This window comes from Cervus elaphus, chromosome 25, assembly GCF_910594005.1.
Source record: "Cervus elaphus chromosome 25, mCerEla1.1, whole genome shotgun sequence".
NCBI lineage: Eukaryota > Metazoa > Chordata > Mammalia > Artiodactyla > Cervidae > Cervus > Cervus elaphus.
In genome coordinates this window covers 57,036,253-57,324,610 of record NC_057839.1, presented here as the reverse complement: position 1 = coordinate 57,324,610, position 288,358 = coordinate 57,036,253, and the positions used below count along the sequence as shown (strand labels likewise).

Below are 288,358 nucleotides of genomic sequence, written 5' to 3'. Positions count from 1 at the left end.
TCCTTTCCCTTCCTGGATTGTGCCAATTGTTTTGTAATGGAAGTGCTCCCTTCCATTACCCTCTTCCATCCTTTTAGCCATATTGCAGCAAAAATGATCTTTAGAATAAAAGCAAATGAGCCCTAAAACCCTCAGTGCCTCCCTATTGCCCTTCAAATATAGAACAGTCTCTGTAAAAGTTTGCAAAGCCCTCAACAATGCTTCCCTGGTGGCTCAGACAGTAAAGCACCTGCTTGCAATGTAGGAGACCTGGGTTCGATTCCTGGGTCGAGAAGATCCCTAGAGAAGGAAATGGCAACCCACTCCAGTACTCTTGCCTAGAAAATTCCATGGATTGAGGAGCCTAGTAGGCTACAGTCCATGGGATCACAAAGAGTCAGACACGACTGAGCAACTTCACTGGTTCAGTACTGGTTAACATTACCATTGAAGTAACAATTCTGTTTGGTTAGCTTTGTTTTACAACAATGGAACCTCATTTCAAAACTCTTCCCATTCATCTGTCAGTGAACATTTAGGATGCTTCCATGTCCTGGATAAAGACAATGTGATGCATGTACACAAAAAGGAAAAAAACTGGGTCATTTACAGAGATGTGGATGGAACCACAGTCTGTTATATGGAGTGAAGTAAGTCAGAAAGAGAAAAACAAATATCAGAAATTAAGGCATGTATGTGGAATCTAGAAAAATGGTACAGATGAACCTAGCAGCAGGGCAAGAATAGAGATGCAGATGTAGAGTAAGGACCAGTGGACACAGGGTGGAGTGGGGAAGGTGGGGTGGTGAAGGGATGAATTGGGAGATTAGGATTGATGTATATAAACTACCACGTATATAGCTAGTGGGAAGCTGCTATATAGCACAGGGAACTCAGCTCAGTGCTCCGTGGTGACCTAGATGGATGGGATGGGGGTAGGGGAGTGGGAGGGAGGGCTACTAGGGAGGGGAAATGTGTACCAGTTCAGTTCAGTCAGTCACTCAGTTGTGTCCGACTCTTTGCGACCCCATGAATCACAGCACGCCAGGCTTCCCTGTCCATCACAAACTCCCAGAGTTTACTCAAACTCATGCCCATCGAGTCGGTGATGCCATCCAGCCATCTCATCTTCTGTCGTCCGCTTCTCCTCCCGCCCCCAATCCCTCCCAGCATCAGGAGCTCACTTCCACTGTATAGTCATAAGGGATTTGATTTAGGTCATACCTGAATGGTCTAGTGGTTACCCCTACTCTCTTCAGTTTAAGTCTGAATTTGGCAATAAGGAGCTCATGATCTGAGCCAGTCAGCTCCCAGTCTTGTTTTTGCTGACTGTATAGAGCTTCTCCATCTTTGGCTGCAAGGAATATAATCAATATGATTTCGGTGTTGAGAATCTGGTGATGTCCATGTGTAGAGTCTTCTCTTGTGTTGTTGGAAGAGGGTGTTTACTATGACCAGTGTGTTCTCTTGGCCAAACTCTATTATCCTTTGCCCTGCTTCATTCTGTATTCCAAGGCCAAATTTGCCTGTTACTCCAGGTGTTTCCTGACTTCCTACTTTTTGCATTCCAGTCCCCTATAATGAAAAGGACATCTTTTTTGGGTGTTAGTTCTAAAAGGTCTTGTAGGTCTTCATAGAACCGCTCAACTTCAGCTTCTTCAGCATTACTGGTTGGGGCATAGGCTTGGATTACCATGATATTGAATGGTTTACCTTGGAAACGAACAGAGATCATTCTGTCATTTTTGAGATTGCATCCAAGTACTGCATTTTGGACTCTTTTCTTGACTATGATGGCTACTCCATTTCTTCAAAGGGATTCTTGCCCACAGTAGTAGATATAATGGTCATCTGAGTTAAATTCACCCATTCCAGTCCATTTTGGTTCACTGATTCCTAGAATGTTGACATTCACTCTTGCCATCTCCTGTTTGACCACTTCCAATTTGCCTTGATTCATGGACCTAACATACAAGGTTCCTATGCAATATTGCTCTTTATAGCATCAGACGTTGCTTCTATCACCAGTCCCATCCACAGCTGGGTATTGTTTTTGCTTTGGCTCCATCCCTTCATTCTTTCTGGAGTTATTTCTCCACTGATCTCTAGTAGCATATTGGGCACCTACCGACCTGGGGAGTTCCTCTTTCAGTATCCTATCATTTTGCCTTTTCATACTGTTCACGGGGTTCTCAAGGCAAGAATCCTGAAGTGGTTCGTGTATACATATAGCTAATTCACTTTGTTGTACAATGCTGTAAAGCAACTATACCGCAATTTGACTCAGAGAGTAAAGGATCTGCCTGCAAGGCAGGAGACCCGGGTTCAATTCCTGGGTTAGGCAGATGCCCTGGAGAAGGGAATGGCAACCCACTCCAGTATTCATTCTTGCCTGGAGAATTCCATGGAGAGAGGAACCTGGCAGGCTACAGTCCTTGGAGGTCACAGAATCAGACAAGATTGAGCGAGTAATGCACACAATTCTAAAAAAAAAAATTCTTCCCACCATACATCCTCTGCTCCAGTCAAACCAAGCTGCTTCCAATTTCCCAAATGTGCCATTCTTTCCATTGCAAAACTCATGGATGTATTTCCCTCTGATGAAGCATCTCTCTCCCAACTCCCCAGTTCACTCAACTCCTACTCACCCTTTAGACATCAGCTCAAATGGCTCTCTCTGCTTTATTGAGGAGCTCCCCATGACCCCAGGACTTGCTGCCAACTCCTTGTTCTCTGCTTACTTATTACCTTATACCTCCTGATACTTAGCAATGAATATTCATCATACTAATTGTAGCAATCAATTTAAATGCTTTCTTTCCTGCTCAGGGGGCCAGGGACAGGATGTGTCTTGCCAACCTGTCTGTCATGAGAACAAAAGCTCCTTGAATGTAGGAATTTCTCTAATTTCAACTGTATCTCTATCACCTAGCACAGTTCTGATAATAACAGACATGAAATAATTCTTGTCGAATAAATAAACTGAGAGTAGACACTCAATAATGAGAGTTACAAAAGAACCCATGGTTCTTTCTTCAGCAAGAAAGCGCTGAGTGTAAACTAGGAACGGAGTCATGCTGGTGCCTTGATCTTGGACTTCCCACCTTCTAGACTGTAAGCAATAAATTTCTGCTGTTTATAAGATTTTTTTTAAAAGAAAAATAATCCCTGATGGAAACTCAAGTTCACACAGAGTTTTTTTTTTAAAAAAAAACAACCTCAAAACCATCAAACTCATAGGAAACATTTAAAAATTAGAATGGTGATGATTTTCTTTTTTAATTTCAGAATGATCTACATCTGTTCTCTGCTCAAAGCACTCTATCTTAGTAAGCAAATGTTCTTAGAGATCAGGAAGTTATTCCACAATCAGACGAGACTGGTCATGTTCAGAATGGTACGGCCATAGAATATTCATGATCAGAAAATTAATTTTAGAAGGGTTAGTGGTCCTAGGGGACACTCCAACCAGCTAGGGACACCAGACACACTGTATTCCTTCTTTGTATATGTTTCTTTTTAAAACAGTTTTTATTGAAATATAGTTGAATTACAATGCTGTGTTAATTACTGTTGTATAGCAAAGAAACTCAATTATACATATATGCATTCTTTTTTATATTCTTTTCTACTATGGTTTATCAGAAAATGTCGAATATAATTCCCTGTGCTATTACGGTAGCACCTTGTTATTTATCTGTTCTATATATAATCATTTGCATCTGTTAACTTCAAATTCCCACTCCATCACTTCCCCCATCCCACCTCCCCTTTGGTAACCACCACCTGTGTCCCTGATTCTGTTTCTGTTTCATAGATAAGTTCATTGGTGTCATATTTTAGATTCCACATATAAGTGATATCATATGGGATTTGTTTTTCTCTTTCTGACTTACTTCACTTAGTATGATAATCTCTAGTTGCATCCATGTTGCTGAAAATGGCATTATTTCATTCTTTTTTATGGCTGAGTAGTATTTTGTTGTGTATATGTAGCACATCTTCTTGATCCATTTACCCGTCAATGGCCATTTAGGTTGTTTTCATGTCTTGGCTATTGTGAATAGTGCTATGAACATAGGGTGCATGTATCTTTTTGAATTAAATAGTTTTGTCTGGATATATGCCCAGAAGAGGAATTGCTGGATCATACAGTAACTATTTTTAGTTTTCTGAGAAACTTCCACACTGTTTTCCACAGTGTATACACCAACTTACATTCCCACCAGCACTACAGGAGGGTTATCTCTAACTGATGGAGGCCATGGCTATGGGGTGGCGAGAGATGGATCTGATCCAGATATATCCAAGGAAGTCAATACTGCTGTTCAGTACTGATCAATACTGTGCCTCAGTGCTCAATCCCTTGTGTATGGTCAAAGCACAAGCAACAATTTCTTCTGCAAATTCAGACTTAACATCCTTTCAAAATCATAGAAACTAAAAGTCAAATAAAATCATGGGTTTTGTCATTAAAGAATTTATCGATACATGACGAGAACTAAAAGCCCCAGAACTAGGAGTCTCATGATAAAACTTCTTTCTGTGCTTTCTTTATTATATTCTGAGAAGATCAGTGATGGTGTATAATTGGCCTAATTGAGAGTTAGAAGATCAATTTCGAAAGACAAAACACATAATTCTAACCTTTAAATTTAGCATACAGTGTAACAGATAATTTTTCTAGAAAATGTGAAGAAAGCCCCCTTTCCCCTACTTGTTTACAGTGTCAGGCCTTTTTCATCTCTCTGAATATCCAAGGCTGAAATATGACCTAATTTATAAAAAGAGCTGGCCTCACTTGCTAAAACAAAATGAATAGCATTTTTTAAACATTTTAATATAATCAGAGACCTAAAATTATAAGGAAAATGCTCTCTTGGAGAGATAAATTTGGTAATAAAAAGAGTTCTCTACAACACCAGGCTCCTTTAACACAAGTCTGACCTTTCTTCCTTCTGCTATGGCCCTGTCCACACAAACAAGGATCTGAGATTGGAGTCAGACAAAGGATATCCATCCGGAGCACTGAAGAATAAATTAGCCTAAATAAAAGATAGTGACTTCCACGGAGTACAAGGGAGAGTCTTGATCTTTTCCTTGATAAAATACTGATGTAGGCCAACCAGAAGTTTTGAAATTTCTGTCTTTGAGAGATTTTCTATAAATGCTAAAAAAATGTTTTCCACCTGAAGCCCTTCATTCTTTCATTCATTTCTTTGTTAGAAATGATCAATTACCCAATGGCTGACTCTCAAAATATGTACAAAGCATGTTTCTCATCCAAAAGGCAGGACCTGGGACAACGTAGTCTCTTTAAGTTTGTATTTCTCAAATGTTGTGACGTGTGCATGAATATGTACACAGAGACAACGGCTTAGAAAAGATGAGCTGGAGAAGCCTGTTTACACAGAGAGAGACTAAGCCCATTGGCTTTCAGGTATGGCTCTTTGTAATTGGGACATTTCTGAGAAATGAGGGTAGGTGATCCTGTGTAAGTTACTTCAGAGGGGAAAATGGATAGTGATCTCTCCAGTACCAAAGTTATCCAAAAACTGATGACCATCTGTCAGGTATTAGAAGAGAGTCCCAAATATTGTCTGAAGAGAAGACCTCTAAAGGATGCCTTCTATGAACAGTTGACCAAATTGTTGATGAGCAGTGTTAACTGTAGACACCCTGAGAGATAGAAAATGGGTTAGAGCCATTGATATGCATGCACACACATGTGTGTGCACACGCACATACCACACTCTCTCTCTCAGGAAAGAATTAAGCTTAATTCTCAGTACTGGTTTGATTTCTGTTTTTTAAAGTGTGAGACATTATGCCAAATTCATGCTTCAACACCCTAAAGAGGAGATGCAAGAAAACAACTGATCGCTTACGACGAAGGATGTTGGATTCATGATCTCCAAAGAAGATTTAGCTTTGGGACCAGAGACCAGGCTTGACCACTCAGGGCTCTTGTGTGGCATAAGTTTTATTACAGTGAAAAGAGACAGAGAAACTTCTGACATAGACGTCAGAAGGGAGACGGAGAATGCCCCCTTGCTAGTCTTAGCGGAGGGAGCTATATACTTTTTTAATTGGTTATTACAATAAATCAAAAGAATGTCTCAAGGTTGTCAAGATCTTACCAGACCCACCCCCACAATTTACATTTTAAGATAACAGGATTAGTCAGAAGGTTTTCAGGAAGGAGAAACTGTCCTCAAGCAGGATACATTGTTGTTATATAATCCTTATTACAGAGTTTAACCTGAGTTTTTTTGTTGTGTAATCATCAGTTCGGGCTTAAAGAATAAAAAAAAAAAACTTTTTATGGGATGTTTTAAATACTGAAATGTTTAAAATATATACTAAAAATATACATAACATACGTCTATGTCTTAAGACTAAGGAATGTAGAGGAAAAAAAGACATTTGTCCTTTCTTCCTCCTTGAGAATTCCAGACCCCCTCTCCTCCTTGGGGACCTGGGACTTCTTATCAACCTACCTAGAAATTGACTCTCTCACAACCAAGGGTGATATTCAACAACGTATATAGCATAGACACTAGCTAATCAGAATAGGTTGGAACAAAATCCCAGTAGCCCCATGCTATGCCAAGGGTTGACCCTTATTTACTGGGTCTGGGGACATAGCAGGACAGCTGAGGTTGGAGTCAGGAAAACTGCGGGCAGGACAACTTAAAGGGAGCCCTTGAAACAGTGGCTATTTATCCACTGGTTTAGAAATATTTTCCTATTTTAACAAGCACTTCAGAGAAGGCAATGACAACCCACTCCAGTACTCTTGCCTGGGAAATCACATGGACAGAGGAGCCTGGTAGGCTACAGTCCATGGGGTCTCAAAGAGTCGGACATGACTGAACGACTTCACTTTCACTTTTCACTTTCATGGACTGGAGAAGGAAATGCCAACCCACTCCAGTATTCTTGCCTGGAGAATCCCAGGGACGGGATCCTGGTGGGCTGCTATCTATGGGGTCTCACAGAGTCAGACAAGACTGACGTGACTTAGCAGTAGCAACCGACACAGTAGGTGCCTAAAGATCAATCTTGGAACAACCACCAGTGTGAATCTAGATACTGTCAACCCCATGACACCCACTCTCCTCCTTGACAGAGAGGTCGAAGGGAATGAAAAGAGAGGCAATCCATCTTAGTTTATCTAGGCTCTTCCTTCTCTTTGGTGTGACACAGGCATTAACAAATGGGGAAAACTTTGGCTGGATTTCACAACATACAAGGAAGATCTGGCTGGAGGGTCAAATACAGAGAGGATTTCAATGACTCCTTATCAGACAGGAGAGGCTAGGAAACAACACTCCACATGCATTTATTTTGAGATCAGTGCTGTTCACCCACTTATCAATTTTATTTCACTTTATACAATAATGCCTACAATAATTAGCACCTTTATGGCAGCTGGACAAAATAAAAAGATCTAATTAGATGTTAAGGAAGGTATAAATTAGGAGTTGTGGGGAAATGCCAACTTTTTGAAAGACCAGCACAATTTCAATCTCATTGTCCACTCAGAAAAAGGCAAGAAAGAAAGAAGTTTCACACAAAAGAGTCACTAGTTTAGGTAGGAACAAATGTACACAAGCATTTGTTGGCAATGATGTTGACAATCTATGTGTAATTAATATATTGATGCCTGCCATACCCATCCCTCCAGCTTCACCTACTCATTCATCTACTCAAAATATATTGAAACCTTCCCATTCAATCCTCTAAATAGACTTGTTGAAGTGTTCTAAAAGTTGAAAAGCACCATATCAACGCTTGCTTTAATCTTATAATAAGCAGTTGGTTCCCCTTGAAGCAGAAATCATATAAGACTAATTTTAATTACTCAAGCAACAATAAATCCATTCTTCTTTTAAAAAGGAAAAATACCAAACATTAAAGAAAGAGTTTAAAGGCTTCCCTAGTGACTCAGTGGTAAAAAAAAAAAAAAAAAAATCTCCCTGCCAGTGCAGGGGACATGGGTTCAATCCCTGGTCCAGGAAAATCCTACTTGCCATGGAGCAATTAAGCCTATACACCACAACTATTAAGCCTGTGCCCTAGAGTCCAAGAGCTGCAACTACTGAGCCGATATGCCACAACTACTGAAGCTCGCTTGCCTAGAGTCCATGCTCAAGAGACGCCACCACAATGAGAAGCCCGCACACTGCAACTAGAGAGTAGCCCCTGCTCACTGTGAATAGAGAAAAGTCCAAGAAGCCACAGAGATCCAGCACAGCCCAAAATAAACAAATGCATAAAATTGTTAAGAAAAAAAAGAAAAAGTTGAGTGGCCATATAATTTATTATCCCAACCAAGATACTCTTGAGATTGACTTTAATTGTTACACCAGGACATTAAGTATAAACTAAGACCCATCACACAAACTGGGAAATGGATAAGAACATTGGGACAAATAAGAACCTTAATGAAAACACCGTGAGAAGATCCTTTTGGGTCTTACCCAATAAAGGCTGAGTCTTCCACCTTCCCCAATGGTAACTACTCTATAATTTGAGACGAGTGACAACTTGAAAGTATTTAAAGTTTATAAAACGTTTGCTAGAAAGTCAGAGAAATTTTTGTAGAGCCAAGGAAGGTAAAGCAAGATAAAGAAAATGGAGGTGAAACTCCCTCCCAGAACACAGCATATCCTTATAAAACATGACTTACAGTTTTACCTGGGGGACCAGTTCCATGCCCACTCCTGTACTTCTCACTTTCAAACACTTCCTACCAGCACATTTTTAGCTCCATTTAACCATGCTTAACATTGGGACTTCCCTGGGACCCAATGAATAGTAAAAAATCTGCCTTGCAATGCAGGGGACACCAGTTTGATACCTTGTTGAAATGATGAGATGCTTATGTTCAGTCACGTCCGACTCTTTGCGACCCTGTAGTCTAGCCCACCAGTCTCTTCTGTCCATGGCATTTTCTAGGCAAGAAGGCTGGGGTGGGGTCCACTCCCTTCTCCAGGGAATCTTCCTGACCCAAGGGGCCAAACTCAGGTCTCTTGAGTTTCCTGCATTGGCAGGTGGATTCTTTACCACTAGCACAACCTGGGAAGCCACCTGGCCTAGGGGTAAAGAACCTGCCTTGCAGAGCAGGAGACATAGGTTTGATCCCTTGTTGAGGAACTAAGATCCCACATGCTGGAGCAATTCAGTCCATGTGCTGAAACTCCTGAGCCCACATGCTCTATAGCCTGAGCCACAACTAGAGAATCTGCGTACCATAGCTACCGAGCTCTCATGCCACAGATAGAGTCCATGCACTGCATCAAAGATCACACAGGAGGCAGGAAGATCCCACCTGCTGCAACTAAGACCCAGTGTAGCTAAATCAATAAATAAGAGACATAAATGTCTTTAAAAAAAAAAACAAAAAACAATGTTTAACTCACATCAGTTTGCCTTAAGTGGTATTTGCAAAAGAGATCCACCTTACTATGGGCAGGCTCTTAGAAACCTCTGATCAATTCTTTTTCTGCTTCACATAGCCTTGAAGGACTCTTCTTTTCACTTTCGAAAGTAAGTCATTCCCAGATATCTCCCCACCAATACTGTATTTCCATCTGCAACTGAGGCAGAGATGCACTTAAATTGGAGGGAAGACATTATTGCTAACTTGCAATGTTCTAAAGAGAGCAGATAATGTGCATTCAATACCCCAGAGGTGAAAGTTATTGAGGAAAACTGCTCATCACCTTTTATTCTTTGCTCCTGTTGGCAGGAGAGACCCATCTGACTGGTGAGGTCAGGAGACAGAGCTGAGCAGTGCCAGGCTCAGTCCCTTTAGGGAGACGTGGCCTTCAGACCAGACTTTCTGTTCAGCTAAAGGAAAGGAGCTCCCTGTTGTGTAGGCTGGGCCGGGGTCAACTGGAGGAAGCATTTTGAACTTAGCAGTAGTGTCTCCAAGCCTCTTAAGCCCACATTTAAATCCATGTTTCCCCACCAACTTAATCAGTAATAAAGCCAACTTTCTTTTTACTCTCCATCTGTCTGTATTCTCTGGCGTGTCTCTCTCTTGGCTCTAGAATCTGGAGAGAAAGATAAGTATCATTTATTGGTCATCCAAAGTACCACATGGAGCTCTGATTGATGAGGTTTCATAACAATACTTCTTCATCTTCGAGCACCACATTCAGTAGAGGTCGTGGGTGTGTTGACCCACATACGCCATCTTCCCTTGCACCTCTGTGACTAACAGCACACATTGCCATGTAGTTCCCCAGGGTCAGTTGTGGGGTGGAGGGTTACAGGATAGAATGTCCTTTCTGTTAGTAGCCATAGAGAGTAGAAGCTTGTCGTCCTAAAAGTATGAGCACCACCTGCTACTGCAGTAGATCTTCACTTTTTTAAAAGCATAGACTAGTCAATGATCAAGTAGATAAGAAATGTCTCCCTAGGAAAATGCACATATTCACAAAGTTTGGCATCCAATTTTACCATCTTCCTGAAGCCCCTGAAATAATGATTACAAATCCTGCAGCCTACTCAGATGGGAGAAGGCAATGGCACCCCACTCCAGTGTTCTTGCCTGGAGAATCCCAGGGATGGGGGAGCCTGGTGGGCTGCCATCGTTGGGGTCGCACAGAGTCGGACACAACTGACATGACTTAGCAGCAGCAGCAGCCTACTCAGATGAGCATGTGACCCACCTGCCTCTCTTCTAACTGGCTAGCAGAGAAGGACAGGATCCTAGATTCTCAGGGACAAAGCTCATCAGAGCTGACTTGTCATTTTAGGCTCTAGGAAGCAGACCTAGAATAAGTTTGGTTTAGGCTGTGACATGCAAATCCCTTTAAGCTCCTTTTGTCATTAATATTTCAAGTGCACGGGGCCTATTTCCCCTTGTGTAGAAACCCTGAAAGTCTTTCCATCTCGAAGTTGTATTTCCTCTGTACTAACTTCCTCTATAGGCTTCCCTGGTGGCTCAGCAGGAAAGAATCTGCCTGCCATTGCAGGAGACACAGGAGACACAAGTCTGATCCCTGGGTTGGGAAGATGCCCTGGAGAAGCAAATGGCAACCCTCTCCAGTATTCTTGGCTGGGAAATCCATGGACAGAGGAACCTGGCGGGCTATAGTCCATGGGGTTGCAAGAATCAGATACAACTTGATGACTAAACAATAACAACAACAACAACAACTTATTCTACAGGTGGAAAAGCCAGGGGCCCCAAAGAAGTTCCTTCATGTTTCTGGAATAATTAAACTATCCTCATGAGGACAGCTGATGCAAGTTGTTGTTTTGAAACAAAAGGCGACCAAATATGAATTGCTTGAAAAAATATATTGAACACAGTTCTAAAGCCCAGCAGAAGCTCAATAGATGATCCTTACCTGGCAATGGAAGAGATACACTAAAGAAAATAGAAGAAAAAAAAAAACACCCACTGTTGTTTTATATAACGCTCACTATATATTTTATGTAAACATATCATTACATGAAAATTTGTGGCAGCACTGAAACTCTAGGCAAGTAGCCAAAGTGAGTCTAAGCCACACAATCCAGACACCCGTGTCACGGAACTCCACACACCTGCCGGAACGGCACATCACCTTATCATGCCTTTCCCTAATTTAACCAGCACAGCTTAAGTTCTTTCTAATTTTTTGTTAGTTCGTTCTTCTTCCGTGACTGTAGAAATCAGTCTTTCCTTCCAGAGTTTCTCAACCTTGTCACTTGATGAAGTGAAAGTCACTCAGTCATGTCTGACTCTTTGCAACCCCTCTTGGAATTCTCCAGACCAGAACACTGGAGGGGGCAGCCTTTCCCTTCTCCAGGGGATCCTCTCAACCCGGGGATCAAACCCAGGTTTCCCGCATTGCAGGAGGATTCTTTACCAGATAAGCCACAAGGGGAGCCCAGTCACTTGATATTTGGAGCCAAAGCCATCTTTGTTAGGGCAGGGGGAGCGGCAACCTCATGCATTCTAGCATATTTAGCAGCATTTCTGGTCTCTATTCCCAAGACACTAGTAGCCCCTTCCCTCTCCCCAGCTGTGACAACCAAAATATCTCTAGCTATCACCTGATGTCCCCCAAGGGGCAAATCACCCTTGCCCCAAGCTGAGAACCACTGCTTTAAGGTAACCTGCTTGAAATCAAGAAAACAAGTCAAATTTAAATTTGGAAAAGAGCTGAAACTTGAAGGGCCCTCAGAGGACTCGTCTCTCATGAGAGGAGGCTGCTTATTTCCTTCCCAATGATTTTCTTAACCCGGGAGGACTCTCCATATGCAATTCACTGGAACTTCTTCCTTATGACCCTGGAGCCTCCTCTGCTGTGTTTCAGGACCATTTCCTCTTGTGGTCTACCGTGTCATCCTTGCTGGCTCTGAACTGTCCTATAATAGAAACACTCTGTGTTTGTGGGGAACACCAGATTTATTTCATTCAGACAAATAATCAATGCTGGGTTTTCTTAATGAAAGGAGATGGGGCGATTGGGAAGAGAGTGGGGAAGTGGCTTAGGGAAATGTGCCTGATGAGCAGAGTGTTTGATCCAGTGATTCTAGAAAGTACTTTGCAAAGTTGGGTATTTCTGAGATAGCCCTCCGGATGCCAATTGTTTATGCCTGAAATCAGAATCTAGCCAAATGGAATCTGGGAAAGAGGTTTCCAGTATACCTGCCCGTGCAGTATTTGCATTCAAATTCCCTCCATCTCACTAATTTATGGCAGAGCTCCATTCAAATCCAGGGCCAAGAGACAATAAGGCAGCTCATTAAAAGTCACCAGGGAGTATTTAGGAAACATGCAAAAGGAACATTTCCTTATTTCCTTTCCCTGGAGTCTTATTTCCACTCTAAGATTTTCTCCAGTTCTGCTAGTTTGAACAACTAAAAATGGGCTTGAAAAATAACTTACTGCAATAATTCATCTCTGAACTAGTTTTTCTTTTAAACTTTTATGCTTCCTAAAGGGCGTGTGATTCAGTCCCAATTCCAAATTCCAAATGAGCAAAACGAATTCATGGTTTTCATCTCCAATTAAATAATTCATGTCTCTAATTCTAAAGCATCCAATTCAAATAATAAATAGGCAGGAACTCATCTGGCACATTCATTAGAAATTCACCTTTCTTTCTCCCCGCCTCCGTATGATGTTGACTTCACAATTTTGGTAGTTGTTTAGAGCCTGTTGAGCAGCAAATCAATACCTCATTAAGTTATTTCTAATAGGTGAACTACAGCTGTTACAGCTCATGAGCATGAAATATGGTTTCATCAATAGAATCCCAGGTTCTGTCTACACAAAGACAAAACAATTGGGTAATTTAGTTAAGTCTGCTAAAAAAAAAAAAAAAAAAAAAAAAAGGTCAAATGGGTTGTTTGGTATTGGGTAGGCCAGACAAAAATTTGCCTGTTATTTTTGTCACATACACAGACCACATAACTGATGGAGACTGTCACGATTTTCATAGTTCATTCCCTTGAGTTTCTTTAAGACTATAAGCAGAAGAATGCCTATTCCATCCTTCAGTGTTGCCAAGAAAAGTCCCCTGCCAATTGCCCATGAGCCTGCTCCTTGCTTATCTGAAATGACCTAAGCATGAGAGTGACCAGTAATTATCCAATGAAAACCGAGCACTTTCTATGAAGAAAGTCCAAAGGTAGAGAAATTTTTTAAAGATTATAAGATATGGATCCTACTTTCAAATGGCTTATGGTCAGGGTAGGGAGCCAAGACTGGCATACATGGAAGAAAAACCAAAACCCGCCAATAACCCAAGGCAGACAGCATATAACTCATTGGTCAACAGTGAGGACTAGGAGCTAAGGTTGGAGAAATCCAAAAGAAAAGCAAGTAATCAGTAAAGGTCTTGCAACATTAAAAAAACAAGCAAACATAACTTGTTAGTTAATGAAGTCTTTGCCTAAATTACAAATTGATTAAATACACTATATCTAAAGTACTATTATTCCATAATAGGATATGTTGACGTTGTTAGCAAAGTAGTCTGCTGTACTATGCTTTGTCGCTCAGTCGTGTCTGACTGTTTGTGACTCCATGGACTGTAGCCCACCAGGCTCCTCTGTCCATGGGGATTCTCCAAGCAAGAACACTGGAGTGGGTTGCCATGCCCTCCTCCAAGGGATCTTCTCAACCCAGGGATTCAACCTGGGTCCCTGCATCACAGGTGGATTCTTTACCAGCTGAGCTATCAGAGAAGCCCAAGAATACTGGAGTGGATAGCCTATCCCTTCTCCAGGGGAACTTTCTGACCCAGGAATCGAACGGAGGTCTCCTAAATTGCAAGCAGATTCTTTACCAGCTAGTCTAAGTATTACAAATTAAGTGTATGCATCTAAAAATAGGTACTAATTGAGGGATAGAAAAGAACTCATAATTACAAAATCATCCAAGGACCAGAAGAGCAAGATCTGACTATTTCTGGCAGAGGAATAGCTCCAAACAGTGAATTCTAACTTTTAGAGCAAATAAAGTTGTTCTTTACCTTCAACAATAACAGGAGACAGTCAAAGGGCAAATTGAGGACTCTGGAAGCCTTTAACCTACAGAGCCTTCACATGGAGGGCACGGCAACCCACCCCAGTGTTCTTGCCTGGAGAATCCCCATGGACAGAGGAGCCTGGTGGGCTATAGTCCATGGGGTAACAAACAGTCAGACATGACTGAACGACTAAGCACAGTACAGCAGACTGATTTGCTAACAATGTCAACATATTCTTCTATTCTGGAAAAATAGTACTTTAGATATAGCATACCTAATCAATTTGTAATTTAGGCAAAGACTTCATTAGCTAACAAGTTATGTTTGCTTGTTTTTTAATGTTGCAAGACCTTAGCGGATGACTTGCTTTTCTTTTGAGTTTCTCCAAACTTAGCCCCTAGTCCTCACTGTTGACCAATGAGTTATATGCTGTCTGCCTTAGATTATTGGTAGGTTTTGGTTTTTCTTCCATGTATGCTAGTCTTCACACAGCCTTGCTAAAGGCTCATATAACAATTTTTATATATAAAGTGAAATACAACATGCAATCAAAACCGACATCAAGAAACAGAGCATTGCCAACAGCATGAAAAACCTTCCCAATCACTGCCCTGACTTCTAATTACAGAGGCTAGTTTTGCTGGTTTTTTAGTTTATACAAACGGAATTATATGACACGTCTTGGCTTTGTTTGTTCAAAATTGTGTTTATGAAATGTATCCATGTTGCTGTGTGTAACAGTAGTTATATTCACATTGTTCTCTAGTATCCTATTATATAAATATTAACAAGAATATACCACAATTTACTATCCATTCTACTTTTGAGTATTTGGGCTGTTTCTGATTTGGGGTTATTAAAAAGAGTGCTGTTATAAATATTCTTCCATGGCTGATTCATGTCAATGTATGGCAAAACCGCTACAATATTGTAAAGTAATTAGCCTCCAATTAAAATAAATATATTTTTTAAAAAACAATTAAAAAAATAAATATTCTTGGTAGATTAATGTCCATACCTCTGTTGGGTGGTACCAAGGAGTGGGACAGCTTGTTTAAGAGGCATGCGTAAGCTCAGTTTTGGTAAATATTGTTAAAGAGTTTTCCAGAGTGGTTGTACCAACTCACCCTTCCATTAGTAATGCAAGTAATCCAAAATATCTTTGGTTTGTCAGTCTTTCTCATTTTAGCCATTCTTGTGGTTATACAGTGGTGTCTTGTGGTCTTAATTCACATTTTTCTGAAGAACAATAATGTTTAACCACTATTTCACATAAATATAGGTGATTTGTATGTATTATTTGCAAAATGCCTATTGAAGTCTTCTACCTGTTTTTCATAGTTTTTCTTATTGATTTTTAAGAATTCTGTACATTTTGTTGTAAACCTGTCCCCATTATATGGCCTGCCCCAATGGTAAGTAGTTCCAGAGTTGTTTAACTCAGTAGTTTACCAATATCAGCTTCTGCATAGGGCTCATGACTTTTCCTCCATGGTTTCAAGACAGCTGCCACAATGCCAACCAATATGTCCTCCCATAACAATGTTTTTGCAAAAGCAAGAAGGAAGGAAGAAGGTTTTTTTCTTACATGTCTATTTCTTTTTATCTAGGAAGAAAACCCTTCCCAGAACATCCTTCATTCCTTCAACAGCAGACTTCTCAGGTTTTAGGAACCGGATTTGGGTGGACAGTTGGATGCCAACCCCAGAGACGTTACTTTGCCAACAAAGGTTCATCTAGTCAAAGCTATGGTTTTTCCAGTAGTCATGTATGGATGTGAGAGTTGGACAGTGAAGAAAGCTGAGCGCTGAAGAATTGATGCTTTTGAACTGTGGTGTTGGAGAAGACTCTTGAGAGTCCCTTGGACTGCAAGGAGATCCGACCAGTCCATCGTAAAGGAGATCAGCCCTGGGTGTTCATTGGAAGGACTGATGTTGAAGCTGAAACTCCAATGCTTTGGCCATCTCATGCGAAGAGTTGACTCATTGGAAAAGACTCTAATGCTGGGAAGGATTGGGGGCAGGAGGAGAAGGGGACGACAGAGGATGAGATGACTGGATGGCATCACCGACTCGATGGGCATGAGTTTGAGTAGACTCCGGGAGTTGGTGATGGACAGGGAGGCCTGGCGTTCTGCAATTTATGGGGTCGCAAAGAGTCGGACACGACTGAGCGACCGAACTGAACTGAACTGAAACCATTTACTGGCAAAGAGGGATGGGTTTGCTAAGATTGGCTAAGAACAATCTAATAAACCATCACTGCAAGTTCCCTGAACAAAACTGGTATTCTGTTAGCAAGGAAGAATAAAGAAGGGAATTTGGCCTTTGGCTAGGAACCAGCCACATCCACCACACTCCCCAAGTGAATGTCAACCGAATTAGAGGAAAAAGCAAGGTTTTAAAAAGTCACTTAAAACAATAAATTAAGTTTCAATTTAATTTTAATTAGAAAACATAATAGGGTGTTCAAGGTATTTATTTATAGCTAATAAAAATAACAAAGACTCCAGCCTAGAAATAAATCTATATCCCTAGTTATCTCTAACATACAAAGAATAGGTTTAAATTACTTTAGAAATATTAGTATAAACAGGCAAATGTAATCACAGAGATAGTGGCAGGTCTTGGTATGATTTCATCATTGTAATGGAAATAACTACCCAATTAACTGTAAATTATTAGATTAGAAATTATTTGGGAATAACAATTATGTCTGTATTAACACAACACTGTGCAATTATGGACACTTTGACATTAAACCAATGTGATTATATCCTCATTTGAGCCTCTTAACAACTCCATCATATAGACAAAGCAAATGCTTTCAACTCCATATTTATAGATAGTGAAATTAAGAAAGGTATTAGTAAGGCGAAATTAAGAAATTAATTAACAAATTAAGAGAATGCATTCTCTAACAGCACAGAGCTGATTCACATAGTCAACTGGAACTCAAGCCTCTTGCTTCCCATTTATCTGCTACATCAATGCATTTATCAATTCATCTATTGACATATGTAATAACATATGTAATAATATTGCTCATTTATGATGTGCAAACAATGATGTGTACATATGTTAATATTTTTAAACTAAAGATTTTCATATTTAACTGATGGCTACTTTCTTTGGGGGAGGAAAGAGAGAAAAAAATTTTACCTATTCATTTACTTCATTGCTTACTTGATCTAATAACCTGGAAAAGATATCATGAAGGTTGGCCCTCCAGTATAGTTTGGCCTTGGGTGTCCTGTGTAATTTCTAGGACCTGGAAGTAATAAACTTTTCTTTTGCAAAGTGCCCTGATAGTTCATTGTTAAGGGCATCTTGCAATCATAGTAGTCCAGCCACAACATTGGTTACCAATGTGCTGAAACCAGCACACAACAAACGGATTTGTCCATATTGAGAAACTGAAGGAAAAAAGACAAAAGGCCAAGGAAATAAGAGATTGAAGATCGAGGAAGAAGAAATGTGAGGGTATAAGTTCAAATATCTGGGTGGAAAATATAACCTTGTTAGGAGGAAGTATCCCTAATTCTGGGATTGAGTGACTAATCTAAGGATGGGCTGGAGAAAATGTATAGTGGGCAAGAGACTGCAAAGATAGTAAAGTGAATGTCAATGATTTTTGGAGGGCATAAATAACAAGATGATAATAATAAAAGTGAGAAAAAGTATTTGGTATGTAAGACATTTTGCTAAGCATTTTACATGAATCACCTTATTTGATCCCTTTAATAACCCTATGAAGTAGTATAGATACTATTATTATTATACTTGTTTTGCAGATGAAAAACCTGGAGTTTGGGCAAGATTATCTTTGCCCAAGATCACATGAGCTCTAGAGCTTTTAGCCTAACAATAAGCACAGCCCTGAAACTCTACTGCATTGAGAGCTCTAGTTTCAGTGGCTCCATCTCTTAGTGTCAAAGAGAATATGAGGACCAGGGCTTGGAGAACTCTCTCAGAGTGTTGGGGAGAGATGTACATACTCACCTGGGCAAGGAATGCCAAATGACAAGTACTTTAAGTATTTTTTTAATGTATTCCACTTGCTAGCAAGCATGGTATGAAATATTCTGGGTTTACCTAAGCCTTGAGTTGTATGTGATCTTAGTGTTCTATTGTCTAAGTTGATTATTCTTAAAAATACTGTGTAGTTAAACTAGAATTTAAAAGAGTCAATTTTTGCAATCTCTTTTGAAAATTAAAGTAGCTGTCTCAGCAACAAACCAGGAGACTCAGCATTTCAACTGAAATGTTCAATATCTTCCCATTAATTGTATTTTCTCAAATAACGAGTACAAATCAAATGAGTTGACCAAATCGGATAAAGTCTAGATTATTCTAAACCAGCCTATATTGAAGACACAGACGATACTTTTGGACCACCAGTGTTGAAGAACAAGATTTTATTTGTAGTTCAAAAAGAATGAATATGTTACAGTCTTTTATCCACTGGAGAATTGGATGAGGAAGTTAAGGAGAGAGAAATATCTTACCTGGTTAGAGCTGCATGACATCACAAGGAAGAGGACATGAGCTTAGGGTGGGTGAGGGGTTTGCGTACCTCCAACTGCAGATTAAAACACTCCCTCCTTCATCCAAGCTGGATGCTCAAAAACTGGTTCCACAAAGGAAGAGAAGAAAGCGTATGTGAATACTAGGAGGACTTAACATCCCTGCCAATACGTACAGAATCTACGTAAGTTATTGAATCATTGCTTATCTTTCTATTTTAAAAAATTATCACATGTTTTTTTATACTATAGTCATCATAACCTGCCAGACTCCTCCAAAATCCTGGAAGATTTTGCAATCACTGTAGCCCCCAGAGCTTTACATAACATCTACTTCATAGTAGATACTCAATCAACAAGCAGAGCTAAACTGAAAGTATCAGTTGTAGAGACTAAAGTGAAAAACATTCAGGGTGTGGTAAGTAATGTTATCAGTCTCCTTAGATCTAAAATATTTTTTATGATATATGTGTATATATATATATGTACATATAAATATATTCACCAGCTGAAACATAAGAAATACTTGTTTTCTTATTATTGGTAAAGATGCTGCTATTCCAGAAGTTTTAACCTTTTTTTGTGCCATGAATCCTTTTGACAGCCTGATGAAGTCTATATTCATAATTACAGTAAAAGCTCAATTTCAGTCAGTTTTGAAAAATCAGAAAGGTAATTTTTCCCATTCATGTCTGCAGCCTCCTTGACTGCTATGTGGCACATGAATACCAGGTTAAAAAAAGGTCCTGATGAAATCAATTTGAAATATGTATTATGTCTACAGGGGGTAATACTGTCTCTTTATGCCGGCTCCATTTTTTAAAACAATCTGCCAGATTTACTGTGTATATTCTGTATTGTGTATAGCCTTCTACTGTTTTGAACATTTTGAAAATAAATGACCTCTATAAGTAATTAATTTTAAATAATTTTAAAAGGCCTTTCCTTAAAACTGATGTCACTAGCCAAAATACCCCCGTGCGGATGAGATGAAAGCAAAGCTACTGAGCCCCGGCTTCCCTGTCTTTCTTGTCAGTGTTTCCTAACCAGCCACAATTTTTTAAAATTTATTTTATTTTTTTTTAAATTTATTTTATTGAAATATAGTTGATTTACAATGTTGTGTTATTTCTGCTTTACAGAATAGCAATTCAGTTACATTCTTTTTCATATTCTTTTCCATTTGCTTTATCCCAGGATATTGAATATAGCTCATTTACTATACAGTATGGAGAAGGAAAGGGCCACCCACTCCAGTGTTCTTGCCTGGGAAGCCCCCATGGACAGAGGAGCCTGGCGGGCTATAGTCCATGGGGTCTCAAAAAGTCTGACATGACTCAGCAACTAAAAAACAACAGTGGAGCAGGAGTTTTTGCTTCTTCATTCTATTTATATAATAGTTTGCAACTGCTAATCCCAAACTCCCAATCCTTCCCTCCCCCTACCTCCCTCACCCTTGGCGACCACAAGTTTGTGCTGTATGCCTGTGAGTCTGTTTCCGTTTCATAGTAAGTTCATTTGTGTCATAGTTTAGATTCCGCATAGAAGCATTCCACCGACTGGATGGACATGAGTTTGAGCAAGCTCCGGGAGTTGGTGATGGACAGGGAAGCCTGGCGTGCTGCAGTCCACGGGGTCGCAAAGAGTCCGACATGACTGAGCAACTGAACTGAATTGAGAAGTGATATTCTATGGTATTTGTCTTTCTCTTTCTGACTTACTTCACTTAGTATGACAATTTGTAGGTCCATCCACGTTGCTGCAAAGGCCATTATTTCTTGCCTTTTATCAGCCACTTTCTTTGACTTGGGGAGGACAGTGATGAACCAAAGTGGTCCTCTGTGTTTATAGCAGTGACCTGGACTTTCCCTCCTGAACACAGCTGCTCAAGCAACACACCTAAAACATGAACGTGAGTTGCAAGCATGGTGTTTTCATCATGCACCATCCATGCCTCAGGTTTCCTCTTCTCCCTCGTTAGTATATGCAGGTTTCTTTGGGGTACATTCTTTTTATCATTGAGGATATTAGGCTTTCACTACAAAATCTGAGGACAATTTGAAAATTTTCTACTGTCTTTGCCATGAAGTCCAAGATGAATAATTTATCTTTGGTAAATTGGAAGGAAGAGCTGAAAGATCATTGAAGATTATTTACATTGTCTATTAAAAAAAAAAAAGAAATCTCTTGAATTCTTCTTTCCCCAAGTATCTCCTTAAGAAAGTAATTCAAATAAAGAAATCAATTCTTTAGTGATTTCTTTTTGACAAAGGATACAAGCCTCACTGTTATATGTTATGTAGTTGGACATGGGTAAGCACTAAGCCATTTCCTTAGATTGTATTCTTGCATTAGTTATTTTAGAAATACAGGAGCTGAAGTAAGAAACGAACTGTACCTTTTTATTACTTTTCTTCCCTCGAAACTAAATCTTCTTCCAGTGATCCATGTCTATATCTTCCAAAAGTACGGCTTCAGTGTTCACTTTGAAAAATGGGCTCAGGCCACATTCTCCTCCACTGGACGCTTAATTTGTTCTGGGCTTTCTGAAAAGCAACATCATCCTTGGGATCTGCCAGCAGCCTGAATGGAGAAGCCCCTGTTGCGCGTCACCAGGTTTGCCAAGAGGAACAGGAAGCATCGTGGAAAACAGAGAGAATCCTGGGCTTTCAGATGGTGAGCGCGCCTGTCGAGTTCTCCACCTCGTGCCCGTCTCCAGATCCGAGTCAGCCCTGAGACACTCATTTCTTCCTTAGCTGGGAGTTCTGTTGGGAAAGAAAGGCTGGCCAGAAACATAACCAAAAGCCTCTACGGCAAAGAGTTTTTTAAACTGTTTGAAACAGCACGCTGGCTGGATCTGAGACCATATCAAGAGAGCCATCTATTAGAGTCACAGTGGCTTCTACAGGAAGATCACATTCTGTTTCATTCTATTTACAAGTTAGGGTTGAATGGCTTATGAACCAGGCCTTGAGAGCAGAATATTTCCTTTAACAGGCTTTATCATATTTTGATTCATCCACTGATTTCCCTTCCCTTCTCACTAATGTTTCCATTACTATCCAAGAGGAGTCAGGGCCGGGCTACAGCAGCTCCTAGATGGACCCCAGCACAGGTGGAGCGTGAGTTCTATGCACAAAAGGACTTAGCATGTGTCTGTTGTCACAGGACTAATTTATTCTGAGAAACTGCTTTAAATCATTATTACCCATGGCCCTGACACTTAATAGAATCTCCAGCAAACTTGAAGACCCCACTGCACAGCAAAATGGATTCAAATGTACATTTTTTTCATCCCCTATTCATTTAGATTTGAGATTTTTAAACATTCTTTTGTGACATGGATCCCTTTGACATTTTCATAAAATTTGTAAGCTCAGAGTAATAACTCTTTAAAATCATAAACCAGTAGTGTTGAAATATCATCATCAAAATATCTAAATATAAATTTGAGAACTCTGGGTGTCTGGTCCAAAATGTAAGGAGCTTAGAAGTTGCCTCTCAGTCTGTACTTTTAACAACAAGTAAAAAGCTGAATAACTGAAAAGTCAACAACTCTTCTTAGATCTGTCCGAGAAGTGAGGTCACAGGGCAAAGTGCTGGCCCCAATATTGGAGAGACAGATGGGCACGAAGGAGAATGGCAATTTGTTGAAACAGAAATCTATGAGCAGAAACCATTTCTGGGACCTGTGCTGAGGCAGGAAAACCTGAACTGTAGTTTAATTGATGGAGGCTCAGTTTAGACAAGCATAAGAGTGAAAAACTTGGGCTTTCCTGGTGGCTCAGTAGTAAAGAACCCGCACGCCAATGCAGGGGACATGGGCTCCATCCCTGGGTCAAGGAAGATTCCTTGGAAAAGGAAATAGCTAACCACCCCAGTATTCTTGCCTGGGAAATACCATAGACAGAGGAGCCTGGAGGGCTACAGTCTGTGGGGTCACAAGGAGTTGGACACACTTAGTGACTGAGCATGCATGCAAGAATTAAAAGCTACAGGAGGATTTGGTCTAGAGGCATGGTGGTGGGGAGTCGGAGACAGTCACTCTTGTGAGTTTTACCTCTAGGAATGAGGTCCTCATCATGAATGTTGCAGAAACATCCCCTTGTGCTTCTGGGAAAGCAATCCATTTAAAATACTCCAGAGTATTCTCTTCTTTTTAACAAGGCCTGCCCTCAGGAGAAACTTAGCTAACCAGAACTACCTGCAGAAAGGGAAATTCCCAACTTGAGCTAGCTCTAGCCTTCCACATAGAGGAAGAGAAATACCCAATTACAGCTACCTTTAGCCATCCATTTCCACCTGAAGGGGAGAAAAAAAAAACTGGAAGAACTGGTGAAGTTCACAGTTCAGAGTCACAGGCCCACCTAAAGACTCAAACCTAATCATAGGACCAGAGCCACATCTATTACCACACAACTGAAGCATTTGACAAAACCCAATACCCATTCATGATAAAAACTCTCGACAAACTCATACTAGAAGATAACTTCCTCAGTTTGATAAAGAACTTTTTTAAACGCCTACAGCTAACTGTATGATTAGTGGTGAGAACGCAAAGCTTTCTGCTCAGATTAGAACAAGACAATGGTGTCCTCTCTCACCACTGCTTTTCAACATCATACTGGAAGTACCAGCTATGCAATAAGAAAAGAAAAAGAAGAAAAATGGACACAGAAGGCTGGGAAGAAAGGAATAAAACTGTCTTTGCTTACAGATGACAAGATCATCTATGTTGAAAATCTGAAAGAAATTGACTCAAAAAGGTATTCTGGCACTAATAGGCAATAACAGCAAAGTTGCAGATATAAGATTAAAATACAAGTAAATTGCTTTTGTATATATCAGAAATGAATAAGTAGAGTTTGAAAATTTAAGTTACCATTTACATTAGCATCCTCCCCCTAAAATAAAATACTTAGTTATAAATCTAACATATATGTACAAGATCCATGTAAGGTAAACTATTAAACTCTAATGAAAAATCAAGAAAAGAACTAAATGCTATGGCCAATTCATGCTGATATATGGCAGAAACCAATACAATATGTGAAACAATTATCCTCCAATCAAAATTAAATAAATAAACAATTTTTTTTTAAAAAAAGGAAAAAGAACTACACAAAGGGAGAAATAGTCCATGTTCATGAATAGGATGACTCAATATGGTGATGATACCATTTCTTTCTAACTGCATTTATAGACTCATTCCAATTCCAATCAAAATCTTATCTAGCTATTATGTAAATATTAAAAAATTGATTCTAAAATTTATACAGAGAGGTAAAAGATGAACAGCCAATATTGAAGAAGAAAGTTAGAAAACTGACATTACCTAACTTCAAAACTCATTTATAAAGTTATAGTAGTCAAGAGGGTGTGATACTTGTTAAGGAAAAAACAAATAGATCAATGAAAAAAATTAGAGTCCAGAAAATGACTCACATAAGTATACTCAAATAGATAAGCCTAACTGATCTTTGACAAAGTAGCAAAGGCAATACAGTGAAGCAAAGATAGTCAAAACGTGGTATTGAAACAAGCAGACATTCACATGCAAAAAAATGAATCTAGACACAGACTTTACATTTTGGTACTTGGCTGGACAATAGAACCAGACAGATTTGACTGTTCCCAGCAGACATAAGAACTCAGGTACCAACCTTACCAAGAGGAGCCTATGTACCATCAGAAGCAGCAGAACATCCCACTGGCAGGGGGGTGTGCTATGGACTGAACTGTCTTCCTTTAAATGTGCATGTTGAAGACCTAACCCTCAGTGTGAACATATTTGGAGATCAAATCTTTGAAAGTTACTTAGGTTTAGATGAAGTCATGGCAGCCATACTCTCATGACGACGTTATCTATATATCTCTGTATGTGTGCCCAGCCATGTCCAACTCTTTGTGACCCCATGGACTGTAGCTCACCAGGCTCCTCTGTCCATTGGATTCTCCAGATAAGAATAATGGGGTGGGTTGCCATTTCCTTCTCCAAGGAATCTTCCCTGACCCAGGGATGGAACCCACATCTCCAGTGTCTCCTGCACTGGGAGGCAGATTCTTCACTAGCTTTATAAGAGGAAGAGAGAGAACATGCTGTCTTTCTGCCGTGAGAAGACAAATGATGCAAGCCAGAGAGTCCTCACCAAGAACCAAATCACCCCCACCCCCTGCACCTTGACCTTGACATTCCCAGCCTACAAAACTGAGATAAATCAATGTGTATTGTTTAAGCCTAAGGTATTTTCTTGTAACTGCCTGGGATAAAGTGCTTTGTGTAGCAGAGAGAGGATCAAAGCAAAAGAAGAGGACAGCACATCATATTAATAGATGATCAGATATTGGCAAGATTTGCTTCTGGGGACAATTAAGTATTTCTCAGAATACTAAGCAATACTTTGGGTCAACTCTACGGGAGCTCAAGTTCTCCATTGTAACAAGAGGGTCAAGAGCCAGTAAAACAGAAGTTAATAACATCTAAATAGTTAATTTTAACACTATTTCTTGCTTGGGGCAAGGCATTGGTCTAACACATTTACTTACTCATTTAATTCTCACAACGACCCCTTGAGGGATAGATTATCACCATTCCCATTTGATAGATGAGGAAGCCAAGGCACAAAATTCTTAAGAAGTTTCTGTGAGTGTACACTGCTCTAAGAGGTGGTGGTGTTCAGTCATTCAGTCATTTCCAACTCTTTGCAACCCAATTGACAGGAGCACACCAGGCTCCTCTGTCCTCCACTGTCTCCGAGTTTGCTCAAATGCATGTCCAAAGAAGTGGTACTGGGATTTGAATCTAGACTGTTTCTAGAGTTCTTTTACTCTTGATGCTCAACTGTGTTTCTGGGTCACTAAAAATTGCACAGGTAATGAGTCCTCTTAGCCAGCTAACACCCACCTCTATCTGAATCATAGGTAAACTTAAGTCACAATTCCTTGAAAACCCATCTGCCTATTTCCCTGAAGTATTCCAGAGAGGTGATTCTTATTTTCCTTACCAAGAGTCAAATTCATACACATCTACATTTGACATTTAAATCATCTGAAACATCTCACTTTTCCATAGAATTAAGTGAAGTGAAGCGAAAGCTACTCAGTCATGTCTGACTCTTGCGACCCCATGGACAGTAGCCTGCCAAGCTCTTCTGTCCATGGGATTCTCCAGGCAAGAATACTGGAGTGGGTTGCCATTTCCTTCTCCAGGGCATCGTCCCAACCCAGAAATTGAACCCAGGTCTCCTGCATTGCAGGCAGATTCTTTCCAACTGAGCTATGAGGGAAGACCATAGAGTAGCTTCTATAGAATAGCTTCTAGTAAAATAAAGACAAATAGCTCCATGTGCTAGAACTGTCTCTAAAAAAATTGATGTTCCATTTTCATATATTCATTCATTCATCCAACAAATATTGTTGGGCACCTACTATATGTCAGGAACTGTTCAGGTACAAGGTTTATAAAAGTTGAAACATTGAAGCTCTGCCCTCATGGACTCGCATTCTAGTTGAAGGGCAGGAGAAAAATACATAGTAAGGAAATAAACACATAATATTCCAGAGAAGATATGAAAAAAATAAAGAAAAGAGTATTTATTGTTAAGAGATAAAGGTAGGTACAAGGCAAGCTTGCGTTGCTTGACGTTTTCCAAAGTTACCTTAGAAAAGGTAGGTAATAAAACCCCATGAACTGGAAACAGCTCAGTCGGCAAAGAATCATCCTGCAGTGCTGGAGACCTGGGTTTGATCCCTGGGTCGGGAAGATCCCCCAGAGAAGGAAATGACAACCCACTCCAGTATTCTTGCCTGGAAAGTGCTATGGACAGAGGAGCCTAGCAGGTTACAGCCCATAAAGTCTCAAGAGTCGGATATGAGTTAGCGACCAAATCATCATAATTATATAAGTAACCTTAACCACATTACACGAATTCAGATACTCCTCAGATCAACGTATGACCTCCACAAAATCCTATACAGAAGGAATTCTAGTAGATCATGCTATGTCATGAAAGTGAAAGTGAAAGTCACTTGGTTGTGTCCGACTCTTTGCGACCTCATGGACTCTACAGTCCATGGAATTCTCCAGGCCAGAATACTGGTAGCCTTTCCCTTCTCCAGGGGAATCTTCCCAACCCAGGGATCGAACCCAGGTCTCCCTCATTCCAGGCAGATTCTTTACCAACTGAGTCACAAGGGAAGCCCAATTATGCCACTTCACAAGGAAATGTTATCCCCAAACAGAAACAATAAAAAAGCATAGATTACTAAAATAATTACTGCAAATATACGTATTAGCTCCAAGTTTTTATCACATACAAAATTTGTATTCATGAAGAGTCTAGCCATTTTTCCAAGTTTATGTTCATCTTGATATTAAAAAAATATTGTTCAAAAAGTCCAGTGACTAGTTACTCAAGGAGAGGGAGAAACCCTTAAAAATCCTAAAATAATGCAAAAGTTTGAACTGATGTTATCATCAGAACATCCTTTCAGAAGAAAACTCAATAGCAAAATACCTCCATAAATGTGTTTTTGTAGTCCTTTCTAATTCCCACGAACATAATGCTAGAGATTTCTGTGTGACTTCAGTCCCCACTGCAGGAGGCAGAATTTCTGGGAAGGGACCCCATGATTCCGTGTCCTAATTCCTATAACCTATGGTTATGACGAGATGTCACTCCAGTGATGTGTGATATTATAAAGCACAATTGATCTTAACAAGGTAGATTATCTGGATGGGCCTGATCTAATCCCATTAGCCCTTTGAAGTAGAGCAATTTCCCCTGCTGCTGACATAAAAGGGAGGCCAGAGAAGAAGACAAAGAAATCAGGGAGAGTTGAGGTTTGAGAAGCAGTCTACGTGCCATTGATGACTGAGTTGGAGGAGGCCACACAAAGGGGTTGAGAAGTCAGCAAGGAAATGGGGACCTCAGTGTTACACCTGTAAGGAACTTGATTCTACCAACACTGTTGAGTTCTGCCCCAAGGCCACAGGGCCGAGGCTTTGTACCAAGGCCACAGAAGCAGACTGCAGAACCAAGGTTGTCTCCAAAGCTGACTGAGCCCCTTTGTAACCATGACCAAAGACAGCCCTCCCTCACGCCCTGCCACCCCTGATCATCACCAGCAGGCTTTCTGACTAAAAATTAGGTGAAAATGCTTACCCCAGTAATCACCCTATATCGCCCTAACCAATCACCAGAAATTTTGTCTTGAGGCTATAAAAATTGGCTACTAACCCAGGAAAAGCAACGACTTTCTCTGGCCTGTTAAAAGGTCGGCTGATTGCATTTGCCGTGTCCTGGTTATCGCTGCTCTTTGCTCTTCCTAACCTCACTCCCTTCTGAAATGCTCTGTGTCTGGAAATTCTTTTCCAGCCCATGCTGGGACTGCCTCAACAAACACTTGAGTGAGCTTGGAGCCTTCTCCCAGAGCCTTCAGAGCCCCCAGATTTCTGTGAATTAACACATTGTGAATTAATAAATGAGTGTTGTTTTAAAGCCACTAATTTTGAGGTAGTTTGTTATGCCAGCATAAAAAATCGAATACTCCCACTTACCCTCTATCACAGCAAATGTCTCTAAACAATATTTTCTGTTTCTGTTTTTAGGACTGTTTTAATTGGGTTCACCCAACTAAACTGGCTGTCACAGTGTTTAAAGCACAGCGTCATCTCTTCTTACTCCATTGACCTCGTTTGTCTCTCCTATGGCAGTGTTGGTTTTCTGCCTTGAGCTGGCGCAGTATCCATTAATTAACATTTCTTCGGGGTCACTTTATGATCTGTATCACTTGGTGCGTTGTTAGCTGCATAGTTTGGAATGCTTGAAATTTCGTTAGGCTGATTTTGCCATCCTTTGACAATCGTTGCTTATACTTTAAGTTGTGCCATTTTAACAAAAGTGCGATATGTCAAATCAGACTATGAGTGGAGTTAGTTTTATTCTCTACATAATTAATTGTTTGAATTGTGAAATTAGCTTTTGTTTTGACATTTGGCAGCTTCAGCAAGGTGAAGGAAAGTGGTGGCCCCACAAATCATTATTGGATTCTGTAGTCATTACCATGTGTCTTGTGCATAGTAAGCTAGGTATATAGCTTCCTTGTTGGTTATGGTAAAGTATGAACATCAGGATCTCTTACAAAACTTCACTTGTGATTCATGAGCTGGACCCAGTAAAAACTGACTCTCCTTTCCAAACAACCCCTAAGTTTACGAAGCTCCACTGTGATTATTTCATTAAAGGATCTCCAACGGCAAGGAAGAAAGTCATGAGTTGACACCAGAATCAGTTCTCTACCTGGTAGAGAAGGATGCCAGGAACTAGCAAAGTAAAATCAGGAGGGAAAAAGACAAAGGTGTGCAAACAAAAGGAAGCATTGAATACCCAGTCTCCTCCCACCAAAACAATCTGAAAATAGTGAATGTAAACTGAGTCAGGAGGAGATGAAAAGAAAGTCTGTAAGAAGTCAAATAAAGGACCAAACTGAGGAGTCTGTAGTGACACTAGGAAGAAATAAGAAGCAGTTTTGGGCCTCCCCTGGTGGTCCAGATGTACAGAATATGCCTTCAATGCAGGAGATCTGGATTTGATCCCTGGGTCAGGAAGACCCTGGAACAATATTGTAGCAAGTTCAGTAAAGGCTTCTTTAAAAATGGTCCACATCAAAAAAAAAAAAAAAAATCTTTTAAAAAAGTTCTTAAAAAAAAAAAGAATCAGCCAGTGTCTTGTCAGTTTGAAACAACCAACTGATATAGCTGGATCATAAACACACCAACACCTAGCCTGTCTGTTACATAGGCTGTGCTTAGTCACTCAGTCGTGTCCGACTCTTTGCTACCCCATGGACTGCAGCCCACCAGGCTCCTCTGTCCATGGGGAATCCCAGGCAAGAATACTGGAGTGGTTGCCATGCCCTCCTCCAGGGGATCTTCCCCACCCAGGGATCAAACCCAGGTCTCCCACATTGCCAGTGGATTCTTTACCAGCTGAGCTACCAGGGAAGCCCAGATAAAGGTAGAAGGTAGACATAAAAATGAAGAGAAGCTGCTGACTTAAAGAAGTGCTGTTATATTTAGGGAAGTAAGCAGAGAGCCCTGTCTGATCTCTAGTCCGCATCAAATCCTAAACAAGGCTGACTGACCTGAGACTCTCAACAACTTTCCAGAATGGCAGAGCTGCTTCAGTTCCAGGATCCGATGCAACCTCTAATCCATTTAAAACAACAACAACAAAAAACACACATGGGTTTTTAGTCCACCATTATTATTCTGAGGATTCCCTGACATTTGGGGAGGGGTGAGCAAATGAGCACCACCAGGGACAAGGAGAGTGTCATCACAGCAGTTTCTGAGGTGCAGCTGTGAGGAAGTCAGGAGCTTGTGTCTGCGGGCCCAGGTATGTGACATGACATCTAGATAGGGAAGCTGCCACACCCTCCTACTCTTCCAGAGAATCCTTGTGTGAAATTTCCTGGCTTTAGGATATTACCTCAATTTATAAGAAGATAATGCCAGTGAGGGTGCACTAAACATGTCTCACCTAAGTACGGCACACTGTGACCTCTAGACTAGGGTTTGAAAGAAGTGAAGACGTTGCCTTCAAGAAGCTGCACTCGGGAGATGGGGAAAAGAAAAATGTCAGCATAGATGCAGTAGAATTTCAGCAAAGTTCTGCAGGAGCAAGAAGATGGATCATTTATCCCTGAGGGAATCAGGACAACAATCATCAAGGTACCATTTGAACTGCATCTTGGAAAATAAATAAGACTTTCTCTTTTTTTTTTTTTTTTTAGTTATTACATGACTTTCTCAAGTAGAGGAATGAGGGAAAGGTACTAAAAGTAAAGTTAAGGTAAATGACATCTCAGGTAAAAGACTGTATTAGTTTGCTCTGTTGGTTGGTTTAGTTGTGTCCAACTCTTGCGATCCCATAGACTGTAGCACACCAGGCTCCTCTGTCCATGGGATTTCCCAGGCAAGGATACTGGAGTGAGTTGCCATTTTCTTCTCCAGGGGATATCCCTAACCCAGGGATGGAACTCGGGTCCCCTCCTGCTGTGATAAAATACCACAGGCTTGGTGGCTTAAACAACAGAAATGTATTGGCTTACACTTCTGGAGACTGGAAGTCTGAGGTCAACATGCCCACAGTGTTGGTTTCTCCTGAGGCCTCTCTCCTTGGCATGCGGACGGCCGTCTTCCTCTGCATCCTCACATGGGCTTTACTTGCTTCCCGCATCCCAGGGATGTCTTCCTCTTTGTATAAGAACATCAGTCCTGCTGGACTAGAGCCCAACCCTAACAGCCTCATGTTCACTTTACTACCTCTATAAGATTCTTTCTCCAAACACAGTCACGTTCAAAGATACCGGGGGTGGTTGTCGTTCAGTTGCTAAGTCATGTCCAAGTCTTTGTGACCCCTTGGATGAGAGCATGCCAGACTTCCCTGTCCTTCACTATCTTCCAGAGTTTTCTCAAACTGGGGGTTAAGGATGCAAATATGAATTTTGAGGAGACTCAATTCAGTTCATAGGAAGAAATGGAAGTCTAAGGAATTACTAGATTCAGGGTGCCTGGAATCTATACACAAAGGGAAGAGACTCCTGGGACATAGACTAGGTATGAAGTTCTGACACCTGAGTATGAAGAGGGCCATGTCCTGCCAAGGCATTAATTAGGGCTTGTCCTGTAAACAAGAACATGATGTGATGTGACTTGAGGTCTAGGAAGATATCACAGGACATACATGCAGTGGACTGGAACAGGGAGGCTGGGCCAAGCAGGAAGGCTCGACAAATGAGGTGGGCAGGTGATAAACCAAGGCAGCGTGAGCATGGGCAAGAGGGGCAGAGGCCTGAGCACAAACAGTCAGGCTTAGTGAGTGGTTGGTAGTTGTATTTGGAGGTGGGAAAAGACAGAAGTCAAAGATATCTCATAAATTCCTAGCCTGGGACACTATGCCAGGTGCATCAAGAGAAAACCATCAGGAGGTGGATCTATTTAAATGTCTTTTTTTCCCATTTATTTAATTAAAAAAATGTTTGGTGGATTCAGGGCATAATGAGTTCAATTCTTATTGGTAGATATAAGATGCTTGAAGGGTAACCAGGGAGAAATGAAAAATACCTTCAGTTGGAGATATGTGTAGGGTAGAAGAAGTCAGGGTGGTAAATACAGATTTGGAATCATGAGCATATGGGTAACAGCTGAAATTATAGCAGAAAACGACATCAGCTGGTGAGCAGAAGGGAACAACATCGGAGTAAGATGGTGGTGGAATCAGTTAAGGAGCAGGTAAAGAAAAAGGAGTTGGCGAGAGACTGAAAAGGATGATCGGAGAGGGAGGTGAGACCTGGAGAGCAGTGTCCTGGATGGTGCGAGGGGAAACTTGAAGGAGTTGATCAGTAAGACCTAGTGACATGTAGTTCAGTTCAGTTCAGCTGCTCAGTCATGTCCAAATCTTTGCAACCCCAAGGACTGCAGCATGCCGGGCTTCCCTGTCCATCACCTACTCCCGGAGCCTACTCAAACTCATGCCCATTGAGTCGGTGATGCCATCCAGCCATCTCATCCTCTGTCATCCCCTTCTCCTTCTGCCTTCAATCTTTCCCAGCATCAGGGTCTTTTAAATGAGTCAGTTCTTTCCATCAGGTAGCCAAAGTATTGGAGCTTCAGCTTCATCATCAGTCCTTCCAATGAATATTCAGGGCTGATTTCCTTTAGGATGGACTGGTTTGATCTCCTTGCTGTCCAAGGGACTCTCAAGGGTCTTCTCCAACACCACAGTTCAAAAGCATCAATTCTTCAGCGCTCAGCTTTCTTTATAGTCCAACTGTCACATCCATACATGACTACTGGAAAAACCACAGTTTTGACTAGACGGACCTTTGTTGGCAAAGTGATGTCTCTGCTTTTTAATATGCTGTCTAGGCCAAAACAGATCATCGAATTGGAAAACGAGGTTGACTACAACTAACTCAGGTCATCCAGCTTGCTTTGACAACAATACCATGGGCTGAGTGGCTTAAATAGCAAACATTTATTTCTCATAGTTCTGGACTGAAAGCTGGAAGTCCAAAATCAGAATGCTGATACAGTCAGATTCTTGGTGAACACCTTCCTCCAGGTTAACACATGCTGTATCCTTACATAGTGACAGAGATAAGGAAACAGAGAGAGAATGAGAGAGAGAGAGGTCTCCCTCTGGTCTCTGGTTTCTTCTTATAAGGGTAATAACCCCATCATAGGTGCGTTCTCCTTGTGACCTCATCTAAACCTAATTACCTCCCAGAGACCAAACCTCTTGATACCATCCGATTGGAGGTTGGGACTTCAATATATGAATTTGGGGATATGCAAACATTTAGTCCATAGCAATAACCTTGGCAAAAACAGTTTTGGAAGAATGAGGTTAGCAGCTGCTCTGGAACAAGATGAAGAACAAATGGGAGTATAGAAAGTGGACTGAGTATGGAATACTTTTTCATGGAGCCCGATTTCAAAGGAAAGGAAAGACGCAGTGTCTGATAAGACTGCTGCTCAAGCAACTGTGCAACCCCAGCAAGACAAGCAAGATAAGGAAATTCTTAACAGAAGAAATCTTTACAAAATGCCCATCAGAGAGACATTGTCACCTGCACCTTACGAGTGAGGAAACTGAGACTCAGAAAGGTTAATACATTTCTCCAGGTCACCCAGCTGGGTAAGTGAATGAAGCCAGGATTTTAACCCAAGTCTTTCTGCATCTGAAGAGGCCCCACATCCCTTGTATGTTGTGCAAAGGTCAAGTAATAAGTATGAGTTATAAATGTGAGGGCTGCAGGAGACCTAGTTGGGCACAGATTACATCAATCCTGAATGGCACTTTCTGGACAGAGGGGGAACTCTGTCCTGAAATGTGCTGAGAAGCATCGGTGACTCAAGCTGAAAGCTCTTACTAAATTCTGCTACCAGGTGGCACCTGGCATAATGAGATACTAGTTGGCACCTTAAGAAAACTGAGTCTTACAGAAAGAATCATTGCACACCTGTGCAGCAGTCCACAGCCTAGGAAAATGAAGCAACAGCTTCTATTTCTGAAAGATTCCTACAAACTCCTCCTTGCCTAGCTCTGGTCTCCCATCACTCTTTGGATAGAAGAACCTCAGCATTTGTCAAGATGTGGTGTCATTATGGCGTTTAACCAAAGGTTGAACTCAGATATTTCAGTATCCAGTCTTTTGCTCAATGAGATGAAGGGTAAATACACAGGCAACTGGCTGAAGAGTTAATTGCTTGACTTTCATATTTCTCCTTCATTCTACAGAATATTTTACTATGCCTCTGCCCTCCATCCGTCTTTGTATTATTCTACACGAGTGAAACTCTCAAAAAGGCTAAAGTGTATTTATGAGGCTCTAAATGGAGGGGTCCCATTTATAACTGGAGCAAAGCTGTGTGGTCTGCATTTAGGCTTAATAGCCAAGTCTCTTTCTCAAAGACACTATCCAGAAAATCCAATTTCATTAAAGTTGCTTTGCATTTGGAATGCTGTATATAGACAGTTTATCTCTTGCTCCCAGAAGAGCTAACTAGCCTCAGGTCATTAGGTTAGAAGTCTGAATGCTTATATCATATAAAATACAAGAATGACCCAAAGTTTACAATACATAACAGTTTGTATGTATGCTCAGTCATGTCTGACTCTTTGTGATCCCTTGGACTGTAGCCCACCAGTCTCCTCCATCCATGGAATTCTCCAGGCAAGGATACTGGAGTGGGTTGCCATGCCCTCCTCCAGGGGATCTTCCCAACCCAGGAATAGAACCTGAGTCTCTTGCATCTCTTGCATTGGCAGGCAGACTCTTTACCACTGCATCACCTGGGAAGCCCAAATAACAGTTTAATGCAGCCATATTCATACATTTCATATTTGCTTGTCTGAGACTGGTGACAGGAAAAGTGACTATCTTCTCCAACTATGGAAAAAATTAAAGCACTCGATATAGGAAAGATTTATTTCACAAAATGAGAAAGACAGAAACCCATTTTTGAAATATACTTGAAGTGTGGTAAATCACTTCAGTCACATCCAACTCTTTGCGACCCCATGGACTGTAGCCTGCCAGGCTCCTCTGTCCATGGGATTTCCCAGGCAAGAATGCTGGAGTGGATTGCCGTTTCCTCCCCCGAGGGATCTTCCCGACCCAGGGATCAAACCCACATCTCTTATGTTTCCTGCATTGGCAGGCAGGTTCTTTACTACTAGTGCTAGCTGAGAAGACCTGAAGTGTAGTTTTCACAAAACTACAAAGTTTGTCCAAAGAATTAGAAGTGGAGAAAGATTTCAGAAGTAAAGATTCTCCAGCCCTTCTACAAATAGTCTGTGTGAGTGTGAACAAACCCCTTTATTTCTCTGGTTCAAGGGCCCTCTGTCTTCCTTGATTTTGTGGCTCCTAGGGGGATTCTTCCTGCTACTTCTAGACCAGATCTGCTGTGACTGGCTTTCCCATCCACAGGGGATGATGCAAAGACACACAAGCTCATGAGGGAGGAAAATATGACCACAGGGAGGCAGTAGCACACACTTTATTTGGGCTCCCCTTTGACAGAGGAGCCTGGCGGGTTACGGTCCACGGGGTCACAGAGGGTCGGACACGGCTGGGTAACCAACACTGCACTACTACCCTTGACAGGTTTTAAGGATTTCCCTGGTGGTCTAGCGGTTAAGACACGGTGCTTGCAATCCTAGGTGGTGGTTTAGTTGCTAAGTTGTATCCAACTCTTGAGACCCCATGGATTCTAGCTTGCCAGGCTCCTCTGTCCATGGGATTCTCCGGGTGAAAATGCTGGAGTGTGTGGTCATTTACTTCTCCAGGGGACCTTCCCGACCCAGGAATCGACTCAGGTCTTACCTGGCAGGCAGATTCTTTACCTACTGAGCTATGAGGGAACATCAATGCCAGGGGGCATGAGTTTGATCCCTTGTCGGGGAGCCTGGGGAAATCCCTCACAGAATGACACTATGCGGAGGCTACCACGGGGGGACCAGCGTCCAGAAGAGGAGGAGGGCAAGAGAACTCCCGGGAGAGGGGGGACCAGAGAGGGGCCTGACATGTCTGACATCACTCAGCAACCCAACAGGGCATCTCCAGGTCAGACAGTCCCCAAAGGGCCGCAGCACCAACTTGCGGTCCTAATAGCCCCAGAGCTTATCTTCTGTATCTCTAGAAGACATTGGGCAGTTTCACGGGCTAGGCAAACAAGACAGGCTCTAAATGGCCAAAAGAAAAAAAAAATAATAAAACTCTGATTCCTTGGGCTATATTTAAAAATTGGGGCTTCCCAGGTGGCTCAGTGGTAAAGAATCCACCTGCCAGTGCAGGAGACACAGGTTCGATCCCTAGTCTAGGAAGATTCCACATGCCATGGAGCAACTAAGCCCGTGCACCCCACTTATTGAGGCTGTGCTCTAGAGCCCAGGAGCCACAGCTCCTGAGTCCACACGACCTGGAGCCTGTGTCCTGCAACAAGAGAAGCCACTGCAATGAGAAGCCCGTGCACCAAAACTGGAGAGGAGCCCCCACTAACCACAACTAGAGAAAAGCCCACACAGCAACGAAGACCCAGCATAGCCAAAAATAAATAAATTAACGATATATTTATATATAATACAAACTATATATATATTATTATATATAATTTATTATATATATTACTTATTTATTTATATATAAAAGATCCTATAAGCCACACACACACACAAAAAGAAATAAAGAAATGCCCATGATGTTTCTCTTCAAGGTCTTTGCACACTTTCTGTCTGCTCCAAGCTTCCTCCCCGGCACAGCGGCTTTCTCATTTCTTACCTTATCCTGGTCTCTGTTCGGATGTTATGTACCTGGAGGGTCTTCCCTGACAGCACCCGTACGCCATGCCTTGCTCACCTACTGAACTACTCTCTTTGATTTTTCTTCATCTTTATTTGGGACCATGTCTGTTTTGGTTACCAGTGAACACCCAGTGCCTAGAACACTGGATCTGACACAAACAGGCACTGAATGACTATTTACTGAATGAATGAACAAATGAATGCAAGAAATGCCTTCCCGGGGAAAGAAAACTTCTACAGACATTTTAGGTTCACAGTAAGAAAGCTATCATTTAAAATATACCTTCTGCAAGTTTAACTAACACTTCTGCAAGTTTAAACCATTAAAATACAGTCATGTCTCAGAAGGAAATACAATAAAACTTTCTGTTGAAAAAAGAATTCCCACTGAGGTAAGAAAAAGCAAAAATAATGTCAGTCTAGAGGATATTTTACTTGAAAGGTAAGTGCTCAAAAACAGTCTCATAATGGGAGCGTTCCATCAAGCATATTGGGTGCTTGACAGTGTACTTCCACTAGTGTCTTTTATGTCACACTTGGCTTAAGCATGTCATGATACACACATATTCAACATAACAACTACACAAAAATGTATATAGAACTTGTCTCATTTTGAGAAAGAGGTAAGCCTTCTGGTTGATACTCTCATTGGTATTTATGGGAATTGTGGTGTTAAGTTATATAAGGTCTTCCTTGCCAAACGATCAATTTAATATTCTGTCCCAAAGAGCGTCAATCGTCTGAATAATTTCCTCCTTAGAGATTCAGGCAACGTGAGAGGGCATTTTCAGATATTCGTGGGTGAATTCCAATCCCATATTCACAAATCCATTGATTGGGTTGGGGAAATGAGTGAGGAGGGTGGGTTGAAGTAGGGATGGGCAGACACACAGGCCAGAGCAAACTAGCTGAATTACTACTTTCATCTGTTGTACAGATTTACCAATAAAACACTCTAGCTCAGTTTCCAAAGTGGCACCCCATTCTGCTGCTTCTTTTCCATTTTAAAGAAAGAAACTCTGCTAGCTGAGTGATATCATTATGTGTGTGTGTGTTAGTTGCTCAGTCGTATCTGACATTTTGTGACCCCATGGACTGTAGCCCACCAGGCTCCTCTGTCCATGGAATTCTCCATCCAGGCAAGATTACTGGAGTGGGTTGCCGTTCCCTTCTCCAGAGGATCTTCCCAACCCATGGATCAAACTCAGGTCTCCTGCACTGCAGGCAGATTCTTTACCGTCTGAGACACCAGGAAAGTTGGACATTTGTCCATTTCTAAATATACATTATCTGTAATTTACTCAGCCCCAAGATTTGGTTTCATTTTTCAATTCTGGAACCCTAGGCATCTTAGGCAGAAATCTGCAAATGCTCTTCTAGAATTCCTCAGGGTAACTTAAAAGGGAAATTTCATAGAAGTAGGAAAGAAAAAGTATTCACAACCATCTTAGACACTATGCCCCATCCAGCTACCCAAGTTAAATCATTTTTATTCTTTTACAAAATGTTCTAGTTTTTCAAAACCTTATAACTTATTTTCAAGATTTTAATCCATGTTCCTAATATACAGACCTGTGACAAACTCTTAACCTAACCCACATAGCAGAGGGGCTAGACACAATTTTAATCTGATAGAACTTGAGGTTGACCTTTTTTAGTCTCAAATACAGTCCACAGTCTCCCAAGATTAAGGGACTCAGAGCAAAAAGAAGATGAAATATGTGTCTAGCATTTCAGATAATCTTGCTTTCTGGACCCTAAAGGTAGTCACTAGTTTTCATTCATTAATTTTCTCAGTCATTCACTGTTTGTTCAACAAGCCTTTAGGAAACACCTACTAATGATACAGAAGTATAGTAGGTGTTGGAACAGTACAGATCATCATTTCATGATTTCCTGTCTTGTTTGCACTAATGTCCTTCTCACCCCGATAAGCACAACCTCTTGCCCTGTGGTTTTCAGAAACCCAGTGTTCTACATTCACCTAGCAGACCTGTCAGAGAGAGGTCATCTCCTAACTTCAAAAAGCAGACATTTCTTCAGGCTTATAATGCAAGTGGATCCATAATAGTCCCTGAAAGGGATGCTGTCTTTATCATCTAGGATATTTCAGGATGCCTATGGGAGATGCTCACTAAATTTATTGAAAGATCCTTGATGGACTAATTTCATTATACTACACTGGACCCAGGAAATGATGCTTCTCAAAAAGGTCAGATCAGATGCACTATGGCATTGGATGTTTTCTGTAACTTCTTCCACCGTGAATAATTTATCAAAAAGCATTCTCAAATTCTGAACAACACAAATACAGAATAAATTATTAACATGCGCTTCCCCAACCTAATCGTCTTCTCTTCCTCTTTGACTTCATCCCCCTCGCTGCTCTTATCATGACTCAGGAGAAAAGTCTCTATTCTGGGCTCTTCCGTCAAAGAGCTGAGTGCTCAAAAGGTTTGTGTCTCGCTTCCCTGTCTATGAAGGGAAAGGTTGAATTAAATGAGCTTATGGCCTGTCAGATCTTGAGAGTTCATCATTTTCATATCAAGATTTAGGAACAGGATGTTTCTTTTTTCCCCCAATGCAATCCAGCTGCCTTCTCTGAGTGAGAGTTTGAGAAATCTCCACCTAGGGTCAGGTGAAAATCAGTCCTTAGCACAGAAAAATAAGTTGTCACTGGTTACTCACATAATAATGTCTCCACATCGTTGGTAGCGTTTGCTCAGAACTGGAAGAAGACAAGGAGAAAGTCAAGTGGTTTGCCTGCTTATCAGTGAATTCTCAAAGAGGATTTCTCCTTGGCTCCCTTACTCTTTGACTGCATCTGGGGCCTTTCCTTTGATGCCAAAAAGAGTTTAATATGGTGGATACGCTTTACCTTTATTTGCTTTTGTCCACTTCCCATCTTCATCACTCCTCTCTCAATCTCACCTATCGCTTCTCCTTGTTCTTTTCAGCTACCAAGCCAGTTGCCATTCTCCCCATCTGAAATAGAGCTGAAAGACTGTGGAGAGGGTGGAAGAGGGGAAGAAATATGTGTGGGCACTGTCTGGTGGAAACAGAAATATAATTAAGAGCAGGCAGTGACTGTCATGTACTTATTTTCCCAGTTTCCACTTGTTCCTGGTCCAAAGATTTCATTGAGATGACGTGCACTGTGGGTCTGATGGGCATAAAACAAGAGTCAATGTTGATGGTGGGTGTCTAGCCTCTGCACTTCCTGTGATGAACGTGCAGGCCAGCACCACATGGGGCCTTCGGGGAGTCAGAAGTCTGGGACTCCACAGTGGAATCGTCATAGCAGATGGAGGAGGAGGAACAGGGAAAGGGAGACATGAGATGGAGAGAAATAGGGAAGAAAACAGGAAGACAGAGAGGAGGTACTTTCAGTTCTGATAACATCCATCTTAGTATGTCTGACCCAGGAAGAGTGGCTTGGCTGCTCGTGGCTTGGCCTGGGAAGAGATGACAGCAAATTTCAAAGATCTTTTTCTTCAGTTCCTTTAAAAAGATAACTTCATCCATAAAAATTATGCTGACAGTCTAATTTATCCTGCATGACCGAATGGCATATTATAAAATGGAAGATATATTATGCGTCATTAGAAAACACCACATCTAATATGTTTGAGTTCTCACAAATGGTTTCTTAAGGGGCCATGCAGATGAGACTGAACTTTGTTCATTCAGGTTTAACATTTATTGTGAACACATCAAACACAAGGCACTGGAGCAACAAAGGGAAAAGACAGGGTCCATACCCTTGAGACATCGATGGTTCTAGTGGGATAGGGTATTGGTTAGTCTTCTCAGTAACAGAAACCACTCTGGCTATTTTCAACAACACACACACACACTCAAAAGGAATTCTTAAAGAAGGTTAGTGAGTAGCTCAGAGAACCTCCAGACCAGCTGAACGTTTTCACTGGAACTAAGAGAGGGCACCACTGCCAAAGTTATGCTGAGAGGAGTCAGTTTGGGCCACTGGACACTGCTGTGCTCACTGTCACTGCCACCACCCGTGGACAGTGAGTGAATTCTGAACTCTCACTGTGAGTACTGTTAGTATTCCAAGATTCAAAGCCCCAGGTCCAACCTACTGAAGATCTGTCCCTGAGGCTTCACCAGATGTACACAGTGGCAGACTCTCCCTAAATAAAAAGGGGGAACAGATGCTGCCAGACAAAATATTTGTAAAGGATCAATAACTGCTGTGTGGATATAGAGGCATTCAATACAAAGCGGACAGTGCTGCAATGTCAAAGGAGAGGCCTTTGTCAAGGGGGTCAGGGAAGGTTCACAAGGGGAAGCTGAGTTGAAATGAACAGGCGAAAGTAACACAGGCAAAGGCAGAAGGATGTGGAACAAGACAGAAATCTACAAGCATTCAGCAATGCTAGAGCAGAGGTTTTCAGTCATGGCTTCCCTGGGTTGGGAAGATCCCCTGGAGAAGGGAACGGCATTCCACTCCGGTATTCTTGACTGGAGAATTCCATGAACAGAAGAGCCTGGCAGGCTACAGTCCACGGGGTTGCAAAGAGTCGGACACAATTGAGCAACTAACACTTTCACTTTCACACTTTTCTCATTAGACCCTGCTCAGGGACTGTTTCTGGGGAGCTGCTCAGGGGAACCCCCTAGACCAGTTACACCAACTTCTGGGGATGTGGCTCAGGCACCAAGTGATTCCTATGTGCAGCCACAGTTGAGATGCATATTGATGGTGGTGGTTTAGTCGCTCAGTCATTGCCAACTCTTGAGGCAACACAGACTGTAGCCTGCCAGGCTCTTCTGTCTGTGGGGCTCTCCAGGCAAGAATACTGAAGAGAGTTGTCATTTCCTTCTCCAGGGGATCTTCCTGACCCAGGGATCCAACCTGCCTCTCCGGCATTGCAGGCAGATTCTTGAACACTGAGCCACCAGGGAAGCCCTTGAGATGCATTGAGTTGAGACCAAAAGGGCTTTTTTTCCACCATTAGGGAGGGATTCCCTTACTTCTCACTTAATTCTTCTAACTCATCACCACCACCATCCTGCTCCAAGATATAATTTTGCTTTGGATTTTTCCCCATAGAAAAGTCCCTTGAAAGTATAACTCTAAAAGTGAGCAAAAAGAAGGGAAAAAAATTATTGATTTTAAATATTTTCTTTTTTGGAATTGCAATGGATTCTTAGGAACAAAGAGAGCGTATTAAGAGTATTTTTAATTAACATAGATGAAGCCTCAGTAAGTAAACTGTGAGCCGAATCAATAGGTAAAAAGAATTCTATATATAATAGTGGTTTAAAAATTGTATTGGCCAGTGTTACCAGTCTTCTAAAAGAGTGCTTTATCAAATCTTACATAGAAAGATAAACTGTCACAGAGCTTGTCACAGAGCTCTCTGAACCCAGGATTAGAAGGTTTAATTTCAAACTTTCCCCTAGAAAATGTATATCTCAATATTCTACTCACTGTGAAAATCTACTAAGAGTGCAAGTCATCTAGTCACACATCACTATAAAGAAAATGAATCAGTGTCCAAATCTTTGCATATTTAATAGCAATCAATACACAGGCTTTCAGCTGACATCACATCTCCTGGGTGATCAAATAACCACTCAGGTTTCCCAGGGACAGACTTTATTTTGGGGGACTCCAAAATCAGTGCAGATGGTGACTGCAGCCATGAAATTAAAAGACACTTACTCCTTGGAAGGAAAGTTATGACCAACCTAGACAGCATATTAAAAAGCAGAGACATTACTTTGCTAACAAAGGTCTGTCTAGTCAAGGCTATGGTTTTTCCAGTAGTCATGTATGGATGTGAGAGTTGGACTATAAGGAAAGCTGAGTGCAGAACAATTGATGCTTTTGAACTGTGGTGTTGGAGAAGACTCTTGAGAGTCCCTTGGACTGCAAGGAGATCCAAGCAGTCCATCCTAAAGGAAATCAGTCCTGAATATTCATTGGAAGGACTGATGTTGAAGCAGAAACTCCAATACTTTGGCCACCTGATGCAAAGAACTGACTCATTTGATAAGACCCTGATGCTGGGAAAGATTGAGTGCGGGAGGAGAAGGGGATGACAGAGGATGAGATGGTTGGATGGCATTACTGAGTCACAAGACAGGAGTTTGAGTAAACTCTGGGAGTTGGTGATGGACAGGGAGGCCTGGCATGCTGCAGTCCATGGGGTCACAAAGAGTTGGACATGACTGAGCGATTGAACTGAGCTGAACAGAGGGGGTTCCTGAGAAGCAGGACTTTCACTGCTAAAACTAAGGAAGTCCTGAACAGACCAGGATGGGCTGATCATCCATGTCATCAGCTTCTCCTGCCCAGCATTAGAAAAAAGAAAAAAGGAAAACTGGAATCTCACCACTTATCTGCTGGCTTTATCCTCAGCCTATGTTAGAGGCAGCTGACTTCTACAGTTGCTGACAGGCGGCACTGCTCAACACATTCGGGGTGCTTGTGAAGTGTGGCTGACGCTCTGACAGCAAGACCCATATGCTGGCGTTGGTGGTTGTTCAACATCAACTTCAAGACTTCAGTAGAAAGTCTCCGAGACGTTGTTCAAATGAATTCTCTGTGGGCTGTTGCTTGAGTATCACCTGCTCCAATCTCTGAAGACAAGGAAACTGAGAAGGGGGTGGCTTTGCTCACCCACTGGCTGGCATGGGGGCCACTTGCAAGCAGTCTTCCCGGCTGACTTCAGCATGACGGGCGCATACTTCCCAGGCTTTTAGGAAGGCACGGCCGCCCTCATTGCTCATCTTCCTTTGACACTACCTCCATCCAGAGCTTTCACTGTGTTGCTTGAAAATGGAGATGATTTACAGATACTTTCTGGAGGCACAAAATAGACGCCCATGCCCAGAAGTATGGTCAGAACGTAAGCCCTTCTGGAAAGACTCCAGAAACCAAGAGCAGTATATTCAGAGTCAGCATGCTCACAACTTACAGGTGGGAGGTCTGTGTGTTGTCCCCTCCATCCTGTATGTAGCAAAAAACCAAAAAGGAAAGAAGCTACTTTGTCAGCTGACACTGGAATGCTTCAGTGAGTTTTCACTTATTTCACGATGTGACCAAGACTCAAAAATGTTTATGGTTTGAAGGAATTATTAACATAGATCTTCCAGGGGTCCCACAGGAAATGAATAATATACTCAAGCTGGGGCAATAGAAGAGTCTAGCAATGGTTCTGTTTGCAAAGATGTAGGTAGAGTTCATGAAAACCAGCAAGGGCTGGTATATGTCATTCTAAGACCTAAATAGGCAAGTGGGGAAAGGCAGTGACAGGGTCTCTGAAAGGAAGTGATGAGGACCACCAGCTCAGCATGGTGGGCTTCAGTAGAGGGACACAGAAGCCTGTGGAGACTTGGCAGGGAGAGAAGTGAAGGAATAAATGTCTGAATCTCCCTCTCCCCTCTTCTTGCAATGCCCCCACACCCTTTGGCCAAAGCTCCTCAGAAGCCAGAGGACAAAAAACCCATGGACGCAGTCCACTCAGATTGCCTTCTGGGACTCAGAGCAAGGTGCAGATAACTTCAGAGTTACTCTCACCCCTATTCTGTATGTTATCACTATTTCTGGGCAGGCTGGAAATTTGCACTGCCCCACTCTTGACCTGGCTCAAAAGGTAAAGAATTTGCCTACAATCCAGGAGACCCAGGTTTGACCCCTGGATCGAGAAGATCCCCTGGAGAAGGGATGTGGTTTTCCCACCACTGCTTACTTTCATTACATAACTAACCTATTTATTTTATTTATTTTGAGCCTCCTCAAGAATTCCAGAAATATCTATTTCTGCTTCATTGACTATGCCAAAGCCTTTGACTGTGTGGATCACAACAAACTGTGGAAAATTCTTAAAGAGATGGGAATACCAGACCACCTGACCTGCCTCCTGAGAAATCTGTATGCAGGTCAAGAAGCAACAATTAGAACCAAACATGGAACAACGGGCTGGTTCCAAATTGAGAAAGGAGTAAGTCAAGGCTGTATATTGTCACCCTGCTTATTTAACTTATATGCAGAGTACATCATGAGAAATGCTGGGCTGGATGAAGCACAAGCTGGAATCAAGATTGCCAGGAGAAATATCAATAACCTCAGATATGCAGAGGACACCACCTTTATGGCAGAAAGCAAAGAGGAACTAAAGAGCCTCTTGATGAAAGTGAAAGAGGGAGTAAAAAAGCTGGCTTAAAATTCAATATTGAAAAAACTAAGATCATGGTATCCAGTCCCATCACTTCATGGCAAATAGATGGAGAAACAATGGAAACAGTGAGAGACTTTATTTTCTTTGGCTCCAAAATCAGTGCAGATGGTGACTGCAGCCATGAAATTCAAAGACGCGTGCTCCTTGGAAGAAAAGCTATGACCAACCTAGACAGCACATTAAAAAGCAGAGACATTACTTTGCCGACAAATGTCTGTCTAGTCAAAGCTATAGTTTTATCAGCAGTCATGTATGGATGTGAGAGTTGGACCACGGAGAAAGTTGAGTGCCAAAGAATTGATGCCTTTGAACCGCGGTGTTGGAGAAGACTCTTGAGAGTCCCTTAGACTGCAAGGAGATCAAACCAGTCAGTCCTAAAGGAGATCAGTCCTGAGTGTTCATTGGAAGGACTGATGCTGAAGTTCCAATCCTTTGGCTACATGATGTGAAGAACTGACTCATTGGAAAAGACCTGGATGCTGGGAAAGACTAAAGGCAGGAGGAGAAGGGGATGACAGAAGATGAGATGGTTGAATGGCATCACCGACTTGATGGACATGAGTTTGAGCAAGCTCCGGGAGCCGGTGATGGACAGGGACGCCTGGTGTCCTGCCATGGGGTTGCAAAGAGTTGGACACAACTGAGTGACAGAACTGAACCAGTATATTGTAAGCTCCATGAAAGTGAGAATTTTGACATATTTTTACTGCTGTTGTTGCAGTGTCTGGCTCAGAGTATATTTGTCCAGTTAATTGCTGTTTAGTCGCTAAGTGAAGTCTGACTCTTTTGCAACTCCATGGACTACAGCCCACCAGGCTCCTCTGTCCACGCGATGTCCCAGGCAAGAATACTGGAATGGGCTGCCATTTCCTTCTCTGGGGGATCTTCCTGACCCAGAGATTGAACCTGCGTCTCCTGCACTGGCAGGCAGATTCTTTACCACTGAGCCACCAGGTAAGCCCCCATCTAATAAACTGATTGTCCATTAATTAATATCCATGTCTAATAACTATGTTGAGCTTCCCTGATGGCTCAGTTGGTAAAGAATCTGCCTGCAGTGCAGGAGACGCCAGTTCAATTCCTGGGTCGGGAAGATACCTATGTCAGCTGCTGGTATATTTCTGCATGTATATAGTAAGTGCCTTGCAAATACATTTTAACATGATGTTAAAGCCTTAAAGCACATTTTTCTAGCCAAGTTCCACCATTGCCCTGCTTGGGGAGGAAACATTTAAGGAGATGTTAGAACCAAATGCTTTCTCTCTGACTTGTGACCAAGGCCCCAAGGTCAAGATCACAGCTGTAAGTGTCAAGGGCACCCACATTCCAAAACAGCGATGCAGTCAAGGAAAAAGACTACATCTTCTACAAACCAGACCCACAAGGGAAGGTCACAGAGAGATGCTGGGTTCTACTGTGAAGTCTGAGGCACCTCTTCTCAGCTCCAGAAATCAAACCTGACAACAGCAGCCAGTTCTGAGAGACACACATCAGCTTTCATCTCATTCCCTGTGTCTGACCTCAAATACACACAAGCGCCCCTGCATAGCCCTGAGCCTCAAAGATGTGCACTGACCCAGCCTTGCTCCCCAGACCTCTCCCCCAGGGCAACACCTGACATAAAGTGATGCTCATCTTCCATCATAGTTCATCCGCTAGGTGTGCAGCTGATTAGAAATACTTTCATTCACACGCACCCTTTACATTTATGCCCAACCTCCCAGGCTGGATCCCCCTACCTCTGAGGAAAATAAGAATCCTGATGAAGATGAGACTCATTTTACTGCAAAACCTGCCACCTCTGGGAACTAAGCAAGGTCAAAACCTGAACTGGAAGGCCTTCTGTCCCTTTATTAACATGTTTGGTTTGTGACAGGCCGCTTGAGCTGTGCTTCCTCCAATTTCTGCAGAAGAGCTCAGACTGAACCACGGTTGAGTCCACTGAAGCCTGCCCTTCCCTGGTGCAATCCTCCAGATGCCGTGTCTGGGCAGTTGCCTGGCCACCTCACCTTCTGTCATCCTGGCCCACTGCCCACGGGTGAAGAATATGCCCATGGTTTATAGCATCTGGGCTTCCCTGGTAGCTCAGTTGGTAAAAAAAATCCGCCTGCAAAGCAGGACACCCTGGTTCCATTCCTGGGTCGGGAAGATCCGCTGGAGAAGGGATAGGCTACCCACTCCAGTATCCTTGGGTTTCCCTTGTGGCTCAACAGCAGAGGTGCCCAGCAAGATGGAATATGCTGAATCAGTCACATTGCCTTTCCATACTCCATCCCTCTGGCTGGAAGCCCTTCCTGCTCACACCTGTTGGCAATCACCTTAGGAGCAGAGTCTGTGTAGCCCGTGACATAAGGGAGCACCAGCCACTGAGTAGGGTTAGTACAGTATTTCCTCCCGACAGCAACTCATATATTTAGGGAAAAAAAATTGGAGTACAATTGCTTTTCAATGTTGTGTTAGTTTCTGCTGTACAACAAAATGAATCAGCTCTAAGTGTACATAGCCTCTCCCCCTTGAGCCTCCCTCCCTCCCGCCCCTCGAGGTCATCACAGAGCCCCAAGCTGAGCTCCTTGTACTATACAGAAGCTTCCCACTAGGTACTTTGCGAGAGGAAGGTTTCTGAAAGCTCAGCTCCAGCTGTTAGCCCATCCCAGCTATTACATTATCCAAAACCACCTGGGAAGAGTGCCCCAACAGGGGAAGCAGTGGACCAGCTGCCTTGGCCATCTGCTTGTGAGCACTGGTTGCCCGTCTGCAGAAGAGAAATAATTCGGACACCGTGTCATCAACAGGACTGGGTGGTTACTTTAACTGCCGATTCACTTCCTGGTATGACTTCCCAAGTGGGAGAAAAACCTGTGTATAGAAATCACACTGCCCTCCATACTCAATTAGCCACGTTCCTTGGTTTCTGTCTTAGGACAGAATGCCATTTGATGGAGGGAGGGGATGCAGGAGGTAGAGTGGGGCAGTTGGGATAAAGAGAGGATATTTAAGTAAATAGATGACTTTGCAATCAAATCGGGGTCATGACGAACTTGTTGCTCTGCACCATTTAATAGAAAAGAGAAAAATGTGCATCTTCAGGATACTTGCGCCTTCAGTGGAGGACTCGGGGAGGTCACTGCAGTCCTATGAAGCTAATCAGGTAGCATTTAGAACGTTGAACAGAAACTTACTATCTCCCTCCTGCGAAAGGAAAGAATATCATAGCTTCAGTGTCATCTTTATAGAAACACTTGGTGCCAATTTGGAGGTGCAACAAATGTAGCCAAGTAATGGAAGCATCTCCAGGCATGTACTACCTTGGGGTGGGGGGGGGCAAACTACCATGAATCTGGTTTAGTTGATTTACAATCCCATCTGAGAGTCTATGGGAGTAGCCTTTCCAGGGCAGTGGGGGAATGTGTGTATGTGTGGTAGACAGGTCAGTGGGGAAGGATGCCTCGGCCTTGCTCTATTCTGAAGCCACAAGAGATAACCCACATCCTAGGTGATTCTCTGTAAATTTCTGTTATCACCACAGGACAGGCCAATAATTGGGAGATGAGGCTTTGAGGCAAGGAATAGCAGCTTTATTTGGAAAGCTAGGAGTCCAAGAGGATGGTGGACTAGTGACCTAGAAAACCATCTCATCAGAGTCTGGATGCCAGTTACTATTATAGAACAGAGAAGGGGAGGAGGTGAGGAAATAAAGAGGCCATTCGTCTTGCAAAGTATCTCCTGGCTTGGCCAGCATCAGAGACAGAATATGTTAATTTCTTCTTTTCTGCAGCCATTCAAGGTGGGCAGGGGCAGAATGTCTCCCTGTGAGCTGAAGAAAGGCACTTTAGTTTAACATTCAGGCAGAGGGGCAGATTCCCAGGGACAGGCCATTAGGTGTGCTTACAGCTACAGACAGCAACCTTCGAGTGATTATCGTAACAAAAGGAAGGAAAAGCAAAGGTTAAAGGAAAAGAAACAGACCCGACATGGAGTGCAATTCTGTTTGTCCATGCTACATTTCTGCTTTCATGGCATAAGGGAATTGTGAAAAAAGAGTGACAGGAATAACTCCCCACCAGCTATTTCTCAAATACTAGTTGGTTCATGGAATCGGTGTCTGTGTGCAGGGCAAGCTTTCTGTTTGGGGGCGCACACAGGCAGGAGAAGAACGGATTCACCACTTGCATCACCCAAACCACTGCACACTAGGGCGCCCTGATCCTGCAGCTCTCCTCTCCTTCCTTCTCCTCCTACTTTCTTTCAAGATACTCATTTATTTATTCATGATGTGTTGAAGCTTCAGTTTATGATGGTCAATAAAGTGACATCACTATTAAATGATGCAAGCTCTCTCTGCTGGGGACATTGCCAAGCCATGAAAGCGGTACTCTCTCTCATCTTGCTGGATTTCTTTTCTCCCTCCATACATGCATTCCTGGTCACCAGCTTCATTGTAATGGCACAGACCACCATCCATGGTTTGTTGAGTTGAGACCATGCAATTTACTTTCTTTCAGACAAGAATTCTGACTCCAGCATCTCCAAGATGTTGGACACCATTACACAGATTTCCATCCATTAAGTAGATCAGGAAATTACTTATTCCTTTCACTGGGATTCTCTACATGAATTGAAATACAGAATAAGGCACAAGTGTAAATTAAGAAATAATATTGATTTTCCAACTACAGTTTATGTACTTAAAATATGTTTGTATTAAAACATAAATGATGTATTATCAGACTATCATGTCACAGTCTATTTCTATTCTTAAGTGGAAGGAGTCCTGCATCACTGGCAGACTTTCTAAATGGACTTGACAATTGTGACAAAAAGATCTTAAAGATCTAGGATAGAAAAAGGAATATCCTGATGGGAAGGACATGATTACCCACAGCGGGGAATTGGCTTCTTCCTAAACCACACACACCCTATCCCCTGTGATCCCCATGAGAATCCTTCAGCCTGACTCGATATCACCTAGGAACAAACCTCTCCGAAGGAAGCTCCTCCAGCAAGCCTCTGCTATTCTGAGGACACTCACTGCTTTCCTCTCTGCACAGAGGTCTTCCTTCGCCTTGCTTCTGAACATTTCTCCCATCCTCCCATCCTTTTACTTACTTTTATCATGAAAGCCTCCACCTTCTAGGGAAGCATCTCAGATGAATGCATCCAGACTTGTCCCTCCAGCATCCTCTCCCCGTGTATGTATTATTTTGTATCACTTCACTTGCAGATATATACTTTGCATTTCTCTTGGGTCTTGTGTACACATGCATGTGTGTGCTTGTGAATGTGATGTTTCTCCAATTGGGTCTACAGATTCATGAACTGTATTATTTATCTTTCACATCTCTGCCTACCTAGGGTCTCAAAGACAGTATATGACCAAGACGTGTGCCCATCAAATAAACTGAATGGTGGAGGGCCTCTCTTGAGATCTTAAAACTCAACTCCAGAGTCACCCTTCTTGGGAAATCATCCAAGAATATTCAAGCCCATATTAAGATTAAATTTTCCTTCAATGGGGTTTTTAGAGCACTTGACTTTTTCCTTTATTGTTATAACATCACATACTCATACTCCATCTTGTAGTATATCTAGTTGTGCATACATCTCTCCCCTCAAGACCAACTGTGCACACTTGTGCTAGCTTCACTTGCATTGTCTCTAACCCACACAACAATCATTCCATGTAGATATAATCAATACTGTATCTATTTTAAAGACCAGAAAATTGTAGCTTACAGACATTAAAAGCAATAACACTGAATCATAACCTGAGAGAAGATATTGTTTACAAGATAAGACTCCAGTCCCTTTCCTGTTTTGTTTTGTTTTTTTCTTCAAGAAAAGGGGATCCCAGGAGTGGAACCCTCCAGGCCTCTCTGTGCCCCCTTACCTCCTCCTCTCCAGGAGACACAGAGCATCCTGATGTGATGGTTTAGTTTGGAGGGAGAATCTGGACACACTTTCCTCTTATTTCTCCCTCTCCCTTCCTTTCCTCCACAACAGGGAACACTGAGCTTCTCTGCTTTACATTTCCTAAATCTTTTGGAAGTAGCCATAGTTCCTTTGTCTAAAGGCGTGAGGGGTTACAGTGGAGAAATTAACCATTTATTTTATTATTAAAATAATAAATGTAAAGTAATAATAGTGACCTTTATTTCCTGATCACTTACCCTATACCCTAGCATTAAGACCAAAAGCTGGAAATTGCTCTGTCAATGTACTTGTTGTATATTTTTGCTATTTTTTTTAAAGCTCTCTGAGTGAGCACAGAATGTTATTCTGACAATCATTTTGGATGTGATTTTAAATATTAAGTATGGATGGCTCACCTTGCTTCCAAACTTGGGGAAAAAACCGTCCTTTTCTTTTGTGAGTGGCAGCCATGTGTAGTTTTTGATCAGTGTGTGGATAAACTGTCATTTGAGGAATGAAAATAATTCATTTAGCCTCATCCAGGGGAGCTGATGTTATATGGTGTGTCAGGCAATAATTCACTGACTTAAATGAGATGATCGGTTTTGACCCACACTCCCCACCTTAGATGCCCTAACCTCTTTATTTGGAGTGGTGGGGAATTGGATATAAATTTTTAAGCGCTGTCAGAAGAGACTTACTATTTTGACGGGAGGGAGAGACAGCTGGAATGAAAGCATGGTTTAGGAAGAGGCAGAAAAGATGCAGGGAGAGCAACCAGTAAATTTACATGGAGGAGGCAGGAGGGAAGATGAGAAGATGGGTACCTTGAGGACTGGGCTATGATGTGGGAAGTTTAATGCAGGTATGGTGATAAGTGAGCATGTTTGCTAAAGGGATTTTAGCATCAAATAACTGAGAAGCAAATAGTCTTTAAGATGTTCCTTAAAAACCTGGAAATTTCCTACAATGAGAGTGAAGAGGTCACGTGGCAAAGTGGCCTTTGAAGGAAATTCTCTGAAGCTCTCCTTCTGACCCAGGAGAAGAGGAACCCAGAATTCCATGGAAGTTGACTAAAAACCAATGTGCCCAGGGACTTCCCTGGTGGTCCAATGGTTGACATCACCTTCCAGGGCAGGGGATGTGGCTTCAATCCCTGTTTGGGCTGGTCAGGGAGCTAAGATGCCACACGCCTTGAGGCCAAAAAACCAAAAACATAAAGCAGAAGCAATATTGTAACAAATTCAGTAAAGACTTTAAAAATGTTCCATATCAAGAAAAAAAAATGTGTCCAGCTCTGCTCCACTCCAATCCTGGGCCAAAGAAGAATTATTAAGGCAAAATGTAATAGTACTCATTAGTGGAGGGAAAGGCAAGTTTGGATTTCAGAAGATTTCAGAAGCCCAATTTCTATGCTTTGGGGGACAGGCACTCACTTGAAAGAGACCAACACGATAGGCTAATGGAAGACCCAGTGGCTTTTCTTTAATGGCTATTTAAGAATTGCATATAATTGGGACATAACAAGTATTTATGTAGAATGAGTGGTTTCAAATATTTTTTTTATTTTAATAACTTGAATAGCTTTATGTACTTCAGTGTCTTAGTCAATATTGTGTGACTAAGATACTGAAGTACTGCCCCTTGACTAAATTCATTTCAGTCACTAAGTCATGTCCAACTCTTTGCGATTCCATGGACTGCAGCATACCAGGCTTCCCACTCCATCATCAACTCCCAGAGCTTGCTCAAACTCACGTCCATGAGTCAGTGATGCCATCAACCATCTCATCCTCTGTCACCCCCTTCTCCTCCTACCTTCAATCTTTCCCAGCTTCAGGGTCTTTTCCAATTAGTCTGTTCTATGCATCAGGTGGCCAAAGTACTGAAGCTTCAGCATCAGTCCTTCCAGTGAATATTCAGGACTGATTTCCTTTAGGATTGACTGGTTTGATCTCCTTGCAGCCCAAGGAACTCTCAAGAGTCTTCTCCAATGCCACAGTTCAAAAGCACCAATTCTTCAGCACTTAGCTTTCTTTGTGGTCCAATTCTCACATCCATACATGACTACTGGAAAAATCATAGCTTTGAGTAGATGGACCTTTGTCAGCAAAATAATGTCTCTGCTTTTTAATATGTTGATAGCTTTTCTTCCATGGAGCAAGCGTCTTTCAATTTCATGGCTGCAGTCACCATCTGCAATGATTTTGGAGCCCAAGAAAATAAAGTCTCTCACTGTTTCCATTGTTTCCCCATCTATTTGCCATGAAGTGATGGGACCAGGTGCCATGATCTCAGTTTTTTGAATGCTGAGTTTTAATCCAGCTTCTTCACTCTCCTCTTTGACTTTCATCAAGTGGTTCTTTAGTTCCTCTTCGATTTCTGCCATAAGGATGGTGTCATTTGCATGTCTGAGGTTATTGATTTCTCCTGGCAATCTTGATTCCAGCTTGTGCCTCATCCAGCCCAGCGTTTCTCATGATGTACTCTGCATATAAGTTAAATAAGCAGGGAGACAACATACAGCCTTGGCGTACTCCTTTCCCAATTTGGAACCAATCCATTGTTCCATGTCCAGTTCTAACTGTTCGTTCTTGACCTGCATACAGATTTCTCATGAGGCAGATCTGGTATTCCCGTCTCTTTAAGAATTTTCTACAGTTTGTTATGATCCATACAGTCAAAGGCTTTAGCATAGACAATGAAGCAGGAGTAGATGTTTTTCTGGATGATCATCAATTCCATATTTATTGCAACAAGTGATTGAATTCTCGGACATTCTCTGTCTCATTGTCCCTGTTCATAGTCCTCCTCCACGCTTCCCGCAACCGCCCCCCCCAACCTGTTCAAGAAGGCTGCTCACACAGTTACAATAGATCGTCTGCCAGGAATTGAATCAACCCCTTAGTCTGTGGGTTATTTTCTGCATCTTCTCAAGGTCTAGTTGTTAGTCGTTCAGTCATGTCCGACTCTTTGTGACCCCACCAGGCTCCTCTGTCCTTGGATTTCACCAGGCAAGAATACTGGAGTGGGTTGCCATTCCCTTCTCCAGGGGATCTTCCTGACCCAAGGATTGAACCCAGGTCTCCTGCTTTGCAGGCAGATTGTTTACTAACTTAGCCACCAGGGAAGCTCTGTTCTTAAGGTACAGTTAGGTTAACTCAGTATGTTAATTTATTAGGCATGTGTCAAACTTTAATCTTTCCCCCTAAGTGCCACAAAATTAAAAAGACAAAAAATAAACACAAAAATATTTTCTCCCCTATGAGTTAGTTGACCTAATATGAAATTGCCTCAAATGACATTTCCTGATATGTTCAGTTGTTAAGTCCTGTTTGACTCTTTTCAACCCTATGGTCTGTAGCCCACCAGGCTCCTCTGTCCATGGGATTTTCCAGGCAAGAATACTGGGTGGGTTGCCATTTCCTCCTCCAGGGGCTTCACAACCCAGGGATCAAATCTGTGTCTCCTGCATTTCCTGCACTGGCAGGGGAATTCTTTACCACTGAGTCAACTGGGAAGCTCTTCTTGGTACAAGGTATTTCAAATATGTTGACAGTCTAAAACAAAATGCTAAATAGCCTTGCCTTCATCCTGCATTATGTAATTATGGTGGAAGGGGGTGAGGGCTGGAGTTCAACTGTTAATTAGGAATATTCTGGATACTACAATTTGGTTTTGTAAACAGAAATTACTAGCTGAGTCATTTTTGTAGATTTATGAGGAGAACTGTGGAAAAGACAGGTTTTCTTTGCTAAGCTGTTAATTAAGTTTACAATTGTCAAAGTAACTGGCATTTTGATTTGTACATAAAACCAAAATGATAAAGACATCACTGGAAAAAAAAGTGGGGGGCTTATGACTACGTAAAGAATAAGCTTGATGATTTGCAGACTCAATTGATTAGATTAGCTGACTCCAAATTTTCCAACTCATCAAACCAGTTGTTTGACTGAATTGACTGCTAATTCATCTTAGAAAATGAATAAGTTAACCCTGTACGTAGGACTTAAATTGCTGTTTTGCATCCTGATTTTGCCTTCCAAGAAAGGTAGCTGTGGCAGCTACCATTCATCAGAGATTGCAATTTCTTTTCTTCATTTTATTGAAATATTGTTGATTTATAATGTTGTGTTAATTTCTGCCTCTTCATGGACCACAGCGAAGGGGCTTGTATATGGCGAAGGGGCTTGTATAACTCAATGAAGGTATGAGCCTTGCTGTGTGTGCAGGGCCCAAGACGGACGGGTCATAATGGAGAACTCCGAAAAAACGTTAACTTCTGCTATACAACAAAGTGACTCAGTTACACTTATGTATATTATTTTGCATATTCTTTTCCATAATGGCTTATCACAGGATATCAAATACAGTTCCCTGTATAATACACTAGTAGGACCTTGTTGTTTATCCATTCTATACATAATAGTTTGCATCTGCTAATCCCAAACTCCAACTGTCATTACAATTTCTATTTTCTTTCCTCCTGAGACACTTCTCACAACTCAGGTAAACCACGTTCAATCAATGAAGAATCATTTATGTTATTAGTAGTTATGTCACGAACTGCTATGAGACACTGCAGCCAGCCAGCCAAGATGAGAATAAAAATGGATAATAGGGAAATAGAGGTATCAGTTTCCAGAAGGAAGAGCGAGGCCTCCCTATTGTTCCAACTCCCTGATGGAAATTGTTATTACCCAGATGGATATTAAGGAATTGCAGGAAAGTGGACTGGCATCACTACAAATGAATGCACACAGTGATGCTAATTTGTTATCAGTGTAACTACATGAAAGGTATCAACATAATTTCCTCTGACAAGTGATTCATTCTAGGGAAAAAACACGAACAAGGACGCCTCTGTAGTTAGTTATCAGACATCTGCAAACTGGTTTTTTTCCTTCTCCGACTCCTTGTGCAGGTATTGCAGACTGGCTGGATAGCATTGACGGTAGGCAAAGGGAAGGCTGTGATTTACTGAGACATAGGCTCTTGTGTAAACACAGCAAGCTTCATTATCACTTAGAGAAAGTGTCTCCGACGGGTGACAACTCATGTTATAAATAGTGTTTTCTAAAGATCCACGAAGTGAGCTTGGCTTGGCATTTGAAAACACACAGCAGACAGACCTGGGTGAATTAGTATACACTGCGGAATTATCTCAGCCTCCTAATGGTGCTAACATTTATTTTTACTTAATCGCAGAGAATGACAACCGGGAGAAGAAGACAGTAAGTATCAAAGAATGAAATCTGCCAGATAGAGAGAACTCACATCCTGCCCAATTCCAGCCTCTCTTGGGGGGCCTGTGTGTCAGCAGTTACAGAGGAAAGAGGGGGGGCACCATCTTCCTTCGGCTCTTCTCTTGATCCCTTTGCCTGCTGTTTGGGTCCCAGACTCAGCCATGAGTCATTTCTGGTAGAGAGGGAGGGGTGCGGGGAGCAGAAATGGAAGCCATCCTCTCTTATCTCTTTGTGTAGGCTTTATTTGAAAAAGACTAAATATAATTGAAGCTAATATTATTAGCATGCATCAACTCTCAGGCTGTTTTTTCTAAAGACCCATTTATTTGATATGTACATTTTCCTAAAAGCTTTTGCATGACTTCAATTCTTTGGACTTTTGCTCTATTAACTGAAAGTGGTCAGGAAGAAAAGGATTATTCCAGAGCAGCAGCAGGTTCTTGATTGAAGATCTCTACTGATCTCTGACATAGACTACTGGAGTCATTACTTTTCAGGATGATGCTGCAATTCCAAACAAACAGGACTGAACACTTTATTATTAGAATGATGTGCACATGTGTGCTCAGTCGCTTCAGTTGTGTCCGACTCTGTGACCATATAGACTGTAGCCTGCCAGGCTCCTCTCTCTATGGGATTCTCCAGGCAAGAATACTGGAGCGGGTTGCCATGCCCTCCTGAAGGGGATCTTCCTGATCCAGGGATCGAACCTGTGTCTCAAGTCTCCTGCATGGTAGGCAGATTCTTTACCACTAGGGCCAGCTGGGAAGCCCATTATTAGAATGATGCTTCTCCCCAAAAAGGCCTACATTCAGAAACATGGAGGAAATAGTTTGACAATTTTAAAATGTTTATTGCTGATCTACTAACAGTTAAACCTTTGTCTCCACAATTCAGGAAACTTCTTTTTTTCCCCTTTTTCCCAGCCCTCCCACATATACACCACGCAGCTGTGATGATACATGTAATTGCATGGCACAGTGCCCAGTAAATATAGATGCTCAGATATTGCTGTTCTCCTTAAATGTGTCTTTCTAACATGGCTAAATCACAGGACTGAGGACTGATTGGTTTTGAGATCAGTACAGAACAACGCCAAGAGAATGAGGAAACAGCTGATTGCTGCCAGCATGGTGAAGAATGGACTTCCCAGGCGGTGCAGTATTAAAGACTCTGCCTGCCAATGCAGGAGATGCAAGAGAGGTGGGTTCAGTCCCTGGGTCAGGAAGATCCCCTAGAGGAGGAAATGGCAACCCACTCCAGTATTCTTGCCTGAAAAATTCCATGGACAGAGGAGCCTGCTGGGCTACAGTCCATGTGGTCGCAAACAGTCAGACAAGACTGAGCAACTAACACACACATACATACACACACACATGGTGAAGAATGAAGAGTCTATGTGTTCAGATTGAACTCGAATACCAGTTTGAGCATGTAACATGACTTTCTCACCCCAACGCTCTGAGTTTCTGTTCATCTTCTGTAAAATACAGTAAGTAATACATGACAGGACATTTTTGAGGATACGAATTTAAATATACAAATCAAATATTGAAATTAAAATATATAATACCCCTAGTACAGTATCTGGCACATAGTAGATACTCAAAATATGCTAATTATTAATTTAAGGAAACACATACACTGGTCATAAAATGATTAAAAAGAAGCAACAGCAGTGTTTTCAGTGCACATGTCATAGAAATCTCTTTTCTTGAAGGCATCCTTGCAGTAGAGCAATGCAACTCCATGCAAATGTGTTATGCCAATTTCATTATTTGAACAGAGCAGAAAAGAGAGGGAAAGGGACATCCATTCAAGAAATGGGGAAAGAAAACGATTTTTCAGTGTGGGAACGTGTTCTCAAATAAACCGGGTGTTTAGAGAAGTTCAAGTGAACGCAGTTGTGTCAATTGTAGATCACGTTTGACTCTACCCCATGGACTGTAGACCTCCAGACTCCTCTGTCCATGGAATTCTCCAGGCAAGAATACTGGAGTGGGTTTCCATTTCCTCCTCCAGAAGATCTTCCCCACCCAGGGATTGAACCCTGGTCTCCTCTACTGTAGGCAGATTCTTTACCGTCTGAGCCAGCAGGGATTCCCAGTGGCTCAAGTGAATGCAGGCTCTTTACAACTGCCCCTTCGGAGGCCGGGTTTCAGATCTGTAGGGATGAAATCATGCCCTCTATATTTCTTGCTTAGGTCACTCCTTACTTGGCTACAGATGAAAGGAAAAACAAGCTAATAAGAACTTGAATCCGAGAGCCTACTGGATCAGCATATTTTCCAAATGGCTGGAAAATCCACACTATTTCTAACTGTAACCAAATGCAGTTTCAGCAACTGGTCACTCAATAGCCAATAAATCGAGGGGCAAGCTTCGGTAGAGAAGAAAGTTACTTTTTCAGAAAAGCCAGCGGTCTGGGGAGATGGTGGACTTAGGTCCAGAGACCAACTCCAGAGATTCTACTCAGCCAAGATGATTTTTAAAGGGATAAAGGGGAAACGATCTCAATTAATCGTTGAGGCAGGAGGTCAGATTTTTGCTCATCTTTCCATTGGGTGCAGATTTGCTGATTTCTCCCCATCTTTCTTGGGATGCTGTCCTACCCACATGCGTGTGTGCCTGCTCAGACACTTAGTCATCTCCAACTCTTTTGTTACCTCATGGACTGTAGCCCACCAGGCTCCTCTGTCCATGGAATTTTCCAGGCAAGAATACTGCAGTGGGTTGCCATTTTCTCCTCTGGGGCATCTTCCCAACCCAAGGATGAAACCTGTGTCTCCTGCATCTCCGGCATTGGCTGGTGGACTCTTTACCACTGAGCCACCTGGGAAAACCCCTGCCCTTGTGGTCCACCTGAAACTGGATATTCTTTTGCCCAAATGGTCCACCTGCAAATTTACTAGGGGTAAACTGGGGGTAGAGGGTCTTTCTTTAACTACTTAATTCTTTCTTCTTACTTTTCCTAATCCAAGAAAGGAATCACCAGGTTAGGTAAAGTGTTGTATATGTTTAGTAATATTTGTTGTATGTTGTATATATTTGCTGCTAAGTCACTTCAGTCATGTCTGACTCTGGGCGACCCCATAGACGGCAGCCCACCAGGCTCTGCCGTCCCTGGGATTCTCCAGGCAAGAACACTGGAGTGGGTTGCCATTTCCTTCAACAAATATATGTTGTATATATTTAGTTGTGTATATTCAGTAAGCGGTCAAGAACTAAGTTAAATGTTGCTGAATGATCTCATCTCTGATTAAGGTCCAAAGAAAACAGGGATAATCAAACAGAAAAGAGGCAAAGGAGCTGCTTACATACCCTTGTTTTCCCATCAGAATTACATCTCCTCCAGACTGCTGATTCAAAAGGACACAGGACCTAATCTATAATCTGATACCAATTTAGTCACAGAGTCACGTTGGCAAATGACTAAAGGCCACTATGTAAGAAGCAGACATTCCTTCCCTAATTCAGCCACATAACCCCAAAATGAATATTTGAATTAAAAGACTCAAATATGAACCTGGAAGTTCAAGTTCATATTTGGGTTCAGGGAACTGTCCAAATGAAGACCATACCTGTTACTTGTCAGATGTCTGCACATTCTGGCTGATTTCTAAGTTCATTCATTGGTTACAATACTCTAAGAAAGCAAATGTAAGTGCGTTGGAATATGGAGGGTAGCAGAGGATTTTGGAACGAAAATAGTGCTTGAGGGCAGAGAGGAGAAGAGGCCCAGTTTTCTCTCGGGAGGCCACCATCAAGTCCTTGGCATGGTTGCCCCAGAGAGCAATGTGGGAACAAAAAGCCTTTCACTGGTATCACTAGGGAGGCAGAACAAGGCAAAGAAAAGTCCTCAAGGACAGAGGAAGCCTGGCCACTGCAGGGGACTCTGGCCAGCAGGGACGTCTTATGGCCACCCAGGTATTTCTGTAATTTCCAGTGGGTGTGCCACCCTCCCACCTGCCTTTTCCCCTTCAACATATATCATTAAGCACCTACTGTGTGCCAGGAGTGCTAGGTACTATGTGATCATGATGAATAAAGGAAAGGTCTGATCTGTGCCAAAGTCCAACTCTGGAGGACTTCCCTGGTGGTTGAGTGGCAAAGACTCCGTGGTCCCGGTGGAGCTCCATACCTGGTCAGGGAACTAGACCCCACATGGCTCAACTAAGAGTTCACATGCCGAAACTAAAGACCCTGCACACCGCAGCGAAGATGGAAGATCTTGTTTGCCACATCTAAGACCTGGCACAGTCAGATAACAACATCAACAAAAAATCGAAGTCCAACTCCAGAAACTACATGACATTCACACATGTGGATCCCATCACATCCTAAAGAAGTCCCACCTTACCAAGTAGACTCCATAATTCCAGTGGCAAAATCCTGTTTCTGGGTTTGAGCTCCTTGAAGACAATGACCAGATTCCATATACTAAGCCCAGTGCCCCTCACGTAACATGTTCAGAATATATTGTGAATTAATTAATTAATTAATTTTTGAGAGGCTATTTCAATGGATAATCTTAAAACACTTTATAATTACAAAACATCACATCAAAAGTTTGTATATATACATAAAATAAATACTATTGTTGTTTCATTGCTAAGTCGTGTCCAACTCTTTGTGGCCATATGGACTGTAGCCCACCAGGCTCCTCCGTCCATGGGATTTCCCAGGCAAGAATACTGGAGTGGGTTGCCATTTCCTCCTTCAGGGGATCTTCCTGATCCAGGAATCGAGCCCACATCTCCTACGTCTCCTGCATTGGCAAGGTGAATTCTTTACAACTGTGCCACCTTGGAAGTCCAATAAATACTATGTGCTGTGTGCTTAATCATGTCCAGCTCTTTGCGACCCCATGGACTGTAGCCCACCAGGCTCATTTGTCCATTGGGATTCTCCAGGCAAGAATACTGGAGTGGGTTGCCAAGCCCTCTTCCAGGGGATCTTTCTGACCCAGGGATCGAACCCAGGGCTTCCACAATGCAGACAAATTCTTTACCATCTGAGCCCCAGGGAAAGTCAATAAATACTATAATTTGTACTAATATTATGTCTATTATTAAAAGAATAATACTATAAAAAAGGACTTCCCCAGTGGCTCAGCTGTAAAGAATCTGCCTGCAATGCAGGAGACTCGAATTTGATCCCCGAGTCAGATAGATCCCCTGGAGGAAGGCATGGAAACCCACTCTAGTATTCCTGCCTGGAGACTCCCTTGGACAGAGGAGTCTGGTGGGCTACAGTCCACAGCATCAGTCGAAAAGACTCAGAGATAACTGAAGCAACTTAGCAGGCATGCATCAGTCAGTTCAGTCCCTCAGTCACGTCTGACTCTCTGCGACCCCATGGACCGCAGCACACCCAGCTTCCCTGTCCATCACCAACTCCCAGAGCTTGCTCAAACTCATGTCCATAGAGTCGGTGATGCCATCCAACCACCTCATGCTCTGTCATCCCCTTCTCCTCCTGCCTTCAATCTTTCCCAGCATCAGGGTCTTTTCCATGAGTCAGTTCTTCGCACCAGGTGGCCAAAGCATTGGAGCTATTTTATACATGGGAGTATATATCAATCCTCTTGTGCTGTTGGTGGGAATGTAAACTGGTACAGCCACTGTGGAGAACAGTGTAGAGGTTCCTTAAAAACTAACAAAGGAGCTACTCAAGCAGGCAGGCATGCATACTGCTGCTGCTAAGTCGCTTCAGTCGTGTCTGACTCTTAGCGACCCCATGGGCTGCAGCCTACCAGGCTCCTCCATCCATGGGATTTTCCAGGCAAAAGTACCAGAGTGGGTTGCCATTGCCTTCTCTGCAGGCATGCATACACTGTAATAAAAAATTAATTATGGTTTTCTCAGGGTATATGCCCAGGAGTGGGATTGCAGGATCAGATGGTAGTTCCCTTTTTAGTTTTTCAAGCAAGCTCCACACTGTTCTCTGCAGTGGCTGTAGCGGTTTACATTCCCACCAACAGTGCAAGAGGGCTGCTACATACCACCACGTGTAAAACAGATAGCTGGTGGGAACCTGCTGTATCACACAGGGAGCTCGGTGCTCTGTGAGGACTTGGATGGGATGTTGGAAGGGCATTCCAAGAGGGAAGGGATATATGCCTCATAGAGCTGACTCGCTTCATTGTGCAGCAGAAACTAGCACAACATTGTAAAGCAACTCTACCCCCAGTAAGAAAAATTTTTTAATTAAGATTCAGTTGAACAAACAGAACATTTCCTAGTAGTTGAAGGCCTCTCTATGTATATCCTGAATTGCCTCTGAATCTTCTCTCATATCTTATTATAATTAATATCATTGTGTGAAACCTTGGTGTCATTTAAGACTCTTACTTCTCCTTTATTCCTCAATTCTACTGGCTTCCCCATCTAGTATTGTTGGTGGAAATATACTTCTTCCTCTAAAGGACCTTCCATGGCTCTATTTTTCTCCTCCATTATCTCATCTAGATTATTGTATTCACTGTCTCCACCAGCGAAATCTTCCTTCTTCACATTTTCCTAATTAAATGAAACCTCACTATGGTTTTATTTTTGTAAAACAGTCTGAGCAGTGAGATAACTTCTGTGGCTGTTTGAATGCATTTCCAGGATGTTGAAATCATAGAGGCCTCTATCTCTCGGTACATACAGCACACACAAGGGAACTGTGACAACAGATCACATTTCTTTTCAGTACTTTATACAAATGAAAGCTGCTGGCAGTATGTCAACCACTATTATTGAGGCTCTCCTTGTACGGGGCATCGGGCAATGAGCTGGGGGGCATCTAAACATATGTAAACAAGAACCATGAGGTCTCCTGTCCACACAATCAATTCCCCTGGTTGCAATGGTAACTATTTGAAATCTTTATTATGTTTATGGGGACTAACAGACAGAATTGTGAATCCTCTATTGTCTCTCTAGCCTTTAGCCCGTTAATTGATAATCCATAAATAATGCCATTTTGAACCCCAGTTCAAAGGGCATTTTGTTTTCTCTTATCCCTAACCCTGAGGATAACAGAACAGACACGAAAGGCCATTGGCCTTGAAGACTGGCTCTAAATGCTTCCCTGACCTCCTTAAGTCTATCGCACCTCTCCAGGGACACTTACTTCACCAATTATTTAAGGGAAGCCTTTGAAACACTTACCCTTAAAAGTTATGATCATCCCATATGCACATGAAGTTGTAAAGAATTCCATTTTTCCATGTTGAAAAGTACAACTTGGGGGACTTCCCTGATGATCCAGGGATTAAGACTCTGCCTTGCAACACAGGGGGCAAGGGTTCTATCCTTTGTCAGGGAATTAAGATCCCACGTGCCTAGAGCAGCTAAGTCCAAATGCCACAAATACTGAGCCCAACCGTCACAACTAGAGAGTCCGTGCACTGCAACAAAAGATCTTATCTGACAAAACCAAGACCCGACGCGGACAAACAAATAATATATATATTTTAAAAAAAAGCACACTACGTGTTTTTTTGTGAAGCTGGAGAGAAAAATTATAAAGGGCTGAGAGTGGTTATGCAATTTGATTCCTTCTAATTAGCAGGTAACTGAATGAGATTAAGATTGAGCTGAACAAACAGAACATTTCCTAGTATTTGACACACTCTCTATGTATATCCTGAATTGCCTCTGAATCCTCTCCCATATCCTATAATTAATATCATTGTGTAAAACCTTGGTGTCATTTAAGACCACTACTTCTCCTTTATTCCTCACTTCTCCTTTATTGCTACTTCTTCCTTTAGTCCTCACCCTTGGTGATGGACAGGGAAGCCTGGCGTGCTGTAGTCCATGGGGTTGCAAAGAGTGGGACACAGCTGAGCAACTGAACTGAACTCAATGAGATTACTACTGTTTTGGGAGCCATCCTGGAGGGGGAATGAATTATGCAAATGGGCCTGGAACCCAGGGCTGGCGCTGTTCCACCCAGAAGTCGGGTCTGGCAAGTCTGATTTCCCAGAATATGTCAGAGTTCATGCTTGTGTCACTTGATAAAAAATTAGTCCTTTTCATCTCTTATACAGTCACAGAAACAACTAAGTTACCATTCGTGGTGTGTCAACTAAAAAAATGAGGGGATATGAGAGCCTAATCAGAGTAGCCAAAATTTTGGCAACCATGGTTCATCCTAAGAGACTTCAGCAACTGCATCTTTCATCAAACTAATCAACTGTCTGCCTCATGAGTTTATTACCATGTTCGGTTGTTGTTCAGTTGCTCAGTCATGCTGACTCTTTGCAACCCCATGGATTGCAGCATGCCAGGCTTCCCTGTCCTTCACTATCTCCAAGAGTTTGTTAAACTCATGTGATGCCATCCAACCATCTTCAACATTCAACCATGTTCAATGAGGTGGCCAAAAAGGGACAAATATCATTGACTTGGAGACTCATTGTTTCAGACTAAGCTGCAATTAAAAAGGAAGAGATTTTGAGAGCATAGTTACTAAGTGAGTAAACTGGTAATAATTTCAGTTTGCATGGGATTTTTCAGGTTTTATCACTAAAAGTCCTAGATCCCAGGAAATCTGAGTCCCAGGCAAACTGGGATGCTTGTCCCACTGGGAGGTATAGATCAGAATTTAGGAACTCAGGGTTGAATCAATAGCTTTTTCCTCTTGAAGTGAAAACAAAGGGCATCTTTACAAAAGGTAAAAAACTGAATCCATTAAAGGGATTCATTAGTCATTCATCAGTTTTCTTAGTGAATCATCTAGCATGACTTCTCTCAAACATCTAATCAAGGGCAAAGCTGAGTTGGGTCACCTATAATGAAACTGCCACAGGGAAAAAGTGGTTTGAAAACTTGACAAGCAAAAACAAAAAAAAAGAAAAAAGAGAAAACTTGACAAGGATTTCATCAGGGTGCAGGTGATAAGGCTTCTGTGACTTAACTCACATACATGTGTTGAAAATTTCAGCATAAGTAGATACAACCATTGCTGTTTAGTCGCTCAGTCATGTCCGACTCTTTGTAACCCTATGGACTGCAGCATGCCAGGCTTCTCTGTCCTTCACTGTCTCCCAGAGTTTGCTCAAACTCGTCCATTGAGTCAGTGATGCCATCCTACCAACTCATCCTCTGTTGTCCCCTTCTCCTCCTGCCTTCAATCTTTCCCAGCGTCAGGGTTGTTTCTAATGAATTGGCTTTTCAATTCAGGTGGCCAAAGTATTGGAGCTTCAACTTCAGCATCAGTCCTTCCAGTGAATATTCAGGGTTGATTTCCTTTAGGGTTGACTGGTTTGATTTCCTTGCAGTCCAAGGGACTCTCAAGAGTCTTCTCCAACACCACAGTTCAAAAACATCAATTCTTTGGTGCTCAGCCTTCTTTATGGTCTGACTCTCACATCCGTACATGACTCCTGGAAAAAACCACAGCTTTGACTGAATGGACCTTTGTCAGAAAAGTGATGTCTCTGCTTTTTAGTATGCTGTCTACGTTTGTCATAGTTTTTCTTCCAGGAAGCAAGAGTCTTTTAATTTCATGACTGCAGTCACCATCCACAGTGATCTTAGAGCCCAAGAAAATAAAGTTTTTCACTATTTCCAATTTTTCCCCATCTATTTGCCATTTAGTGATGGGACCCAATGCCCATAGTCCGTCACCGTTCTTCTCTGAAAAAAATGTTGGTGCCTGTTTCCTTGATTGATTATCAAAATATCAGTTACCCTTTCCATCCACCATGTGATTATCATAAACTGTATGAATCAGGTTCTCCAGAGAAGCAAGAAGAAAATAAGATATATGCATATATAGAGGAAGAGACATTTTATTTTAGACATTTTATTTATTTAGGAATTGGCTTTCCTAAATGTGGACAGTGGCAAGGTCAAAGTCTGCAGGGTGGATGGACAGGCTGGAGACCCAGGGAAGAGTTGTAATTTGAGAATGAAAGCAGGATTACCTCTTCCCCTAGGGAAAAGTACTTCAACTAATTGGATGAGGCCCATTCATGCACTTTATGGTGGGGGGCTGGGGGGTTAGTCCGTTTTACTGAAAATTTACTGGCTAAAATCATAACCTTTTCTAAAAAGTAACTTCACATAAACATCTAAAAAATGTTTGACAAAAATCTGGATACTATTGACTCACAAAGTTTAACACAGAAAATTGACCAGCATCTGACCCAAGTGGCTTAACCTCTCAGTAAGAGACACTAACCCAGGGTTTCACAAACTGTAGTTGAGAGTGTGACCTCATGTCAGTTGAAATTCAGGTTATCTTTCAGGAAATAATACTCAATCCAGTAATAACCAGAGATGGGTAGGAAATTTCTGCTTTGTTTACCCTGTTTGATTTTATTATAACAAACAGGTACATATAGATTACAGTGAGGACTTGCATGTACTTTTAAAGTGAGTCTCATAAAATGAGACTTTAAGGAAAAGATTTTTTCCCATAAGTTCTTTTGGTCTAGGTGCCCCCATCTTACCCAGAGACATTTCTACTTAAACTTATTTTTCTTTGTTGTTTTGATGTTTAGTCACTCAGTCGTGTCCAATACTTTTGCAACTCCCTGGACTACAGCCCACCAGACTCCCCTGTCCATGATATTTCCCAGGCAAGAATACTGGAGTGGGTTGCCATTTCCTACTCAAGGAGATCTTCCCAACCTAGGGATTGAACCTGAGTCTGCTGCATTGGTAGGCGGTTTCTTTTTCTTTTTTTAAAATTAATTCATTTATTTTAACTGGAGGCTAATTACTTTACAATCATGTAGTGGTTTTTGCCATACATTGACATGAATCAGCCATTGGTATACATGTCCCCCATCCTGAACCCCCCTCCCACCTCCCTCCCTGTCCCATCCCTCTGGGTTGTCCCAGTACACCGGCTTTAAGTGCCCTGTTTCATGCATCGAACTTGGACTAGTGATCTATTTTACATATGGTAATACACATGTTTCAATACTATTCTCTCAAATCATCCCACCCTCGCCTTCTCCCACAGAATCCAAAAGTCTGTTTTTACACCTGTGTCTCTCTTGCTGTCTCGCATATAGGGTCATCATTACCATCTTTCTAAATTCCATATATATACGTTAATATACTGTACTGATGTTTTTCTCTCTGACTTAGTTCACTCTGTATAATAGGCTCCAGTTTCATCCACCTCATTAGAACTGATTCAAATGCATACTTTTTAATAGCTGAGTAATATTCCATTGTGTATATGTACCACAGCTTTATTCTCCATTTGTCTGCCTATGGACATCTAAGTTGCTTCCATGTCCTAGCTATTGTAAACAGTGCTGCAATGAACATTGGGGTACATGTGTCTCTGTCAATTCTGGTTTCCTTGGTGTGTATGCCCAGCAGTGGGATTACTGGGTCATCAGTTCAGTTCAGTTCAGTTCAGTCACTCAGTCGTGTCTGACTCTTTGCAACCCCATGAACCGCAGCACGCCAGGGCTCCCTGTCCATCACCAACTCCCAGAGTCCACCCAAACCCATGTCCTTTGAATCAGTGATGCCATCCAACCATCTCATCCTCCGTCGTCCCCTTCTCCTCCTGCCTTCAGTCTTTCCCAGCATCTGGGTCTTTTCAAATGAGGCAGCTCTTTACATCAGGTGGCCTAAGTATTGGAGTTTTAGCTTCAACATTAGTCCTTCCAATGAATACCCAGGACTGATTTCCTTTAGGGTGGACTGGTTCGATCTCCTTGCAGTCCAAGGGACTCTCAAGAGTCTTCTCCAACACCATAGTTCAAAAGCATCAATTCTTCGGTGCTCAGCTTTCTTTATGGTCCAACTCTCACATCCATACGTGACTACTGGAAAAAACATAGCCTTGACTAGAAGGACCTTTGTTGGCAAAGTAATGTCTCTGCTTTTAAATATGCTGTCTAGGTTGGTCATAACTTTCCTTCCAAGGAGTAAGCGTCTTTTAATTTCATGGCTGCAGTCACCATCTGCAGTGATTTTGGAGCCCCCAAAAATGAAGTCTGACCCTGTTTCCACTGTTTCCCCATCTATTTCCCATGAAGTGATGGAACCAGATGCCATGGTCTTAGTTTTCTAAATGTTGAGCTTTAAGCCAACTTTTTCACTCTCCTCTTTCACTTTCATCAAGAGGGTCTTTAGTTCCTTTTCACTTTCTGCCTTAAGGGTGGTGTCACTTGTGTTATCTGAGGTTAATGATATTTCTCCTGGCAATCTTGATTCCAGCTTGTGTTTCTTCCAGCCCAGAGTTTCTCATGATGTACTCTGCATATAAGTTAAATAAGCAGGGTGACAATATACAGCCTTGATGTACTCCTTTTCCTATTTGGAACCAGTCTGTTGTTCCATGTCCAGTTCTAACTGTTGCTTCCTAACCTGCATATAGGTTTCTCAAGAGACAGGTCAGATGGTTAGGTATTCCCATCTCTTTAAGAATTTTCCACAGTTTATTGTGATCCACACAGTCAAAGGCTTTGGCATAGTCAATAAAGCAGAAATAAATGTTTTTCTGGAACTCTCTTGCTTTTTCAATGATCCAGCGGATGTTGGCAATTTGATCTCTGGTTCCTCTGCCTTTTCTAAAACCAGCTTGACCATTTGGAAGTTCATGGTTCATGTATTGCTGAGGCCTGGCTTGGAGAATTTTGAGCATTACTTTACTAGCATGTGAGATGAGTACAATTGTGCATTAGTTCAAGCATTCTTTGACATTGACTTTCTTTGGGATTAGAATGAAAACTGACTTTTTCCAGTCCTGTGGCCACTGCTGAGTTTTCCAAATTTGCTGGCATATTGAGTGAAGCACTTTCACAGCATCATCTTTCAGGATTTGAAATAGCTCAACTGGAATTCCATCACCTCCACTAGCTTTGTTCATAGTGATGCTTTCTAAGGCCCACTTGACTTCACATTCCAGGATGTCTGGCTCTAGGTGAGTGATCACACCATCGTGATTATCTGGGTCGTGAACATCTTTTTTGTACAGTTCTTCTGTGTATTCTTGCTACCTCTTCTTGATATCTTCTCCTTCTTATAGTCCATACCATTTCTGTCCTTTATTGAGCCCATTTTTGCATGAAATGTTCCTTTAGTATCTCTAATTTTCTTGAAGAGATCTCTAGTCTTTCCCATTCTGTTGTTTTCCTCTATTTCTTTGCATTGATCACTGAGGAAGGCTTTTTTATCTCTCCTTGCTATTCTTTGGAACTCTACATTCAGATGGGAATATCTTTCTTTTTCTCCTTTGCTTTTCGCTTCTCCTCTTTTCACAGCAATTTGTGAGACCTCCTCAGACAGCCATTTTGCTTTTTTGCATTTCTTTTCCATGGGGATGGTCTTGATCCCTGTTTCCTGTACAGTGTCACGAACCTCCATCCATAGTTCATCAGGCACTCTGTCTATCAGATCTAGTCCCTTAAATCTATTTCTCACTTGCACTGTATAGTCATAAGGGATTTGATTTAGGTCATGTCTGAATGGTCTAGTGGTTTTTCTACTTTCTTCCATTTAAGTCTGAATTTGGCAATAAGGAGTTCATGATCTGAGCCACAGTCAGCTCCCGGTCTTGTTTTTGCTGACTGTATAGAGCTTCTCCATCTTTGGCTGCAAAGAATATAATCAATCTGATTTCGGTGTTGAGCATCTGGTGATGTCCATGTGTAGAGTCTTCTCTTGTGTTGTTGGAAGAGGGTGTTTATTATGACCAGTGCATTCTCTTGGCAAAACTTTATTATCCTTTGCCCTGCTTCATTCTGTACTCCAAGGCCAAATTTGCCTGTTACTCCAGGTGTTTTCTGACTTCCTACTTTTTGCATTCCAGTCCCCTATAATGAAAAGAACATCTTTTTTGGTTCTTTTGTTAGTTCTAAAAGGTCTTTTGTTAGTTTTAAAAGGTGTTTTGTTAGTTCTAAAAGGTATTTTGTTAGTTCTAAAAGGTCTTGTAGGTCTTCATAGAACCATTCAGCTTCAGCTTCTTCAGCGTTACTGGTTGGGGCATAGGCTTGGATGACCGTGATATTGAATGGTTTGCCTTGGAAATGAACAGAGATCATGCTGTCATTTTTGAGATTGCATTCACGTACTTGCATTTTGGACTCTTGTTGACCATGATGGCTACTCCATTTCTTGTAAGGGATTCCTGCCCACAGTAGTAGATATAATGGCCATCTGAGTTAAATTCACCCATTCCAGTCCATCTTAGTTCACTGATTCCTAGAATGTTGACGTTCATTCTTGCCATCTCCTGTTTGACCACTTCCAATTTGCCTTGATTCATGGACCTAACATTCCAGGTTCCAGTGCAATATTGCTCTTTACAGCACCGAACCTTGCTTCTATCACCAGTCCCATCCACAGCTGGGTATTGTTTTTGCTTTGGCTCCATCCCTTCATTCTTTCTGGGGTTATTTCTCCACTGATCTCCAGTAGCATATTGGGCACCTACTGACCTGGGAAGTTCATCTTTCAGTGTCCTATCATTTTGCCTTCTCATACTGTTCATGGGGTTCTCAAGGCAAGAATACTGAAGTGGTTTGCCATTCCTTCTCCAGTGGACCACATTCTGTTCTATTTCCAGTTTTTTAAGGACTCTCCACACTGTTCTCCATAGTGTACTAGTTTGCATTCCCACTAACAGTGTTAGAGGGTTCTGGCAGGCAGTTTCTTTAACACTGTTATGAAGAATTGCTGTGAAGTGTCACCTTATTCATCTCAAGTTTTTGGCCAACTTGATTAGGAAATTTTCCATCAGCTATCTCAGTGAAGCCTGACCACTTGGCACCGGTGGTATAGAACATTCAGCAAAGAAAATAGGGACATGATTGGCTTCATTATTCTTAGCCCGAATAGGCAAAGGAGTTAACCATGTCTGTGAACACAGAGACCTGAATCCACAGTTGGCTCAGCCTCTGCCTGCTTCCTGACCTCTGGAGACCATATGGAGGGACAGGAAGCAGTGGGAATTATGGCAAGTCATCACTGAGAAATGAGCTAGGACAGCAGAAGGAACCTATGAATTAGTGTTTCCAATAAAAACAACAGCATACTCCTTCCTTCATCCAACAAACATGTATGGAGCACTTACTATATACTAACAGCCCTCTATTAGGAGTGTTTGTTAGGGTATGGCTTCTATTTGGTTCATACTCTCAGGGTGGGTGTGGGGATTCAAGCTGAGATAAAAGGTAAATGGATGAGGGGGAAGCTACAGCAGTGGGCTTCATCCTAAGTGTGCCTGTTGCATAATTGAACTGGATCATCCATTGTAAGGCTTTGTGAAAAACCAGCTGTAGAAAGCCTTTAATTTAAAATGGAAAAACTCAATGATTTCCTCCTACTGGAAATTTAAGAAGGGGAAAACCTCTATTATCTAATAAATTATCTGCATTAAAAATGCATTAGTCATCAATCTTCATACCATCTGCTGACAACTACATTGCTTATTTAAAAACAACACTGTCCCCTTTCTCTGAGCGGGCTTTTTATGGTTCTTCTGAAAGAAACTCATTACACCCAGTCATGGAGGAAAACAAACTGCTTTACAATAAATTTAGTATGTTATAAATAAAGGAATGCTTTGCATAATATTTTAATTACTATTTTAAGTCCTAATGCATTGCTGCTCAAAATGTCTACCACAGAAACCTGAAGAACATAGACCTTATTGTTGCTGGTAAACTCTAGAAAAAAGACCAGCATTTATTTTTCCTTTGCTTTAACTGGATGACAGAGGATTCTTAGGTGCCCTGTGAACCATCCATAACAAATGGCATTTCCCTCCTTCCTTTGAAAGGGCCCTGAGCCCAGTTGTCCTAGAGCCCCAGTTACTCGTGGTTAGAAAGACAGATGCTTCAAAAGGCACAATGGCTCTTGTAAGTGTGTATTAATATGCTGTTTGACTCTTTTAGAGCTGTAAGTGTTTCCATGGTTCTTTGTATAGCATTTCAGGAGATGCAAAAAGTATCATAAAAACTAGCGATGGATTTGTTTGTTTCAGACAAGTGGATGGTTTCGATCTTTGGTTGCTGAAGAGGTATTATTTACACCAACAGTCCCCAACCTCTTCGGCACCAAGGACAGGTTTCATGGAAGACAATTTTCCTGCGGACCGTGGGCAGGGGGATGGTTTTGGGATTATTCAAGTGCATTACAATTATTGTGCACTTTATTTCTATTATTACTAGGTCAGCTCCACCTCAGATCATCAGGCAATAGATCCTGGAGGTTGGGGACCCCTGACTTAAACACTAGAAGAAGCTGGCACCCAACAAAGAACTCCTTCTAGAAGGCAACAGTCCAGTCTACTTCCTCTGTGTCCTGAGGGACTGGGTAGGAAAGGCGCTTCTGTAAAAAGAAAGCTGAAGAGACACCATATTACACAACATCCTGCCAAGTAGCAAGAGGCTGGTGGGAAAGTGAATGAGAAGAAGGAACCAATCAGGTTTAGGAAAAGGAGGAGGAGAGTTTCCCACTGTTCAGGAAGTGAGGATTCAGGAGAAGGTCGTGAGTAAGGGAGGTGAACAGTTATCGTGGAGACTGTGATGAAGAAATGATGAATAAACAGAGCCAACTTCAGAAAATAAGAGGTTTTTCTCTTGTTTTGGAATACCTTCCTCTCTTCCCACTCCTGGGGAGAATCAAGTCCAGTGTTTTCCTCCTTCCTTTCTCTTCTCTGCTCAAGTTTCTGTTTCTTTAGGGTCCACATGACCAGTTACCTCCCACTGACAGTGGACAAAGGAAAATCTTGGGCCCACTTCCTGTTTCCTCCATCTACTGGACGTGTGATCTTAGGCAAATCTCTTCCCCCCTTTGACCTCAGTTTCATATGGTGTAAACTCGGAACACCAGGGCACAGCTCCCAGGACAAGAATGTATAATGCTTTCCCCGAGATTGTTGAGGTCCAGCCCAGGGCTGAGTGATTGCCTAATTTCTTGGGAGGAGGAATTCATACCTCTGACCCCGATCCTCAGTGCTGACTGCCTACTTCCGCTCAGTGTATCCTGCACCTGCTCCAAACCCTTGAGTTCATACTGCGACAGCAAATTCCTTGAGTTCCCAACCTGCCTAAGTCAGGTCACCTGTAAATCAGACAGGTCATCAGAATCACCTGTAAATCTTCCTCAAAAGAGAAATTCCAGGAACCACCGAAATTAGTGTCAACAAAGGTCCATCTAGTCAAGGCTACGGTTTTTCCAGTAGTCACATATGGATGTGAGAGTTGGACTATAAAGAAAGCTGAGCGCCGAAGAATTGATGCTTTTGAACTACGGTGTTTGGAGAAGACTCTTGAGAGTCCCTTGGACTGCAAGGGGATCCAACCAGTCCACCCTAAAGGAAATCAGTCTTGGGTGTTCATTAGAAGGACTGATGTTGAAGCTAAAACTCCAATACTTAGGCCACCTGATATAAAGAGCTGCCTCATTTGAAAAGACCCAGATGCTGGGAAAGACTGAAGGCAGGAGGAGAAGGGGATGATGGAGGATGAGATGGTTGGATGGCATCACTGACTCAATGGACATGGGTTTGGGTGGACTCTGGGAGTTGGTGATGGACAGGGAGGCCTGGAGTGCTGCGGTTCATGGGGTTGCAAAGAGTCAGACACGACTGAGCGACTGAACTGAACTAAACTGAACTGAAATTAGAACCTGCGAAATTACTGAATCAGAATCCCAGAGGCAGGAGGATGGTGTCAGTTCATGATCTGACTGATCCCAACACAGAGGACAAGGAGAGGCAGAAGAGAGGGAGCCGGTTCAGACTGGCAGGTGGAGGGACTCATTAGAAAGGGAACTCCCAAATGCGGCTTGCCGTGGGTGGCTGCAAGACCAGTAGACCTCCACACATGCTCACACCAAACTTTATAGGAGGCCTTAGCTGGGTTCAGTCATGTGCGCCACCAGATGGTCTAGCCACTCACTGCCCTCTCATGACTGTGTTCTGGAAGACATCTCCCACCGTGGGAACTGGGCAGAATGTACGTTCCAAGGACAGGAAGGGGTGATGAGGAGACTCCGATGACCCAAGACCAGCTGGAGGGTTGACCAATGGTCTTGTCCTCTCGGTGACCTCTTGCAACAGGTGGGACATGCATTTTTTACAGAAGCTCCCCGTCTAATAATTCTGATGCGTCATCATGCTTGGGCTGCATTCAAGGCCTATTTCCTAGTGAGGAGCATGGACCTAAATGCCTGCTTTCTGTGGCCATGGCTTTTTGTGACCTGTAATGTTCTAGAAGCTTCCATGGTGGCTTTCCTCCCCTCGGAGTTGACTGAGCTCTTTTCCTCCCATTTCACTACCTCACGTCTGTGCCCCGCCCTGCCTTTCCCAGAAAGTCCAATCTTTTGCATCCAAGCCTGGCTTTTCCAAAAGCCAAGTTGACCATAGCCTCTTACTTATTCTTTCCCCTGGAACTTAGACATCTGATTGCCCAACATTTGGAATACAAATCTGACTATGCGTAGTGGTCACATGCATTAGCTCTTACTTCAAGACTGCACAGCTATTTCCTCCCAAGGCTCCTGGCCTCTGCAGGGCATCGAGAATCCTTCCAGTTAGTCATGTGAACCCAGAGCAGCGGTTTCCCTTTCCTGACCCCGATAGAAATGCCTTCATCCCTTATTGGGAGCCCACTCCTCAGGTATCTTTAGCCCGTTCAAAGCAAATCCAGCCTGTCTTGGATTTTCCAGCTAATGCTGAGTCAACAGAATACAAATGTCTCCTTGGCAAGAGCCTCAGGAAAGGCAGGAACGAGCCCTGATTAAAGAGGACATGCCTCCCACACATCTGTGAGACATCTCACTCATTACCCAGACCCACTGCCTCAGAGCCACTCATCACCACTGTCACTTCACATCTGCAGATTCTGGGCTTCATTGATACTCCCTGGTCACTTAAATACATCACACACACACACTGCACTGAAAGGAAGAGAATGAAGGCATCGTGTGTGTGTGTGTGTGTGTGTGTGTGTGCACGTGCGTGTGTGTCTGTGCAGTCCTAAGCCTGATGGCAAAGGACTGTCCCTGGACTATGAACTATGTCTATGTTTGTGATGAGGGAGCTGCGTTGGGCATAGCAGCAAGGAGCCCGAGTGTGCAGTGGAAGTTGGGACAAAGTAAATATATCAGGATATTTTCAGGTGCAGGTTCCTTCCTAGGCACTCAAAAGTTGTTTGAACAATAACGACATCTATCTCATAAAGCAAGAAGCCCAGAGGAAGAGTGATTCCCAGACTGGTGTGACAGTTCAGGGGATAGCATCTTAGGCTCTTTCTATCCTTCTAAATCTGCACTTCTCAGTGTTGGAATGTCCCTCCTTGGGACTGCAAGAGGGCTGCTGCAGAGTCAGGCATCACCCACAGTTTAACCACATCCAGTGAAAAATATTGGTTCTTCCTCTTATGAGTCTCTCTTAGTGTTGTCCATTCACTAAGTCCTGTCTGACTCCTTGCCATCCCTTGCATACCAGGCTCCCTGTCGTTCATTATCTCCCGGAATTTGCTCAAATTCATGCCCATTGAGTCAGTGATGCTATCTAACCATCTCATCCTCTGCCACCTCCTTCTTCTTGACCCTTCAATCTTTCCCAGCATTGGGGCCTTTCCTTACGAGTCAGCTCTTCGCATCAGGTGGCCAAAGTATACAAGTTTCACCTTCAGCACCAGTCCTTCCAATGAATATTCAGGGTTGATCTCCTTTAGAATTGACTGATTTGATCTCCTTGCTGTCCAAAGCAATTCTCTCTTTTTATTAGGAAATCAACTTTTCTTAAGATCCCTCACATACACATACAGCATCTTTTCCTTTTAGTTCTCTGCAACCAGGACTGGCTTCAAGAGAATCATCAAGACGATTTAGGAGCATATCTGGCTTTTGTATGTCATGGTGGGAAGATGGATCTGGCAGGAAATAAGAAGCCATGGGGCAGAGTCAGAGATAAGTTTCCTGTTGGGTAAACAGCCAACACCGGTTGTTCCAAGGGCTCAGGACTAGATGAGGAGAGAGATGGAAGAATTTCCTGCCTGAATCTTGGATGGTCCCTCTAGGTATATATGTAAAACAGATTCACTTTGCTGTCTACCTGAAACTAAAACAACATTGTAAATCAGGCCCAAACATTATTTTTACTCCCTCTGCTCTGGTAGATAATGGCTCCAAATTCCAGGGCTGGAGTGATAAAGCCTCCCCCAGGCCAAGCACTAAGACTCGAGATGGCCTAGTGCACCCGGGCCCGCCTGATAGCGCCCTGCCGCTCCAGCTCGGGTTCATGTCTCCAGCCTGAGCTGGTCCTACCTGGGCGCCTCCAGAAAGACCATCCAGACTGTGAGTGCCTTTATCTGCATCTCCTGTTTAGCCTTCTATTTGTAAGCAAATAAGCCTTTGCCTTTATAGCTTGTGGATAAATGGCCACTGCAAGTTGGAGGTCTTCTGGTAAAAGGACAGGAAGTGATCTTATAGAATAAGAAGTCACATTTGTATTTTTTAAAGACGTGGAAACTGGGGCCCAGAGCAACCAAGTGGATCTCCCAGGGGCATGATGGTAGTGAGAGCAGCCAGTCCAAATACTGGGATATTTAGACCAATTTAGACCATATTTCTATCTCTAACCTAGAACACCAGTTGAGCTGGAAAAAACAATCATCCATTAACATCAGTCTATCAGTTACTCTGTGTGTTAGTGAGAGAAAGAGAGAGAGAGGTTTAAAAAAAAGAAGAAAAAAAAAAAAGAAAGAGAGGCAGAGAGTGTGTGGGGGTGGGGAAGGAGTTTATCCCCAGATTATTGGTTTCTAAACTGTTGGACTCACCTCCTTAAAGCAGAGATTATGCTCAGTTTAGTCTTCAGTGGAACTCTATTTTTTAAATAAAAGGTATTTTCATTTTTAAAATAAATATAGATGGTTAATCATTGTCCATTTTTATTGGATTCAGTTGATATCTTTACATCAGTTAGACAAGTAGGCCGTTAGACAGAAGTAGCACCAAGACCATGGCAGCCTGTGTAAGCCAACGGCATTCCAAACCTATAAAGGCCTCAAGTTTTGAAATCAAAATCTAAGGACAACCAATCACAAATAGCCAACTAGGCTTTAGGCTACAGCCAACCAATCGTTTTCTCACTTTGTTCCTGCCATTTCTGTATAATTCTCTCCCCCGATCCTGTCAGCAGAGGATTCCTAACCACTTCCAGTTTGAGGTTGCCCGATTCAAATAGATTTTTGTTCCAAAAATCTCTTAAAATCTGTAATATGCCTCAGTCTTTTTTTAACAATACTAAAAGTCCAAGGGCTTCCCAGGTGGCGCTAGTGGTAAAGAATCTGCCTGCCAATGCAGGAGATGCAAGAGACCTGGGTTCAGTCCCTAGGTTGGGAAGATCCTATGGAGGAGGAAATGGCAACCTACTCCAGTATGCTTGCCTGAAAAATTCCATGGACAGAGGAAAAGTCCAAATCAAATGACTGGCAGTAAATACAATATTTTAATGTGAAAAGAGAGGGAACCACATAATAAAGACTTTTTTCTTACCATATAAAACCAACTGGCTGGTGGAGTTGTAGAGACACAGAGAAACTGGGAGGTATTGGCTGAGTCTATTGTCTCGATCATGGTGATGGAATCACAGGTGTTCCAAGATGTTCAAACTCATCAGATTGTCCACATTAAAGGCATGCAGTTCTTTGTTTATCAATTGACCTCAATAAGACTATTTTTTAAAAGGATGGGGGAAAGTAATTATAAGTCAAAAGGCAAAGATGAAAGAGGGGTTAAAATAATCATGGGAAGATATAAACAAAGGGAATAATCATCAAGACTGCTTAATAGTAGGACTTCCCTGGCAGTCCAGTGGTTAAGACTCTGTGCTGGCAATGCAAGGGGTGCAGGTTCGATTCCTGGTCGAGGAACTAAGATTCTGCAAGCCAGTCAGTGCAACCAAGAAATAAACAAATAAATTAATGAAAGCATCAAAATAAAATTTTAAAAGTAGTAAACTAATTTTTTCAAAAAGGATTGTTTAATAAAAATGTAAATCATAATTGACATCCACATACACACACAAAAAGTGGCAAATAATTCATGTTCACCATCCTTGCTAACCTCAGCAGGACTAGAAAATTCCTGGAGTCAAAATCCAGGATCTTTGGCCCAGCCAGGAGTCCAGAAAGACTGAAACTTCCCCCAATTCTCTCCTAACAGAGGAGAATGCTCCTTCTGATCAGGAGTTCCTAATACCACCTAATCCCAAGAAGAAATTTTTACCATCGGGGTGTGTGTGGAGACCTGTGGGAAGGGACTTGCCTCTGGAGCTGATACCTATCGGCTCAGCCCGCCAGTGTCCAGCAGAAACTAACTAGGGGGTGAGGGGATTTGTAAAGGCCCTTCTTCTCCCCCAGCTCGGCAGTCATCTTGGGGATCATGGCAACACACTTAAAAGTGAAACTCAAATGTGACCCATGGGCTTTGGCTGGTAAGATGGGCGAGAAGGCCCCATTGGGTGTGCGTGGGCCTGCAGAGGACTCCCCCAATAATCCAAGGTTGTCCACAGGGCCTAGCGAAGCCAGCCTGGTTCTCACAGGCAGGCCCCAAGGCTGACACACCTGGGAGCTTCTGAGCTCCTTTTGTACCAGAACGAGGAGGGGAAAGTTGCTACTGCAAAGGCAAGAGGTCAGGATGAGATGCCAACCACAAGGCAGAGCCCTCCTTCCCTGCCCACCCCACACCCCAGTCCCGCCAGACTAGATCTGAGCCCCAGGAAAGAGGTCTTAGGTCAAAGCATGAAGTAGCTAGGATCAGGGACCAGGGGGCTGCTTATATAGAAGGCACTATTCCATTTACTCTACATACAAGATGTCATTTAATTCTGACCATCCTTGAGGGAGGTACTGCTATCCTCCAGACTTTACAGATATGGAAACTAAGTCACAGAGAGGTTAAGCAGTTGCCTCAAAGACACGCAGTGAGAAGGAGAACCCATATTTCAACAGAGAGAGTCAAACTCTTAACTACTGGGCCACACGGCCTCAACTCCACAGGCAGCGATGCTTTGACACGAGACAACATGCCCGGGTCCTCCCAGGAACCCAGAAACGTGAAGTGGAGCATGACCTGGGGGAGGCCCGGGAACAGGGACTGCAGTGGCCCCTTGACCAGGACGGAGGAGCTGATGCGGTGAGTCAGAAGGTGCTGCCCACCTGGACACACCAGACACGCCCAGGGTCCAGCAGGCCCTGGGTCTGCTCTGGAGAGATGGGTGCTGGGGTCCAGGGGACTCGGGTTCCCAGCTCTTAAAGGGGATGGTCACAAAGAGGAGAATGAGAAGCCCAGTAGCACTTTCTCCACCCTCCTCCACGCCTTCCCTGTTCCCTGTCCTGTCCTTCCCGGGGCAAGGCAGTGTCCTCAACGCCTCAAATTATTAGCAAAGCGTGGAGGAACCCAGCCATTACCATAAACTGAGCCAACTGCATCATTTCAGAGATGTGCTCAGGATAACCACCAACCTCGCTGAGTCCCCAAGACTTAGCAACTCCCTCTGGGCTCTCAAACTGGAGCAGGGAGACTGGCTTTTGGTGGGATGAGAGCTGTGACACATGAAATGGTCGGTTGCGTTTATGATTAAAAAGAAGGAGACACAGCATCCGGATCACTATTTTCCTGGGAGCTTGGGGTTTCTCTCAGTTTCATAGAAGTGTCTAATTGCAGCCACCAGCAGACCATAGGGTCTTCTAGGGCAGAGGGAGCTGGCGGGGGGTGCAGGGGAGAGCCAACCCCGCCCTCCCTGGGGACCCAGGTGACCATGCCATCGGGATCTTGCTTCAGTTAGGAGAAGCCAGCTCCTCCTCTGCAGGCTTCCTTGTGTCCACAAAGGAAGCCAGAGCATTATTATTCCTCAGTCATCCTGCAAGTTACTGAGGCTTGAAAGCTCCCACGGAGGCGGCTGCCGGAGCATGGCTGCTGGGGCCGCCCACATTAAATTGCTTCACACGTGGTTACCATTTATGGGGCCTTTGCTCTGTATTTAATGCCACAGCCGGTGATGGACTTTCGCTGTTGGAAAGCACTCTGGTCCCCTGCACATAGCTTTATAACTGATGGGAGAAGATGTCCTCTCTTCGGTAAATTTTATCTGGCCTTTCCAGCCCCATGGTAATTAATGTTTGTTCTCATCCAATGGGCAGATTCAAAGAATTACAGCTCTCATTAGCTCTCGCTCAATTAAGAAAAATGGTTCTCGGCCCCCACGACTCAAACGCTGCTACAAAGCTGGAGTTGCTTGAATTACACGGCTGGGAGGACCAGGAGGGCATCCTAGCCCTCTCTGGGGCTCCAGCCCCATCCCCATCAGCATCCAGCCTCCTCCAGTCTCCTCCAGTGCCCCCCACCATACCCATTCCACACCCCCTTCCTAAGGAACCAGAAGGACGATAATAGTGTTCGTTGAGAGCTTACTAAGTCCCAGGTACCATCCTAAACAATGCACATGGACCAGTTCATAAATGAGACATGGACCATCACAAACGACACACATGAACCAACGTTTATAGGATGAATATGAATTAGCTCATCATAAATGATGCAGATGAATTATCTCATTTAGACATGGTCATGTATTTATGATGCCCAGAAGTCATGAGTTGAACAAGAACTATTTTGGAGATTTAAGACTATATGTTTATATTCTTCCTAAAAGACTGTGTTTGAAATAAACACGTAAAATATTTACATTCTCAGAGAAAACTTACAAATCTTCTAGCATATGTTGGTGGTCTCCAGTGTGAGAATCTCTCCTTGTAACGTAACAATATGTTTTCATTCTCTCTACAACTTGAGCTGATGTAAACGAAGACTAAACAGTCTTTAAAGGAATTTGATTTTCGTTTAACTAAGCAGGACTTCTTTGAATTGTTCTTTTTTCCCCATTTCCTCTGTTGTTGTCAGAGTCCGTGTATTTTTAGATTAATTTTTATTGGAGTATAGTTGCTTTTCATTGTCATGTTAGTTGCTGCTATGCAGCAAAGTGAATCAGTCATATTGCTGTTTTTTTGGTCACCCAGTTATGTCCAACTCTTTTGCAACCCCATGGATGGTAGCTTGCCAGGCTCCTCTGTCCGTGGGATTTCCCAGGGAGTCGGTTGCCATTTCCTTCTCCAGGGCATATTCCCGACGCAGGGGCTGAACCCAAGTCTCCTGCCCGTGTCTGTTGCATTAGAGGTGGGTTCTTTACTACAGAGCCACAGGGGAAGCCCCCATGTACAAATATCCACTTTTTTTTTAGATTTCCTTCCATTGAGGTCATCACAGAGCATTGAGTAAAGTTTCCTGTGCTGTACATTAGGCTCTCATTAGTTAACCTATTTTATACGTAGTAGCATATACATCAGTCCCAATCTCCCTATTCATTCCTTCCCCCTTCTCCCCTTGGTAACCATAAGTTTAAGAGTTGAACAGGAACTTGATTAAGAGTTCAACTTCTACTATGGACACCTGTGAGCGGAGTGGTCTTGGCAAGTCACCAGGTGGAGACCTACGTTGCTGTAATTGATCAAAGCCAAATAGTCATGGTGTGCAGCTCCGGTGTTGCTATCTCCATGGACCAGTTCCCTTCACTATGTTCCCTTTCCTCAGGCTACACCCTAGGCAGCAAATTCTCAAATGGTAGTGAATGGACAAGGGGCATGAGGGAAAGGAGAGAATGGATCAGAATCCATCACCCTTGAAAATAATGCCTATGATTTATGTCTGGGCATCTGCAAATTGGGTCTGAAAAGAACCAGCTGTAGGTATGTTAACTGGCAGGGCCTCTCTGGAGGACAATTTGCTAGTATGTCAGAATTTCAAATGCATGTCCCCTTAGACCTAGCAATTATACTTCTAGGAATCTATCCTAAAGAATGGGGGTAGAGGGTGTATATACATATAAGGATATTTATGGCCATATTGTGTGTCCTAGTGTGGGACTGAAAACAACCCAGTTGAGGGACCTACTAAATAAATTATGGTATATTTGTTTAATGGAATAGTATGTAGCTATAAAAAAATAAAGGCAGCTTTAATTAAATTCAAGTGGAACAATCTCCAAGATTTTGCAAGCTAGAAAAGAAGCAAGACGTTACCATTGGCATATCATTTTAAAATACCATACTCATTTGTTCATCAGTGAATAGAAAAAATACCTCTACAAGGAAATCAACAATTGGTAATAGTTGCTCTGTCTGGGGAAGGGCCTGGGGTGGCTTGAAGTCAGGAGTGAGGGGGAAACTCATTTTTGTTGTGTATCATTTTGTATCTTGAATTTGTGACATAAGATGAGCCAGGTGGGAACTTCCCCGGTAGTCCAGTGGTTAAGAATCTGCCTTCCAATGCAGCGGACGCAGCTTCTATCTTTGGTCAATGAACTAAGATCCCACAAGCTGTGGGGCTATTTGTGCGGCAACTAAAGAGAAACCTGAGTGCCACAACTAAGATCTGACACAGCCAAATAAATTAACTTAAAAAGCAAAAAAGAATGGGTAGGTGGGCCTCATTCGATCAGTTGAAGGCCTGAAGTTTAGAAAAAAAGATTGATATTCCCCCTAAAAAGGAAGAGGGAGTTCTGTCTCAGGACTGCCTTCAGATTTGAGACTGCACCACCAACTCCTCTGGGTCTCAAACCTGCTCGCCTGCCCTGAAGGTGTCAGACTTACCAGCCTGCCACAGTTGCACACCTTATTTTAATTCCTTAAAATAATGAGGGGTGGGGGAGAAGTGTGTGGGTTCTGTTTCTTTGGCCAATACACTGTCCCAAGTACTATCACACATCACACCTGGTGTAGGCAATGCTAATCTCTTATCTCAGGTCCAGCCAGCCAGGCTGGGAGGTCTCTGTAAACAGGCCCTCTATCTCCATCATCAGTGTTTTTCTAACACTTAGCAGAGAACCTGCATGAGGAATGAGGGCTCACTAAAGATGTGTTGTTGAAGGAAGCAACACTTTTTTCTTTCATTTATTTTTATTAGTTGGAGGCTAATTACTTTATAATATTGTAGTGGTTTTTGCCATACATAGACATGAATCAGCCATGGATTTACATGTGTTCCCCATCCCGATCCCCTCTCCCGCTTCCCTCCCCATCCCATCCCTCTGGGTCTTCGCAGTTCACCAGCCCTGAGCACTTGTCTCATGCATCCAGCCTGGGCTGGTGATCTGCTTCACCCTTGATAGTATACTTGTTTCAACTTTTTTGTTTGGCCTTACTGGGTGGTGTGTGGGATCAACACGCAAGATCTTATTAATAGTTCCCCCACCTGGGATGGGCTTCCCTAGTGGCTCAGATGGTAAAGCGTCTGCCTGCAATGAGGGAGACCCGGGTTCGGTCCCTGGGTTGGGAAGATCCCCTGGAGAAGGAAATGGCAAACCACTCCAGTACTCTTGCCTGGAAAATTCCGTGGACAGAGGAGCCTTGTAGGTTACAGTCCATGGGGTCGCAAAGAGTCAGACACGACTGAGCGACTTCATTTCACTTCACTTCAGCTGGGATGGAACTGCGCCTGGTGCAGCGGAAGCACAAGAGCTTAACCACTGGGGTGCCAGAAACGTCCCAAGAAGCAACGCTTTAAGTGACAAGAGTTCAGATGCCAGATACTTGGGTTTGGCTCATCTACAGATCAGCATCTAAATCAGCTCATTGGTGAGGGGAACACAGAGAAAAAGAACAGAGAAAAAACAGCCCTCCCATTTATTGTCAGTTTCCAAGACACTTCATTTTAAAACATGTATCTTCTTATACAGCCATCTGAAGACATGTCCAAGGCAATTCACTGTTCAGAACCTACTGAGCTGATCACTAGTCAGGTTTCCCCAATGTCAGACATAGCCTACACTGATTCAAAATTAAAATCAAGAATTCTCTTTGGAAATAAGATATAGAAATAGAAAAAATAATAAAGATGCCAATATCATCATCCTCCCTTAAACCTCAAATCTGTAGAATTTTATCAACCACTTGAAAAGCAAAAACTAGAATCCTTGACTCCAAGAGCAAAACATGATTCCTGAAAAGCAGATTGAATCCTAGATCAGAAACCTCTGCAGATATCTTCCCCACAAGTTTTCATCATTTGCCATAGTTTTAAAGGATTACAGATGAATTCACCCTTGACAAGTCACTCTGAATCCTCGGGTGAATAAAGAACAGTTGGTTTAGTTTTCTGATCAATAAGACCATTTTCATTGTGCACCAACACCAACAACTGTGTCCCATAGGGAAGCTGATTTATAAATGTGTCAAATGGAGATTTTATTTTACTTCCTGTTTTTACTGCTCTGCCATCAGCTGTCACCCCAGAACCTACAGGCTATCCCCTGGGAGAAGAAGGCAGAGAGCATGAGGCCCTCAGAGGTTATCCTTGAAAGCAGGACACGCTCAGCTTTGACCTGGTCTATTGAAATCAATAGAACAGGGTGTAGAGAAATGAGGCAGATGGTAGAGGGTAGGTACATCAGTATTTTTCCTTATTAAAGAATTTGCATTAAATCCTACTAAAGGACAAGGGGAATAAATTGACCATAAGAACAACGAATCATATCCCAAATGAATTTGCATCAGCACTATAGGATTTATTGTATAGGTTTATTTTTCTTTTAATGAAGTTATCTTATTTCTTTCCATTCTAGGTTAAGTGAAACAATAGAGTTTGAAGCATAAACAAGAGAATACATTACCTGTAGGCCCACCATCAAGAGATACCACTATTGACAAGTTAGTATATTTGATCACAATATTTTCTTCATGTGTTTTTTGTAAAATTGTGAAGCCTGTTTTTTTCACTTAACACTATAATAAAATAATTCTGTATGTTATTATAACTTCCTCTTCCTTATGAGTTCTTATTATCCTTGTGTTGTAAGATAAAACCTTTTCTAGGTCCCCAGAGCTAGTAAGCAATAGAGCTAGGATTCTAATCATGTTCTAACCATCTATAAAGCCACCTTCTACTATTTCAAACAACCTTAAAGATAGCTATTCTTTTTGACCCCATAAATTACCTTTTGAGAATCTATAATGGAATGTGAAATATACAAGATGAACTTGGGACATCTCAAAGTGCAAAAAAGTAAGAAACTATTAAAGACTAAATAGATAATGTCAAAAGGAAGCCAACTTGAAAGAGAGCCCATTAGGCAAAATGGAACATTATGACTACTAAAAGAATAATAATCATACTCAATTAAAATATTATGTATATATGTAATTCATGATATTTTTCTTAAACTTACTAGTTGCCACTGGATATCATAAGGGCACTAATTCATTGCTCTGGAAATTGATAAATATATGGAAAGAATAAAGAATTGGCATGCGTTTCCTATACAAACTTTGTTTCAAGGAAGCCAAGAAACTGATGAGGATGAATTATTCTTTATAGAAGAATTATGGCTAACTAATGCAGAGAATCATGGCTAATTTGCTGACTAATTATGGCTAACTAACTGGCAAGAGAATTGCATTCAATCCTTAATGAAACTCTGCATCTAAGCAATGGTCATCAGTGAATCCTAAAATCATAAGTGAAATGTTCTTAAGACACTCGCAGGACATTCTGACACCACCTGGACGAATTGGTGACATTTCTGAAAGTGGGGCAACCAGATTTCCTAAGCTCTTGATATGATTCCATGGGAAGTATACAACCTAAGAATTAATATGACCCCAAAAAACATCTGAACTTTAATCAAATCAAGTCTCAGGTCTAACTACCAGTTTATAGCAAACACAAAGAACAGAGGAGCAAGTTAGAAACATCACATAAAAATAATTATATATGTCTAGAAATGGGTACAATCCTATAAAGGATGAGTAATCTGATTTCTCCAACAAATTCAATGGTATAAGAGGGGAGGAGGGGACCATGTAGCTTAAAATAGTTAAGAGATATGGCAACTATGCAGTTTATGAACATCATTGATTCTTATTACTCAAGTAGACCAACCATAAAGAAAAATTTGAGATGACTGGAGACGTTTGAATATAGATTGGGTGTTAGAATATGTAATATCTTATTGTTATTTGGGGTATAATAATATTCAGGTGGTTATATTTTAGAGCTTCGTTGGTGGCTCAGACTGTAAAGAATCTGCCTGCAATGCAGGAGACCTCCCCAGGAGAAGGGAATGGCTACCCACTCTAGTATTCTTGCCTGGAGAATTCCATGGACAGAGGAGCCTAGTGGGCTACAGTCCATGGGGTCCCAAAGAGTCGGACACAACTGAGCAACTAACACTCAACTCAACACTCATATATTTTTATATCAGTGTTATATTTTTGAAGTCATATTAATTAAATGCAGATAAAATACTTTATGTGGAAAAGGATGCAGTATCTGATATTTCTTCAAATATTCCAGGAAAAAATTGTATGTGTGTGTGTGTGTGTGTGTGTGTGTGTGTGTGGTGGGAACAGTAAGGAGGTGGTAAAGATGGGTAAATAAATAAAATTTGCAAAATGTTGATCATTGTTGAAATTGAGCAACGGGTGCCCAGGGGTCTATTATACTATTCTTTATACCTTTGTGCATGTTTGGGAAATTCCCTAATAAAAAAACTTTAACTCTAATCAATTACATTTAAGAGGACATCAAGACCTATAGAAATGAAGTTCCAAACTTGCCAAGGACTAGAAAGTCATGAAATAAACAGTCTGAGGAAAACAAAACTCTCATAAAATCTCTCCGTAATCTATATGTTGATTTCTTACATATATTTGAAATTTGGAAACACTGCAAATATTATCTGATTAATTTAATGATTAAAAATTTGAAAAAAAATTGATCACCTACGATATGTTTGTTTGGGACTAAAAACTACCACAAATTTAATAGAAAAACCATTAAAACTAACAGTGTAGGACTTGCCTGATTGTCCAGGGGTTAAGAGTCCACCTGGCAATGCAGGGGACATGAATTGGATCCCTGGTCCAGGAAAATCCCTGCAGGGCAACTAATTCCATGTATACAGCTACTGAGCCCACGCTCTAGAACCTAGGAGCCACAACTACTGAATCCCAAGCACCCTAGACCTACCCTGCAACAGGGGACGCCACCACGATGAGAAACCTGTACACAACTGGAGAGCAGACCTGCTCGCTGCAACGAGAGAAAGCCCAGCACAGCCAAAAATAAATAAATAAACAAATTCATATTTTAAAAAACTAGGACTTCAAGAAAGAAATTCAGTGAATTAAAAGATCTACAATATGCTCAGCGAACATGTCTTTCTCTTTGCAAAGAAATAATTTGGAGATGGAAAGAGAAGATCAATTTGCAGGTCAGTTGTCTGTGATCCTCTTGAAAGAGGTTAAGGTGCTGTTTGGATTTTTTTTCCCCAAAAATCTGATGTTGGGAATCCCAAAATGAAGCAAAATTAATTGTGAGTGGAGGGAAGAAAAGAACAATTCTAATAGCCCTTCTCTTCCAGGGAGACAGCGAAGCAAGCTAATAGCATCCAGGGGTTAAAAATAATTCCATTTACCATCTTTCCACACAGTCTTTATAATGACAGACCGAGATCTAATTTTTTAAAAAACTTCCTACATTAAAAAATACTTCAGAAACATCTATCCAAACAACGGATTAGAACTTGATTAAAAAATAAATAATTGAAACACCAAAAGCTCACAAGAGATGAGATGCCATGTGGGGATGCCTTTCCATTGAAACAGAGCCCTTTGTGTTCAACACAAGGTTTTCTGCTGAATGAAACTACTGAATATTTTAATTTTCAATTTGTAGGGGGAAATTATTCACTCTTACTCACAGGTCTATTTTTAACCCCAGAGTTACAACAACTGGGAAAATGCATTTGTAAGATGCCTAAACCAGAGGGCGGTCTTAGGTTCCTGGGGACCAGCTTCTGAGATGGAAGGTCACACACAGGGGTTTCTGGGGGGAAGTGCTCTCACATACCCGCTGTGAGGGCTAAGGGAGGCAGGAGGGGGTGTAGGGAGAAGCTGAGCTGGGGTACAGTTGCAGAAGGAGCCTCAGTGATACCAGAGGGAGACGGCAAGTGGACATGGCCCTTCAGAGACCCTCACAGAGGCAAGGGGCCCAGGCCTTTGTTTCCTTACTGTAACCTTGACGGAGGCATCGCCCTTTGGCCAAGGGCCATTCCTGAGCAGGACTCACTGGTGAGTACCTTGGCAGAAGTCAGTCAACCCTTCTGACTACCTAGGCAATGAATGCTTCATTCCTGAAGGGGAGACCCCTAGATCTATTACAGTTCACTCCTCAAGCCGTTCAAATCCAGTTCCTATACACACTGACTTTGTCTCATGTGGGAATGCCTGCATGCCAAGTTGCTTCATTGGTGTCCAACTCTTTGTGACCCCATGGACTGTAGCCCGCCAGGCTCCTCTGTCCATGGGACTCTGCAGGCAAGAGTACTGGAGTGGGTTGTCATGGCCTCCTCCAGGGGCTCCTACCTCCTTGTGATTCTGAATGATCTCTTTTTCTGGGGGAATGTTAAGAAGGAAGGTTGTTGGGATGAACCCCAGCCCCTGCCACTACAGCTGGTACCACTGTCTCCCTCCCAGCTATCCTTTCTAGAGCATCACCACTAGTCAGGGTGGCTCATCTGCAGTGGGTGAACCAGTTCTCATCTCTGAGGGCTCCGAGCCCTCAAGGGGTGGCCTTGAGCACATGGCCGTGGTGGTAAATGACCAAAGTCAAGCCATAGATATGTGGCCGGGGAGTCCCAAGGAACAGCCTACTGAATCACGTGGGTGGACGTGGCTGTAACGAGGCAGCAGCTGTAGCTTCAAGCTGAATGCAGTTCTCACCGTGTCCCCTGATAGAAGCAACCTCTCCCTGAACTCCAGCACCCGAGAGACTAAATGTGCAATGACGAGGAACACAAATTCCCCAAGCAGGTCGTTGAGAGAAATGGTAAGTGGGCCCGGCCTCCTTCAGATCCTTGTTTTATGGACCAATCAGTTCCACCTATTGGGAGCACAGCGCTATATAACAGACATTGATTTAATGCCACCCAGTCCTCCCAGGGTCTCATCTCCAGGCTGTCACCTTAGCTGTGTCTTCCAAAGGCTCTATTACGCAAGCAGCTTCAGGGTGGTGTGTTCCTGTGTAGGTAGGCTCCAGTTGCTACTAAATGGGATTCTTGGTCCAGGGTCACACTGTGCATAATCCCATGCCAGTTTATCAAATAACCTACAAACTCATGGATGGCAGTTCTGACTGAGTCCATTCAGGCAGGAAAGGCAAAGGTGTTTCTTGGAATACGTATCAATTCTGGTCATTGCCACTGGCAGATTGAAAGGGATCCCATGCCATCAAGTTGCTAACAAGTAACTGGTTGGTCAGGGGAGGACATAGCTTTGGGGTCTTGGAGTTGGAGTCTGTGCTGCCAGTTTGGATATATAGCAATGGTAATGCACTAAGTCTGTTCTCAATGATGAGGATCCTGGTTTTATTTGTTTACTATATTTATTATTTTTTCTGGCTGCACTGGGTCTTTGTTGCTTTTTTATTTTTATTGTTTTCCTTTTGCACTGCCTTTCTCTAGTTGTGGGGAGCAAGCTTCTCATCGGTGTCTTCTCTTGTTTCAGAGTACAGGATCTAGGTGCATGGGTTTTAGCAGTTGCATCACGCGGGCTCAGAAGTTGTGGCATGGCATGTGGAATCTTCCTGGACCAGGGATCAAACCCATGTCCCTTGCACTAGCAGGTTATCCTCTGCACCAGCAGGGCAGTCCAGGATCCTGGTTTCACACGGGGCAGAGTGGCAAATTAAAAGGGGGCCTGTGGTGCCCACTACCCTGGCAGTGTGGAGTCTATTAAGGGGGCAGATATCGCTGCCACTTTCCCCATCTCTGATATTGTTTTTTTTTTAACTACTCTCTCAACCACAGTGGGAACATCTCAGGGTCCTCCTCCATGTGGCCTTCTCCTCTACAGTAGCTCACTTTACAAACCAGAAAGACAATGAGATTCTGACAGCTACGAAGGACGCCCATTCACTGACACACTCAGAGGCTGAACCAATGATCACCAAGTGGATCCACGGAGCCAAAGAACCCACTGTGGATAATACTAGGCCTGGATATCTTACTACCTATCCCCTCCCAACTAGGCCCAACTTGAGTAAAGAGCCATGGTGAAATACAAAAATCTCTGCAAATCAATGGAAACTGCCATGCCCAAGAGTCTCTGACATCTTTGGGAAATCACGCTATAGTTACCCAAGGAAAAGGTTACCCACAAACCTTTAGATAAAGACTAGGAAAATTATTACTGTATGTCCTTGCCTTGGTATAGCAGGATCCTTTTTCAAACCAGCCTTTCCTTCAGGCGCCAGCTTTGAAGTTGAAGGACCAGCTCAGGTCTGGAAGTTGGCCATGACTTTTCACTGGGGCCAGGGTCGGGGGCCGGGGGGGGATTGTCAGCATTATCTTAATTAGCCACTCTTCTTCCTGCCCTTAACAATACCAGGTTCTATTCGTCATCTTCATGGCTCTCTGTGAGTGAGGGTCCCCTTACCATTTGTACCACTCGTTAAAATTGCATCCTCTTTGCTTCCAATATTTAAGTTTTGCTACTTGACCTCAAAGCCCTCAAAGCTATAGTTTTTCCAGTAGCCATGTATGGATGTGAGAGCTGGACCATAAAGAAAGCTGACAGCCAAAGAACTGATGTTTTTGAACTGTGGTGCTGGAGAAGACTCTTGAGAATCCCTTGATTGCAAGGAGATCAAACCAGTCAATCCTAAAGGAAATCAACCCTGAATATTCACTGGAAGGACTGATACTGAAGGTGAAGTTTCAATACTTCAGCCACTTGATGCAAAGAGCTGACTCATTGGAAAAAACCCTGATGCCGAAAAAGACTGAGGGCAGAAGAAGGGGACGACAGAGGATAAGATGGTTAGATGGCATCATCAACTCAATGGACATGAGTTTGAGCAAACTCTGAGAGACAGTGAAGGACAAGGAAACCTGGCGTGCTGCAGTCCATGGGGTTGCAAAGAGTCAAACACAACTAAGCAACTGAACAATAATGACCTGACGTCTGACAAACTGAGATCTCATCTTCATTGTTTCCAGGGAGCCCAATCCTATATCAGCATCTTTTATAGCATCAGCCCTGCCTGCAGAGGTCAGCCCACTGAGACTCTCAGGGAAGAGGATGTCACTCTCACCAGTTCATTGCTTACAGTCTTGGTAACCAGAGCATCCTCTGGGTGCCCCCATAAAACACAGTGAACCGGTAGATTTTCCAACCATACAGAGCACATCCACTCTGGCATGCCTGCTTCTCGGAGAATTTTGATCCCTTTCTCCAGTGTCAGCCGAGGCACTGCTCACATATATCCTCCACTTAGCATGGTCATTGCTTTCCTAAGCTTCCAAGAGCCAACCAAGAGAGTGTTAATAAACCCTATATGTCAGGAGAGTTCTTTCATGTGGAGAAATGCTCCTTTATCCATCCTCCTAATCCAGGCCCTTCAGAACTCAATGCCGTGTGTACTCTTCCACTTCTGCTAGTATTTATTGGCTAAGACCTTCATCTTCTTCAGTGTATTTTTCCTTTACTCCCTTATCGGAACCAGCACTTCTCCTGCTGGGTTTTATTGTGACTTGACTTGAGCTCTGCTGCTGCTGCTGCTGCGAAGTCGCTTTAGTCACGTCTGACTCTGTGCGACCCCATGGACAGCAGCCCACCAGGCTCCTGGTCCACGGGATTCTCTAGGCAAGAATACTGGAGTGGGTTGCCATTTCTTCTCCTCAGGGGTCAGCAAACTTTCTTTGTAAAGAGTCAGTCTTGTTTTAGGGTCTGTTGCCACGATTCAAGTCTCACTCTGGCATGAGAGCAGCCAAAGACAAGATGTAACCTAATGAGCAGAGCTGTGTTTCAATAACACTTTATGTACAAAAAAACAGACTACAGGCTAGACTTGACCCATAGGATGTAGTTGCTGATCCCGTTCTGGTGTCTAGTGTCTAGTGTCCAGGGATGGAGGTAGGGGTGGATCTTGGCTTGGGAGCTGGTGTCATGCTGATGGTGGACAGGCTGCTGCCTCATCTTCAAGTAAGGGGGAAGAGCTAACTTTTCATGGGGAGAAGCAGGCCCAGGGGGCTCAAGGGCATTTAGAGATTCCAGAGTTTTAATAGTGCATGAACACAGCTGTCTGCATCTCAAGTCTCAGCATCTCATTTATTCCCAATTAGGGCCTTGACCTTGGCACAGCAGACTTGCTGGGGTTGAAAAATTTAAACTTCTCTGGAGCTCTGTTGACCTTCTAATTAAGTCCAAGGTTGAATGCTGGCATTTTTTTCTGCCTCTGGCTGCAGGAGATGGGAGTCTCTCTATAAACCTCCAAAGCCTTTTGGCTCTCGCAGTTAGCCTTAGATTGGTGATTAATCACTCCAGCCTTTCACTGCTTCCTCTAAGTCATTCTATAACACTCAGCAACAGCCATGTAATTCCACTGTACCTACGATTACCACTTCCCTTGAAACTCAGATGTCCAGATCCTTCACCCTCCTATGCATTCCCTCCTGGCTGTCTCACCACAGTGAGTTTTAACAATTGCAGGGCTACAGAGGGCTGGGGGCTAGCTGTTCTCCACCCACCCCCAGAGATGGTGTTCTCATTGATTGAGGTCAGCTTGCCAACTAAGGTGCAAACATGCATACTACGTCACTTCAGTTGTGCCCAGTTCTTTGAAATCCTATGAACTTAGCCCACCAGGCTCCTCTGTCCATGGGATTCTCCAGGCAAGAATGCTGGAGTCGGTTGCCATGCCCTCGTCCACAGGATCTTCCTGATCCAGGGATCACACTTGCATTTCTTACGTCTCCTGCACTCGCAGGCAGGTTCTTTACCACTAGTGCCACCTGGGAAGCCCCATGGTTTTTCCATTAGTCATGTTGAGAGTTGGACCATAAAGAAGGGTGAGCACCAAAGAACTGACACTTTCAAATTGTGGTGCTGGAAAAGACTCTTGAGAGTCACTTGGACTTCAAGGAGATCAAACCAGTCAATCCTAAAGGAATATTCATTGGAAGGACTGTTGCTGAAGCTGAAGCTCCAATACTCTGATCACCCGATGCCAAGAGCCAACTCATTGGAAAAGACCCTGATGCTGGGAAAGATTGAGGGCAAAGGAGAAGGGCATGGCAGAGGATGAGATGGTTAGATAGGATCACTGACTTCATGGACATGAACTTGAGCAAACTCTGGAAGATAGTGAAGGACAGAGAAGCCTGGGGTGCTACAGCCCAGGGGGTCACAGAGCTGGACACGACTTAGCGACTGAACAACAAGCTGGTGACCCAGCTCCAGATCTCACGTAAGAGCTTTCTGGGACCTTTCCTGCCGCATTAGTTTTAGTTATGCTTTCTTGAACAAACTCTGAGATGGAGATTTACATTCAGGACTTTTTTTTTTAACCAGGGAGTGCCTTGGGGATCTTTACCTATAAGGAAGTACGAGAAAAAGGAACCCACAGTGGGAGAAGTTGAACTATGATGCAGTTGCAATGAAGGCCTCAATCCCATGGAGAGCTCTGGAGCTGGGGAAGCTGTCAGAGTTGACCTAATCTAGGCAAGGGGACCAGCCGCTGGATGCAAAAGAGGTGTGGCCTTGGGCAGGGCAGCCTCCTTCTGCTAAGGGCTATTCCCAAACAGGATCAACAGTAAGACATCAGAGGCCAGCTCTCCTGGCATCTGGGGGTGTGAGTGCCTCAGTCTGGAGAGGAGATTAGGCAGCACACCGCAGTATCCACTACAACACATAAGTGAATTGTTGAATACGTGTATCCATGGTAACGAAACCAGATAGCCATCCATGAGCCCAGGTTTACTGTCACACACTAGTTACTACGGATCTTGGGAGAAGCCCTAGGTTCAACTAAATGCTGTGATTGTAATTGCTGTCCCTAAAAGAATTCCAGGTAATGAAGGCAATGAAGTATCAGTGGTTTACTGTCCACAGAAACATGAAAGCCCACTTTTGAAGGGTAAAATTACAGGAAAGAAAGAGGGAGGGAGGGAGGGAGGAAAATAAAAGGAGAACAATCAAGTCCTCCCACCTCACTACAGAGGCAATATCTACTGAAATAAACATCGGTAGTTTAAAAAGTTAGTATTTCTGCTCCCTTCCTTTTGACAAACATTTGCTGCATTTTGACATGGTCCAGGAGGGGACATTTTAATACCATGATGCTAAATTCATGACAGGGAAACCTGGCATGCTGCAGTTCATGAGGTTACAAAGAGTTGGACACGACTTAGCAACTAAATAACAACAACAAAGGGATGTCAGTGCCTCAGTTTCCCCCCTTGGATAACTGGGGATATTACCTACCTCCCGTACTTGTTGTGAGAACATGATGGTCTAACACATCTAAAAGTACACACAGCATTATCTGGCACATAATAAGCTCTGTTTCATTGTTATGAATGTTTACATATTACATATTCTTATGTTTATATTGCAGGAAAACTCCTGCATGCTTCAAGATGAATAAAAAGAAGACACTACCAAATTATCCACATAGACGTCCTTCACTGAATTAGAACTAGGAAAGACATCTTGGAAGGGGACTCAGGCTTCAAGCATAAATGTTAGAGTAGTTCCCATTTGCTGACAGTTTCATATTCCCATCACCAGTACTAAGAAGAAAGCAAATCTCTTCACAGAAACTAAAATCCCTTGCTTCTATAGAGTCTTATTCTCCACATTTGCAGATGCTGGGTTTAGAAAATGGATGCTATTGGTCAGGGAAACATATATGAGACACACTACTCCAGGTGAAGATGGTATTTGCTGATGGAATATCAAATATGGTCATTAATAATGAAATATCATGGAGTAACATAATAATGAACTCCTTGGATTTAGAGGTCTTATTCAATAAAATCAAAGTTGTAGATTTCCTTAAGAAACAGGCTTGATGTTTTAGTGTGATTTAGGGCTTTTAATAGATTTGTAGGTCTATGCTAAATGAGCATTCTTTTCCTCCAAAGAAATGCATCATGTTTTCTCAGGAAATAGTTTATAATAAAAGGTTGTTTGAAAGAGTTGAGAAAAAGTTTGATTTTGCTGAGTCGTGTAGTGAGTGTCGAGCCCAGCGTGGAGATACTGGTTTTCCCGTGCTGTCAATTACTGACGTATACACCACAGAGGAGTCACGTGCTACCACCCGGAGCACCCGGGTTCTTATACGTAACCCAGATGGGAGGGAAGAGGTGGGTGGTGGGAACCGACCTGTCTAAACTGTCACCAAAGCCCGAAATTCTGTGACTCAAGCAGCACAGCTGATAGAAGCACAGTGATGAAGAGCAGTAAGACCCTGGCAGCCATGCCTGAGATTCCTGAGCTGTATGATGGGAATGATAATTGCATCTACTTGATAAGAACATTGTAAAAATTAAGTAATATAAATAATGTATGTAAAGCCCTTGCCCTTGAAGCCATATTTTCAGAAAAACTGCACCTAAAGTTGACAAGTGGAAACCAAAATGCCAACTGGGCGAAACATGTGATGGTACAACAGTAAAGTGTGCTAATCACTGTTGTTGTATAAACCCAATGGGGTAAAACAATTTTCTTTCTTTTAAATTCTCACAGCCTCTATGAGTCAGGAATTTGGGGAAATCTCACTGGGCAGTTTTGGGGTGGGATCTGTCATAAGACTGTGGTTAGATGTCAGGGGACGCTCAGTTCCTTGAAGGTCTGACTGGGTGTGATATGCAAGATGCTGACCTTGGATGCTGGCAGTTGGAGTAGGCCGCTGAGTGGAACCTCAGCTGGGACCATCAACCAGAGCACCTACAGTGACCTCTCCACATAACCTGGGCTTTTGTACAGCCTGACCTCCAGGGGAGGTGGGGGTCAGACTTCTTCCGTGGTCAGGGGCCAAGGAAGCAAGGTGGGAGCCAAACTGCATTATGTGATTATCCGTGGAATTGGCAGCATCACGCCCACCGCATTTTATTGGTTATGAGCAAGTCATGGAAGGCCAGCCCAGAATCAGAGGAAGGGGAGGCAGACCCTTCCTCTCCATGGGAGCAGGGTCAAAGAATCCACAGGCATGTTCTAAGGTTGCCAAACAAGGTTAACACAAAAATATTCATTTTCAGTCTCTACTGTCTCTGAAAGGGTTTCTCTGGTGTCTCCACAGGAGACCTGGGTTCGATCCCTGGGTTGGGAAGATCTCCTGGAGGAGGGCATGGCAACCCACTCCAATATTCTTGCCTGGAGAATCCCATGGACAGAGGAGCCTGGTGGGCTACAGCCCATGGGGTCACAAAGAGTCAGACACGAATGAGTGACTAACACGCACACAGGGTCTTAAAATAATTTTAAAAAGAGACATATTGGACACATTGACCTGAGCAAGTCCCATAAGATCGTATCATTTTTCTCCTCACTGTCCCCCAATCCTGCATCACAGAACAATCTAGCCCACCTCTGAGAACAAGGGCAAGAGGAAAGAGGAACCGAGCAACTGTCAATTGCATCTCACACACTGTTGCCTTGTGCCAGGTCCCATTAGCATTACCGTGGGGTTTCACTGTTAGATTACAAGTGGGGCAACTGTAACAGAAACTCTAGCACGCAGAGGCTTCAGTTCATCTCACGTAACAGTCCAGCCAGCTTGGGTCAGCGAGGCAGCTCCACTCCGTGATGTCATTTAGAGACCCTGGTTCCTTCCGCACGATCGCTCTGCTGTCTTCTCAGGTGTCAGCCTCACCTACAGGTAAGAGTGGCGACAACTCACCTCCGGGTGGGCAGAGGAAAAACAGTGAGAGTGTGAAAACGCTGCTGGTCTCAAAGTCAGAGATGATCTGCACTTAGATGGAATCCAACCTCTGCTCACAGCCATTGGCCCTAATTTAGTCACAAGACCACAGCTTGCTGCAAGGGAGGCTGGAAAACGCAGTCTGGCTGGGAAGCTCAGGGCCCGGGAAGGAAAGAACACATCTACAGAACAGTCTGCCCCACAAATAATCAAGAAATTATTTTCCTAAAATAATAATCAAGAAATTATTATCCTAACATTGACATGTTTGCAGCATTTAACAAGCTAATCAAATCTTCGTAATCTCCATCAATTTCAGTAGCATAAATAATTCACTTACCAGCTACAAATGACTCTAAATTAAATGACAGGTACTCTTCAGTGCACTTTAAAAGTACCTCTAGGACTGCAAGACATTCCCTTGCTAGAATGTCTGCCTGTTGAGTTGGAAACACAGCAATTACCTGGTCTTCTACAAATGAATAACTGTGAATTCTGAATTAATCATGGCCAATGGAATCCTATAGAGTTTTGAAATATCTCAGAGGACAGCAATGAAGAATCCACAAGTGACACAAAAATTGGTTGAAGGCCAAATTCGTTCACATTCCAGGTAAGAAAAAAATGATATTTTCTTTTATGTGGTAACATTTATGTTAACTCTGTGTGCATCGTGTAGGTAACATTAACATACATGTTAAATTTCACATGTTTCTAGATTTAGAACAAGATTCTTTCATACCTGCTATACATCGAAGGGACCTGAATAGATGTTTATAGCCCCACTAAGTGTGCACTTCAGGATGAGACGCTGCTAAACATTCTTTATGAACATGTTACAACATTAAGAACATTGGACAGGGGCCTCCCTGGTGGTCCAGTGGCTAAGACTCCATGCTCCTAATGCAGGGGACCCAGGTTCAATCCCTGGTCAGGTAACCAGGTGGCTCAGATGGTAAAGTAATTCTCCTGCAATGAGGGAGACCTGGGTTCAATCCCCGGGTTGGGAAGATACCCTGGAGGAGGGCATGCAACCCACTCAAGTGTTCTTGCCTGGAGAATCCCATGAACAGAGGAGCCTGTCGGGCTACAGTCCCTGGGGTCACAGAGTTGGACGTGACTGAGCGGCTAAGCATAGCACACAGGATAGGTAACCAGATCCCACATGCTGCAACGAAAATCACACATGCCACGACTAAGAACGGTGCGGTCAAACAAATACACAAATGAGAACACAGGACCAGGAATCTCTGGCTTCCTTTTGTTGTCTCCCTACCAAAGCTACTAAACTCCCCTATTTTCTCACGTGTGAAACAGAAATGTTACCTACACCTCACAGTGGAGAAACAGAAAATGGCACAGTGAAGGATTTTACACTCCATAAAACAGAAACGCAGTGTCCACAAAGCAGAAAGAGCGCATGGTGCAACCAGTCAGCAGAGCTGCAAGGGACGTGGGTAAAACGCATGGAGAGGGGATGAGATTCCATTCTCTCACTTTTGATCCCAGTCTTGTTATCTCAACCAAAGACAGACAGACCCACTTTCAAGGACCAGCCGATCCTGGGGTTACTCCCAGGACGAAAGAGTCCGCCCAAGTCATGGTCAGTCAGCTGCAGCAGCCAGCGCTCACTCAGTCCTGATGCAGAACCGCTGCTAAGATTACTTTGGTATCCGCTGTCAATTTAGACAACTATCTTATAGTCGGTATTAGGAAGTCTTGATGAGAATGAAATAAAAATCTTGGATTTAATAAAAATTTACTTTGGAGTTACTCTGAATATTTAATTTTTAAAATGTGAATAAATAATTGGATAAAGGAAAGCAGTATGTCAACAATACATTTTAAGTAGTGAAATTCAGAGTGACAGAGTGTGAGGTTAAGGATGGGAGCTTTCCCTTAGACTCTAAGCTGGTAATCTGACAGGTTCTGCCTCTTCTGCAATGTGAGCGGCTTAAAACACCAGGTAAAGAACCTGTGGCTTTGAAAGGACTGAACTGGGGAGACCTGATGGCAAATGGCTGTGTGGGAATGGGCCAGGAAGCTCCAGGAAGCCCAACTACACAAGGCAGACGGGCACAGCGCACCCAGAGAAAGAGACAAAGGAGAGATTTATAGGGAAATTTAATTATCAGACATGTCCACAGTTTCCTGAACCACAAAAAAGTCCCCTGTCCCAAACAAGCTCATTTCTCATGTTCCTTGTTTTATTTAATTATAGAAGTTGTTCAAATCTTTTTCCCTTGCCTTTGTTCCCAAGTAGAATTTTACTCCAGAAACGCACATAAACTGCATTTTTAAAAGTTGTTAAAATAATGTAGGTAGCAGTATAGTGGATTCCTTCACAAACTTAAGTCAGAACCGGTCTTTTGAAGCCTGGAAGGAGATAACAATAAATAAATGGAGTATTTCAAACTGTCCTCATCGACACTCAAGAGGTAAAAAGGGCTCAAAATTAACAGGGCACCTATACAAATGAGGCACACCATCAGTGCAGGGCTGCTGTGGGACCAGAGGCTAGACAGAAGGAGGCATCAGCTGCCAGGGAAGGGAAGTTCTGTGTGGGGACACAGTATGGATGCCTCCCAGCAATTACATGATGAATTAAGCTTATCGGGTTGAATGAAAAAATACTGAGAGAAAAACAAAACTGACAAGAGATATATAGGACAATATCATGGACCGACTCTCTGTAACCCCAGGGACTTAGCCCCGAGAGGCTCCCCTGTCCATGGGATTCTCTAGGCAAGAATACTGGTGTGGGTTGCCATTTTCTACTCCAAGGGAAATTCTGGACCCAGGAGTCAAACCTGTGTTTCTTGTGTCTCCTGTATTGAAGGTGGACTCTTTACCACTGTGCCACCTGGGAAGACCACATTCAATTAAGTATAAACTAAAAACATACCCCACGCCAAGCAGTATATAATTTCCCAGGACATAGATTCAAAAATGTTAAACATTGGGGTGCACGTGTCTCTTTCAGATCTGGTTTCCTCGGTGTGTATGCCCAGAAGTGGGATTGCTGGGTCATATGGCAGTTCTATTTCCAGTTTTTTAAGAAATCTCCACACTGTTCTCCATAGCGGCTGTACCAGTTTGCAATACACTGTTTATAATAGCCAGGACATGGAAGCAACCTAGATGCCCATCAGCAGAAGAATGGATAAGGAAGCTGTGGTACATATACACCATGGAATATTACTCAGCCGTTAAAAAGAATTCATTTGAATCGGTTCTAATGAGATGGATGAAACTGGAGCCCATTATACAGAGTGAAGTAAGCCAGAAGGATAAAGAACATTACAGCATACTAACACATATATATGGAATTTAGAAAGATGGTAACGATAACCCTATATGCAAAACAGAAAAACAGACACAGATGTACAGAACAGACTTTTGGACTCTGTGGGAGAAGGCGAGGGTGGGATGTTTCGAGAGAACAGCACCGAAACATGTATATTATCTAGGGTGAAACAGATCACCAGCCCAGGTTGGATGCATGAGAGAAGTGCTCGGGCCTGGTGCACTGGGAAGACCCAGAGGGACTGGGTAGAGAGGGAGGTGGGAGGGGGGATCAGGATGGGGAATACATGTAAATCCATGGCTTATTCATGTCAATGTATGACAAAAACCACTACAATACTGTAAAGTAATTAGCCTCCAACTAATAAAAATAAATGAAAAAAAAAAAGTCAAACAGAAGAGGGTGGAGGACTGTTGTGTGACGAAAATGTTAGAATACAGGATGGAATAAAATTAAACCAGGGAGCCCTCCACTGTTGGATAGTGAGCCCTGTACTAATGAAATAAAATCAATTCAATTCTGCATCTAAGATTTAAAGAAACGTAAGTGTCGCCATAGCAATCAAGGGCTGGTGAATGTATGGTAAAGGTGTACGATCTCTGGGCATCTCAGAACCCACTCCTGGGAGAGACCACCACGCTGACCAGACACCCTCTTCCTCAGTGGGGCCCCTGCTCCACCCAGCAGAACTTGAAGCACTTAGTCTGTGCCGGGGACTGAGTGACTGATGGGGCCACTGCTGATTAATTAATTACACAACCACCCAGGAGGTAATAAACACCTCACTGTACAGATTTTAAAGATCAAGTCACTTTCCAAAGTCAGAAAGGGAGCTCAGTGGATTTGAACTTCATTCATGTTTACTTTCATTTCCAACAGACCATGGCCTTCCCCCTAAACCACCTCTACTGAGCATCTCTTCAGAGATTGAACCCTGAGATTCTTTTTGTTTCTAAAATGAAAACTCGACATTTTACATTTATTTTCTTCCTACTCTACAGGGAGCACTGGCTCAGTTAGAAATAAAGAGGGACTTCTTCCCTCATGATCCGGTGGTTGGGGACCCACCTTGCAGAGTGGGGACTCGGGTTCGATCCCTGCCCGGGGAACTAAGACCCCACATGTTGTGGGGCAGTTAAGCCCCTGCACCGCAACTACTAAAGTTCAGAGCTCCAGAGCCCGTGCGCGGCAACAAGAGACCCCTCATGACAATGAAGATCCTGCACGCTGCAACTACGACCCAACACAGCCAAAAACAATAAGCAAATTAAAAAGAAAGGACTCTTACAGCCAGCCACTGACATGCTTTTTTACTCCACTTGGATTTAATGAAAGTGCCCAGAGACCGTCCCCACCTCGGGAGCCACAGTACGTTCCAATGAGGGACACTCCACTCTGTTCCCGCAGAAGCTTCAAAGCACCTAATGCGGGTTGCAGCTTCAGGACACAGCAAGGTGTCCCTCTGAACGTTAAGCCAGGCTCAGAGCAGACAAGTCACTCCTGAGTCCCCCATGCTACTCTGACAGCCCTAAACCAGCCCCACGCCGAGACTACACAGCACCTCTCAGGAGCAGGGCAGGGCCTGCGTCCAGCGGAGACAGTACTCACTGGGTGAAAAGATGACCCCTCAACCCTGTCCAAAAAAGACACGCGAGAGCCAATGTGATCCTGACTTTTATTATCAGGTCAGGACTGAGGAAGTACAGGGGAAGTAGCAGCAGAAGGACCGTGGTTCCAGCCCCTGGCCGATCAGAACAGCACCTGGGGCCGGAAATGCATCTGCCTGGTGGCGTTGTTCTTCATCCCCATCTTCAGCATCCACTTTGACTTCATCTTCTGGACATACTGCATGTCCCGCTGGCGCACCAGAGCTGCTCCTGGGTTTGGGAAGGGGATGAGAATGAGGCAAAGGGCTGTGAGCTGTGACCAGAGAAAACCCAACTTGGCAGAGAATCAAAGCTGGTTTTGGGTAAGTGGGCTCTAATATTTAAATAGGAACTATTATCTGACGTCTCCATCCCACGAGCCCTGGGGGGTGACGTGCACCCACCACGTGCACCAGGACTGCTCTCTCTATATACATGCCTCTTCAGTTTTCATCTCGGAAAGGTCTAGAAGCCCAAAAGGTGAAGCCCACTCACCAAAGGCACAAAGAAAGGCAGACCATAAACCAAGTCAGACAAGAATTCCTGACAAGACTAAAAGGAAGTCTGTCCACTACATTTAAGTGGCCTCACAGCTCCCAGGGAGTCCCAGTGAGGGAACCCACGTGTATATATAAACACAGAGGCACTGACAATGGACTTCAGTGCCAGCGCCTTCCAGGCTATTGGAAAGCACCTCTCCCCTCTCTCCTGTTTTCAGGGGACTGACATTCTCCTTGAAGATCCAAGCAAAATGAGCTGCACTCAGCAGACATCAGAATAGATTTAAATAATTTCATACAAACGATGTTCCAAAGCTGAACAATTTCAGTAGCTTGCTCTAGCCCTCTGAGACTTACTAAGCTTTCTAAGGAAAAGTTTCAAAACGAAGGATGATAGCCGGCCTTTATTATGTGCATGTACTATGTCATACATTCTTTATGACATTCAACCCGCACAACTCTCTAAGTAGATATTATTAATACCTCCTCCATTTTATCAGTGAGAAAGCAGAAGCTTCGATTAATTAAATTACTCAGACTCTTTATATAAGAACCTATATCAGATAAGTCATGTTTGACTCCACAGCTCAAACTATTGCCTCAAGGACATTATTTAATTCCTCTATATAACCTCCAGAATTTCAACCTTTGATGACTGCTAATCAATTATTTTTGTAATTATACCTCCTAAAAAAACTTAATGGTTTACAGGCAGTTTTAAAAAGCTACTGTGCTGGGGAATATGAAGCTCTTAAGTCATGGAGCTTTGGGCTTATTGTCATATATATCTCAAGTGGTCATAGGCCAAGAAGGTAAGTTTCCCCCAGAGAGGACCCATAAGGACAGAGTGAAGAGAACCACGTCACCCGAGCCCCTTTGTGTAACTCAAGTTCCTGGGCTGGCCCGGGAGGTCCCCACAGACGTACCTGTGCTGCCAGTCCATCCCAGGGCTCTGTACTGCTGCAGGACCCGGCCCACAGCCTTCTGATTCTTAGCAACCACCACAGCTCTCGACAAGCCAAACCGCTGTTTGTAGTATCTCATCAAGGAGCGATGACCCACCCTGGCACCTGGTTTTCAAAAGAACAGTACTGAAGCACGGAACTGGATCATTTTTCAAAGCAGAGTTACAAAGCAAAGGCTTTCCAAATCACTTTTCTCTTTCATCTAGTTGGAAAACACATGTGCCAGGAAAAAAACACTGTTCTACCAGCTGAAGATGAAGCTGTATGTTAACCAATGAGGGAAAGAAGGAAAACCCGAGCAGAGACACTGAGGGACATCCCCTGTGGTCCAGTGGCTAAGACTCTGTGCTCCCAAAGCAGAGGGCCCAGGTTTGATCCCTGGGCAGGGAACTAGATCCCACATGCTGCAACCAGGAGTTCACACGCCACAACTAAAGATCCCGAGTTTGCAACTAAGACCTGGTGTAGCCAAATCAATGAGTAAATAAATATTTATTAAAAAAAAAAAAAAAAAAAGACCCTGGAGGAGGAAATGGCAACCCACTCCAGTATTCTTGCCTGGGAAGTCTCATGGACAGAACAGTCCATGGCATTGCAGAGTCACACACAACTTAACAACTAAGCAACAACAACTCACAACCAGGCAGACTGCTTTGGGGAAATACTTCTTGATGGAAATGTGGCATAAAACAGAGAGTGAAGTGACCTAGCAAGATGGAATATAGAGTTTTGTAAGAAATTAAAATATGTGTATAGAATAATAATTGCAAATATTCAACCAATTAAGTCTACCGCTAAAGGAGGAAAAAAAAAACAGCAGAGACATTAAAAAACAAGAGATAATGGCAAGTCACTATCAGGTGAAAAATGCAGCATCCGTACTTACAATACGCCTCCAGAGAAATTCACATGGCCGTCCCTACTAATACAGGTAACAGGATCCTAGGAGACAAGGAATTTTAACTTTCTTTCCTAGAAAAAAGACTTAGCACCAATAATGGCCTGATGTTTAGTTCTACAATCCACAGTCCGGGTTTAGAAGAGAAGCCAATCCACTTTTCCTTTGCTAACATTCTCTAATGTGGTGCTTCTCAAACAGGGGTGATTTTATCCTCAGAGGACACTCGCAATGACTGGAGTCACTGCTGGTTGTCACAGGTAGAGGGAAGCTCCCGACGTCCAGCGGGTCGAGGCCACGGATTTGGCCAAACACCCTACAGTGCACAGGACAGCCCCTCCACAAAGAATCATCTGGCCCAAAACGCGCACAGTGCTGAGGTGGAGAAACCCCCAGCTACTGCTTTCTAAATGTTGGAAGTTTTTTGAGTAGAAAGACCATGAATGGAATACTATAACTATCATAGATGGCTATATTTGCTTTTAGGATCTAGATTTTTAACCTACTAGAAAAACCCTATCAGGTTATTTTGTGTGAAGCCCAGGTACTTGACAAGCTACCTGGGCAATATTTTGCTCCCTACGCAGATATGAATAAGTGATTACTTCCAAGTGATTGATCTGAAACCAGACTCAGGAGACGACAAAAAAGGAAATTTTCAACTCCAGGATGTTGTGGTCTCTGGATACTAACATGGATGAAAGACGTCTCCCTGGACCCGATTGCTCTAGTGGCGGAAGAGTTAACAAAGCTCCCAGAACAACAGAAGCAAGTGAGACACGGGGATGGAGAAGGCGCGCACTTACATGGAGGCTCTAGCAGGAAAGCCCAGAGTGCTGATGACGACTTTCTATTTATAATGTAGGTCAGGATGCTCTGAGTTTGCAACAATGATTTCCTCAGAATCATTAAATGATAATGCTGCTCATTAGGACTTACTAAATGGATTTATTTACATTCGTAAGCAGCATTTAGAAATACGTATTCTTGAAGGCTGTCTTTTAAAACATGCTTGAAGAGGTCTCGCGAATCAATGCCAAGGTTTCTGACACGGTGTTTAGAGCTTCGCGTGCTGTGGCAGGGACAGGAGCGGGAGCAGAGCTCAGCCTGAAGGCCCTCGCCGAGGACTCCTGACAGAACGCAGCGCGCCTGTCCACAGCAGGTGGGACGCATTGGAGTCAGGCTGCAGCTCCCACCTGCCCGTCTATCTTCTGCCACAGTAATAACTGCTTACAAGACTGTCCACTCCTCATCTAAAATACGATACAAATGAACTTAATAAAACAGAGCAGACTCAGGGACATAGAAAACAAGCTAATGGTTCCTGAAGAGGAAAGGGGGTCAGGGAAGGAGAAATCAGGGCTTTGTATCTGTAGCAGCAGATACAAACTACTATGTGTAAAACAGATAAACAACAATGTCCTACTGTACAGCACAGCGAACTATATTCAATATCCTGTAATAAATTATAATGGAAAAAATTAACAAGCACACACACACATATATATACACGTATGTAAAATGTAGAATCATTTTGCTGTACACCAGAAACTCACACAACAGCATAAATCAACTATACCTCAATTAAAATGAAAAAGACTATCTACTCCTACTTAACAAATAGCCTAACATTTGATATTAGACAGTGAAAAAGAAAGTATCTCTAACAGTAATTTCCCTAAGATTGATTATGTATCTCTTGTGGATTCAGTGGCAGATTCTTCTGGCTAGTCAGCAACTAACTGGAGATGTCCTCACACCAACCTGCTCCACTAAGAAGCAGGAAGAGCTAAGGGGGAACTGAGCCGACCAGTCTTGGAAATGAATGCTCACGGCGCCCTCTACTGGATGCTCTATGTCACTGCCTCTGGAATCATCAAGATCACGGCATCTGGTCCCATCACTTCATGGCAAATAGATGTGGAAACAATGGAAACAGTGACAGACTTGTATTTTCTCGGGCTCCAAAATCACTGCAGATGGTGATTGCAGCCATGAAATTCAAAGATGCTTGCTCCTTGGAAGAAAAGCTATGACAAACCTAGACAGCATACTAAAAAGCAGAGATATTACTTTGCAAACAAAAGTCCGTCTAGTCAAAATTATGGTTTTTCCAGCAGTCATGTATGGGGATGTGAGAGTTGGGACTATAAAGAAAGCTGAGCGCCGAAGAATTGATCCTTTTGAACTGTGGTGTTGGAAAAGACTCTTCAGAGTCCCTTGGACTGCAAGGAGATCCAACCAGTCCATCCTAAAGGAGATCAGTCCTGAATATTCATTGGAAAGACTGATGCTGAAGCTGAAACTCCAACATTCTGGCCACCTGATGCAAAGAACTGACTCCTTGGAAGAGACCCTGATGCTGGGAAATACTGAAGGCAGGAGGAGAAGGGGATGACAAAGGATGAGATGGATGGCATCACCAATTCAATGGACATGAGTTTGAGCAAGCTCCAAGATTTGATGATGGACAGGGAGGTCTGGTGTGCTGCAGTCCATGGGATTGCAAAGAGTCAGACATGACTGAGCGACTGAACTGAACTTGACCTGAAGCAACTACAGTCAAGGAATCCCAACTACTTGCTGGTTTTGAAACCAGTTTTACGTAGACTCTACTAAGGGTAGTTGATTAAATATCACTATGCTCTCTAAGCCAAAGCCTTTGACTGTGTGGATCACAATAAACTGTGGAAAATTATGAAAGAGATGGGAATACCTGACCACCTGACCTGCCTCTTGAGAAACCTGTATGCAGGTCAGGAAGCAACAGTTAGAACTGGACATGGAACAACAGACTGATTCAGAGTACATCAAGTCTGTATATTGTCACCCTGCTTGTTTAACTTATATGCAGAGTACATCATGAGAAACGCTGGGCTGGAGGAAGCACAAGCTGAAATAAGATTGTCGGGAGAAATATCAATAACCTCAGATATGCAGATGACACCACCCTTATGGCAGAAAGTGAAGAGGAACTAAAGAGCCTCTTGATGAAAGTGAAAGAGGAGAGTGAAAAAGTTGGCTTAACGCTCAACATTCAGAAAACTAAGATCATGGCATCCGGTCCCATCACTTCATGGCAAATAGATGGGGAAACAGTGGCTGACTTTATTTTTCTGGGCTCCAAAATCACTGCAGATGGTGATTGCAGTCATGAAATTAAAAGACGCCTACTCCTTGGAAGCAAAGTTATGACCAACCTAGACAGCATATTGAAAAGCGGAGACATTACTTTGTCAACAAAGGTCCATCTAGTCAAGGCTATGGCTTTTCCAGTAGTCATGTATGGATGTGCGAGTTGGACTATAAAGAAAGCTGAGCGCCAAAGAATTGATGCTTTTGAACTGTGCTGTTGAAGAAAACTCTTGAGAATCCCTTGGACTACAAGAGATCCAACCAGTCCATCCTAAAGGAAATCAGTCCTGGGTGTTCACTGGAAGGACTGATGTTGAAGCTGAAATTCCAATACTTCGGCCACCTGATGTGAAGAGCTAACTCATTTGGAAAGACCCTGATGCTGGGAAAGATTGAGGGAAGGAGAAGGGGATAACAGAGGATGAGATGGTTAGATGGAATCACTGACTCAATGGACATGGGTTTGGGTGAACTCTGGGAGTTGGTGATGGACAGGGAGGCCTGGCGTGCTGCAGTTCATGAGGTCGCAAAGTCAGACACGACTGAATGACTGAACTGAACTGATGCTCTCCACATTAGAATCCTTCTCAAATCAGCTTCATGCTAACGTCCACACTGACCCAGTCATGTAACTGAGCATAATCAGAGGTTTCTGAATGGTGAGTTTGTTCAAAGAAATAACCACGTTATTGAATATACTGCCATAATACCACTGTATGTCTAAATGGTGTTTATTTGAGAGTTCCTATTTCCTTGGTTCATTAAAAAAAACCAAACCAGTATTGAGGGAGAAAACCAATGGACGAGACACTGTCATATCTCATTACAACCAAGACTGACCAGAGGATGACTGGTTTTTAAAATGAGACAGTAAAAGTATATGTACCTGTAGAGCTGAAAAAAATTTCAGAATATTGCTAGTTTCTGGTTCACTAAGAAAGCCATGTAGTATTGCTATTTAAATGAATTCTATTATAAGGTTTCAGAAGTCACTCATCTGTGAAGAAGACCCAGGAAGGCAATGAATGATGTATATTTAGATAGTTCCTTTTCTGGCTCCAGGTCACATGTGCTTTTTAGATACTACATACAGACTCTCCCCAGGAAAAAAAAATACACTTATCCACATGGTCAAAAAAATCTGTGTGGCCACACAGGTTACTTGATGCCGTTATGACCCAGGAAAATGACCCAGGAAGAGACGTGCAGAGCACAGTTACCTCGGGTTGGGGCAGTACCTGGCCGTCGGTGAGGTCTCTCCAGAGGCTGTATAATGTACAGCACTGCCTGGTACTCCAGGACCACCAGGGTCACTCACTACTGCCAAGTCTCCCTCAAGAGCTGCCCTGAAGTCACCATCCGACACTTTAAACCAGCATGACTCGGTATGTGGACCTGCGGCTGTCAGTTAGGAAGTTCATGTTTTAAAAACGCCAAGAGTAGGACTCCCCTGGAAGTCCAGTGGTTAAGATTTTGCCTTCCAATGCAGAGGGTGTGGGTTCGATCCCTGGTTAGGGAGCTAAGATACCACTTGCCACTGATCCAAAATATAAAACAGAAGCAATGTTGTAACAAATTCAATAAAGATTTCTTTAAAAAAAAAAAGTCCACATAAAAAAATATCTTAAAAATAACTGGACCTACAAGTTAATCTCATGGCCCTTTCTTCTTTGATTGTGTGATGAACAGGCAGAGCAATCTGCCACCTGGGGCTGTAGGCAAATATGATTCTTGGTCCCCGAGGCCACAATGGATCCCAGGATGGCTCCTTCGGCTCTCTTTACCTGCCCTGTGGCAGGCCCAGGGAAGTCACCTTGCTTTAAGTCACCTCCAACCTTCCAGTAACTCAGTCAACAGACGTTTACATGGCTCCCGTGTGTCTGAGGCGCTGTGCTGAGATGAAAGAAACCAGTTTGGTCCTCACAGTAACAGGAACAAAAGGCAAGCGAGTCAAGAAGTATCAAGAAGAGACCCATCACAAAGGCCGTGCGAGCATCACAGGAGCAGAGGAGACTCTCCTCACCTAGGGCGGGAGCTGAGCTCAGCCTCCTGGAGCAGGGAACCCAACTTGAGTCTCAGAGGAAGACAGAGGCAGTGCATGTGCAAAGGCCCAGAAAGAGGGAAACTTCACGTGGGCAGGAAAAGAAAGTGCCCAAAGACACTGGGTGACAAAGTGAACCTGAAGGCCAGGACTCCCCCTGGGAATTCCAGAGGGAAAAGAAAATATAACAGAATGGTGTTTGTTTTAGAAGGAATGTTCTGGTGGTCAAGTGGAAATCAGACTGGAGAAGGCCAGACAGGAAGCTTTCGTGGTAACACAGACAAATGGATAAGAATTAAAAAAAGAAAAAATATTAAAAACCCATATAGGAACTGCAATTAGTCACCATCTGGATTTAGGAGAGGAATAAAGAATCCTGAGAAGACACCCAGTTTTGGCTTTGGCAAACCTGAGGAGACTGGATCACTCCTGGCAATATGTTGTCTAGATAGCTAAGGAGTCTTGAAGCTTCTGAAATTTTAAGTCCAGATGAAAATTTCTCTCAAAATAAGCTATATTCTTAAATAGGATATGCTCACTGTTGAGCAGACTTTTGTGATGAAAAGTGCTAAAGTAAAGTGGCTGCAAAACGAAGCCCACATTCCTAGTGATCCTGCTACAGCCAGACACTGCTGTCAGGGACCAGCTCACTCACTTTCTCAAAGTCTACTGTGATCTTAGTCTCCCAGGTGGAACTAGTGGTAAAGAACCCTGCTGGGTTCCATAGGGTCCCCAAAGAGTCGGACATGACCAAAGTGACTTAGCATGCAAGGAAGGGAAGCCTAATAAAATAAGGGCCCAAGCAAACAGTTTTAGAAAAAGAAGTTATCAAACTTTTTTCTGAGGTTCTGCATTAGTATTTTCACCAGGGGAAGATGAGAATAGGTCCCTTGTGATACACTTAAGCCTGTTTTGCTACTGTGTATTGTGCGGGCCACAATATTCTGCTGCATTATAGCTTTCTTACCACTGTAGAGGAGTTATATGCTCAAGACAGGTTCTGCCGGCACTTTCCTCCAACTGGCACTGTATAAAGCTGCCCTTCACCTTAGGAGGTAATTACTCCGGGCTAAGCAGGGCTGTCTGTACCTAAACAGCAACATTCCATGTGGGGAGCAAAGAGCACAAGGTGGCTCCTTCATGGCAGACACGTATCCACTGGCAGCACGGCTGCTCCCGCCCCCACTGTTACAGCAAATCTCCCAGGCAGTGGAGGAAAGGTGGAATGAGCTCTTCGCTGATGAGGTCCACGATCTTAGGCAAATTATCCTCTCTAAGCTTCAGGTGGCTCATATGTCAAAGAAGGACAACAGAATCTAACTCACAGACTTGATCTAAAGATAAAATAATATATCTGCCTGAATATGCTAACCTCCCAGTAAATATATTATTAGGACCTTATTATCTTAGCATTCCATTCCCTGACCTTTTTAAATGTATATTCTCTAGCTGCTCCCATTCCTATCAGCTAAGCATAACACTATAAACAATATTTCACACTTCTCATATTCATAGTTTTCCTTCTTTTTTTCATATCTGGGACAAAATTCTACCATTATGAATCCTGTTCCCCAAAGGAGAAGGCAGAAATCAATACTCCAAGCCTCTCCCTGCACCCAGAATATGAACAGGAAGCGTAGGTGCTGTCAATCATTTCCAACCATGCCAGACTAACACATGCAAGTCTGAACAACCATGGAAACAGGAATTAGTTCAAGGAATAAGGGCAAAGTCAAGTTTAACAAGAAAAATCCAGATGGAGCCAAAAAACTAGTTAATAAACAGAATACAAAACATTTATGTATTGAAAAGAAAGGAAATGGCCGATTAAAGCATTATAAATCACAACAAAGGAAGGATCACAACAGAGGAAATCACAACAGAGGAAAACACTGATGCAATTTAAACAAAACAGCTAAATCAGAGCTTTGGGGCCCCCCTCAGAGTTTACCTTGTCCAAGGGAACATAAACAAACACGTGAAGTTGTAGGCTCTCTCCCCACAGCATGGAAGGGAAGTGATGGGAACACACTTCTCTGATAATCTCAGTGGCGCGAAGCTACATATTCTGGACAAACACACTTACCAGAAGGGAGAATCAGCTCCATGGTTTCATCGTCATAATCCAGGGTCTTTTCTGAGGGCAGCTCTTCAGTCTCATCCTGTTCCTCACCTTCTTTGTGATCTGGGTAGCTACTCCTGGAACCATGGAATGCATTAGCACACAGACCAAGACCCCAAATCTCACTAAAATACTACAAACCTACTAGATCACTAAAGGGGTGGCGGGTGGGGGTTAACATCTGCAGGGACTACACTGAAAGCTTCTGGAGAGAAATCAATTTGCTAGCATTTTCTCTTTAGTAAAGTAAGCAAACAGTCTATGAGTTCAAATTGGATCCCAGATCTAAAGGTAAAATACAAAACTATAAAAAGTCCTGGAAGACAATATAGGAGAAAACCTGGATGATTTAGGGTTTGGTGATGACTTTTTAGGCACAACACAAAAGGCACTGTTCATGAAAGAAAGAATTGATCAGCTAAACTTCATTCAAATTAAAAACTTCTGCTCTGTGAAAATGGTATCAAGAGAATTAAAATACAAGATGAAGACTTGGAGAAAGTATTGACAGAAGACACAGCTGTTAAGGACTGTTATCCAAATGTAAAAAGAACTCTTAAAACTCAACAGTAAGGGGAGGAGGAGCCAAGATGGCGGAGGAGTAGGACGGGGAGACCACTTTCTCTCCTACAAATTCATCAAAAGAATAACTGAATGCAGAGCAAACCTCACAAAACAACTTCTGATCGCTAGCTGAGGTCATAAGGCGCCCAGAAAAGCAGACCATTGTCTTCGAAAGGAGGTAGGACAAAATATAAAAGATAAAAAGTGAGACAAAAGAGCTAAGGACGGAGACCCGTCCCGGGAAGGGAGCCTTAGGCGGCCTTGCTTGGGCTAGGGTCCGGGCCTGAGTGCCCTGAGGACAATCGGAGGGAGCTTCTGTGAGGTGCCAACTTGAACTGTGGGAGACCAAAGGAGAGAGAGTAAATTAACCGGCCCGAACACACTGCCGGCCGTTCGCAGAACAAAGGGACGGAGAAAGTCCCGAGAAGAGGTCGCAGGCTGCGGACCCGCCCAGCCCCGCCGGAGGCAGGAGGCAGGGGGGAGGGGAAGGTCGCGGTGAGACACAGGGCGCAGGCACCCGACCGGCGCGGGCGGGGACTGGGGCTGGGGACGCAGAGGGCGGAAGGCGCGCGCACCCGACTGGCGCCAGCGGAAACTGAGACTGGGTCCGCGGAAGGGAGTGAGTGCGCCACACCTGGGGATAGCGCGCCCATCAAGCCCCTCGCTGCCTGGACCGCTCTGACGGGGAAGGCACAGAGAGCAGGCGCAGCTTTTCCTTCCGCGCTTTTGTGGAACACCCGAGGGCTGGAACCTAGCGCAGCGCGGGGCGCGCTCCATATAGAACAGCCGGGAGCCTGAGCAGCGCAGACGAAGAAAGCAGCGTCAGCCCCTCCCCGCAGCGTCAGCCCCTCCCGGCAGCGCCAGCCCGCCCCCGCAGGGCCAGCCCCGCCCCGCAGCGCCAGCCCCTCCCCGCAGCGTCAGCCCCTCCCAGCAGCGCAACGGAACTAGCTACCTGAATAAGAGTCCACCTCCGCCCGCCTGTGTCAGGGCGGAAATGAGGCTCTGAAGAGACCGGCAAACAGAAGCCAAATAAACAAAGGGAACCGCTTCAGAAGGGACTGGTGCAACAGATTAAAATCCCTGTAGAAAACACCGACTTCACCGGAAGGGCCCTATAGATATCGAGAAGTGTAAGCTGGAACGAGGAGCTATCTGAAACTGAGCCGAACCCACACTGACCGCAACAGCTCCAGAGAAATTCCTAGATATATTTTTACTTTTTTTTTTTCTAAGTAAGGAAAAAAAAAAATTTTTTTTCTTTTTATATTTTTTCTTTTTTATTTTTTCTCTTTTATTTTCCTTTAAAATTCCCTATTACTCCCCCATTACTCCTTAACTTTCATTTTCATAGATTTTTACGATTTTTTTAATTAGGGGAAAAAAAAAATTTTTTTTCTTTCTTTTTTTTTTTTTTTCTTTTTTTTTTCTTTTTTCTTCTTTTTTTTTCTTTCCGTTTTCTCTTTTATTTTCTATTTTTCTTTTTCTCTTATTTCTTTTAAAGTCCTCTAGTACTCCTCTACTACTCTTCATTTTCATTTTCACTACACTATAACCTTACAAAAAAAAAAAAAAGGGAAGCCCTATCTTTAAACTGAAGATTATTCTCTCCCAATCTTGACTCTCTGTTTTCTACCTCAGAACACCTCTATTTCCTCCTTTCCCCTTCTCTTCCCAATCCAATTCTGTGAATCCGTGTAGGTGTCTGAGATACGGAGAACACTCTGGGAACAGACAGCTGCGTAGATCTGTCTCTCTCCTCTTGAGTCCCCCTTTTTCTCCTCCTGCTCATCTCTATCTCCCTCCTCCCTTTTCTCCTGTTCATGTAACTCTGTGAACCTCTCTGGGTGTCCCTAACGGGGGAGAATCTTTTCGCCATTAACCTAGAAGTTTTATTATCAGTGCTGTATAGTTGGAGAAGTCTTGAGACTACAGGAAGAATAAAACTGAAATCCAGAGGCAGGAAACTTAAGCCCCAAACCTGAGAACACCAGAAAACTCCTGACTACATGGAACTTTAAGTAATAAGTGACCGTCCAAAAGCCTCCATACCTACACTGAAACCAACCACCACCCAAGAGCCAATAAGTTTTAGAGCAAGACATACCACGCAAATTCTCCAGCAACACAGGAACATAGCCCCGAATGTCAACATACAGGCTGCCCAAGGTCACACCTAACACATAGACCCATCACAAAACTTTACTGGGCACTCCATTGCTCTCCAAAGAGAAGAAATCAAGTTCCACGCACCAGTACACTGACGCAAGCTTCCCTAACCAGGAAACCTTGACAAGCCAATCGTCTAACCCCACCCACTGGGTAAATCCTCCACAATAAAAAGGAACCACAGACCTCCAGAATACAGAAAGTCCACTCCAGACACAGCAATCTAAACAAGATGAAAAGGCAAAGAAATACCCAACAGGTAAAGGAACATGAAAAATGCCCACCAAGTCAAACAAAAGAGGAGGAGATAGGGAATCTACCTGAAAAAGAATTTAGAATAATGATAATAAAAATGATCCAAAATCTTGAAAACAAAATGGAGTTACAGATAAATAGCCTGGAGACAAAGATTGAAAAGATACAAGAATTGTTTAATAAAGACCTAGAAGAAATAAAAAAGAGTCAATTAAAAATGAACAATGCAATGAATGAGATCAAAAACACTTTGGAGGGAACCAAGAGTAGAATAACGGAGGCAGAAGATAGGATAAGTGAGGTAGAAGATAAAATGGTGGAAATAAATGAAGCAGAGAGGAAAAAAGAAAAAAGGATCAAAAGAAATGAGGACAACCTCAGGGACCTCTGGGACAATGTGAAACGCCCCAACATTCGAATCATAGGAGTCCCAGAAGAAGAAGACAAAAAGAAAGGCCATGAGAAAATACTCGAGGAGATAATAGCTGAAAACTTCCCTAAAATGGGGAAGGAAATAGCCACCCAAGTCCAAGAAACCCAGAGAGTCCCAAACAGGATAAACCCAAGGCGAAACACCCCAAGACACATATTAATCAAACTAACAAAGATCAAACACAAAGAACAAATATTAAAAGCAGCAAGTGAAAACCAACAAATAACACACAAAGGGATTCCCATAAGGATAACAGCTGATCTATCAATAGAAACCCTCCAGGCCAGAAGGGAATGGCAGGACGTCCTGAAAGTAATGAAAGAGAATAACCTACAACCTAGATTACTGTATCCAGCAAGGATCTCATTCAGATATGAAGGAGAACTCAAAAGCTTTACAGATAAGCAAAAGCTGAGAGAATTCAGCACCACCAAACCAGCTCTTCAACAAATGCTAAAGGATCTTCTCTAGACAGGAAATGCAGAAAGGTTGTATAAACGTGAACCCAAAACAACAAAGTAAATGGCAACGGGACCACACCTATCAGTAATTACCTTAAATGTAAATGGGTTGAATGCCCCAACCAAAAGACAAAGATTGGCTGAATGGATACAAAAACAAGACCCCCATATATGCTGTCTACAAGAGACCCACCTCAAAACAAGAGACACATACAGACTAAAAGTGAAGGGCTGGAAAAAAATATTTCATGCAAATGGAGACCAAAAGAAAGCAGGAGTCGCAATACTCATATCAGATAAAATAGACTTTCAAATAAAAGCTGTGAAAAGAGACAAAGAAGGACACTACATAATGATCAAAGGATCAATCCAAGAAGAAGATATAACAATTATAAATATATATGCACCCAACATAGGAGCACCGCAATATGTACGGCAAACACTAACGAGTATGAAAGAGGAAATTAATAGTAACACAATAATAGTGGGAGACTTTAATACCCCACTCACAACTATGGATAGATCAACTAAACAGAAAATTAACAAGGAAACACAAACCTTAAATGACACAATGGACCAGCTAGACCTAATTGATATCTATAGGACATTTCACCCCAAAACAATCAACTTCACCTTTTTCTCAAGTGCACACGGAACCTTCTCCAGAATAGATCACATCCTGGGCCATAAATCTGGTCTTGGAAAATTCAAAAAACCTGAAATCATTCCAGTCATCTTTTCTGACGACAGTGCAGTAAGATTAGATCTCAATTACAGGAAAAAAATTGTTAAAAATTCAAACACCTGGAGGCTAAATAACACGCTTCTGAATAACCAACAAATCATAGAAGAAATCAAAAAAGAAATCAAAATATGTATAGAAATGAATGAAAATGAAAACACAACAACCCAAAACCTATGGGACACTGTAAAAGCAGTGCTAAGGGGAAGGTTCATAGCATTACAGGCTTACATCAAGAAACAAGAAAAAAGCCAAATAAATAACCTAACTCTACACCTAAAGCAATTAGAGAAGGAAGAAATGAAGAACCCCAGGGTTAGCAGAAGGAAAGAAATCTTAAAAATTAAGGCAGAAATAAATGCAATAGAAACTAAAGAGACCATAGCAAAAATCAACAAAGCTAAAAGCTGGTTTTTTGAAAAAATAAACAAAATTGACAAACCATTAGCAAGACTCATTAAGAAACAAAGAGAGAAGAACCAAATTAACAAAATTAGAAATGAAAATGGAGAGATCACAACAGACAACACTGAAATACAAAGGATCATAAGAGACTACTACCAGCAGCTCTATGCCAATAAAATGGACAACTTGGATGAAATGGACAAATTCTTAGAAAAGTATAACTTTCCAAAACTGAACCAGGAAGAAATAGAAGATCTTAACAGACCCATCACAGGCAAGGAAATCGAAACTGTAATCAAAAATCTTCCAGCAAACAAAAGCCCAGGACCAGATGGCTTCACAGCTGAATTCTACCAAAAATTTAGAGAAGAGCTAACACCTACCTTACTCAAACTCTTCCAGAAAATTGCAGAAGAAGGTAAACTTCCAAACTCATTCTATGAGGCCACCATCACCCTAATTCCAAAACCTGACAAAGATGCCACAAAAAAAGAAAACTACAGGCCAATATCACTGATGAACATAGATGCAAAAATCCTTAACAAAATTCTAGCAAACAGAATCCAACAACATATTAAAAAAATCATACACCACGACCAAGTGGGCTTTATCCCAGGAATGCAAGGATTCTTCAATATCCGCAAATCAATCAATGTAATACACCACATTAACAAATTGAAAGATAAAAACCATATGATTATCTCAATAGATGCAGAGAAAGCCTTTGACAAAATTCAACACTCATTTATGATTAAAACTCTCCAAAAAGCAGGAATAGAAGGAACATACCTCAACATAATAAAAGCTATATATGACAAACCCACAGCAAGCATCACCCTCAATGGTGAAAAATTGAAAGCATTTCCCCTGAAATCAGGAACAAGACAAGGGTGCCCACTCTCACCACTACTGTTCAACATAGTGTTGGAAGTTTTGGCCACAGCAATCAGAGCAGAAAAAGAAGTAAAAGGAATCCAGATAGGAAAAGAAGAAGTGAAACTCTCACTGTTTGCAGATGACATGATCCTCTACATAGAAAACCCTAAAGACTCTACCAGAAAATTACTAGAACTAATCAATGAATATAGTAAAGTTGCAGGATATAAAATTAACACACAGAAATCCCTTGCATTCCTATATACTAACAATGAAAAAACAGAAAGAGAAATTAAGGAAACAATACCATTCACCATTGCAACAAAAAGAATAAAATACCTAGGAGTATATCTACCTAAAGAAACAAAAGACCTATACATAGAAAACTATAAAACACTGATGAAAGAAATCAAAGAGGACACAAACAGATGGAGAAACATACCGTGTTCATGGATTGGAAGAATCAATATTGTCAAAATGGCTATTCTACCCAAAGCAGTCTATAGATTCAATGCAATCCCTATCAAGCTACCAACGGTATTTTTCACAGAACTAGACCAAAGAATTTCACAATTTGTATGGAAATACAAAAAACCTCGAATAGCCAAAGTAATCTTGAGAAAGAAGAATGGAACTGGAGGAATCAACCTGCCTGACTTCAGACTCTACTACAAAGCCACAGTCATCAAGACAGTGTGGTACTGGCACAAAGACAGAAATATAGACCAATGGAACAGAATAGAAAGCCCAGAGATAAATCCACGAACCTATGGACACCTTATCTTTGACAAAGGAGGCAAGAATATACAATGGAAAAAAGACAACCTCTTTAACAAGTGGTGCTGGGAAAACTGGTCAACCACTTGTAAAAGAATGAAACTAGAACACTTTCTAACACCATACACAAAAATAAACTCAAAATGGATTAAAGATCTAAATGTAAGACCAGAAACTATAAAACTCCTAGAGGAGAACATAGGCAAAACACTCTCTGACATAAATCACAGCAAGATCCTCTATGACCCACCTCCCAGAATATTGGAAATAAAAGCAAAACTAAACAAATGGGATCTAATGAAACTTAAAAGCTTTTGCACTACAAAGGAAACTATAAGTAAGGTGAAAAGACAGCCGTCAGATTGGGAGAAAATAATAGCAAATGAAGAAACAGACAAAGGATTAATCTCAAAAATATACAAGCAACTCCTGCAGCTCAATTCCAGAAAAATAAATGACCCAATCAAAAAATGGGCCAGAGAACTAAACAGACATTTCTCCAAAGAAGACATACAGATGGCTAACAAACACATGAAAAGGTGCTCAACATCACTCATTATTAGAGAAATGCAAATCAAAACCACAATGAGGTACCATTACACACCAGTCAGGATGGCTGCTATCCAAAAGTCTATAAGCAATAAATGCTGGAGAGGGTGTGGAGAAAAGGGAACCCTCTTACACTGTTGGTGGGAATGCAAACTAGTACAGCCACTATGGAAAACAGTGTGGAGATTCCTTAAAAAACTGGAAATAGAACTGCCATATGACCCAGCAATACCACTTCTGGGCATACACACTGAGGAAACCAGATCTGAAAGAGACACATGCACCGCAATGTTCATCGCAGCACTGTTTATAATAGCCAGGACATGGAAGCAACCTAGATGCCCATCAGCAGATGAATGGATAAGGAAGCTGTGGTACATATACACCATGGAATATTACTCAGCCGTCAAAAAGAATTCATTTGAACCAGTCCTAATGAGATGGATGAAACTGGAGCCCCTTATACAGAGTGAAGTAAGCCAGAAAGATAAAGAACATTACAGCATACTAACACATATATATGGAATTTAGAAAGATGGTAACGATAACCCTATATGCAAAACAGAAAAAGAGACACAGAAATACAGAACAGACTTTTGAACTCTGTGGGAGAAGGTGAGGGTGGGATATTTCAAAAGAACAGCATGTATACTATCTATGGTGAAACAGATCACCAGCCCAGGTGGGATGCATGAGACAAGTGCTCGGGCCTGGTACACTGGGAAGACCCAGAGGAATCGGGTGGAGAGGGAGGTGGGAGGGGGGATCGGGATGGGGAATAAGTGTAAATCTATGGCTGATTCATATCAATGTATGACAAAACCCACTGAAATGTTGTGAAGTAATTAGCCTCCAACTAATAAAAAAATTAAAAAAAAAAAACAAAAAAAACTCAACAGTAAGAAACTAACCCATTTGGCCAAAAATGGGCCAAAGACCTCAACAGACTTCTCACTAAGAAGAAACATATGGCAAATAAGCATATAAAAAAGATGCCCCACAGTATATGTAATCAGAAAAATGCAAATTAAAACACAGAGATACCACTACACACCTATCAGAATGGCCCAGACCCGGAACATCTAAGGCTGGGGAGGGTCTGGGCAGCAAGAATCCTTCATTGCCAGCAGGGATTCAGAAGAGCACAGCCACCTTGGAAGAGCTGGCCACTTCTTGCAAAACCAAACATACTCTTACCATAAGACCCAGCCTGCTGCTTGGATTTACCCTAAGGAGACAAAAACTTCTGTCCATACAAAAACCTGCACATGGATTACAGATTTATCCAAACTCCTCAAACTTGGAAGAAACCAACATGGACTTCAATAGGTAACTAGATAAATAAACTGTGGTACATCCATGCAAGGGAATAGTTTTGGATTACACCAAAAAAAAAAAAAAAAAATGAGCTAGCCGGCCATGAAAAGACACAGAAGAACCTTAAAAGCATGTTACTGTGAAAGAAGCAGCTGAAAGAAACCTGAAAAGGCTACATACTGTATGATTCTAACCATACAATATTCTGGAAAAGGCAAAAATAAGGAGACATTAAGTATCACTGTTTTCTATGGGTCGGGTGGAGGAGAATGATGAACAGGCAGAATACAGAGGATCTGTAAGCCAATAAAACTACTCTAATGGTGGATACATGTCATTATATGTACATCTGTCCACACTCACAGAGTAGACAACACCAAGAGTGAACACTAAACTACGGACTTTCAGTGCTAACTGGCGGGTCAACTTGGTTCATCAACTGCAACATATGTGCCTCTGGGGGATGCTGATAATGAGGGAGGCTATGCACTTGTGGGGTAAGGAGTACATAAGAAACTGCTATACCTTCTGCCCAGTTTTGTTGAGAACCTAAAACTGTTCTTAAAAACAGTGAGCAAATAACCTATAACAATTCTTTTACCTGTGTTATTTGTTTCTCTCAAGGAGGGCTGGCAAACAGGGGAAGAGGAGGAGACTGTACAGTTGGAGATGCAGCTCTCCTCAATTTAAATCCTTACAGAAACAAGTTCTAGAACAGCATAGTCCAGGAGAACTCTGTGATGATACAAATCTTCAGTCTGCATGTCCAGTATGGTAGCTACTTTCAAAGCACATGTGCTTTTAAGCATGGGTCTTGAAATGTGGGTGGTGCAACTGAAGAAATGAATTTTTTAATTTTTAATTTAATTACGCCAAAGAGTGACATGAGTACATCTAGAAATCAGCAAATTAGGACACTGTAGTTCTAGAAGAATCTCTGTCTTTCACAAATACACACAGAAAATAATTGGGAAAACTCACACTAAAATGTTAACAGTAAGGCAGATAAGTCGACAGGAATGGACAAAAGACTAGATCGGACACTTCACAAGAGATATCCGAGTGGTTAAGATACCCAGTTTACATACATTTAAAAAGGTTCTCAACTGCATTAGTTCTCATCAGGGAAATGCACATCAAAACCACAATGGATACTCCCACAGAGCTGCCACTTTTACCCCTACACAGCCATCAAAGTGGCTATAATGAAAATCTGTCAGGACAAGTGAGAAATGAGAAATCAGGAGGAAAATGCAAAAGAACAACTTAAAAGACCAGGACTTTTCCGAACACCTGTATCAGGTGGACTCTGTACTCCTGGCAGGGTCATGACACACACCTGCTTGCAAAGCACACCTGTGCTAGGTCATAGGCACTCTGACACCAAGAGCCAACCGTTTAGGTGAAACTGAACTTCGGACTGTTGACACCACAACAGACAAAAATCAGTTTTCAAACCAGACAAACTTACAGTTTGGGCCTGAGATCGTCTCTTTGTAAGATATGTGTGTTTAACTCTGTGATACTCAGTTTCTCATTTACAAAATGACAGGAAATAACCACCTCTTACAAAAGTGTTCTAAGAGGGTATTAAGAATAGGATATCTGACAGAGCCAGACACAGTTACAGGTAGGGGCACAGGTGAATCCAATGCAAATGTGATCAGTTTGCTTCGCTCCCTGTTACAAACCAGACTGACCTAAAATCATAGAAGTCTGCAAATTCCAAAAGAGCGTCCCCATCTGTGAAGAGCTTACAGTGACTCCGGTCATTCATGTGCGCCTGTACCGCCTCTGTGGAGTAGAAGGACTTCCCTCTCTCGTTGCACCACAAGCAAATCTTCCCAACACCAACTTTCTCTCCTGGAAAAATAAGTTGAGAAAAAGATATGAAAGCAGCTTTTTGCAGCCAGATTATATCTCATCATCTATCTCATCACAATCCAAAAAACAGGCACCAAGTTTTTGATTTTCACATAATCAGCAGGTCATTCAATTCAAGACTGGTGAAAAACACAAAGTTAATGTCCCCCAATAATGCAGTGTTTCATCATTAAAAAAGAACATTATACTCACCCAAATATTTAATCAGTCCCTTAAGATCTGAAAGATATTCTACATCAGGAATAAAGAAGCTGTGGACTTTGGTCATATGAGCCACATTCTTCGTGAGGGAGCTTGAGTGATGTGGACAAAACAAGCAGTCCGTTATGGGAATGGCACCAAGGGGGGTGCTTCCTCCTGCCTCTTCCTCCTCTGCATCCTGCTCTTCCTCCTCCTCCTCCGTGGCTTCAGCATCCTCACATTCCAAGTCCTCATCAGAATCAATATCCTCCCAGTCTTCAAGCCAGAGATTTCGAAAACAAAATTAGTTGAAGATGTCAGTGTTAGCTATTCATTTACCACTCACCAGCCTGCAAGGCTAAGGAAAGCCTTAGTCTTCCTTGTTCAGGGCACAGTAAACCCCTTGAAGGGGGCTTTGGCTCCTTTCCTAGGTATATATGAACACTTTCAGTCCATGTTAGTGGGATGTGGGATGTGAGATGCCACAGGGGAAGAAAGGAAAAAAACAAAAAACTCAACCAAGCTAGGTTGAAGGCTCAAACCTCACGTTTCAGGTTAGCTAGCTGATTCTGAACCTCTCAGTTCACGGTTTTATGAAACTATGCTAAGTGCAAAGCCATCATAACTAGATACCCAATAGAAATAACACATTCTACATCAGAAAGTGTGGGGGGTAATGTGTACCCCTCTGCATATGTTAAAAATCTCCCCACTCAATAAACAGAGAAAGGATCTATTCATTCTACAAATATATACTAAGCTAATTCTCACCCTCCGCTCATCTTAAGGTTTCAGTATCCGAATCTATTTAATACAACAGTGAGGGGATGACAGAGGATGAGATGGCTGGATGGCATCACGGATGCGGTGGACATGAGTTTGAGTAGACTCCAGGAGTTGGTGATGGACAGGGAGGTCTGGCGTGTTGCAGTCCATAGGGTCGCAAAGAGAGGGACACGACTGCGCGACTGAACTGACAACTGACTGACTGAACTGACAAAATGCCTTCTAAGGATACTGGCCACACCAATCAGTTCAGAAAGCATGGAAACCACTTTCACTCATCATCATCACTTAAAAACTGACACCGCCCCGCTCCAACCTCAAGGATAAACTGAAAACCTGAGGGAGGACCAACCCCTCCCTTGACCCGCCCCCCAGGCCGGTCCTTACCGTCCCCATCCAGGTCTTCCTCACTCTCTTCCTCCCCCTGCTGTTTCGCCAACTTCTTCGCCTGCCGTTCAAACCACTGCAGCCGGGGAGGTTTCTCGCCCGGGTCTCGCGGCTGAGTCCCACGTCCTCCGACGGCCACGGGACACCCGGGCTCCGCCTCGGGCGCTGGCGCCGCCTTCTTGGGAGACGTGGACGGCTGAGCCTTGATGACCTGCTGGATGGCCACGTTCACCGCATCCTTGTCCACACTGTCCACGCCCAGCCCTTTCTCCAAGTTCTTCTCGTTCATGAGCGCCACTTTCCGACTCACCGCCTGCTTCTCGAGCTCCACGTGCCGCCGGGACCTGAGGTGGTTTTCGTAGGCCTTGAAGGAGGCAAACTTCTTACTGCAGACGGTGCAATAGGTGGCCGCGCCCTTGCTCTCCGGCTCCGCCAGGGCCCGCTGTGCCCGCACCCGCTCCTGGAAGCCCTCGGCGCTGACCGGGGCCATGCCGGCTACTTTGCGCCTCAGATTGTAGCGGTGCCAGTCTGTCTTGTAGTGGGCCCGCTGCGCCTCCGCGTCTTCCAACACCGCCCGGCAGGTGTTGCAGGTGTAGGTCGCCATAGCCAGGCGGGAAATAAAGCGCGACCGAGGCAGAAATCTAGCGACCAGAGGCCTGACCCCACCAAATGCTCACGCCACAAACCTTCAGGCCCACGAAGATCCGGACTGAGAGTTGACTTCCGGACTGAATGGTGTCATCCCCAGCCGGACAGGAAGTCCCGCCTCTCAGGCTGTAGCCACGCCCCCGCCGCGGAGCGTCCCGGGAACGTAGGGGAAGCCAGTGACAGATCCGGCCCTGCCCAGTCGACCTGAGATGGGTGTTGAGTCAACAGAAGTGGGCGTGGCCTGAGCTGGTTCTTGATTGACAGGCCTAGCCCCGGCCGAGTCACTGTCTGGGTTTGTTTTTTTTCTGAACGTTGAGACCTGAGGCCAGGAAGGGGGGTCGCCTCGCGGAAACGGGGCTTGGGGAATCCGGAGAACTCCCGACGGTCCAGGACTCTCTTTAGTTCGTGCCCCTGCAGCCCCGGGAGTGGGTGTCACGAAAGCCAGGGCTGCTGGTTAGACCGTTGGTCGGACCGCCGGAGCCCTCACCCCGAGGGCTGAGAGACTCAGGTTGGAGTCTGAGGGAATTCACAGGAAAACTAGAGAGTCCAGGCTAGAGCCTCGGCCTTACTGGGGCGGCCCTTCCAATGAAGGGCGCAGGGGAAACTCCTGGATCAAAAGTTTGCACCTGGGAGCACAGAGCCCCGTCCAGCCGCTGTCCAGTAGGAATAGAATACCGGCCATGTAGTTCATTTTAAATCTAATAGTAGCCACGTTTTAAGAAAGCAGAAAGTCTTAAGGTGGTCAGTTTTTTTTTTTTTTAATCCAGTATATCGGGCTTCCCAGGTGGCCTTAGTGGTACAGAACCCGCCTGTCAATGAAGGAGACGTGAGTTCGACCCCTGGGTCAGGAAGATCCGCTGGAGAAGGATGTGGCAACCCTCTCCAATATTCTTGACTGGAGAATGCCATGGACAGAGGAGCCTGGTGGGTTACAAGCCATAGGGTCGCAAAGAGCCAGACAGGACTGAAGCAGCTTAGCCCGCACAGCACACATCCTGAACATTATTTCAACAGGTAGTCAAGAGAAAGGATTTAATGAGACATTTTACTTGGCTTGTTGGTACTAAATCTTGGGATTCCAGAGTGAATTTACAATTAACGCCCACCTCACTTCATTTCATATTCACCCGCTTCATCTCATATGCTCGGTTATCTACGTCCTTTCTTTTGTCCCAGCCCAGTTCTATAGGAGGCACTTCTGTTGAGGACGGAAAGGGGAGTTCTTAGACTTCTGTGCACAGCCTAGCTGAAGCAATCAGCCTGTTTCAGAATTGAATGGCTACATGTTTTGAATACAAGGGAGCCAGAGCACCAAAGAAAAGACTTAAAAAAAAAAAATCAAGTCTAGTCTTGTATTCTTCTTGCTGAAAACCTTCCAGTGGATTCCCCTGACTCACAATAAAATTGAAACACCTTCCTGCTCTGGTCTGAAGGTTTGTGTTCCCCCACAATTCATAGATTGAAAACAGTGCCCAAGATGATAGTATTTAAGAGGGATCTTTTGGGAGGTGTTAGGGTGTGAGGTCAGATTTCTCCCAATGGGATTAGTGGTCTTCTAAAAGAGACCCAGGAAAGGATATAGTAAGTCTGAGACTACAAAGACGGCCCTCACCAGACCATGCTGACACCCTGACTTCCAGCTTCCAGAACTGTGTGGGGGGAGGGGGGGAAGTTGTTTATAAGCCACCCAGTCTGTGGTATTTTATTGTGCATGTGTGGTAAGTTGCTTCAGTCATGTCCCAATTCTTTGCGACCCTATAGCCCGCAGCTCACCAGGCTCCTCTGTCCATGGGATTCTCCAGGCAAAAATACTGGAGTGGGTTGCCATGCCCTCCTCCAGGGGATCTTCCCAACCCAGGAATCAAATACTGCATGACAGGCAGGTTCTTTACTGTCTGAACCACTAGGGAAGCCCAAAGTGACTAAGAGGATTCCCTTTCTATTCTAGGATGCCCACTACATCTATGTCTGACCTCCTGCCCGACCCTGCTTAACCCCTTCAGTCACACTGACACTTCTGTTTTTCCTCTAACAAGGCTAAGCAAGCATCTTTTGTTGGTATTACGTCTCAGAAATCATTTACTATTCTGCTTGGATCAACTATTGCTGTCTTGCTCCCCTACTTTTAAGGTTTTTGCCCAAATGCTTTTATAGGAGGGGCCTATCCACACCCTCTTGTCATAGTAGTGCCTACTCCCAGCTCATAAATCTTTCCCGAGCATACTTTTCTCCATAGAAATATGTGTGTTAGTCGCTCAGTGGTGTCCAGCTGTTTGTGACCCCATGAACTATAGCTCACCAGGCTCCTCTGTCCATACAATTCTCTAGGCAATACTATTGGAGTGAGTAGCCATTTCCTTCTCCAGTGGATCTTCCTGACCCAGGGATTGAACCTGGGTCTCCTGAATTGCAGGCGAATTTTTTTTTTTACCATTCTTTACACATCACCATACTAGACATGTATTACTCCATATCACATTACCCCTAACACCTAGCAAGAAAACAACAGACCTTGCTTATTTCCATTTCTATAAGTCAGGAGTTGGAGTGGCTCACCGTTTCATAAAGTTTCAGGGGACAGAGCTTAAGTCACGTCAAGAATCTAAGGCAGCTGAAGGTCTGACTGTAGCTGGTGGATCCCCTCAGAAGAGGCTTGTTTGCACACTGATAGCAGGAGGGTTTGGGTTCCTCCATGGAGCTGCTTGAGTGTTCTTGTAACATGGCAACTGGCTTCCCTCAAAGTAAGCAAGTGGAAGTCACAATGTCTTTAAGTCACACACGGCCATTTCTACAATATGCTGTTACTCACAAAGGTCAGCCCTAATCAGTGTGGGAGGGAGTATGTGAGTACATGAATGGGGTGTCTTTGGGGACCACTTAGGGAAACTGGCCACCACTAGGATTTGTTGTTTCTAATTTCCCAGTTTTAGCACTGGAAGTCCAGTATCCCATGAACTGCATCCATCCTGGGCAGACCAGGATAGTCGGTCCCATTATAGCTTAGTTCTCCATCTTCAGATTACAAGCTCCCTGGGAATAGGGACTCCTTTCCTTGCTATGTACTCCAAACTTAGAACAGTGCTGGCACATGGATTGTTTAGTATGTGTTGAACAAATCTTTTGTGATGATTTTTATTCCAGAAAATTCTATTTTGAGATTATCAAAATCTTTTAAAATAGCTGAGTCCTCTAAATACCCGTCTTAAGAAATGTAATTAGTAGGAACCCAACAGGGATACACAATACAATATATATTTTCAAGCTTCGCTAAAATTAAAGCAGAGAATGGTTAAGTAAAGAATTTGTTTTCTCTTTTCCATATCTGTGGTTCTTCAAGCATCTGTTCCTTCTTCAGGTCATTTCCTCCCTGCCTCTTTCCATCTATTTCATGACTCATTTCAGCATCTTTAAACTCACCAGAGTGTTTTCACTTTTCCTTCAAAGGGACTCTACTTTCCCCATCATGTGAATTTCCCCAAGGGCTGCAATTCTATTAATACTTGGTCTCCTGGAGAGCCTTCTTGTTCCTCTTAGTCTACCCTCCAGCACACAGATCATTACAATAATTATCCTCAGCCATCTTTTCTCTTGTGTCGCTCCTTCTGCTCAAGAATGGTTATCTGTTGCCCATACGAAGGTTACATTCTTTTGCCTGGTTTTCAGTATCTCCTATCACCTCTCCTCGCTACCTGTATCTCCAGGAACACGTGTGTTTTTTTCCCAGACTACAAAACAGTTCTCCAGCACCAGCTAGTGTCCTCTAGTTCAACTTGATTCTAACACTATCTACCTGGAGATGAAGTCAGATCCCACAGGCCAAAGTGCTCAGTCCTGCATGACTGACCCCACTTCAGAAGCCAATTCCAGGTCCAGGTTGTGGTGCGTCTGACCAACTGGCTGTAAATCAGAGGTTTCCAAGAACTCCTCTTCAGTCTTGACTAATTTATTACTAGAGCAGCTCACAGAAATCTGAAGACTAATTTACTCACTAGATTACCAATTTACTACAAAGGAAACTTTGTACAAAGGTAGCTTCAGTCATGTGACTCTTTGTGACCCCCTGGACTATAGCCTGCCAGGCTCCTCTGTCCCTGGGATTCTCCAAGCAAGACTACTGGGGTGGGTTGCCATTTCCTACTTCAGAGGATCTTCCTGACCCAGAGATCGAACTCACGTCTCCTGTGTCTCCTGCGTCTCCTGCATTGCAGGCAGATTCTTTATCACTGAGCCACCGGGGAAGCCCTACCAAGGAAACTAAAGGATGTAAATAAATGGCCCAATGAAGAGCTACTTAGGGTGAGGTTGGAAGTGTCCCGAACAAGAGATTCTCTCTCCCTGGAGTTTTGGTTATGACATCCTCTCAGCTAGCCTACCCAGGGCTGTCCAAAAGTCACCTCATCAAGATAACAAAGACACATTTATCATTCTCATCATTTAAGACCTTCCAAGGGTTTTAGGAGCTCCATGCCAGGAATGGGACAAAGACCAAATATCTGTATTTTATTATCACAAAATCACATACATAATATCCTACTGGTTCTAAATTAATACAGCTTTATTTAAAATTTTTCTTTCTTGTTAAGGATGATAAGAAATTCACAAGTAACTAACAGAATAAAGATGGGTCAAGTACAATAAAATACAAAGGAAGTGGCGATAGGTATTTAGAATAGAAAAATGGCATCAACTAGGGAGATAAGTTTTCATTAAGGAGTTGACATTTCAGATGGGTACTGAAGGAGGTGGGGATAATGAGGACTTCATCTGCAGGTGGAAATAAAGGGGGCTAGAGAAGAGATCCTGTGGACAGAGGAAAATAAGGGGCATATTTAGGAAGATTACATACCTAGCTTGTGTGATACAAAAGATAGGGTAAAGAAAGGGAAAGAAGACGAGGAAGTGTTAAGGTATCACCTTTGGGTAAAGAGTTAAATTCTAGAATTTGCCATTCACTTTGCAGTTGGTAAACAGCAGAGACTCAGAGTGTTTCTGTTTTTATGGGCATGAGGAATATAACTGGACCTTGAGTAGATCCAGCAGCAGTACCTGCAACTGATTGGAAAAAACATTAGAAAACACCAGGTCTATCGTCAACAGGTCCCTGATAAATGCAAGCCCACTGACCAAGAGAACTTTGAGTTAAATTTCTCCTCAGCATATCGAGGTACTATGTTAATGTGTTTTCAAAAATCACTTCTGAAGATTTTTGGGGAGAAAACAGTAAAAATGTTGCAGAATGAGAATATAAATACTGCTTTAAACCTAGATTGACCTTCCAAAATGAACTTGAGCCCTGCTTTATTGTTCCAGATCAAAATGCATGATCAGTGTATGCTTTTCCCATTGTATGGTTTTGCTCAGCATTTCCTATGAGAAGTGAACAAGACATCTTTCTATACCTCCTCTGCAATTAAAAAAAAAATCCATGCTTCCCATTTTAATGACTGTATAAATTCTCATAGTAAAAGGATCTGTAGTTTCCCACTGAACTGAATCAATCACTAGGTTTATTGTTAGCACATCTTAAAACCAGAAACAGGACTATATGTAATGTCCCCCCCTCCCCGACATGCCAGAAACACATACACACACACATATAAGATGAAAACCCTCGACATCCCAATGTTTGATAGACTTAAGAGTACCATTATTACGTTGTGTAAATTTATAGTCACATAGGGCTTCCCTGGTGACTCAGTAAAGAATCCGTAAATTTGTAAAGAATCCACCTGTATTGCAGGAGACCTGGGTTCAAGCCCTGCGTCAGGAAGATCTCCTGGAGAAGGAAATGGCAACCCACTCCAGTATTCTTGCCTAGGAAATCCAAAGGAAAGAGGACCCTGGCGGGCTACATTCCATGGGGTCGCAAGAGTCAGGTATGACTTAGCGACTAAACCACCACCATTCTTCAACAAATGCTATTAAAGTGCATATGTAGTTATAACGCAAGTGTCCACAGAGAGTTGGTATGTCTCCACCATAGGGCTGGTAACACATTTTTCTACCCTATCTACCTACCTCCCTATCCCCAGCCCCTATTAATTTATAGTTTATAACATTTGATTCTAGCTTTACTGTTTATACCATCAAATCTTGAGTTTAATCTCTTTGTAAGCTGCAGCCCATGGGGTCGCAAAGAGTCGGACACGACTGAGTGACTGAACTGAACTGACCGAAGCTTGTAACACATTCTTTAATTATTTGAGTTAAATTTAACTTATTTTTCTCCTCATAGAAGAAACTGAAAAGACCTTTAACCTTTCTGACTTCATGGCCAAGAGTATTTTTTCCAAAGAAGAAACATACACATAAAAAAAGAAACCTGGTAACAAACTATTTTATAAATAGGTGACTGTATTTTTCTTCATGTCCAGAAACTCTTGCTGAAACAGAAGTCAGGGATATTCCTCGAAAACCCACACAGCTCATAGATCTAACACCAGGTTTTCATTTGTACCGAAATGGGCAAGATGATGAAGGCACAGGCTCACTTTTGTTTCGATAAAGGACGTCAGCCACAGTCATGAGGCACTAATGACGAGGATGCACCATCAGTCACGAAAAGCAAGTGGTCAGAGTCTTCAGCCACTTCTCTCCCTTTAACGTTTGGCAAAATTCAGCCTAGATATTTTAATACCTCAGAAAGAAAAACTAAATATGAGATGCTACATTAAAAGGTCAGGTGATGTATTATCACTCTTTAGACACAGAAGGGAAGGGATGAAATAAAGAGAGGGGATCGCAGATTTCCTGTATTCTTGGATTATCCTTCCTTTCTGAGGGGCTCAGATGTCTGTGTGCATCTGATGAATGCCAGCTCTACCTGAAGATTGAAGAGATGGTTGGTAGCTGCTGACATGGTCCCTCGACACTATTAAAAGTTTCTATCGCACAAATAGAATTAGCTTGATTTCTGCTCTTTAGTCCTGTGTTAAAAACCTAAACTGGAAAAAAAAAAAAAAAACCTAAGCCGAATTTGATTATCTATAAGTGATCTAAAAACTTTAAAGTAAAGGAAAATATATATTCTAGCTTCCTAAGAAGAAACAGATTACAGGTTTCGACTTCAATGGCAAATAAATACACTTGAAAGCCAAGCAAGTTTCTCTCCTGCCGGGGAGTCAGACTATGAAAATAGTTCTGGTTTCTCTACGGTGGATGACCACATCACTCATAGAACATACCAGGAACTAGTTTCACAATTTTAAGAGACTTTTTTCTGTAATATGAAAGGTGAGGGTTGAACCTAGTTCTGAGCAGGCAGAATAGATCTGCACTCACAACATCCTTATCACAAATACATGACAAATGAAACAACAAAGTGTGGCCGATCTGTTTACATCAAGACCTGGTAGACACATGATATCTAAGTACTTGCTTTCTACGCGCTAATATCACCCATTGCCAAGACTCCAACTTGGCAGTCAATGGAGCGTGCCATTTACAAGGAAGCCTAAAGTCTACAACTGCAGAAATAACATGGAAATGTATCAGCCTATCTAACGTAAATATATTTTCAAAAAATTTTCCTAGGAAATTGATTTTAATAGTATCTCCCAAGTCTTTCAACCAAAGTGACTTTGATAATTTTTGTCTTTTTATGTCAAAATCCACCAAAAATTTTTTAACTGTGTCCAGTATTAGGAACAAGGAGCCAATACAGCATGTGTTCACAATTAATTGTTAATATTTCAGTGAGTTACAATAAACTTTTTGCATGCTTGAAAAATTGTGAAGAAAACATTAAGGAATACTTATGGGAGGATCTCAATAATTGGGTGTTTTCATTTTGCTTTAAAAACAACTTCTAATATTCAACTCCGACAACACAGTAAGTGTGTGTATATATATATATATATACACACATATATATAAAGTTCATTTCCATGCTCATTACATAAAAATAACTATGAGAAATATCAATCTATCAGTGTCAGCTGACATATATCCAATGAATTCACTGCAGAGGAGGGGGAAAGACCAAAAAAATTCTAAAGTAATCAGTAAAGCTCACAGTTTGAAAAGATTTGATTTTTTTTTTTTTTTTTGCTTGCTTGAAATTCTTTTGGTAGTTTGTGCTCTGTCATAATAAGCCAATTCCCAGACTAATGGCCTCCAAGCAGATTTGAAAGGAAGCCTGAAGACTTCTTATTTTGTTGGCCTTCTGCTTCCTGGTCTTGTGACAGTCCCAATTCACTCTCAATTTGATCGAGCTCTGACTGGTCCAGGAGTTCAAAGTCGTCGCCCTCCTCCGTGTCTGTGTCCTCCCCGGGGCTGGGAGCAGCCTGAGACAGCACTTGGCGCACGCCCGCCAACTGGTCTTTGACCGCGGCGGTCACCGCAGCCGTGATGACGTCCCCAGCCAGGTTGCTCATCAGGTGCAGGGTCTGGTCACTGCTCAGAGGAAGGGTGAGACCAGCTGCTGACTTCTTCTCTATGCTCCGTCTGGGACCGCTGTCCAACTGCTCCTTTTTTCTCTTGAGCTCAGTGGGCAAGCCAAGGCTCAATTCATCTTCATCATTTGTTCCCGTGCCGTTTTCTAGCGATGGAAAATCTGAAAGGTCTCGAGAGAAAACTTCCTCACTAGGTCGGTCAAGATCTGTAAAATGCAGGATAGAAGTTGAGGCTTAAGCAAAACTGTAATAATTTTTTTTTTTTAATGATTCAACTTTTAACTGATGAAGCTGTTGTTGTTTAGTCTTTAAGTCATGTCCGACTCTCTGGCAATCCCATGGACTGCAGCCCATCGGGCTCCTCTGTCCATGGGATTTCCCAGGCAAGAATACTGGAAGTGAAAATGAAGGGAAAGTGAAAGTCACTCAGTTGTGTCTGACTCTTTGCGACCCCCATGGACTGTATACAGTCCATGAAATTCTCCAGGCCAGAATACTGAAGCGGGTAGGGTAGCCTTTCCCTTCCCAGGGGATCTTCCCAACCCAGGGATCGAACCTAGGTCTCACCCCACAGTCCATGGGGATCACAAAGAGTCAGACACAACTGAGCGACTTTCACTTAAGAATACTGGAGTGGGTGGCTGTTTCCTTCTCCAAGGGGATCTTCCCGACTCAAGGGTAGAACTCTCATCCCCTGCGTTTCCTGCATTGGCAGGCGGATTCTTAACCACTGAGCCACCAGGGAAGCCCAGTTTATGAAGTAACAGTTTACTATCACAGACATACAAAAAAATGGAAAAATCAAAGGTTTATGAGACCCTGTAAAGCCATAATAAATTTGAAGTCTGAATTGTCTAAAAGATCCCTGCTTTTAATTGGAATCCTCTGGATCACCTTGGCATTCTTCTAGACTCCCAGCTCAGCTTCAATCAACTCAACCATATATCGGATTCCTCCCAAGTCTGGGACTCTCCACAAGTACACAAATACGTTGTGTCCCCTGATGGCCTTAACTTTCCTCTTTAAGGACAAGAAGTGTGTAATGACTTACTATTCAACTTATCTTAAAGTCAGCTTGGGCTCTGATTAGAGTGTAGTGACAGTGAAAATGTTAGTCACTCAGTCTTGTCCAGCTCTTTGTAACCCCATGGACTGTAGCCCGCCAGGCTCCTGTATCCATGAAATTCTGCAGACAAAAATACTGGAGTGGGTTGCCATTCCCTTTTCCAGGGGATCTTCCCAACCTAGGGATCAAATCCAGGTCTCCTGCATTGCAGGCAGATTCTTTACCATCTGAGCCACCAGGGAAGCCCCTGAGACAACATGCTTAAAATCAAAGGGTTTGTTATCCTGATCTTGCAGATGTTTACAGCTTGTAGAGCTTGAGAGGACTTCAGTGAGCCTCTTGTTCTAATGCACTTTAAAGATGAGGAAATTGAGATCCACAGAAATTAATTATGTCACTGTGCAAGGCCATTTAGTAAGTTAATGACAAAGGCAAGACTACACTTGGGTTTCCCAATCTCCCAAACTGTATTATTTCAACATCACATAGCCTTCTTCCTTCTTCTAGAAAAACGAAGTATGTTCTTGCCTGTAAAGACATGTAAAATAATTTATTCCTAATCCTCCATTATAATTGCTTATATTTTCAGTATATGGTTAAAATAATCCAATGAGACCAGCAAAAGTTATTGCACAAGAGTTGCCTCAAATTTCATTTTAAATTGTACTTAACCTAATTATAAAAAAGAAGAAAGCCTTTTTTTTTTTTTTTAAACTAACTTGGAAGAAAAATATGAGCAACCCTAAAGTCAGCTTTTGATTCAGGAAACCTGACCCCACGGTTCAGTCCCTCTTAATGAGAGCTAGCCCTGGGTATACGGGATTGGCTTTTCTCTTCCCCTCTCCCACTACTGTGGTCTTTCCTGGTGGCTCAGATGGTAACGAATCTGCCTGCAATGCAGGAGACCCTGGTTCAATCCCTGGGTTGGGAAGATCCTCTGGAGATGGGAATGCCTACCCAACTCCAGTATTCTTACCTGGAGAATTCCATGGACAGAGGAGCCTGGTGGGCTACAGTCCATGGGGTCACAAGGAGTTGGGACACGACTGAGCGTGTATGTGTATGTGTCTCACTATTTCCCATTACTGCTATAAATAATGCCACCAGACATTCCAGAAGTTTTTTCACTGTCAATTATTTTCAGAATAAAGGCAGATTTGGACATTGACTGGCTTAGACTTTTTTCTCACACTCTTAAATAATAGATTTTGAGATATAATTCATGTACTATAAAACTTACCCTTTTAAAGTGTACAGTTGGGGGTACTCTTTTGCCCCCTTCTGATGCCTATGTCAGAAGCTTTCCCTATCTCCTTTATACTTTAATAAAACTTTATTACACAAAAGCTCTGAGCGATCCAGCCTCATCTCTGGCCCCGGATTGAATTCGTCTCCTCCGGAGGCCAAGAATCCCGCATCTTATCGTTCAGCAACAACCTTTCATCTTGGGGGCTCATCCGGGATCGTTCAGGACAAGATACTGGGGCAACTTACTCCATGCTTGCTGAAGCCCCTGGCCCACTTTCTTCCCAATCCGCTTCCGTAATGGGACTGTCTGGACGAGCCAAAAGATGGGCCTGATAATCTATGTGAGCCTACTTCTGCTGACTCCAGAAATCCTGAGTCTGCCGTTTGATCCTCAAGACAATGCCTTCCTGTCCTGGGCTCACTCCTATGCTGCATTTCACAATCGGTCTAACTGCTGGGTCTGTGGACCACTCCCTTCTTCATCCGTGAAAGGCGTTCCATGGTGGACATCTCCACTTCAAGCAAAGGACTTTCTCCAAGTCTGCAAATACCTTCAACAATCGCATGTGATGCCTCTTCTTAAACTGATGACATCTAACAACCTTAAGATGGACTGATGTAACTATGGACATAATGTGACTTTTCATTTTGATTTTAACTTGGCTTAACGACTATTTTGCCTTACATCTGTAACTGTATAATGGGGTTTTCTAACCGTCTAAAAGCTTTTAATTTACAAATAGTTGTCCGAGCTCCTATGAGTGCCACAGCCTCCTCTATTACTTGGAGCCCCTGGATCAGACATCCTCACTATGAGGATTAGGAGAATATGTTGCCTCACCAATTTAGGGACAACGCCCCTTGTCAGCTCAGAAGCAGTTATGGAATGAGAACGACGCCCCTTTTCCCTAGGCAACATAATTCTCCTAAAAGAAAAGGGGGGAATGAGAGAGTCATTTCCTAGGCAGGTTGATAAGAAGTCTAGGGGTCCCCAAGGAGAGAGAGGTCTGGGATATTCAAGGAGGAAGAAAGGACAAATTTTTTACTTTTTTTCCTCTACATTCCTTAGGATTATATAACAATAATGTATCCTGCCTGAGGACAGTCTTTGGATTAAACCCTCTGGCTAATTCTGTTATCTTAAAACATAAATTATGGGAGTAGGTCTGGTCTTTACAAGGATGTATCCTGCCTGAGGACAATCTTTGGATTAAACCTTCTGGCCAACTCTGTTATCTTAAAATGTAAATTATGGGAGTGGGTCTGGTGAGGTCTTTGCAGCCTCCAGACATTCTTTGGATTCATTGGAGAGTATATAACTCCATTGCTAATACTAGCAAAGGGGTACTCTTTTGCCCCCTTCTGATGCCTATGTCAGAAGCTTTCCCTATCTCCTTTATACTTTAATAAAACTTTATTACACACACACACACACAAAATAATAAAGTGTACAGTTAAGTGGTCTTTGGTACATTCACAAGGCTGTACAATATCTCCACTGTCTAATTCTAGAACATTCTCATCACCCAAAAGGAAACATATTAATTACCAGTCACCCACCAGTCCCTCTTCCCCCAGCCCCGGGCAGTCACTCATCTAATTTCCTTCCATATGGATTTGTCTGTTCTGGACATTTCATATAAAAGGAGTCACACAATGCGTGGACTTGTGTGTTTGGCTTCCTGCACTCAGCATATCATGTTCAAGGTTTATCCATATTGTAGCAAGCGTCAGTGTTTCTATAGCCCAGTGATATTCCATTGCATAGATGTAGCACACTTTATCCAGTCAGAAGCTAACACAGTTAAATACTTTTACATGGACTCAAAATAACCGAGCATCTACAGGCGTGAGCATACCGTCAGAAGTGTCTGTCTGTGGAGTGTATCCTTCTGAGAGGTTGAAGGTCCCATTGTCCGTCCAGGAGATCTCCGACACATCGGTGTCAGACACAGACAATTCTTTGGCGGCAGTGGTGAGGCTAATCTGTATTAATATAAATGCCAGTGACACATTTCAAACTTCTATGGGAGGTCTTTCTAAAAATCCAACTAACACCGAAAATGTCAGAATAATAAGAACCAGATGAGGGTTTTCCTTTTAATAGTTTAATCATCTTAGAGAAATAGGAGACGTTGTATTAAGAAAATCATTCCAGTTTTGGTACAAGTAGATACATTGACAGGCAAACCACACAGGAACGAATTGAAAACTGAACAAAAAAATACCTTAGGACAAAGAGCTGAAAAGTCTAATTCACTGTCATCTTTGTGACTTTTTTCTTTATCTGCTTCTGTTGAGAAAAAATTTGGAAGCTTTCAGTTTCCTGGCTGGCTCAGACAGAGTGTATTTTATCCATTATATATCCTGATCCCACAATCCTCATATCCTCCAATGCCTCCACATAATTAAATGTTTGCACATAACGAGCATCACCTATTTGCAAGTGTTTGGCTTCCGAGGGAAATGGCCCATACCAGTGGCTCTCACAGCGTGGCCCCTGGACCACAGCAGCAGCAGCAGCACTGGGAATCTTTTAGAAACACAACTTCCCAGGCCCTCCCCCAGACCAACTCAATCAGACACTCTGGGGGAAGCCGTGTAATCTAAACTTTAAGGAGCTGTCAAGATAATTCTGGTGCTCGCTTTAGTTGAGAATCTGTAAGGTCAGAGGCCAAGTTAAAATGTGAAAAAGGATCGCACTGGCTTTCCCTCTATTTTCTTTTCCTTCCCCTCTTCCATGGCTCCCACTCTCTGCCCTACCTGTGTCACTTGTTATTTGCAAGCAATTACCCCAAAAGAAAACAATGTAGAGAAAGTAAACAATAAATATCAAATATAGACCTCCAAAGCCTTTTCTCTTTCCCCCGATAGTTTGGATTAAAAAGTCACTTTATTATATGTGTGAGAAAAGGATAATAAAAGCCTAAATAGGAAAAGGCTATGTTACTTTGTGGGGGAATCTGCTTCTGTAATAATATGTAGTTAATGGCTAAAACGCCCTAAAATGCATTCAAGGTGATTTCATAATAAAGAGCCAGCAATGCCTCATTTCAGGTGTGGAATCTAAAATCCAAATGTTACCTACCAGATCTCTCACGTTTCTTCTGGTTAATATATTCTCTGATTCCAAAATCTAGTTTCAGGAGAAATGACTTGATTTTGCTGTATATTCTTTGTCCAATATCATTACACTTGAAGAGTGGACACAAAAATGCACACAGCACTGAAATATAAGGAGGAAGAGAGGTTAGGGGAAATGACCTTGCTTTCCAACCACCTATTAGTATTTCACAAAATTATTTCAGTTCCTTTACTGACAAAGTGGGCTTTTTTCCTTGGGGAAATGCCTCTGTGAAATAAGTTCATAATTTCATTCTTCCCCTTGTAATGAAAACATTTTCACCTACACACACACACACACACACACACACACACACACACACACACCCCCTCATGGTCATTGTTCTCAAAGACTTTGAAATTAGATAACTCCATCCGCTCCAACTCTCTTACACTCAAAATTCATACAAAGGTTACATGCTTCTTACACAACAGTCCTGGATTAACATATCAACTCTACTCATTTGTTAAATGACATTTCTCCATAGAAAAGTTATCACTATCCATTAGCCTCTCATCAGTCATAATAGGATAATAACATCATCTCTGGGGGTTGCTGTGAAGAATAACTGAGATGAATACAGACCATCTGAATAACGCCTGGCCCATATTTAGACCCTCTTTCCCTGGCTCTCTTCTCCTTTCTCTCTTAAACAAGTCAGCTCAAGGGCTGACACACTCCACGTCAGTTCTACCTGGGAGAATGGATTTAAGCTCTGACCATCTGCTTTCCCTTGTGGCTCAGTTGGTAAAGAATCTGCCTGCAATGCGGGAGACCTGGGTGTGATCCCTGGGTTGAGAAGATCCCCTAGAGAAGGGAAAGGCTACCCACTCCAGTATTCTGGCCTGGAGAATTCCATGGACTGTACAGTCCATGGGGTCGCAAAGAGTCAGACATGACTGAGTGACTTTCACTGCACTTCATCTGCCTTTTGTGCTAGGCTTTAGGAATATGAAAAGAAATGAAGATCAACACAGTATGCCCTAATCAACATTGTATGCCCTCATGTTTATTTCTTTGCCAGTTGTTAGGACACATGCCCATTTACCTTCTTCAAATAGGAGTTGTAAACTCAAATATCTTTAGAAGCCGAGAAGGTATATGTAAAATGTAAAGGCTGGTGCAAGAAAAATAGGGAAATATGAAGGTTAGTTTAGGGGAGAGTTGCTGCCCCATCGAAAAAGGTGGCAGGGCCAGACTGTCACACTTTTCAGGAAAAGCATGAAGTCACAACTTCTTTACAGCACTTCTGAGTTATAGTTGATATATGATAAATTGCATACATTTAAAGTGTACAGTTTGAAAAGTTTTGACACATGCATACAACGAAGAAATCATCTTTATGACAAATAATGAACATGCCTGCCAGCTCCCATAGTTTCCTCCTGTTTCTCTTAGCCCTTCCTCTCCTGCCTTTCCCACCCCCACCTACCTCATCCTAGGCAATCATTTATGTGTGTTGTCACTAAAGATTACTGTGATTTATAAATAATGGGAATCATACAGTGTGTAGTCTCTTTTTAAACCTGGCCTCGCCCACTCAACCTAATTACTTTTATATTTATCCAGACTGTTGCATTTATCAATTTTTTAGTGTTGAGTAGTAATCCACTGTATGAATTATATCACAATTTATTTACCCACTTATCTATTGATGGACATATGAATTATCTTCTGATTTCAGCTACTACAGATAAAGTGAAAGTTGCTCAGTCGTGTCCGACTCTTTGCAACCCCATGGACTATACAGTCCATGGAATGCTCCAGGCCAGAATACTGGAGTGGGTAGACTATAGGTAAAGCCTCTATGAACATCTATGGACAAGCCTTTGTGAAGGTGTATGCTTTCATTTCCCTTGGGTAAATAAATACCTTGCTTTGAAATGGCTGGGTCATAGAGTCGTGTTCTGAAAAACAGCCAAATTGTTATCCAAAGTGGCTGTGCCATTTTACGGATCCACCAAGAGTGCATGAGAACTCTTAACTGTTCCATATCCTGCCTAATACTTGATATGGTCAGTAGTTTTAATTTCTGCCACTTTGGTGGGGGTATAATGGTGTCTCATTGTGTTTTAAAAAAATAATTTTACTTGTTTATTATTTTGGGCTGTGTTGGGTCTTCATTGCTGCGTGGGCTTCTCTCTAGTTGGGGCGAGCAGGGGCTACTCTCCACTTGCTGTGGCTTTTCTTGTCATGGAGCACAGCCTGTAGGGTGTGTGAGCTTCAGTGGTTGGAGCACGTGGGCTCAGAAGCTGTGGTTCCCGGGCTCCAGAGCACAGGCCCAATAGCTGTGGTGCATGGGCCTAGCTGCTCCAAGGCATGTGGCATCTTCCCAGAGCAGGGATCAAATCCATGTTTCCTGCTTTTGGCAGGCGATTCTTCACCACTGAGCCACCAGGGACGCCCTCACTGTGCCTTTAATTACATTTGAGCTGCAAATCACACACAATGGCAAAGGGATTCATGTGTTTTGGAGGGGCGGAGAATATAACATTATCGCTTTATTGACACAATTTAAAATAAAATGAGTCATTTACAACCTTGCTTTTTGACAGCGATTTGTACAATTGTGGAAAAGCAACATGTCTCTAGAAAAAGGAGAAACTTTGAAGAGCAGAAAATTAAAGAAGAGTCAACTTGCTTTATAATCAAGAACTCACACCTGCTCTTCTAAGCTATGGAAGTTCCTTATAGACCATTAAAGAACATCATATGTGTCGTATCAATTAGCCTAATGGTCTACATACTTACACAGTAGATAGCTGAGTATAACCCCAGGAATGTAACTTCCCAAGATGGTAAAAAAGGTGCATACACTGCAGACCAGGAGACAAAACTAGAAGTAACAGAAGTAATGTGACAGTTACTCACTTGCTCATAACACCAAGACACTTCAGAGCAGAGGACACACACACAATTGTTGATCTGTTTGCCATCTATCACGTTGTGGCAAATGTTCTTCCAACAGTGTTCTCTGCACTTCATGACTGCTGTGTTCAACGAGCCTTAACCCACTTTCACATTTAATAATAATCATTTTGAAGGTTCCAGAAGCTAATTTCTGGTGCAGAGAACATCTCCCATTAATCATGCCAGCGGCTATCTTACTAGATGGAAGAGACCTGAAGAGTAGTATGTACCCGGAAACTTCTTTTACTCAGGGTCACTCAATGAAAACAACGAAGACCAGGAATGAAATCTATAAGTTCAAACTACATCTGTAAGTCCATGAAAATCCACAAATCCAGCAAAACACATTAGAGAAATTAAGAGGTATTTACATTAACATAACAGCAATTTACCCAGAGGGTAAGCAATTGTGATTGTAGATTACCAGTAGATTGTAGGATAAATCTACTGGCCATTACTGTCCGCCTTTCTAACCATCTGCCCCTCAAACCGACGCCACTCCTATGTCACCTGGAAACCAACGATGAGTGAAACTAAATTCCTGCGGCAAAATTCAGTTATTTTCTTTCTCTCTGTCGGTTGTGGCCAAAAGAATCTCAGTTGTTTTAGGAAATTAAAACATCAAGACAGAAAAATTGTCCCATAAAGTCTTCACTTCTTTCCCATACTCTATTCTCTAACTATCTTACTCCTTTGCTTTAAATTATGGTACTAAATTTCACTGATAAGCCAAGAAAATTCATTAAGGGAATTTCAAAATAAGTCATGAGGACAGCATATATAATTCTGATCAACAACTGAGAAAGAGAAACAGGCAGGGGGTCTAAAATTCAGATGAATTTTGATTTTTCATTCTTGGCAGAGGGTTAACAAATTCACTAGTCAAAGGAAAGCAGATGAACCTGTGGGAACAAAATTAAGAGCTGTTTCTCAAGTATCAGGGGTCCTTGAAGAATATGGAGTTCTACTAGCAAAATGGAAGAGGAAAGACCATAAAAGTTAAAAGAACAAATAAAAGCATTACTATATACAGAATTCAGTTTTGCAAAGGGATTTCATATTATCCACTAAATCTGTATTAAGAGCATCGTCATCTTAAGGCTAACTGACTTTGGGCACATTAGCATAACCCAATGCAGAAGTTTAACTTCAGAATCTTCTGACAATGTGTTTTATCATCTCAGTAAAAGAAGCAACAAAAGCGCAAACTCACCCCGCCCCCGCCACCATATTGGTATCTATTCTAAAAACTGCCTTCGGTGATTAGAATGATTTATCCATATATAATGTTGCAACGTTACTGTGCTCAAAAGGTGTCCAAGTATAGTTCTACTTTTCACTGAAGGTTAGACTTCCTCTAAGAGAGGGATTTTAAATGAGGACATTCCTAGGTCCTTCCTTCCAATGACAGGTGGACGTTCCAGAAACCTGACTACAGCCCTGGAAGGCTCTGCACCTCACCCGTGGTGTCGGGACACAGCCGGAGCTGCTTCTACACACAGAAACACTGCAGTGTGCGTTTCTCCTTGCAGCCCCTTCAAAACCACTCTTGACTCTTCTCCTCATGGGTTTTCATCTTCATTGGAAAAATACTCATTCCATTCATATGATCACTATGAATGTTGCTGCCAAAGGTTTCCTTTCTTAAGTAAATCATTCAAGAATCTTCACTTTTTTAGACTGAAAGTGAGATTCAGTTACCTCCAAAAGCATCCTCAAAGGGCTATGTGTTCATTCTATCTCCCTTTGACTTGAGAACCAGACTAGATTAATATAAACTGAAATTCTTTTTTTAATTAATTGATTTTTAATTAAAGGACAATTGCTTTACAACGTAGTGGTGGTTTCTGCCATACGTTAATGTGAATCAGCCAAATGTATACATATGTCCCCTCCCTTTTGAACCTCCCTCCCACCTCCCATCCCATCACCCCTCTAGGTTGTCACAGAGGCCCTAACACATTTTTATCTTCGGTCTGGTTGAGAAGACAAATCATCATTCATTTTAGCTAAAAAGCTACATAGATATTGATAAAATAGAAATCAAATTCCAACTAAATTATAAGGTTGAGGACTCTCTAGTGCTAACACACTAACATGTCCAGACCTTGCTAATATCAGTTTTTATGGCACATGTTCCTAGTATGTTATATTCAGAGTTGGAGAACTCCTACAAGCTGATGAAATAGGTTAATTCATTTGTTTCCAAGTTTATTGCATATTTTAAAGCACACACATCATTCTTCTTCCCTGGAAAACTTGCCTTGCCAGGGCTCTGCTGTTTAAACACAGACATTTCTTGAAGAAATAAGCTGAAATTCATCCATGATTCTGCAAGACAATGGCTGAACCCAGGTCTTTCATCTGGTTTCGAATTGATAACTTCCCAGCTAAAGAGAGAGAAAGAAAACAAAACTTTTACCTGAACTTTGGATAATTCACTCAATATTCATTGCTTCAGCATATATTCACTGAGCACCTCCTAGTGACTACACTCTCTGGAAAAGCCATATGAATTCAGAGATGAACAAGTCAGATATATGTCCAGGGAAGTTCACAGGCCAAGGCCAGCATGGAACTCCATGATTTTCCGGTCACAACAAAGGAAAAGCATAGGGTGGAGGCTCTGGGGCATCTTTGAAGATGTTACTTTTATGGTACGATCTGGATTTGCACTTTCCTATAATGGCTTGGAAGGGTTCCAGACAAAACAGTGTATAGCATGTATAAGAGGTCCTGGTGTGAGATGGAGCTGAAGCACCATTGAGCCTGGTGTGGCTGCAACAGAGCGAACCAGAGAATAACATTGCAGGGAGCTGGGATGGTAGGAAGAGACCTTGTGGGATTCTTAGTAATGTTTTAAACCTTAAGGATACAGAAGCTACAGCACCTTGGAAGAAACCTTGGCATAAACTTTATCATCCTCAACATCCACACTAATATTGCATTTTCAGTACACCCTTGATCCTTGCACAACGCTCCACTGAATGCATGTATGTACAATTTATTGTTGGCCCTTCATGTTGGTCGTTCCCCTGCATCCAAGGATTTAGCCAACAACAGACCCTGTATATTTACTGTTGAGAAATATCCACTCTAAGTGGATGCACACAGTTCAAACCCGGGTTGTTCAACAGTCAGTGGTACTCCGTGTTGGTCAACTCAGTAGAAAACTGTTAGGCTCAACAAGATCTCACAATACCCCATATTTTTCTAGAGTATCTTTTCTCAACCATCATCAAAAAACATGCTGAACGTGGTGCACGTGCCAAGCACGTACTGTGGGTCCCCGTCTTCATTTTTTTCCACAGGAACTAAAAACTGTTCACAACTGCTCTAGGAAGGAGACATGCAGACACTGGGCATTTCTTACAAAGCCATCAAGTTCAAATGCCACTCTTGGAATCCTACCTTATCACATAAATATACCAAACAAGATCTACCAAGGGCCCCCAAATTCAAACATTCCATAGATAATTTTAAACAAATGTGTCCAGTAGAGGACACATTGTTAGTGAAGTGTCCTCTGAGCTGTGACTGCAAGGGTGCGAGAGTGAGACTGATCTCTAGATTGGACTCCAGTAGCCCCGGTGGCTCAGACGGTAAAGAGTCTGCCTGCAGAGCAGGAGACCCAGGTTCGATCCCTAGATGGGGAAGACCCCCTGGAGAAGGTAATAGCAACCCACTCCAGTATTCTTGCCTGGAAAATCCCATGACAGAGAGCCTGGAGGGCTACATTCCATGGGTCACAAAGAGTCAGGCGCAACTGAGCGACTAACACTTCCACACACTTTTTCTAGTTCAGCCGTTCAGTTGCATCTGACTCTCTGTGACCCCATGGACTGCAGCACGCCAGGCTTCCCTGTCCATCACCAACTCCCGGAGATTGCTCAAACTCATGTCCATCAAGTCCGTGATGCCATCCAACCATCTCATCCTCTGTCGTCCCCTTCTCCTCCTGCCTTCAACTCAGCCCTACGACAAATCAAAGCCACTTTGGCCCTTAGATGCTCAACTACCCAGAAACTGTTTCTCTTTAAAAAACTTTCAAATCAACACCAAGAAAACTATAAGCAATACAATTTCCCTTGTTAATATGAATTTTAAGCTAATTTAAGTGAGTTCAACAGCACTAAACAAGCAAAAAAAAAAAAAATGTCTTGTCCTTCCTCTTTGCTCTATCAGCCTCAACCAAAGCTCTGCCAGACAGTTGCTGAGTCTCCAGTGTTCAGGCCGATGCTACTCCATGAAGCAGACATTTGCCAAATGATTTCCCAACTATTGTAAGAAATGAACTTTTGGGGACGTCTAGCTATCACTCATTCCATTGTAATCATTAAAATAATAATAATCAAATTAGTTCCATTATGTTTTTCATAGATTTTTGTTAGAATTATATCTGCCAGTCAATTTAACCAAATGCTCATATACTACTTACTATGCCTAGAGAGTAGAAATTAAAGTCTTTATTTATTAGGTTAGCCAAATATTTTGTTTGGGTTTTTTCATAAGATGTTACCCCAAATGAACTTTTTGGCCAACCCAGCACGTCATGCACTGAGCCAGCCGCAGAGGAGCCTACCCTTGGCAATTTGTTAACAAGCCTACGTTGTTGTAGAAAGGAAGCCATAGGTTAGTAGCCAGTTCAGTTTTTACTCTCCTATACAAAATAGTTTCCCATTAAGTTGATGCACTGGCAAGGTTTTGTTACAGATAGTGACCTCCTAGCCAGGCACTGACTGTTTCTTTTAATAGGTCTGGAATCATTCATAGGATATGCAGGCCTAGTGCTAGATTTGGTCACCAGTGTCAGCAGGCTTGCTCAGTGAGTCATGAGTGGGTAGAGTTCATGAATACATACGTAATATCGTAATATTGAGGGGGAAAAAAATCACAGAAGAATACACACAGCATGATTTCATTTTTCTAAAGCTCAAAATCACATTAAGCCAACAGCTCTTTAAGCAAGGGAATGTTAAAAACAGAAAAAAAAACAAAATTCAGGAGAGCAGTTACCTCAGATGAGAGTGTGTAAGGAATAAGACTTAAGTTGACAATTCTTGAATATTCTTACGTTATATATCTTAATTCAAGTGCTGGATACACAAGAATGATGTATCAATATCACTGTTCTTAAAGCTATATACACGTACACACTCACAGCCTTGATTTAAAATTCCTTGATTGTTGTTGCTTTTCAGTCACTCAGTTGTGTCCGACACTTTGTGACCCCAAGGACTGCAGCATGGCCAGGCTTCCCTGTCCTTCACCATCTCCTGGAGCTTGTTCAAACTCCTGTCCATAGAGTCAGTGATGCCATCCAACCATCTCATCCTCTGTTGTCCCCTTCTCCTCCCGCCTTCAATCCTTCCCAGCATGAGGGTCTTTTCTAGTGAGTTGGCTCTTCACATCAGGTGGCCAAAGGATTGGAGCTTCAGCTTCAGCATCAGTCCTTCTAATGAATATTCAGGATTGATTTCCTTTGGGATTGATTGGTTGGATCTCCGTGCAGCCCAAGGGACTTTCAAGAGTCTTCTCCAACACCACAGTTCAAAAGCATCAATTCTTTGGTGTTCAGCATTGTTTATGGTCCAATTCTCACATCCATACATGACTACCGGAAAAAGCATAGCTTTGACTATATGGACCTTTGTCTGCAAAGTAATGCCTCTGTTTTTTAATACACTGTCTAGATTTATCATAGCTTTTCTTCCGAGGAGCAAGTGTCTTTTAATTTTGTGGCTGCAGTCACCATTTGCAGTGATTTTCGATGCTTAAATGCATAATCATTCTTTTAATTAAATGAGTAACATTCTTACATGAGTATATCCCATTTCACATCTTATAGTCAAAATACAAATGTTACCTCCTGTGACAGTACTTTGGGACAATAAATTCCACTGGCTACTTATCTTTATTTTGGACAAAATCCCCTTAGGGAGTTCCTTCATGAGCTAGTGGTTAGGGCTCAGTGCTTTCACTGCCGTGGCCAGGATTCAATCTCTATTTGGGGAACTAAAATCCTTGTGGCTCTCCGAAAATTTTTTTTTAAATGCCTTAAACAATTCTAATGATACCTGCATTACTGTAAAAATCACAAACAGAAATGAGAAATCCATTGTATACATCATGAAAATATCATCTAACAAAATGGGTTTTGGAAAGAGTGTAAATGCCTGAGATAAAAATAAATGTATAGATTGTCCTGAATAAAATTTAATGGAAATACAATTTAAGAAGAAAATTCAGAACTCAAGGGCCAAGAAGAGATGTCCCTCTACATGTACACTCTAATTAATAATGCACTTGGCAGAGTTACTTTCTGGGAGTTTCATAAGACTTTTAAACTGTCCAGTGGCTAATTCTGAGGACCAGTGGACCATAATTTCCATTGTCTTCCATTATATATAGTCTACCAGTAACTCACGTCACCACAGTTCTATTTAGGTAATTCAGTTACATAATATATTTGAATAATACAGTTATATAATTTAGGATGAGATGGGACAATTGATGGCAACTTTTCAAATTCCCTTCTTTTATAAATGGGGAAAGGGAGATCCCTATTTTCTCAGCTAGTTCAGGGCAGAGCCTGATTTCCAACACAGTTGTCTTCCCTTTAAAACACGTGCCCTCTTCAAGGGAAGAATCGGTTCAATGACATCTTGCAAGAGACCATGCATTGTAATTTAGAACAAGAAGGAACATAAGCTGATCAACCTCACTCCTTTAGAGTCAGGGGGAATGAAGTGTGACCAAGACCAGCAGGGCATCATTAGGACCTACTCTCTACAGAAAGAAAAAGGTACTTCCTGTTCAGAATCCAAATATTCATCAGAAGATAAGATTCATGCCTGATGGGTGGTGGACAAGTTAATACAGGTTACAGCTACACATACATACACACACGCGTGGGTGCACACAGGCTCTGAGTTGCTCCATAAAGAAACTCTAGGTTTTCCTAGAGAGCCTCGTCTGGAAAACGCATAACCAGAGAAAGGATCTCCTGTGAATACTGGACGATGCGAGGGAGACAGATCTTTTACATGGCATGTGGCTCTCTTCCCACCATCCTTGGCGCTGATCAACGTGCAACAAAAGACCCAACCAAGAGAAAAGGAGGCTGAAAAATGGTGTGAATCTTGGCCAAGTTATTATTTTTTTTAATCGTTAAAATTTGTTTAAACTCTATTTCGTATTCGGGAATCGCTGATTAACAAATGTTCTGCTAGTTGTTAATCAGCGACTCAGCCATACATATACACGTATCCATTCTCCCTCAAACTCCTCTCCCATCCAGGCTGCCACATAACACCGAGCAGTGTTCCCTGCGCTCTACACTAAGTCCTTGGCGGTGATCCATTTTTCAATACAGTGGCACGTATATATCCATTCCAAACTCCCTAACTACCCCTCACCTCCATCCTCCCCCAGCAATCGTAAGCTTGTGACTCTGCTTCTGTTTTGTGAGTTCACTTGTATCATTTCTTTTTAGATTCCACACGTAAGGGCTGCCATATGATATTTCTGCTTCTCTGTCTGACTTACCAAGTTCTTCACCAAAGAGTGTTAAGTGATCTGTGATTGATGCTCATCCAAGAGGAAAAAAAAAAAAGATACCAATGGCTTCAGCATTAATATTCCAGGGCTTAGGATTTTTCCTCCACAGTTTCAGAGAGAACATGCACTTCTTTTGTTGGTCTGCTTTATTTTTCTTTCCTTCCTTCCTCCCTAACCTTCACTTGCTTCCGCCCCCGGCTAATTTTCTCTCTCCATCCTGCGTCCAGCGAGGAGCAAATCTTTGGCACACTCCAGTCAGGAGACAAGGACAAGTGAGAGTCTCTCCGTCCTGACCATCAGCCCCAGCTTCCCAGACTCTCCAAGAATCCAGGTCACATGGTTCCCGGAGAAGCCACACCTCCCAGCCTTCCCATCTGTCACCTGGGCTCTGCCCAAGGGTCTGCAGCTGTGCAGAGCTTTCAAAACACACCATTTAGTTACATTCTCCCTTTTTAAAAAATTGATTTATTTTTAATTGAAGAACAACTACAATATTGTGTTGGTTTCTGCCATACATCAACACGGATCAGCCACACATATACATATGTCCCTCCCTCTTTAGCCACCCTCCCATCCCCATCCCGCCCCTCTAGATTGTCACGGAGCCCCAGTTTGAGTTCCCAGAGTCATATAGCAAACTGCAGTCTCCTTTTTGAGAAACACTAAAGGGATAGATTTTTGACAAAGAACATGCTCAAGACAAGCAGCTCCTTACTGAAGAACCAACATGGTTCCACCAGCCTGAGAAGTTCTAAGGGAAATGGCTCCTGAGACAAGCAGCCTCACTTTGTCCCAGAAGGGAGCTCTGGGTTCCCGGAAGGCGAAGCCAACATCCCTTCCTTCTGCCTGTGTGTGTGTGTGTGTGTGTGTGTGTGTGCGTGTGTGTGTGTGCGTGTGTGTGCACCATGCGCTCAGTTATGTCCAAGTCTTTTCAACCCCATGGACTGACTCTGTCCATGGAATTGGAAAAATGAAAAATAAGTAAAAATGAAAGTCACTCAGTTGTGTCTGACTCTTTGCGACCCCATGGACCATATGGTCCATGGAATTCTCCAGGCCAGAATACTGGAGTGGGTACCCTTTCTCTTCTCCAAGGGATCTTCCCAACCCAGGGATCGAACCCAGGTCTCCCGCACTGGAGGCGGTTTCCTTACCAACTGAGCTATCAGGGAATAATTATAATACAATTAGGCACAGACATTAGATGTGGCCAAAGTAATCTCTTTGGGCAGTTCCCACGTGGAAAGTGTGTGTGAACTCCAGAGCACTGGTTAAACAGCAGTCATGGCCTTACTCCAGAGACTCTGGTAAAGCAGGCCTGGAGCGACCTCAGAAATCTGCCCTTTGAAAATAGCATCCCAGGTGATTCTCAGGCAGGAGTTTCTTTTCTTTAAAATTAATTTTTATTGGAGTATAGTTGCCTTACCACACTGTTATTTTCTACCATACCAAAGAAAATCAGCTATTTGCTGTTGTTCACTCGCTAAGTCGTGTGTGATTCTTTTTGACCCCACGAAATGCAGCACACCAGACCTCCCTGTCCCTCACCGTCTTCCAGAGTTTGCTCAAACCCATGTCCATTGAGTCAGTGATGCTATCTAACAATCTCATCCTCTGTTGTCCCCTTCTCCTCCTGCCCTCAGCCTTTCCCAGCATCAGGGTCTTTTCCAATGAGTCAGCTCATCATATCAGGTGGCCAAAGTGCTGGAGCTTCAGCTTCAGCGTCAGTCCTTCCAATGAACATTCAGAGTTGATTTCCTTTAGGATGGACTGGTATACGTGTACGTATATCCTCCCTGTTTGGGATTTCCCTCCCGTTTAGGTCCCCACAGAGCACTGAGCAGAGCTTCTTGTGCTCTACAGTCGGTTCTAGAGAGCATCAATAGTGTGTATACGTCAGTCTCCATTTCCCAATTCTCCCTGCAGCTCCTCCATCCAACTCTTCCTCATCCTCCCCTCCTTGGTGTCCGTAAGTATTTGCTCTCTACATCTGTGTCTCTACTTCTCCTTTGCAAATAAGTTCACCTTGAGTCAGGTGTTTCTTATCCTAAGAGCAAAATAAGAAACACCCAGTGAGAAAATCACATAGGATTCTTGTTTCAAAAATAAGAGACAAAAGGGGAATTCTGCTTCAGGCAAGATGGTATAGCAGGGACCCAACTTGTCCTTCCAGAGCAGGGAGGTGCCACCCCCTCCTAAGGTGGGTCCTGGCAGCTAGCTGAATTGAGGAGGCAGACGTGAGAATACAGAGAGGCTGGAGCTGGCAGGACAGTGTGTGGGGGGAGGTAGGGGGTAAGAGCTTTCACAGAGTACAAGGCCACCTCCAGGGTCCCCTGGACCCTCCAGCTGAGGGGACCACACCGTACGAATGAGGAACAAAAAGCATCAGAAAGGATGTGGGGGAATGAGGGAAGGGAGGCCTGTGCTCACAGGGCTGGGGAGGACACTGGATCCCACCGACGGGACTAGAAATGCTCAGAATTCACACAACTGGGTAGGGTGCTCAGAGGTCCGACCTCAGTAGTGGAGAATAATGAGTCCAGACTGAAATGCCACTGTGATCCTAACATGTCTTAAAGTAGGGTCTCAAAGGATCCCACTGATTTAAAGTAATATAACTGTCATGCTGTTGTTTAGTCGCTAAGTCGTGTCTGAGTCTTTGTGACCCCGGGGACTGTAGCCCGCCAGGCTCCTCTGTCCATGCAATTTCCCAGGCAAGAATCCTTGAGTGCGTTGCCATTTCCTCCTCCAAACTCTGTCATACATGGAAATAAAAAGTGGTGAGTTCTGTTATGGACCAAATAACCCACATGGTCAAACTGGGATCTAAATGATTTTCTAATTTTTTTCTTTCATACCTTTTTTAATTCAGTTGAGTTTTCGTTTATTTATAACATAGAAACTTACAAAAACAAAAATTTTTTAAGTATATAATTTACAGTCTCATCAAAAACCACCAAATTCCTAGGAGTAAATATTACAAAAGATACATAAATCTCTACCCTAAAAGCTACAAAATATTAGTAAGAAAAACTTAAGAAAACCTTAGTAAATAGAGGAGTATGTTCACGGAGTAGATATATTGGCATATTGTAAACATGTCAATTTTCTCCAATTTGACCTACAAATTCAAAATCTCATCAGATTTTATGCCAGTTGGCTGCCTAATCCCAAAATTTACATGACAATTTAAAATGCCAAGAACAGCCAAGGAAATCTTGAAGAAGATGCACCAAGGTCCAGACATATGCTACTATATTTCAAGATCTATTGCAAAGCTATTAAATACACATGCACACACAGATGTGCATGAACATATAGCTATAATTTTGGTTTTCCTTTATCTTTTGTTTGCTGCTTTCAGTGTAAAGGGTTATGCACCCTTCATGACATTTGTTCCTAGAAATCTGATGGGTTTTGATGCTGTCATATATGATGTACTCTTTTAATATATGCACAGTGACTTCCTTGTACGGTATTTATTCGACAAAATATCAAACTAACAAATGATAATGGTGGCACTATAGTTCAGTGGTAAAGAATTATCTTCATCTTTTTTCACTGAAGTATAGTTAATTTACAATATTGTGTTGGTTTCACATATACAGCAAAGTGCTTTTCTTTTACATGACTGTGTATCTTTTCTGTTTAAAATCTACTTAACTAAAACACTGTCTAAATTTTATATTAAAAGGCACACTAGCCTTTGCACAGTTTAAGGGCTCCGCACATGAACCAGGAGTGCACTTGGCTTTCCGGGTGCAGCACACAATTCTCCCCGTTAGGGGGTTCTGTGAGACTAAGAATTGTGACGCCCGGGTGCTCTTTAAAAATAGACGGTAATTCCGGAGGAGAGAACACGCGCCAGCTGCCTGTCTCATCTCTTTCACTCCCAAGTGTCTTTGAGCACAACCAAAAATAATGCTGAAATAAATTAATCTGGCAGAGTACAAACAATGCATTTCAGTATCATTTCCCTTTCGGTTCATTTCAATCAATCTACATTGATTGTAGATTGTCTGTCTGTCGTTCACCAGTCCCACCTCAGGGATCTCTAGATGATCTCACTACATCTCAACCAGTGAGCAAAAGGGTTAGGTGTGACCCCAAAATGAGTTCTCTCTTGCTCGCATTGTATATGAAACTCACTTTTATAAAATGACATTTCATTGAATCGAGGGCCATTTGGGGGGGGGGGGGGACACTCAAAATCTAAGCTGGGGATTAGCTATACTAGGAGAGCCTGGTGAATATGCTACTATCATTTCATTATTGTCTATTTTATAGGATAATAGATCTTTTTAGTAGATCTAAAAGCGAAACTTGGAGAAGGAAATGGCAACCCACTCCAGTATTCTTGCCTGAAAAATCCCACGGACAGAGAAGCCTGGCAGGCTACAGTCCACAGGGTCCCAAAGAGCTGGACATGACTGAGCAGCTGAGCACAATGAACCTAAAACTCAGAAGATATTTTTAAAACTGAAAATTTTTCAAAGCAAAAGAAGAGGTTTTAATATACCAAAGTTTAAATCCTTGCACATATTTCCTTTTTAATTTTTTTTTAAATTGTGGTCAAAGCAACATAACATACTATTTTAACCATATTTAACTGCACAGTGGCGTGGCACCAAGTGCATAGACACGGTTGGGCAACTCTCACCTTCATCCGTTGGCTGAATTTCTCTCCTTCCTAAACTGAAACTCTGTCCTTGTTAAACACCAACTCCCCGTCTCCCTCCCCACTCCTCAGCTGGCCCCTGGCAACTACCAATGTACTTTCTGACTATGAATTTGACTATTTGGCTGCCTGATACAAAGAGCTGACTCACTGGAAAAGGCCATGGTGCTGGAAAAGACTGAGGGCAGGAGGAGAAGGGGGCGACCAAGGATGAGATGGTTGGATGGCATCATCAACTCAATGGACATGAGTTTGAGCAAGCTCCGGGGGATGTGAAAGACAGGGAAGCCTGGTGTGCTGCAGTTCATGGGGTCGCAAAGAGTTGGATACAATTTACTGACTGAACAACAACAAGGTCCCTTGTATAAATGGAATTATATACATGCAGACAGTATGCGTCTGCATCTAATGCATATTGGAATAACTCTTGCACATATTTCTTGAGCTTTAGATTTGAGGAGATAATCACCAACAAGAGACAGGAATCATGGAGCAGATGGAGAGAGACAGCAAGCAGGACAAGGAGTGTGAGGAGTAGGGGTGAGAGGGGGTAGAGGCTATGAATGAATCCTGACGCTCGGTGTGAGGTCATCTGGTTTCTGTTGAGTCCAAAAGAAACCCAAACATAGATGCCCTCTTTGTAGAGTCCATTCCCCCTTTTTTGGCTTTAGCTGGCTTCAGTCTGATTTCTGGCATTTACAATGTAAAACAAAGTGCTACATTTTTCAGGGAGGAGGGGTGCAATGGAGAACTGTAGAATATATTTTAAATTATAAGGTAGAAACAACTATTAAAAAGAGTTATGGAATAAGATTCCACAGAGTTTAGCATGACAGTTTAGTTTCTTTTTTGCTTTCCTGCAGGCTCAAATGGTAAAGAATCTGCCTGCAATGCAGGAGACCAGGTTCGATCCCTAGGTTGGGAAGATATCCTGGAGAAGGGCATGGCAACCCACTCCAGTATTCCTGCCTGGAGAATTCCATGGACAGGGGAGCCTGGCAGGCTATAGTCCTTGCGGCCGCAAGTAGTAGGACACAACTGAGAGACTTTCACTTTTACTTTCTGGGTTTTTTGTTTTTTTTTTAGTTTTAAGTACTTGCATGGTTTCATTTGTTAGTTTTTTCACTGTTTCATTTTTTATTTGTACTTAAGTACAGTTGGTATACAATCAACTTGTAATACTGATATACAATATTATATGTTACAGGTATACAATATACTGGTTCATAATTTCTAAAGGTTATACTCTATTTATAGTTATGAAATATTGGCTGTATTCCCTCTGTTGTGCAACATATCCTTGTAGTTTATGTTATATCTAATAGCCTGTGCCTCTTACGCCCCTCTACTCCTATGTGGCCCTGTCCCCTCCTCCCCAATGGTAACCACTAGTTTGTTCTATTTTCTGTCATAGTCACCACTTTATTATATTTTTTAGATTCCACATGTAAGTAAGAAGATACAGTATTCTTTCTCTCTTTCTCTGTCTGACTTATTTCACTTAGTATAACACCCTCTAAGTCTACTTACATTTTTGCAAATGGTAAAGTCTCATTCTTTTCATGGTTGAGTAATATTCCATCATACACATACACCACGTCCTTTTAATCCATTCATATGTTGATGGACACTTAGGTCGCTTTCATATCTTGGCAATTGTAAATAATGCTGCTATGAACTCTGGGATGCATATATATTTTCAAATTAGTGCTCTTTAGAAGTTCTATTTAGATGACCTTTTAATAAATTTAGATGAGGTCTATTTAGATGACGTTAGATAAATTTAGATGATGTCTATTTAGATGACATTTAAATAAAGTTTTAATAGAATGGAAGGATGGAAACAGAACAAAAACTCACACCAAAAAAGATGATGAAAACTTCAAGTAAAGGGGGTTCCAGACAATGTGAAATCAGAATAAAAACTAATTCTTCCAAGGAGCCAAGCACCATCCTATGATGTTGAAAACATACCATCACATTCAATCCTTACATCCAGCCTATGCATGAGGTGCGATTTATTATTCTGCCCTACAGATGAGGAAACTAAGGCTTAGATACATTAACTGCTGAGGTCAGAGAACAAATACACATGGAATAGGAAACCTTCCTAAATGGAACTGAAAATGCTGATCATGAGAAGTGAGACACAAGAAGAACTTCCTGGAATGGAACTTGGCAGTCTTTCAAAGATGAATGGGAAAGAATGCTAGAGCAGTAACACGGATGGATTACGGACCCCAGAATGCTGACCTACAGAAATAGAGATGCTGAAGAAGGTTCAGCTTCATCTAGGTTCCCAGGGGAAGCTTGGGACCCAGGAGTTTAGATTCCTATTTCCTGTCTTCACTGCTTCAGCTAATTATATTCCATGACCCTCAAGTGATTCCATATCCTGTGCCAAGGCTAATGACACCATGTATGATTTTTATTCATTTATCTGAATGCTTCTATATGTTACCTATCACAATATTTAGTGTGTATTCCTTTATATGTGTAAGAATACACCATACACAAAAAGTCTAAATAATTTGCAAACCAACTTTCACTTACATGGAATGTTTTAATTTTCTCTTCTCAGAAATGAGGCATTAAAGTGCCACTGAAATTAGGTAATAAGGAAATAGGGCTCATTTATTCCAAACATTTCCTGAACTGGGAATTGGTGTTTTGGGTGGAATTCCTTCTGGCAAAACCTGGGTCTTAATGCCATGGAGATCCCTGGATCCAGGCCCACATTCTGTTACTTTCACGTGACTCACGAGCACCGGTGAGACCCATGGGGACAGGACTGGGGCCCGTGATGTCATTCAGAATGTGAAACTCCATGAATATTCATCTTGTTATGGGGACAGGATATGTTTATTGCTGTTGGGCAACGTCAACTCATTAAAGAATATTTTCATCTATTGCTGTTTTCGCTCAAACACATGTGCAAGTACACACACACACACGCATACCTTTCTACTCACTCTTTAGATTCTCCATATCCCTAAGCACTCATATTGCAATAACCATTTCCAAAGATCTTTAGAAGAACTGTCAAACTACCTCCAGAGGAAATACATTATTTTACACTTTCTGGTTTTATTATTAATCCATACGGATTGGAAATTAAAGCTGAACCACATTTTATAGAAAGTCAACAAAGTCAACATCCCATATATTGACAAACTTTTGAAGGAGGCAATGTGTTATAACCTAAGCTGTCACCTAGCAACGGGGACAAACAGCTGCTTCACCCATCGCACCTATAAATATACCTTGGCCCCGAGCCCTCCATCACCCTGCCATTCTCAGCTGGTGACTAACGGTCTCATGTTCTCTGTTGGTAGTGAACATCTGTTGATGTTAACTCCTGCCGAATTTTTCTTAGAAAGGTCAATCAGTCTCCAGTTACAGGTTTGGACATTTCTTACTGCGATGTGTTATGACTGTTTTTAATCCTCCAGATCCACGGCGTGTTCCCCTGTGTGCAGGCGTGTTTGCGCGTGAGGGTGTGTAGGCAGAGAAACAAAATAAAAAACAGGGATTTGTTTCCCTGCACAAACAGTCACAGAATTAGAACCATGACAAAGCAAATGAGAAATGTCAACTGGAGGATTAAATAAGCAAACACGAGATTAAGAAATTACATAGCACTCCATGTGAAGCCCTCACTTTCTCAGATCAACGAGCCACGTGGACATCCTTCTCCCCGGGCCAGGGACCAGGAGGCCCACCTCAGTGTGGGCTCTTCCTGCCCTGAGAAGCTGGGCCTCACCTCCCTCCGGGCAACTTGGTGTTTTATTCGGAGCTCTTTCTCTCTTTTTATACCACGTCTCAAAGGAATTAGAGATCAGTCACTTTATGAAACTGCCCATTCTTCCACCTCAGCCTCTGCCCTGCCACTTCCCCAGGGAGCAGAGATCATCAATGATCAATTCACCAAAACCATCTGGAAGCCTGGCATTTGGTTGCCCATCATATTACTTTAAAAAAAAAAAAAGAAAACTTCTTTTGTATTGGGGTATAGATGATTTACAATGCTGTGATAGTTTCAGGTGAACAATAAAGGGATTCAGCCACATATACACATGTATCCATTCTCCCCCAAACTCCCCACTTCAATCCAGGCTGCCATATAACGTTGAACAGAGTTCCCTGTGCTATACAGTAAGTTGGTTATCCATTTTAAATACATTTGTGTGTACATGTCCATCCCAAACTCCCGAATTATCCCTCTCCCCCTTCTTCCCACTCCCCCACCCCCTGCAACCATAAGTTCCTTCTCAAAGTAGGATCTGTTACTGTTTTGTAAATTCGTTTCTATAATTTCTTTTTAGATGCCCATCACACTACTTCTTATGCTTCTAGCTTCTATGAACAGATGCCCATAGTAGTTATTTTCCAGTGTTTTCAATTTTGTTAATTTTTCAACAAGTAGACTTTGCTAAGCCAAGGACATGAACAATTTAAATTCCATTAGAAGCTCCTAACAGGCTCCTACTTGAGACCTTCAGGAGAGTCAACACCCTTTCATTTGTGAACACTGAAATCTGCTTTAATAACTACCCCTGAGGAAAGAAAAGGTTTCTACTTTATCCCTCAAGGACAATACCTGAGAACCAGGAAACATTCTCCAAAGAAAACAGAAATTGTTCTTGAGAAGCACGTTTGCTAATTCAGATATAAGCCTTTCTCTGCATTCTGTTTGGGATCAACATTTCCAATGAAGTACCATCCAGGATTTACCATAGTTGGAGTCAAAAGAAAATGTCCCCTCCCTGCTTTTTCTTAAAACAAACAAAACCCTTTGACCTAGTTGCATGAAACCTAAGCTTCTGTGACAATACTGAAGAATGTATTTCTTATGGTGCAAAATGTTTCATTAACTGTATATTTCCTCATTTTGTTTTTTGAGAAACCTTAGCCATAGCACTGGGCTGGAATAGGTATATATAACCTAAACAAGCTGAATGATGATCAAAGTCCTCCAAGAAGTAATTTTTTTTTTATAAAGGTCAATTAACATCAATTTTGTTTCGAGAATTTGTTGGCAGCCTTTGTGTTAAGGGGGTCTTGGAATATGGCAAACGGGAAGTCAGTGACTATCTGTCATTGAGGTATTTATTAAAAATGCTACACTGCTGGGACTTTCCTGGTGGGCCAGTGGTTAAGAATTCATCTTCCAATGCAGGGGACACGGTTTCGGTCCCTGGTCGGGGAACTAAGATCCCGCCTGCCACAGGGCAGCTGAGATCAAGCACCATCACAGAAGAAGCCCAAGAACTGTAATGAAGAATATGTTTCACTATGATTATATATATATTTCTTTTCCCTTATATTTCCTCTGATTTTTGCTCTATGTATCTTTGTTTCTTTGTTGTTAGGTGTCTAATGGTTTATGATATCTGTCTTCTCTGTGAATTGCACCTTTCATCATTAAAAATACTCATCTTTGTTTCATTTAAAAATAAATAAATTTAAACAAAATAAAGAAGACTCAGCACAGACACACACACACACACACACACACACACACACACACACACACAAATGCTACACTGTTAAATCCCGGGCTCCAGTCTCACCTTAGATCTTTAAAGAGTGAATTTCTTGTTTATTTTCTTTTAAAAGCCAGTAAACAATGTTGATGATTCCTACAAGAATGTGTGGAGAAGGAAATGGCAACCCACTCCAGTACTCTTGCCTGGAAAATCCCATGGACGGAGGAGCCTGGTGGGCTACAGTCCATGGGGTCGCAAAGAGTCAGACACGACTGAGCGACTTCACTTCACTTCACAAGAATGTGCCCCTACCAAGATCACTGTTACCAGTCACAGAAAAAATGAGAGTAGCGTTATGATGTCTTATTGCTTGCTAAACTGGTCATCAGCCTCCCTCAAAAGCAGATTTTTAACAATGAGGTACTGTGTGGATATTGCATGTTTTAATAGTGAATGAGTACAAGGCCATATCCAACAGCAGCGTGGCGGGAGGTGGGGGTGTGTCTGGCACGAACTAGAAAGGAGTATGTGTGGACCTGGCACAGTTACCGAGGAGCCACGTTTTGTTGGGGAAGGGGGTGCAGTGGTTGATGCTGTGGAGTGAAGACAAACTTCAGAAGAAGTTATTTCTTCTGGTGATAGCTTCTTTAAGAAAACAAAAATTCGAAAAAGCAATTAATACAGCCTGTCTGCTTTTAGAGAGTTGTTACAGGAATGCATTTCCCCTACTTTCTCCTACACAGAGCAGCAGTGCGAATCTGGCTGATACAGAGAAGGAGAAACAGCATATGACACCCCTTATATGTGGAGTCTGAAAAGAAACAATACAAAAGAACTTACTTACAAAACAGAAAGAGACTCATAGACTGAGGGAACGAACTTAATGGTTGTGAGGGGCCACGGCGGGGGGAAGGATGGGGTGGAAGGGATCATTAGGGAGTTTGGGATGGACACGTACACGCTGCTATATTTAAAATGGATAACCGACAAGGGTCTACTGTGTAGCACAGGGAACTCTGCTCAGTGTTATAGGCCAGCCTAATGGGAGGGGAGTTTGGAGAAGAATCAGTTCAGTTCAGCCACTCAGTCGTGTCCGAGTCTTTGCGACCCTGCGGACTGCAGCATGCCAGGCTTCCCTCTCAAGAGTCTTCTCCAACACCACACGGAGAAGAATGGATACGTGTATATATATGGCTGAGTCCTTTGACTGTTCACTTGAAGCTATCATAATATTGTTAACTGGCTGATCGGCTAGACTCCGATACAAAATAAAAAGTTTAAAAAAAAAAAGAATTTGGCTGGTAATGAACTAAAAAGGAGTTACCTTCAGTGCATTTTTCACCACCTTGATAATTGTTATTGTTCATTTTATACCTGAAAAGTGGAGGGGTTCCTACAAACACTTATTTAAAGAGTTCCCCCAACATTTCATTTCATTCACAATAACAATTTGCTTAGAAAACCTTATCCTTAAAAACTCATATTCCCTTGTGTAATGTAGTTCGATGCAAATAAAGGAGACTGGAATGATCTAGGCTGAACTTCACGCCAGTGAGAGAGGTGCCTGCCGTCTCCCCCGTCCTCTTTCATCTTTGCAGATACTCACGGCTGCCTCCAGAATGCAAACTCCTTCTCTGCTGTTCAGGAGAATCTAAAGACTGCCACGAGCGATTTCCGTGTGGGTAAACTGCCAAGCCAGTATATTGGAGAACACCTGCTTGTCCAATATTGTAGCCATTTCTAGGAAGCTACCAACACTGAATCAGATCTCCTAGGAAAGTGTGTGTTCGCACCTCCCCAGCTTGCTCGGGCCCCATGTTATTGGCCAAAAAGTTTATTCCAGCTTTTCCATAAGAAGTTATGGGAAAAAATTTTTGGCCAGTCCAATACATCCATACCCATTACTCCTCTCCCTCTAGGTCACTATTTACTGGATTATCTCGTCAGTGAAACGCTACAGGCCTTCACGTTTTTACATACAGAATGTATTATGGTCCCATGTTCTGCTCATACTCTATTGCAGGGGAGCAAAATTTGCCACCCCAAATTGTGGATGATTTTGAGCTGAAAACAATCAAGGCCCAAAAGAACTCAGGAAGAAACTTTGACCTTCCCCCTAAAATGCCTAAAATAACGTAGATAGAGGGTCTGTCTCAGGAACCAAGCGAGAATCAGAGACGTCGGCAAAGAACAGGATCTGAGTATGGTGGCAGAAACTCAGCAGGCCCAGAGATCAGAGTCCACGCTGGGTCCCATTGCTCTGCAGGCCCAGCCAAGCTTCACTTACCAAACATTTGCTTTTTTAAAAATTTATTTGGTTGTGCCAGGTCTTAGCTGTGGCACGTGGGATCTAGCTCCCTGATCAGGGATGGAACTTTTGCCCCTTGCACTGGGAGTGTGGTGTCTTAAGCACTGGACCATCAGGGAAGTCCCCAAATGTTTGCTTTTCTAGTTCCATGTCAACTGCCTTCTAGTCTTAAAAGTTCGAAACCACTACCCCCAACACTCTCTGTGTCTTTAGCTAAAGATGGTAGTTAAGGTGAAGGTTTTGGCCATTGCAGACAGTTACTCAGTTCTCCTGAGTGTCTCTCATGTATATACATGCTAATAAACTTCTGTTTGATTTTGTTTTGTTCATCTATCTCATGCCAATTTAATTCTTAGACTGGCCAGAAGCACCTAGAAGGGTTGAGGAAAGTTTTTTCCTCCCCAACACTATAACATGAAATAGACTTGATAAGACCCTGAGTAAGGTGAAATAGCTTTTTGATTAACCTTAATCGTTTACTTTTTTTGAGTCCTGCCCCAAGGCCACAAGTGCAAGGCCTTGTACCAATGCCACAGAAGCGGAGCCCAGAACCAAGGTCATCTCCGAAGCGGACTGAGCCCCTTCGTGACTGTTGTCAAAAGCCCCCTTTGTCGTCAGCAGCAGGCTTCCTGCCTCATATTAGGCAAAATGCCCACCCCGGAAGTCACCCTATGGTGTCCTAACCAATCACCTAATGCCAACTTTCCAGCAGGAATTTTCCTTGTCTTGAAGCTATAAAAATTGGCTGCTAGTCCTCCAAAAGTGTCGACTCTCCCTGGTGTGTCAGGAGGTTGGCATGCTGCATTTGCAGTACCCTCAGTATCTCTGCTTTTTGCTTTTAATAAACTCACCCCCTTCTGAAATGCTCTGTGTCAGCAAACCCTTTTCCAACCCACACTCGGACTGCCTCAACACTTTTCCCCATGTGGAACCATCCAGAACCACAAGGACAAGACTACTGCGACATGGCATGTAACTGGGCCTGGACATTCCCAGGGTGGTCTCCATTCGGTTAAGTAGATCAGTAAGTGAAAGTCACTCAGTCATGTCCAACTCTTTGCGGCCCCATGGACTATACAGTCCATGGAATTCTCAGGCCAGAACACTGGAGTGGGTAGCCTTTCCCTTCTCCAAGGGATCTTCCCGACCCAGGAATCAAACCGGGGTTCTCCTGCATTGTAGGCAGATTCTTTACCAACTGAGCTATCAGAGAAGCCCTAAGTGGATCAGTAAAGTGATGCTAAATATTTCATCCTGAGCTCCTTGTGAGTTCATCATCCTTGGTGACAGCCTTAATGATAACGGGTCTTTAGGGAACTGACCACAGCCAAAATAAAACCAATGGAGGCAGATGGTCAAAGAAAATCATCTATAATTAAACAACATGATGACTATTTTAAACAAATATGCACTGAAAGACAGAGGGAGATCTTTTAATCATTGTCTTGAAAGACATTCTATGTTTAGAACTGTATTTTGAGCAGGACTGAGTTCATCATGCACATTCTTGTTTTTCCCTAGCTCATGCTACCATGCATTTTCAAGAAATGGAAAAGATAGCTCATCAAAATGCTGGGTTCTAGAAAAGGTAATTGCTTCTACAGACAGATATATGCCTTTGCTTCTCTTATCATAAACAAAAGCCTATACCTTCTAATTTATGTACTTTTAACAAAACTATCCAGTACCGACATGGCCTGAACAATCCCTGAACATAGTGTAGCCAGCACACACCCCAGACGCTAAGAATATGATTAGGTTCACTGAAAAATTAAGTTTATTTTGAATATATAGCCCGAGAGGCCAGGAATGAATCAACTGTTATGAAGGGACTCTTTGGAATCATAAGAGGAAATGAAATTAATGTTCTTCTCATGGGTTATGCTAAAGAATGCAGGAATATAATAATACACAAATCAGCGGCACAGCAACCCCAGAAGTCCCTGGGGAGCCATTCTGACTACTCCACAGGAGGAACTCAGGTTTCTATAAACTAAGGAGCTGGACCAGAATGGATATTAACTGATTTTGGATAATACTTAGCCCTCTTTGAACTATCTCAGGGATTCAGAGGGTTCATGGGCCCCAGGTTGAGTACAGCTGGATATGATCATCAATGACACCTTCTGCTCAAGGATTTTATAATCCATTCACATTTACCTGAACTCAGGAAAACTCTAGATATGTCCTCTACTTTCATGAAATAAACGTTTATTTTCTACTATAAAGAGTCAATTTAGAAACTGATATTCACTTTAGAGAGGACTGTTTAAAGCTGACAACATCCCTTAACACACCCCTGGTGATACCGATAGGAAAAAGAACCTCCACCATTAGCTATCAGCGATCTGTCAAGTACTGACGTCAAAGTGTCAGATCCCAGGCCAAGAGAGGTTCCCAGCAAACAGACCTTGTGATAAGCTGTGAGGGCCCCATCTGCTTCCATTCTCTGAGGCAGTGAGGATACTAAAGATGTAAACTGTCAATATCTGTGGTCCTAGGATGGAGAAACCTAAAACCATATAAGGAATTTCATGAGTTGGAGCAAACTCCGGGAGATAGTGAAAGGCAGGGATGGCTGGCGTGTTGCAGTCCACGGGGTCGCAGAGTCAGACACAACTGAGCAACAGAACAAGGAAGGTTCATCTTTCCCTTACTGATTTCCCGGCCGGGCCCTGGGGACTGCAAAGCCAGAGCAGATGCCCTGTCCAGCCAGCCCACCCTCTGCAGGCTCAGTCAGCTGGACCCTCGTGGTGGCCCCAAGGCTCCAACCTTCACTGGTTTGTTATCTTTCTTTTCCAATGTCGCTAAAACATGTGAGTTGAAATTCTGTGTCAGGTCAAAGCAGGACCTCTGATTTCACCGGGAACATTGAGCAGAAGATTGCAGAGATGAGGGTCAGAAGGCAAAGGCAAATTTGCCAGAAGCAATGGGTGCTCCTTACTGTCAGGGCCTAATTACCTGGGAGTGATTAAACTTCCTAGCTCAGATTTTCATCATGGGGATTAAAAGAGCAAACACAGCCCATCTTTATCTGTTGCAAACCATGATCACTTTTAAGCTGCTTTTTCAGTTATTAGATAACTTCCCAGTTGTTGTTATTGTTTAGTCCCTAAGTCATGTCCGACTTTGCAACCTCATGGACTCAGGCTCCTCTGTCCATGGGATTTTCCAGGCAATAACACTGGAGTGGGTTGCCATTTCCTTCTCCAGGGGATCTTCCTGGACCCAGAAGGCAGGTGGATTCATTCCACTGAGCCACCAGGGAAGCCCTATCTGGGCTCGTGTAGATGATTAATTCTCAGCCATGCTAATGAGAAGTTGGTATCCTTAGGCTCAGGGTAGAATGTGAATGCTGACTAGAGACTGACAAAGGAGGCAGTACACTCGTGGGTCCATCAACTCAATCCAGTAAACATTAATGTCTGCATATGTGCTGTGGGAATTATAAATGTGCCAGTTGAGTTAGGGCTTGGAACAGGACTGGCATTCTGGCATAAAACACATCCCAGTGAATTACCCATAATTTCCTGTTTCATTTATTTACAGAGCAACAAGAATTTAATAAGTCAAACAACCCACATATAGGATCATCCTCAATTTTTATGCTTATTTCCCACCAACCTTTTTAGTTGTTTGTCCACTTTTTTCAAAAAAGTATTATTACTCTGTAACTGGTCCTTACTGATTCTAATACATTTAACTTAATTTTCATAAACAGCTGGATGTATTAAGATATAAGTTTGCCTGTTGTGTCAAATGTCAAAGTGACAGGGGTTTAAACAAGAGAGCACTTCTTTTTTCCCTCAGGGACAGCAGAGCACAGTGGTCCAGGGCTGACATGAGATCTCTGAAATGTTGAAGACGCAGGTTCTTTCCATCTTGTTGCTCCATGTTCTCAACATCACGTAGCCATCCCATGGTCTATGGGATGCAAGCAGAAGGCACTCTCTCTCCCTTTGAAATCACGACCTGTAAGTTGTATCTGAAGCTTCCAAGCACCTCCCACCGGCTGGGATGTAGTCACATGGCCATGTCTGGCTGCAAGGGAGCCTAGGAAATGTAATTCAATTGCTGGTGGCCATCTTCCAGGTGGAACTTGCGATTCTTATTACCAAAGGAAAGGAAGTCAAGGATTTGGGGACAGCCAGTAGACTCTCCCACAACAATACTCTTTTTGATCTCTTATTTCATCAGTTTATTGCCTGGAAAATCCCATGGATGGAGGAGCCTGGTAGGCTACAGTCCAAGGGGTCGCAAAGGGTCGGACACGACTGATCGACTTCACTCACTCACATAATTAAAATTATGCAATTACAGTAGTGACAACAATAGTCATTAAGACATTTGAGGATGAACAGACGACTCGGAATGCAGACGAACAGTGGAAGCTATTATACCCTAGAGCAGAGGAGACAAACGTGTTCTGGAAAGGGCCAGAGAGCGAATATTTGGGCCCTGCTGGCCAGTCTGTATATACAACTCTGCTTCACAGCGTGAGGGCAACCACAGACAACATGAGAATGGAAGAGCATGGTGTGTTCCAGGAAAATTTGATTTATAAAAACGGGCTGTGGGTGGATTTGGCCTCAGGGCTTTACTGAACTTCTGGGTGCTGCGGTGACAGGGATCACTGATTAGCCCAGCGAGCCAACCAGGAACCATTCAAAGGGCTTCTAGTGCAAGGACACCTTCCATTTATTGTGCATGTACCAAATGCGAGGAACTACATGTTGTCGTCACTAAACCGTGTCTGGTTCTTTGCGACCCCATGGACTGTAGCCCGCCAGGCTCTTCTTCAGTGGAATTCTCCAGGCAAGAATGCTGAAGTGGGTTACCATTTCCTCCTCCAGGGATCTTCCCAATCCAGGGATAGAACCTCCATCTCTTGCTTCTTCTGCCTTGGGAGGCAGATTCTTTACCTCTGAGCCACCAGGGAAGCCCAGGAACTGCATTAGGAACTTGATAACATTTTCTCTAATCCTCACAACTATCTTGACAAGGGGGACTAAATGCCCCCATTTTCCAGATGAGAAGGGGGTCACAACCAAGAAGCAGCAGCATGCAGGATGCAAACCCAGGTCTTTTCAGCCCCAACCCACCCGCCTCTCAAGCCTGTGGTTACCAAAACAGGCCTTTTGCGCATGGAATATAAGCACACAGTTTGTCATATTACTGGTTGAAGCTGTTGAATGCCAGATTTGACCTGTCAAGTATTATGGTGAGAAAAATTTCCTCTGATCTTAAAATAGCCCTTGCCCCATAAGTTTATCCAGGTTTTAGCAAAAGGCATCTAACCTTCAGACTTTTCCTTGGGTGAAGCTGCTAAGCTTCAGAACACTGGTATCTAACGGAGAGGAAAAGTCAAGGAGCCATAAATACCACTGAAAACTTTTAGGGTCTTTCAAAGTTTATCTAAATAAACAAAGATTAGACCCCACCCCCTCCAACTCCAGCCCCGACTCCTCACCCTGGTGCAGTGGGCTTCCGACACGTAACCACTCTACCCTCCCCAAGTACCACAGACCATGCTAATTTGTCATCATACTCTTTCCAGAATCTTCCCAAGGAGGCCTCACAATCCCGTCAGAGCTACAGGCACCATTTCCAGTTTATAGGAGTTGGCATCAGAGAATGAAGTCATTTGTCATCAAACCCTCAACACTTATGGAACAAACTGCCTCCTATTTTCCCCTCTGCAGTGCCCAAAAAAAGGGATTATCTGTTTCTTCCTTTATTGTTGCTGCCAATGTCTGTCGTATCTTAGTTTACTGAGCAAATCTCTTCTTGTTTCAGCAAGCAAGTTGATTAAGTCTAGGTTTATAATCTATTGATGTGTGTATTCCTTTTACAAAGAAATCTATGTCTCAAGTCTTCCTTCATACAACCAAACACACTTCTAAAAGGAAGTTTTCAAAGTATTACAAAGTGGGGAAACTATGATTACTTAGAATTCATATCTACTTTAATCACTTTAGAAGGAAAGTTATCCACTACTTATGTAACAAGTTACTCCAGAAACACTGAGTTAGCTTCTTAGAGAAGAGAGCCACGTTTAAACATACATACGCCACATAATGGGCTTCCCCGGTAGCTCGTACGGCGGGAGCTACAACGCGCGAGACCTGGGTTCAACTTCTGGGTCGGGAAGATCCCCTGGAGAAGGGAATGGCAACCCACTCCAATACTGTTGCCTGGAGAATCCCATGGACAGGGGAGCCTGGAGGGTTATAGTCCAAGGGGTTGCAAAGGGTCGGACGCAACTGAATGACCAACAACAATGATGTGTTCACGCCACATCATTAATGAGTCCTGCATAGAATACTCCCAGTAGTAGATGCTAATAATTCCCCAAAACATAGAAACACATCTGTAATCCCCTCATGCTCTCTGGGCTTCCCTGGTGGCTCGGCAGTAAAGAATCTGCCTGCCAATGCTAGAAACACAGGTTCGATCCCTGGGTCGGGAAGATCCCCAGGAGAAGGAAATAGCAACCCACTCCAGTATTCTTGCCTGGGAAATCCCATGGACCGAGGAGCCTGGCGGGTTACAGTCCATGGGATCGAAAAGGGCTGGATACGACTGAGTGACTAACAACAATCACAACCTCTTCTCTGAAGACGGAGTCTATAGGCATGATCTCTACAAGCATAATGTGAAAACGCTCTCCTGACAGATGGGCTTGTTTTCTTTTAAAAAATAAAACACTTGCTTAGAGTTCAACTAAAACACCGACCAGGAGATGTTCCTTCCTGAGTCACGGGATAACACTGGTGCATGGCTGCTTGTTGAGTTCACAGCGAGCAAAGAGGCTGCATCTCGCTGGTAATTACGAGCTGATGCCTCTGATGCACCACCACAAGTGGGTGTCTGCCCAGATCTGGGGAGCCAGTTTCCACCCTGGAAACACAGCAACCTGTCAAAACTCAGAGTTATCGAGAAGAGCAGGCAGGTGGGGGCCTCAGCCCCTCTCTCACCTCATCCCGCATCTCCCCTTCCAAGGAAGGCCATGCGGGCTGGTGACCCCTCTCCAGATGCTGCTGAATCCACAGAGCAGCATCTTTAAAAGCCCTCCATGGCGCTGTGCCAGTGGGTGACAGTCACGCCCAAGGCAGGGCGACCCTGCAGAAATGAGGCTGTGGTGTGGGGGGTCGGAGAGGGGGAGCGTGTCCTGCCCCGAAGATTCATGGAAGCCTCCTTCTACGGGTCCCACGTGTGTCCCCATGGCGCTGAGCTTCTGTGTGCCTTCCGGGAACAGCCAGGACACTCCCTACCCCACTGTTTCCCAATGTCTTCAATGGGACAGTGTGTGATCTAGATGTACTGCCATGCGTTGCTACATCCAGGCTTCTGGCAGTTTGGGACGAAGAGGTGGTGAGTACCACGAGTGAGAAGGTAGTTCCTGGGTTGAAGGCACCAGAGGAAAGAGATTAGAGACAGAACGGATGCAGGAGAGGATGAGAGAGAAATCAGAAAAAAATACAGGGAGGAACAGCTCAGGTAGAATCATCCTAACTGGTCACCTCACTCACAAATCATGGGATGAGATGAGGTCACTCTGGCTGAAGAACCGGGAGCCAGGACTCCCCCAGGAGGTCCCTTTTATTTTCCTATTCAGAGTTCACTGGTGGTTTCACAAGAACAGCTGGAGAAACATCAACAGAGTTTTAACTCACTTCTGCCTGGAGGTCCTTCCTCTGACTTTGGGCTGGCTCTTATTATAACACTTTTACTAGGCTGTGATGTGGCCAACCGGCCCCAGAAACCAACTGAAACTCCTTGATTTTATTTGAAAGAGCAATGTGATTGCTGAAGAACACTTCTGATTTTCAAAGCAACCTTCCTTTAAAAGACTGCAAGTGGATGCCCTATTTTCTCAAACACAAAATTGAGGCATTGAATTTCTTTCCCCTTAACTTCAACCTATAACTGACCTTCTCCAGTACTGAATCCTTTGTGTCCCCTTGTCTAAAGTTTAAAACTAGATGAGAGGCACACTTCATGTTCTGTTTCTTTATACATGTTGCTGTTGTTGTTCTGTCGCCAAGTTGTGTCCGACTCTTTGTGACCCCATGAACTGCACCACGCCAGGCTTCCCTGTCTTTCACCTATCTCCCGGAGTTTGCTCAAACTCACGTCCACTGAGTCGGTGATGCCATCCAACCATCTCGTCCTCTGTCGTCCCCTTCTCCGCCTGCCCTCAACCCTTCACAGCATCTTCGTATATGGCAGAGGTTGTTCCCTTGGTAATTACTTTATCTCACTCTGGTCCAGAAGGATTTGAGGTCACTTATAAAAGTACACAGCGAATGAGGGATAAATAAACAGCTCAGGGAGCAGAGCCTGTTAGTCCACAGGCTGTATTTGTACAAAACGGTGCACCTTTTTCCAGGAGATGAAGCATCACTCCAGGGCACAGGGCTTGGGGGTGGAGCCCAGGATGGACGTCAGTGCCCCCCCACCACTGATTCTCTCAGCTGGGTGCCTTGAGCACAGCCCCTGCAGCCATGGGGCCTGTGGCCCTACAAAGGAGCAAGATTAAAACGCCCGATGGGAGAGGAAATAGAAAAGCCCAGAGGAAGAAGAGCATAGAGAAGTACCTCTGGAGTGTCCCACATACCATCTAGAAGTGAGCTGTGGTTTACCCCCAAATGGCTGAATCAGAGATGAAAGGACGATCGTTTAGAAGGATCATGGTGCCCATACGATTAAAGCAAACCACTTAGACAAGTGGGCTTGTCTGATGGCTCAGACAGTAAAGAATCTGCCTGCAGCGCAGGAGGCCTGGGTTCAATCCCTGGGTCAGGAAGATAACCTGGAGGAGGGCATGGCAACCCATCTTGCCTGGAGAATCCCATGAACAGAGGAATCTGGTGAGCTGCCGTCCAGAATAGCAAAGAGTCGGACACAACTGAGCGACTCACACACACACACTTAGACAAGGGACAACACGTGCACTGAACTCCCTCCCGTGGGCACTCGGCTCTCTGCTGGATGCACTGGGCAGACATCCTTGTTCCCCCAAGAAAGAGTAAGTCCTCTGACTCAACACAGGTCACTTGCACGACACACCTGGGTTACATTGATCCCAGGAAGAATCAGAACAATGTGAACTGAACACACACCCCGTTGCAGCCCTATCCAAATCGACCATCTGGACTAAACCAAACAGGAATGGGCCAACTCTGTACACGCCCAAGGTTGAGTCCACCATCTAGGGTGGATGGATCACACACATTGAACACCCTCTGCATGGATCATGACCAGCAATCAGAATATTCACAAGGATGAAACCACAGATGGTTGAGGTGTTTTCACTCAAAAGTGACCTATTCTATGTTGCCTAAGGAAGCATATAACCTATGCAAGTATTATTATCATCATTTCTTGAGGGCTTACGATGAGCCACTTATAAAGATAAATATTTAATGTGGATTACCGTATTTCATCTATAAGACAAACTTACAAAGGAAGTATTACTACCCCCATTTTATTGATAACAAAATGAAATTCAAAGATGCCACTCAGCTAGTCATTGGTGAAGCAGCCAATGGGATCTGCAGCCAGAACTGGAAACAGCTTTGCATCACTGCACAGACCATGTCTGCACTCTACAGAAGAGCTAAAATAGTTAAGTGTTTATGTGTAAAAATGTGAGCGTCAACGAACTAAGAAGTTATTCTATATAAAAAAGTCACCAAGAGACCAGACCATTGGAGCATTCCTCTCTTAGGAATGTCACTAGCCTGCAATTTTTTTTTAAAGCTGAAGAGGGAGCCAGACTGTAATTTTTACCCTCGATACCCTTTCAAATGACAACTGATAACATTTTACAAAAATCAATAGTGAGTACACAAGTTTCCCCTGTCTACAAGTTTTAAAATAAAGCCCCCAAATTCACTGACATTCTTCCCAAGGAAAAATGGGGTTCATGTCCTCTCCCTTCAAACTGGGATTGACTGCTTGACCATCAGGAATGGTGCGAATGATACTTGGAGAGTTTCTGGAACCAGGCCTTAGGAAATTGGCAGCTCAGACCTCTTACCCTTGGACCTAATCATTCCCCTAATGGGAAAAATTAAAGTGGTATACCTCACTCCCATTTATATATGACAAAATAATCTTGAATAACAGAGTAATATTAATAAATGGGAGAAATTCAAAGGCGAGAGTATTTTGAGGCATTAAAAAATGTTCCCCAAATCTTTAATGCCATTGAGAAGTGCTTAGAAGAGGAAGAAGCAACATACAAAACTGTGTGTAAAATATGTAACGACTGTAACTTTGCCAAGAAAATCTGTCCAAGGAAGTACTAGAAGAGACAGAATATAACAATTCTTTTTTTTTTTTTTTTTTTAGGGTAGTAAGATTATGACGGATCTTTTCTAAATGAACAGTCATGACATCTTCAGTGGGAAAACCTTGTGTGTGAGTTTTGCTCCTCGGGTGAGGCTGTGCCCTCCCATGCCTTCCATGGGAATCAGATTTCTGGAGACACCGAGTGGCTCCAGACACAGATTTGCCCACGAAGAGACAAAAAGCTGGGAGTAAGGGTGGCCTGAACGAGGGGACAGTCCTTCTGTCAGGGACAGCTTCTCTCGGCAGCCTGGGGACAGACCTCTCGGTGGCCCGCCACACGACAACTGCAGCCCTCCCTCCTCTGGCAGTGGAAACCAAAGCCACCTTCGTCACATTTTAAGGATTGCAGAGAATGAGTTACCCTGTGTTGATAAAACAGAAATGAGTTTTAACAGAGCTTGACTATCAGAAGCGTACTGGGGAGCCGCGAGGGTTTGGAAAGTTAACAGTTTATTAGCTGGTGATTAAAGGTATCTCTCACTAAACACACTGTCTTGCAACAAGGACATATCACATTGTTCTCCAAGCTCTTAATCAATTTCAAATATTAGCCCAGCTGGGTCAAAGCAGGATTTCGAAAATAGTAAACATTGACTATGCCTGAGAGATATTTTCCACAATTGCATCAAAGGGTGGAAGAAAAATAAACCATTCATTCCTTTGACAAAGCTTTCCTGGATGTCTAGTATGCCTTGAGGATATATAAAGGAAGATGGAGCAGTTATTAATAGAATTAAAGGCTGACTCTTGCACCACTGACTACTAGAGAAGGCTGACTCGGGCTTCCCTCATAGCTCAGTTAGTAAAGAATCTGCCTGCAATGCAGGAGACCCCGGGTCCATTCCTGGGTTGGGAAAATCCCCTGGAGAAGGGATAGGCTACCCACTCCAGTATTCTTGGGCTTCCCGGTTGGGTCAGCTGGTAAAGAATCCACCTGCAATGCGGGAGACCCGAGTTTGATCCCTGGGTTGGGAAGATCCCCTGGAGAAGGGAATGGCTACCCACTCCAGTATTCTGGCCTGGAGAATTCCATGGACTGTGTAGTCCATGGGGTCGCAAGGAGTGGGAAACGACTGAGCAACTCACTCACTTCACTTGCACCACTTGTATGTTGTGGCCGACCCTTTCAGGTTTGCAAGAACCAGTTTTTCCAATCTCTTTTGAACCCCACTTTCACTGACCACATGCGGGTGGTTTGAAATTGACCACAGTGATTCTATTTACATCACAGGAATCAACAAATGCTGAAGAACAGAGAGCCGGTTGTTGAACATTTACCAACATACCAGTGACTACAAGGCCCAGTGAGGGGATCCTATATACCTCCCCCTCCCACCTCCAGCCACCCTTCTCCTTTCTCCCAGTGTGCTGACCACATTGGCCTTTCTCAGCGTCCAGCCCATGCTGTGGGTCAACACCATATAACTATACATGTGTCTGACTGCACAGACTCAGGAGGCCGCTGCCTGCCTTCAAACAGCAACTCCTTCACTTAATGGCTGTGTGACCTTTATCTTTTAACTTCCTCTGTGCCTATTTCAAAACCAAATGGCAGGCAGAATGAGGACTTGGGCAGGCTTGCGAATGCTAAAATATACTTGCTCAGGGAACCCATTTCAACACAAAGCTTGAGCTCTGTGTGTGGGCTGGCGGTACTGGTCAGACTTCTTTGTGAGGCTTTTCTCATTCCAACTTATAAACTCAGATATGTTCTTAAAATGAGCATTTTTACCTTCAGAATCCATATTTCTATGAGAAATTAGAAATCGTGTTAAGGTCCTGAGATCAATTCATGAAAGCATGCATCACCTCATGACATCTCGCGAGTATTTAGGAGGCCCCCAGCCCCTTGCCTCAGACCCTTCCCTACCTTCTCAGGCCCTTGAGGACCATCCAAGCCTCTGCTGAGGCCCAGGAGGTGCTGTGGGCTTGGCCAACCCCTCTCCTGGTCACTGCTGTCTTTTCCTGTCCGTCTGCTTCTAACGGGTGTCGGGCTTCCCAGGCGGCTCAGTGGTAAAGAATTCACCTGCCAACGCAGGAGATGAGGGCAGGTTCAATCCCTGAGTCAGGAAGACCCTCTGGAGGAGGAAATGGCAACCCACTCCAGTTTTCTTGCCTGGGAAATCCCAGGGACAGAGGAGCCTGGCCAGTTGCAGTCCATGGGGTTGCAAAGAGTCGACCATGACTTAGCGACTTGAACACACACACACTCAGGATCTTGACCCCAGCTGGGTCTCCTTCCTGGGGACCTTACACCCCCACGTGACCACCCCTTCACATCTCAGCTCCAAGGGCACTTCCTCAGACAGGCCTGCTTAAAGACTCTCTCACCCCACACGCCCACCAGGTCATCTCCCACAGGACCATTCTTATATTTTTTAACCCTTATTATCAGAAGTATTCTTTACTGATTTTTTTAACTTGTGAAGTCAATCACTCCCATTCAGACTGTGTGCTCCATGAAGGCAGAGGCTCAAACCATCACACCCGGCACGGCCACCAGCTTAGATGCAGCTTGATTAAACACAGTCCGAGTGAACCAGGGGACGCGTGGACAGAATGATCACGCGTGGAAAGGATTCTGTGATAAAACACACTCGGAGCTCAGTCTGGGAGGCCTGGGGTCCCCCACTTCGAGGCAGTTGGAACAGAAAAACAGAAAACCGGTTCTCCTGTCCACACGCACTGCCCCCCCGCCACCTCACTGGGCTACTAAAGACGCCCCAGGACCCTCCTGCTATCCAAGGTGGGGCCCCAAATGAGGTGAGAGGTGGGATGAGGGGCCACGCAGGGCCCAGCGCCCGGCTCAAGGAGGGCTCTCCTGGTATTTCTTGATCCGGTGGGCCTCCCCGCCCACGGCTCTCACTTCCTTCTCCTTGGCACCGGCGCCTGGCTTTCTGCCTTCCCCACCCAGCATCAGAATGGCCTTCTCACACCCTCTCCCCCCATCTCCTGACCTTGAAACTGGCGTGGAATCTTTGGAGGTTCTTACCGAGAGGGCTTATGACTGGCGACGCAGTAAGATAAATGGCCAGGAGGAGGGTCTCTCCCCGGCCTCCCCAGCCCCCAGGTGGGGTGTTCACGTGAAATCCACTGCTGGACGTTCGATGGCACGTCGGGCCCACTGGACCACAGCCACACAGCAGTCGGCCCGTGCAACGCCCTAATCGTGCGTCTGGATACCCTCACGAAGCCTCCCCTCGCTTGCTTTCCACTGATGGAACTCAGGGGTAGCTCACTGCCAGCTACAGAGCCATTCGCTTCAGCAAATTCCAAAATGGGACTAAACATGAAGGAGCCCTAAATGTGGGACTCACCCAGAACCTGCCACAAACAAGCTCCAACAACACGCTTTGTCAGCAGATTCAAGACTTACCATACTTATTTCTCTTCTAAGAGTGGCACCAAAGGGCATGTCCAACGGCATTCCATCTCAAATTTAGCAAGAGTAAAATTCCCTCTCGTGTAATATTTTACCTCTTGCCTGGCTCTAGACATCCCCTCTCTGGGGTGCCCTTTCTAACTCTCTTGCACAGATACAGTAGAAACAAACCGTATGAGGCAAAGCAAAGTACATTCTATAGAAACCACCAACTGCTGAGAGTATGTCAGCAGAATAACAAGGAGAGGCGGGGGTACACGACTTCAGAGCAGTGCGAGGGTGTTTTCCACGTCCCACAAGTTATTGGTCTTTGGTGATAATTATTATTAATAGATACACATATACTGTATATACAGGGTTCTCCTTCTTGCCTGTTTATCCTGTAACCAGTAAAACATTCTTAGAAAAAAACCTGTTTGTTGAGTTTACATCATAAACTGCTAGTTAAAAATATTTATAACTAGCCACAATTAATTATGATTTAATTGAATTGTGGGAAAGTTACATTTCATTAAGGCAAGCTTTATTACATTTCTGCTAAGCCTCTCCCTTCAGTCTCTGAAATGATCAGGCCCCCTAGATACTTATTGCAAGTGTTCAAATGGTGTATAAATACATTCCATTCACAAGTATCTGTTAAAAATGCCTGTTCTATGCAAAAATTTACGCAGAGTCGTTAAGAATGCCATGATGTAAAGTGAAAAGGGGAAAGTCCTGCTTTTAGAAATATTAAAATGTCATAAGGTGGGACACATATAATCCTGGTAGATCACCCATCATCTCAGACCAAAACTGACATTTAAACGTCTCTGAAAATGTTTTCTCAACTATTTAATCAATTAGTCTGTGTCCTAAATCTAGGCACGTGTATGACTGTCATCTTCAAGCACTTCACTTGATGTCTCATTTTATATAGAAAGTTCTTTTAACATGCAATTAAATGTAAACTTAATGTCCCCTCTTAGGGACTGGGAAGGAATCTGGAAGAAAATGAAAACTAGAAAACTAAAGACGAAAGTAGCTTTCAAGGAAATGATTACAGCTATATTATAGGCCACACACACACACACACACACACACACAAACACACACACACAATCATATGGCTGAAAAGGGATGCTCATACAATGACAAAAAAAATATCATGCTATTCCTATTCCTAAAGATTTACCGATTTCCACTTTCTTTGACAATTGGCAATAGCCTCTTGTCCTTTTTCAAAACAAGTTTCTTTCTACTTTTTCATATATGAATTTCAATGACCCGAATCAGAATTCCAATGACACCATTTCATACAGATTTTGTTAACACGGCAGTGGGGCTAGACATGGAAACTTCCAGTGTGGACATGTTATGCTCATATTAATAGGAATAACTGCCTGCTTCCTTTCCTGTCTCTATACCCCTTCTTAGAGCCAGGTATTAATAAAACATTTGGCTAATGTACTGCATATGCGGGTCCCAATGATCATATTTTCAAAGACGAGAACTGCAGTTTAAAAAAAAAAGTGTTTAATATCAAAATGGGTATGTTGGTCTAACAGTTAACTTTTAGAAATGTTCAACAAGTCTTTAAAATGCAAGCATTTTTGCAAAATGTTCACTAGCTTAGATTTCTAACAACTACCACCTAAAGTTAAAAATGAAACATCGAAAAACCCCAAGTAGACTTTACAGGGTGTAGGACAAAGCACTTTTTGATCATTCCAGGCTGTCCCTTCCTCGTTCAAGAAAAGTGCTTATTGGCATATGTTTCTAAGGGTATGTTCTGTTAATTTTAGGTCTCTCTTCGTGCTAAAGAAAATTCTCTTTCTTGGAATTAAAGGGTTTGCACTCCTTTTTAAATTTTAATTTCAACTACTTTTAAAATTAGTCACAATATTTAAAAAAAAAAAAGATAACGGCAAAGGAAATAGACTCGAGGAAAAAGAAAATACAGATCATAATTACCTTTTGCCTGGTCCAAAGTCTTCGCCTTCAGGCATTTCTGCCCTTTAAAAATAATAACAGAGTGGAGAAAGCTGCAGCCCTTCTGTGCTACAGCAGTTTCTTCTCTGCACTGATAATGATTATCAGGAGGGGGAAAAAAACCCAGTAGTGAAGTTCTTTCCTTTTTGGAGAAAAGTACTCCTCCCTTACTCAGAAAGTAGGTGTTTACAAACTTCCGAAGCGCCGGCCTGCCTTGAATGAAGCTGGGAGCCGGGTTATTAGGACTGGCCCCTTCTAAATATAAACAGGTCACCTCTTACTCCTAGGACCGTGACAGGCAGCTGGGAGCAAAGCGCTGCCTGGCGGCCCAGCATTTTCGCCCCAGTCCTGTGAGGAGGTGTCACCACCCAGCTATTAACCTTTACTGGGATGACTTCACTGAAGCCAGCCTACCCTTTCTCTTTCCTGTTTTTTTTTTTTTTTTTCCTGGCATTGACAAGGCACCCCCCACCCCCCTCCCCGACCGAAGGGCGGCGTGGCCACGGGGAGCTTCAAACTTCAGCCTGGGCTATCAGATCTCCAACTCACAGGAGGGGCTGGAGGGCGGAGAGCAGATGGGCAGGACTGCACAGCCGAGAGGCTTGTTTGTTCTGGAAACACTTAGCCACTCAGCAAAAAGATCACTTCTCACCACCCCCACCGCCCCCCCCCACACACACACACAAAGGGTCGGGGAGGGTGGCGGGGTGAGGGGGAGATACTGATGAACAGTTGTGTTTGGAGCAATATTGTTTTGCAAGAAAGTCTTCCTTTGGGTCACCTAGATCTCTCAACTCAGAAGTAAGCACACAGACATGAGCCTGTGAGTTTCTTTGGGCAACAGGGTTTCCTGGGAGGGACCTCCCTCTGTCATCGGGGAGCAGCCTGACGCTGGAACGTGGCTGAGCTGTTGGCCTGAGATGTTTTGATAGCTTGGCCCCTCACCATGTGCATGGGCGCATGCAAAGTCGTTCCAGTCGTGTCGGACTCTCCGTGACCTACCTCATGGACTGTAGCCCGCCAGACTCCTCTGTCCATGGGATTCTCCAGGCAAGAATACTGGAGTGGCTTGCTATACCTTCCTCCAGGGGATCTTCCCGACCCAGGGAAGGAACCCATGTCTCTTACGTCTCCTGCATTGGCAGGCGGGTTCTTTACCACCAGCGCCACCTGGGAAGCCCCATTATCACACACAGGTCATCAATCACCAGGTACCCTCATTCGCTACAACTTTTAAGAGCAGGACAAAAATTACGTCGTCCTACTTTCAAAAGAGCTGGGCAAAATATTATTGAGATCCCTTTAGAAATGTAACCTAAAAGCTTTGCACAGAAACTTGAAATCATTTCTTTTCCTGGTTGGCAAAAAAAGGCCATAAGTAAGATCTAATTATTAAGAAACAATATATTTTCCTTAGATGAATGTACCCCAATGTTCACTGCAGTACTATTTACAACAGCCGTGTAAATAGCCACATTTATGACATGACCTAAATGTCGTCTACAGATGCATGAATAAAGAAGATGTGGTACATATATACAACGGAGTATTACTCAGCCATACAAAATAATGAAATAATGCCATCTGCAGCAAGATGGATGGACCTAAAGATTGCCACAGAGAGTGAAGTACGTCAGAGAAAGACAAGTATCATATGATATCACTTATATATGAAATCTAAAAAAACTGCACAAATGAACTTATTCACAAAACAGAAATAGTCACGGATGCAGAAAACAAACCATAGTCACCAAAGGGGAAGGGGGAAGGGATAAACTGGGGAGAACAGGACTGATATATACACACCGCGTGCACACGCGCGTGCGTGCTAAGTCACTTCAGTCGTGTCCGACTCTGTGAGGCTACAGACTGTAGCCTGCCAGGCTCCTCTGTCCGTGGGATTCTCCAGGCAAGAATACAGAAGAGGACTGTCGTGCCCTCCTCCAGGGGATCTTCCTGACCCAGGGATCAAACCCACGTCTCTCACGTCTTCTGCATTGGCAGGCAGGTTCTTTACCACGAGCGCCACCTGGGAAGCCCCATATACACACTACTATATGTAAAACAGATAACTAATAAAACCCACAGTATAGCACAGGGAACTCAACTCAATAGTCTGTAATGACCTATATAGGAAAAGACTCTAAAAAAGAGTGGATATATGTATAACTGATTCATCTTGCTATACACCTGAAACTAACACTGTAAACCAACTATATTCCAATAAAAATTTATTTTAAAAATAAAAGAAACAAAACAGCACACTGTTTTTTTATTACTTATCTATTATTTTTAATTAATTAATTTATTGTAATTGGAGGCTAATTACCCCACAGTATTGTGATGGTTTTTGCCATACATCGACGTGGATCAGCCACGGGTGTACATGTGTCCCCCATCCCAAACCCCCCTCCCGCCTCCCTCCCCATCCTATCCCTCTGGGTTGGCCCAGTGCACTGGCTTTGAGCGCCCTGTTTCATTCATCGAACTTGGACTGGCCATCTGTTTCACATAAGGCAATATACATGTCTCAATGCTGTTCTCTCAAATCATCCCACCCTTGCCTTCTCCCACAGAGTCCAAAAGTCTGTTCTTTACATCTGTGTCTCTTTTGCTGTCTCGTGTATAGGGTCATTGTTACAACCTTTCTAAATTCCATATATATGCATTAATACACTGTATTGGTGTTTTTCTGACTTACTTTACTCTGTATAATAGGCTCCACTTTCATCCACCTCATTAGAATGGATTCAAATGTGTTTATTTTTAACAGCTGAGTAATATTCCATTGTGTATATGTAAAATGGTACACTTTTTAAAGTATGTGTTCCATGGTCACAGGATTAGTCATAGCTAATCCCAGCAATATCTCTATATTCAATGTACACTTAACATTCACAAGTCTCTGAAGTGATTTCTAGAGTACTAAAAAAAATGAAGAGTTGAAACAAATATTATCTACTTTTTTGAGGAGTGTTAGCTATTTTGGGACACATGCATGTTGCAATCAAGACAGTCCTTTAGTATTCCACACAAGACCTAGAGTTTTAGACTTCAAAGTCTAAAAGTAAATTGCTGCAGTAACTCAAATACATAACTCAAATACTGTTGAGCTTGGAAGAAAACAGTCATAAGCAGAGTTCTGAAGATCAGAGTATGCCCAAGTCTCCCAGGACTGGAACAATGTGCTGTGTTAGAAATTCCAGGTCTAATGAAGTGAAAAGTTCACGAGAATATTATCCATGCGACTATTTCCCTTGATCAACCACAATGCTAATTCTATGTTCTAATTCTCAGTTCTAACACTTCTATCTTGTTAATTTTTACCTCTTTTTTTATTCTTGTAAGCTCCTCTTTTACTATTTCTTGAATATCTACATACAGCTGTTGCTGAACTCAGCTGTGGATTACAGAACTGACCACTAAGATCCCTGACACCAGTCCCTCAGTTTTAAAGGACAATTAACTGATCGGTATGAGAGGTGAATCACTATCACTACCATAAAATATCTTCTTTAATTTCCTTTAACAACACTTCCTTTAAGCACTCCTTCGTGCATTTTTTAAACTTCTTGCTCCAACTGTAAAGTCCCCTTTTGGCATATTTGTGTTCATTTCTGAAATTCACAAGGCTGAGGAGGGAGAAAGTGATGGCGCAGATAACAAACTCCAGGGTGCAGGACACAGGGCACCGCTTCCTCACCCCAAAGACACCTGCGGTCCTGCAGGGGATTAGGATGCCCAGGGTCCCCTCGTCATTAATGATGCGAAATCTACTGGGCACCCAAATTTAAGGACTCACAGAACACAGACGTGGGAAAGACCCCAAAGGGCCACGAAAGCCATCCAAGACTTTCAGACGCTGGAACTAGGGCCCAGCAGTGAGGTGAGCTGCTGGGGTCAGAGCCAGCAACAGCCTCCAGTCCTGAGAGCTCTTCTCATTCCTCCGGCTGAACAGATGGCAGAGCCTCTCATTCTGGCAAAAGGGCACCCAGATGGCCAGACACGTGTACAGTTCAAGTTCTCTTATACCCACACTCTTTCAAAATTCGTATGTGTTTAATTTTAGTAGTATATTTTAAGTGAACATTTCCATTTTCTCTTGCTGTTTAATCACACAGTATTATGGCCTAAGAAAATAAATGCCATTTCAAAGCTAAATGTCCACTTTTCTTTTTTAAAAAAACTTTTTAAAAAACCTTTTTTAAAGTTTCAGCTGCACCCTGTCCCCGTTGTGGTGTATGGGCTTCTCTAGCTTCTGCACTTGGCCTCAGCTGCTCTGAGGCACGGCGGATCTTAGTTCCCTGACCAGGGGTCAAACGGGCGTCCCCTGTATTACAAGGCAGATTCTTTTTTTTTTTTTTTTTACAAGGCAGATTCTTAATCACTGGACCACCAGGGATGCCCCTGTCCACTTTTCTTAATGCACTTTTTCTCTCCACACAATCATTGGTCTAAGAGTTTTGCTTTCCCCATCTCTCCTACAGCGGTGTGGACTGAGACTCTGGAACTTTCAGAGACAAGAGGAGGGAACCTCTCTCTCCTGCAAGTTACTGGGCAAAATTAGCATGAACGGCTAGAAATGGCGGTGGTGGTGGTGGGAGGCGGTGCTTGTCTTGGTAGAGAGAAAATTACTAAGAGGGGTGGGTTGCCTCTTTGCTGAACTGAACTAACAAAATTCTTGCTGAAGGCTGGCCAGGTGATGAGATATTACCTGGTGGGTGGTGAGACAGGAGGGATTTGGTTAGGTATTGGGGGTGGTTTAGTCGCTAAGTCGTGTCCAACTCTTGCACCCCCATGGACTGTAGCCCATCAGGCTCCTCTCTCCATGGAATTCTCCAGGCAAGAACACTGGAGTGGGTTGCCATGCCCTCCCCCAGGGTATCTTCCCGACCCAGGGATCAAATCCAGGTTTCCAGGGAAATTCTTTACCATCTGAGCCACCGGGGAACCCCATGGCTGCTAGAAATACACAGCTGTATATGTAGCTTGCATTCTGTTTCCACTGACCTGTAGCGCTCCAGAGCTTTAATTCTCTACTTTTCTGCCAAAACTGGCCTAAACAACACATAAAACATAAGTTCCTTTGAGAGCTGACTGGCTAACACAAACTTATTACTTGTTTCAAAAACATTTCCAGAATCACTTTTAATCAGAAGGGAGAGAGGTGCCAGTTACAAAAGGCAATTAATAGGACAACACTGAAAAGAGTCCATTGAGCACTTTTTCCTTTTGTATCTTGGCCTCTGCTTTTCTCCGCCTAAAACCCTCTCCCATCCTTGCTTTCCTTCCACCTCTGGAGACAGGAGCCGTAAGCACCTTCTTCCAGGGCAGGCTGTATCCCAAGTTCTCGATTCCCTCCCCTCCTCTCTTCTCTTTTGTATCGCCAGCTCCTGCCACTTACTGACCCTTCCCAAGTGTACTTTCTCCTTGGCCCACAAACACACACAGACCTTTTCGAGAAACCCCACCGCTCACCACACATCTCCTTATAGTCTCACATCTCTGTCTTCTGCCCTTTAAAGCCCAAGGTCCTAACCAAGGGTCTGGGGTCAACTCATTCCTCACCAAATGCAGCCTACTTGCTGACCCCACCGTGGATAACACAGTGTCTTCAAAGGCAGCTGAGGCTTACTGTCCACCTACTGTGCCCTGACCTCCAGGCACCGGACGGCTGCCCACTTCCCTTGATCTTGAACACTCTCTCCATCCTGGGCTCCAAGACCACTTTCTGAGCTCAGCTTTACTTCTCCCAATGTTCCTTCTTGGTCTCTAGGTTTCCCTCTTCCAACTGACCTTTAAGATTTTTTTTTTTTTTTTTGATGTGGACCATTTTTAAAGTCACTATTGGATTTCTTACATACAATATGGTTTCTGTTTTCTGTTTTGGTTTTTTGGGCCCTGAGGCATGTAGCCTCTTAGCTCCCTGACCAAGGATCAAACTGGAATCCTCTACACTGGAAGGCCAAGTCTTAACCACTGGACCACCAGGGAAGTGCCTAACTGACTCCTGAGTGTTGTTGATCTCTAGGACCAGGCTTCCCAAACCTGAAACAACACAGGCGTACTGTTCCACCCTCAGTCACCTTCCCCTTCTCCTTCTGGGGGTTGGGCCATGAATTTGCTTTCAGGATGCCACTGGTGGAGGAACCACTCTTCTGAGAACACAGGCCTGGCATTCTAACATGGGCCACCTTCCTTTTCATGCCACACATGGAAAGATTTCATCTTTCCATTCCAGAATTTTAACTCTCACCTCTACATCCAAATCTATATTCCTAGTCACACACTCTTCCAAATTTCAAACCTATACAGGCGGCCCCCAGCTTTTAATTTTTCAACATTACAATGGTGTGAAAGTGATACACATGCATAGAAACTGCACTTGGAATTTTGAATTTTGATCTTTTCCTGGGCCAGCAAGATGTGGTACAACACTCTCCTATGATGCTGGACAGTGGCAGTGGGCCTGGGCTCCCGGTCAGCCCAGTGATCACGAGGATCAGTAACTGATACACTCACCACCACTCTGTATCCAGACAACCATTCTGCTTTTCACTTTCAGCACAGTGTCCAATACATTACATGAGATGTGCTAAGTTGCTTTAGTCGTGTCCAGCTCTTTGCAACCCCATGGATTGTAGCCCGCCAGGCTCCTCTGTCCATGGGATTCTCTAGGCAAGAATACTGGAGTGGGTTGCCATGCCCTCCTCCAGGGGATCTTCCTGACCCAGGGATTGAACCTGTGTCTCTTCTGTCTCCTGCAATGGTAGGCGGGTTCTTTACCACTAGTGCCACCTGGGACATGTGGCATGAGACATGAGACAGTCAACACTTTATTATAAAATAGGCTTTGTGTTAGACTACGTTGGGCTTCCCAACAGCTTAGATGGTAAAGAATCTGCCTGTAATGCAGGATACTCAGGTTTCTTGTCTGGATAATTCCAGGGACAGAGAGGCCTAGCAGACTACAGTCCATGGGGTTGCAAAGAGTCGGACATGACTGAGAGACTATTGTTTTATTTTTATTTTTTAGATGATGTTGCCCAGTTGTAGAATCATGGACGTGTTCTGAGCACATTCAAGACTGGTTCAGCTAAACTGAGATGTTCAGTAAGGTAGGTGTCTTATTGCATTTTTGACTTACATTTTCAACTTAGAATGAGTTTATCAGGATGTAACCCTATCAAAAACTGAGGAAGCTTTAAGTCCTGTCACCCACTAGCTTGTGATCCACCAAAGCTGCCTCTGACCTGTTCATGAAAACTCTTACCATTTCTTACCACCCCACATTCAGCACTGTGAAGGAGGTGGCTTGCATTAGCCATGGTATGGAAACTGGCAAATGTTACATATTAGCTGATATTCCCTACTGACAGTTGCTAGAAATGTACCCACACAAAACTGCCTACTAGACATCTGAACCTGTGTTAAATTAATTAAACAGGGATGCCATCAGATCCAGGTGGTTCTAATGCCTTAGAAGCCTACATAATATAATCATAACCTGAGCTTACAAATGCTGCAAGGTTAAGAAACATAAGAACAGCCAATCACATACATCCAACCGTGATTTCCCAAATAAGGGCGACCACTTAGTTCAGTTCAGTCGCTCAGTCGTGTCCAACTCTTTGCGACCCCATGGACTGCAACATACCAGGCTTCTCTGTCCAACACCAACCAGCTCCTGAAGCTTGCTCAAACTGATGTCCATCGAGTCAGTTACACCATCCAACCATCTCATCCTCTGCTGTCCCCTTCTCCTCCTGCCTTTAATCTTTCCCAGCATCAGGGTCTTTTCCAATGAGTCAATTCTTCACATCAGGTGGCCAAAGTATTGGAGCTTCAGCTTCAGCATCAGTCCTTCCAATGAATATTCAGGACTGATCTCCTTTAGGAGATCTCCCTTTAGTCCAAGGGACTCTCAAGAGACTTCTCCACACCGCAGTTTAAAAGCATTAATTCTTCGGTGCTCAGCTTTCTTTATAGTCCAACTCTCACATCCATACATGACCACTGGAAAAATCATGGCTTTGACTAGACAGACCTTTGTCAGCAACCATTTAGGCTACAGCCAATCAGATGATTTCCTCTCTCTGCTTCTGCGTCTTCTCTATAAAAGACTCATTTGTCCCCAGTTCCTGGCAATGGAGCATCCTAACCACTTCTGGTTTGGTGCTGCCAGGTTCAAACTGAATTTTTTGCTCAAATAAACTCTTAAAATGCTTAATATGCCTCAGTATATCTTTTAATACCTGGAATTCCCACAAACATCTCCAAAACAAGTCCAGAGAGGATCCACCTTCTCTCAGCAACCAGCTCTCCCGTATTCTTTCCTATTTCTTCTCTTCTTTTTCTTTCTTTAGAAAAATCATTTCTCATATCATTCTCAATCTTACTTTTCTGATGCATTTTCTTCATAGAATTTTGCAACATCTCCATGGATCTTCACTACTTGTTGACATGACAGCTATCTGAATCCCTCCCAACTAGGATGTACCCCGGGATCTTAGCCTCTTGTTCATTATTTCTCAACAGGAGTACAGAGGGTGGTAAACCTAGCTCTTAGAACGGCACATACCATATTATTTTAGGGTGATATTATTAGTTAGTATTAGTTACATCAGTAAGTGAAGAAATGTTCCAAATGGTCAACTAAGACAAAAGCATGGGGATTATATTCATTCTTCCCTCTCCGTCACCAGCCAGAGGAGACTCACTAAGTACTATCTACTCTAACACATGAGCTGTATTTGTAACCACCCTGGAGGCTGCGCCCTCTGTACTTATTGTCCTAATTCAGTCCAGCATCATCTGTTGTTTCGGCTAAAGTGAAGTGAAGTCGCTCAGTCATGTCCAACTCTATGCCACCCCATGGACTGTAGCCCACCAGGCTCCTCCATCCATGGGATTTTCCAGCAAGAATACTGGAGTGGGTTGCCATTTCTCAGCCCACCAAATGTTAGTGATCAAGCACCCCTAGCAGGACACACCCTCCAAATACATGGTGACTTCATTTTTATATGTATTTTGATGTACACATATGACTTGCAAATAGTTTATGTACTTCATACATCATATGTAAAATAAAAACACACAGAGATAAAATAAATACAAGCACTCTTTATAATTGCAAACACCCCCCCCCCGAAAACAACCTAGAGGTTTATCAGCAAGGGGTTAATTAAATTTTGGTGCAATGAAATCCTATGATAAAAAGGATGAGACTATGAAAATCTTTCCGTAATATAGTCAGCTTTAAAAAGAGACTAGAAAACAAAATGTATAGCATCCCACTGATGTAAAAATATACATTTATATATTGATGAAAATATCTGAATAAAGATATGAATGAAGAGAGGGAAAATAGGAGACAAGGGGAAAAGAAGGGGGGAGGGGAGAGAAAGGAAAAATGTTTCAAAGGACCTACACTGAGCTATTAATTGTGGGGGTTTTTTTCCAGCTTAAGAAAACAATAAATATTTTCACTTGTATTCTTTTTGCCTGTCTGTTTTTTCCATTTTTCAGCAACAAATACAAATGGTTCATCTGATATGAAAATGTTCTTAAAATAGGAAAAAGGAAAATAGGTTACTTTCAAGTGGAAGGGAAAAAATTTTCTGTGGTTTCCTGACACTAAAGGAAAAAAAAATCTATATTCTTTCACTTGAAAAACAAGGCCTTCAGGACTTTTCCCACAAGCCAGACCAGAAAGAGTTCCCATCTACAAGCAGTTGACTGTTCAGAAAAAGATTTGTGTTGACTGAAAGAATGAGAGAAAGAAAACAGAAGTAAGCCCTCCCTCCACTCACTGACTTGAGAGGATAAGAATACCCCTTCTCCACCTTCTTCCCGCGTGCATGCTAAGTCACTTCAGTTGTGTCCAGCTCTTTGTGATCCCATGGACTATAGCCCGGTAACCTGCCAGGCTCCTTTGTCCATGGGATTCTCCAGGCAAGAACACTGGAGTGGGTTGCCATGTCCCCCTCTTTCCCGACCCAGGGATCGAACCTGTGTCTCTCACGTCTCCTGTGTTGGCAGGCAGATTCTTTACCACTAGCACCACCTGGGAAGCCCACCAAAGACTTTCAATGCATATTCTTCATAGAAGAAGACGGTGTCACCAACAGAGAATTTGTTTCCGATGAGAAGGTAGCGTATACACTATGCACTTTGCAAAAGGGGAATAAGGATGCCAATTAGTATCCAAGCCAATGCATTTCTGGAACAAAGTAGAAAAGGACGTCTTTTTCCTCTTAGATTAAAAAGAAATAAAAGGCTCAAATGACTATACACATATACCATGTGAATGATGTCATTCAGTAGTGATGATCTGATGAACAGTCATAACATCTTACACTGAGAGATGGTACCTCTGTCTTGCTTTCTGGTTGGTGGAGTCATACTGAGACTTGTCCTAGATCCGTGGCTTTCCAAGTGAAAAAAAAAAAACTTATTTTCCTTAAATGATGTTATGACAAAGCTTAGTGTACAAAAGACACAACAACCCAAAAGAGTGATTCAGGATTAATTGGGGGCAGGGCACTGAGAGGGGGACTTGATTCTACAGAAAGGCAGCCCCTGAATTGAATCTGTGGAAATCCAGAGTTGTGTGAAATACAGAGGGAAAACTATGACCAGGATCATCTGGACGGCCTAGAAGAGAAAGTGGGAATCTTTTTTCTAATCTCTTTTTATAATAATTAGAACAGAATCAACCCAGCTGACTGGATAAAGAAGGCTGAACGTGGAAAAAATGATGCTTTCAACCTGTGGTGATAGAAAAGACTCCTGACAGGCCCTTGGACAGCAAGGAGATCAAACCAGTCAATACTAAATGAAATCAACTCTGAATATTTATTGGAAGAACTGATGTTGAAGCTGAAGCTCTCATACTTTGGCCCCCTGATGTGAAGAGCCAACTCACTGGAAAGGACCCTGATGCTGGGAAAGACTGAAGGCAAAAGGAGAAGGGGGTGACAGAGGATGAGATGGTTAGACAGCATCACCCACTCAACGGACATGAATCTGAGCAAACTCAGGGAGACAGTGGAGGACAGAGGAACCTGGTGTGCTACAGTCCACGGGGGTCACAGAGTCAGATACGACTTCACGACTGAACAACAACAAAACAACTCAGTTACCCAATTTATTTTTTTTTAAGCTTAGAGTTATGAAGCATTTTCCCCAAATTTCTTTTCATCCAAACATAGTTGGTATTCTATAACCAACACATGGAACTTCTGAGGTCCTGTCCTCCAGCTTTCTGGTCAACCTCCTCCTTCCTTTTGCTGGAGGTACCACTTTAGTCCTCCTATTTCCCAACCTGGGACAGGCCTCCTTTTCACCTCTTGTCCTGGTATAATCAATAACAGACCCCTTGCACTCTCATCAGTGTCCCTGTTTAGTTATCATCAGTTGTAGGATAACCCAGCAAGTTACCATATTCTTACTTGTCAGAACTTCCATGCCGCTAATTTGTGCTCGATTCTTGTTTTGATTATCACATAATTTGTTACGGTCTCAACAGGGATGCTCCTCAACTGGAGCCAAGTCTGTGCCACAGATCATTCAGTTTAGCCAGGGAATGCCTCTCACACCTTTCCAGTCTGGTCCATACCACATGCATCGTCTGACTTGTCATCACGGATTGAACTGTGTCCTTTCCTAAAAAAGATACTGCTGGAGTGAAGCTGTCGGGAAACGGTGGTTTGGACGTTTGTGGACACAGCTGCCCCAGGGACGAAGGAGGAGCCAGCACCCAGGAGTGGGAGGATCAGACTATGGGGGAAGAATCAGCGAATGGCTGAAGGGAAAAGGGGGTGAAGGGGTAGAGAGAAGTTTCGGGAAAAGGAGGAGGCAGGAAGCACAGTGAAAAACCCAACAGCCCCCAAGAGGTGGGTCCTACGCCAGTGCGTCTTGCTCATGCTGATCTCTGTGGGGCTGTATTTGATGCTTTCAAGTTAAAATCAAACATTTTTTTATTGATGTATATTTGATTTACAATGTTGCATTAGTTTCAGATGTACAGCAAAGTGATTCAGTTTTATATATATATATATATATAAAATGTGTGTGTGTGTATATATATATATATATATATATAAAATGTTCTCGTTCAGATTCTTTTCCACTAGAGGTTATTACAAGATACTGAATATAGTTCGCCGTGCTATACAGCAAGCTGGTCCTTGCTTCTTGTTGCTGTTGCTCAGTCACGAAGTCGTGTCCCAGTCTTTGCCACCCCATGGACTGCAGCACGCCAGGCTCCCTTGCCCTTCACTCTCTCTAGAAGTTTGCTCAAACTCATGTTGATTGAGTCAATGATGCCATCCAACCATCTCATTCTCTGTCATCCCCTTCTTTTGCCTTCAATCTTTCCCAGCATCAGGGTCTCTTCCCATGAGTCAGCTCTTTGCATTACGTGGCCAAAGCTTCAGCTTCAGCGTCAGTCCTTCCAATGAATGTTCAGCGTTGATTTCCTTTAGGATGGACTGGTTTGAGCTCCCTGCAGTCTGGTTTGATCTCCTCCAGCACCACAATTCAAAAGCATCAATTATGTGGCACTCAGCCTTCTTTATGGTCCAGCTCCCACATCCATACATGACTGCTAGAAAAATCATAGCTTTGGCTTATGTGTTTCTTAATAAAAGTTCATTATGTGTTGTTAAATTTTAAATCATGATATTTAGGAGTGAATGACCATTTGAACCTATGAAGGGACTATTTGCCGATTCACTAGGCGGGTTCACAGTGGGGTGATGGCAGCTGGGGAGGAGCAGGACAGGGACGGTGCATTCGGGGCACAGGAGCAGCCTCGGGAGACCTGGAGAGGAAGAAGAGGCTGCCCGGCACCTGCTTAAGGAAGTGCAAGGAGAAGAGGACTCTGGGAAACCAGCCAGGAGCTGGGGCCTCATGAGTCACATCACCCTGTCTCACTGGCCGGGGTTGTGTGTCTGTGTGTCATTTCAGTTCAGTTCAGTCACTCAATCATGTCCGACTCTTTGCAACCCCATGGACTGCAGCATGCCAGGCCTCCCTGTCCATCACCAACTTCCGGAGTTTACCCAAATTCATGTCCACTGAGTCGGTGATGCCATCCAACTATCTCATCCTCTGCCATCCCCTTCTCCTCCTGTTCTCAGTCTTTCCCAGCATCAGGGTCTTTTCAAATGAGTCAGCTCTTTGCATCAGGTGGCCAAAGTACTGAAGTTTCAGCTTCAACATCGGTCCTTTCAATGAACACCCAGGACTGATTTCCTTTAGGATGGACTGGTTGGCTCTCCTTGCAGTCCAAGGGACTCTCAAGAGTCTTCTCCAACACCACAGTTCAAAAGCATCAATTCTTCGGAACTCAGCTTTCCTTATAGTCCAACTCTCACATCCATACATGACTACTGGTGTGTCATTTACTGAGACCCATTTCAATGTACTTAACAGGGTCTCTCCAAAGTCCTATTTAGGATCTGTTGTCTGCAAGGATCTGTTGTCCAACTCTGCAAGGATCTGTTGTCAACGGTGACTGGTTTCATTCCCACTTACTTCCTCATGCCTTCTTCTTTAAAACATTGTTGATGCACTTCTCTATCAGAGGGGTTATTTCTTTCTCTTCTCCCTCCCATCCTTTCCAAACTCCTCGCCTCCCAATTCTATAAAACTCCAACAGGAGTACAGACATGGTAGAAATCAAATTCCCAAGGCTTGAAATGTCACTGTTGGTTCAAGCTTCCCTTCACAGAATAATCCTGAAGAATAACAATCCTGTTTCTGAATAATCTTGCATGCTGATTGAAAGCCCCTTTCTCAGGCTCTATGCGTATTTCAGGGGTGAAAAGTCCTTGACAGAGAATCTTTGGTTCCAAGAAACTTAGGACAAATAGCCGTAGGAGAGAAAGAACTCTGGCAGGTCTTACTGCTCTTAGTAAACATAAGGAAATGGAAAATTTCTAAAGCCACAAATCGTAGAGACAGAGGTCTTTGTGGATGGTAAAGCCTGGAGTGACTCAAAAAAGAGTGGCACACAGCTCAAGCCAAAACTTATCTCTTGCACTTAAAAATCCATTGTAGAGAGCAGCGGGTTGAGCTCCCTGGGTCATAGAGCAAATTCCCACTTACTATCCATTTTACATATGGTAATGAGCATATAAAAAAGCAGAGACATTCCTTTGCTGACAAAGGTCCATATAGTCAAAGCTGTGGCTTTTCCAGGAGTCGTGTATGAATGAGAATTGGACCGTAAAGAAAGCTGAGAGCCGGAGAATTGATGCTTTTGAACTGTGGAGTTGGAGAAGACTCTTGAGTCCCGTGGACTACAAGGAGATCAAAACAATCAATCCTAAAGGAAATCAGTCCTGAATAGTCATTGGAAGGACCGATGCTGAAGCTTAAGCTTCAATCCTTTGGCCACCTGATGTGACGAACTGACTCACTGGAAAAGACTCTGATGCCGGCAAGGATTGAAGGCAGGAGGAAAAGGGGACGACAGAGGATGAGATGGTTAGATGGCATCAACAACTCAACGGACATGAGTTTGAGCAAGCTCAAGGAGTTGGTGATGGACAGGAAGGCCTGGCATGCTGCAGCCCATGGGGTCGCAAAGAGTCGGACACAACTGAGCGACTGAACTGAACATATATGTTTCCATGCTACTCTCTCAATTCGTCCCATTCTCTCCTTCTCCCACTGTATCCACAAGTCTGCTCTTTACATCTGCATCTCCTCCAATTAAACATAAATAAATTAATTTAAAACACAATGAAAAACAGAGGGTAATTACTCCTATGTTTAACCAAGGATTATGTAACCCTTTCATCTGTTAATCTTCCTTATCACATGTTGCTAAGTCAGTGTTAAAAAATAGTTTTCATTCCTTAAATAGCACCTGATAAGATGCTTCTTGGTTGTACATTTACCCAGTATTTGGCGGAGAAGCTGAACTGAAATGGAGACTATCCAGCTCCATAGCCTTGTAATAGTTAATCATTATTAGCTTTGAGGGTATGGGCCAGGGGACCAGAGAATCTCTTTCAAGTCCTGGTTTGCCACGCATCAACTGACACCCTCGTGGCCTTGGCTGGATGAGTTCCACCTGCTGCCCTGGCCTTGGGGAGGGCTGAGAGATCTCAGACACTGAAAGAACCTCCCCTCCAGGTAACTGGGTTTCTGGGAATGTTCTCCAGGCCTGGCTAACATCCGATGGCCTCCAGCCACTTCTGGAGACGAATCAGTCCCTTTAGAGATGCGTGCTACAAGAAAAGCTGGGTTATCTGCTGTCTTGTTGTTCAGTCGCTCAGTCACGTCTGACTCTTTGCAAACCCATGAACTGCAGTATGCCAGGGTTCCCTGTCCTTCGCTACCACCCGGAGCTTGCTCAAACTCATGTCCTTTGAGTCGGTGAAGCCAACTAACCATCTCATCCTCTGTCGCCCCTTCTCCTCCTGCCTTCTATCCTTCCCAGCATCAGGGTCTTTTCAAATGAGTCAGTTCTTCGAATCAGGTGGCCAAAGGATTGGCGCCTCAGCTTCAGCATCAGTCCTTCCAGTGAATATTCAGGGATGACTTCTTTTTAGGATGGACTGGCTTGATCTCCTTACCATCTCAAGAGTATTCCCCAGCACCACAGTTGGAAAGCATCAACTCCTCGGCACCCGGCCTCCTTTTCGGTCCAACTCTCACATCTGTACATGACTACTAGAAAAACGACAGCTTTGACTAGACAGACCTTTGTCTCTTGCTGGTCTTCATCAGTAAAGAGAGCCTTCACTAATAGATCACCAGTCCAGGTTCAATGCATGAGACAGGGTGCTCAGGGCTGGAGCACTGGGATGACCCTGAGGGTGGGATGGGGAGGGAGGTGGGAGGGGGGCTCAGGATGGGGAACACATGTACACCCATGGCTGATTCATGTCAATGTATGGCAGAAACCACTACAATATTGTAAAGTGATTAGCCTCCAATTAAAATAAATAAATAAATTTTTAAAAAGAGAAAGAGAGCCTTCACTGCAGACACCCATATCTGCTCCTCCTGGCAGGGTGGCTCCCTCCAGTAAACTACAGGACCAGCATCTCCTTATCACCTCAGCCGCTGTCTGACCACCTGATAATAAACCTGGCCTCTCAGAAACGCAGTATCTGTCCTTCAGGCCACCTCAAGGTTCCAGATAAGGCAGCCCATTCTAGCAGGTATGAGTAAAGCCCTCTCAATGACAGGCAAAAAGCAATGCATTTTAAAAACCCAATGAAATAAATCCAAAAGGTGGACCCGAAGGAAGCCTTAGCAGAGAAACTGGGTCCATTGAGACTGACAGGGTAGGGATGTCCCTGGTCGTCCAGTGGTTAAGACTTAGCCTTACAAGGCTGGGGGTGTGGATTCCATCCCAGGTTGGGGAGCTAAGATTCCACATGCTTCATGGCCCAAATACCAAAACATAAAACAGAAGCAATACTGTAAGGAATTCAATAAAGACTTTTAAAAAATGGTCCACGTTAAAAAAAAACTGACAGGGTTCCTCTCTGATCTCCAGCCTCTACAATGATTCCCCATGAGGGGCTTCCCCCGGGACCCAGCCCCTCACTCCTATAAGCATAACAAATGTGTTTTATTTTAATAACCTTTTCATTTTGGAGTGATTTGAGATTTACAGAAGAGCCTCAAAGATAGCACCCAGAGCACCTGCCCAGCCCCCTCACTTAGATCCCTGTGGGTTAACATCTTACGTTACCACGGCACATCCATCAGAACTACACACCAGCATCAGTAGATGACTATGAACACTAGATCTGATTTTTAGTTTCTTCCACTAATGTCTTTTGCTCTTCCAGGATCCCATCGGGGCATCACAGTACATTCAATCACGATGCCCCCTGAGCTTCTGTGGTCCAGGAGAGCTGCTCCTCTTCCCTTGGTTTCCTACCTAGACACATTTTTTTTTTTTTTTTTTTTATGACCACACTGCATGGCATGTGGAACTTCCCCAACTAGGGATCAAACCGGGGCCTCCTGCCGCGGAAGCACAGGGTCTTAACCACTGAACCATCAGGGAAGTGCCTTTACCTTGACAGTTGTGAGGAGTCCTTCGTAGCTATCAGGTAATTTTATAGGATGCCCTCAGTTTGGATCTTCCTGATATTTGTCTCGTGAGTAGACTGAGGTTATGGATTTCCTTGATGGCACAGCTGGTAAAGAATCCACCTGCAATGCGGGAGACCTGGGTTTGATCCCTGGGTTGGGAAAATCCCCTGGAGAAGGGAAATGCTACCCATTCCAGTATTCTGACCTAGAGAATTCCAAGGACTGTATAGTCTATGGGGTCACAAAGAATCGGACACGACTGAGTGATTTTCACTATGGGTTTGGGGGAGGAAGACAGCGGAGAAGGGCCTTTCCCATCACACTGGGGCTCTCCTGATGTCCACAAGACTTCTCCCTGGTGACAGTCACTCGATCACTGAGATTACACAGTGTCTGCCAGGTTTCCCCACTGCAAAGTTATCGCTTTTCCCTTTCCACACTCTGGTCTTAAAAAGCAAATCCAAGTCCCACCCACATTCAAGGGGAAGGATGGGGTGCCCAGGGACACAGCTCACCTCCTGAAGGTAGGGGGAGCCACTTCAATTCTTCAGAATTCTTCTGGAAGGAAGACTTGCCTTTCCTCCTTCCCTCACTGACTCATCTATTCATTTATATCTATTCATTTATATCAATCAGGGCTTCTGCGGACTCATGAGCACTCAGAGTGTGTACATATGTCAGTGGCTCAGTCAAGTCTGACTCTTTGTGAGCCCAGGGACTGTAGCCAGTCAGGCTCTTCTGTCCACGGAATTCTCCAGGCAAGAATACTGGAGTGGGTTGACGTTCCCTTCTCCAGGGAATTTTCATGACCCCGAGATCCAACCCTAGGCCTCCTGCATCGCAGGCAGATTCTTTTACCATTTGAGCTACCAGGGAAGCCATAATCCAGTGCTATATGATGGACTTGTTGTTGCGCAAAGTGTTCAGCTGCCAACTCTGCCCACCCTGCCCTCTTCCAAGACTCCTCCTCCAGCCCCTTAAGAGACCTAGACAGGCCACCTCTTAGCTCCCCCCTTGACTGGCCCAGCTCCAGCCCTCACTCTCCAGCTGGGCTGAGGATCAACCACAGTGCACCAGAACACCCCCAACATCATCTTGCTTCCTCCCCCCTCAGTGTAAGCACCAGCCAAGGGACGATATCGAGACTGAACTCAGAAGTCAGAGGTGGGCAGACATGGGAGCAAGAACCTGTGCTCCACACGTGCATGTCCACTTCCACAGACATGGGTGAGGTGGGGGCGCTGCGTGTGCCCCTCGGGGGGATGCCACCAGCCATGAGCAGTGTCCTCGGAGGTGGGCCATCTGCACACCAGCGCGTTCTTGTGAAACCATGACCACCTGCTATTTTTTCCTTACTCTCATAAAACGTCCAGGTTTGTAACCAAGTTCAGATTTCCTTTCCACGTGTGCCATGCGTCCTGACGTTTCATGTGTCTTTCCTATTCTGAGTACAGAGGAAGTCCACAGTTTAAAAATGGAAAGGAGACTTGGCTTCTTCACCTGCACCTACTTTTAGCATTGAAACCATGGCAACATCATACACACAGTTCATCATACGTTTTCACAGCAGATTTATGCTGCCAGGGACGGCTTTCTGATCTGCTTATTTAAAACCAATGTGAATTTTATACCAAACTTGACTTTACATATGACGATGAAATCCTACACTGTACTGAAAGCTGGAGAGGCCCATGAGAGGTGACTCCTGACCCAGCTTCTGTGTTCATCAGGAGCAGTAAGAATGCACACACCACCTCGGTCCTAAGTCAGCAAAGAGCAAGGGACAAGCTGCGTCAGGGGCTGGAACAGAGGCCAGGAAGCAACATGTCTTCCCACACCAGCCTCGATGGGTGTGCAAGCAGGGACACCATGTTTCCACACGTCTTCCAGGGTGAGCGGGGGGTCCACTTCTCCCATCAAGTGCAGGTACTTTCACAGAAGGGGTTCACAGGGAGGCTCCCCAACAATGAGAAACAGCTGTTCCTGGGGTCTCTGTGATGGCATAGGCTTACAAACCCAAAGGGCAAAACTGAGGTTCCTCTAGGGGTGTCAGCCTGAAAAGTACGCTTCACTGGATGCATGCCCATAGGCCCCCAAACAGGCACAGTTCTTTAAAACATGCTTTGCTGCACTGTGCTAGAAATTATCCCTCTAAAAGATTATTTCAAGCTGGAGAAGACTCCTGAGAGTCCCTTGGACTTCAAGGAGATCAAGCCAGTCCATCCTAAAGAAAACCCTGAATATTCTTTGGAAGGACTGATGCTGAAGCTGAGACTCCAATCCTTTGGCCACTTGATGCAAAGAACTGACTCACTGGAAAAGACCCTGATGCTGAGAAAGACTGAAGGCAAGAGGAGAAGAGGCGACAGAGGATGAGATGGTTGGATGGCATCATTAACTCAAAGGGCATGAGTTTGAGCAAGCGCCGGGAGATGGTGAGGGACAGGGAAGCCAGGCGTGCTGTAGTCCACGGGGTCAAAAAGAGTTGGACATGACTTGGCGACTGAACAACGACAACAAATCCCTCAAAACGAGGAGTTGTCACATGTCTGTAATCTGTCACAGACCAGGGCTGTGCATTCAGCTTTAAAACTTTGAATAGAAAAGCACTAGGAGAGGAAGAATGACTGAAATGACATCAGTCAATGCTGGTTTGGGAAGCTTTTAGATGTCACAAAGGTTGCCTGATTGACAGGGTGGGTAAAAATAACAACACTGATTAAAGAGGTGGGTAAAAAATAATAACACAAATTAAAGAGAAAGACATTTATCACAGATTTATTAAATTTGGGGGGTATGCAACTTCACAGCTTAAGTGGCTGCATTATCATAATATAAGCTTAGCAAAAATTTCTCCAAAAACCAATATACTAGCACATGGATCTCTGTTCAATGTTATGTGGCAGCCTGGATGGGAAGGTGTCAGGAAGCATTTAACAGGAGGCTTCCTGTGTGCTGTTTTGGATCTGTCAGGAATCCTTTGGTCCTTATTAATTCCTGAATATTCAGGAATCAAGAGAAGAGGCACACCCTTCCTGGGGCTGAGGAATCCAGGCATTTCCTTTGTTAGTTTCTCATTATGGTGATAAGTACCCTCTTCTCTCTTTAATAGGGATCACCTTGTGTTTTATAAGTCTGCAATTATTTTAATCTTTATCTTTGCTGAGAATAACTACCTTGTAGTACAGGATATATACCCACACCATGTTGATTAAAACACCTTTGCTCCATCAGAGCTTGGGTCCCCGTGTCTGTCTGTCTTTCTTTCTCTCTCTCTCTCTATTTCTGGCTGATTCCCTGGAGCGCGAAAGCTGGCTGCATAACCCAGGGAATATTAGCCTCTTTCCTTCTTTCACTCTCTCACCGTTGACTCCCGACCACCAGGTTCTGGTCCAATAAAGGCCCAACAGGAAGGGAGTTTGGAGAAGAATGGATACACGCATATGTGTGGCTAAGTCCCTTCACTGTCCAGCTGAAACTATCACAGTATTGTTAATCGGCTATACCCCAATACAAAATACAAAGTTTTAAGAAAATTACTATACTAAGTATCTGTGTGCCAAAGATGGAGCCATGCAGCTCTCCAGAGATGGGGGTTGTGGGAAGGGAATTGGGTGAAGGTGGAAAAAAGGTACAAACTTTCAGTTATAAGATAAACAAGTCCTGGGGATATAATATATAGCATGGTCACTATAGTTAATTGCACTATATTGTATATTTGAAAGTTGCTAAGAGAGTAAACGTTAAAAATTCTTGTCACAAAAAAAAGGGTAGCTGGGGGCTGCCCTGGGAGTCCAGAGTTTAAGTGCAAGGGGCCCAGGTTCATCCCCTGGCCAGGGAAGAAGATCCCACACGCGCAACGAAGAGTTCATGCGCCAAAACTAAAGGTCTCCAGTGCCACAACTAAGACTTGGTGCAGCCAAACAAATAAATGATGAATGAATACTAAAAAAAAAAAACAACTGCAACTGTATGGTTGTTGTTGTTTAGTCACTAAACCGTGTCCAACTCTTTTGTGACCCTATGAACTACAGACCGCCAGACTCCTATCAGTGGGATTCTCCAGGCAAGAACACTGGGGAGGGTTGCCATTTCCTCCTCCAGGGGATCTTCCTGACCCAGGGACTGAACCTGAGTCTCCTCCTTGCCAGGTAGATTCTTTACCACTGAGGCCAGGGAAGTCCAGCTATATGGCAATGGATGTTAACTACGGTGGTAACTGTTTTGCAATATGTATTTGTACTGAATAATTACCTTATACACCTGAAACTTATACAAAGTTGTATGTTAATCATATCTCAATAAAAGGGGAGGGGGAGGGATAAAAATAGAGTGAAAAAGTGATTGACTGAAATAGCTGTTTACTGCTTGGATCAATTTCTGTGACTTCAGTCCTCTATCACAACTCAGGAAAGAAAATAACTTGTTCTGGAAAACGTGTTAAGGCCAAAAAGTGGCCCTCATTTTAATAAAACTGACAAGAAGGGAGAAGAGGAAAAACAGCATTTTGAAACTAAATAGGCATGAGATGTTATGCAAATGAGTTGTGATTTTTATATCTATCAACACAGTGAGCTAACAGTGATTTCACAATTACTACAAGTCAAAAACTGGACCCTTTCTATTTATACTCCAGGAAGCTGACATAGGCAAGGTGGCCTAAAGCTTTTCCTGGATCTTGGCAATGGAAAGAAGGGCCACCAACACACATTCGAAGTGCCCTTATGTTGCATATGAGTTGTATTCTGAATGGAAGGAGAAATCATCAAAATAGTCCTGGCTGCTACATGAAGACTCCTCTTCAGGGTTAAGAGGAATTGTGGGTATCAGTCAGTGGTAAGATCTGGCCCACATCCAAGGGGATGACAGAGTGGGGCTTGGGGGTCTAGGTCACATTCTGGAGATGGAGCCAAGCAGGTTTCCTTATGGACTAAACTTGTGAAATACAAATAAGGTGAAACCAAATATGACTTCAGTCTATACACCTGACCCCCATGAAGTCCTTAAAAGCACATTTTTGAAGAATAGCTAGTGGCCTAGGATACCGACATATTAAAAAAGCTTGGAGAACATTTCTGCAAAATGGCCCCACACTAAATATTTTCAAATCTGTGGGCCATATGGTCTCTATCCCAGCTAACCAACTCCACTACTGTAGCTCAGTTTTCCAGCAGTCATGTATGAATGTGAGAGCTGGACCATAAAGAAGGCTGAGAGTTGAAGAATTGATGCTTTCCAATTATGGTGCTGGAGAAGCTTCTTGAGAGTTCCTTGGAAATCAAGGAGATCAAAGCAGTCAATCCTAAAGGAAATCAACCCTGAATATTCACTGGATGGACTGATGCTGAAGCTGAGGCTCCGATACTTTGGCCACCTGATTCGAAGAGCTGACTCATTGGAAAAGACCCTGATGCTGGGAAAGACTGAAGGCAAAAGGAGAGGGGACGGGAAAGGATGAGATGGTTAAATAGCATCACAAACTCAATGGACATGAATTTGAGCAAGCTTGGGGAGATAGTGAAGGACAGGGAAGCCTAGTGTGCTGCAGTTCATGGGGTCAAAAAGAGTCAGACACGACTTGGTGACTAAACAACTGTAGCTCAGACAATATATAAAGGAATGAATGCAGGCCACAGTTGGCAAACCTCTGTTTTTTAAACACAGCCACACCACCAGTTAGAGAATATGCTATTTTTAATTGATTAAAGAAAACCAACAGGAAGGAACTGTTGGAAGGAACCCAATATTTATAGCAATCATCCCTACAGTTTCTATTTTCTTTTGTGATTTTCAAGTATTTTCAAAAATTTCCCCACACGGATACATGTAGTCAGATAAAAATCTATCCTCAAAAAGTGTGAAATCCTACCTTTACAAATCTACAAAGAAAAAACAGTCAGGACACTGTATTTTGGTGTCCTGTCATTTGATCATACTTTCAAATGGAGATTTTTTTTTTTAATATAAAAATACTTATGGGAAAGGTCATCAGTAAATAAATTCTAAATATGTAGATGACAAGAAAATAACCTGTCATGCTTCCTAGAACTGGAGAGAGCCTGTGTGAGGAACAAGGAAGGCTGTTTTTCACTGCACTGGCCGAGTCCCTGGAAAAGATTGCATCTTGACTTAGCAGCTGGACGGCGTGCAGTCCAGGTAAATATTGTGTTGCTATGACCGAACTCGTCCTGCCATGTGGGTGACCCTGTCATATAATTAGTCTCTTATCATATCAGGTGCAAATCAAAGCCGTAGCAGTCGCTGTTAATGTGGTAACTGAACAAACCAGAAACTCTCTCTTCCCGGATCCGCCTCTGATTTGAACCAGCCCACCTTGGTGGCTCAGAAAGTAAAGAATCTGCCTGCAGTGCGGGAGACCCAGGTTCAATCCCTGGTTCGGGAAAGTCTCCTGGAGGAGGAAATGGCAACCCACTCCAGTATTCTTGCCTGGAAAATTTCATGGAAAGAGGAGCCCGGTGGGCTGCAATCTACGAGGTCACAAACTGAGTGGACATGGACACGACTGAGTGGCTTCAGCCCACCGAAGACAACAGAAGGGTCGTCTGGCAGCATTTTTCAGTAGCAAGAGGAACCTCAGAGAATATGGACCGTCTCGAGGACCCCCAGCTGTCTCACTGCTTTCATTTTTCATGTCCTTCACTGCACACAATGGCAAACCCCTGTGCATCCACCTGTGGAACTAGCCAGAGGGTGAAATTTAACCTTGAAATTCATGGATACCGTCCTCAGCCTCTCCCATTCATCTCATCCTGCACACGGTGAGGTTCACCGTCTCCCATCATCTGATACCATCCTCTCCGCCCAGAAGGCTGGGCCTAGTGGCCGCTCCAATTCCTCCCTGCCCCCTTCCCCCCCCCCCCCCAGGTCTTGATCCAGACAAACGTGCTGTAGCTCATCTCCATCCCCCAGCCCACTTCCAGGAAACCCACCCCAGCCATCAACCTCTCCTCTGCTGACAAATGTTCTTTACTTCCAAGGCCATTGTGCATCCTCACCCCCAGCAGTAAACCTGCTGGTGTCTGGTCCTCTCGCTGTGCTGGGCACAGCGCGTGTGTTCCTTGGGCAGTTGTAGCCAGTGACCCCTGAGGGCAGCCCGCCTGGGTCCTGATGCGGCTCCATCACCCCCCAGCGGGGTGAGTTCGAGCAAGCGACTTAACCCCTCCGCCTATTTCCTCGCCTGTGCAAAGAGGATCATAAAAGTACTTGGCAACAGGGGCTGCGAAGACTTAAGGCCCACATAAATGTTGTAAGTGGATTAGACTGAGCGTATAAGATTAAACGAGATACTGCCATATGCGAAACATTGAGGACAGCGCGGGCATCCTGACTGTCCTTACATGTTGGCTTTAAAAACACACACAAGAGACAGAGATTCAGTCTCACATTTTCCATGTTGCTCTCTCCAATCACAACGATCTTTCTGTTCTCTAACTCTTAGTGGAATATCAATGTAAGGAATGAATGACCGACTCGATGGACATGAGTTAGAGCAAGCTTCCTGTTTTGAGTTGGTGATGGACAGGGAGGCCCAGCATGCTGCAGTTCATGGGGTCACCAAGAGTCGGACACAACTGAGCGATTGAACTGATGTTTAGGTTTCCTATTCTTTCATTTTTTAAATAATTTTCTATTTTATTATTTTATTAATTGGAGGATAATTACCTCACAATATTGTGATGGTTTTTGCCAAACATCAACATGAATCGGCCAGAGGTATACCTGTGTCCGCTCCCTCTTGAGTACCCCTCCCCACCTCTCCCCCCCAGCCCCTGGTCCCTCTAGTTCTCTCAAAGCATCGGCTCTGGGTTCCCTGTGTCATACATCAAATTCCCACGGGCTATCTATTTTACATATGGTAATATACATGCTTCTATGCTATTCTCTCAAATCATCCCACCCCGAGGAAACTACAACTGAAAAATACACATGGACCCCAACGTTTACTGCAGCACTATTTAAAATAGTCAGGGCATGGAAGCAACCTAGACGCCCATCACAGATAAGGAAGTTGTGGTACACACAATAGAATATTCTTAGCTACATAAAAAGGAAGGCATTTGATTCAGTTCTAATGAGGTGGCTGAACCTAGAAACTATCATAAAGAGTGAAGTAAGTCAGAAAAAGAAAGACAAATATTGTATGTTCTTTCATTTTTGATACTTCATTACTGCTGGCCAGTTCTCCTCTTGATAATAATAACAGCACCAAGGACTGCTTAGCACCAAGGACTGCTTACTATGGATCGAGTGCTTTATGTTCGTTATTTCATGTAATCCTTGGAACATCTTAGGGAAGGTGTTGTCCCAATCCCCTTTCACAGAGGAAGAAACAGATGGAAAGGAGCAGCATCTTGCTCAAGGCCCTGGGAACTTGGAAACGGGCTGAGCCAGGGCTGTGTTTTTCTTCTGAATCACTCGTTGCTCATAGTGCCATTCTGGACTCATCTGAGTTGCTTATTAATTCGATCATTTGGCTACATGACTGATTCATCTAATAACTGTTTATTGATGGCAATTGTAGGCCAGACAGCAGGAGGGCAAAGATTAGAAGAGCTCCCTGTTATCACCAGGTCTGTCTGGTGGGGAAGACAAGACAAATCAAGGGGCAATTACAAAGTAATGTGATGGGTGCTGTCAGGACAGATCAAGGACACGGAGAGGCACGTGATGAGCACAGGAGGGGTGGGGGGTAGAGAGGACTGCAGGGGAGCGGGGTGGGGAACGAGGTTTCCCAGGCATTAAACAGGATTTCTCCCAACAAACGAGGCAGTGGACAGCCCGAGGCGGGCTTTTCCTGCAGCACGTGCGGCCAGCAACCTGGTTAGGGAGGTCTATGCTCCTCCTCCTGCTAGCTGCAAGGTTCCTTTCCAACACGAGGAAGCGGCATCCTTGGGAACCATCAGCCCTTCCCGGCCCTGCCGCACTGTTAAAGGACTCAGACTGCTAGGCTGGAGGGAATGGGCCATGTCCTCCTTGGCCTTGGAAACCATCCTTTAAAAACAGACACAGGCAGGCAGACACTGAGATGCATCCTGATATCCAAGTGGAGCTAGTGGTAAAGAACCTGCCTGTCGATGCAGGAGACATAAGAGACACGGGTTCGATCCCTGGGTTGAGAAAATCCCCTGGAGGAGGGCATGGCAACCCACTCCGATATTCTTGCCTGGAGAGTCCCATGGACAGAGCTGCCTGACAGTCTATCATCCAAAGTGTCGCAAAGAATGGACACAAATAAAGCAACTTAGCACGCGTGCACAACGTCCAGTGGAGACCCACTGACACTGAATGTCAGTAGCCTGTCTGTCACTCACGTCTGTGGGTATCAGGGCAGTGATGCAGCTTCCCAGGACATCAGAGGTTTCATTTTAATTGACTCATTAGTGTTCAAAATGTTTTTCCTTTTTTATGGTTTTTTTTTTTTTTTTCCTTTCAGTTCCCTCATGCTGGGCCTCCATGCAGATGACAAAGGGAATGACTAAAGCAATTACCTAAATTAAAAGATGCTTGCTCCTTGGAAGAAAAACTATGACCAACCTAGACAGCACATTAAAAAGCAGAGACATTACTTTGCCAACAAAGGTCCATCTAATCAAAGCTATGGTCTTCCAATAGTCATGTATGGATGTGAGAGCTGGACTATAAAGAGACCTGAGTGCCAAAGAATTGATGCTTTTGAACTGTGGTGTTGGAGAAGACTCTTGAGAGTCCCTTGGACAGCAAGGAGATCAACCCAGTTCATCCTAAAGAAAATCGGTCCTGAATATTCATTGGACAGACTGATGTTGAAGCTCCAACACTTTGGTCACCTGATGCTGAGAGCTGACTCTCTGGAAAAGACCCTGATGTTGGGAAAGATTGAAGGCAGGAGAAGGGAATGACAGAGGGATGGTTGGATGGCATCACTGACTTGATGGACATGAGTTTGAGCAAGCTCCGGGAGTAGGTGATGTACAGGGAAGCCTGGCGTTCAAGGGTCACAAAGAGTCGGACATGACTGAGCAAATGAACTGAACTGAAAGCAATTACCCAGATGCCATTTTTTAAGCATTTTTGCCAAGTGTAAAATCCACATATTACACTGTATTATCTGCAAATTTGTGAAGAAACATTTCCCAATTACCTGAACAAGAAAGTAATGGCATGAATTCTTTGCCTGATAAGGCAGAAAATTCTCCTTCAGGGCAAAGGTCTGGGCAGCCGAAAAGAATGACACATTTTCTCTACACCCACTGATTTACAACAATGAGCATGTTATCAACAACAACAAAAAGCCCCAGCATTAGCGTATGTGTTCCGAGTAACTGAGGCTCTGACAGTAGGAGAAGTGTGTTGTCTACACACACTCTAAGACATGAGATACGAGGTCCCCGCTGGTCTGACGCCGTGGGACGGGATGCTCCCCGAGGTCACTGTGTGAAGTGCAGGGTGCCCCACGCCTGCCGGGCCCCGCTGCAGAGTGTGGACGTATAGAGCGGGTGGAGAGGAGAGGCTGCCCTGCTTATTTCAGCCAACCTTATCAAGGCCAAGGCCATCAGGTGATAATGTGTGAATGAATCAGAAGGGGTGGCCCGGGGATTTCTGCACTCACAGCAACCTTCACACTTCACTCCTGGCCAGCTCGCCTTTTCCTCTGCTGAGCGCTTACCAGCCGCTTTTCACAGGAGACTCAGAACACCCATCTTACTAATTTGTTCAGGGCAAATTATACTCTGTCCCAGAGATCGCTGCATTGCTACCATATCCCTGCCAAACTCCCGCAAGGCAGCATCTCCTGCTGTCCTTTTTCTTCTGGAAACAACGGCCTCTCATTCACTCATCAAGCATTTTTAGGGGGCACATATTAAGTGCCAGGCACTGTGCTAGGCCCTGGCCGGGGAGGGGGGCGGTGGTCACAGGGGCAGAATCAGGAGACACGATCTCCATTTCACAGAGTAGGTAGTAGAGAAGGGTAGTAGAGAAGTCATGGAGCGCCCAGGGTAGTAGAGAAGCTGAATTTGAAGCAACCAAAGGCACAGACCAACATGTGCGTGCATGCTAAATCACTCAGTCATGTCCAACTCTTTGCGACCCCATGGACTGTAGCTGGCCAGGCTCCTCCGTCCATGGGATTCTCCAGGCAAGAATACTGGAGTGGGTTGCCATGTCCTTCTCCAGAGAATCTTCCTGACGCAGGGGTCGAACCTGGGTGTTCTGAGGCTCCTGCATTGCAGGCAGATTCTTTATCACTGAGCCACCCGGAAAGCCCACAGACCAACACACAAAGGCCCATTTGGTTAAGAGCTAAGAGAATCTGGGTCCTAACAAGGAAGGATTTAAAGCAGACCACCCATGTTTCTTCTCTTCTCTCCACCCCCAAATGTGTTCAAGCATGTTTGCAGTTGGCATGAGTCCTCAGGAGATCTGAGTGCTTGGTCAAGGGCGGGAGCGGTCTCCACGCCAGCGGGAGCTACAGGATAGGTGTGGGATGCACCCTGCACTGGGTCAGAAAAGTTGTCTGCCACGTCTTGGTGCCTGATTTAAAATCACACAGGGGGACTTCCCTCGTGGTCCAGTGGCTAAGACTCCACGTTCCCAATGCAGGAAGCCTGGGTTCCATCCCTGGTCAGGGAACTAGATCCCACATGCCACAACTAAGAGTTCCTAGAGAAGGAAACGGCAACCCACTCCAGTATTCTTGCCTGGAGAATCCCATGGACAGAGGAGCCCGGCGGGCTAGAGTCCATGGGGTCACACAGAGTCAGACCTGACTAAAGTGACTTAGCACTTAGCACGAGAGTTCACAGGCTGCGACTAACACCCGGCACAGCCGAATAAACAAACAAATATTTTAAAAAAGAAAACACACACACGCAGGAGCACGTGAGAGCTTTATGAGTCCCGTGCAGCCCCCCTCCAGCGCCCAGCCATTTCTTGTCTCTTGCTCGAAATGGACCACCCAAATGCTGGGATTGATGACAATTTTCTGACCAGTTTCCACCAATGAAGAAGCCTGCCTTTTCCCAGGGGTGGCCGTGAAGTCCGTGAGCCCTCTTGTTCATCCCCAGAGAGAAGCTCTCACAAACTGCCCCGAAGCTGGACGGTGTTGATAAAACCCAAACTCACTCCTTTATGTTTTCGAACAGGAAGGATCTGATTACTCACAGTTGCAACGAGAGCTGCAAGGATTATGTCAACCTAAGAGGATCACCTCCCACAACACGGAATCGACGTGCCAGCCCTTCCACACATTTCAATTCCTCTCCCAAGGCTCCCCCAAGACACACAGGTCTCAGGACAAACACAGGTCTCTCGAAACACCCTGGTCTTCCTTATCACTTTTTCAGCGCTCTGACATTTACCCCCTCACCCCACCCAACAGGAAGTACTCAGGCACAGGTGTGTCAGAGCCAGCTGGGTGGAAAACCACAGCGAGTCTAGAGGCTGTTGGGCCATCGGTGCGTGACGCTGAGGGCACCAAAGCAAAAGGATGCCCAAGGCCATGGGACTTTGACAAGTCAAAATCAGAGTCTGGAAGAGAATGGACACATGCATATGTATAGCTGAGTCCCTTCGCTGTTCTGAAACTACCACGTTGTTAATCGGCTATGTGCGTGCGCGCTAAGTCGCTTCAGTCATGTCTGACTCTGCGACCCCATGGACTGTAACCTACCAGACTCCTCTGACCATGGGATTCTCCAGGCAAGAATACTGGAGTGGGCTAAATTGGCTATACCCCAATACAAAATAAAAAGTTTAAAGTTAAAAAAAAAAAGTTAACAACAACAACAAAACATCACAGTTGGAAGATTTTACCACTACTGGGGCTTCCAAGTTCACTGGAGACTCCTGGGAGAGGATTTTGGCCAGAAGACCAGAGGAAGGCTTTTCAAATACCGACTTGCTTGAGGGTCCCCCCAGGATGAGCTGTCAGGGCGAGGAGGGCATATCCACAGAAACAGGGTCCCAAGATGGCAAAAGGTCCCATCTGGGTCAACTGTCCTTCTGGATCCCTGCCTGGTCTCCCCCTGACCAGCATCCACCCATCCCACTCTGCCTGTCCTGCCCCTACACCCTCGAGGGGCCTAACCTCCGACCCTGGATGGCGGCACAGATCAGAGAATCGCCCTTGTTCCTGGAGCCCCTACTGGGAAGAGCCAGGCCCTTGGCAGGGCTCCATGGGCTCCAACCCTCATGGTGACCCCTGCATTAACTAGCATTTCCCATGTATCAAAAGTGAAGAAATCAGGGGATTCCCTGGTAGTCTATGGTTAAGACTTCGAGCTTCCACTGCATGGGGCCTGGGTTCCATCCTTGGTCGGGGAACTAAGATCTCTCATGCCATGTGGTACAGCCAAAAAAGAAAAGTGAGGAATTGAGGCTTTGAGGTTTCGGAACCTGCCCAGAGCCAGGTGCCTGGGAAGGGAGCTGGGCTGCAGCCCCAGGCGGTGAGCCTCGGAGCCCGTTCTGTACATGCTGCCCCTGTTCTGCCTGGATATCTGCCAGCTGCCAGCATCTGCAGCGGCTCAACCGTGGGGCGTGGGCGTGGGTCCTACATGGCATGTGGCTATGACCACAGATCGGACCAAGGCTCTGGTTCGTCAAAGGGAAGAAAACAGCGTGAGGCATGGGTGTGGGTGGCCACGCGGTGACTTCCGGTCCTGGGGCCCCTCATCTGCAAAGCGGAGTGTGAGGACCCTGCCCTGGGCTGCAGGTAAGGGGGCACTGCTGTGGGAGCAGATGGCAGGCAGATCAAATGCAGGAATTCTCAGCCCCCAAGTATATTCACAGAATATGGAGGAACTCAGCACTAAGGTTTATTCAAGGACCTTCACAAGCAGGACTTCGCTCCTTTTACTGATATCTGTGGCTGTGCTTAGCCGCTCAGTCGTTTCCAACTCTGTGTGACCCCATGGACTGTAGCCCGCCAGGCTCCTCTGTCCATGGGGATTCTCCAGGCAAGAGTACTGCGGTGGGTTGCCATGCCCTCCTCCAGGGATATCTGTGGGGACTAACAGAGAGTTCCAGCAGGACCCAAGTCAGAGCAAGACATACAGAGCCCGGCCCCCGGAGAGGATTTGAAAAGTTAACCCCCCACCACTCTGGGAGAGGTGACCCCGGCTCTAGATTGCTCTGAATGAAGGGAACCTGAGGGGTGACTGGTCCGGGCAGCGGGAGGGTTAGTGCACCTCCTGGCTCCCTGCGGAGGCTTGTTCTGAGCAGGGCAGCGGCTTTAGATCAGCAGCTCCTCTCATGCGTGTGCTCAGGCCTTCTTACGACTTCATGGACTGCAGCCCGCCAGGCTCCTCTGTCCATGGGATTCTCCAGGCAAGAGTACCGGAGAGGGTTGCCATTTCCTTCTCCAGGGGATCTTCCCGACCCAGGGATCAAACCTGCGTCTCCTGCATTGGCAGGCGGACTCAACCGCTGAGCCACGTGGGAAGCCCCAATGCTCCTCTACGTCTCGTGAAAATGATCCCCAAAGTAACAAGAGCCGTGACCGCTCTGAGGAACCACAAGCACACTGCTCGCTGTTTGATGCGATACATACGGGGTCTCCATCAAGCCTCCCAGAGCTCTGGGAGGGGAATGCTATCACTACACCCATTTTAAAGATGAGCACAATGAGGTCAGGAGACAGCTGAACTCAAGTCTGTTGTAACCAGGGCTCTGCCTCTTGGCATGACCTCTGACCTCCTAGAACATCCTGCGCTCTCTCCTCGGCGGCCCCAACCCCATTGAGAACTGAAAAGGCGTGACAGTGCTCTTCTCCAAAGGAAAACTGAGGCCGGTCTGTCAGAAGCTGTCACAGACTCAGTTTGCATTTCAAAAATTTTCGGAAATGACTGAAATCATCTCTTCAGACATCAAGTTCAAAGTGTCCCTATATGCAGCTCAAAAATCTCTGCTTTGGGGGTATTCCCCGGGAAGGGCCCCGCACTTCACGTCCACATGGCTGGGGGCATTCCCAAAGGGGACACAGAGGCAGGGAGGCCCTGCCTTGGCGGGCGGTCTGTTACAAGGAGCCTGGGGGAAATAAACAAGTTATTTTGTTCCTGCGCTCACGTGCTCTGTCCCAACGCCAGCAGGGAGAGTCCTCAGAATTCAGCGACTAATCAGATGATGGGCTGTAAAACACACCCCTGAATGTCATCAGAGCCCAGGCATTCACACCGGGAATCCAGAAATAAGCTGTCACCGCAGGGATGTGTGCTGGCTGGAAATAACTTCCAGAACATGTTTCGTAATCTAGGGCCGGGACACAGCGGGCCAGACAGGAAAGGTCAAGACCAGCCCCTCGTCCAGCCGGCCCGGCTTCCTCTCCTGTCCTGTCCGCTGGGGGCCCCTGCCTGCTGCCCAGCCCTGGGCCCCCAGGTCCCGTCCCCACAATCGCCAGCAGAGCCGACTGTCCTGGCATGGAATCTCACCATGGCACTTCACTCTCACTGAAGGCAGATCTCACTGTTACCTTGACTTGTCTTAAACATGTTTTGAGTAATTGTCAAAATTTGTTAAGTAGTTTATACACCAGACATTTAAATGTCAAGTGATTACTGCTATCAGATTCTTCACTTATTCAATACGCCTAAATTGAAAGACATGTTTTAAAATAACTTTTCTTTTCCAAGTCAGCTTTGCTCGGAGTAGAAAACGTGAATGGCACATTTAAATGAACAGATAGGAACTCTGCCTGAAGAAAGCGCACATTCAAATAAATATTTTAACGTAAAACGTCTAAGTATTTTCTTTAGACTCTTGACTGCTTTTTTGGTTAGGACAAAGGATGTGGCTGCTGAAAAGAAAACAGACATTCAGTGAGTAGACCTATGAGAATTGGTTCTTTGGGAATACTTCTTGATGGGGATCTAAGCGCTGAAGAATTGATGCTTTTGAGCTGTGCGGTTGCAGCAGACTCTTGAAAGTCCCTTGGACTGCAAGGAGATCAAACCAATCAATCAACCCTGAATTTTCACTGAAAGGACTAAAGGATCAACCTAAAGGAAATCAACCCTGAATATTTATTGCAAGGACTGATGCTGAAGATGAAACTCCAATACTTTGGCCATCTGATGCAAAGAACCAACTCAGTGGAAAAGACCCTGATGCTGGGAAAGATTGAGGGCAGGAGGAGAAGGGGGTGACAGAGGATGAGATGGTTGGATGGCATCACTGACTCAATGGACATGAGTAAACTCTGGGAGTTGGTGATGGACAGGGAGGCCTGGCGTGCTGCAGACCATGGGGGTCGCAAAAAGTCGGGACACTACTGAGCAACTGAACAACAAAAGCCAGAGTCCACAGCTTTCTTGATGCAAACTGGGTCCCCTGCCTAAAAACAACCGACACAGGAAGTTTCAGTTCCCAGGGCACTGGCCTCTACCCTACTGAAGCACTTGGAAATTTCTTAAGAACAAATCAATGACCTCATTATGCTTGTTTACGATCACAGTCACTTGTGAAGTCAATCACTGATAAAACTTGAGAGGACAAAGTGTACCAGCTTAAGGGGGAGAGGGAGACAGTGGGATCTGATGAGGTTGGGCTCAGGGACGCAGGATTCATGTTTCTGTCACACAGAAGCTCCTGTCTCTGCAGACACAGGCCGGAGCTAAAGAATGAGCTCACCTCTGCCACAAATTATGAGCGACAGGACCTTAAACACTGAGAATCTGAAACCCTTTGATTCTGATCCCTTTAGGAAATTCACACACCTGTAAATGATTCACTTGGTCACTGTGGGAAAATCAAATCTGAGAAAGATTGAGGCTGGTTAATGAGTAACACGGAGCTGACTGATGATTATATAACAAGGGAAAGGAAGGAGAGGGATAGCAGGGACCGGTGCCCGACAAGCAGGGGTGCTGGGCACTCATGTCCATCAGCTCCTCGGGGCTCCAGGGAACCAAACAGAAATGACCTTTCTGAGCACAGAACTGGGGACGCAAAGTGACTGGGAGACATTCGTCATGGCTGTGTGTGTTTTTTGGGGATCAGGGAAACAGCAGCTGTGTAAAAGGATCATTCACAACAACCAAAGCAGGAAAAAAAAGCATCAATTCCGTCAAGTGACAAGTAAACAAGAAGCATTCATCATGTGGTCTCACTGTGCTTGGGAGGTTCCAGGACAAGCATCACCTTGGACCCTGCCCTGCCCCAGGGCTCACTGGTCTGTGGAGACGTGGCCACACATCACTTTCTCTCCTGTTCCATTAACTGAAACAAACGGCTGCAATTTCACACTTGACTTGGTCCTTAGAAACACAGACATACAGGAAGAACATCCAAGTTTCACAATAAAATCTGATGTACCTGCCTATGCTTTCCTGCTCCAAGAAATACCAAAGGAGGCAACAATATTATCATTTTATTAAAACATAATCAGAGTGTGTGTGCAGGGGCCATTATATTCTAGAATTGAGAGCTTAGGGCAGAAAAGTATGGAGTTCTAAAATAACAACTTTAGACTTCCCTGGTGATCCAGGGGTTAAGAATCCGCCTTGCCAATGCAGGGGACACAGGTTCAATCCCCGGCCCGGGAAGATCCTGCGTGCCTCGGAGCACTAAAGGCTGCCCCTCGAGAGCCCGTGTGCTGCAGCAAGAGAGTAGCCCCCACTCAGCCTGCGTGTAGCAAAGAGAAACCAGCACAGTCAAAGATAAAAACAAAATGCAATCTCAATAACAACTTCATGGAGATAAAATTTCAGAGAATAAACTGCATACGTTTATAGCATAAGACTTCCCTGGTGGCTCAGGCAGAAAAGCATCTGCCCACAATGCGGGAGACCCAGGTTCGATCCCTGGGTCGGGAAGATCCCCTGGAGAAGGAAATGGCAACCCGCTCCAGTATTGCTGCCTGGAGAATCCCATGGATGGAGAAGATTGGTGGGCTACAGTCCATGAGGTCGCAAAGAGTCGGACACGACCGAGCGACCTCACTTTCACTTTTCAAAGCATAAAATCAGGTGAGTTTTGACAGATGACGACACCCATGGAACAAGATACAGAACACTTCCAAAGCTCCCCTACTAAACACCTACCTGCCTTGCCCTGGCAGCCACCGCTCGCTTTCCATCACTGCCGAGGGGCAATGGTGCCAGGGAGGAGCGCTCCACCCGACTCCTGCCCGAGGGCTTTGTGTGGGGGGGGGGGGTGTTAAAGCACAAGTATATTTTATTTTACTCCACTGTATACAATACTAGCAGGTGACAGAGCCTTATAAAGACAGAAGACAGGCCTTTGTGGGGGGAGGGGGGTGGGGGGTCTCAGATCAGTAGAACCTGAAAGTGAAAGTGTTAGTTGCTCAGTAGTGTTCGAACCATTTGCAACCCCATGGACTTAGCCCGCCAGGCTCCTCTGTCCACAGGAATTCTCCAGGCAAGAACACTGGAGTGGGTGGCCATTTCCTCTTCCAGGGGATCTTCCCAACCCAGGGATCGAACTCGGGTCTCCTGCACTGCAGGTAGATTCTTTCCTGTCTGAGGCAACAGGGAAACCCTGATGTCCTCCAAACATCCATCCATGAAGGACAAACGAGAAGGTTGAGACCCACAGCCCAGCAAATTCAGCTCAGAACTCAGGTTTACGCTGTCCATCTCTGCACTGTGCCTCCAGAAAGCATCTGTTTTTGTTTTTGAATGTATGACACGTTGTTTTCATAAGTCAAAGGACTGCTTAATTGTTTTGACTAAAAGAAATACATGCCACACAGCACATATGAAGGGACATCTCAGCCACATGGAAGGGTGTGGGAACTAGCTTTGGGATTACCTGGAGAAAGCTTCAGAAAATTCCTGCCAGGATTTTAGAACTGTCCTGTTGTGTTGGACTGCAAGGAGATCCAACCAGTCCATCTTAAAGGAGATCAGCCCTGGGTGTTCATTGGAAGGACTGATGCTGAAGCTGAAACTCCAATACTTTGGCCACCTGATGCAAAGAACTGACTCATTGGAAAAGACCCTGATGTTGGGAAAGATTGAAGGCAGGAGAAGGTGACAACAGAGGATGAGATGGTTGGATGGCATTATTGACTCGATAGACATGAGTTTGAGCAAGCTCCGGGAGTTGGTGATGGACAGGGAAGCCTGGTGTGCTGCAGTCCATGTGATTGCAAAGAGTCGGACACGACTGAGCAACTGAACTGAACTGAACTGTTGCGGCTACACAGAACAGCTCCTACTGTATTTGTGTTCTCTCTCATGTTTTGGTATCGATTGCTGTAGCCACTTTGTTTTCTTTTATGACGTGTACTTAACGTACAAAAAACTGTGCATATTTAAAGAGGTCTATCTGATAACGTCTGACACATGTACACGCCCGAGAAACCACCACTGAAATCAATATAATAAACAATCCATCGCCCTTCCCCAGTTTTCGGACACCCTTTTCACTCCCTGCCAATCACCCTTCCCTGATCACCCCTCTTCGTTCCAAGGCAAGGACTGATACACTTTCTGTAACCTAGATTAGCTTGCATTTAAAAAATTTGCTACAAATGGAATCTTACAGCATGTACTCTGTTTTGTCTGGCTTCTTTCATTCAGCATAATTATTTTGAGATTCATCCAAGTTGTTCCATTAATTCATCCCTTTTCACTGTAGCGTGCATGCATGCTAAGTTGCTTCAGTCATGTCCGACTCCTTTGCAACCCCACAGACTGTTGCTCACCAGGCTCTTTTTGTCCATGGGATACTCCAGGCAAGAGTACTAGAGTGGGTTGCCATTTCCTCCTCCAGGGGATCTTCCCATCCCAGGGATAGAACCTGTGTCTCCTGCCTTGCAGGCAGATTCTTTATCCGCTGAGCCACCTGGGAAGCCCTTTTCATGGTAGAGCAGAGTTCATTGTATGGATATATGCAACTTACTCATCCATCACCTGTCACAGGACAGTGTGGGGCTATTACAAATAATGATATTGTGCACATTCACGGCCAAGACTCTGTGTGGACATGTTTCATTTTTCTTGGGTAAACACCGAGGAATGGAGTGGCTGAATCACATGGCAGGTGTATGTTTATCTTTTTAAGAACTGCCCAGCTGATGGAGCAAACAGCTGTATATAGTCTGACATTCATTCAGTCTATATGAATGGGAGGACATGACAACTTCAACTGCTCTGCATCCTCATAAAACAGGGTATGGTCAGTCCTTTTTTAAGAAAAAATGGCCATCCAGGGAATTCCCTGGCATTCCAGTAGTTCAGATTCCTTGCTCTCCCTGCCAAGGGCCCAGGGTCCTTGGTTGGGGAACTAAGAACCCACAAGCTTTGCAGTGTGGTACAGAACAGAACAGAAGAAAATAAAATACCATTTGTCCATTCAAATAGGTATGGGGTTATCTCACTGTGGTTTTGATTTGTAGTTCTAGTGACTAATGATGGTGAGCATCTTGTCATGTGTTTATCTTTGTTGAAGTATCTGTTCAAACCATTTGGACCTCTTCTATTGGGATGTTTATTAAGTTTTAGTTCTTTATAGACTCTGGGTATGATTTTTTGTAAGCTGTATGATTTACAAAACTCACCCCATCTGTGCCTTGACTTTTCATTCCCTCAATAGTGTCAGTTAAAGAACAAAGGTTTTTTTAATCCAGATGGAGCCCACTTTGTCATTTTTCTTCTTTTAATAGGTCATGCCGACAGCATTTTATCCAAAAAACCATTCCTTAACCCAGGATAATGAAGAGTTTTCCTACTTTCTCTTCCGGAAGTTTTATAGATGTAGGTTTACATTTAGGCCTATGTTTTAAAGCCCTTTTAAGTTATTTTTTGTGTATTGTACAAGGTATAGATCAGAGTTTATGATTTTGCATATGGACATTCAATTTTTTAATCACTGTTTGTTAAAAGCCATCCTTTAGTTTATGATTTTGCACATGGATATTAACTTTTTAAGCACGATTTGTTAAAAGCCATCCCAGGTGGCGCTAGTGGTAAAGAAACCTCCTGCCAATGAGGGAGAGATGTAAGAGATGCAGATTCTACCCCTGGGTCGGGAAGATCCTCTGGAGGAGGGCATGGCAATCCACTCCAGTATTCTTGCCTAGAGAATCCTATGGACAGAGGAGCCTGATGAGCTATAGTCCATGGGGGTCACACACAGTTGGACACAACTGAGCTACTTTGAATTTCACTTTCATCCTTTCTCCACTGAACTGCCTCTGAATCTTTGTTGAGAATTAGTTGTCATATATGCGTGAGTCTATCTCTGGACTCTACTCTGCCTGGATTAGCACAAGTTTTTAAGGAAAAGATAATTCAAAAACCACTTTATTTATTTATTTATTTATTTTTTGCAGCTACACCGTGAAGCTTGTGGGAATCCTAGATCCCCAATGAAGGACTGAACCCATGCCCCCTGCAGTGGAAGCATGTGCCTTAACCACTGGACCACCAGGGAAGCCCCACAGCTTTAAAAGAAGCCTGCTCACTTGGTTTAGCTGGTAAAGAAACTGAGGCCCAGGAGCTGACCTTGTTTGCTCAAAGTCCAAACTGCCTTCCACTGGGGATACATCATCTTCTAAGATTCAATTCTTTTACATGTAAGGAGAAATTCTATGCCAAGAAAAAATTAATTGATATGGCAGAAATCAACATATTTTTATTAGAAGACAGTCTCATTTCTGTGATGAAAGCAAGGCATACAACTATGAACAATCAGCTTTTAGCAAAAGCAAAGAAATAGATAAATATATTTCAGTCACAAAGAAAGCACAACTCTCTAAACTTTAGAGACCCCTTCCCTTCTCACTGGCTTCCCTGGTGGCTCAGATGGTAAAGAATCTGCCTGCAATGCAGATTGCAATAACCCAGGTTTGACCCCTGGGTCAGGAAGATCCCCTGGAGAAGGGAATGGCTACCCATTCCAGTATTCTTGCTTGGAGAACCCCATGGACAGAGGGGCCTGGTGGGCTACAGTCCATGGGATCGCAAAGAGTTGGACAGGACTGAGCATCTAACACTTTCACTTCCCACCCCACTGCCTGGCTCAGGGCTCCACCTACCTCAAGTGTCCCCAAGGGCTCTAAGCATCTCTAATCCTTGCACAATGATGCCGCCAACATTCCATTCATTTCTTCACTGCTGGCAAGTGAAGTGATGAAAACATTTTAAACTCTTAACTATACTTTAATTTGCCTATATACTGTCCAAGAAGCTATGCTCTGGGAGGACTTCCCTGGTGGCCCAGCGGTTAAGAATTCGCCTTGCAATGCAAAGGACTCGGGTTCAATCCCTGGTCAGGAAACTAAGATCCCACATGCCTTGGAGCAACTAAGTCTATGCAGCACAACTATGGAGACCTCCTTCTCTGGAGCCCGTGCGTCACAAGGAAAAATCCGCATGATACAACGAAAATTTTGTGTGCTGCAACTAAGTCCTGATGAAGTCAAATAAGTAAATATTGAAAAAGAGAAGCAGCAGCAGCTATATCCTGGAAAAGGAAATAGAAGCAGTTTGGTAAGAGATGCAGTAAAATGTTGAGGTAAACCCAGCCCTTTGGAGGTGGACGTGAGCCGACGTCTTCCCTCCATCACTTTAATCAAGTTAACCAAGCTGTGGTTTCTTTGTGGTATTCTTTTACATGGGGCCAGCACTTCCTGCCTCATGAACTGCCAGGCAGGTAAAGCAGGTAACGCTCAAAGTATAATATTTAGCACGTGTGTGCATGCTCAAGCGCTTCAGTCGTGTCTGACTCTTTGTGACCCCATGGACTGTAGCCCGCCAGGCTCCTCTGTCCAGGGGGTTCTCCAGGCAAGAATACTGGAATGGGTTGCCATGCCCTCCTCCAAGTGATCTTCCCAACCCAGGAATCGAACCTGTGTCTCCAGCATTGCAGGCAGATTCTTTACCCACTGAGCCACCTGGAAGACTCTTTGCAACCCCATGGACTATACGGTCCATGGAATTCCTCAGGCCAGAATACTGGAGTGGGTAGCCTTTCTCTTCCCCAGGGGATCTTCCCAACCCAGGGATCGAACCCAGGTCTCCCGCATTGCAGGTGGATTCTTTACCAGCTGAACCGCAAAGGAAGCCCAAGAATACTGGAGTGGGTAGCCTATCCCTTCTCCAGCGGATCTTCCTGACCCAGGAATCAAACTGGGGTCTCCTGCATTGCAGGCAGATTCCTTACCAACTGAGCTGCCAGGGAAGCCCATATTCAGCACAGTGCCTGGCATATGTTTGGCACCAACAGATGATGGTTCTTCACAAGATACCATCATGTTCATCCCAGGACTTCCCCTTCTGTGAGCGTCCCACCAGTCCCCTGTGATTCCCGGGGTGCCTTCTAGCAGCTTCTGTTCCAGTCACTTTCCAGCTCCTGGTCCCTTACATTTCTTGGTCTCAGCCTCCATATGATACTGAGTCCAAATAATGACCTCTCCTCTTGAATGCTGGGTGGGCGGGTTTCTGTTTTAACAGATGCTTCCTTGGGAAGCCACATGAATTAGTGTCTCCTGAGTGTGGTTCTCACGGTCCACCTCGCTGCCCTGGGTCATGTGGGGACACTGTTTCTCCGGGGGGCCCAGGAGGAGTGCTGGGCCGGAGGCACCACCAGCTTCTGATGAAATGCATCATACACGTGGTGAGCTAAAGACCTTTATCCCTCAGCATCTAAACAAGTCTGGTCTTCACAGGTCATAAAAAGCAAGGCTTTGAGATTCAGATAACTGAAATGCCAAGAGGAAAAAAAAAGCACTAAAAAAATTTCTTTTGGTACCTCTGTTTTTCCACAGTAGAAATCTTGAAATTTCATATTCCTGATAAAGAAACATTCAACATTTGAAAAGAGGTGCGCTGTTAGAAGAAACATGTTACTTCAAAGATGCTATTATGGTTTAAATGAGATATAAAAAAATAAATAAAAAATAAATGAGATATAATAGGTGATTGGAAAACAGGAATAAGAAAGGGTGCTGATTGAATACACAGAAAAATTAATGCCTCATTAATCAACGTGTACAAGATAAACCTGGTAGACTTCTTTAAGTATCTTTCCCTTTCTTTTTTCTTACTTTCTCTTGAAATTACCATTTCAATAAGCAAAACTGAATCAATCTAAATATAACTGCAGACTCCCTCCCCTCAAGACATAAAGTACCAATGAAAACTTTTCCTGATGATGTAATACAGCTATTTTCATTCGGGTCTCACTGGCTCTCTCCCTTTAGGTAGAGCAAGCAGCAACAGACTCACTTTAGAATTATTTAAAAGTGAACTGACAGCTTCAATCCAATTCTGACAATGCACAACTCTCTTATTATTTGTACCACCTCTCTGATGTCTGAGAACTTTACCCCTTGTTCCAACATCAAGGGAAATACAATCAACTCTTGACAGAACATGAAGGGCCATGCCAGACGTCCAGTGGAGTGCCTTATACACAGCAGGCATCTACTTAATGTTGGAAGAACGGAGCCACTGATTCAAGCTCAAGACACCAGCAGGGCAAGTGGCCCCAGAGTTTAAGCAGGAATCCAAAATAGCAGCTCTGCAGAGACTGAAGGGTGACCATGGCCACCGTCACCTCCCCTTCTCCATTCACGACCCAAAAGATTGACGTTTGTAAAGTGTTTCATCCCATTGCAAAGATCACAAGAAGTTCAAGTGCAGAATTTCAGAGTCAGGCCCAAGATGAAAGAGATTTTAAGGGAGGGAAAGCAGAGAGAGTTAACCATCTCCTCTGCAGATCACAGGAGACCTGGGTTTCCTCGGAACAAAAGGAATGGTTTTAATGCATCCCATGTTCACTTTCTACCACCCTCTCACAGAGCCAAGCACATAGCTGGCTTTCTGCTATCTTTTGTTGAATAATAACCGTGAGTGTGTTACCAACAATGGAAACAGTTTATGGTCCCCAAACAGTAACTCTTGCTTCAGCAGCACTAATTCTGGCTACAGAAATAGTTGGATGGTTTGGCCAAAGAATATCTCTGGTTCTTCCAAGTTCTCGTTTCAATGTGTACAACACAACCTTTCCATAAACACAAAGGTATGTAATACCTTCAGTTCTGTTAACAGTAGGTTTTACAAAACCCTTCAGCTGTGTCTGGAAGAATATATACAAATATGGCATCATCATGTCAAAAGTCCCAACAATTTCATATCCTGAAATTATGAGACTCCAGGGTGGGGGAGAGGAGGATGACTAGGGTTGATAATCTGCTCTGCCTATGAGTCTCTGCCACATGCACACTCCTGCCCTCAGTCCCTCCCACAGAATCAGACCCAATCTAGTGGTTATAAAGTCATCTTCCAGAGGAGTCAAAATATAGGGACTTCCCCTGTGGTTCCGTGGCTAGGACTCCACCACGCTCCCTACGCAGGGGGCCCAGGTTCAAAGATCCCGAGTGCCACATTGAAGACCTGGTGCAGACAAATAAGCAAGTAAATAAATAAATACATAGTTTTTATAAAGAAAGGTGTCACAATATTGAAAGCAGTATGTGACTGAAAATGGCTTAGTCCCCTGCGGTCCACACTGAAATATCTACCACGTCCCTTAAAATAACCCTTGTAATTCGAGAGTCCCAGAGCTCAGCTGTAATAAGCAGGAAAGAGTGTCTGTAAAGAATATGAAAAGGAGTGTTTCTCCTTTGTATCTCAAGGGGTCATGAGACGCTAAAACAATTTAACCAAGGGTAGCCACGTGTGTGTGCTTAGTCAACTCTTTGCAACTCCATTGACTGTAGCCCACCAGGCTCCTCTATCCATGAAATTTTCCAGGCAAAAATACGGGAGTGATTACCATTCCCTTCTCCAGGGGATCTTCCTGACCCAGGGATCGAACCCAGGTCTTTCGCATCTCCTGCACTGGCAGGCAGGTTCTTTACCAGCTGAGTCACCGGGGAATTCATTTAACCAAAACTGACTATGAAATAATCCCTTTCTGTAGGAATTTGAGTTCTGGACAGATTACCTTCATAACTTTCTTTCATTAAAATCTTTCTCGGAGGCTTGGATGACCTGTAGCTTCATCTTACTCTGTAATTCTGCCTTCTTTATGATTTTATCAACCATTTCATTCCCCTTTCTTACCCTCATTATTAAATTCAAAAGGATAAAATGGAGGAGATGGGCAGGAAGAGAATCTGAGGCCAGGAGGTCACACAAAGTCTAAGTAATGAGCTCAGGCGACATCCAGCCTCTCTCACTTCTCATTGGCCTCTCTCTACCTCTCAAAGTCACGTGCTTAGCAGAGGAAAGTTGTTGTGTTTTTTTTTTTCAATTCTAGAAATCAACTGGCAGTATTAAAAGGAAAAGCTTTCTCTCAGATTTTACAAATAGCTATCTGTTACTGATTAAATTATTAGTCCCACATTCTAATGAGCAGGAGAAAATTCATTTATTGTAAGCCTTGCAGTCTTTCACTTTTGGAGGATTTCCGTGCCTCAAACGAGGGACAAAGACAAACTCCTAAGTCAGTCTCAAACTTTCTCTGTGCCCTACACAAAGAGCACAAGCAAATTCCTCACACCAGGGTCGCTTCTCCCCTTCCACGCGTGCGTGCGTGCTCAGCTGATTCAGTCGTGTCCAATTCTTTGCGACCCTCCGAACTGTAGCCCACCAGGCTCCTCTAGCCATGGGATTCTCTAAGTAAGAATACTGGAGTGGGTAGCCATGCCTTCCTCCAAGCGATCCTCCCAATCCAGGGATCAAACCCGAGTCTCCAGCATTCCTGGCAGATTCTTTACCACTGAGCACCCCCTTCCATAAAGGAAGCAGAAATATTCCAACCCAGTCACCTGAGTATTCATGGAACAGCTCACCTACGGGCAGGAGTGTGGAGAAGAGCAGTCTTTCCAAGTCCAGTTTACTGAGGACCTAGATTTGGGACAGTCCTGCTGTGACCACAGATCAATTTCAGATCCAGCTCTCAATTTTAAAATACAAACTTCTTTTTCATTTAAAGATCCTCTCAATTACTGAGTTTTCATTACATATTCCAAGCCTGGTGCATCCGTTATAAGCCCTATAAAGGAAGATGATTTCATTCCAACTCAGCCCCAGGAAAAATAAATGCAATTTATTCAAAATAAACATCCATTTCTGACTTGGGGGTGTTCAGCTTGATAAGCTTCGGAGTTCAGTTAGTTCTCTTTCCAGAGCCAATGATTCCTGAGTCACGACTGAAAATATCACTCATTTTAATAAAGATAGCAAAAATATCTGGGCCCACCCTCCAAAAAAAAAAAAAAAAACCCAAACACCAAGGAAAGGTGTTTTCAGCAGAAGCAAAAATCCTATTTAAAATAAAAAACTTGCACTTGGGCAGAAATGGATACTGAAAGCACTTCTTGTGCTTTAAATGACATTAGAGGGCTTTGAAAGTTAAGAGTTTAAAAATACTCTCCAAGAATACAAGCCAAATGACTGCAGGATTATAAGTTCTCTCCCAGTTGTTCAGGTATTAAAAACAGGCACAAGTAAGAATAGCCTTCAAAAAAAACCTAAAACGGCACATGAGTAATGCAATCTACCCCAATAAGGGGACGACACCATGGCCCTCTTCCTTCTTTGATGAAGTACCTCTAAGTCATAATGCTGTCCCCTCCCACTCCCTAAGTGCACAGTCCCCTCCTCTTTCAAAAAAAAAAATTAAAAAGGACACATGACTAAAATGACAAGTGAAGGGCACATTCTTGGGTGCCTCTTCCAGAAGCAATGCTCTCATTGCCGGAGGCATGCAGCCTGCCTAGAATTCAGCTTCCCCAGCAGGCATTCCGGCATTTGCTGAGTTATCTCACACTATCTTCAACGCTCCAGAAGAGATTTATGGATGAAAAACAATGCCAATCACCTGCCCAGGTCCATGCTCTCCCCCAGACATCATCCTGCCCCCCCCGCCCCAGTGACTCTCCCTGCAAGTTCTACCCCAGCGACCCGGCAGCCTGGACCACAGCAGTCCCTGCAAGTACGGAGTCTTCAAGACTCTTCCAGGCCATCTTGACCTCGTGTTTCCTTTCCAAGCTCTCCAATACCTACTTGCTAGTGGGAACATTCTCCCCGGCCACCCTGGGCTCCCTGTCCTTTACTGGAGCTTTATCACCTTGCCTGGCATCACTCGAGGCCTCCTGGTTTCAGGAAGTGCTTCTCCCACGTGCTGGGGCCAGACAGCATCTCCTTCAGGGGATGGAGATGTGAGTCGGTAAACCTACGCTGAACCTTTTCAAACAAAGCCAGTTCTTTCTCATCATAAGGAACACTATAGAGTTTCCCATTGCCGCTATACAAGTTAGTAAATTAGTAGCTTAAAACCACACAAATTTATCATCATACAGTTCTGGGGACCAGAGTCTAACATGGGTCTGCTGGGCTGCATTCCTCCTAGATTCTCTGGGGGAGGATCTGTTTCCTGGGCTCTTCCAGCTTCTAGAGGCCGCCTGCCCTTGGCTCGAGGCCCCACGCTCCTTCTCCAAGCCCAGTAGCATCTTTTCTCCTCTCTGCCTGCCTGCCTCCCTCTCCTAAGATCCTTGCAATTATACTTGCCCTTGTGGATGATCCAGGATCATCTCCCATCGTAAAGACCCTCACCGTCATCACACCTGCCAAGTCCTTTTGCCATGTTAGGAATATAATCACAGGTTCTAGGCATTGCAGATGGGCATCTTTAGGTGGGTGCTGGGGCATGACTTGGTCCAGGACACACCTCAGCAGCCCCTTCCTTTCTTTTGCACGTGTTTCCAATAAGCAGGGACCTTTGTCCTCAGTATTTCACAGATCAGTTGCTGAACAACTGGCCAGAAGTTGTTCTGATCAACTTGTTGTTCAACTCAGAAGAAGCCCTCTCTTCATGAAACTGCAAATTAAGCCATTTTCTGGGATTCCTGATTCAAAGTTATTTACAGCTCTGGTAGGGGTCGGGGGGGGCGGGGGGACATTTCCCTGGAGGCTCAGTGGTAAAGAATCTGCTAGTCAATGCAGGAGATGTCAGTTCAGTCCCTGGGTCGGGATGATCCCCTGGAGAAGGGAATGGCAACCCATTCCAGTATTCTTGCCTGGAGAATTTCATGGACAGAGGAGCCTGGTGGGCCACAGTCCACGGGGTCACAAAGAGTCGGACAGGACTGAGCAACTAAACAGCAACAACAGAGCTCTGCGGGAAGGTCTTCATTTCCAAGAGAGGAAACGCACTAAGAGAGGGAAGTAGACTTTGCAGAGCACGTAATAAAGACCATTCACAAGACTTCTTAAGACACTGGATACAAATACATAGGAACAGGATGACACACTCAAAATACTACTGAGTCCTTAGAGGCTTCGAACATCCGCTTGTTTCTCATCTGAGAAGAGTCATCTGTCATTGTTTTGGGACATCTGTATGTGAATTTCCTCCGCACCCAATCTGTCTCACTCTTCTTTGATGCTACTCTTCATCCTTATTCCTTTCAGAGGATGAGATGGTTGGATGGCATCACTGACTCAATGGACATGAGTTTGAGCAAACTCAGGGAGACAGTGAGGGACAGGGAAGCCTGGTGTGCTGCAGTCCGTGGGGTTGCAAAGAGTCATTGTGGTGTGACTAACTCTCAACTGTGGGTTTGACCTGGCACAGACGTGTACAGATACAGATGTGACCTCTAACTGGATTTTCTTACTGTAACTGGAGCGATACCGATGTTTTCTCCCTGCTGAAACATGCACGTAGTAAAAACACTGGTGCCGCGGGGCTAGGTTTCAACAGCAGTCACCTTATTCTAAGCAGCTTCAACACGCTGATGGCCCAGCTCTCCTACGCCCTCTAGTGGTGGCCAGCACTAGAACACTGCCAAGAATCCAAGAGTGCAAAGCAATCATCATTCTATTAAAACAGCTGTCTGAGCCAAAGAAATGATGCAAACTTTACACAAGCTTTCAAATTACAGTGTTCTGGCCTAGAAAACCATTCACTTTATGTGCTAGGTATTTGCCTTTTCCCATTTTCTGAGTTTTGGTACTGTCATAACGGTAAACTCAGAAAGTGACAGAAGCTGTGGACAGTCTGGTAAAAAAATGCCCCAAAGTCCAATGAAAAGAGCATATAAATCAATTGTGGTATAGCTACAGGGTGGAATATTATATAGCAACAAAAAGGAAGGACCCACAGCCACACACACAGAGACGTGGATTCATCTTTTTGGAAAAGGTTTAGTGTTAAGACACTCATTCTAGAAGACTACATAATTACGGTACCACTTTTAATAGACTTCAAAGGTGGCTCAGTGGTAAAGAATCTGCCTGCCAACCAGGAGACAGAAGAGATGCGAGTTCGATCCCAGGGTCGGGAAGATCCCCTGGAGCAGGAAACGGCAACCCACTTCAGGACTCTTGCCTGAAAATTCCATGGACAGAGGACTGGTGGGCTATAGTCCATGGGGTCACAAAGAACTGGATACAACTGAGTGACTAATATACACTCACATCCATACATTACTACTGGAAAAGCTACATTCCTCAACATACCAAATAAAATCATTAAAAGATAAGGAATATGCATAGCTATAGAGGATGCACCCTAACTCGGTTGTTCAGACTGACAGATGACAGACAGACAGACAGACTGGCCTACATAACCCAGAGACGGGGTATTCAGAAGAGAAAACAATGGCTTCTCAGGTTCATTCTTGTTTGAATTGTCCCAAGACTGCAGTTTGGAGCATAAGGATTGAGATACAAATAAGATATAAATCTTATCTGGATGATACAAAGAGTTTCCAAATTTCACTTCAATAAGCTTTCCAGGGGCATCTAAGGCAAGAAGTTATGCGCCCAGGCCTTTCACCAGTACCTGCCCCCGAGCTTCAGAAAGGAGGGAGCACTTTTATCCCACCCTCCAATGCCACCTGACCTTGGAAATTCATCATTTTAACTTATCACTTAATCACACATTAGTCATTTTCTTTGCCCCAATCCTCAGAGGCTTAGTATCAAGCAACACTCGGGCTTGTCAGGGACCCCTGTAATGCTTCTGATGTATCCCTGAGGCTCCGGCCTCTCTCTGAGCCCGCTGCATCTCTGGACTTCAGCCCTGACCTGTCTCCAAGGCCTGGGCTGTGCCATCCTGGTAACCAGAGCCCCGTTTCTGGGCACCAGCTCACGGGCCGGAGCCCTCACGTGAACTGAATACCTGAAGCGATGCGTCACCTCCCAGGCCCACAGTCACAGGCCTCACCTGCCTGGTGGGACGCTCTCCCCTCTCTCTGAGTATCTGTCGTCTCTCTCCAGGTTAAAGACTGTGCATGCTCATTATAGAGGGAAAAAATGTGATAAGGATAAACAAAGCAAGAAACTAAAGACTACTTGTCTTCCCCTCACCCAGAGCTTCCAGACATGTAGCAGCGTATAGCTGTAATGTACCATGCATGATATCACCCTGCAGTACTTTAAATCTACAATTTTTTATAATTAGCAATAAATGATACATTTTCAAATCCCATATTCCATTTTCATACTCTTTGCAGAGTATGAAATTAACTTAATGAAACACAATGAAGCACGATCTTAATCAGCTACAGAGTATTCCATTTATTCTAGTTACCATAGCTGCATTAAAAAAATAAAAGTAATGATGTAAAACAAAAATCACCCTCATATACAACTCCTGTCCCAGGGTCTTTGCACTTGCTGATTCCTCTGCCTAGAAGCTCTTCAACCAGACATGACTCACAGCCTCACCTCCTTCAAGCCATCGCTCAAAAATAATCTTCCTTAGGACTTTAATATAACTCAACCATCACGTCCCACCTTCACACTCCCTAATCTCCTCTCCTGCTTCAGTTTCCTTTAAACATGGCTCACCACTTAACATTATAAATTGTAGCAATTTATTTGTTTTCTGGCTTCACTCACTAGAATCTGACCTCCAGGAGGAGAGAGTTGTTTGTTTGTTGTTGTTTTTATTTAATTCCACAAATGCCTAGAAGTACTGGCCGGAAAGGCATTCAATAAATAGTTGTTGCAAGGATGAATGAACAAATGTGTGTCCCAAGTGGCTCAGTGGTTAAAGAATCCACCTACCAATTCAGGAGATGTAGGTTTGATCCCTGGGTTGGGAAGATCCCCTGTGAAAGGAAATGGCAACCCACCCCAGTATTCTTGCCTGGGAAATGCCCTGGACAGAGGAGCCTGGGGAGCTAAAGTCCATGGGGTTGAAAAAGAGTTGGACACGACTTAACAACTCAACAGCTAAAAACAACAAATACGTTTATAAAAAGACAGGAAAAGCATAAAATTGAAAATGAGTTTAATTTCTAGGTAACAGTTTATAAAGTTTGTTTTCTTTTTTATCATCAGTTCAGTTTAGTTGCTCAGTTGGGTCAGGATCTTTGCGACCCCATGGACTGCAGCACGCCAGGCCTCCCTGTCCATCACCAACTCCTGGAGCTTGCTCAAACTCATGTCCATCAAGTTGGTGATGCCATCCAACCATCTCATCCTCTGTCATCTCCTTCTCCTCCTGCCATCAATCTTTCCCAACATCAGGGTCTTTTCAAATGAGTCAGTTCTTCCCATCAGGTGGCCAAAGTATTGGAGTTTCAGCTTCAGCATCAGTCCTTCCAATGAATATTCAGGACTGATATCCTTTGATCTCTTTGCAGTCCAAGGGACTCTCAAGCGTCTTCTCCAACACCACAGTTCAAAAGCATCAATTCTTCGGCACTCAACTTTCTTTATAGTCCAACTCTCACATCTATACATGACTACTGGAAAAACCGTAGCTTTGACTAGATGGACCTTTGTTGGCAAACTAATGTCTCTGCTTTTTAATATGCTGTCTAGGTTAGTCATAGCTTTTCTTCCAAGGAGCAAGCGTCTTTTATCTTTTTTATCATGTTTCCTATATTTTCAATTTTCTAAGTTAGCAAGTATTTCTTTTTAAAATCAGGAAAAATTGTTTTAAATGCTACTAGAAAATATGACTATAAATATTGTTTTGGAACAATAGAGATAGAGAAAAAGAGAAGGACAGAAAGACAGGCAGAGGACAGAAACCTTCAACTACCTGTGAAATCTTAATTTATGTTCAAATAATCACAACAAAGGTCAGGGCAAGTTAAGATAAATAATAACTACTGATCATTCTTCCTTCTCTGGTAATTTAAAATTATTGAAGCAAGACTGCTATTGGGTAACAATTAGTCTAGCTAAAGTATTTTATATAAATTAACTGCATTCTCAAATCCTCAATAATGCAGGGGAAAAAAGGTAGTGAAAGTGTTAGTTGCTCAGTTGTGTCCGACTCTTTGTGACCCCCATGGACTGTAACCTGCTAGGATCATCTGTCCATGGCATTCTCCAGGCGAGAATATTGTAATGGGTAGCCATTCACTTCTGCAGGGGATCTTCCTGACCCAGGAATCTAACCCGTGTCTCCTCCATTGCAGGCAGATTCTCTACTGTCTGAGCCACCAGGAAAACCCAATACACAAGGTCCAGGACCAAATCAAACCTAATAAGCAAGGAGGCTAAGAGAATCTGAAAACATGAATTAAAATGATAAAAGCTAGAATTTTCATTTCTTATCAAGTGGCTGTAGATACCCATGGTGTGGCCATAGAACACAATGATGAACACACACTTTGAATTATGCAGAAATGCAGTAGCTCTAAAATAATGTGGAGAAAAACTAATTGGACTCATTTTATTAAATCAGATTATCGAATTTAAGGAATGTCCAAAATTATAAAACCAAATACTATAAATTATTATAAATATAATATTGAATGTTTTTCACTTAGGAGCCCTGAATGTTAAGTAAGAGGCCACTGCTTCCAGACTCACCAAGAGCCTGGCCTGGGGTTTTCCACCCACATTCTGACTTGATAAATCTGCTTGAATATAAGGAGAATATATTACTCATGCAAGGACTATACAGTCAGAAACAGGTCTAGCAATTTATCTCCCTTGTCAATGAAACATGTGGGCCCTAAAACATATTTCCTGTTTCATTTTCTTCATTTTATTGAGGTGTAGTCGATGTGCAATGTTGTATAAGTTACAGGTATACAGCACAGTGATTCATAATTTTTAAAGTTATATTCCACTTACAGTTATTAGAAAATATTGGCTCTATTCCCTGCGTTGCACAATATATCCTGGTAGCTCATTTATACATAACAGTTTGTACTTCCTGTTTCATTTTATTTTTAATGCCTAAGAAACAGATCAGTTTGCAATTGTGCAGATGCACGTCAGTTTCAGGAAGGGATTTTAGCTTGATGGGCTCCTGAGGTGGGGGGGAAAGCCCTTAAATGTCTAGCATGAGGCATTTTCAGGAAGTCAACCCTCTTTATGTAGAGACCCCACTGATGGTGAAGAGACAGGAAGCAAGCAGAATTAGCTCTCTTGCCCTCAAACAGCTTTAAAAACAGCTTGCAGGAAAAAAAAAATTAAAATTTAAAACATTTTAATTAGAAAATAAAATAAAATATAAAAAATTTTCTAAACTTTTCTTTCTTTTTTTTTTTTTAAAAAGGGGACTTCCCTGGTGGTCCAGTGGTTAAGACTCCATGCTTCCAATGCAGGGGGAGCATGTTTGATTCATGGTTGGGGAACTAAGATTCCCACAGGCCATGAGTGGCACGGTCAAAAACACAAAAAAGAAAAAACTTGGCTTGTCCTTTGCTTTGTACTTGTCTTCAATTGGTCTGACTGTCAAAGCCCGACTTTGAGAGATGAACACAACAGACTGGAATCTGGATGAAGAATTCTGAGCAATGTTCACATGGCAGTAGCGCTGGCTAGGAGCTGCCATCTTTCAGTCACTGAATGGGTCTGTTCTTCCCCAAGAGAGAGGAATAAAAGGACTTCGGCCCTCCATTGTACGATAAATGACTACAGAATTGTGCTCAGTTATGATTTTTGAAAAAAGGAATAAAAGGCCTATTCGCATTTTTTGTGTTGGCAGGGTAGAGACTTTCAAGGCGGCGCTCTGCCTGCAGGCTGGCCAGACATCTCCAGCCTGAGACGCCACAAGCTCAGATACGCTTGTGCTAAAAATCCAGCAGGTTCTGAATTGAAGGGAGCATTTTTCTTCTGAGGAAAAGAATTTTTCAGTCCAGGTAAATGTATCCTTCATAGCTAGACTTTCTTTTAAAACTCATGGAGATATAGCTCCCTAACTATAGTCCTGGCTGAAGTTAAAAAAAATACAGCTTCAGAATAGGATGTCTTATGAAAAAAGGTAACAAAATACAAGTTACGAGGTGATTTTAGACCCTTCTGAAAATACTAAAAACTGTAAAATCTAGTATTTCAGTGCATGAGTCCAGAATTCCTGCTGTGCCAGGCTGGAGGGCTGCAGTCCATGGGGTCACAAAGAGCTGGACACAACTGAGCAACTAATACACATACAAATACAAACAGCAAAGAGAAAACATTTGAGGCTACCACATGACTAGTTAATTCTTTTTATTTGGTAATTCATCCTGGCTGTGGAATTTTGACAAGTAATGATGATTCATAAATAAGAAGACGCAATTTTCACACTGAATGCTATTCCTCAAAGGAGACAATTTAGTAAATGCTAGATGACTCCACTTTCAACCAAGGCATGTGTTTGTGCTCCAGGGTTTAATTAAATAGACAGCCCTCACGTCAATGCTCCAATTGGTTCTGGGTCTATGAGCTGGAACAAGCTCAGGACTGGGGTTTACGACCCATAGTTCTTGGCTCATTTTCCTCCAAAAAAAAACAAAACCAGAACCAGCTAGAATGCTTTGACTGGCAATGATCTGGAAGCTGACAAGACAAAAGGGCATCTCACTCCACGAAATGAGGCCACAGAACTGCTTTTCCTAGAGCAGGAGCAGCGGGAGGAGAGAGAGAGCAAGCTCAGAGGAGTCCTGGGATTTGACCGAACTGGAGGTAAAAAGCCCACTAATCCCAGCTGGCTCTAGAAAGGCAGTGTCTGTTAATTCTCCGCTGTGCCCCGCAAGAGTCAGTTCGAGGTCAGGCATGGTAGACCTGGCCCTTGTTACACCCCTGGAGAGCCACTCCCCACTTTCTGTGAAAGACAACAGCCAAGGTATCAGGGTTCCAGGGATGTCTGTGAGAAAATCCCAGAGTTCTCAGTCATAACTCCCAAAATCTGTAACATTAATGAAAAAAACAACATTTTCTGTAAACTGACACTAAACCATAAAACAGGGTTTATGATGAAAATAACTCTTTAATCTGGGTTGTAACTCTTTAATCTGGGAAATTTTAAATTGTCAGTATATATGTAAGTAAAAGTACTTCTTCCTGATTTATACTTACTTAGAAAAACCTGGCCAAACTGAAACCAATTTTATGTTTTTAAAGGTAATGGGGACAATTTCTCCTCTGTTAACAGAGGTTTTATTCTGTCACGGCCATGGTCACATGAGAATTAAGAGCTATGATACCCCAGGTCAGCTTTCATTTTACTAGAAATGAGCCACAGAAAATGTTAATTTGGTTCAGTTGACAGACCACTATGTACAAATCCTGTTCAGAATGCAGAGCTGGGCCTTACTGTTTATTAATAAAAAAGGTCAAGCACAAGTTCTGCTCAGGACTTACCCACTGAGAATCACATTTGCACAAAATGAACTTTCCAGGTACAGAAAAAGGTATGTGAATGGCATCTGATTAAAATGATCCAATTTTTACTGTCGGTGACATCAGACATTTGATGCTGGCTTTACTGTTATTTACTAGTTAAGTGTAACACATTATACTTGAGAATATCCTTCATATTATCCAGATGGTGCAGTGGTGAAGAGTCCACCTGCCAATGCAGAAGACACAGGAGACAGGGGTTTGATCCCTGGGTAGGGAAGATAACCTGGAGAAGGAAATGGCAACCCACTCCAGTGCTCTTGCCTGGGAAATCCCACGGACAGAGGAGTCTGGCATGCTACAGTTTATGGGGTTGCAGAGAGTAAGACACGAATGAACATGCACGAACATGCACACAGAGATACCATTTTCTTTGTGCTAAATTTTGGAGGAAATACTTAAAGCTTAGCTGACAAAGCAAATTTTCTCAGAGTCTATGGAAATAAGCCATTAGGACTGTAGGAAGGAGAAATTACTTTTCTTTCCAGTTCTATTGAGATATGATTGACATGCAACATTGCACAAGTTTAAGGTGTACAATGGTGATCTGACAGATGTACCTATTGCAAAATGATGACCACAGCAGGCAGTTTACACATTCTTTCTCTCACATCACTATCATTTTGTCATGGTGATGGTGGAAGCAGTTAAGATCTACTGTCAGCAACCTTTAAGTAAACAATATGGTACTGTTAACTACAGTCACCATGCTGCATGTTAGACCCCCAGAACCCACTCACCTCATAATCGGAAGTTTGTACCCTTTGACCAACAGCTCCTCACTCCCACTCTGCAGCCCCCCCGGCAACCACCATTCTGCTTTTGTTTTATGAATAACTTTTTTTAGATTCCACATGTAAGTGAGATCACACAGTATTTGTCTTTCTCTGTCTGATGTATTTCATTTAGCACATGCCCTCCGGGTTCATTCACGTTGTCACGGATGACAGAATTCCCTTCTTTCTTAGTGGCTGAATAATATTCCATTGTGTATATAGGCCAATTTTCTCTATCAGTTCATCCATCGGTGGACACTGAATTCTTTCTACATCATGACCACTGTGAATAATGGTGCAGTGAACATGGGGCATAAACATCTCTTCAGGATGACAGAATTTCCTTCCTTTTTAGTGGCTGAATAATATTCCATTGTGTGTATATACCAGTTTCTTCTATCAGTTCATCCATTGGTGCACACTGGGTTGTTTCTATGTCTTGACTACTGTGAATAATGCTGCAGTGAACATGGGGCATAAACATCTCTTCAGGGCAGTGATTTCATTCCCTTCAGATCTAGACCCAGGAGTGGAATTACTGGACCACCATCAGAATGGTTTATTTTTAATTTTTTGAGCAACCTCTATACTATTTTCTGTAGTGGCTGTGCCAATCTACATTCCTAGCAACAGCGCACAAGAGTTCCCTTTTCAAGGAGCTCTTTGTTAATGGAAAAACTCTACAATGGCATCATGAAGGTAGAATGGTCCACTGTTTGTTTTTTAATTGGGGTATAGCTGCTTTACAATGTTGTGTTAGCGTCTGCTGTACCGTGAAGTGAATCAGGGATATGTATACATCTATCCTCTCTTTTTTGGATTTCCTCCCCACTTAGGTCATCACAGAGCATTAAGTACAGTTCCCTGTGCTATACAGCAGGTTCTCATTAGTGATCTATTTTATACATATGAGTACAGATAAGCCAATCCCAATCTCCCAATTCATCTCACCCCCTAGTGTCTCCCCTTCCCTCCTTAGTGTCCATACATTTGTTCTCTACATCTGCGTCTCTATTCTTGCCTTGCAAACAGGTTCATCTATACCATTCTTCTAGATTCCAGATATATGTGTTAATATATGACATTTGTTTTTCTCTGACTTACTTCACTCTGTATGACTGACCCAGCAATCCCACTATTGGGCATATACCTGGAGAAAACCAAAGTTAATAAAAACACGTGTGCCCCAATGTTCACTGCAGCACTATTCGCAACAGCCAGGACATGGAAGCAACCTAAATGTCCATCATCAGATGAATTGATAAAAAAGATGTGGTGCATCTATACAACAGAATATTACTAAGCCATAAAAAGGAATGAAACTGAGCCACTGGAAGAGGCAGGGGTGGACCTGGAGGTTGTCATACAGAATGGTCCATCATTCCATCCACCTCTGAACGGTGAACTTCGTGGCCCCTAAACCCAGCCCTCAGAGAAGAGGCCGGGTTCATTCCGGGACCAAGCACAAACCACTAGTGCACAGCTGGGGTGAAGAAGGATGAAGCCAGGCTGACAGACCTGGGAGTCCAGCTGAACGGGCTGTCACGCGAGAGGGCAGGGAGAAATGTTGATGTCTAACCACCTGCTAGGGAGGGAGAGACTTCTGAGCTCAACACCGCAGACCTTGCAAGTGGAAAGATCCTAATCCCACCTGCTTCACAGGAGCAAAACAGCACTCTACCCCCTTCTGCCTGCAAAGATCCTCCTACTCATCACTGCACTTTATTCTTAAAATAAGATGGTTTTGAATGTTTCAGTGCTCAGCATGGTGCTCTGTGATGACCTAGAGGGATGGGATGGGCGATAGGTGGGAGGGAGGTTCAAGAGGGAGGGCATATATGTATACTTAGAGCTGATTCATGTTGTCATACTAACACAACATCATAAAGCAATTATCCATCAATTAAAAAATCTATGATAAACCATAATGGAAAGGAATACTTTAAAAAGAACATGTGTGTGTGTACATATAAAACCGAATCACTTTGCTGTAAAATAGGAATTAATAACATTGTAAATCAACTACTTGGGCATGCATGCGAAGTCACTTCAGTTGTGTCCAACTCTTTGTGATCCTGTGGACTGTGACCTGCCAGGCTCCTCTGTCCATGGGATTCTCCAGGCAGGAATACTGGAGTGGGTTGCCATGCCCTTCTCCAGGGAATCTTCCTGGCCCAGGGATCGAACCAGTGTCTCCTGTGTTTCCCGAGCTGGCAGGCAGGTTCTTTATCACTAACACCACCTGGGAAGTCCAAACAACTATACTTCAATAAAAATAAATAAGAAAAAACCCCACTGTACTAGCCAGTACCAGATACTAAGAATCACTGTAAACAATAAACCAAACCATCGAAGAAACAAGAGAAATCCATATTTTAATTTCACATCTCCAGTGGGATGAACAGAGAACAGAATGCAATTATACAGTGGAAAATGCAGTAAGAAAATTGGGGGAAGTATCCCTTCTAGTGAGAATTAAATCACTTTGAAAGAAGCCCTGGCCAAACAGAAAGGTAAGAGGGTAACAGTCTGAAAGGAACACTGCGTGAATACATGTAGTCGCTCAGTCACGTCCGACTCTTCGTGGCCCCGTGGACTGCGGTCCTCCAGGCTCCACTGTTTGTGGTATTTTCCAAGCAAGAATACTAGAGTAGGTTGCCATTTCCTACTCCTCGGAAGCTGAAAGTAACACTAATCCCCTTGAATCACATCACAGACTTTTTAGGGCTGGAATGAATATTCGAGATGATTCTCTCTCTTACCTCTCACTTTGCAGATGAGACAACTGAGGCCGAGAGAGCAGTAAACTTGGCAAGACCACTAGGAACACAGTTAGGACCAGGATGGAAAATGAGTGGCACTTGAACATCCAATTGGGTGACTTCAAAGTAAAAGAGAACCTCCCTAAAGAGGGCTATTTTTATGAGCAGGGCTTCTCTGGGGGCACACAAGCATTTCCCCAAAGGAGTAGAATGTTACAAATCTTTAAAAAGCCACATTATAAAGAGCTAACCTGACACTGGCAAAGTGAGATCCTTGGTCCTTCCGAGTTCACTAATAGCTAAGGTTTTTCTCCAAACCCTTATCAAATACTCTAGTTAATTTCCATGCGAAGAGAAAGTGTACCGTGGACATTCTCCCAGGCAACTTGCAGCTACTTCAGAAGGGCTGTGGATGGCAAGGGCTACAGTAAAGATGGGCAATGCCTTAACCAGTCTGACTGAGTATCAGTAGATATAAAAGAATATTCCATGGAAGAGCTTTTAAAATTCCTTTGAAATTACACCCGCTGACTTGATCAGATCTTCCCCCAACCAGAATCATGGAGCGGGCTCAACTTCTCCACCTGACATTTGGGGAAGCATCTGCAGACACTTATCCCAGGAGGCCCAGTGTGTCTGCAGGGACAGGACAGAACCCAGGCCCTAGACGACCAGGCAGGGGTGAGCCTGTGCCCAGAAGATCACATTTCCCTTCTTATAGCCAATGTCTCCCTCTGCTGAGTCTCTTGGCAAGTTTACATTCCCCGCCTCCTTGAAAATCTGGGCTCCAAAATGAAGAAGCACACAGATGTCAACTCATCATAAAATTGGCCTTTACACCTGAAATAAACACACAGCTTTCAAGGGTACGTTATATACCAGGTTATGGGGGGTTTTTTTCATGGATTTTTATAGGCATTACCCTGTCTCCTTTTTGAGTCTTCACTGCACACAGTCCACTTGGATGTAAGTTGAGCACTCAACCCTCTCTTTCAATCATACGAGAATACTTTGAAGGCAGAACTTAAAAATAAATAACTACAAAAATTCATTTTACTGGGGTGTTAACCATTACATCTTCTTCACTTTCCCACTTCTCATACACGCAGTTCGTGATACTGATTACTTTCCCTGCATTACCTGCCCCAACTCGCTCCTCCTCCACACAGCAGAGCACCTTTACTTCCGAGTGGAGCACCTTTACTTCTGAGTGGAGCACCTTTACTTCCGGGTGAGGCCCTTTACTTCCGGGTGGACCACCTTTACTTCCGGGTGGAGCACGATGGATGAAAATGGAACTACTTTGCCTGCGGCTGCGCAAGGGGCCCAAAGGCTGGTGTACACTCGCTGCCTCGTCAGGCTTACGAGCCTCCCACCCCTCCTTGCTGTTCCCCAACCCCAGAGCTCTCTGAACCTACAGCTCTCTCCTGGTTAACCTTCAGGAACATTCCAACAGAGTTCCAGGCCTCGGGGTCACCGTGTTTTTCACCCACCTCAGCAGTGATGCTCACACCCCAAAATGAGGTTGGAGAGGAAATTCCTAATGAAACCCACCCCCCCCAAGTCTTCCCACACCGTCTCCCCTCACACACTGTGACTCTCAAGCATGCTTGTAGCCCAATATTACAGCAATATGCGAGCTACTTCCAAGAGCGAGTCCCAATTTTATCCTTATCCTCAGTTCAACTGTATTTTTCTTTATTTTCCCACTCTTGCAGATTACTGTTGTCATTCTTGTCGCTAAACTATAATTTCAGAGGCGCATCTAGGTGGCCCAGTCACGTCCCCGACCCGTCCTTCATCATCAGTGGTAACATTGAAAGCAAGTTCCCTACCTTTCACTGAGGCTTCTCCACAACTGGGCACCTGCAATAGAAGTAAACGTGAAACGTTAGGGGAGGAATTTTCCTCTTAAGGCATTTCTCAACTTAGAAAGATTCTGGGCTATTTAAAATGGAATGCTTAGATCTTTAAAGTCTAGAAACTCTCAAATCATACAGTGTCTACCTCTGGTACCATAAGTCATTCAGGAAAACTGTCCACAGATATCATTGAGATTCTAATATATGCAAAACCGTTGGATAGGTAGCAGGAGAGATGGAGCAGCAGAGAACACAGGGTCCTGCCTGGAGGGTTGTATTGTCCGGTGGGGCAGACCGCACCTGCACTCAAGTAAATGTGAACCAAGGTGGGGGATGTAGGAACTCTACAAGAAACATAAGCCATGAGAGTTCCGGGAGGAGAGGAAATGTGTCTGGTCATGGAAGCACCGTGACAGAGGTGGTGTATGAGGTGGACTCTGAAATGGTGCTGACAAAGGGGAACTGCAACAACTGTTATTTGAGAAAGGAGACTTTTATCTATTCTTTAAGCATTTTGAGTGTGTATCTAGGCTCAAATGAAATCAACATTAAAATACATATAGATTCAACCAGTCCATCCTAAAGGAGATCAGTCCTGGGTGTTCATTGGAAGGACTGATGCTGAAGCTGAAACTCCAATACTTTGGCCACCTCATTCGAAGAGTTGACTCATTGGAAAAGACCCTGATGCTGGGAGGGATTGGGAGCAGGAGGAGAAGGGGACGACAGAGGATGAGATGGCTGGATAGCATCACTGACTCAATGGACACAGGTTTGGATGGACTCCAGGAGTTGATGATGGACAGGGAGGCCTGGCGTGCTGTGATTCATGGGGTCTCAAAGAGTCAGACACGACTGAGCGACTGAACTGAACTGAACTGATACATGTATAAACATACACCTAGATCTCATTTGCTTTCTTAATTCTCCAATGACTTTCTTCACTGGACTATGTCTTGATACTATGTTCCCAGATACCAGCTTTAATGAAGTTCAAGAAAAGAAATGGCCATGAGGTGGTTTCTGCTTTTTTCCATCAAGTAAAGATGTCCCTCTTCTGCTTCAGTGCATGCGTCTGTGTGCTCAGTCACTTCAATTTGTCCTACTCTGTGTGACCCTATGGACCATAGCCCACCAGGCTCCTCTGTCCATGGAATTTTCCAGGCAAGAATACTGGAGGGGGTTGCCATTTCCTCCTCCAGGTGATCTTCCCCACCAGGGATCAAACCAGAGTCTCCTGCATTGACAGGCGGGTTCTTCACCACTGAGCCAACTGGGAAGCCCCTCTCAAAGATCTATGTGATAAATTCTTCTTAGAATTCAGCCCCAGGAAGTTTCTCAAAATTGCTTTTATCAGATTATTAGAACTGTATAATTGATCTGGGTTCCCCTTACCTAGATAAACAAATAAAGAAGATGTAGTGTAACATCTTGTGGAAAAACTCAAATGAACTTTTTGGCCAACCCAATATACATATATAGTGGAGTATTACTTGGTCATGCAAAAAGAATGAAATCTTGCCATTTGCAGCAACGTGGAAGGACTTGAGGGTATTATGCTAAGTGAAATGAGTCAGAAAAAAATTCCACATGATTTCACTTACATGTGGAATCTAAAAAACAAAACAAATGAAGAAACAGAACAGAAACAAACTCACAGAGAGCAAACTGCTGATAGTTGCCAAAGGAGAGAGGGGTCAGGGGAATAGACAAAATAGGTGAAGAGGATTAAGAGGTACAAACTTCTAACTATAAAATGAATAAGTCATGGGGATGCAGTGCACACACAGAGAATATAATTAATAATATTGTAACAGCTTTGTGTGGTGACATGATGGATGGTAACTGGTCTTACTGTAGTTATTAGCTCATAATATATAAAAGAGGGCTTCCCTAAGTGCTCAGTTGGTAAAGAATCCATCTGATTCATGTCAATGTATGACAAAAACCACTACAATATTGTAAAGTAATTAGCCTGCAACTAATAAAAATAAATGAAAAAAAAAAAAAAAGAATCCATCTGCAATGAAGGAGACCCCGGTTCAATTCCTGGGTTGGGAAGATCTGCTGGAGAAGGAATAGGCTACCCACTGCAGTATTCTTGGGCATCCCTTGTGGCTCAGCTGGTAAAGAATCTGCCTGCAGTGCCGGAGACCTGGGTATGATCCCTGGGTTGGGAAGATCCCCTGGAGAAGGGAAAGGCTATCCGTTCCAGTATTCTGGCCTGGAGAATTCCATGAACTGTGTAGTCCATGGGGTTGAAAAGAGTTGGACTGAGTGACTTTCACTTTCACTTTCAATGTATAAAATATTAAGTCACTTTGCTGTACACTCGAAGCTTATATTGTATGTTAATTATAACAAAAAAAATGGAAAAATGGTTGCTGCCTAAGGGAGTGAGAAAATTAGAATGATGAGGATAGCAGTACCACCATCACTGAATGTAGACCAGTCTGTGGCTGCTCAGGGCTAAGGATGGGGCGGTGGTGAGAGGCTATGCAGGAAAACACTTGAACTGGGGGCACAGAGCTGGTTCAATGGCAGTGAGGCTGAACAGAAGGAAGCGCCCTCCAGCCTTGGCAGGGGTTGGAGACAGCACTTCCAAAGGCTGAGGTCCAAACTGCGATGACAGTCTAGGGGACCAAAACCAGGCCTTCACACAAGCCATGAGGGCACAAGCTGGAATGACAGCACAGAGTGAGCACAAACGCCTGCAGTTCATAGGCCATGACTCCAGGTGGGTCCATGTTCCATATCAACTGGATCATGTAGATTTGGCAGGAGGAAAGGCATAAAGGGATGGTGGTTGGCCATGTTCCATGGGGAGCATGTGGGGCCCTGCTGAGTGAGCCCTCCGCCACTGCCCAGGGAAGTAGGTGAAGAGCATCTGAAGACAATGAGGGGCAGGTGGGGCGGAGTGTGGAAGATGACTGGTTCTTTAGTCAAGACAGAGAAGGTGGTCAAGGAGAAGCTTAAGGCTGCAGGAAGAGTTTCCCACACCACAGACACCTCCCCAGGGACCAGACTAAGTGGTTAATGCTGGGAGCAGACACTGGGGCACAAAACAGCAAGACAGAAATCTGTCACAGCCAGAGGGCATTCACACTGGTGACTCAGAAACCAGAGACATGGGGCCCCCTGGGTTTCACAGTGATTAAGTTCCAGGGCACTATGGCCACACTTTTGCTCATCTATTTCATATTAAGTGTCTGAGATGGTGTTACAGATATAATGAAGGGAGAGGAGGGATACAATTAAATTCTTAACAAGAGGATTTTGGCTAATATCTTTAGCCAGAAATGCTGTGGGAAGCAGGAAAGTTGGGGGAAAGGTGAGGAGACAGATGACTTGGGAGTCCTTTCCTCACCACTCCTGCTGAGGGGCCAGGGTGTCTCATGAGAGCCCAGTGGCTCTGAATGATGCCAATTCCCATATCTGGGTCCAACTTGAAGCCAATTCTGTGCCTCCTGGAGACTAATTCATCACCACAGGGCCCTGGGCTGAAGTCCTGTAAGACCAGGCTCCTGCCAACCACACGGGGCTCAATGGGTCTTTGTCCTAAAAGACTGGCCCGGAGAGGATGAAGCAGGCACCAGAGCTTCTTCAGCCATAGACAGGGAGCCCTGGGAACGCATGGGGATGAATCTTGTTTCTCCTTTTCTCCTCATGCAGCAGAAATGCTGAATTGAGAGCAATGTCCCCCAGTGAAAACTCAGACAGAAAGATTGGTCCATTCCAAATGCCGGCACTACAGGCAGAAGCGTGAGAGCTGGACTTGGTCAGAGAGGCACTCACAACAGGCCCTGGCTAGAGGAAGGCTCTCAATATGGACAGACTGATGGGTGACCAAGCCCATGATATTCAAGTCATGGGTCGGAAGCTGAACAGAGGGGCCCATGACTGATGTAGGCACTTCTTTTTTAATGCTCTTGTCTGACCTCTACACAACCCTGTGGTATAAGAAGGATTTTTCGTCATAGGATAAAGAGGTCCCAATTATGTAGGAGGATGAATAACAGCCCCAAAAACTATCAGGCCTTAATCCCTGAATCCTGCAAAATGTTACTTTATGTGGAAAATGTTATGTGTGCACATTCAGTCGTGCCTGACTCTTTGTGACCCTATGGACTATAGCCCACCAGGCTCCTCTGTCCCTGAGAATTCTCCAGGCAAGAATACTGGACGGGGAGCCATTTCCTCTTCCAGGGGGTCTTCCCGACCCAGGGATCAAACCCCTGTCTCCTGGAGCTCCTGCATTGCAGGCAGTCTTTACCACTGTGCCACCTGGAGGCCCTCAGATATGGAAAATGGGATTAACAAAATGTGACAGTTTTGGGCCATGAGATGGGGACACCATCCCAGATTATCTGGGTGGGGCCCAAATGGAATCACCAGTGTTCCTGTAAGACGAGGAAGGCAGAGGAGGATTTGACACAGGCAGAGGAGGAGGTGTTAGGACCACATAGCAGAGACTGGAGGGATGTCCTACAAGCGAAGGACACCAGGAACCAGCAGAAGGTGAGTCAGACAAGGGCTCTTTCCCGAGAGCCTCTGGAGGGAGCATGGCCCTGCCCACACCTTGATTTGGGCCCAGTGATACTGATTTTGAACTGTAACTGAAGGTGTCAAATTTGTGGTAATTTGTCACTGCAGCCAGAGGAAGCCAATATGAAGGGGCCTCTCCATTACTAAGAAATGGTACCAACTAGCTCTAGGACGTTGGTGTTCTTCCCACCCTACCATCTTAATGCTTTAAAGGATTGAATCTTTGCATTGGAGAGCGTTCCTGCAATTCATGATATGAAAGTTCCACATGTGCAACAGCATCAAGCTGGTGAGTCAACACAGGGAACGGTCCTTGTAAGAGTGAGAAAAAGAACAGTCACAAAGTCTTTCCACTTCATCCTTGGCCTCCCCATTTGCCTGTTCCTTATAACTTGTGCCCGGCCTGGGACCAGATCTGTGCACCAGTGCAAACATTGAGATGCTCAGCTAGCTGTGTGAGTCCACTTGCCCTGTTGAGCTAGAATGACTGCGGGTAAAATAGGTAAGTGGTTATTTTCTTTCTTCTAAGAAAGAATATAATCTTTCTTCTAAGATTACCTTGAGGGAGCTCCTGGAGGGTGAAGATGTTACCAAGCCTATTTGAGAGAAACAGGCTCTCCTCTATTAGTTATAACCCGGGCAGGAACACAGGTATTGCCATGGGTTGATCCCACCAACCCGAGTACAAAGCTCTATAGCATGGAGATGCCCCAACTCTGTGCTGTGCTTAGTCGCTTAGTCATGTCCGACTCTTTGTGACCCCATGGACTGCATCCCGCCAGGCTCCTCTGTCCATGGGGATTCTCCAGGCAAGAATACTGGAGTGGGTTGCCATGCTCTCTTCCAGGGGATCTTCCCAAGCCAAGGATCGAACCCAGGTCTTGCGCACTGCAGGCGGATTCTTTACCATCTGAGTCACCAGGGAAGCCCCAGCTCTAGGTAGAATTAGTATTTCTAGGGTGAAAAGAGGGGCTTCCCCAAGGCTCAGCAGTAAAGAATCTGCCTGCAATGCAGAAGACGTGGGTTCGATCCCTGAATCGGGAAGATCCCCTGGAAGAGCAAATGGCAACCCACTCCAGTAATCTTGCCTAGAAAATTCTATGCACAGACAGCCTGGCGGGCTGCAGTCCATGGGGTCACAAAGAGTTGAACACAACTGAGCACGCACGCATGTGTGAGGGTGAACAGAAAGTATCAGGTGCCCGGTTAGGGTCAGAAGGTAGACAGTTAGGAGCCTGTTCTCTGAAACAGAAAAGAGGGGGGTGACGAACAGAAGGACAGGGCAAGAAGGAAGAACATGTACAAGAATACAAACCAATCTATAGACTTGAGAAAAGTGGTGACTGGACAAAACCAAATCTGTTCATGTTCCCAGAACAGTGACTGAAGGAATCACCTCCAAACCTTGAAACCCGGCCATGTGAAACAATCTTCCTAAATAGTTTACACGTGAGTTAATTTAAGAACCATAAAGACTTAAATATAAACCAGATTTAAAGTGCACTATAGAACACTGCAGTGTACCATACACTGGCATCACCGACTTGATGGACATGAGTTTGAGCAAGCTCCAGGAGTTGGTGATGGACAGGGAAGCCTGGCATGCTGCAGTCCATGGGGCCGCAAAGAGTCAGACACGACTGAGCGACTGAACTGAACCGACAGAACACTGTAGGGGCTTCCTGGTGGCTCAGACAGTAAAGGATCTGCCAGCAATGTGGGAGACGCGGGTTCAATCCCTGGGTTGGGAAGATGTCCTGGAGAAGGAAATGGCAACCCACTCCAGTATTCTCGCCTGGAGAATTCCCAGGGCCAGAGGAGCCTGGCTGGGCTACAGGCCATGGGATCACAAAGAGTCGGGCACGACTGAGTGACTAAGCGCTAGCAATGGCACTGCAGAGCACTGTGATGGCGCCTCCTTAACACATGATGGTGCATCCCTGACCACTTACATCCCTCGTCCCAAGGATGTCATCAGGGAGGTCCCACCAGCAGCCTCAGTGTCCCCAAAAGGGGACAGGACCCTGGACAGTTCTTATGTGCGTCCACCCATAAGGACCCCGGCCAAAATTATCCATTGGGGTTACATTCACTGGAATCAACTGCATCACTGTAACCCACTCTTAGCTACTTTTGATCAAATCAATCCTAGTCCACTTAATTTCATGGAGCCCAAGTATTCCAAGCAGGGACTTTTGCCTACTTACAAACTCTTGTTCAAACCTTTGTAGAAAGAAGTCCCCCATCCCAAGTATGGAAACGCTTGATTCAGATGTATAGCATAGTTAAATCTTAAACAATTTTTAAAAATAATTCAAATTTTCACTTGAATTTTTTAAAATTTGGTATTTAAAATGAATTTATTTTTTCAATTCATTAAAAAAAATGTATTTAACCATGAGTTAATTGTTTTTAAGGCCTGAACTCACTGAGACAGAGAAAAAGTTTACATCAACTAGTCCATTTTCCAATGGCCCAGTTTCATCATGTGGGATGTAATAAATATTTAACTGTCATCCTCACCGCAGCCTACTTGAATATCAAAATGCTATGCAGAATAACAGCACTCAGAGCCAAAAGAGAAACCAGCACACTCAAACCTTTTGCCCAGCAGCAGCAGTTATGACTAAGGACACATCAGTTCAATAAATGATAAATACTAAATAAATTTAATAAATTTAAAAGTAACACTTAACAAACATTTAAACTAGAAAAGCCAGTGCCTATAGAATCTGTTATTTTGTTCCTTTTCAAAGACCACTTGGTTAAAATGTCTACACAAAGGTCAGACGTTCAGGATCTAGAAAGTTAAATACCATAAAAATGAATTTAAAGTTTTCTTACCTCTTGTTCTAGACAAAATCATATCCTTTATTATCTGCATAATAACACGTGTAAGGATCATGACGGAAATCAGATGATACACTCTCCATGGAGTCAGTGCAAGGAACCTATCACAGCAAAAACAGACAAATCACTGTTTCAATTTGAGGATTTTACCTTTTTTAAAAAATTAGGTTTACTTCTGCCACAGAAACAAAAAATAGATTCAATAAATTATTTCACTTGTCAAAAGCACCCACAACGTGATCATATGAAAGATACTTGGGACTTCCCTGGTGGTCCAGTGGTTAAGAATCTACCTGCCAATGCAGAGGACACAGGTTCGATCTCTGGTCCAGGAAGATCCCACATGTCCACAGGGCAACTGAGCCTGTGCATCACAGCTACTGAGCTCACAATCTAGAGCCCACGAGGTGAAACTACTGAATCCCATGTACCTACAGCCCATGCTCCGCGACAAGAAAAGCCACCACGATGAGAAGCCCGAGCACCGCCAACTAGAGAACAGCTTCCACTCACCGCAACTAGAGAAAACCTGTGCACAGCAACCAAGACCCAGAGAAGCCAAAAATTTAAACAAGAAAGAAAGTCACTTAAAAGGCATTAGAGTCAGTGAAATAAAAGCACCTGAGCCATCTGTACTTTTGTGCCAGGCTTTTTTGCTCTAACTTCCCATCTGGGCAGAGGATTTGCTATCTTGGGTATGGCCCAAATAGCACTCTGCACTCTGCTAGATGGAATAGAACTGACCCGGAGCAGAATCATTATAACAAAGGCAGAGCTGCAGGGCCTTCTCAGGCACAGTCAGTCAGTTCAGTGGCTCAATCGTGTCCGACTTTCTGTGACCCCATGGGCTGTAGCATGCCAGGCTTTCCTGTCCATCACCAGCTCTCGGAGTTTATTCAAACTCACATCCATTGAGTCAGTGATGCCATCCAACTATCTCATCCTCTGCTGTCCCCTTCTCCTCCTGCATTCAATCTTTCCCAGCATCAGGGTCTTTTCAAATGAGTCAGTTCTTCGCATCAGGTGGCCAAAGTATTAGAGTTTCAGCTTCAGCATCAGTCCTTCCAATGAATATTCAGGACTGATTTCCTTTAGGATGGACTGGTTGGATCTCCTTGCAGTCCAAGGGCCTCTCAAGAGTCTTCTCCAACACCACAGTTCAAAAGCATCAATTCTTTGGCGCTCAGCTTTCTTTATAGTCCAAGTCTCACATCCATACATGACTACTGGAAAAAACCATAGCTTTGACTAGATGGACTTTGTTGGCCAAGTAATGTCTCCGCTTTTTAATATGCTGTCTAGGTTGGTCTTAACTTTCCTTCCACGGAGCAAATATCTTTTAATTTCATGGCTGCAATCATCATCTTCAGTGATTTTGGAGCCCAAGAAAATAAAAGTCTGCCACTTTCCCTTGTTTCCCCATCTATTTGCCATGAAGAGATGGGACTGGATGCCATGACCTTAGTTTTCTGAATGTTGAGTTTTAAGCCAACTTTTTCACTCTCCTCTTTCACTTTCATCAAGAGGGTCTTTCGTTCCTCTTTGCTTTCTGCCAAAAGGGTGGTGTCATCTGCATATCTGAGGTTATTGATATTTCTCCCGGCAATCTTGATTCCAGCTTGTGCTTCTTCCAGCCCAGCATTTCTCATGATGTACTCTGCATATAAGTTAAACAAGCAAGATGACACTATACAACCTTGACACACTCCTTTCCCAATTTGGAACCAGTCTGTTGTTCCATGTCCAGTTCTAACTGTTGCTTCCTGACCTGCATACAGATTTCTCAAGAGGCAGGACAGGTGGTCTGGTATTCCCAAGAGCTTTCCACAGTTTGTTGTGATCCACACAAAGGCTTTGGCATAGTCAATAAAGCAGAACTAGATGTATTTCTGGAACTCTCTTGCTTTTTCAATGATGCACGGATATTGGCAATTTGATCTTTGGTTCCTCTGCCTTTTCTAAAACCAGCATGAACCTGTGGAAGTTCTTGGTTCATGTACCATTGAAGTCTGACTTTAAGAATTTTGAGGATTACTTTACTAGTGTGTGAGATGAATGCAGTTGTGCGGTAGTTTGAGCATTCTTTGGGATTGCCTTTCTTTGGGACTGGAATGAAAACTGACCTTTTCCAGTCCTGTGGCCACTGCTGAGTTTTCCAAATTTGCTGGCAGATTGAGTGCAGCACTTTCACAGCATCATCTTTTAGGATTTGAAAGAGCTCAACTGGAATTCCATCACCTCCACTAGCTTTGTTCTTTGTGATGCTTCCTAAGGCCCACTTGACTTCACATTTCAGGATGTCTGGCTCTAGGTGAGTGATCACACCATCATGATTATCTGGGTCGTGAAGATCTTTTTTGTACAGTTCTTCTGTGTATTCTTGTCACTTTTTCTTAATATCTTCTGCTTCTTATAGGTCCATACCATTTCTGTCCTTTATCGAGCCCATCTTTGCATGAAATGTCCCCTTGGTATCTCTAATTTTCTTGAAGAGATTTCTAGTCTTTTCCATTCTACTGTTTTCCTCTATTTCTTTGTACTGATCACTGAGGAAGGCTTTCTTATCTCTCCTTGCTATTCTTTGGAACTCAGCATTCAAATGGGTCTATCTTTCCTTTTCTCCTTTGCCTTTTACTTCTCTTTTCACAGCTATTTGTAAGGCCTCCTCAGACAAACATTTTGCCTTTTTTCATTTCTTTTTCTTCGGGATGGTCTTGATCCCTGCCTCCTGTACAATGTCATGAACCTCCGTCCATAGTTCTTCAGGCAGTCTATCAGATCTAATCCCTTGAATCTACTTGTCACTTCCACTGTATAATTGTAAGGGATTTGATTTAGGTCATACCTGAATGGTCTAGTGGTTTTCCCTACTTCTTCAATTTAAGTCTGAATTTGGCAATAGGAGTTCATGATCTGAGCCACAGTCAGCTCCCAGTCTTGTTTTTGCTGACTGTATAGAGCTTCTCCGTCTTTGGCTGCAAAGAATATAATCAATCTGATTTCAGTGTTGACCATCTGGTGATGTCCATGTGTAGAGACTTCTCTTGTGTTGTTGGAAGAGGGTGTTTGCTATGACCAGTGTGTTCTCTTGGCAGAACTCTCTTTGGGGTCCCCTGCATTGCCGGTGGATTCTTTACCAGCTGAGCTATCAGGGAAGCCTCTTATACAGAGAGTAGCTGAAGTAGATGCCCTTCACTTACTATCCTGTCTTAGTTTCTGTTTTATGCCATATTCATTTCTTTAACTCCTACCCCTTTTCCCACCAATCTCTTAAAAATAGCAGTTATTAGGAGCCCAGTTTGCCAGCCCTTTCTAATATCACTGCTCTTTTGTCTATCGGCCCACTTCCTCTCCAGAAGAAAACAAAGAATTCTTTATGATGAACAGCACACAAACCCTACAGTACTTTTTTGGTTTGTTTGTTTTTGATTGGTTTTATAAAGGAATAAAATGGCAAAGAAGTCACAGGGAGCTTTGAGTCTTCATACAGAGGTTGAAGCCCATTTTACATAAGTTGCTTGGTTAAGCTGCTAATTAATACTTCTTTGCAATTCTGTGAACTGAAGCCTTCCAGGTTCCTCTGTCCATGGGATTCTCCAGGCAAGAATACTGGAGTGGGTTGCCATTTCCTTTTCCAGGGGATCTTCCCGACCCAGGGATTGAACCCAGGTCTCCCACACTGCAGGCAGATTCTTTACCGTCTGAGCCACCAGGGAATCCTTTCACTTGGGGCAATCATAACTCAGAAAAATTAACAGATATATCACTTAATACTACTTGTAAAGCAGTGTAGGATGTATTAATATAAAGCAAAGAATACATGAAAACTGCCTTCTAGGAACTTACTTCCTCATCAGAGAAATGAACACAGGTTATGCTAACAAAGTCCAAGGCAATGAGTCTTAATGCTATGGCAAAAAATGGGCAAAGAGCAAAGAGAAGCAAAGGAGGAGAAATTATGAACTCCAAATCAGGGAAGATCTAGAAAAGTGGCACTGAACTTGGTCTGGGAGGATGGATGCAATTCAGAGGAAAATAGAAGCTAAGTTCCAATTAGTAGATATAACATGAGTAGAAGAATCAGACAAGAGTGGGGGTGTGCCTGGGGCATGCAGGTGGTCTGGGGTAGCCCGAGCAGAAGCAGAAGGATAAAGAAGAGAGTTGGGAGACTGGCAGAGAGAAGAAATTGAGGTGCCAGGCTCGGGGCTGCCTGTGGATATATAGGGAGTTTGGCCCTGAAGGATATATAGGGAGTTTGGTTTTAACACGACTGACAGCAGAGAAAAAGCCAAAGGTACAGAGGAGGAAAATGAAATTGAGTGATTTAGGGAAATGCCTGAGGGCAGCAGAGAAGATGAGGTAGATAGGGAGGAAACTGGCATTCAGGACATCTACTAGGAGGTTATGCAATGTGCTTGATGAGAAGTGGCCAACATGAGATGCTGGTGAAGTTTTGGGTAAACCCTCTCCCAGAATGTGGGCAACCCAAATTCAAGGTCTGGTTCTAATGCTAATTGTCTGTGGGTGACCTGGGCCAGAGTGGGTAGAATAGGTCAGTGCTTCCTAAGTATAGTTCTGCAACTGTTAGCAGCCTGGCTGCCTGGAAAGCTTGTTAAAATCAGATTCCCAGATCCCAGGCTCCTCCCCCCAGATCCTCTGAAACAGGTGGTTTATTATACTAGTATTTACATTCAATAAATATCTATTTATGGGGGCCTACACTGGGCCACTTCATGGCAAATAATTGAGGAGACAATGGAAACAGTGAAAGATTTTATTTTCTTGGGCTCCAAAACCACTGCAGATGGTGACCGCATACATGCATGCTCCTTGAAAGACCGCATACAAGATGCTTGCTCCTTGAAAGAAAAACTATGACAAACCAGACAGTGTATTAAAAAGTAGAGACATTACTTTGCCAGCATGGGAGATGGTGAAGGACAGAGAAGCCTGGCGTGCTGCAGTCCATGGGGTCGCAAAGAGCTGGACATGACTGAGAAACTGAACACCACCACACTGAAGTGGCAATTCTCAAAATTTTTTATAACAATCCACTATCATTCATAAGAAATTCATTTATATCTACATACATACAGATGAAATCAGCTTCAAAAGTAATATTTGTCCTTATAATGTATGATGACTTCTGATACTTTCATTCAATTCCACTATATTTTTAAATGCTGATTGCGACTCACTAAAGTGACACCACAAATGAGTTGTAACTCAGTGTGACTCACATTGCATCAGAAGGAATCTGCAGATGTTAGATTACTATGTTTCATTAGAAAGGCCTTTGCTGCAGAGTCAGGTAGAGACCTAGGAGAGAAAGTTCCCTCAAGTTTAAAGATCTTTTGAGCTAGCCAGGAAGCCATTTAAGGATCTCTTAAAAACCAAAGAAATGCAAAATGAACTGAAGCAGTGCTGGTCATTACTTATTCTTTTAGTGGAAATTACAATCTTCCAGGAATACAAAAATTAGGGAATGACAGGACTTTGACCCATCGCCCTGGCTGCTAATAGCTCTCATTTAGAGGGCATTGCCATAGCAACTCCAAGAGCCCTGAGGATGCCCCTCATGTACCCTGAGCCAGGGACTAGTTGGCATCTTGCCCAAGGGTCTCATTGGTCATTAAAGATCCTCAGCCAAATGAGAATGCAACCCAATCACTATTCAATACTTGGAGTGGAAATGCCAAAATTGTATGGGATTGCATGTCTCCTTGGTGGATCAGTGTCTTTGCAGTCAAGAATTAAGAATAGAAATGTCTAAGAAACAAAGTTCTAATATTAATAATTTGTACTTAGGAAAAACCTGCATATTTTCGGTATGTTAGTTATTTACACTGCTTATGAGGATTCATCTCATGGTTCCAATTAAAATATATAGCATAATTTAGACTTGCAGTTTCAAATTCAAACCATAGGAATACTTACGAATGTATTTTATGGGAACTGCCTAATATTTGGGAGATCTTGGGTGTCAGACTAAGTCATTTTTTAAAAACTTCTACTTTGGTAACTTTCAGACATATACAAAAAGAGAGACAAAAGTATAGTAAACCCAGCCTCAACAATTCTCCATTCATGGCCAATCTTGTTCCTTCTATATTCCCACACACTGAAGCTCTCTCCACCATGTACACAGTTAAATTATTTGAAGCAAATACCAAACTTCACAAAATTTCATTTGCAAACATCATTTAACTTCAAAAACAAAAAAGAACTTTTTAACCTAACATCACTAACACATCTAATAATACTGCTTAATGTCCTTAATGCAAATATTCTTTAATGTCATCAGATGCCTGTCAGCATTCCCATTTGCCCAGTCATCTTTCGCACACATGTACACACACACAAACGAAAACACTGAAAGACTGAACCAGAATCTGAAAAAGTCATACACTGAAATGGATAGATGTGAGAGTGTTTCCTATAATTTGTAGGTTTCCTGTCTGCCCCTCATCTCTCTCTCTTATTTATTATTATTACTTTTATTGCTTAAAATTATCATGGAAGAGACAGACTCATTTTGTCCAGTGAAGCTTTCCAAAGTCAGAATCATTTCCTGTATCCTTGTGGTTTAGTGTAACATTTTCCTTTACCCCTTCTGCAGACTGTGAAAACTGGAAGTTGCATCTACAGTCTTGACCAGATTTCAGCTCAGTTTCTCTTTCTATAGAGCTGCATGACAGGTGGACCTGTGTGTTCCCATCCGGAGGTACACAGTGACCGCTGTCTCGATTCTGTGACATTAGCAGCTGTTGGTGATGGCTGCCTGTGGCCAATAATTCCTCGGGAGCTACCCAGGGGTGGGAGCACTTCGTTCTTGCTTCAGGTGTTAGCTGGGTCATGTCGATCAAGAGAAACTTCCTTCATCAATGTCGGATGACCAGAAGAGATGGATCTCACGGGAAAGGTGGGATCAGCACTTGATTCCTTCTCTTTATTTACCAGCCTTCAAGAAAATGAGACCGTTCCTTAGTGTTCTCTAATCCTAAGATTTAAAGTAAAGGTAGAGAAGTTGGTCTTCTTCATTCCTTTTCAATGTTTATGAATGATGTGCCACAGCCCCCAGAGTCTCACCCCTATGGACCCTCAAGTGACCCATCTTGGCTGGTAAGAGCTTAATCAGGTTGGTTCCTGAGTCCCTTTGGTATAAACTGTAGTAACCTTTGATAATAAAGCACTTTAAAGGGATGGGGGAAATATAAACTTTACAAATGCAGTTTAACATGTGGAAAGGAGTATAATGAAACTTTTTAATGAAACCAATCTCAGATGATAAAGAATCTGCCTGCACTGCAGGAGACCTGGCTTCGATCCCTGGGTCGGGAAGATCCCCTGGAGAGGGGAATAGCAACCCACTCCAGTATTCTTGCCTGGAGAATCCCATGGACAGAGAATCTGCCGTGCTACAGCCCATGGTATTGCAAAGAGTTGGACATGACTGAGCCACTAAGACACACAATCATTCATCAAAGACTCTCTTGAAAATGACTGCTAAAATTTGTTAGATTTATAAACAAAATAATGCTATGATAGCTAAAATTGAAAGCTCAAGAAGAACAAGGGTTATAATCTGACTAAATCAAATTATATATTTTTTTAAAAATAGTTGAACAGAGGGCTTCCCTTATGGTCTAGTGGTAAAGAATCTGCCTGCCTATGCAGGGGACATGGGTTCGATTCCTGGCCTGGGAAGATCCCACATGCCTCAGAGCAACCAAGCCCGTGTGCCGGAATACAGAGACCATTCGCCTAAAACCTGAGTTCCATTCAAGAGAAGCCACAGCAACGAGAAGCCCCAGCACCACAACAAAGAGTAGTCCCCGCTCGCTGCACCTAGAGAAAGCCCTCCTGCAGCAATGAAAACCCGCTGCAGCCAAAAGTAAAATAAGTAACATCTTAAAAAAAAAAAATAGTTGAACAGAGTTGTTTCAAACCAATCTTTTCTTTTATGAAAACTGTCTTATAGGACATAAAAAAAAAAAAAAAAAAATCCCTGCCTGCCAGCCGTAAGTGATTCTGATTCTGGAGCTCCGTGGCACTACTCAGAGAAAGACTACACTTTTTCATCCAACCTATGATTCCCTCGGTAAGCATCACCCAGTCCTACTGAAATACATCTCAGATGGGGAAGCTCAGCATGCCTTCCGCACCCAGCTTCCTACAGTGTCCTTTTATTACTGGGCGAAGGGGAAATCCCATTTCATCCCATAACCAGTGACTGTCAGGCCCTGGGCTGGCGGCCGGGATACACTGATGACTAAATCCCAGGGAAGCTGAGAAGCAGACAAGTAAACAGCTATGTTTAACCCAAGTACTTTCCACAAGACTGCGGAAACAGGAAAGAGGACCGATGACCACAGAAGAAAGGCAGAGAGAGCTCTCGAGAGAGGGTGGCGTTTAAGCTGTTGACTCCCCTAGAGCAGTCGGGCTTTGCCAGGTACAAAGGCACCAGAGGCATTCCAGGTCGGGAAACAGGGTAAGCAGGGAACAGCAAGAGGCTTGGACAGAAGAGTGAGAAAGCGTCCTTAACGCTGGCCTCGCCTGAGCCTCCCGGAGGCTCGGGTTCTGCCGCCCAGACCCACGCTGCAGTGAGCAGAACGGCTGATGTCTAGTGAGTGCAGGCGTGGTTCTAGACATCGTTTAATGTATTCAGTCATTTAATCCTTATAACCGCGTACGTATTAGTTTGTTTAATCCTAATAACAAGCCCATGAGGAAGGTACTACAATTAGCCCCATTTTGCAGATGAACAAGGAGAGGATAAGAAATTTGCTCAAGGCCCCAAGATCAGGGGAGGTGGGACCAGGATTCAGACAGGATCTGGGAATCCAAACAGCTTGGCTCTACGCCAGCTCTCTCACCACCTTGCAAAACACCTCCAAAACACAAGCTCCTCTTCTTCCTCCTCCTGTTACTACATGAAAACAGCTAGAAGGGCTGTCACCGAGTTTGGAGAGTATGTCTGCTCAGGGTGTGCTGGACTGACTCAAGAGATGCCAAGAGCCCTCCTCAGTGACACCGGCGGCCACCCCCAAGGTTGCAGAAGCTGGGGGTGATGATCACGCCTCATCAGGACGAATATCCCTGGTCCCGTCACCTCTTCCCCAGATGCCCCATCCTGCTCTGGCCGGGCTCCAGGTGTGCCTCTTTTCAGACCAAATGCTCCTACGGGGCATCTTTAGGGGAGCCAGGAAGGGCCTTGAATCCCTTTGTTCTGGATTCCATAGCTCTACTTACACAGTTTTTTAAAAAATTAATAGGCTATATTTTTAGAGCAGTCTTAGGTTTACCGAAAAACTGAGTAGACTGCTCAGAGACTTCCCATATCCCTCCTCCCCCATCCTCCCATCCCACCTGCAGCGTCTCCTGGTATTAACATCTTGCTTCAGTGTGATACATGCGTTACGACTGATGAACCAATACTGGTATGTTATTAACCAAATCCCTAGATCACAGGAGAGCTCACTGTGTCACACATTCTGTGGGTTCTGACAGATGCAGAATGTCATGTATCCATCATGATAGTGTCACCCAGAGTATTTTCACTGCCCTAAAAATCCCTGAGCTCCACACGGTCATATCCCCTTCTCCCCCCATAAACCCTGGTGACCACTGGTCATTTTACTGTACCTACAAGATTGCCTTTTTCCAGAATGTCATACAGTTCTAATCACACGGCAGGTAACTTTTTCAGACTGGCTCTTTTCACTTAGCATTTATTTAAGTTCCTCTGTTTTTTCATAGTTTGATAACTTGCTTTTTTTTTATTACTGAGTAACATCCCATCATATGCTGCACCAACGTTTATCCATGTACCACTGTTTGTCCTCCCGAAGGACATCTTGGTTGCTTCCAATTCGGGGCAATTACAAATAAAACTTCTCTGAAAATCTGTGTGCAGAATTTTTTGTATTCATAAGTTTTCAACTCATTAACTCACTTTGACACAGCCTTTTTTTAATAGCTCTATCAGCATGCTTTTCAATTTATAGGCAGCTAAAACCGTCACGGATTTTATTTTTCTGCTGCAACTTTTGAATCTCAGTATGTCCTATTACGTTGGTGCCTGTGTGACAGCCCATCAATCAAACCTACAGCCCTTACTGGTGGCAGCAATCACCTTTGTTTTCTTACCCAGCGCCACGACACCCACACATCTGACGTCTGTGTGTCATCTGTCCTCATCCTCATCAAAGACGGATCAGGACTGGAGCCTGGTGATTCCCACGGAGGCCTAGTTTATTATATTTAATCAGCACTTTATGAATATGACAGACCATCCAGCTTGCCATTACCTTCTGCCCATGTTACTCCATCCTGTCCATAAAGATATAATGAAAGACTTTTCTTTAATATCTTGTTGGAACCTGCTGCATTCCTCGGGTCTGAGTGTCTGTACGTGCTGATCTGCTTGGCTGACGCTGAGGATTATACTGTGAGGTTTGGGACAGCCTGACCCAAGTCCAAGACCCAAGTGACCTTGCCGATCCACCCATTCACAGAATTCACAAACACACACAGTGACCCTCTCACCCACGGGGGGAGTTTTGAAGCAGAAATGGCCACAGCCAGGTGGCCAGAGGATTCCTGAATGTGGCAGAACAATGATTCAGAGACGGGTTGCAGTCACAATGCAGGGTGCCCATGAGGCCCCAGGAAGCAGAGTGAAAAAGCACAGACTTTTAAGGGGAAGAGGCTGTGGACAGGTGTCTCTCGCGCTGGGACCTACGTGGCTTCCCGAGTCTAGTGCAAGGTGAACGTGCATGCACTGGTGGTGGAGAAATCAACCTCCCCTTCCCACCAGGCTTCGGGCCCCACCCACGACACAGGGGGGCTCCCCAAAACACCGCAGCCCCTCCTCCAGGGCGGTTCGGGACCTGGATCCAGGGCAGGGGTGAGGCCCCTGCAAACTGGTCACTCGGAGCGCCAGGGCGCTTGGGGCTGGGTCAAAAGTGGTGGTCTGTGTCTCACACCTGCGCCCCAGTGAGCGGCGGGGGTCACAGTGGAACACAGGCCTCCTCTTGCTGATGCAGCCCGGCCACCGCCCTGGGGCAGCCAGCCTGGGTGCGGTGGGGAGGCGGAGGCTGGCACCCGGGGCCGGGAGGGGGTGACCATACCCCACCCTGGTGAGGAGACCCCACGCGTGAGCTGAGGCCCCCGCTCCCCCTGCTTCACTGTCCTGTTGCACTTCACTGACGAAACACCAATTCCACGATGGAAGGGCTAAGAACTACAAGGCTGCAGCCTCAGAGTGTCAGTCCCCAAGCGCAGGGCCTTCTGAGCGCCAGGCTCCGCGTGTCGGCACGGGTCACACGCCCTTTCAGTCAGCCCCGGAAAGGCTTTTTTCTTTCACTTTAAAATCATTATTAGTTCCATAAAAAGGTCATAGACACTTGCCTTTCTCCAAATTGGCCGAGGGATCATGACTGCATCAACAGATGCTTCCTAGAAGTGAGAACAGTACGAAGCCCTACCAACCCCTGAGTCTCTGGCTCTGGTAAACATTGTTCTGCATGTGAGCTTTTCATAACCAATTAAACTCAAATACCATTTTAAATTAAAACATCATTTCTGTTTACTAAGACAGTCACATGCGCATTTAAAATTAAAAAAAAACATTTTGTTTTGTGCAGCGGTATAGCAGATGAACAGGGGTATAGTTTTAGGCGACAGTGACCGAAGGGACTCAGCCATACACATACATGTATCCATCCTCCCCCAAACTCCCCTCCCATCCAGGCTGCCACATACCACTGAGCAGAGTTTCATGTGCTCCACAGTAGGTCCCTGTCGGCTTTCCATTTTAAATATAGCAGTGTGTACTACATGTACTTCTTTTATCTGACAATGGATAATCCAGACTCAGAAAACCAAGACAGGTACACATTACACATGACAAACTATAATATACATATCATGGGAGGTAAGGCTTCCCAGGTGGTGCTAGTGGCAAAGAACCCACTTGCCAATGCAAGAGATTAAGAGACGCAGGTTCAATCTCTGGGTTGGGAAGATCCCCTGGAGGAGGGCATGGCAACCCACTACAGGATTCTTGCCTGGAGAATCCTACAGACAGAGGAGCCTGGGGGGCTATAGTCCACAGGTTTGCAAGAGTTGGACTGAAGCACGCATACATCATGGTAGGTAAATACTACATATGACAACCATATGTTATATACAAATATATTAAATTATTTATGTTTATACATATAAAATCATATGTATATATGAGTACCCATCTGTCTTATAAAAACACACTGTTTGGTTTAACTGTTATTGGAAAGGTCAAGTTCTGCAACTCACTGTGTGTACTTTCTTTTAGCAAGTTGTATCCAGTTTCTACATTTCAGTGCAATGATTGCTTGTAAAAAACACTGCGTGACCAGGCTGACTCATGTCTAGCTTGTGATAATTACAGTCTACGGATGATTTCCAGCCACACTTGTATAGCATCATTTCTGATTCATTTTTATACTGGAATAAATACATTTGTCTATTTGCTTTTTTCTTCCTGTCTTTTCTCTATTCTACACTTTCTTCTCCGGTTCAGGTACATCAATTTGCATTTCAATCTAGTTTTCAAGTCACCAATGGCCACAGTCCACTTGGTATTGTGATGGTTTATAACACTAGTCTTTGCTCTGCTAAGAAATAAGACTCAACCTGTATGCTCAGAGACAAGGGAGGATGTAAGGAAACAGACTCAGAGAAAATCTACATGACTGTGACTACATGACTCTTTTAATGGTGAAAATAAAAAAATAGAGGCACCAGGGAACTCCCAAATGATGTCCGTTTTGGAAAGCACTGTGATTTTAAGTAGAAAATTTTCCTATCAAATTATGGGCTTTGTCTAATATAAAATCAGTCTGAAATAACTGCCTATAAGCCATAGATAGGGGGATCTTCCTTCGAAGTGCAGTTGGTAAAGACTCTGCCTATAAGGCAGGAGACCCAGGTTCAATTCCTGGGTTGGGAAGATCCCCTGGCGGAGGAAATGGCAACCTACTCCAGTATTCTTGCCTGGAGAATCCCATGGACAGAGGAACCTGGCAGGCTCCATGGGGTCACAAGAGTTGGACACGACTTAATGACTAAACCAGCACCAAGCCATGGACAGGAGAGCTGAACACCCCTCCACAAAGATGCTTAAAAAGGAAAATAACATGGTGGGAACTACATTACACTCCAGTCTCCCATCATCTCAGCGTTCTGTGCACAAGTCATTCAGGGCCACAGCTTCTCCATGTCCCTGCACTGGTTTCAGGCATTCCAAAGGTGCGTGGGACTCCAGGGTGCTAGATCCAACTCAGGACTGGGGGAAGGCTGAGCACTGGGCCAGGCTGGCCAGAGCCCCAGGAAGGGCTGTGTGGACAATGTGCACGATGAAAAGGAGGTGGAAGGACCACAGCGACCTTCTGGGAACCTCCCCTCAGTGGCCAACTACAGTCTCTAAACCTTTTTTTTTTTTTGGATTAGTTGTGTTTCTATTTGATAAGGAAACACTAACTGAATCTTCCATTACTTCATGATGAGTTTTGCAAAGCCAAATTAAATGGCTTGACAGGATACATTTCTTAAGAAGCAAAAAAATAATTCACAAAAGGAAACAACAATTTCTTTGTTAATGGATGAAAAGGACAATATTTAGCTCAACCCATGTATAAAAACCTAACCCTCCTTTCTGGGTAAAGTATAACTCACTTTTTACAATGAAATGAAGGCTGTTGACAGCTAAAAAACACATTTTTTTTTCTGTCTCCAGAGAAAGACAAAAGCATTGAAGCTCTCCAAGTTCTCATGCAGGAATTCATCTATAGTGTTGACTTTGTAGCTCTTTCAAAACAGAGATCTAAAAAGGAGGTTTAGTTTTTCTTTACTGAAATATACAGAACCACAGGCTCTGCCTAGATAGAGCTTTATTAAACATTACATTAACGCTACATGGCTCTAATCATAAAAGAAGGGCCTCGTATGATTTATCCAACATTATTCAAACTCCAGATCACATTTTTCTGGAAACTAATTCCATCATCTTGTCAAGAGTTAGGCGTACTAGCAGCAGTCCTCCTTAATATCGCAAAATTCTGAATCTTCACTGAAGTTGGCTTTAAATTTTTCCTGGTCTTTTATCCAGCAAAAATACTGAAGATGCCATGTGAAATTATATGCCACCAACGGGGAAAACATAGGAGACATGGGTTCAATCCCTGGGTCAGGCAGATCCTCTGGAGGAGGAAATGGCAACCCACTCCAGTATTCTTGCCTAAAAAATCCAATGGACAGAGGAACCTGGCAGGCTACAGTCCAAAGGATCGCAAAGAGTCAGACACGACTGAGCACACACACCACAAAGGGGAAAAAAATCTGCCAAATACACTATGACCCTCTGAATTGCAAAATGCATCCCAAATTCAAACCTGTTTAAACATGAAGATATGCCAAGGGGAGGAGGGATGTATTTATTAGAAATCGGCTACATACACATTTTAAATAATTGAGAAAGGAGAGGGTAGTCATGCAATCCAGTGAGATAAAGTAATGACTCAAGAAATTGCAAATCAGAGACTAAAACTCTGAAGTGTTAGTCTCCAGAGAAGTGCTTTTTTTTTCCCCCAGAGAAGTACTTTAGTTGCAATGACCAAAAAAGTAAATCAGAAGCAAGAGAGGTGAGACGTATGAAGAAAAATAAAGAGGTGAGCCTCTCGACCTGGGGAGATGAGACATTTTGGAAGCCACCCATAGGCAGGGAAGCATCAGAATGAGGCAATCAGAAAGGGTCCACTGCAGTCAGTGGAAGAGGGAGTCAGGCTGGCTCCAGTAGAAACCAGTGGTGATAATCCAGTGAATTCAGGGAATGTGCCCAGCTCAGCAACTCGCGGTGTACAAACCACAAGACCGTGGGGAGGAGCAGCGGGGCGTCTGTGTTCTTGAGCCCAGGGAGTGGGAGAAGCCAAGGGCATAGCTGGAGAGAAACCAAGTCCAACTGAGGTCAAGGCAAGGCGAAATCAGGCCTGCCCTACCCAGCTCTGCAAAGGAATCAGGAGAGACGCCATGGGCGAATCAAATCAGGAGTAACGGGTGAGCAGTGGGTTTTCTAGCACTACCACCTGGGGCACGGTATCTGCCCATCCACCGTGCCCCCCACCTGTCCCACTGGTGGTCTCCACAGCTCAGTAGAAGCTGACTTCCAAGTAGGGTGAGTGAGTCAACCTCTACAGCCCATTCCAGCTGAGCTACCAGTAAGTTAAAGACTAACTCTAAGATTCCATCACAGAAAGGAGCTAGAAGAAAAAAGAGATGCTATCAAAGCCATGCATTGCAATGGAGCATGACGGAGGGAAGGCAGGGGGAAGGGGAGTTTGGGGCAGGGGGCGGGGGTGGATGGTAAAGACCAGAAAAGGGACAGTGAGACCCAGAAGCACAGAGGAGGGAAAAAAATAAACACAAGGTCAGGAATCTGTTTTCATGGCATCACTGTTGGTTCTGTTGTTTAGTCGCTAAGTCGTGTCCGACTGTTTTGCAACTCCATGGACTGTATCGCCCACCACCTCACCACCAGCTCCTCTGTCCAGGGAATTTTCCAGGCAAGACTACTGGAGTGCGTTGCCATTTTCTTCTCCAGGGGATCTTCCAGACCTAGAGATTGAACTAGCGTCTTCTGTATCAGCAGGTGGATTCTTTACCAGTGAGCCACCTGGGTTTACATAGGCTTTTATGCCAATACAAGGAGATATATGGTGTGCCTGCCCAGTGGCAACTGCAAAGTTTGATTTTCAGCCCCAAATCACATGGCAGATAAGAAACACCTCCATCCTCCTCTCTACGCCTCAGTATTTTCATCTGCAAAGTGGACACTGGCTAGATAAGTCCTTCCCCAAACTGACTGACCATCAGAATCACTCAGGACACTTTTTCTAAATACAGATTCCTGGGCTCCACGCTGGACCTGGGAGAGCAGATTCCTTGGGGTGGGACACAGGAGTGTCCATATTAACAGGCAGATTTGCAAACAATGAACTGATGTGATTCCCCTGGGCATTTCCCATCCAAACATCCTCTGAGTTCACGAACCTAATACTTTATGGCTGATCCAAACCGAGCTGAACTTGGGGCCTCTTCCTTCATAAATAAATAAATGCAAACACTGGGTGCAATACACAGTGGCAGGGGTGGAAGAGGCTCCTAAGAAGACCTAGCTCTTGGGAAGGGAAAAGCGGGGCCAGACACACAGTAAGGAATTCAATGAACCTTTGTGGGTGAGCCCGAGAAAGAAAGAAGCTGAGATGTCATGAGTACCTCAGTTGAGTTCCTCAGTCGTGTCCGACTCTTTGTGACCCCATGAACCGCAGCATGCCAGGCCTCCCTGTCCATCACCAACTCCCAGAGTCCACCCAAACCCATGTCCATTGAGTCGGTGATGCCATCCAACTATCTCATCCTCTGTCGTCCCCTTCTCCTCCTGCCCTCAATCTTTCCCAGCATCAGGGTCTTTTCAAATGAGTCAGCTCTTCGCATGAGGTGGCCAAAGTATTGGAGTTTCAGCTTCAGCATCAGTCCTTCCAATGAACACCCAGGACTGATCTCCTTTAGGATGGACTGGTTGGATCTCCTTGCAGTCCATGGGACTCTCAAGAGTCTTCTCCAACACCACAGTTCAAAAGCATCAATTCTTTGGTGCTCAGCTTTCTTTATAGTCCAACTCTCACATCCAATTACATGACCACTGGAAAAAACATAGCTTTGACTAGATGGACCTTTATGGGCAAAGTAACGTCTTTGCTTTTTAATATGCTGTCTAGGTTGGTCATAACTTTCCTTCCAAGGAGTAAGTGTCTTTTAATTTCACGGCTGCAATCACCATCTGCAGTGATTTTGGAACCCAGAAAAATAAAGTCAGCTACTATTTTCACTGTTTCCCCATCTATCTGCCATGAAGTGATGGGACCGGATGCCATGATCTTAGTTTTCTGAATGTTGAGCTTTAAGCCAGCTTTTTCACTCTCCTCTGTCACTGTCATCAAGAGGCTCTTCAGTTCCTCACTTTCTGCCGTGAGGGTGGTGTCGTCTGCACGTCTGCACACGAGGACTTCCCCGTGCTAAGTGTTCTCACGTCTTCATCTGATTTTATTGTGTTAGTTTCAGGTGTACAGCAAAGCAATTCAGTTATATGTTTTTTCAGATAATTTTCCATCACAGGTTATTGCAACATACTGAATACAGTTCCCTGTGTTATACACAGGGAATATAGTTCTGTGTGTAGATACTGAATATAGTTCCCTGTGTTAAATTCTTGTTGCTTATCTCTCTGTGTGGGCTTCCCAGGTGGTGCGAGTGGTAAAGAATCTGTCTGCCAATGCAGGAGATGTAAGACACAGGTTAGATCGCTGGGTCAGGAGGATCCGCTGAAGGAGGGCTCAGCAATCTACTCCAGCTTCTTGCCTGGAGAATCCCATGGACAGAGAAACCTGGCGGGCGACAGGCCATAGGGTCGCACAGAGTTGGACACGACTGAAGCGACTTAGCACACACAGACACACACACTCTCTTGTGTATAGCAGCTTTTATCTGTTAATCCCATACTCGTAACTTATCCCTCCCTCCCACTTCCTTTTCCCTTTGATAACTGTAAGTTTTTCTACATCTTCATCTCATTTAATGTTCCTGCACAACCTGGGAAGCTAAATATTTGGAAATCATACACTTATAAATAGACTAGGTTTAAGCAATTTGTTGAAAAACACGCAGCCTATAACTGAAAGAGTTTGAGTCTTCTTGATTCCAAGTCCACTGCTCCATTTACATACCATCTACAGAGTCCCTTGGCACCACACTTTAACCAACCAACCTAAAGCACCAGAATGTTCTAGATAGCAGGGGAGTGGTTATTTTGCTTGGATTTTTTTTTTTAAATTGGGGCCATGGTGAGGCATGCGGGGTCTTCATTCCCCAACCAGGGATCAAACCCACACCTCCTGTGGTGGAAGTGAGGAATCTTAACCACTGGACCACCAGGGTCCCTAGATAGCAGGGTTGAAAAAGCAACTGTCGTATGGGCTCCTGTGGTCCTCATCCCTTCCCAGACCCTGTTCCAATGCACCCTGTCCAGGGCCTCACAAGGGTCAGACACTCTGCAGTTCTGACAGCATGGTCCCAGCTGTCGATGAGCTTATTCTTCCAGCCTCTTCACTCTGAAAATCCAAGGATGCAAGGAACTGGACACCTTAGTCCCAGTGCTTCCATGTGGCCCCCGCCCCACCTGGTCTTATCCTGTTGCTCAGCCTGGTTCTCCAGCTGGTCTGCTGGTCCTTCTCTTCTTCCTCATGGGAAGCCCGGCCAGGACTCTGCCTCCCCAGCTCCAGCCAACCCCTGTCCAGGTGATCAAATCTTGATCACACCCTAGTAACACGCTGTCCAGGATCACAGTCTCGCCCCAGTGGGCCTCCTGGAATGACCATTCCCTGAATCAAGATCGTAGGCTCAGCAACAGGATTCACACAGCCCAGACTCTCGCCTCATCGGTCTGAGCCCATAATGTTCCAGGACTAGGACTGAGGCTTTTACAGCCCTTGGGCCAAGTGTCTGGACTGAACTGCTCATGGCAAGGTCTACTTCTGTGTCAAGGTGAATGAGCCTAAATTTGGCCCAGGGCCACCCTGCAGAGCTGAGGGCCATCCTGTCTCTTCCCTCCCTCCTGGGGAAGAAGACTTTCTCTCAGGTTGCTACACTCAGTGAACAAAGATGCCAAGGCTGAAAGAGCTGAACAAACTATAAGAAACTGCAAATTAGAAGAGACAGGTGACTTAAGACCAGAGAGACATAGTATCCCACCTGACACCTTGTCTGGCGTCCTTAGGATTGGACAGGTCACACACTCACCCACTAAAGAGCCAGACAAATACACAAAACAGAGAAGCACCAGTTTAATTTGTTTCAAATGTCGAAAACATCAAACAGACTGAGCACTAAGTTAGTAATTCTGCCGTCCTGGGAGGACCATTTATCGAAAGGCCAAGATCAAGTGTCCTTTATCAGTATACTGAAGCCTCATGGAAGAAAAGTTATGACCAACCTAGACAGCATATTAAAAAGCAGAGACATTACTTTACCAACAAAGGTTAGTTAAAGCTATGATTTTTCTAGTAGCCATGTATGGATGTGAGAGTTGGACCATAAAGAAAGCTGAGTGCCGAAGAATTGATGCTTTTGAACTGTGGTGTTGGAGAAGACTCTTGAGAGTCCCTTGGACTGCAAGGAGATCCAATCAGTCCATCCTAAAGGAAATTTGTCCTGAATATTCATTGGAAGGACTGATGCTGAAGCTGAAACTCCAATATTCTGGGCACCTGATGTGAAGAACTATATCCTTTGAAAAGACCCTGATGCTGGGAAACACTGAAGGCAGGAGGAGAAGGGGATGATAGAGGATGAGATGGTTGGATGGCATCACTGACTCGATGGCCATGAGTTTGAGAAAGCTCTGGGAGTTGGTGATGCACAGGGAAGCCTGGCAGACTGCAGTCCATGGAGTTGCAAAGAGTTGAACACGACTAAGTGACTGAACTCAACTGAACTGAAGCTTCATGGGTCACCCCATTTACCAACATGCACCCCTAAGAATATGAGTAAGCAGCCTCCCCACACAAACACTCCCTTAATATCAGGAACACCATATCCAGGAGCTATGCCAGGAAAAAAATCACCCACCTTCATCTGATGCAAAAACTCAAAAAAGTACATACTACCCAGAACTAGTCATCTTGTCATCACATCAACCCAGAATCTTGACATCACAGTTTCCACAGGTGCATTCAGGGACACAACAGTGATGACACAGGTGGGCATCTGTCCCACAAAAGGCAACACGGGCACAGGCCAGTCAAAGTGAAAGTGTTACCAACTCCTTGAGACCCCACGGACTATAGCCCTGCCAGGCTCCTCTGTCCATGGGGATTCTCCAGGCAAAGATACTGGACTGGGTTGCCATGCCCTCCTCTAGGGGATCTTCCTGACCCAGGGACTGAACCTGTCTCCGGCATTGCAGGCAGATTCTTTACCGTTTGCACCACAAGCGAAGTCCAGGCCAGTCAAAGCTACAGATTATAATCCTACTTGGGTGACTGCCTGACCAACACAGGGTGGGCGATGTTTTCCAAACTTGAGTAAAAACCAAAAGCGTGTGTGCGGGTCCAGTGGATGTCCTTCCAGGTGCTGGCACAGGAGGGGAGAACCTAGGCCGCCAGGAAGGCCCACTCTGGGCCCACGCCACTGTCTGCCTGGATTCTGATTGACAGGGCTGCCTCCAGGCCCGAGACTGTGCTGTGTCATCCAGGTAGGAAAACCCTTTCTGGTTCTTTCCTGTGGGTCCAATCAAAAGAGGAAAGAGAGACAGAGACAGACATACGGGGCCGGGGAGGGGGCGGTTATGCTATTCAGCAGGACTCAAGGAATGAGAGGACCAGCAGCTGCCTCACGGACCCCTGGCCTCAAACGTGTTTCTGGAGTGTTCCAAACCAAGAGTAAATCTCGGATATGAATGATTTTTTTTTAATTTTTACTTTTTTGGCCATGCTTCACGGCATGTGGGAGCTTAATTCTCTGATCACAGATTGAACCCACATCCCCTGCATTGGAAGCATAGAGTCTTCACCACTGGGCTGCCAAGGAAGCCCCAAGAACAAATCTTTTTTGATGAACGTCAATTCGTCAGGGTCCCCAACCCCAGGCCTGTCCTGGGACCTATAGGACCCCTGAGCAGGCGGAGCAGAGCCTCTCCCGCCCTCCCAGGAGGAGGACACGCGGGAACTCGCCGGTGGGAGGGAGCACTGCTGTGTCACAAAACCATTCTGCCACGGACTGGTGGGGCCTGCTCCTGGGAGTGCAGGGTAACCTATCAATCAGGCTCCCAGCCCCTAAGAAGGTATTTTTATTTAAAAGAATATTTTAATGTCTACTTTTACATCTTATGATGAAAAAAAATAACTTTTGGTATATAGCACAAATGGTAACATACAATTTAAGGGAGCATTTTCAAGTGGGAAACTGTGATTCTGAAAAAGAGCCGCGAGGCCAGGCACAGGCCTGAGCGAGCTCACGGCTGGAGAGCTGAGAACGTGCGGCGTCCGGCTCCGTGGTCCTTGCTGCTTTTGACAGACGAGCAAACTGAAGCTCAGACAGATTAAGTCCTTTAACCGGGCTCATCTTGCCAGAAGCCAGTTCACCTCCAGTTCACCCCTCCTCCTTAGCCTCGCGCGTGCACGCACACACACACACACACACACACACAATGAGAGAGACGGACACACATGCATACACTTGTCTGCCTCCGTGAGCATTTATTTCTACTCTATCTCAATCCAAACAGCAACCGAGAGAGGAAAAACAAAAAGACGATCACTCAGGTTTAAGTTTAGCCCACGAGAATTCAAACCTAGAGATGAGATGGCAAAATGACAGCCACAAACTTGGTTCTGAGATGACCTCCTTGGGGTAAGAACTTGAGAGCCTGGGAGACGCAATAAAGACCTGAACGACAATGTATCCCTGACTTGTTAAAAGTGAGGTTAGACAGAGAAAGACTAACATCCTATGCTATCCTTTATATGCGGAATCTTAAAAAATTATATAAAAGGTCATATTTACAAAACAAAATAGATTCACAGACATAGAAGACAAACTTATGGTCACCAAAGGAGATGGGAGGGAGGCAGGGTTTGTGACTAGCTTATAAAGATTACTATACATAAAATAAACAAGGACCTAACGTACAGCATGGGCAACTATACTCAGTATCTTATAACAACCTATAAAGGGTTTCCCTGGTGGCTCAGACTGTAAAGAATCCCCCTGCAATGCAAGAAGATCCCCTGGAGAAGATGATCATACCCACTCCAGTATTCTTGCCTGGAGAATTCCATGGACAGAAGAGCCTGGAGGGCTACAGTCCATGGGGTCGCAAAGGATTCTACACAACTGAGCAACTAACACTGTCACATTTTCGCTTTCATAGAGGAAAAGAACCTGAAAAGAAGATGTGTGTGTGTGTTTGTGTGACTGAATCACTTTGCTGTACATGAGAAACTAACACAACACTGTAAGTTAACTATGCTTCAATTTAAAAAATGGTTACAAAAAAAGGGAATCTCTGGAGATGCTGGGTTTTAATGCTTTTGACTGTCTGTCCAAAAGGAGCAATAAAAGAAAGACAAGATAAATGGTGGTTGGAAGTGTTATACGAGGAAACCAAGCCGCCTGCTCCAACACACGCAGTTTCACAACTCCTGTGGGTGTGCTAGAAGGTGCAAGCATCACCCGACAGGCCTGCCCTCCTGTGCACACCTGCACGGCGGCGGTGCAACTCTCTCTAATTAAACAAGGGAGACAAAGCCGTCCCCAGCACAGTCCTCACCAATCTCCAACGGAAAACACATGTCCTCCTGAGAATGCCATCTGAGATTCCCAGCGCCAAATTAACTCTCCAAACATATAGACAACACCCGTGCAAAACAATGCCTGGAAGCAGAGTAAAAGCAAACATAATGAGCAAAGACAACAGTTTCTCATTAAGCTCTCCAAATGAGCGACTCTGCCTCTGTGTTTATAATATCTGACATTAAACACGAACGATAAGAGAAAACGCCTCAGTGCAACCGCGAACAGCGGACACCAGGAGCCTGACACAGGATAGGACCCACATTTCAGTCATAAGCAGGCATTTCAATCGGATGAGAAGTGAATGTGAGGTACAACTGCTTCCCAGGTGGTACAGGGGTAAAGAACCCCCCTCCCAACGCAGGAGATGCAGGTTTGACTCCGGATCGGGAAGATCCCCTGGAGAAGGAAATGGCAACCCGCTGCAGTATTCCTGCCTGGAGAATCCCATGAATGGAGGAGCCTGGAGGGCCACAGTCCATGGGGCTGCAAAGAGTCATATACGACTCAGCACACGTGTGCACACACACACATACACACACACACACACACACAAATAACAGAAAGATGCCTTTGGTCAGTTGTTAACATGTCTTTTTTTTTTTATTATTGGGGAATAATTAATTTACAATGTTGTGCAAGTTTCAGGTGCAGAGCAAAGTGAATCCACTATACACACGCATGCATCCACTTTTTTTTTAGATTCTTCTCCCATTCAAGCGGTCACAGAGAATTGAGTTCCCTGTGCTATACCATAGGGCCCCAACAGGTCCACATTAGTTATCTATTTGATATACAGCAGTACACAGGTGCCAATGCCAATCTTCCAATTTATCCCTCTCCTCTTTACCCCCCGGTAACCCTAAGTTTATTTTCTACATCTATACTCTGTTTGGGTTTTATAGATAAGCTCCTGCTTGCATGCTAAGTCGCTTCAGTCATGTTCGATTCTCTGCAATTCTATGGACTGTAGCCCACCAGACTCCTCTGTCCATGGGATTCTCCAGGCAAGAATACTAGAGTGGATTGCCATTTCCTCCTCCAGGGGATCTTCCCAACCCAGGGATGGTTTAATTTGTAGGCTTTTTTTATATTCCACATATAAGCAGTATCACATAATATCTGTCTGACTTACTTCATCCAGTATAAGAATCTCTAGGTCCATCCACATTGTTGCAAACGGCATTATTTTATTCTTTTTACATCTGAGCAATGTTCTATTGTATTTAGGTACCACATCTTCTTTATCCATTCTTCTGTTGATGGATATTTAGGTGGCATCCATGTCCTGGCTATTGTGTACAGAGCTGCAGTGAACCCTGGGGCACATCTATCTTCTCGAATTATCTTTTCTCTGGACACATGCCCAGGAGTGAGATTGCTGGATCACACTGTAGCTCTCTCCACCCACCAGAAAACAGGTACAGGTACCCGTCCCTCCCAATACATCTTTTAAAAATGACCCCAGCCACGCAGTCAGCTACATCAGAACGTCAAAACTGCTTTCTCAAAAGGGATTGGCTATTTTGATCAAGGATGATGGGAGTTCTCTGGCAAAAGGCGTTTTCAAAAGCTTGGTAGAGGCACTAGGTCAAAACACTGCCCCATGGTCACGCTCAGTAGCAACAGAGTCTGGAGAACCAGTCTCCTTGGCTGACTATGATCATGTTTGTCACCCTACTGCTTTCCCAGAAAAGCGTTTATTCCTTTCATGACTCATCTTGATTCCTACTTGTACATTTATTTGCTTGTTTATCATTTGCTGACACCAAAACATTAGCTCCAAGAGGGAAGGATCCACTCTGTCCAGTTCACCAATGTCACCCCTGGACGAGGCCACCACCTGGCTGGTAGTGGGTGCTCAATAATGCCTTTTGGCATTGTGGCTCATTCCGTGTTTATTGAATGGATGAATCAATTAACATAATTAAATAATTATGCACGTAATTAACATTATCATGAATCATGAACTCCCTAAAGCACATGATCATACTATCATAACAGTAACAGCTTGCCAAAACAGAGGGGAGGGGGAAGGACAGTAACTGCCTAAGGAGCTCAGATATTCATGCAGAGTTTTGGAAGACCTTCTGAAAAGCAACTGATAACATGATGGCCCTGGGACTTTGGTCTAGGTCAATGTGTATCTCTCTAATGGGAAGTCAGTCTGGCCCTCTGAACTTGCCATGGTGCTGAATAAAGCCCTGCTGCAATGATGTGACTGGTCAGGTCCCCAAGGATGGTGCCCTGGCCAATGATGGCACGCTGTCTAAGCAGTCAGGCTTACGTGAAAGCTGTATAAACCAGGGCTTCTTTCCACACATCCAGGAGCTCTGACTAGAAGCCAAAGATCATGTCTGACACTCTGAAGACAATACCCAGCAATGGTTCTTCTCTTAACAGCCACCCTTTTGGATGCCAGAGGCATGCGGCAAGCGTGGCGTGAATCAGGGGCTCATAAGGCTTAAGACATCCACGTTCTGCACCAGGCAAACCCACACACAGCAGAGATTCCAGAGACAACATCAGAGCTAAAATACTCAGGATATTACTAAAACTGAAAATTTTGAATGGAAATGATCGATTTCCACTTTGATAAATGAAAACTAGAGTCTGCTCCTACTAGTGGATTAAAAAAGCAAAAAGCAACCTAAGATCATATTTTCCATTTCCACTAGCTTATAGTTTAAAATCTAAGAAACTTAGAACTTGAGCAAAAAGGGAAACATCATTGTTAAATATCTTTAAATATTTGTATGTAAGTTATAAGAAAAAGGTTTGAAGTTTCACATATGTACCATATTTTTCATAAACTATAAAAATAAACTGGTTAAAGTCCCTCGCTATAACTCTCAGATATCCTACAGAATGTAACAATGCAAGCTGTTGTTTTGAACTTATCCCAAAGGTATTTGGAAGTTAAATTCATCAGGTATGACAAGAAAATATATATTCATTCTAAAAAGATGACTTAGATGAAGTAAGATTTCCAAGGTACAGTCAATAGTCCAAGACATATCCATTCAACAACAGGAACTCAGCTGCAGGAGGAATTTCATTACCATCCCTTCCTCCAGCTTACGAGCCATTTCCTCCATTGACAAAGATGGATTTGGATTTTATGCAACTCATGAGCAACAGAGCCCCAGGCAAGAGATCCACAAGGCCACCTCGGGCCTACCAGTGAAATTCCCCTGGGGGGACTAGGGTTGGGCAAATCAGTAGCAGCTGCAATCTTGTGTGCCACTGTCCCTAAATCTCACTGTTCGAATGAATTGTTTTAATCCTTAATTTTTTTATTTGTTGTTTCCCCTGAAATTTTGAACTTTTTAAAATATTGAGTGTGCACATAATTTTTTTTTTATTATGTGCACCAGCTACAGGAGAGCTGGAGGGGAAGAAGTCAGTAGCTCTTTTCAAGAGATTTTATTACCAACAAAAAAGTCCTTCAGCTGGGTTTGAAAACAAAGTTACTGAGTACGTTGTCGAGTTTAACAGGTCTTGATGGTGTCGGAGCAAATGTTATCCGTTTATAGTTCAAGAACATATAAAAATATTTCCTTGAATAATAAAGGCATATTCAAGTGACACAAATTCCCCCTCAGAAAGGTCTCCGAGGATGGAGTTACCTCATCACTTGAAAGAAGGTGGTTCTCCATCACCTGGACAGTAGACTTCTTATTTCCAGTAGATTCAGTCAAATGCAAACCTTGACAACTGAGAGAGGAGAAAATCCCGTTTTGTCAAAAGTGACTTTTACGAACTGGCTCCTGTGACAGTAGGTAAGAAGTGAGGGTGACAGCTGGAGGAAATGCCTGAAGTTCACAGCAAGGAGCTTTGGAGGGGCCTGGCAAATCTTGGGGAGACCGGTCAATATACCTACCACAGACACTCAAGGCCCCCCAAAGACATGCATGGTCGGATCAACTCCTCAAAGTCTCTATACAGGCCTACAAAATCTGAAGGGCAATTCTACCCTGGGAACCTTATGATTCCACCTTCCTAAGTTTCCTCACTCACTGCTTCCATACTTGGCAGCATGCAATTTTCAAAAGGGGTTGAGTTGGACTCCCCTTCAGTGGTCCAGTGGTGAAGACTCCACGCTCCCACTGAAGGGGGCACGGGTCTGATCCCCCATGCCACAAGGCCAAAAAAAAAAAAACGGAAGAAGAAAACGAAAAATGTATTGAACTGAATAAAACTGAAAATACAACATATCAACTTAAAAAAATATTTTTAAAAAGTGGAGGAGGGTTTGCATTGTCACCAGCTCACTGTGAGGTCTGGGGACTCAGTTTCTTCACCTATAAAATGAGGTGATTAAACCGAAGCAAAGATTGCCTACCTTTTATTTCATCATACAGCTGCCTGCCTTTGAAAGGTTTTAGTTAGTAACAAAATGAACAATATAGTTTACTAGGTCAGAACAGCTGCAACTTGACTGTAGAAGTAAGCCTCTTCCCCAGTTGTTTGAAATACTGAAAGCAGGTCAGTACCATTAGAAAACTGGGGCACTTAGGGTCTTAGCTGATTTTAATAGATTTACTCGATGACTCTTGGGCTGAAACCTGCGACTCCAGATGTCCATTTCATCCAGCACTACACAGGTCAGCAACGCACACACACAGAAGCACCCGTGAGGCTTTATGGAAGCAGAAAAAGCAGAAGTGGGCACCTATGTAGCATTCGGCTCCACGCCAAACCCAGAATGTGAGCAGTGACTCTGGACTCAAGCATTCGGATCTGTGACAAGTAAGGAAACTATTTGTTCTGTGGTTTTCATCGTTCAGTCACTAACTTGTGTCCGATTCTTTGCAACCCAATGGACGGCCGCACATCTGGTTCCTCTGTCCTTCACCATCTCCCAGAATTTGCTCAGATTCATGTCCACTGAGTCGGTCATGCTATCGAACCATCTGTTTTGAGTGCTGTGCTAATGAGGTCAAGGTATGAATTCTCGCTGCCTTTTAGTTCAGTTAGGCCCAGCCTATCCTAGGATGGTAAGTTTCTGCAAAGCCAGGTCAGGTACCAGGCCTGACGCCCCCAGGGCATGACACAGCCAAGCTTGTGGGACCAGCGGGGTGGCGGTGGGGTGAGGGAACAGGGGCTACTCAGGCTCATCTCTGTGTGAGCAGCCCTGACAGGTACATAGAAGCCCATGTTCAACTCTATCCACCTCGAGAATGGACCACCGAAGTCAGATGCAGCCTTCACAAGACAAGCGGACTTTAGGTCCCAGAAGTAAGTCAGGCAAAGAGAAATGAGCTTGCCCCAGAGATCTAAAGCACAAGCTATAGTAACAGCACTCAGGCCAACTCCTTACCTAAATACCGGAAATGATAAACCATCAGGTGGACCAACTAGAGGCAATCTACCAAGATGGGGTACTGGAAAGGTATCCATCTGTGAAAAGCAACCCTGGAAGCGAGTGAGAGAGGGTGGTGCTTCAAAATTCTAAGGGAAGTTGACTCCAAGCTCCGAATTCTACGCCACGCCAAACCAGCAGCCAGCTGGACAGATGGGATACAGACATTTCCGCACACAAGCTCTCAAAATGTGCCATTTCCTCTGTCCTCTCCCCGAGGTAGAGGGTGTGCTCTCTCAGGACAAACAGTCCACCAAGAAAGAGTCCAGCAACAGAGAAAACAGACAGAGGCAAAGCGTGAACACAAGGAAACCTGAAACCATCAGCAATAACCTCAAGGAGAAGAAACGGGGGCTCCCCCATTTCAGCGGACTGTCCCGACCCTGCTCTCAGCAGCGGGCCAGCAGCAGAGACTCTCACCCCGGAGGTGGGGGTGAAGTGATGATGCAGATGTCCTGGGGGAGAGGACCCCAAGAGAGGGGGCTCCCAGGGAAACAGAGAGAGGAACTGAAGTGTGGGCCTGATAGGCTTGACCTTTATCAGGAGTTTTCTAGAAATGCTGGAGAGTTACAAAGATCTAACAGAATAAAAATGCTAGAAACAAGAGCAAAATAGAGTTGTACCAGAAAGGGACCATGAACACGGCTTCCTCCTCCAGCTCGCATATGAACCACGCTGATGTTGAGACACAACCTGAAACGGTGACCTCATTTTAGTAGAGGGATGAGGTCAATGGATTGCTAAATCCAGAAATGGCATTGTAAAAAATTTTGTACCTGTGGGCGGTGATAGGGCTTCCCTGGGGGCACAGTGGTAAAGACTCCTTTACCACTGCCAATGCAGGAGGTGCCAGAGACCCCGGTTCGATCACTGGGTGGGGAAGATCCCCTGGAGAATGAACTGGAAACCCACTCCAGTATTCTTGCCTGGGAAATCCCATGGACAGAGGAGCCTGTGGGCTACAGTCCACAGGGTCGCAAAGAGTCAGACACGACTGAGCGACTAAGCGCACACTCATGTGTGGTGATGGGTGCTGGATTTACTGGAGTGATCATTTCATAATATATATAAACAAAAGTCAAGAAAGTGAAAGCATTAGTCACTCAGTCATGTCCGACTCTTTATATCAAATCATTATAGTGTACACCTGAAACTAATAAAACATTCATCAATTATACCCCCCAAATTTTACTAATGTAAATGTAAAATAAATGCGGGGGGGGGGGAAGAAATTGGCATTTTAAGCATATTATCTAAAAAAGCCTAAACAGAGCTAAAAGCAGAAAATTAACAATAGCTTCCCTGAGAAACAGGACTTCGAAGTGGGGAGAGGTGACCAAGAGATCACTCTAATTTTATTAAAAATCTGGTGGAATTCATTGATCTAATTAAGAGAGAGAGGAGAGAAGAAAAAGAGTCTTTTATTTTCCTGTATAGCATTCCTCAGGCTTCCCAGGTGACGCTAGCGGTAAAGAACCCACCTGCCAATGCAGGAGAAATAAGAAAGGCAGGTTTGACCCCTGGGTCGGAAAGACCCCGGATAAGGGCATGGCAACCCTCTCCAGTGTTCTCGCCTGGAGAATCCCCATGGACAGAGGAGCCTGGTGGGCTACAGTTCACAGGGTCGCAAAGAGTGGGACACGACTTAGCAACTAAACAAGAAGAAGATGCCACTTGGAGCGGGAGGCGGTCACACCTCGCTCCACCTGTTTTCCTTTCAGGAGTGCTGCCTTCATGCCCAAGACAAAAACACTTACTGCCCAAATGAAATGAAATCGGCAGAGAACAAAGAATCTTTGAAAATTCTCGCGCTGAACGCTTCTGTCAGCATGTATGTAGTGACACGTGTCTGGAAAGATCAGACACAGGCGATCTCGCTTCTTCAGCAAATGGGAAACTTCCCCTAAAATATTTCCTGTTAAGCTCCCAGAGCACAGAGGTGACCACAGCACTAAATTTGGTGCTGTTCGATGAAACATGCACCTTGAAAAATCACTGGTCTATGAGGAAAAAGATGAAAATACATGACCCTGATAAAAATGCATTCACTGAAGAAATGGCCAAGCATACATACATAAAGCCAAGAAAATGTAATCGAGCTTCCCCCCAACACTGTACCCAATAGTTTGGTTTCCTGCTATCCTTCCCCATGAAATCAACAGTCAGTCTCCTCCTCCCTAAGCCTCCTCAACCTCAGGAGCTCATCCTCTTCCTTCAAAGAGAAATTACCCACCACTGGCAGGGGACCCCGGTTACCTGCCCGCCAGGTGCGCCCACCTTTCGCCCTGGTCCTCAGGAGTCAGAGGAGGAGGTGTCCTTTAAGTCCAGCCCCCGTGGGCTCCCCCAGGGCCCCTGCTGTCCCTGTCTCCCCGATCTCCACCCTTCCCTCTCCCTTCCTCCATCCTCACAAGGGGCAGCGCCCTTCACAGGACCCACCGGGCATCTGGGGAGCAGGGGGGGCTGGAGAACGGCATGGGGAGGTGGTGAGAACTCTACGGAAGGAAGCAGTGAACATGGAAAGAGCTAAAATCCCACCGCTGACATTCAAAGTAAGAGATCTTGATGTGCATGAAGGGCAGGCGCTGGGAAGAGAACGGATTTCCCGTGCTGCCTGAACTCAACGCTGGCCAAGGCTGGAGCTGATCGGAGGACCTAGACAAAGAGGGGACCAGGCGGACCAGGGCAGGGCATCTCCGCAGAGACTGAGTCGTGATGCTGGGGCTGGAGGAGGCAGGGAGGGGCTGGGAGCGAGGGAGGGTCCCCCTGTCTGGGGTGACTAGGAAAGCCAGGCTCTCATGCTAGCCAGGAAAGGGCGCTTGCTGGCTGGAATCCTAGCAAACCCGGCTGCAAGCTGAGCTGGCCCCTTGGGGACACCATGCTGTGACCTCCTGCCTAAGATGCTCCTTCGAAACCACCTTCCTGCAGTCGGTTTCCTCCACCCTCCCGGGCTCTCTTCCCGTCTGACGCAGCAGGTGGTCCTGGGAAACATCACCAACTCAAACCCGTATTCCCAACACGCCCAAATCTGTCCTTCAATCCAACCTGCCCCTAGGCATCACCCATATAGCAACCCCATGAGATCTGACTTGGATAATTTCACTGGATGGCCCGTGGGCGCAGCACACCACTCCCCATCAGGAAAACACCCTCCTCCCCCAGCACCCCAACCTGCTGCAACCCCCAGAGACCCTCAGAACAGTTAATACCAGCTACTCCTCACTTACCCTGAGAGGCTGCATCACTCCCCCGGTCCTCCTCCCACCTAAGAAATCATTCATCGCCCCCGATGTTACCTCCGGAGTCTTCCCCACCCACTGCCTCTCCTCACTACCGCGTGCTCCCTTCCAAAGGGGTCCTGACCCACCTCTGGCTCTGGGTTTTCCCTCTCCTAATTCATCCATGGAGGGGCGATGGAAAGCCAGCAAGCAGAATCTGGTCCACTCTCTGCATGAAGCTCTGAGCTAGAACTAACAGTGTCTCTTCCTTGCTCACCCAGCCCCGGTCATATTGGACTCCATCTGTTCTGCAAACCCCCCAAGCTCACTCATCTCAGGGCCTTTGCACACCCCATTCCCTCTGTCAGGAGCATTTCACCACAGAGGTAGCTTCTTGAATCCTTCCCTAACTTGCTCTTTGGACATCAGCTCATGGTCGCTCCTCTGTGAGGCCAGCACTGACCACCTCCAGGAAGGCAGCACCTCCTTGTCCCTTCCTGTTCCTTGTCCCTGCTTTAATTTTCTCCCAGAACCCAACATCTGGCTTCTCCTATTGGGCTTCCATTATGGCTCAGCTGGGAAAGAATCTGCCTACAATGTGGGATATCTTGGTTTGATCCCTGGGTTGGGAAGATCCCCTGGTGGAGGACATGGCAACCCCTTCCAGTATCCTCGCCTGGATACAGAGGAGCCTGGCGGGCCACAGTCCATGGAGTCACGAAGAGCTGGATATGACTGAGTGACTAAGCACAGCATGTATAAATGAATAGTTACAAGTACTATGTATACACTGTTCAAGCATTCATGAATTAACTGAGCACCCAACATATAACAACTACTCAATACATACTAGTTTTCTTCCACTTTTACATACTGATCATCCTGTCTTCTTCTCCCCAGTCTCCATGCCCTCATTTGCAGCCTAAAGAAATCCTATTGGCTCCTCTTGGCCCATGTGTGATAATTTAGTGCTCACAGCATAACCTTAGAATTACTTGCTTACTAATCTGCGCTTCTCACCAGGGATCGGAACATGTCTTAGTCATCACTGTATTCCCAGCAGCTAGGGATAATGATACAACACATTTATCTGGACTCGTTTGGATTAATCAGGCAGTTTAAAGACATTCATGAACAGCAGGACAAGAAGAGAAAGAGTAGCAGGAAGAAGCTGTGATAAAGTTATTACCCAAATAAGCATAACCATAAAACTGTGAGAAATCACTGAAGATGAGGTTATTACACTAGATGTGGTTATTACACTAGAGAAGAAAACCTGATGGGTTTCTAGAATAAACATTAATCTGGTTAAAACAGCCCTCTTTCTTAGGACCTCCCACCAGCAGCTCCTGATCTTCAAAGTCCAAGATCTAGAGAACAGCCTTATAGAGAAACTCATGAAAGGTACCCTGGGTCTAAGAATAATAAGTTAATGCAGCCACCACTCAAGAAACATTTGCTGAATACAAATTGTCCACGATTTTCAATGACCTGAAGATTTTCTATTTTGCAAGACCTTCCTTAAACCATCCTCACCGTATCCAGGCTAACCATGAACATCTTTAAACATTTTAATACAGTTGTAGTGTGACAAACTATACCTGCCTATATAGTTACATATACAAGTATAGTATAGGGGAATATCCTCTAGTTCAGCCCAGCTCACTAAACCTTTGTGAGCACCTCAGCATTTCAGACCCCACGATGGTTCCAGGTATCTGAGAATAAGAATTTCTCAGATATATATCCTCAGGCTGAGGCAGGTGAGTCTCCTCAGACTGACAACAGCCAACACTTGTCCCCCATTTATTCCTGGGTCTGTTCCACACAGAAAATCCCCTGTTAACCTTACTTTTACAGTTACATCTTCTCTTCCAGGCCTATTTTGTTTTGGTTGTTTAGTCACTGTCATGTCTCACTCTTTTGTGACCCCATGGACTATTACCTGTCAGGGTCCTCTGCCCACAGGATTTCCCAGGCAAGAATTCTTTAGTGGGTTGCCATTTCCTTCTCCAGGGGATCTTCCCAACCCAGCGATTGAAACCGTGTCTCCTGCACTGGCAGGAGGATTTTTACCTATAAGCCACCAGGGAAGTTAGGCTATACATGCAATAAATCGTACAAAGCTTTTATCAACTATTTCAAACCTTTCTGATATCCACTCTTCCTAAACTGTAACGCCCCAGAGACCATGGCATGCAATTTAGAAGTGTGGTACATTGTTTCAACCAATTGACTGAACCAGCCACATCTCCTAAAGCAGAGGGTAAGCCAAGTGCAGACCGGAGACTTCTGGTATACCCTCTGGGCCCAGCACCATGTGGGCCTGAAGCAGACACTGTTCCATGGCTCCTCATGCCCAGGTGGAGCTGAGATAAGGTGGGGGGTGTGAACCAGACTTGCTAATAGGCTTAAAAAGATCCCTCTCAGTGTAGAAGCAACCCTCTCCCAACATAATTATTTTCACCTATGCTGAAACCATTAAGTGAAATTCTGTAATATTTGTAAAATGTAAGCCCTAATTGTTGGTTCCCATGTGTGCTGAGCTGTGCTTAGTCGCTCAGTCATGTCCAGCTCTTTGTGACCCCACGGACTGTAGCCTGCCAGGCTCTTCTGTCCATGAGCATTGTCCAGACGAGAATACTGGAGTGGGTTGCCATGCCCTCCTCCAGTTTGCTCCCATATCTGTCTTCTATTATTCTTTAGAGTGATAGAATTAAAAAAACCAAAACAAAAAGAAAGTGCATGGCTTCATGACCGAGGCCCATGAGCCAGGTTAGGACTGTGCTACTGACAATGGTAGCCACTAACCACATGTGGCTATTTAAATTGAAGTTTAAATTCAAGAAAATTTAAAAATACAGTTCCTGAGTCATACTAGCCACACACTGTAAATTCAATAACCACAGCAGGCTATTTGCTACCCTATAAGACAGAACAAATTTAGACTATTTCCATCACTGCAAATTTTCTATGGAACAGTACAAAGTCATCTTTAATAATTCAATTAACTTCTATGGGCCTGTTTCCTCTTGTGTAAAAAGGGAACAATATCTGCCTCTCTGGTTGCTGTAAGACTTAAATGAGGTGCTAACTGTGAGCATCTTTAATCATTTTAGTATTTGTAGTTTGACAAACTCTACCTGCTTCTACAGTTATATATGCAGGCATAGTTTGAGGAGAGCAGCAATCATTAATAGTAGTGGCTGTCAGAGGAGTTACTATCAAGTAGAACAAAGAACACGGCCTATTTCAGGCCATGTGAACAGAAGGATGCTGTCCAGGAGGATGGGGGAAAATCCACACTGTTCAGATCATCTCAGAATGCTGCATTTGAGGAGGAAGGATAAACTGAAGCATGTTCAGAAGAGCCTGGTGAGTGGAAGGAGCCCAGGATTTCTCACCTGGGGAAAAGAGACTCAGGAGAAATGGAGAACAGAACAAATCTTGAAACAGACAAAGGACTGTTGTGGGGAGGAAGTCCGGATCTTGGGCAGCTGGAGAGGTAACAGAGGGGTGAGTTTAACTCAGCATTAGAAAAATAGTTGCTAGTCAAGAGTTGTCCAGCAATGGAAATGCTGCCTTATGGAGAAGAGTTCATGATCCCAGAGAATGCTCAAATGCAGTGATTCTTAAACTTGAGTCACCTGGGGAGCTGGAGAAAACTCAGATGTTCCGGCCCCACCTCCAGGGATTCTGGTTCAAGGAATGGGGTGGAGCCCATGATCCTCATCTCTACAAGCACCCCAGATGCTTGATGATGCTGGTGGCTACTGGCTCTTTGAGGGGCTCTACTCTGACACCAGCTGGTCCAACCCATCAGTGATGGCATAGAGGGGGCTCTTGACATCAAGTAAGAGTTGGATTCTGCAACCTTCCAAACTAACTCTACAGGATGGGCCTCCAAGGACTCCCAGTGGGTCCTGGGCATTCCAGACTGCACAGGTGCCCTGTCTGAGACATGGCAAAAGTGAGAGAACTCAAGGTCTCCTGCCAGGCGCACCCTTGTGTCATCACCTCAGGCTAATCACTTTCTTGCAATTGAACTAATTGTATAAGTGGAGGGTACTGTCATCATGCAGCGTCAGATGCTCTGAGGAAAAAGGCTCAGCACAGACTTCTCTGCATGCATGGTCTCCAACTGCGGGTTCAAGACTGCTGCTGCTGCTAAGTCACTTCAGTCGTGTCCGACTCTGTGCGACCCCATAGACAGCAGCCCACCAGGCTTCCCCATTCCTGGGATTCTCCAGGCAGGAACACTGGAGTGGGTTGCCATTTCCTTCTCCAATGCATGAAAGGAAAAGTGAAAGTAAAGTCGCTCAGTCGTGTCCGACTCTTAGCCACCCCACGGACTGCAGCCTGCCAGGCTCCTCCGTCCATGGGATTTTCCAGGCGAGAGTACTGGAGTGGGGTGCCATTGCCTTCTTCGGGGTTCAAGACTAAATCACATCAGAGCAGCTTTCTAGGCGGCATTGTGAAGGACTCAATTTCAGTATCATGACCATCAAGGAGCACAAGAAGAGGGAGCTTCTCCTCCAGCCCTTGCTATCCAAGGCAATCACCGCATGGCCATACAAAGCCCAGCAAGAGCTTGTCACTCCTTTCACCAAATCCAGACATTTCATGCAAAGATTTGTGCCTGAATTTTTTCAATAGCTTCACTCACAACAGCCAACCGTGAAAAGAACCCAAAAGAACATCAGCTGGCAAATGGATAAACACATTGCGGTGCATCCCTGAAGCAGCAGCGCTGCCCTATGCTCAGTCACTCAGTCCGGTCCGACTCTGTGCGACCCCATGGACTGCAGCCCGCCAGGCTCCTCTGTCCACGGGATTTTTCAGGCAGGAATACTGGAACGGGTTGCCCTTTCCTCCTCCAGGGGCTCTTCCCAACCCAGAGATCAAACCCGAGACTCCTGTGTCTCCTACATTGGCAGGTGTATTCTTTATCACTGAGCCCTCCAGATGTCCCCGAAGAGGCAGACAAGTCAGCAAAAATGAGAAACAAGCCACTGATAAACACAATAGGGATGAATCTCAAAGCTTTCCACTGGGTAAGCAAAGCCAGGCACAAAAGACATCAAATTATAAGGTATAATTTACATGAAACTTAGGGGAAGACAAATCTAATCTACAGTGAGAGAAAACAGATCAATCCCTGGGGTGGGTGTGGATGGGAAAGGAACTCAAAGTAATCTTTAAGAGAGGTGGAATGTTCTAGATCTTGATTGCCATTTTGATTCCACAGGTGTTTACACTTGGCTGTTCCCTTAGAATGTGTGTGCTTTTATTGACAGCATACTGCAATAAGTTATTTATTTAAAAACAAAAGCAAATGGGGCATTTTCTGTTTCACTGGGTTCATTCTATTTGATGGGTTGCCTCTAGGAGGAAACAGGCAGTCAAGGAGAGGCGTGGGAAAGACATCTAATTTCATACTTTTAAACTTCTGAACTATGAGGCTGTATTAGCCATTTTTAAACACATAAAATTTAAGATAAGAAAAAGAATTTATAAACATGTCCCTCATTGGTAAAGTGAGAGAGACCCAACCCTGTGACTACTGGACCATTGCCAGTACTGGGCTATTTCAGGTTGTGGAAACCCTGCTTCTTGAGACAGGGACTATATGGTCTGCATTTTACCAAACTCCTCTGAGCTCTGAGTAAATAATAATTGTTTAAAGCATTATTTAGGAGTTTAGTATTTTTCAAAAATACATCAAAGATAAGAATGTGCACACACAACCACAGTTTTAAAATAGCTGTAACTTGAACATCAGGTAACTACCACCACCGAAGTCAAAAAACAGAACACGGCCTACACTCCAGAACCTTCCACGTGCCTTCTGTGATCACACCTTCTCCCTCTACTCTTGATCTTACAGATAAGAATGTCTTTTATCTATCTATCCCTAAGTCAATACTGTTCAGGTTTCAGTTCAGTTTGGACATCTTAAAACTTTCAAAAAACTGAATCATTCTGTACATATTAAAGGTGCTTTTCTTCCCCAAATTGCATTTGTAAAGTTCATCTATGTTGTTGCCTATAGCTCTAGTTTATTTTTATTGCTCTATAGACAGAATTTTATGGTAAGAATAAACGAATAAACCACAATTTACCTGCCCACTAAAATATTCCTGGGCACTTATACAAGGCATTTTTGGGTCTCCATTGCCTATAGAAAAGACAGATCCAAACATGAAGTATGACACTCGAGGCAACCACTGCCCCCAGATGGGTCTCCAAAACACCTAGCCAGTCTCATCTCCCCTACTTTTCTCCACCACCTCACATGGCACTGCATCAGTTGAATATATTAGTGAAGACATTAAGTACAATTCCTTAGGATTGGAGTGTTGTCCATCATGCACTAGGTCTACCCAAATCATCCCTGTCCATCAAAATCTGATTCCAGCATGGTCTCCTTAAGAAGACCCCACAGTCTCATCATCCAGGATGCCACCCACCCAACAAAAAGCTGCATCAAAATGAATGATTCCTTCTCTGACCCTTCAACCACACTCACGCCATTCAGCCTTCAGTTATACCCACACCGTCATGCCCCTGTCTCAGCTTTTGTCCTTTTAACACAGAGCACTAAAATCTTGCAAAAAATGGGCAGATAATAAAAGTTAGAGCTTTTGAACTCAAACTCAAAATCCTGAGAGCTACTGCTGGTACCAGGTACTAAACAGTCAAAAATATGTATTTAAAAAGTTAATTTTCACAAAAATAACATCAGTGACAGTGAAATCATCATGATTCCTTCAGACAAATTTGGGTTCTTCATGCTTCTAACACTGATTTTTTTATTAAAAAAAAAAAAAAAACACAGAGCTTTATGTTATGCCGTATACTTAATTATACTTTGCTAACTACATGATCTACTCTTTAGACACAGTACTTCAGTTTATGAAACCACTCTTATGTGTTGTCATTTAAGTTTTATTCGATTTTCACTATCATAAATAAAACATTAAAGCATAAAAATACAGAGTTTTAGAGTTCTTGGGACACAGAATGTCAGTGCCACATAATTTAAGATAGCTTGATAAGAGGTACACTATTTAGAGAAAACAAAGTCTTTGAAAGAATATTTCAACCTAGGAGCAACAATGGGGAAAACGACAACATTTTAATGAAATTAATAAATGGGTCAGAAATTCCAATTAACAAGTACTTCAAATTTAAAAAGCAGGACAGTCATTTTTCTGTCCATGAAAATATACACATGGGATTGTAAATTCTCCAAAAAGGAGAAATAAAACAGATAATCAGAAAACATATGGCCATTGTTTGCCTTGCTATCATACTTATTAAAAAATATATGGATGGAAGACATCATTCCCAAATAAAATTAAGTATGCCTTTCAATTATTTAATGCAAAAATCATTATTTTCAATAGATGTTATTAAGAATACATCACAGGAAAAAATGTTTGCAACTCATGTTACAGAAATTAGGCTAAAGTTCTTAATATAAAAAGAGTTCTAACAACTCAATAGGAAAAGCCCAATGACTCAATTAAAAATATGGATAAAAGTTTTCTGTAAACAGATAATGCGTAGAAAAGATAATTATAATGGTTCCTGAACATAATTAAAGATGCTCAAGCTCAGAGAAATGAAAAACCATAAAACCATACTGGATAGCCTCTTTTACCTATCAGATTTACAAATCAAAATGTTTGATAAAATGCTGTTGGCAAGGGTATAAGAAGAAATAGGCAGTCACATGCATAAATTGGTAACACTCCAAGGAAGTATAATAATACAATGACAGCCACCAAAACTACAAGGGCACACTCTAACCCAACAATTCCACTTCTGGAACTTCCTCCTACAGCAATACTTGCTTACATGCAAAATAATGCATGTTCAGACCTTCAGCTATAACGCTGTCATAGCAAAAGTTTGAAAACAATCTTATTCCGTCGGTAGGAGCCAGGTTAATCTGTGACATCCATACAGTGGGATTCAGCTGATCACAAGAAAGTGATCGCCAAAGTGTGCTAAGAAGAAAAAATAGCCCAGACAGTAGTCCACAATTTGCAGAGAATATTTTGCATTTGTTGAAAAATGTACTATCTGCAAAGATACACAGAAAACTGGTAACACTGGTTGCTTCTGGTAGGAAAGTGGGTAGCCAGAGAGAGGCATGGGAAAGACATTTACAGACTGTTTAACTTTTTGTACCTTAAACTTTTGAACTCTGAGGCTATTAGGTATTTTTTTAAATAAATAAAGTTTAAAATTAAGAACTTGAAAAACATGTTCCTCATTGGTAAAATGAGAGAGTTACAGCCCTATGACTATTGTTGCCCAATTCAGCATCATACATATATCTTCCTGATTCTGAGTGCTCACTATAACTTCATAACAGGTTAGAGAAATACACGATAAGCTCTAGAAACAATGATAGCTAAGAGACCCAAAGTAAGGTTAATTCACACTCAGGGGCTCTATTAAGAAACAGTCTGTTTCAAGACAAGATCAGTCTGGCACAGATCTGCAGAAAAACATTATGGTTAAACGAGCTACCTGAGGAAATGGCGGGTTGTGTATGTTTTGTTCGTTTATTTATTTCCCAACTTTATTAAGGTTAAGAAATAAATGTCCTGTGACAAGGTATGGGTCACTGAAGCTCTGCTTATTCTGCACAGTGTCGGTCATGCTTGTTATGAGAACACAGGTGCAAACAAAGAAGCTTTTTCTCCACCCCCACTAGACTGGTAACAGATGATCAGGCAGGGGCTTCCATAAAGGAGCCAGACATTTCCGCATCTTTAGGGCGAAGGGCGCTTTTGGAAGAGAGAAACCTGTTGATCAGGGGCTTTTCAGAGAACATTCCTGGGTAGTCTCTTTATTCTTCAGCTAAAAATAAGACTGTTTTCCACACTAGGCACACCTGGGGGGCGGGGTGATGTCCGTAATCCACCTGTCTGCCTCCTGTTTTCTCCTCGGAGAGTAAAGACAGTACACCCAACCCTCCGGGTGGGATGGAAAAACAAATCACTCGGTGTCTCAGCTGGCTGATGGCGATGGCTCAGGGTTGAGCGTGTGCCCAAGCTGGTCCAGATAGCCCTCTCTGGGGGCAAGAATGGACACAGGTTCAAGTGCGTGTGGTTCGCCGGGCTTTGGGCGAGCAGGTCACGACCTGCGAGTGTCAGAAAGCCAAAGGTCAGGTGCGCTCGGGGAGCACACCTGCCGGTCCAGGTGCGTGCAGGGTCAGCCCACCGTCTCGCCCGCGAGGCTGGGCTACCCCCGCGGAGGATGACAGCTGCTTACAGGGGGAGGTGCGTCTGGAGGAAAGTTGGGACTGTGTGTCGACCTGTGCGGGGTAGGGTGGCCGCGAAAGTGGGCCAGGACCGACACCTTCCTCCGCAGGGTCCGCCGTGCACCGCCCCCCAACCCCCCATATCGGGCCCCGGGCGCGCCCTCCGTCCGCTCCCGGGCGCCCCAAGGTCACCTGCCCGCACCCCCCGCCCCGGGCCCCCCGCCCCACCCATCCCGAGCTCTCACCAAAACACCAGGTTGGCCCCGACGAAGGCGAGCAGGCTGCGCAGCGGCCTCTTCCAGCTCAGGAGCTCATCGGCGCGGCCGCCCAGCCACAGAGCCGGCTCCCCCAGCAGCCAGGTCACCGCGGCTGCCACCCCGCCCGCGGCCTCCTCCACCTGCCGGCCCGCGCTCGCCGCCGCCCTTTCCTCGGGGGGCGCGGCCCCCTCCGGCTCCTCGGGGGGAGCCCGGGGCGGCGGCGGCGGCGCCTGCGGGGCGGCGGCGGGAGTCGGGGATCCCTGCTCGGCGGGCTCCGGGGGCGCCGGGCTCGCCATCTTCGGCGGCGCGGGCGGGGACGGGCTCGGGCGCGTGCGCGCGCCTGGGTATCGCGCTGAGAGGGCGGCGGGTCCCCGCGCGGGGCGCGCACCGCGGGGCGCCGGCGGCTGGGTGCCTTGTGACGTCAGCGTCGGCCGCCGCGGGGCGCCTCCCGGGGGAAGTGGGTGCGGCCGGGTTGGCGCGGGGCGGGGCGGGGCCGGGCGGCGTCCCCGGGGGAGCGGGGGCCCTCGCGCGGGGCCGCCGGAGCGTGATTTCCCCTTTCCCCTCCCAGCCGCCGCCCGCCGGCTTATCTAAAAGGGAGTCTGCGGGCCACCGGCGGAAGCAATTGGCCGTCCTCATTTTCTCCGGCCAGGGCCTCCGATCGCCCATCCTGCAGCCTTAGAGGGCATAATGGGGCGCCCCTGAGCCTGGCAGCGCGTTTCAGCCCCCAGTGACTCCCCCATCCCCACCCCACCGAGTGCCCTTGCAGGGGCAGATTGCACCCCCATAGCAGAGATCTTCAGGACTTAAGAACAACGTGATGATTTTAAAAGGCTGCATTGAAAAAACAAAGGGCCGGAGGCGGGGGGCGGCTGGGGGGGCTACATATTGGGTCCATTCAGAAGCATGCGGCCCTCTGGTTTTATAAATCAGGAACCGTCAGCCCACCGCGTTGGGGCAGGGGGCTTCTTCTCTCCGACTCTTGGACAAAGTCATCTGGTTCCAAAATGCACGCTGGTCTATGGAGGGCACAGGTGAGCGTGTTGCTGAGAAGCAGGACAGCTTGGGTGTGTTACACAGGTTTGGCCAGAGTCACTGTGATCACAGCAGGCATCAGGACACGGGTCAGGTGCTTTGAGGGGGTGACCAGGAGTTCTGAGAACTCTCAGACCTGACCTCACTGGCCCTGGTGCTTCTGGGTGATTTGGGGAGGGGGGGCGCGGTGGGGCCGGGGAGGGAAGAAATGTAAATGTTTATGTTCACGTTTCCCTATTTGCATTTTTTAAATGTTCTCTTCCTTCATCCCCGTTGTCACTTTTCTCTAGAATAAAATGTTCCTTCCCTTTGCAGAGTATTCTACCTTGATGAATCAGAGCATCTTATATCCTCTTGGAGTTTACTACTGGCAACCAACTTCTTTCACAGGATGGATGGGGCTTATTCTCAGAGCTATTAAAGCCTGTTGTTTCCAGGGAGCCTCTGGAGAATGTTCTAGAGTGTTCATCTGGGGGTCATTTTATATATTTATACCTCGCTGTACACATAGGAAGAAATTCACTGATGTACATTGCAAATGTATGCACTTTCCTGTGTGTATGTTATACCTCAAAAGGGTGTATGCCTAATTTACTCAGAGGTTTATTGAGCACCTGCTATGTACCCAACGCCTTGCTCAGCTCTGTGGGTATGGCTTCCACCCGCAGGAAGCTCACAGTCCAAGGAAGGGCCAGTGACAATTGTGATCACTGCTGTGATGGAAATAAGCACTCAGGGCTAAGAGTCCTTACTTCAGTCATGTGTCCAAAATTAGGGACAAGTGGAGGAGTCATGTTTCTGGGAGCTTTTTGGAATAGAGGGTGTCTGTCCTGAAATGTAAGCAGGAGGGCAGCAAAGGAATATTCCTTGGAAGCTCTGATGCTGAAGCTGAAGCTCCAATACTTTGGCCACCTGATGTGAAGAACCGACTTATTGGAAAAGACCCTGATGCTGGGAAAGATTGAAGGCAGGAGGAGAAGGGGACGACAGAGGATGAGGTGGATGGATGGCATCACCAACACGATGGACATGAATTTGAGTAGGCTCTTGGAGTTGGTGATGGACCGGGAAGCCTGGCATGCCGCAGTCCATGAGGTCACAGAGTGTCGGACACAACTGAGCGACTGAACTGGGCAGTAAAGTCAGGATAGGATAGGGAAGAGGAGGCAATCATGTCTGTCAGGAGATCAGCACAAGTGAAGTTGTGGACTTGCAGGCAGAGGTCATGGTCCCTTATGTGTATCTGCAGCAGGTGGCCTCAACTGATCCACTAGTGGAAGGAAGTTTGGTTTTTGACCTCCCAGCAATGCAGAGTCTCGTGTTTCTGGCTTGTCTGATAGACTCATGTCTGATAGATTCATGAACAGATTCATGACAACCCAATACAGTAGCCAGGGAGGCATGAAAAAGCAATATGGAAACAATTCTGGTGTTTTTACCACAAAAGAAAAAACAGTCTTTCCCTGGGGCTTCCCTGGTGGCTCAGTGGTAAAGAATCCAGCTGCCAATGCAAAAGACACAGGTTTGATCCCTGGGTGGGGAAGATCCCCTGGAGAAGGCAATGGCAACCCACTCCAGTATTCTTACCCAGAGAATCCCATGGACAGAGTATCCTGGTGGGACATGAGGTCACAAAAGAGTCAGATACGACTTAACGGCTAAACAACAACAACAATTTTTCCCTGGGTATTGTGCCCTCTCTTAGCACTGGTGCAGGAGCTTTTGAAAGATAAAGGATGCTTTATTGTGTCATCTGGGCTTTGCTTAGCAAAGGACTGAGACAGCCCAAGGGTTGCCCTAGACTCCACAACTGGAGGGAGGAATTGAGAAACCTGATATCCCCATTTTCCAAACCAGGGTGATGTGATTCTAGAAACATGTCTGCAAGATCCTACACATTCCTGTTCTCCCTGGAATTTAATTACTGTCATCAGGATATGCTGAAGTAGTAAAAGCTGTTGACAGCCAAGACACATAAAAGCTCAACTTCAGTTGCTACATGTGGGTTGCAACACTTACCTCCACTTATTGATAAATCTCCCTCCTCACAGCTCCTGAAATCTTTCCTTCTCTCTTAAAATGCTACACAAACTGTTTTGCACAAAAAGCTGGAGTAAGTGCTCTTATCTGTCTTTTTCACCTCTGACCTCTAATGATTACCAGCAAATAATGTCACAGGAGTAGATGCTGGCCTAAACACATAACTGGGTGCAACTGGGTGTTTTTGTCTAATTAACTTTGCGGCTCTTTCCCATCTTGCAAGATGGCGGGTGAAAAGGCTGAGAAGCCAGATACTAAGGAGAAAAAACCTGAAGCCAAGAAGGCTGATGCTGGCAACAAGGCTAAAAAGGTGAAAATGGTGAAGAAAGTTAAGAAGGGGAAGCCCCACTGCAGCCGAAATCCTGTCCTGGTCAGAGGAATTGGCAGATATTCCCGATCAGCCATGTACTCCAGAAAGGCCCTGTAGAAAAGAAAGTATTCAGCATCTAAATCCAAGGTCGAAAAGAAAAAGAAGGTTCGGGTTCTTGCTACTGTCACAAAACCAGTTGGTGGCAATAAGAATGGTGGTACCCGAGTGGTCAAACTTCGCAAAATGCCTGGGTATTACCCTACTGAAGTTGTGCCTCGGAAACTGTTGAGTCACGGCAAGAAACCCTTCAGTAAGCACGTGAGGAAGCTGTGCACCAGCATCACTCCTGGGACCGTTCTGATCATCCTCACGGGGCGCCACAGAGGCAAGAGGGTGGTTTTCCTGAAGCAGCTGGGCAGTGGCTTGCTACTTGTGACAGGGCCTCCATCCCTCAGTCGAGTTCGTCTGCATAGAACACACCAGAAATTTGTCATTGCCACCTCTACCAAAATCGATATCAGTGGTGTGACAATCCCAGAACATCTCACTGACACTTACTTCAAGAAGAAGAAGCTGCGTAAGCCCAGACACCAGGAGAGTGAGATCTTCGACACAGAGAGAGAAATACGAGATCAAAGAGCAGCGCAAGGCTGATCAGAAAGCTGTGGACTCACAAAATCTGCGAAGAATCAAAGCTGTCTCTCAGCTCCAGGGCTACCCCCGCTCTGTGTTTGCTCTAACAAATGGAATTTATCCTCACAAAGTAGTATTCTGAACTTCTTGAAAAGAACCTAATTAAATAACTTGTCCATTAAAAAAAATAATAATTAACTTTGCGATGTGTGAATAATGTGTTCAGTGCTAAGACTGCATCAAAATAATACTAATGATGCTTAAAATAAACCTTGTCCCCTCATCTCTACAACATGTCACATTTAAAACTCCTGTGAGTAACCTTATCGTTTAAGATTCTCTTCTGAATTTTGCATCACCATGTACACCAGAGTGATTCACACCATGAGGTAGACAATTTGAAAATATAAATCCAAGGAAAACAAGGCAACTGGGGATATGTCAGAGGGGAAAAAAGAAGAGATCGAAAGAAAGAAAACAGTTGTAGCCACTGAATCTAAGTGACAGTTAGAAAATAACCAGTCAGACAAAGCCAAAATACACACAAGAACTCTTAAATGAGGTCACTCGCCTTTCTCATCCAAAAGTAGCTAGAAAGCTTGTAATAGGAGAGAAAAGCAATGAATAATTAATTCCTACTCTAGGAGTCCACATCGGCAATCTCAAGCTAAAGCCTTAGGACAAGAGGGAAATGCCCCCATATTTTCTTCCCCTAAAATGTTTCGTGCTAGACTCCTAGGTCTTTAAATGAAGGAGGCATGTACCATGTTGTGTTGTATTGGTCTGGCATTGCTGATAATTTTGTTAAGCTTTGTTAATTTTTTGAAGCTCTAATACATTGGCGGGGAAAAATCCAAG

The 288,358-nt window shown here is 43.9% G+C and overlaps 2 protein-coding genes and 1 pseudogene across 5 annotated transcripts; 1 reads left to right on the top strand and 2 right to left on the bottom strand.

Moving 5' to 3' along the window:
• Positions 1 to 101,939: 101,939 nt before the first annotated feature.
• ZNF622 (zinc finger protein 622) lies at positions 101,940 to 124,118 on the bottom strand. 2 transcript variants are annotated; one of them, XM_043887502.1, is made up of 6 exons: positions 123,368 to 124,114; positions 122,207 to 122,470; positions 121,831 to 121,993; positions 111,550 to 111,662; positions 103,351 to 103,494; positions 101,940 to 102,155 (listed from the first exon to the last, which is right to left on the bottom strand). In XM_043887502.1, the coding sequence occupies exons 1-6, from the start codon at positions 123,969 to 123,971 to the stop codon at positions 102,028 to 102,030; spliced, it is 1,416 nt and encodes a 471-aa protein (XP_043743437.1). In that variant the 5' UTR covers positions 123,972 to 124,114; the 3' UTR covers positions 101,940 to 102,027. The 2 variants fall into 2 exon arrangements, with proteins under 2 accessions (XP_043743437.1, XP_043743438.1); XM_043887503.1 differs by lacking the exons at positions 101,940 to 102,155; positions 103,351 to 103,494 and adding an exon at positions 104,297 to 104,331 and having other exon boundaries at positions 123,368 to 124,118.
• Positions 124,119 to 128,549: 4,431 nt separating this feature from the next.
• On the bottom strand, positions 128,550 to 283,796 carry RETREG1 (reticulophagy regulator 1). 2 transcript variants are annotated; one of them, XM_043887257.1, is made up of 9 exons: positions 283,474 to 283,796; positions 242,917 to 243,023; positions 235,501 to 235,531; positions 143,020 to 143,146; positions 140,598 to 140,682; positions 137,811 to 137,948; positions 136,951 to 137,015; positions 136,582 to 136,708; positions 128,550 to 132,614 (listed from the first exon to the last, which is right to left on the bottom strand). In XM_043887257.1, exons 1-9 carry the CDS (start codon positions 283,779 to 283,781, stop codon positions 132,121 to 132,123), a joined length of 1,482 nt encoding a protein of 493 aa, XP_043743192.1. In that variant the 5' UTR covers positions 283,782 to 283,796; the 3' UTR covers positions 128,550 to 132,120. The 2 variants fall into 2 exon arrangements, with proteins under 2 accessions (XP_043743192.1, XP_043743193.1); XM_043887258.1 differs by lacking the exons at positions 235,501 to 235,531; positions 242,917 to 243,023; positions 283,474 to 283,796 and adding an exon at positions 176,483 to 177,345.
• A 354-nt stretch (positions 283,797 to 284,150) lies between these two features.
• LOC122683560 lies at positions 284,151 to 287,679 on the top strand (annotated as a pseudogene). The gene is made up of 2 exons (XR_006337778.1): positions 284,151 to 284,516; positions 286,781 to 287,679. The product of XR_006337778.1 is annotated as a 60S ribosomal protein L6-like (transcript).
• Positions 287,680 to 288,358: the final 679 nt, after the last annotated feature.

What these genes read in the sequence shown, in the direction of transcription:
- RETREG1 (XM_043887257.1), bottom strand. Translation starts at nt 283,781, where the DNA reads ATGGCGAGCCCGGCGCCCCCGGAGCCCGCCGAGCAGGGATCCCCGACT. An exon ending in GATTTTGTCTAGAACAAGAG is followed by an intron (nt 235,532 to 242,916) that starts GTAAGAAAACTT and finishes CTTCTATTGCAG; the next exon opens with GTGCCCAGTTGTGGAGAAGC. An exon ending in TGGAGAAGCCTCAGTGAAAG is followed by an intron (nt 143,147 to 235,500) that starts GTAGGGAACTTG and finishes CTCTCTCTTTAG; the next exon opens with CTGGGAAGTTATCAATTCGA.
- ZNF622 (XM_043887502.1), bottom strand. Translation starts at nt 123,971, where the DNA reads ATGGCGACCTACACCTGCAACACCTGCCGGGCGGTGTTGGAAGACGCG. An exon ending in GGGACTGATTAAATATTTGG is followed by an intron (nt 121,994 to 122,206) that starts GTGAGTATAATG and finishes TTATTTTTCCAG; the next exon opens with GAGAGAAAGTTGGTGTTGGG. An exon ending in GGAGCTGATTCTCCCTTCTG is followed by an intron (nt 103,495 to 111,549) that starts GTAAGTGTGTTT and finishes TTTGAAAACCAG; the next exon opens with GTGCCAGGGTGGGTCATCGC.